Source organism: Lepidochelys kempii, chromosome 3 (assembly GCF_965140265.1).
Source record: "Lepidochelys kempii isolate rLepKem1 chromosome 3, rLepKem1.hap2, whole genome shotgun sequence".
Classification (NCBI taxonomy): domain Eukaryota; kingdom Metazoa; phylum Chordata; order Testudines; family Cheloniidae; genus Lepidochelys; species Lepidochelys kempii.
In genome coordinates this window covers 101,747,619-102,035,976 of record NC_133258.1, presented here as the reverse complement: position 1 = coordinate 102,035,976, position 288,358 = coordinate 101,747,619, and the positions used below count along the sequence as shown (strand labels likewise).

Sequence of the window (288,358 nt, the reverse complement as noted above, 5' to 3'; positions counted from 1 at the left end):
CGGAACACAGGACTTATGAGGAGAGGCTGAGGGAACTGGGATTGTTTAGTCTGCGGAAGAGAAGAATGAGGGGAGATTTGATAGCTGCTTTCAACTACCTGAAAGGGGGTTCCAAAGAGGATGGATCTAGACTGTTCTCAGTGGTAGCTGATGACAGAACAAGGAGTAATGGTCTCAAGTTGCAGTGGGGGAGGTTTAGGTTGGATATTAGGAAAAACTTTTTCACTAGGAGGGTGGTGAAACACTGGAATGCGTTACCTAGGGAGGTGGTGGAATCTCCTTCCTTAGATATTTTTAAGGTCAGGCTTGACAAAGTTCTGGCTGGGATGATTTAGTTGGGGATTGGTCCTGCTTTGAGCAGGGGGTTGGACTGGATGACCTCCTGAGGTCCTTTCCAACCCTGATATTCTATGATTCTATAATCTGTGTAATTCCATGTGATACCATGTCACTGGTTCTAGTGTGTGTCACTGTCAGTGGAGTCTTGCCCGACAACTTCATAATCCTGTCAAATCCTGCAGTTACATCTCTTATCTACACTCAAAGAAGACAATTGTCCTTGTGTGTCCCTTGCCGAATTCTGTCTGCTGTTCTTAATAGGGAGTTGCCAAGGATGCATTGCATATTGACATTCTTAGGGTGGCTGCAGAACCTCTCTTGGTTGCTTATTTCATACCATAAGGACATCAAGTGTGTCCCATGTAGTTCTATTCCAGTCCTCCAGAGAACAGTTCTTCTGTAGGTGACTTGTTGAGTATCTGAAATGATTTGATATTTCTAGTTGTTGAATGAGTTCTAGCTCTTACCTTCCTAGTTACTGTCTTGTCTCTTTTTCTACTCTGTCCAATTCCCCCATCACTCATCCTTCCTCTGGTGTTTGACAATGTTTTCCAAATCTGGTTAACCAAGAAATCTTTATTCTCTCAAATTCTGCATGATGTTGCAACTTATGCTTCCAGACCATGTGTCTTCTCCTATGTGGCCATCAGACTGCATTTCATACACCAGAAATCTATTCTGTCTTCCAGCAGAAAAGAAAAACAGAGCACATCCATGGCAGGGGAGAAGTAGTTGTTTCCTCCTTCACGTCTGCTATCTGCTGTAGATCCATAACTAAAACAGGAATCACACTCCTTTCTAAAGTCCTGTTCACCTGGCAACTGATTTATATACTAAGCCACATAGTTCTGTGTTTCAGTGAGGGCCTTGTTGCTGGGAGAGAGCAGAGCAAACTCACCTTTACAATTCAGGGAACCCACAGTCCAGCCACACAACCCTCACAGAGAACAAACGTAGATGGAACAAACACAACACTCACCAAGTCCCTGTACTTGCAAGCATAGGATCCATAGCTCCACTCTCTGAAACTTCCCTTTTTGCTGTGTATCCTGCTAAAGTGTGTGTTACTGGCCAAAATTTTGTCGGAGTTCCATGCTTCATCTACTTCAGAGCAGTGTAACAGTTGTGGGGATGCATCATCTGAGGTGACCCAAGACTTATTCTGTCACATACAGCCAGTCAAAACCAGTCTTAATTGGTTAAATAATCAAGTAACTAGTAATTGAAAAAAGAAAAGGAGTGCTTGTGGCACCTTAGAGACTAACATATCTCTAAGGTGCCACAAGCACTCCTTTTCTTTTTGCGAATACAGACTAACTACACACAGACTAGATTACATTCAATAAGCAAACTAACACGGCTGCTACTCTGAAACCTAGTAATTGAAAGTTTATAAAAATTGTAATGACATTAGAACAGCTGTTTAAGTCTTCATAACCATTAGAGGAATATTTCCATTTTGGTAATAAATCAGGATGAGGGTTCTCTTTGGGACAGGGCTAAAAGGGGTATTAAAATGAAACCTGCTTTTCATTTGGGTTTATGAAAGGCTTAAAATGATTCTTAGGGACTACCAAATTTCTGCTGAATAGGCTGAAGGCCCTCTGGCCTTCCATGAGCTCCCTCATTTCTGCTGAGCCCAAATGTGGAACTCTGTGCATGGTTGCCACTTCTGCTTCATCTGAAAACACTCATGAGCCACCAGAAGGCACTAGATATATAGCAGTTACAATTCCAGCCATAGGGCAGGATTGTGACCCACCCTGATAATACCACAGTAAAGCTAGGGGGTGAAAAGCAAGGTGCCCCCTTTTCTCCCTGTGTGGACTACCTGCACCATGAGTAACAGTGCAGCAGAAGAGCAGCCTCTGTAGGGATGCTGCTCTCCTCTCATAGGTGGGTGGGGTGGAGAATGTGTAGAGCCAAGGTTTGACCTACCATCATGCCAGCCAGTGCAGGGGGGAAGTAATCAGCTTCTAGTTTATATCAGAAGCTGACTATATCCTCCCTGAACGAAACAGGGAAGCAGGGAGAGAATTGTGGCATGCAAAGACACAGTTCCCTCCTTGATCCATTACTGGTGCAGTGCTACTTTGTACATCTACAACCTGCTCTGAGACGGAGGCAGCAACAATCTAGTCCATATTTATAATCCACATAAATGTGAAGAGGGATTTGTATAATCAGTGTTTTCCAACCAATCTTATCTGGGTTGTCAGCAGTGTGTTAGTCGTCATTAGTAGTAGTATTTATTCTTGTCTGGGAATTCCAATCGTGGACCAGGAACCCCATTATGCTAGGCACTAAAGAAACACACGAAAATACTAGTACCTCCGGACAGCTATTTCAACCAGTATGAAATAACTTACTGTACTTTAGATTGTAAGATTTTTCTAACTTTGTACACAACATAATTGACATTAATATTAACTTCAGGCATCAAAAACATTCCAATTTGTCAACTTTGAGCCAGAAACCAAACCTAGATGAGCTGTATAGCCTCTTATGCCTTAGCATGCTCATGCGGTTTATTTCTTTGAAACCCTTCCTGCACTGAGAGATTTTTCATAAATATTTTTTCCAATGCTTGGTCTTAAAGTCCACATGTCTCCTCTTTAGAATATTACTGAGTTAAATAAGAATATCTCAAAACTTATTACAAAATGCAACAGTTAGAGATTAGGTGCTAGAGTTTGAAACTTTTTCTGCGAAGCGCACATCTGCAGATGACAGCTCCGGAGTGATGCAAATAAGGACAGAGTAGTGTGGAAAAGTTTGTATTGTAGTGGTAGCCTGCCTATTAGTAGTTCCCTGTAGGCCTAGGAATCTTTCCATAGACTTTTATAAACTCTGGGTCATGCCCTAGTTTTGTATAATATACTGTTCAAAGTACATGCAGTAACTGGAATTTAATATGTGAATAGACCATAATGTCTTGGCTTTGTTTTATCTTTTTCACCAATCTATGGTGAGCTGTTCAAGAAGTAGTCTTTAATTTTCTTAAAAAAAACAAACCAAAAACAGCCTTATTAAAAGTTGCATAAGCCTCTCACCAGCACTTTATTAAGTTGCAGGGGAAAAGCTCTGCGAGGAGATACTAAACACTGCATATTTAACCTATCGTAGGTCCCAGTTCAGGAAGTGTAAGTTCAGGGAGAGCACTTATGCCTGTATATGGATGTTTTTCTGAATCAGGGCCTTGGACATATACACTAGGAACAAACTCAGGCAGGTTTCAGAACATGGTAGTGTCCGCACTAGCTGTGCTGGCTGTCCACTGATCATGCACAGTGAAATATTGTACCGAGTCATACAGTATTTTGAAAATTGTTCTAGCGTGTAGTTTCTAAAGGTAAAGAAAGTGTTGTTCCCTTCCCTTCTTTCTAGCCACAATGATATGTAAGGCTGTTATTTTACAGGTTTCAGAGTAGCAGCCATGTTAGTCTGTATCCGCAAAAAGAAAAGGAGTACTTGTGGCACCCTAGAGACTAACCAATTTATTTGAGCATAAGCTTTCGTGAGCTACAGCCCACTTCATCGGATGCATGCAGTGGAAAGTACAGTGGGGAGATTTTATATACACAGAAAACATGAAACAATGGGTGTTACCATACACACTGTAAGGAGAGTGATCAGGTAAGGTGAGCTATTATCAGCAGGAGAAAAAAACCTTTTGTAGTGATAATCAAGGTGGGCCATTTCCAGCAGTTGACAAGAACGTGTGAGGAACAGTAGAGGGGGGAATAAACACGGGGAAATAGTTACCTAGGAACCCATTCTTGCAACAAAGCCCGTTGCCAACTGTGCCCACATATCTATTCAGGGGACACCATCATAGGGCCTAATCACATCAGCCACACTATCAGAGGCTCGTTCACCTTTGCCAAACCAGACAGTCTCTACATAAAAGAATAAATGGGCACAAATCAGATGTCAAGAATTATAACATCCAAAAACCAGTCGGAGAACACTTCAATCTCTCTGGTCACTCGATTACAGACCTAAAAGTGGCAATTCTTCAACAAAAAAACTTCAAAAACAGACTCCAACAAGAGACTGCTGAATTGGAATTAATTTGCAAACTGGACACGATTAAATTAGACTTGAATAAAGACTGGGAGTGGATGGTTCATTACACAAAGTAAAACTATTTCCCCATGTTTATTCCCCCCCCCCCCAAACTGTTCCTCAGATGTTCTTGTCAACAGCTGGAAATGGCCCACCTTGATTATCACTACAAAAGGTTTTTTCTCCTGCTGATAATATCTCCCCTTACCTGATCACTCTTTTTACAGTGTGTATGATAACACCCATTGTTTCATGTTCTCTGTGTATATAAAATCTCCCCACTGTATTTTCCACTGCATGCATCCAATGAAGTGAGCTGTAGCTAACGAGAGCTTATGCTCAGATAAATTTGTTAGTCTCTAAGGTGCCACAAGTCCTCCTATTATTTTACAGTAGAACTTCCTACATAATTTGCAAAGCATATATAAATAATACTTTTTTTAATGAATTCTAGCTAAAGATTTGTGGGGGGGGGGTTTATGGTAGATAGTGGGGTGGTTGTTCCTGCACTTAGTTGCTTTGTTCAGATTTAGGGGACAACTTTAGCAGGATTTTATATACTTAAATTTTTTTCCTCTTACAAATCTGCTCCTTCCATGTGAAGCTGGTTATCTGGGTTCTATGCTGGTGGTGTGTTGAGGACCTGGGGAAGTGAAATCTAGTGCACCAACCTAGGGCTAGGGCTGCAATAGCAGTCACAGCACACCCAAGATGTGGAGGCCGTTGGAGCCATGTGAACATAGATCCCCAGCCTGCCCAACTGCAGAGTTCTGAACTGGCTTATGCAGGGCTGAGGCAGAGACTCTTTCCAGTGTACACAGGCATCCTTACATGGCCACTTCAACCACTGTACACCCAAGCTCCGCCATTTGAGCCTTCAGTGGTACAGCAGGCCTCGAGCTGCCCTCCCACCCCATGCATAAATTTTAATCTGTTTGATATGATTCTGCATGTAGGCTTTGGATCAGGAGTCTTTCCACTCAATTACAAATACTCCACTAAAGTATTTCAAAAGCTCAGTAAGAATAAATGAGTGGGTGAGAGAGGGGAGACAAAAACAAGGCTAATTTGTCAAAGGCTCCCTGTCCTACTCAGATTTCTTAACACGCTCACTTGCTAATGTACATATTTTGATTGTCTGCAGATCACATGTCTACACGTGGGGTGATCTGGGCAGAGAAAGCAAGGACTAGTGGATTGCAGTGGTGCAGCTGATTATTTCATTTAAAATGTTTTGTCTATTCCATTTTATATCCAGTATAATTTGTAAACAGTAGTCACAGAATTCCTAAGAAACACATCTTCATGGAAATTAGGGTACTTACTCTTATAACACATTGGGGGAAAAATACATTAAGTCCAAATGCTGGAATTCTTCTAACACTGTGGCTCATTTGTGACTGACAAATGTGGCTAAAATGATGAAGATGGACCTTGCCAAAAATGCATTGTTTGTTTAATGGTGAAATCCTGACATCCCTTGCTATTCCAGTATAAACATGGCCATTCAAATATTGTGCCATCTTCTGAGGTCATTTTCTGGCTAGCTATTGGATAGTTTCTTTGGCAGCCAGCAATTCCATGAACTAGCAGAAAATTATGGGCCCTGCTTTCAGCACCATGTCTTCCAAGGTTCCATTTATAAAACAGGATCAAACTAGAAATCTTCCCCCATATAACTTGACTCAGCAAAAGCACATACACATGTTTAAATAAAGCATATGAGTAGTCAGTAGGATGCTTTACACATGAACCCACATGCTATACTGGATTGGAGCTATATTCACTCATTGGCAGCACATTACTGATGCATGTATTGTAACTATGGGCTATAGCTTGTGAAGAATCAGTGTCCCAACCTGGGCTGCATGTGCGGTGGAGAGAAGAGCTTCGGGACTGATTCTCTTGTTCTCCCCTTGGGACAAAAATGACTTCTCACAACTATAACTAGGAAAGGAGGCAGCGCACTTACATGAAAGCTGCACTTAACAGGAAATGTTTATGCCTTGTTCCTGAAATTATTCTGTCCACATTAATAGTGTAGGACATAGTTCAGTTTGTACAGTGTGAAGAGAGTTGTGGGGGATGAAGACCTTGGGGTCAGGGCAGAGTATTGTCCCTGGGAATTTTTTAAAAATACTTGCTATTTGTTATGATCTTGTCCAGCCCAAGGGAAATAACATGCTCTTCACAAGTAACTTTATGAGCACCAGGGGTAAGTTCCCTTGCTGCAGGGATGATCTAGGAGAGATGTTGTAGTACTATCCAGCAAGCACACACAGAGAGAAGGAAATCATCGGAAATTCCCATTCAACTTCATAGGAGGTTTTTTTTTACTAAGGGATTCCTCTGAGCCCCCAAGAACTTCCTTAGCTCCTAATTCAGCAGAGCTCCTTGAAAACAAGTTCCTTACTAATCATATGTCTGAGCTACTTAAAATGAGTCAGATCCTCAGCTGGTCAATGAGGATCAGATTTTTCAATGGCATTTCAATGCTTAATGATGCAGATAAACTCCTAATTTTCAAAAGTGCCTAAACATTTCAGATAGTCACAATGGTACCTTCTGGCTTTGGAATCTCCAGATAACTCCCATTGGTTTCAATAGTTTAGCTTGCCTAGGTAGGAGCTTTTGAAAATCCCACTAGGCACCTAATTTCATATTTAGGCACTTAAAAACCTTTTGAATATCTGATCCTGTCAAGAGAGCTATGTTGATTTGAGGATCTGGCCCACTGAATTTTAGAAAATGCCTTTCAGCCCAATGAAAACTAAAATGACTGCATTAAATAAATTGTTTCCATTCAGTGTGGTGGTCAGAATGGCAAGGTTTACAGACCTTAAAATGAAATGATGCTGCCAGATGCTGCTGTAAATGGGGAGGCCGGGGGGGAGAAATCAGCAGCTGCAAATCCTCATGCAACATCTCACTTAAAATGTCATGTGTGCTACTTGGTTTAAATTGTCACCCCTCCAGCAACCACAAACAATGCAGAAACAGCAGATGTGTTTTCTATTTAGAATTAAACAGTTTATCTCAACCACTGTCATTGTTACAGAGGGAAAATAAATAAATATCCATGTTAATGTAAACTTCAAAAGGTACTTTCTGGCAAGAATGGCTATTTCTGAATCCAGAGTCCACTGAGAACTAAGATTTGACCAGATTTTTTTCCAATAGGGATGCTGGCAGCTCAGAGTGTAGTAAAACTCAGACTGGTCAAAAAGATTTTTTGGCCAGATATTGCATCCAATAACTCATGTCATTTATACTTAATGGTCCAGAAAATTTAAGTAAACATCATAAATGTCTTTTGTTATTAAATGTTCCATTAAAACATTTTGTTTAACTCTTACTTACATGTCTTCTTTACTGTTCAGTATTTGCCTACATGATAATCTGAGTCACCTCCTGGAGAGTTAAGGATTTGACATAATTTCACCCTAGCCCAGAACTGCACAAGAAAAACAAAACTGAAATGTCTTGCTGTGAGTATTTTATCTTGAAGTTAAGTTACTTCTGAACTTGCCCTTCAGTCGGCACAGCCGATTTCCTATCCTACTCATATGGTTTAGAAGTCTATAGCTTTGCTCTTCCTATGGCCAGGCAGTAACTACTATATGAATATTAGAGGATCACTTTTTAAAAGGAGAAATACTACTTCTAAAGGGCGTCCTTCTGAGAAACAATTGAGTCATATCTTAAAGAATAGTTACTTTCTGCAGAAAATAAAGGTAGAGATTCACTTAGCTATTTATATCCTGTGCTTATATTTAAAAAACAAAGCAGAACATAGTCTAGGTGCCAAGGTATTTTGACTAAATCATACTTAATTCTATCTCCAATCTAAAGAAGGTTTAATGGCTGAAATATTACCACTCTTTCCTGTCTGACACAGACTTCAGCAAATACCTTTCTAGTGTTTGATTCTCAGCCAGTATGTTAATATACCACCATTCAGCATATTTCCAGATTTTATATTTTTACAATGAGATTTTTGTCCTCATTCAAGTGAACACACCAGTCCTTCTGACACCGTTCCTGTTTAGAAATGGGCAGAGAAAGGGTATGTATAAGCAGCCAATGAAGAGCTGTGTAAGCCATTACTGCTGCTAATTACACAGTGGACTTGGGACAAATTCAAGTACCTATGCAGTAATTTTATTTATTGCACTGCATTATGGTCCCAATCCTACAAACCTTCCATGTGCTGAACCCCACTGCAGCCGACTAGAAATCTGTACACAGAACTTGCAAGATTGGTCCTTAACGTTGTTCAATCCTTAGTGCATTTATAATATGTGATTGGAATATAAAGGAAACAGAATTTAGAAGTAATAACCAAATGAGTCAATTCATTTTTAAAAAAAGTTTCTGTACTACTTAAAATACATTTCTAGTACCCTAGAAACTTGCACAGCTGAACTTCAAACAGGCTTAGCTTTCTTCTGACTGGACACATTTTCAATCAGCCTTATTCAAAACAGCTCTTGTCCATCATTCTTCAGGAACATTGAGGTTAATTTTAAAACTGCTTCCAAAGCAATGGGGAATTGTACTAAAATAATGCTGTCCGATACCTAAAGTATCATGTGAACTACATGTCAAAGAAGAGTAAGGACACATTCTTACAGCATTGCTTGGGGAAAATGGTCATGATCCTTTGCCACTGAAGTCAATGGGAGTTTTGCTCTTTATTTTAATGGCAGCAGAATCGGGTCTTAAAAGCACATTTTGTTTATAAAATAAAAAACCTGGATTGTATATAACTTTAAATACTTATAAAACTGAGAGCACTAGAGCTGAATTTGTGAGTTACCTGCGAGGGGAAAATTATTTTCTCAAGTTTGTTATACAAAATTATTTGACACATCATTTAGAGGAATTATTCTTGATCTGTAGATTGTTCATGAACGGGGTGGGTTTTTCGTGCAACTATTCTATTTGAGCTGTGTGGGTCAACATAGGCCATGTGATAGTGTTGCTGTGCCCTGATTGGGTGAATATACTTCTTAGAATCCACTTTTGAGTATTAATGGTCTGACTTTTGACTACTATCTAACATTACATTGTGCTGTACTAGTCACTTTAAATCACTGTCTTCCCAAACATTCAGGCTAACAAACTTGTTTACTAGAATAATTGTGAAAATCTAAAAGAAAAGGAGCCAAACACAGCTGAAGTGAATTCAGTTTTGAGTGACAACTCAAAGAAAATATTTTGAAGTATTTGGTTAATTCTTGAGAGCACTGTGTATATTTGGGCTTTGTGCAAATTTCCCCAGGCAGCTCTACCAATGCACCTCACTTCTGATATGAATGGCTGCTTTGGTCCCTTTTTAAATAGGACAACTGTCAGTTTTGCTGCAATTATGCCTGGTAGACAAGGAGATTTGTGAGAGACACAGAGGCAACATTAAGTCTTTCTTGCGATTTTAAGATGGGTAGGAAATAGAATGTATTATGAGGTCTGTCTGTTTCTCTCATCCATGCAGCATGCAAACCGGTTAAATTTCCTCAACGGAAAGAAGAGAAGTGCAGGAGTTCGCACAATGATAGCAAAAGTTATTTCTCACTGACTCCAGTAGGAAAATCCAAGTTCATCTACTGCTTTTCGATTTCCACCTGCGATATGCCCACAACGAACTTGGCTGCCTCAGCTTCTTTCTTCCTCCCCATCTGGTAGCCTAGCTCCTCTTACACTCTGCCCCCAACTTTCAGCTCACAGCTGCTCTCTCCTGACCAATGCTAAATGCATTAATCCCACATATTTATGCTTCTATGGGCACACCAGCTGGTGACTGCCTCCAAAACCCTTTCTCAGGAGGGGCAATTCCTCCTAATTTAAAATGGCCACCCAACAGTCTCCTCATAGATGGACCCCACACATCAAAGAGCACCCAGAGAGGAGTCAAGTGAAAGGATGTGATGAAAGCAGAAGTCCCCACTTCAGAGCATGCCTGGTATCCACTCCCTTGGCCCATGGGGGCAGAGGAGATAATTTAGCCTTAATTTCTCTTTTCTGTTTTAAGAGCTCCACTCCCTGTCCCTCTCAGATACAGCAGCACTGCTGGTGGGAAACAAGTAGCGCACCCCACTATCTCTGTCTCCTCTCCTCAGTAGGATTATTCAATTATCCTGAATAGGAAGAAAATGCTTTTATGAGGCAAGAAGGGAGAAAAGAGAAGAAGGGAGAGGAAGATAAGATAGGCAAAACATAGAGAAAGGGAGCCTTTAAAATATAACTTACTGTGGGAGGTAAGAATCATGAATGGGAGAAGGAAAGGCACATTCCACTTGTAATGACTTGAGCATATTTCCGGCTTGATGGGTGATGTAAAATTACTTGTGCAACTTGATTTAAGCTCCAGTCTTACCTAGGGTTGGAATCACCTAAGATTGTCTTTGTGGCTTGAATATCTCTGCCAATGATAGCTCTTGTGAGTTTACTAAAAATCTCAGGGCACCAATGGGACTTTCCCAGGAGGATTCTGGCCTGAGACACACCAATGAGCAAACTCTAGATCTTCTGTTTTGGAGGTGGATTGGGAATGATCACCATGGTTAGACCATCTCCTCCTAGGCCTCACTCATGTTTCTCTCAGAACATGAAGAGAAGAAAGGATGATCCAGTAGTTAGGGAATTGGGATGCATAACACCTAAAACATGGGTTACAGGTGGTGGTCAAAAGTTATTTTACTGCATGGTGGCTGTTTCTGGTTAATCTGGATTGCCTGTGTGATGTAATTGCTGATAGTTTGATATGAGCTTTTGGTATGCATGCATTTATCTATTTTATTTATTTATTTAAAGCTGTAAAGGCACCCAAACGCTTGTGTGCTGGACACATGTTTTATAAATGTGGATGTAAATGAATGATCGGAATTTATACTTTGGTTTACTTCATATACTATATGCAGTGAAACTCCCTGTTACAGGACCTGACTCTCTGATTGCGTCTCCTGCCCCCCCAGTAAGTAGCACATTTTTAGGGACTACCAGAAAGAAATAATGATTATTAACAGGAGTTGGAGGAGGTTTGGAATGGTGGTGTGACCTGTACTCCGGGCTGTCCTTAGGCATAAGTGGCTGCATAGGGCACCCGAAAATTTGGGGCACCCCTGGGTCTTAGTGTCTGTCCACCCGCCTCTTCCTATCCCTGTTCTGACCCTTCCTGCAGGCTCCCACAGCTAACGGCTGCAGCCTGGTGACTCTTACTCCAGAGGGGATCTAGTAACTTAAAAGTGAAAAAGCCTGCCAGACCTATTAGCACAACATTGAAACTGTTAAAGCCATTCAAGTGGTAATGAAGCCATTTAACAGGCATTTGTCAACCCCCAGGCATAGCATTTGTCAACCCCCAGGCATATACTGTCAGTTTCTGAATTTACTGACAAAAACAGTTGTGCATTACTGTAATATTTACCCAGAACATGTTAGTCATCAGAACCTTAGTTTAAAATTAGCTTTAAAAATATTTCATTAGTATGTTGCTGAAGATGCATTATGCCTGCATCTGTAATTTTCACTCCATGCATCTGAAGAAGTGAGGTTTTTACCCACAAAAGCTTATGCCCAAACAAATCTGTTAGTGTTTAAGGTGCCACCGGACTCCTTGTTGTTGTTGTTTTTTGTGGCTACAGACTAATACGGCTACCCCTGATATATTAAAAACAGCATGCTATTTATGAATATGGAGCACACATCCTTTCCATCTGGTAAAACAGCCAATAAATCTGCTATATACAGCTTCCTACGTCAGCTAGGGAACAAAGAAGAGGTCGGAGGAAGAAAAAGTAGAGAAAGAAATCAGCTTTTGTTGCTATTGCTCAGTCACACAGGCAGCAGTCATCTCACAGGAAGTGACTCCACTCTGTGCTTTGACAATCATAGAATCAAAGATTTGGAAGAGACCTCAGGAGGTCATCTAGTCCAATCCCCTGCTCAAAGCAGGACCCAACCCCAACTAAATCATCCCACCCAGGGCTTTGTCAGGCCTGACCTTAAAAACCTCTAAGGAAGGAGATTCCACCACCTCCCTAGGTAACCCATTCCAGTTCTTCACTACCCTCCTAGTGAAATTTTTTTTCCTAATATCCAACCTATACCTCCCCCACTGCAACTTAGGACAATTGCTCCTTGTTCTGTCATCTGCCACCACTGAGAACAGTCTAGATTCATCCTCTTTGGAACCCCCTTTCAGGTAGTTGAAAGCAGCTATCAAATCCCGCTTCATTCTTTTCTTCTGCAGACTAAATAATCCCAGTTCCCTCAGCCTCTCCTCATAAGTAGGGGGCTGGAGCACATGAATCATTTTTGTTTCCCTCCGTAATATAGAATTCCCTTCCCCTCACTCTTACAATATTGCAAGAGTTGTCAAACAGGAATCTAAAGACAAATAATATGCATCTCAGCAGTGCATCAGACATTAGATAAAAGATAAATTATGTATTATTACCACATAGGCAGCATCCAGGCACTGAGCAGAATCAGTATGGATTCTGAGTTGGCTGACAAAGTACAGATTGCTATCAATCAATTAACTGTTATGCTCTTATGGCAATTAAACTCTGAAAACTTGACTACTGCATTCTGAACATTATTTTCTTCAGTGCAAGCTCCTCTCCAATGCAGATACCTTCTGATAACTAAACAAGGAATTTCAATCTAAAGTTATTATAAATGCCCCGTTAGACACAACAACCAGCCATGTACCGACATTCCATCACAATGAAACTCAACTCTTAGCTTTGTCCTGCATTTATAAGGGTGATGATTCTTCCTTAGTAAAATAGGTCCAAAGTCTGTGTTATAGTTTTAAAAGAAAAGCAAAATTATGCAGATGGAGAATATTGGATTCTCCAATCCAGATGGATTGTATCTGGAAATGTTTATCACTTTTTTTTAATATTTTGAAACCAGATGTTGGTGCACAGACATTTGCTGGTTGCGGCCATAGGAAGCTGCATTGGAGAGAGACTCTAACCTTTGGTAAGAAATTACAATGTTTTCATCCAGTTAAGATCAACTATTAGTATATAACTGCCCAACCACCGCTGTAAGCCGTTTTTTTTTTTTAAAAAGTAGGAAACAGATGCTTGATAGAAAGAGAGCTATCAGCCAAAGCATTCCTGATCTTTTTATAAAATGTAAACTTAAATATTTTGTGTGTCCTTTAATGAACTGCTATGGAACAACTTTAGTAGTCAAAACATTGCACAAGATTAGACACATGCAATTTGTCTTTTTTTTTTTCTTTTTTTTCCTTTTTTAATATAGTCAGTCTTTCAATTGTGCTCCTGGGAAATTGGGCACAAAGGTGACTCGTGCCAGGTTATTAAAATTAGACCTCTTGTGTAACAACACAAAACAGATACTTAAGAACGATAGCATTTTGACTCTCGGAGTAGGGGCCTTTATCATTCAAAGGGGTTGTGTATGAGGGAAAGCAACCCCAATCACTATAAAATGGCGCGTTCACATTATGATGCAACATCTTCCTCTGTACATGTTAGTAAGTGTGTGCCAACAGATCATACTTTCAGGAAGGACAAATGCAACAATGTTCAGAGACCGTGGACAGAGAGCAGATTCTGCTATTGCTGCCATTCTGTTGCTGTGCTCAGAGCTGTAGAGCTGCCTCTACTTTTCTTTTTTCCATCAGAAGAACTGAATTGCTTTGTCCTGTCCTTGTAGATCTTCAAGAAATGCAACTCATGCCAGGGCACAAGTTAGCAAACCATCTGCCACCACCATTCTCACTTAACAGGAGGGGTGAATCTGAACCAAGATCCCAGAGCTGAATTATAGATCTGAATCCAAATTTTTCCGAGTGTTCAGATTTGATGTTGGATTTCATTTTATGATAGGGTTAAGATGTGAACTTTGATTGGAACATTGATCTGGGGTTTGGGTTCAGGAAAAGCTGGCCTCTTGGATCTGCAAAACCCACAGCTTTGGGTTCCCCGAATTTAAGGGACAGAAATGTAATGGAGAATCTCTCAGCTTTCTCTTTTTTTTTTTTTAAGCAGGTTTCTTTCCATTTTCCATATGGAGATAACCTTGAAAACAGTGGTGTTGGAAGAGTTTTTTGTAGTGGGGGTGCTGAGAGCCATTGAACAAAACCATGAACCCTGTATAGGATAGAAACCACTTCCAGCCACGGGGTGCTGCTGCCCCCCTAGTTCCAGCTCCCATGCATAAAAAGCTAACGAATGCGAACGAATGACTAAATGTTGAAAGCTTTTAACTGACTTTTCATAAAGATCACAGATTATCCTCAGTCCTCTCACATCTATCTAGGCTGGGCTTTGGAGCCCAGTAGAAAAAAACAGGAAATTTTTCAAAAATTCTATAGCAGTTAACAGCTGTAGGGACCCTAGCTTTGTGAGAAATGATGATCTTGTGGGTAAGGCTTTAGAATGAGATTTGAGAATTGGGTTTCTGTTCCTAGTTCTGTTAGACTTCTTGCATAATCATAGGCAACTCATTTGCTCTCTCCATGCTTTCATTAGCCAGAGGGATAATACTTGCTGTATCCTGTTTTGTCTTTAAGCTCTTCAGGGCAGGGATTGTTACATGTTTGTATTGTCTGTAGTACAGTGGGCCCTGATCTTGGCTGAATCCTTTAGGTGAAAATACAGATTTAATATTTTTTTTATAGTCCAGACAACAATAAAAGTGGCAAAGCCAAAACAGCCTCTTTGCTCCCTGAGATCTGTCATGCCATTTCAAGCAGATTGCAAAACAGTACCCTATCCTCAGTTAATGACAAGAACAATACAAGCCAGGGGTTGTGGAGGGCAACAATGGGAAAGACCACTGCACAGTGGTTTACACATGCTAATGAAACAAATTCAAAATGAAACCTGTTTTAGGACATTCAGTAGCAAAGAAGCTCTGGAGAAGTGCTAGAAACTGTCCCCTCCTAATCTGTTGAGGTTCTTACAATGCACACGCCACTATGGTATCTGAGAACTTTTGCTTTGGGTAGAACAATCCTGGCCAGACAGATGGATAGACTGGATCAGCTAATCTGTTCAGCTCTTCTGCCTATCTAATTTCTCTGAAATGCTTTTTGGGAAGGGTAAATCCCAGGAAAAAAACCTTCCACAGTTACCTACAGTTCTGTGTCACATGCAGACTAAAGGGACTCTCAGAGCTTTTTTCCCCTTTGTGAATCACATACTGATCCACACTTTTAAAAAATGCATTTTCTCAAACACACCAGCAGTAGTTTGTTAAAATGTTGGACTCGACTACTGCACAACCAAAACACTCCAAGTTATCTCTCCATTCAGCGTGACCTCCAATGTTTATCATGTGAATTGAGCAGAACTGTGTTTTACCAGATTAGATATGATTTGCACAAGGGGACAAGAGGAGGGAAGATCTCTTGCGTGTATTTTAGCAACGAGATTGTTTAGTTTAGTCTTTTGTTCACAAACAAGCTTCTTCTTTTTTTCATAGTTTTGGCCTTCATCCCACACTTCTGCTCATGCTAACCAGAGCTAGAGTACATCTGGCATTGTCCCTGCTCTTCTTCACACAGCTGGAACAAGTTAGCTTGCATTGTTTCCTATGACTTCCCCTGCATATCAATTGCCATTACTTCGCCCCTGCTGCAGCGCTTTTCAATCTATGCTCTCCTTCTGTTCTCTACCAACTGCCAGGATTTTTCTCCTTTTCTTTGTTTCCACTGTTAAGCATGTATAAGGCCAAATTTTCAAAAGCAGATGCTGAAGAAAATATACTGTAGCACTCAGTCCAATACACCAAAGATGATGGTAATGCTACTGTGTTTGGGGCTATTATGGTAAATTATTGTCATTTTTATAAGAGGGTTAATGCGGTGACATACTGTTCTGTAAGAGTGTGTGTGTTGTACAAATCTGATATCCTGGACCCCTGGGTCTAGCTGAGCCATGCTGAGTATTACCTTTTGTGCTCCCACAATACTGGCAGTAGCTAGGAGAATTGGTTGAGTCCCTGATGTAAGTTACAGCAACCTCAGTGCTGCTCTAACATATTTTGGGGATTGCTGGAAAGCAAGGTGCTCTGGCCACAGCCCCTACACCATATGCATACAGCTAGTCTTGCTCTACGCCAGCCAGAGAGTACCCTAAACAAGGTGAAGCCTCGGCTGCTCTGCTGGGACAATCTTATGTTCCCTTTCTACCAGTCTGTGATGGCATTAGTCCTCTAGCTTAGGTGGTAGCACTTTCTAAGAACATAAGAACGGCCATACTGGATCAGACCAAAGGTCCATCTAGCCAAGTATCTTCCAATAGTGGCCAATGCCAGGTGCCCCAGAGGGAATGAACAGGTAATCATTAAGTGAGCTGTCACCCATTCCCAGCTTCTGGCAAACAGAGGCTAGGGACACTTCTATGGTGCTGATAGACTTGTGTTCTATTCCTGCCCATTACTTACTTATTCAGACGAGTATTACATTTTACAAATGGTAAAAGTGGCTTTGTTTGAGGCCAGGACCTAGGTTGGGTAACACTGAAGGGGTGTCAGAGTAGCAGCCGTGTTAGTCTGTATTCGCAAAAAGAAAAGGAGGACTTGTGGCACCTTAGAGACTAACCAATTTATTTGAGCATAAGCTTTCATGAGCTACAGCTCACTTCATTGGATGCATACTGTGGAAAGTGTAGAAGATCTTTTTATATACACCACACAGCATGAAAAAATACCTCCTCCCACTCCACTCTGTGTGTGTGTGTGTGATTTGTTAAGAAGTACAGATTTACCCAAGCCATTCATTTCTGGATGATTAGTGTGTGTTGGCACGTCACAAACGTGCTCAGCGCTGTAGAAGGCACAGAATGAAGACAGTCCCAACCCCAAAGAACTTGGACCTGAAGTTCCCCAAAAGTCCGAGAGCTTAGGTCAGGTGTTCCAGTTCAGGATCATCTCTATTATGAAGTGGTGCTGAAAAAATCCAGATGTTAACAAATAATCACTGCATTTTCTTGTAAAAAAACATATTGGAAATGACTATTTTTTTCTACTGAATATTTTGGAAATGACATCCATGCGGAGAAAGTATAAACTGCAATAAATTCTATAAAGGTTAAAGTTTGTAAAGGCTGAATAGAATGGAAAATTTTGGCCAAGATTATTTAAAAACTTTAAAACAAGCCAGAGAGTTAACACTGATGTGGTGTAACCTTAGGTATACATTAAAGGTTTCAGGCTACATTATCAACATTAAGTGCTATACAGACACAGGTTGAGGCATCAGGAAGAGAAGGCTATTTAAGGAAAATAAAGTTTTTAAAGCAGTAAGAATCACAGAGACTAATGGAGGATTCTGAGTTTTTGCACTTTGAGGGTGGGCTTCCTGTTTAAAAACATGCATTCTGCAGGATAGAGAAGCTAACCTGCTGGCTGTCCCCCTCCCCCACCCAAAAAATCATCACCCCAGAAGGAAGAGTGGAACACCACCCTTCCTGTAGGACCTGCTTTCCCATGTAAGGAGTAGTAGAGAGCTTGCAGGGGTTCAATGTCTTTCAAACCTTCCAGAGGGTTTAGTTGGGAATTACGTTTGATAGGAGTTTGGGGCAAAGCTTCAGCTTGGTTTGTTATCCGTCACTAATATTTATTGCCTTACCAGCTTACAAGACCAGATCCTCAACTATAGACAGGCTAGGTAGCACACAATGAATCTCTGGGGTGTGTGTGTGAGGGGGCGGGGGTAGGTGAAAAGATGGCCTTTGATCTCTCCTCCACCCCAAAATCTTGGTATATACTCTTTATAGTAGATCTCTGAGCATCCTGAAGGCTCTATGTTATGCTGGTTACAAGCTGCCATATGTCCCCATGGGGTCATTGACAATCAGCAAGGTATACAGAAGCCCTGACCATGATCCCTATGCTAGCAGTGGGGAGATTTGATGGAGGAGCCATTACATTGGCTCCACATCACAAGATGGTTCCCTTACACTGCAGCGTTCTTCCAGTGGCCACCTAGAATCTGCCTGCACTGTAGTAAAAGGCACCCCACTGCACTCGGGGATTAGGGCTCCATGGCCCCAATCCCCTTCTGCTCATCTTGCTCCTGAGGTATAGGTATCAACATAAGCAAAAAAGACAGACCTTTCTAGGCATATATTAAAACAGCCTTATATCGTGGTCTGGCTGGAACTTAACTTGAAGTCTTTACAGAGCGGATGATGAAACTTTCACTAGGAATCTCCTGCATCTCTGTTTTCAAGTCAACCCTCAAATTACTCCAGTGTCCAGTGGTAGAAATGGTGCCACACAGAGGAGAGGACTTGGCAGGAAGTGAAAGCTTAGGCAAGAACATACAAGAGTCTTGTTGTTTCATTGCTACCTATCACACAGCAAGAATGCGAGACTGAAGTTAATGGTAGAGGAATTCCTATAGGCTTGAGAATAAACCCTGGAATAAAATCCAGACAGTCCTGTTCGTTCTTAGTTCAGAGGTTGATTCACAATAGGTGTAAAGTGTTGTTTGAACTTTAGATTTTAAAGGGGAAGAAGGAGAAGGGTTCATTTATTTACATTCCAAAAAGTAGGAGATTGGGTGGATCAGGGACTTGATGTAGGGCACAGAGCTTTTCTTCAGCCCATGTCGGCGACTAAACGTTGTAACATCTGATGTGTGGTTGGAGAACTACATAAGATCTGATCCTGAATTCTTTGGGAATTGTGGGTGCTCAGCATCTCTAAGGTGCTTAGTTAATGATATTATTCCTGATGTGTCTACATCACCGGAGGGGAGGGGTTGGGGGAAAGAAGCATAAGCATTCACATCCTTACTCGTATTTTCCATGCAGAAGGTAAGAGTGACTAACACTTAGCATCGTCAGCACTTTATAACTTCACAAGCTATACAGACACAAGCTACTGTCTAAATACTAATTATACTTCACATCATCCCCTGAGGTATGTAAGTATTCATATGCCCATTTTACAAGTGGAGGGAAACTGAGATATAACTTGCTTAAGCACCTAAGGCCACATAAATCAGTGGCAGAGAGATGGACCCCAGAAGTACCTGGCTCTCAGTCCTGTGTCCCCTCCACTCCATAGCACTGAACTACTAGCTTTACTATTATCTTAGTCACGAAGGTGTTAATAGTTATCCTGGCAAGTCAGTTTGAGGCAGCATGAACTGCCCTTGCCCATGCTGTACCTGTTCTGTGGATAAACAAAAGACTTTAGAGCTCAGGTTCTAGTGCATAATTCTGAGGCCATTACAAAAATAAGGAAAACCCTAAGTGCAATGGTTCAGATGTGGAAATTTATAAGAGTAACCAATATTGACTTTAACTTGACTTAATCGAGGGAAAGGTCCTAGATACCCTGGCCTCGCAAACAAACTCCACCCCCTGACGTTATTACTATTCCACTGATGGATAAAGCCATATGGCAACAGTGTGGGCCAATACAATAGTTCCAGGGGGTTTGGATCAGTCTATAGCTAGTTAAAAGATTGTTTTGCGCTGTGTGTTCGCCTATCAAAAAGTACCGGCTTAAATCTTAAATGAAGGGCTTCTAATACCTATTGTGGGGGAAAGCACACACCTGTTCAGTGTAATTTTACTCTGTGTTTGTGTGAACTCTTCTTTATTCCACATTGCTACTCTGACAGCCCTAACGGGTCCCCTCTGATTTAAAAAAAAAACAATTAACACGACTAATCTCTGTGGGGAAAACTGCCATTCCATTGCCAAGTAAATTGCAACGTTTTGTGAACTAGACCAAGTGCATTGTTTAATGTGACTAACAAAATATGTGTGCTTGGAATGTGTAAAATTATGCATGTATACCATAAACCATTCAACTGCCTCACCAATTCAAATGTTGGGACAGATTCTCAGTCTTTACTCAGACAGAACTCCCACTGACTAAAGATCACCGTCCTCCCCCCATTTGCAGTTCAGTTTTCTCTATAGTAGGACAGTTGAAATAGGTAGGTAAAAGAAATGAGGGTTTTGCTAAGAAGCTGATTTATGGTGAAGCTAAAGAGTGGAGTGCCCCCTAGTGCTTTTATGAGGTATTATTAGCATTGATAATATGGTTAAAACTAACGCATTCTACCCAAAAAGAAAAGGAGTACTTGTGGCACCTTAGAGACTAACCAATTTATTTGAGCATGAGCTTTCGTGAGCTACAGCTCACTTCGTCGGATGCATACTGTGGAAAGTGTAGAAGATCTTTTTATACACACACAAAGCATGAAAAAATACCTCCTCCCACCCCACTCTCCTGCTAATAGCTTATCTAAAGTGATCACTCTCCTTACAATGTGTATGATGATCAAGGTGGGCCATTTCCAGCATAAATCCAGGGTTTAACAAGAACATCTTGGGGGGGGGGGGGGGTTAGGAAAAAACAAGGGGAAATAGGTTACCTTGCATAATGACTTAGCCACTCCCAGTCTCTATTCAAGCCTAAGATAATTGTATCCAATTTGCAAATGAATTCCAATTCAGCAGTTTCTCGCTGGAGTCTGGATTTGAAGTTTTTTTTGTTGTAATATCACAACTTTCATGTCTGTAATCGCGTGACCAGAGAGATTGAAGTGTTCTCCGACTGATTTAAGAATAATTCTTGACATCTGATTTGTGTCCATTTATTCTTTTACATAGAGACTGTCCAGTTTGGCCAATGTACATGGCAGAGGGGCATTGCTGGCACATGATGGCATATATCACATTGGTGGATGTGCAAGTGAACGAGCCTCTGATAGTGTGGCTGATGTTATTAGGCCCTGTGATGGTGTCCCCTGCATAGATATGTGGGCACAGTTGGTAACGGGCTTTGTTGCAAGGATAGGTTCCTGGGTTAGTGGTTCTGTTGTGTGGTATGTGGTTGCTGGTGAGTATTTGCTTCAGGTTGGGGGGGCTGTCTGTAGGCAAGGACTGGCCTGTCTCCCAAGATTTGAGAGAGTATTGGGTCATCCTTCAGGATAGGTTGTAGATCCTTGATAATGCGTTGGAGGGGTTTTAGTTGGGGGCTGAAGGTGACAGCTAGTGGCGTTCTGTTATTTTCTTTGTTAGGTCTGTCCTGTAGTAGGTAACTTCTGGGAACTCTTCTGGCTCTATCAATCTGTTTCTTCACTTCCGCAGGTGGGTATTGTAGTTGTAAGAATACTTGATAGAGCTCTTGTAGGTATTTGTCTCTGTCTGAGGGGTTGGAGCAAATGCGGTTGTATCTTAGAGCTTGGCTGTAGACAATGGATCATGTGGTGTGGTCAGGGTGAAAGCTGGAGGCCTGTAGGTAGGAATAGCGGTCAGTAGGTTTCCGGTATAGGGTGGATTTATGCTGGAAATGGCCCACCTTGATTATCATACACATTGTAAGGAGAGTGATCACTTTTTAGATAAGCTATTGCCAGCAGGAGAGTGGGTTTGTGTGGGGGGTGGGGTGAGAAAATCAAGTTGGGCCATTTCCAGCAGAAATCCAGGTTATCATACACACTGTAAGGAGAGCGATCACTTTAGATAAGCTATTAGCAGCAGGAGAGTGGGGTGGGAGGAGGTATTTTTTCATGCTTTGTGTGTATATAAAAAGATCTTCTACACTTTCCATAGTATGCATCCGATGAAGTGAGCTGTAGCTCACGAAAGCTTATGCTCAAATAAATTGGTTAGTCTCTAAGGTGCCACAAGTACTCCTTTTCTTTTTGCGAAGACAGACTAACACGGCTGTTACTCTGAAACATTCTACCCAGCTTCCCCCAAACTTACATCTTGAACATATTTTACTATAGCATAACAGCCAATGAGAGAGACTATGAGCTTGCAGATAAAATGTTCTGGGATGTGTGTCTCTCATCACATTAATGAACAAAAAATAGGTTTCAGAGTAGCAGTACTGTGCTACTGGGTGATGCTGTTCAATCAGTGTATTCGCATGCCTTGACTTTATTTGTCTCAAAACTGCATTGTAGTTTTTCATGTAGTTTTGGGTATCTGTGAATTTCTGTTTTCCTCTATGTATTACTATGATGTTGGAAAGGAAAGAACTTTCTTTTGGAGTCCATTAATCTGGCCCCTTTAAATGCTTACTTATTTTGGACAAGTTATTGGGGAATAAATCAAATTCATTGCATGGACTCTGGGCTATGCTAACTCACACTTCTGTTTAGATAGTATGTGTGCTGTGAATTGGCCAACAAAACCTTTTAACAAATATGGATTGCTGTTTGCCAGCATAAACCTTCTATTGTGTTGCCTTTTATTCACTCCAAAATGCCCAAATACATTTTTTTCTTAATCTTTGAGAGATTTGTACTAAGCTAATTTTTTTTAATCAACCCTGAAAGGGAGTATATCCCAGCACAATGAGGTTTTTGAGAGCTGCTGATGCATCATTTGTGGCTTAATTCCTGTGTCTCTATTTCCAGATGGGTGCACCCAAGTTAAGAGGATGCTACAGTGCTACAAAAAAGGGTGTGTAAGAATATGGAGCCACAAAGATTTTATATCTTTTCTAATGTGTCATCCTCATGGGATGTTGGCCCTAATCTAAAGTGCCTTTAATATTCACAACTTTCTTGCCATGCCAGCTAATGATACGAAGCACAAAACACAAATGTGGCCAGGAGATGGCAGTATTTTACTACCTATGTCTTTCACTGGCACTTTTTTTTTCTCTATTGGAAATAAAATTGAAGGACATATGAAAGTTTAGCAAGAGTAATCATTTAATTTCCCTAAAACTATAACCATAGCTAACCTTCTCTAGTCTTTTTTTCTATAAAAACAAAAATAGCACGTTTGTATGCTACACTTGATAAATTATTGGTGTTATGCTAGTAGAAAACATTTTGATTCTAATGTGTGAGTAATAGAATCTTCAGCCTTGGTCACCCCACTGGATAGCTTCTCCCCCCTATTCAGGGCTAGATTGATCATCGGTCCTTTGCTTTGCCAGAGAGGCGAATAAGGGTCCCCTTATTCAAATTATGACTCCAGCTATGGTGCGGGAGTGGTGGCTGCTCTCCCTATACCCCTTGCTGCAAGCAGCTGGGTGGGAGGGGGCTTGGCAGTGAGTAAAGGCATGGAACCAGGGTTTCTCTTGCTGACAGAGTAGCTGTCCAGGTGCACAGGGGACTAAATGGCTCCAGAAAAGGGGGGTGAAATAGCTTACTTCTCAGCACCACAGATGAGACACTCGATATCTCATGGCATCAGGCTTTTAAAGTGGGATTTTAAAAGTTGTTGTTGGCTCAACTTATTGACCTCCAATGTTGCAGACTTGGACCAATGCTGAATGCTTTTGGAAAATCCCATCTTTAGTGTCTTGACATTTTATTCCTCCAGGCTGGAAAGTCATCGAAAGATTGTGACTGCCGTTCATGGCACACCAAGGGTGGGACGCTGACTCCAGCTCAAACCAATGGGTCATGTGAACAGGCAAGACCTCTAGTTTTCTTGCAGCAGAGGGAGTATTGCAGGTACCATGACATACAACTAGGTATTATTTTGAGCTGCAAAGTTCAGATCTGGTGCCACAGTTTCCCATAGTTTGGACATGTTTAGACCCCGGGGTTTAGCAGGAGCATATCCCTTTATATGACTTTGTCATAAAAGGGTACTTCTGTGTTTGGGGTTTGCAAAGTATTGCAAATGTGGCCAGGTTTTGGCTTACAGGTATTCTCACTTTGGGGGATGGATCCATAAATTCAGTAACGATGAGTTCTTCAGTCCTCCACACTAGGTTCACAGGGGGAAGAAGACCAAAGCCCTGAGGTAAGTGGGCAAGCAGGATACCGGGAGGAAGCACAGGCAGGAACGTCTGTGAGGGGAGGGCTCCTACCTCATACTGAGAATGAGGGGCGATCAGCAGGTTATCTCAAGTGCCTATATACAAATGCACAAAGCCTTGGAAACAAGCAGAGAGAACTGGAGGTCCTGGTGAAGGCAAGGAATTATGATGTGACTGGAATAACAGAGACTTGGTGGGATAACTCACATGACTGGAGTACTGTCATGGATGGTTATAAACTGTTCAGGAAGGTCAGGCAGGGCAGAAAAGGTGGGGGAGTAGCACTGTATGTAAGGGAGCAGTATGACTGCTCAGAGCTCCGGTATGAAACTGCAGAAAAACCTGAGTGTCTCTGGATTAAGTTTAGAAGTGTGAGCAACAAGAGTGATGTAGTAGTGGGAGTCTGCTATAGACCACCGGACCAGGTGGATGAGGCTTTCTTCTGGCAACTCACAGAAGCTACTAGATCGCACGCCCTGGTTCTCATGGGCGACTTTAATTATCCTGATATCTGCTGGGAGAGCAATACAGTGGTGCACAGACAATCCAGGAAGCTTTTGGAAAATGGAGGGGACAATTTCCTGGTGCAAGTGCTGGAGGAGCCAACTAGGGGGAGAGCTTTTCTTGACCTGCTGCTCACAAACCGGGAAGAATTAGTAGGGGAAGCAAAAGTGGGAATCTGGGAGGCAGTGACCATGAGTTGGTCGAGTTCAGGATCCTGACACAGGGAAGAAAGGTAAGCAGCAGAATACGGACCCTGAACTTCAGGAAAGCAGACTTCGACTCCCTCAGGGAACTGATGGGTAGGATCCCCTGGGGGAATAATATGAGGGGGAAAGGAGTCCAGGAGAGCTGGCTGTATTTCAAAGAATCCCTATTGAGGTTACAGGGACAAACCATCCCGATGTGTCGAAAGAATAGTAAAGATGGCAGGCGACCAGCTTGGCTTAACCGTGAAATCCTTGCGGATCTTAAACATAAAAAAGAAGCTTACAAGAAGTGGAAGATGGGACAAATGACCAGGGAAGAGTATAAAAATGTTGCTCGGGCATGTAGGAATGAAAGCAGGAGGGCCAAATCGCACCTGGAGCTGCAGCTAGCAAGAGATGTCAAGAGTAACAAGAAGGGTTTCTTCAGGTATGTTGGCAACAAGAAGAAAGCCAAGGAAAGTGTGGGCCCCTTACTGAATGAGGGAGGCAACCTAGTGACAGAGGATGTGGAAAAAGCTAATGTACTCAATGCTTTTTTTGCCTCTGTCTTCCTGAACAAGGTCAGCTCCCAGACTGCTGCGCTGGGCAACACAGCATGGAGAGTAGGTGGCCAGCCCTCTATGGAGAAAGAAGTGGTTAGGGACTATTTAGAAAAGCTGGATGTGCACAAGTCCATGGGGCCGGATGCGTTGCATCCCAGAGTGCTAAAGGAATTGGCGGCTGTGATTGCAGAGCCATTGGCCATTATCTTTGAAAACTCATGGCGATCGGGGGAAGTCCCGGACGACTGGAAAAAGGCTAATGTAGCACCCATCTTTAAAAAAATGGAAGAAGGAGGATCCTGGGAACTACAGGCCAGTCAGCCTCACCTCAGTCCCTGGAAAAATCATGGAGCAGGTCCTCAAAGAATCAATCCTGAAGCACTTACATGAGAGGAAAGTGATCAGGAACAGTCAGCATGGATTCACCAAGGGAAGGTCATGCCTGACTAATCTAATTGCCTTCTATGATGAGATTACTGGTTCTGTGGATGAAGAGAAAGCAGTGGATGTATTGTTTCTTGACTTTAGCAAAGCTTTTGACACGGTCTCCCACAGTATTCTTGTCAGCAAGTTAAAGAAGTATGGTCTGGATGAATGCACTATAAGGTGGGTAGAAAGTTGGCTAGATTGACGGGCTCAACAGGTAGAGATCAATGGCTCCATGTCTAGATGGCAGCCGGTATCAAGTGGAGTGCCCCAAGGGTCGGTCCTGGGGCCGGTTTTGTTCAATATCTTCATAAATGATCTGGAGGATGGTGTGGATTGCACTCTCAGCAAATCTGCGGATGATACTAAATTAGGAGGAGTGGTAGATATGGTGGCAGGTAGGGATAGGATACAGAGAGACCTAGACAAATTGGAGGATTGGGCCAAAAGAAATTTGAGGTTCAATAAAGACAAGTGCAGGGTCCTGCACTTAGGACGGAAGAATCCAATGCACCGCTACAGACTCGGGACCGAATGGCTAGGCAGCAGTTCTGCGGAAAAGGACCTAGGGGTGACAGTGGACGAGAAGCTGGATATGAGTCAACAGTGTGCCCTTGTTGCCAAGAAGGCCAACGGCATTTTGGGATGTATAAGTAGGGGCATAGCCAGCAGATTGAGGGACGTGATCGTTCCCCTCTATTCGACATTGGTGAGGCCTCATCTGGAGTACTGTGTCCAGTTTTGGGCCCCACACTACAAGAAGGATGTGGAAAAATTGGAGAGAGTCCAACGAAGGGCAACAAAAATGATTAGAGGTCTGGAACACAAGACTTATGAGGAGAGGCTGAGGGAACTGGGATTGTTTAGCCTGCAGAAGAGAAGAATGAGGGGGGATTTGATAGCTGCTTTCAACTGCCTGAGAGGTGGTTCCAAAGAGGATGGTTCTAGACTATTCTCAGTGGTAGAAGATGACAGGATAAGGAGTAATGGTCTCAAGTTGCAGTGGAGGAGGTTTAGGTTGGATATTAGGAAAAACTTTTCCACTAGGAGGGTGGTGAAACACTGGAATGCATTACCTAGGGAGGTGGTAGAATCTCCTTCCTTAGAAGTTTTTAAGGTCAGGCTTGACAAAGCCCTGGCTGGGATGATTTAGTTGGGGATTGGTCCTGCTTTTGAGCAGGGGGTTGGACTAGATGATCTCCTGAGGTCCCTTCCAACCCTGATATTCTATGAAGGAGACAGTCAATGTTTTTTTTCAGATAACAGGCTACAGTGATGCTGATCACACCACACTACCCCAGACAGCCCTAGTTTTCAGGTCTTGTGGAGATTGCTATGGCCTCTGTAAACTCTACTCTCGATCTACTAGCTCAGGGCGGTCTGTTCCTCCACGATCTGGCATCTCTGAAGCTGACTGCCTGGTAAATGAGATGTTAGATTGAAAAAAAAAAATAGGATTTTCCAGTGAGATGTTCTGTATCCCACGGCAGTCCAGAAAGCTTTCCAACATTTCTCTGTATACAGTTCTATGAAGAAGATATATTCCTGGTGCACATCAAAAGGATACAGAGCAGGATCACCACTGGACAAATTGCTCCTAGAATTTCTGCAAGCTGGACTGTCTCTGGGGCTACAATACAAGTCAGTCAAAACTCAAGTGTCCTTTATATCCTCAGTTCTGACAGCCAAGGGTCAACCTCCCTGACCAATTGCCCACACATTAAAATTCCTCCAAGGTGCCCACCCAATCAGGCTTCTTCCTATTCACGGGGTAGCTCCATGGGATTTCCTCATATTAAATATGTTCTTGGCTCCACTTTTCAAACTCCTGTCTGAAGTGTCACTAATATTTCCTAACAGTTAAGGTCACTTTTCTAGTGGTCATGAAACCAGCTCAAAGGATATCAGAGTTGGGCACCTTCTCTATCCTCCTTCAAAATTTGTGTTTTTTTTTTCCCCCCACAATGACAGGGTGGTGCTTTGGACAGACCCTTCATGTATCCCCAAGTTAATTTCCATCTTCCACCAATTCCCAGGCTATTTAGCTCCCTTCTTCTTGCCTGAATCCCGCCCATTTGAAAGAAAGGGTTTGGCATACCTTGGTTCCCTCCCCACTCTGAACTCTAGGGTACAGATGCAGGGACCTGCATGAAAGCCCTAAGCTTATTTTTACCAGATTAGGTTTAAACACTGCCATCACCAAAGTGTTACACAAAGAACAGGAGAAGTGCCCACTTGGAAACGTTTCCCCCCCCCCCAAATATCCCCCCAAGCACTACACCCCCTTTCCTGGGGAAGGCTTGATAAAAATCCTCACCAATTTGCATAAGTGAACACAGACCCAAACCCTTGAATCTTAAGAACAATGAAAAAACAATCAGGTTCTTAAAAGAAGACTTTAATTAAAGCAAAAGTAAAAGAATCACCTCTGTAAAATCAGGATGGTAAATACCTTACAGGGTAATCAGATTCAAAACATAGAGAATCCCTCTAGGCAAAACCTTAAGTTACAAAAAGACACAAAACCAGGAATATACATTCCATTCAACACAACTTATTTTATCAGCCATTTAAACAAAACAGAATCTAATGCATATCTAACTAGATTGCAGGTCAGAACTCTTGTAAAGAGTTAGTAAGCATTCCTGCTCTGGTCCCGGCAAAAGCATCACACAGACAGAGAGGACCCTTTGTTTCCCCCTCCCCCCCCGTCCAACTTTGAAAGTATCTTGTCTCCTCATTGGTCATTTTGGTCAGGTGCCAGCGAGGTTATCTTAGCTTCTTAACCCTTTCCATGTAAAAGGGTTTTTCCTCTGGCCAGGAGGGATTTAAAGGTGTTTACCGTTCCCTTTATATTTATGACAGAAACAGTTTGGCATACCTTAGATCTCCAGAGGACAATTAGGATCTATATTAACAGAACAAAGCCCTTCAGTAATGCCACCTTTTGTTAATTTTGTTAGTTCTTATACCCACAGATATTCCAGGTCCTCCATAGCAAGATATATTAAGGGGTATTTTCCTAGGCATGTAAAGCCAAGGGGAGAACTCCTCCTTTTGAGATTAAAGCCATTCCATGAAGGCAATGGCAGCTTCATGGGCTGACCAGTCCAGTGCACGATATGAACAGTTTTGCAGGGCAGCTGACAGGTCATCCTTGCATACATTGACTAAATTCTATAAGACTTCATTTGGGTGCAGCAGACTTCATCAGTAGGGTTGTGCAAGCCATAGCTCACTCAACAATTGATAGTGATGGGGTAGGGGAGGGGACGGTGTAACTAATGCAAAAATCTCATCACTGTTGAATTTCTGGACCCATCCCATGAAGTGTGAGAGAGACCTGGTAGATAATTGTGTTCTTACATTTAACTACTGACTGTCTGGGTTATCCCAGTTTATGTCTTTGTCAGTGTGACAATCGGAGTCCAGACACCCCAAAGGGAGAACAGAAGGTTTAAGCCCCCTTAAAAACAGTTAAACCAACTGATGGCATACTATATTATTTTATTGTAAGGTTATATAAAGATCTTTTATGAAAGCTTGTAATGCACTGAACTAAATAGTCATGATACATGCACACACAGGTTGTGGAGATGAAAGTGTGTGTATTTTTATATATATAAATACACACACACACACAGAAAATTGTCATTGTAATTTTGATGCAGCTTCAGCATCACGGCACAGTTGTGAGGCGATAACAATCGGGCAGGGATGGGCTACCTCCCCAACCAGACAAGACTGACTTCAAGCACCCAACCATTGTCTAGGCTAGGCAAAAGGAAAAAACAATGAGGAATCATCAAAGGAAATAGGAACAGCTTGAAACTGAAAAGAAAACCCTAGTGTTAAGAAACATAGGCCTTGTCTACACTACAGGGGAAATTCGATCTAAGCTATGCAATTTGAGCTATGTGAATAGCGTAACTCAAATCAGCGTAGCTTAAATCTACTTACTGCAGGGTCCACGCTATGCTATATCAATGGGAGACACTCTCCCATTGACTCCCCCTACTCTTCTCAATCCAATGGAGTACAGGACTCAATGGGAGAATGATCTCGGGTCCATTTAGTGGGTCTTCACTAGACCTGCTAAATTGACCGCCGATGCATCGATTGCAGCTTGTGGATCCCCTGGTAAGTGTAGCCAAGCCCTAAGAAAGGAGGGAGTTTTCCACACTTCGAATATCTATAGGGACTGATGGGGAAAAAAACTGCGAATCTTTTTAAAATGGAAGGGGTTTGAACTGAAGACCATCCAGTCCCTAGGGGATGGTCTCAAGGCAGGATGCAGTCTGTGAATGTTGGATTCCCTCCTATAGCCAGGGGGTACACTGGAAAACTGTTTTAAAGCAACAGTTAGCTCTTATTAGAAAAAAGGATTTTATCTAATATGAAAGTATAAAACCTGAGGTTGTCTTTGTTTTCTGTGTAACGTGTGTGTGTGTTTTCACTTACTGTTTTTATCTTTTAATCTGATTTTTTTTCTATTACATAGACCTTTGGTTTATTTTTATCCCAAGCAGGGGTCTGGTGTGCAAACTGTGTGTGCCAAAGTGGCTGGTATATGAGGGAAGGGTTTCATACCCTAAGTGTTTGGTAATTAAGAACTCTGGGAGGATGCATTTGAGTACTGGAAGTGTTGTTGGAGTAACTAGGCTGGTGAGATCTTATGCTTGCAGGCAGGGTATAGATGTCAGGGAATTGAACCATAGCTGCATAGCACAAAAAAGGCCCCCGAAGTTACATGCCAGGTGGTGACAGAACCCCTTACTGGTCTGGGTGGACCCCAAAACATCACTTTCAGGTTGGACACTTCTATTTCCTAGTTGTTGGGCAGATTTGTGATATTGTTAATGTTTTTGAAAGACTTATGATAACTGTCATATGTGAATAAAACTCTCTGGAGGAGCTTTTCAGTGAGAGGAGTAATATGGATAGTCAGCCCAGCCAGTCAAAAACATCTCTCTGCCTCTGCTGCCTACCATGTAGGTGACTGAAAAATCTATCACTGCTGAACATATGGACCCATTCCTCTACCCAGAATGAAAGATTCTCTCACTTAACCAGAATTTTTCTCACTTCTAGCTGGCAAAAATTCCATATGTGATAGTTTTGCAACAATAATGCCGTGCCTCTGATACCCGTATGCTTCACCTTTGGGAGAAACAGATGATGTGATCCTGATGAGAATACACAGCAGTGAAAAAGGGGACAATGGCCTCTCATGTAGATTCATCGCTATTAAGGTCAGAAGGGACCATTATGATCATCTAGTCTGACCTCCTGCACAATGCAGGCCACAGAATCTCACCCACCCACTCCTGCGATAAACCTCTCACCTATGTCTGAGCTATTGAAGTCCTCAAATCCGTGGTTTAAAGACTTCAAGGAGCAGAGAATTCTCCAGCAAGTGACCCATGCTACAGAGGAAGGCGAAAAACCTCCAGGGCCTCTTCCAGTCTGCCCTGGAGGGAAATTCCTCGCCAACCCCAAATATGGCGATCAGCTGAACCCTGAGCATATGGGCAAGATTCACCTGCCAGATACCCAGGAAAGAATTCTCTGTAGTAACTCAGATCCCACCCCATCTAACATCCCATCACAGGCCATTGGGCCTATTTACTATGAATATTTAAAGATCAATTAATTGCCAAAATCATGTTATCCCATCATACCATCTCCTCCATAAACTTATTGAGTTTAATCTTAAAGCCAGATAGGTCTTTGGCCCCCACTGCTTCCCTTGGAAGGCTATTCCAAAACTTCACTGAGGAGGCATGGAGTGCATTGAGCACTTCAAATACCTGGTCGTATGACTACAAAGGGCTCTAAACATCACATAGAGATCTGACATAACACAACTGCTTTAGCGACAGCCACATTTGGAGAAGCAAAAGCATTACCAGGAAGTGTAAAATGAAATTGCTGCAGTCTCTTGTATTTAGCATCTTGCGACATGCATGTGAAACATGGACTTTAAGGAAAGAGGACATTGAGACTTCCTGCCTTCCAACAGAGATGCTATAGACAATTGTTGTGCCTTAATTATACTTCTCACATGACTTAGGAGTAGGTAATTGCCCGAATTTACATCCTGACCAATATTGGATATCGAGATCAGATGAAGAAAACCTGAGTTCATGAGACATGTGGGTAGAATGAGCAAAGGAAGACTGTTGAAGCAAGGTTTGCAAGGACTGGTGCCAGGGGCAGGAAGCACCCACCACGAGTGTAGTTCAGTGATGTGTCTGGGTGAGGTGCAGTATGGCATGCTTAAGGCTCTGTGACAACTGCAAAACTCGGAGGAAGATTGCTGGCCAATTACTCGTATGTGTTTGTTGTAATGTGACTCTGTGGTGCTCTGCACCGTGAGAGAATGTGTGTGTTTGGCCACACCATCTCAGAGGACATAATACAAATGGATAACGTGAAGGACAATGGAAATGGTTAGGAAGGCAGAGAATCTTCTATGTGAGCAGAAAGTAAAAAGATTAGGGGGCAGATCCTCAGCTGGGGTAAATTGAATCGAACTATTGAAATCAATGGAGCTATGACAAATCACACCAGTCCCTAGGACTGTTTAGTTTACAGTGGCATTGACCAAGAGGGGCATGATAGAGGTAGAGAAAATGAATGATAAAAAGGTCAATTAAGCACTCCTCTTTACCTTGTCTTTTCCCATAATATTGTGCAGGAGCAAGTGGACACCAAAGGAAATTTAAAAAACAAATTTATAACTGTTAAAAAGGAATACATTTGCAGCCAATGAGTAATTAACCTTTGGTTCTAAGAGCCACATGATATTATTCAGGCAAAGAGCTCAGTAGGATTTGAAAAAGGATTGTTTTATATGTGTAGTAAAAATATTATCAGTTACACTGGCTCAGATAGTAATTTATAAGGGTTGGCAACCTTATGTTTCAGGACATATGCCAACCACTGACTGGCTCAGGATAGGAAGAAAATTCTCCCATAGATGTGGTATTGCATAGTTTATCCTTTATGGAGATTCTTCACCTTCATCTAAAGCAGTTGGTGCTGGCCATAATCAGAGACAGGGTACTGCACTAGATTGCCATACCAGATCAGATAAATTGTCAATTTCTGTGTTCTTACAAAACATATGGTACCCATTTCCACTAAAAGCAATAGCTTTTGGAGGAAAGAAAAGAAATGTGCTAACAGGCATACATTCAATAGTTACAGACAGACAAAATCCATGGATGACAGAGCAATAACATGAGATTATGAACATTAACCAGTGAGCGAAATCCCCAAGAGATTTCATGCATCTGATGAAGTGAGCTGTAGCTCACGAAAGCTTATGCTCAAATAAATTTGTTAGTCTCTAAGGTGCCACAAGTACTCCTTTTCTTTTTTCAAGAGAACCCTGTAAATCGTTAGATGTTAGCACAAAATCCTGCCTGTAGGAGTATGTATCGCGCTGAGAGGAGGATCTCCAAGCCTTCCTGGCAGTACAGGGGAGGGAAGCCATGGCTATGAATGCTGTATAATACCTTACTGCTGCTCCAGGAGGAAGTAGCGTAAAGTTCTTCTGGCACCTGCTGCTGTGTAGGTGGGCTGGGGCCTCCAGCCCATGCAAGCTCACTATGGCTCTTTTGGACTATAGAACATCCACAGACATGTTAGCTGGGTTCACAATAGTCCAGACCCTTGTATCTGTATAAGCCCTCAGAAGTGAAGGAGCTTTTGTGTCCCTTTTCCTACCTGGCGCTCCTACATGAGATAGGCCAGGATTTCATCTTTAGTAGATCAAATTCTGTCTTTTGTTACATTCATGGAAGTCCACTGACTGCAGTGAGTTAACATGCATTTAATGGAGGCATAATTTATATATAGGAATATAACATGCTCATCATGAGCATGATTTTTGGCTTAGAAAAATACAAAATTTACCAATCTGCCCTATTAGTTAGTAAATATTTCTTTGCACAAAGACCAACAAAGACTTCTTTTATTATAATCAAATATAAAATACCAGACTCTCTTGTTCTAATGGTGAACATCTAAAAACAGAGGAACCCCAAATTAGTTGTGAATTTTGAACAAAGGTAATTGGACTGTCTCAGAGGTGACAGTGCAACCTAGTTCTCAGGACTCTGAGCTTTAACCACGAGACTATCCTCTTTCCCCTGATGTGTCTGACTTTGTCCCTCCTCAGAAATTGAATATCTGCCTAGATGGACAGTTGATATAGCAATTCCTGGGTTTATAAGAATAACAGAGTATTTTGGAGAGAAAAAGGAAATATGAATAGTCCATATTCCACCTGAAGAGACGGTTTAATTACGATAAGTAATTACAATGTGTTTTAACAGGCGATAGATTAGATCAGCAGGTCTCATTGATGACCCTCTGAGCCCTTGCTGATGGTCTGTAGAGAGCAGGTTGGTCACACAATTCTAGCTCTTCTCTTTGTTTCAACCTGCTTGATTATATTAAAAGAAGCTAAAAATACACCAAATTCTTCCCCAGTGTTCCTTTTCTAAGTAAGCAATTGCTGTCACATAACACCAGGATATTGTGGGATTAGAAACAGAATGGGATATAGTCTGTGTTCACAGAAAGAAGGTGAGCTGGCCAATGAGAGAATCTGTGTTAGGATGTAGTCCTCTCATTGTGGGGGAAAAATGAGAATACCTGGATTAGATGCAAAAATCAGGAAAGAATTATATAAACCATCAGCTTCCATAGTCTGTACATTCTATTACTCAGTTTGCCATTATTGACAGAGCAAATGTCAACACGTTGATTTTATTTCTCAGACTCCATTCTAACAATTCCTGGTGGTGAAAGAAGTAGTAATAATCTAGTCAGGCTTGTTCTACTCATTGTCATCTTAAAATCAACAGTGGGAATACCTCTGAATAAATGTGCACCAGTAGTCAAAAGCCTAATTGAAACTGAATTTGCTACCATGGGACTTTAGACAGGGGCAAACTTAGCAGCAAAAAGTTTTCAGCTGAAGTGTTTTGAGAATATGGAAAATATTTACAATTACAAACTATTCTTTCTGATAAAACAGCCTAACAGAGAATGTAGCTGAAGTTTCCTGTGGCCTTTCCCTATATTCAGGTTATTTGATCTGTAGCTTCATTGCATCACCATATAGCAGTTTTGGTACTGCATTTGTGAGTTTGAGCATCGAGTGTTCAGTTGTTTGGCATCTCTGTATCTAAGTGCCACCAGCTGAGAGTTCTGCGGGCTCAAGAATACATGCAGGACTCATGACTCGGCACAAATGTGGAATGCTGAAGAGGGATGATCGTAGCCCTGGTGACTGGCTGCCTGGTGAAGACGATGTCGCATAGAACTGTATGTTGAAGTATCCTGTTGGTTTAGTGTGTGAAGAGGGAGAGCAATTAAGGAGACTCATTTGTATCAAAAAACAAGGTTCGATCAAAATGAGTTGACTCACCATATACAAGTTAGGATCATAGAAGATTAGGGTTGGAAGAGACCTCAGGAGGTCATCTGTCCAACCCCTGCTCAAAGCAGGACCAACCCCAACTAAATCATCCCAGCCATGGCGTTGTCAAGCTGGCCCTTAAAAACCTCTAAGAATGGAGATACCACCACCTTCCTAGGTAACCCATTCCACTGCTTCGCCATCCTCCTAGAGAAATAGTTTTTCCTAATATCCAACCTTGACCTCCCCTGCAACTTGAGACCGTTGCTCCTTGTTCTGTCATCAGCCACCACTGAGAACAGCCTAGCTCCATCCTCTTTGGAACCCCCTTTCAGATAGTTGTATCCCCCCTCACTCTTCTCTTCTGCATACTAAAAAAGCCCAGTTCCCTCAGCCTATCTTCATAAGTCTCCTAATCATTTTCGTTGTCCTCTGCAGAACTCTCTCCAATTTTTCCACATCCTTTTTGTAGTGGGGGGGCCCAAAACTGGATGCAGTACTCCAGATGTGGCCTCACCTGTGCTGAATAGAGGGGAATAATCACTTGCCTCAATCTGCTGGCAATGCTTCTACTAATGCAGCCCAATAGGCCATTAGCCTTCTTGGCAACAAGGGCACACTGACTCTCATCCACTGTAATCCCCAGGTCCTTTTCTGCAGAACTGCCGCTTAGCCTGTCAGTCCCCAGCCTGTAACAGTGCATGGGATTCTTCCGTCCTAAGTGCAGGACTCTGCACTTGTCTTTGTTGAACCTAATCAGATTTCTTTTGGCCCAATTCTCCAATTTGTCTAGGTCAATCTGGACCCTATTCCTACCCTACAGGGTATCTACCTCTCCCCCAGCTTAATATCATCTGCGAACTTGCTGAGGGTGCAATCTGTCCCATCATCCAGATCATTAATGAAGATGTTGAACAAAATTGGCCCCAGGACAGACCCCGGGGCACTCCACTTCATACTGGCTGCCAACTAGACATGGAGCTGTTGATCACTACCCGTGGAGCCTGACAATCTAGACTGCTTTCTATCCATCTTATAGTCCGTCCATCCAATCCATACTTTAATTTGCTGGCAAGAATACTATGGGAGACCAAATCAAGATCAATCATGTCCACTGCTTTCCCCATATCCACAGAGCCAGTTATTTCCTCATAGAAGGCAATCAGGTTGGTCAGGCATGACTTGCCCTTGGTGAATCCATGTTGAATGTTCCTGATCACCTTCCTCTCCTCCACGTGCTTCAAAATGGATTCTTTGAGGACCTGCACCATGATTTTTCCAGGGACAGAGGTGAGGCTGACCTGTGTGTGTAGTTCCCTGGATTCTCCTTTTTCCCTTTTTTAAAGATGGGCACTATATTTGCCTTTTTCCAATTGTCTGGGACCTCCCCTGATTGCCATGAGTTTTCAAGATAATTGCCAATGGCTCTGCAATCACATCAGCCAACTGCCTCAGCACCTCAAATGCATTGCATCCAGCCCCATGGACTTGTGCATGTCCAGCTTTTCTAAAAAATCCTTAACCTGTTCTTTCACCGTTGAGGGCTGCTCACCTCCTCCCCATACAGTGCTGCCCAGTGCAGCAATCTGGGAGCTGATCTTGTCTGTGAAGGCCAAGGCGCAAAAAATAGCGTTGAGTACTTCAGCTTTTTCCTCCTCATCTGTCACTAGGTTGCCTCCCCCATTCAGTAAGGGTCCCACACTTTCCCTGACCACCACCTTGTTGCTAACATACCTGTAGAAACCCTTCTTGTTACCCTTCATACCCCTTGCTAGCTGCAACTCCAGTTGTGCTTTGGTCTTCCTGATTACACCCTGCATGCTTGAGCAATATCTTTATACTTCTCCTGAGTTATCTGTCCAAGTTTCCACTTCTTGTAAGCTTCCTTTTTGTGCAGCCAATTCCTGTATACCAGCAGTTACCCTATGCTAAGAGCCCAATTTTTGTTTGTGAGCTGTAGCCCCTGTCTTGGGGCAGGAGACAAGTTTTATAAGCCTCCCTTTTGGCTTCAGTCAGCCAGTCCCTCCTCTACTTTTCTATTAGTTTTCCACATAAATTTTGTTCCCATTTTCTGTTTACCCAATAAAACAATAATTCTTTCCTCCTTCACTTGCTTTGGCCATCAGAAGGCAAGGGGATAGCACCACTACATGAACATAAGGAGGCCAGCCCAGAAGAAGAAAAGAAAAAGGTATAGAAAAACAAGCAAGTTAGTACTGATGGTTTCCTGTTCCTCTCCGTGGGAAGATGCAGTATTGTGTCACTGCCACGTGTGGTGCTATGTGAGGCTGTAAAAATGCTGTTCTCCTCAGCTCATTCACACAGGGAAAAATGGCGTCTCCCAGCCCAAAGTGAAAATTGCTGGCCTTTTCTTTGCCTATGGCTCTAGAACTTTGGAGGTGATGCCACCTTTAGAGGAACAATTGCTTAATACAAGAATATTAGTGATCACTTTAATGCAGTGAGTTTAATGCAGGAGCATTGGGAGAACCAATCTGTAGTTGATTTCTCCATCCCTGTGTCTTCCTTAGGTCTCCAAATTAGACTTCTCTTAGGAATAGGTTTCCTTCCGAGTTAACCTCTTCAGTATGCCCCTCTCAAGCCTGTAATATTATTGGGAGCCACCTGGTGGTGCAAATAGACAGCCTTACAAGTTCTGTTTAATTAAGTGTATGGATAATTAGGTTTTGGAGAAACACTTATTGTTAATTGTGGTGCAATTCTTTTAAGCTGTTAGTAAAAATGGTTACCCATCTAAGCTTCCATCTGACTAAAACTAATTTCTTCTTTGCAGAAGGTATCTACTGGTATCTACATCAGCAAAAAAAAAAAATTACTTGGTGAGAGAGCCTTTTTATTTCTTCAGGGGCAGTTTGCTCTGTTACATCAGGTAAGCTGGTTTTTGAAGCTCTCACTAGGTGCCCATCCATGATGGATACAGAATCCTCTGCAAGGGGATGTCTGATTACATTAATGTTTTATGTAGTAAAATCAAAGGCGGAAGGCTGGAGTTTGAGGGATGTTAAAAATTCCTATGTCTCCAATCCACCTAACATTTTTGAATGTACCTGCAATTTGTTTGAATGTGGGTTTCTCACATCAGAAAATAATTTCACATAAAACATCAGTGGAAGTAAATTGTTTATAAGCAGAGAGGTAGAAAACCGTGTCCAAAATTTTCAAACCTGGGAGTCTGAAGTTAGGCTCCTCCATCTATATTTAGGCCCCTGAATAAAGTGGTCTGATTTTTCAAAAGTGCTAAGCTCCTGCTGCGTTTGGTGGGATTAGTGGATGATCAGCACTTTTGAAACTCAGATCACTTTTATGTAGGTGGCTAAATATGGAATTGGGAAGCTATCCTTAGGCATCATAGTTTGAAAATGTGGGCCAGAGATACCCAGGACATGGGAGTGCCATTTAAAAATAACTGTCTTAGTTTCCTCAAAACAGCTAAGGATGCCAAAAGAAAGTTCTTTATAATTCACAGTTAGCAGGTCCAGCTCAGGCCCTAACAGCTGTGTTGCCCAAACAATCAAGGACAGAGGGATAAGACCTTAAAACAAGACATATTTGGCCAACCCAAGGAAGTTAAGTACCAATGCTGTCTCCAAGGAGGTATACAGTAAGGATGATTTTTGAAGCTTTGGATAAGTTGGGAGGCAGAACTGAACTAAGGTCTTTGCTGATATCTTCACAAATCCATGGTAGGATCTTATCTGACATTTTCTGTTTCTTCAAATCTCACACCCCTGGGGCTTTTCTAGCATGTCAGTCATGCAATGCAGGCTGGAGCATCTTTCACACATAGAAGCTAATAAGGATATAGGATATGAAGACACCAGCCTAGACCCAGCAGAGACTGACAAGTCTGCTGAAAGACTCCTCAGGTTAGATTTGAAATGTCAGCATAGACAGAGAGCACTTGGCAGCAAGGTGGATTGCATGAAGAAAGAAATTAGAAGAAAGAATTGCATGAAGTTCTGTTGTCCAAGGTCCACAAGCCTGGAATATGCACAATGTATGCATCTCTGAGGCTGGGAACAAGAGTGGATGGGCCAATCTAGTGTTCCTCTCTACCCTTATGTGGAGCTCTGTGGAGTCTGGAGCAGGAAGGATGGTGTTAGAGGCATCCATGTAGGAGAGAGGAGGGTCTTCTCTGCAAGTCCCCTAACAAAAAGGACCATTTTTTTTCTATTTAATTTTGTTTAGGCTCTTACACCATGTGCGCCTTTCCCCCTAACATACTTCCCCCTGGATTGCAACAGGAAGATCCCAAGCCAAGTTGTGGCCCCTATTTCCTACAGACATGCAAAAAGGACTTGAGCAAAACCACTTCATTTCTTGCCTTCTCTCTGGCCCAATGTCGATGCACTGTGGATAAGTAATGAGTCAAACATAGCACCAAAGCGGGAAAGAGCATGACTGTATGCCAATGATTCTGTAGCTTGCTTGTTAGAGCATTCATATGGGAGGCCCAGGATCCGGTCAACATGGGGAACTCATTGCCAGGGGATGTTGTGAAGGCCAAAAGTATAACTGGATGTCCCTAAACCACTGGATGCCAGAAACTGAGATTGGATGATGGGGAATGGATCATTTGATAAATTGCCCTGTTCTGTTCATTCTCTCTGAACCGCCTGGCACTGGCCATAGTCAGAAAACAGGATACTGGGCTAGATGAACCATTGGTCTGACCCAGTATGGCCACTCTTATGTTCCCCTGCTCCAGTGAATTTTTAAATTATTTATCCACAGAGCACCTTCAACAGGAGAGACCAAGGGAGCCCACCCCAGACAATCCCATAGCTCAGTGAGTAGGGCACGTACCTAGGCAGTTTCAATTCCCTGTTCAAGTCTCATCTCCACCTGAGAAGGGATTCAAACTGGGGGTTCCCACATACCAGGTGGGTACCTTAGCCACTTGGCTAAAGATTACAAACGAATAGCTCTTCCCTGCCTGGCCATTCTGTGTAAACTCATCTATAGGGGCCCAACCTAATAGGTAAGGACTGAGCATGTTTACTGGATCAGCCCCCACAGACAAGTTAGACAGAGGAACACCTAACTTCTGGTTTGTGCAAGAACTCAGGGGCTTAGGTGTCCAGACACAAGGCGTGGGCTGCAGTACACATGCTCAGAGGCAGAAACATAGGACTTTAGGGATCTAAATGAAGGCACCAAGTGAGTTTAGGCACCTATAGTGTTCAGGTATAGCTAAACAAGGGGTTACATGAATCCCAGTGGGGCCTGATTCCCGAATTTAAGTGTCTAAAGTGTCAGGCACTTAAGTGCTTCTGTAAATCCAGCCCTTAGTCTCTCTGTGCCTCAGTTCCCCATCTGTAAAATGGGGATAATAGTACTTATCTAGCCTCACAACATCCCTGTAACACATCTGAGAGTTAAAGAATTGAATCCTGAGATCCTATGATACTGGAGCCATGTACATACTTAAGATAGACAGTGAAAAACTCCCTCCCCTCAACTGCTGTTTTTCTTGGCCAATGGACTGTGGAAGCATCACAGAATTAAGAGCGTCATGGTCAGGGAATTACATGACAGGCCTCAATTTACAGGCAGCTGAAGGATTTCCGTTCTGTGTAAGATTATTTAATGGAGAGGGAAAGAATGAGCGCAGAAGAGAGTGGTAATTCTCCTTGTTAAATGTTTACCATTCAATTTCTGGCTGCATGTTAACAGGATTTGTGAGAATAACCATGATGAGAATTCACCTTCCAGGCTTAAGGTTGGGAGAGACCAAATGTTTAGTAAACATGCCATGAGAAGGCTTTCTTGTAGCGTGCCACAGCTGGTAGCCTTTTGAGAGGTCGTCTCCCTGCGTTTGAAGTGAATAATGGATAGTCGTATATTTTAGGGTTTGGGTGGGGGTTAGGTTAAGGAATTAAACAAGGAGTGGTGGCTAATGTAGAAACATATCCCACCCCAGTGTTTTAACAGGGCATTGCTAGGCCACAGCTACACTGAGAAAGGAGTTGTTTGAAAACCATGTTAGAAACATGTATTGATATGTTCAGAGCCATCTGGGGGATTGCGACACATAAGATGAAACCTTGACACAGTTGAAGTGAATGGCAAGACACCCACTGACTTCGCTCAGGGCATGATTTCCCACAGTTGCCCCTGATTCCAGTTGTGATTTTCAAAGGGAATCTAATGGAGTGAGGTGCCCAACTCCCATTAACAGTCACTAGGCATCTAACTCCCTTAGGCTTCTTTGGAACTCTGAACCTTTAATGGGAGTTAAGCATCTAAATCTCTTAGGTGGCTTTGAAAGTCTTGCCCAAGGATCCTGCAGACTCATGTTCACACATTTGACCGGTGAGTAGACAGAGCTGAGGCTGTTAGGAGCCCAGGTTTCTAAGCAAGCTCTATTCTCAGTATAGATAGGGCCTTATTCTGTGCAATGTGCTCTGCTGTACTCATCAATCAGCAAGTCTCCTCTACTCCCTGACAGCAGGTGGTTGGGGAAGGGCTATTTCTTTGTCTGTGCCCTATTGCCATGTCTGCCAGCACCAAGGGTGTCAGTTCAGATGCATTATTTATGGTTAATTCTGGCTTATTGCCCAACATTCCAGCATGTGGACCCCACAGTATCTCTGCAATGATGGATAGCCTGAGAAAGGCCACGTAAAGGGCATTATTCTAACAGTACATAAATGTTTTTTTTCATTTAACATTCAAACACCTGATTTCCTTTAACATTGTAAACATGTGATTTTATTAGGTACTAGAGAGTTGATGGATTTAAAGCCATTTTCAGAGAACGAGTGACAGACTTGTCAGCTTTTCTGTATGTCAAAGAGCAGCAAGAAGAGGAATCTTTATCACGAAAACCTCCTGAGTGAAAGAGATGGAAGGGAGGCGGCCTCCACTCTGAAGATTTCCATGGATGTGTACGGAGCCACCCAAGACTTTTCAATACTCTGACTTAGTGGAAAACAATTTAAAAGTGGAGGGAACATAGGATACAATCTTCCTGAAACAGAGTTGGCAAAGGAGCTGTGTTTTGTAGCTAATAAATTCAGCTTTCAGGAAGAAATTCTTATAGGGTTCATTTACCAGTTTTTAAGAAAGTAAAATGAATGCATTAATTATATACATTTTTACCATCTGCTAAACGAGGTAATTTCGGCCAGGCCTTGGCAACCTCTTCCTGGACATAAACTTTAAAAACAAGCTTTTTCAACCATAAAATTACTGCCCTGGAAAAGGACAGATAAATGTCTAAGCAAGCGCCTCATTACTGTCAAAGCTGTGATTTGTTGTTTCATTATAATGTATTTTCCTTGTTATTAGTGTTAAGGTTGAGTCAGCCTTTCCATTATAAATACACTCCTAATTTTAGGGTGACATGGCTCAGCTGTTAAAAAAATTAAAAAAAACTTGATCTGGGCTGAAATGAGGAATTGTGTTCTCAAGCTAAATGCAAGGATCAAAACAAGAGATCGGATTTTTAGAAACATTTTAAGGCACTTCTGGGATTGACAAATGCCTGGCTTTTTCAAGAGCTCATATTTGCCATTTTATTGTTGAGCAGCACCATCACCCACTGAAACCAATAGGGCTATGTTCAGAATAAGGTGGGCTTAATTAACTGCGTGCTTGCTCAGTAAAACAAGAGGGGTGCAAAGAGCTTCCCCTGGGTGTGGTACCCACATTGTAAAAACCTGCACCAAGCTCCTACTCCCCCTCTTAATGCAAGTAGTTGGGCATGGGTAGGGTGGGTGGAACCTTGGCTCTGTTCCCCCCTCACCTGGCACGTGCCGGCAAGTGTAGCTCTGCCATCGTGGTGGGGGAAGTAATCTGCACCAAGAATGAGGCTGGGGCAGGTTGCTTCTTCCCTGGAGCAGGGGGAAACTGGGAGGCTGGAATCTGGTTCCCTGTCTGCTCCTAGGGCCATGCAACAGTACACTTTCCCTATAAATGTTAAATAATAAGGAATGAGTAATGATACTTGGGGCTTGTGACAAAGCCACAGTTCAGCTCAAAGTGTGAAGATGCAGAGTTTATCCCTCCTCAATGAATTACTTTAGAGCCATTGTCCTTCAAAATGATCTGCTTTATGTGCTGAACATTTGACATATTAGGGACCTGCAGCGGCTGTTGAAAATGGGATCATTTTTGACAGATCGGTGGCTTGCAAACTCTGAGTAAAACTTACCAGCACCTGCATTTCAGTTGTGGACTATTTTTTGTTCATCTTTTTTCTTTCAAATGAGTGCACAGTAAGGCTCAGCTGCCCCTGAGGTTTCATGTTAATTACCACCTAGCACTGGCTCAAGAAGAAGTGTAACATACATTCCAATGGTCAGCTGTAATGTAAACACAAATAAATAAATGTTTTAAAACTGCAGGCATTATTAAAGGTAGCATCTGAATGTGGCCCAGCGGGATAGGAGCAGGGATGATCTAGTAACACTCTAAGAATATCTGAAGGTGACAGACAAAATGTGGGGAAGTATGGGAGGATACCAATCGCAGTACAAGATGAGTGAGACGTGTGTGTTTTTTTAAAATATATATCTTGTTGACTTATTATAAAATGCACCGTCAGCAATAGGTCTTGGAACAAATTTTGAAAGAGAAAGTAGTTAAGGACATAGAGCCCAACAGTAGTTGGGATAAAATATAACATGGTTTTACAAAGGGCAGATCATGCCCCAGACCGACCTGATCTCCTTCTTTGAGAAGATAACTATTTTTTTTTTTTTTTAGACAAAGGAAATGCAGTAGATCTAATCTACCTGGATTTCAGTAAGGCATTTGATATAGTTCCACATGGGAAATTAATAGTTACATTGGAGAAGATGAGGATTAATATGAGAATTGAAAGGTAGATAAGAAACTGGTTAAAGGGAAGACTACAATGGGTCATACTAAAAGGTGAATTGTCAGGCTGGAGGGAGGTTACTAGTACAGTTCTTCAGGGCTCTGTCTTGGGACCAGTCTTATTTAATATTTTTATTACTGATCTTGGCACAAAAAGTGGAGAGTGCTAATAAAATTTGCGGCTGATACAAAGTTGGGAGGTATTGGCAATATGGAGGAGGATCAGAATATCATAAATAAACTAGAGTAACAGAAATGGAATGGAATTTAATAGTTCAAACGGCAAGGTCATACATTTAGGGACTAACAACAAGAATTTTTGCTATAAGCTGTGGATATATCAGTTGGAAGTGACAGAGAAGGAGAAAAAACTTGGGTATATTGGTTGATCACAGGATGGCTATGAGCTGCCAAGTGGATGCAGCTGTGAAAAAGGCTAATGCAGTCCTAGGATACATCAGGCAAGGTATTTCCAGTAGAGACAGGGAAGTGTTAGTACTGTTATACAAGGCACTGGTGAGACCTCATCGGGAATAGTGTTTGCACTTCTGGTCTCCCATGTTTGAGAGATGAATGCCAAGTGGAAGAGGTATAGAGAAGGGGTGCTAGGATGATCTGAGGATAGGAAAACCTACCTTATGCGAGGAGACTCAAAGAGCTTGGCTTGTTTAGCCTATCCAAAGGAAGGCTGAGGGGAGATATGATTGCTCTCTATAAATACATCAGGGGAATAAATACTAGGGAGGGAGAGGAGTTAAGCACCAATGTGGATACAAGATCAAATGGATATAAACTGTACATCAATGAGTTTAGGCTTGAAATTAGGTGCAGGTTTCTAACCATCAGAGGAGTGAAGTTCTGGAACAGCCTTCCAAGGGGAGCAGTGGGGGCAAAAAACGTAACTGGCTTCAAGACTGAGCTTGATAAGTTTAAGGGTGGGATGGTCTGTTGAGATTGCTTACAATGGCTAGTAGCAAATATCTCCAGTGGCCAGTGATGAGACACTAAATGGGGAGGATTCCGATGAAGTGAGCTGTAGCTCACGAAAGCTCATGCTCAAATAAATTGGTTAGTCTCTAAGGTGCCACAAGTACTCCTTTTCTTTTTGCGAATACAGACTAACACGGCTGTTACTCTGAAACCTGAGTTACTACAGAGACTTTTCCCAGGTGTCTGGCTGGTGAGTCTTGCCCATATGCTCAGGGTCTAAATGATCACCATATTTGGGGTTGGGAAGGAATTTCCCCCCAGGTTAGATTGGCAGAGACCCTGGGGGGTTTCGCCTTCATCTGCAGGATGGATCACTTGCAGATTTAAACTAGTGTAAATGGTGGATTCTTTGTAATTTGAAGTCTTTAAATCATGATTTGAGAACTTCAGTAGCTCAGCCAGAGGTTGGGGGGTTTATTGTAGGAGTGGGCGAATGAGGTTCTGTGACCTGCAATGTGCAGGACGTCAGGCTAGATGATCATGATGGTCCTTCTGGCCTTAAAGTCTGTGAGTGTAATAGCACCATTTTCAGCAGTTTTAAGAAAGAGGCTAGAACTTGACATGAACAGGGAGACTGAACTACCTCCTTGCCCCGAGAAATGATCCCTGCAGACTGGAATTGAGGACCTTCACAATTCTGAGTACCTCAATCAAATGCTCCGAACTCTGCTCTTCTGGTGGCAAGATAATCCTAGTCTTTGCAATCTCTCTGTCTCTCTTTCAATCTCTTGCTACCAGTGCAAGGCATATAGAACATAGTGATCTAGAGGTGGGCATATCATTTCTTGATACACAACATTTCTGTTTGCCTCTTGCATTCAGTCCAGTCTTTAACTGAACATTCGGCAGATACCTTCCTTGAGCTGTTTTACAGTACCATGACTCCCAGTCATTTCTTCAGAGTATCCCACACATTCATCCTGCAGCAATGTATCTGAAAAATGTCGGATTCCTTTGGTTAATGTGCATTGCTTCTCCTGGCCTCAGATTAGGACTTCCCTCCCAAGGCTCAGTATTGCTCTCTTTATTCAGCTTAGCTGGGATCATTCTGTTCTCTCCAGACTTGTTGCTGTACCTCATGTACGTGTGTACCACTTCCCCATTGCTCTATTGCGCCTCCAGTACAAACTGCTTCTCCCTGTAGCACTGGCTTGTCCATCTGTAGCATCAACTTGTGGAATGCACTGTTCATTTTATTTTTGATATTCTGGGGAAATGCTCCCCCCACCCCCCACTTACTTTCAGGTCAATGCAGGAACAGGCTGTCTAATCTGAGGATGTAGCCGGTCCAGACCCTTGAGAAACAGACCAACCATGAGGTTGGGGAAAATGGAGTGTCCCGAGACTCCTGGCTGGAAAGCTAAGAGAGCCTCTAGGTGTACCTTTATGGACGCCACTGCCAGGCCTTGCTGTTTAAGGTGTATAAGGTACTCCAGAATAAGAGTAACATAGCCTGAAGTGGGGGCTTATGACACTGGACACACCAACAGGTGAAGCTCTTCCACTTCGCTGCATATGTGGACCTCATGGAGGGCTTTCTGCTGCCAAGTAAGATTTCCCTCACCTGCTCCGAGCAAATTTGTTCCATGGGGTTCAGCCATGAAGCTCCCGGGCCATGAGGTGGAGGGACCGGAGGTCTGGGTAATGAAGACCACCTTGGTCCTGAGTGATCACGATTCCATAACTCCGACCCCACCGCCTAGATAAGGCTTGGGAGTCACCTAATTGGAATCAATATGATCATGTTGGTGAGGAGTGGCGACATGATTGGCATGTCGATTGACAGATTCAGGAATGCGGTGTACCAGGTTGTCGAGGCCATGCTGGCGCCAGCATAATTATCTCCACACCCATCCCTGTGAACCTTGAGTAGGACCTTGTGCACAAGAGGGATCAGGGGAAAAGTATAGAGCAGACGGCCTCCCTAGGGTAGCAGGAATGCGTCTGCGATTGAGCCCAGGCTGCTCTTCTGGAAGGAGCAAAACACTGGGCACTTCCTGTTGCTCCAGGTGACAAACAGGTCAACCCGGGGAAACCCCCACCTCTGGAAGATGGAGTAGATGACATCCGGCTAGATGGACCACTTGTGGTTGTGGAAGGACATGCTGAGGTGGTCCACCGTTATGTTCTGGACTCCTGGCAGATATGATGCTTCTAGGTGAATGGAGTGGGCTATACAGAATTCCTAGAGTCTGAGCCTTCTGACAGAGGGATGAGGAATGGGTTCCACCCTGCTTGTTGATAGACAACACCACTGCAATGTTTTACATCATGACTGCCATGTGCTGGCCTTGCAGTTGAGTCTGAAAGGCCTGGCATGCGAACAGCTCTCAGCTCCTTGGTATTGATATGGAGAGGGAGAGCTCGCCCTGTGACCAGAGGCTCTGTGTTTGGAGATCTCCCAGATGTGCACCGCAACCTAGAGCTGATGCGTCCATAACTAGAGACAAGGAAAGCTGAGGGCTGTTGATGGTGACTCCTTTGCAGACTATTTGAGCATCGAGCCACCACTGGAGTGACTCTAGCACCTGCTGTGGCACCATGACCACTAGTCCCAGGCTGTCCTGCCCCAGGCAGTATGTTGAAGTGAGCCACATCTGCAGAGGCCTGAGCCTCAGCCTGGAATGCCGGACCACATGTGTGCAGGCCACCATGTGATTTGAGGAGACCCAGACAACTCCTTGCTGTAGTGGTCGGGTACTTTCTCAGGCCTCGAATGATGCTTGTCATGGCTTAGAATCGGGACTCTGACAGACTTGCTCTTGTAGACCAAGTCCAACACTGCCCCAATAAACTCTATCCTCTGGGTCAGTGACAAGGTTGTCTTGTTCATGTTGAGAAGGAGACCCAGTCTCTCGAATGTGGATCTGACCAGACAGACTTGCCATTCCATCTGCTCTCTGGTGTGCCTCCTGAGCAGCCAGTTGTTGAGGTAAGGTCCGTCCTTCAGAGGAAGGCTGCTATCACCGACATCCACTTGGTGAACACTCGTGGGACTATCAGCAGGCCAAAGGGGAGGATCATGAACTGATGATATTTTTCGTCAATCACGAACCTTAAAAAGTTTCTGTGTGCAGGCTGAATCGCTATGTGAAAGTATGCATCTTTCACGTCAAGGGTGGCAAACCAGTCTCCCAGATCAAGAGAAGGGATATTTGTGCTGTGGGAGACCATTTGGAACTTCAACTTTACCATGAACTTGTTGAGTCCTCGCAGGTCTAGAATGGGTCTGAGACCACCCCCCACCCGCTCGGCTTTGGGGATTAGGAAGTATCAGGAATTAGAATCCCCTGCTCCTGAGGAACTTCCTCCACCATTCCCATGGCAAGGAGTACCTGCACCCCCCTGGATAAGGAGCTGCTCATGAGAAGGGTCCCTGAAGAGGGCTGGGGAAGGGAGGTGGGAGGGAGGGTAGAAGCAGAATTGGAGAGAATATGCCACTTCTCCATGCGAAGAACCCAGCAGTCTGATGTTATTTGAGACCAGGCATGGTAGAAGTGGAGATACAGTTAAAAAACATGGGAAGGATCTGGCATTGAGACAGGTGCCCCGTCCTCAGATGCACCTTCAAAATGTCTGTTTTGAGCCCGACAAAAACTTATTCGGGCCCTGGCCCTGTCCGGATGGGGGATGGGAAGGCTTACGCCTGCCATTCCTACACCTATGCCAGTAAAAATCCTGCCTTGGCCGAGGAGGATACAGGGGCTGTTGCGGAGGTTGGGGCTTAAAGGGCTTTTGTTGGGTTGCTGGGTGTGCATACCCAAAGATTTCATTGTCGCCCTGGAGTCCTTGAGGCTATGCAGCCTGGAGTCCATCTGTTTGGCAAACAGACTCACCCAGTCAAAGGGTAGGTCCTGCATAATTTGTTGAACCTCGGGCGGGAGCCCCCAGGCCTGCAGCCATGAGCTATGCCTCATAGCTATCCCTGAGGACAAGGTGCACGCTGCCGAGTCCGCAGCATCCAGTGAGGCCTGTAAAGAGGTCCCTGCCACTGCCTTGCCCTCATAGACAATGGCCCCAAACTCCTCCCTGGACTCTGCTGTACCAGCTCCCTAAGCTTCAGCATTGAGTTCCAGGAGTTGAAACTGTATCTGCTCAGGATTGCCTGCTGGTTGGCAGTCATGAGTTGCAAGCCCCCGGTGGAGTATACTTTGCATCCGAATAAATCTTTGGACTTAGGTGCTGGGGCTTGCTATCCCTGCCTTTCCTTCTCATTCACCGCAACCACTACTAACCAGCAAGGCTCCGGGTTTGTGAACAGGTACTCATACCCTTTGGAGGGTACGAAGTACTTCCTCTCCACCCCTTAGCGGTGGGAGGGATGGAGGTTGGGGTCTGCCAAATGGTCCTTGCATTGGCTTGTATAGTTTTGATGAAGGGTAGAGTGACCCTGGATGGTGGTTCTGGTGCCAAGATAGCCACTATATGGTCCTTCGACTCTACCACATCCTCGGCCTGCAGGTTCATATTCCGTGCCACCCTGCATAGGAGTTCCTGGTGAGCGTGGCTATCTATAGGGGGCAGCCCTGAGGCAGAGGCACCCATCTCCGCCTTGTTCGTGGAGGATGACGAGGACGTCTTCGTCCTCAGGGACGTCCTGCCCTGCCTCTAGTACCCTGCCAGCCACTCCAGCATCTGGCTTAGGAACAGGGGTGGGTTCCAGAGCAGGCAGTGCAACCGCCAAGTCCTCTACCTCCCTAAGGGTGGGACGACTGGCCGCTGCCTCTGGCACCCTAGGTTCAGATGCCACCAAGCGTGAAGCCTTGGACTGTGTGCCCTGGGCCTGGTGGTATGCCCATGAGGTCCAAAACAGCCACTGCACTGGTATGTGCCACTGCGCAGGCCGTAGCCCTGCACCTATGTCAGGTCTGTCCCACGCCGACTTGTGCCGGGGCTGCTGTGAATATTTGGACCCCATCTCCAAGCTTGAGATGGGGCCTGAGACCGCAATGGCCATGGCGGTGCTATGAGGCTGGGGAGTGGTGCTGCAAGGCTGAGGAACAGTGTCACAAGCTGGGGTCTGTGCAGATAGCCAGATCGGTGCCGATACAAACGGTACTGATATTGGGACCGACTGCGCAAAGGCGATTGGCGTTGTGAGCAGGAGTGCTGGTGGGATTTGGATTAGTGCCCCGAGTCCAAGCAGCATCGCAAGTCCAAGCGGCACCTTGCTTCTGGAGGCTGAGTCAAGGGGAGGATCATCCCCAGTTTTCCTCGGGACGATGCCGCCCGTTGCAGTATCAGAGGTTTAGGATGAAAGGCTGGGGAACTCGGTGCTGTCATCACAATGAGTTCTCTTGCAGACTCAAAGGTGTCCGGGGTGGAAGGCATGTAAGTCCCTAAAGAAGATTGTGGTTGGGGTGAAGGGTAAAGCCCCCAACCCAACAGCTGACTGACTGACTAACTAAAACTACACTAGCTATGAACTAACTATGAACTAATCAACTACTTCATACTGTTTGTATTGCATAGAAGCTAGGGAAAACGTGGAGAGCTTGCGAAGCAAGATGCCACAGTGGTGGTAGGAAGGTACTGAGGGGGTGCCATGGAGGCATCACTCCAGAGGGCTCCACAGCTGACCCAACAGGGGCTGCTAAGGGAAAAACTTTCTGATGACTGTGCACGCAGCACGCATACACCTAATTGGAATGGATCTGAGCAACACATCTCAAAGAAGTAATGTCCTTTTTCAACATTTTTCAGGTTTTTTGTTGAAAAAGCAAATTTTGGGAGGTTTTCCAAAATCAAAATTTTTCTACATTTTTCAGTTTTTGGTTGCTAAAAACAACAACAAAAAAATCCTTTGTTTTCATTTAAACAAGAAAACTTTTCGTAGCAATGAAAAACCCCATTTGCTAAGGTAAAATTCCCCACTCTGAGCTAGACTGGAAAGTTGCTACCGTCTCATCTTTGAAATTCCTTCTTAAGATATAACCCTATTGTGATACCTTCGTGAAATTGGCCAGCTAACGATGGCTCAGTTGAGGGGACCATTTGGAAACTGTTGATAAATAATTAACTTGACTGTGTTTCCCCTCCCCCAACCCCGTCCAATGTTAGTCATGTGGCTTAGACTGTGAACTCTTTGAGTATGTCTATATTTCACATTTGGGCTCAGGCTCAGCACCAGCTCTCAGACCCATTCCCCTTGTGGCGTTTCAGAGCCTGGGCTCCAGATCAAACCGGAACATCTACACTGCTATTTTCAGCCCCCTAGTCTGAGCCCTGCAAGCCCAAGTCAGGTGGCTCAAGTTCTGAGACTCACTGCCTCCGGTCTTTTGCAGTGTAGACATCTTATCCCTGACTCAAAGGGCATCTTATTATATGTTCGGACAGCACTTACCATGTTGTGCGATAGTAACATATTGGCAACAATGGAAGTAGTATTACTATCTAATTAAATACACTGAAAAAGATAAATGTGTGTACAGTAAAATATAATCAGAGTTGCTAAATGCATTTAGAAAACAAATGAGATTGGTAAAAGACCTCTGAAATCCAGAAGTCCAAATGTTAGTGGTTTTATTAAGTAAGTGCCATTATTGGCATCTTGTGCAAACATGTACTTTATGCAAAAACATTAATAGGCAAGAGGCAAAAAAGACAGAATACCAGCAACTTTACACTAGCTCTTTTACATGGCCTTATTTCAGTGCCTCCTGGGCTCTTTGCCAAAATCCAGTTATCAACTCAGAGCACCATAGTTACACTAATGAAGTTCTGATTTTGATTTGAATCAATTATTTGGTCAGCGGGATGGAAATTGGAGAATCAGATTAACCCCTTAAATGTGAATGCCTCACATGGGGCCACATTGCAGGGGTGGGTCTATAATGCAGTTGCAATTGCTGGAATAGTAAGTAATAGGATTCTGTTGGTAATTTACAGTTAGATTTTCTTTTAATGGGAAGCAGCAGGCATTCCTGCTTGCATCATACATAGTAAGACTGGGGTATTTTTTGTTAGCAGCTCTGTGATAGAAGCTAAGAGATTCTCAACAGGAATTTGTTATGAAGGCCCACTGAAGCCCTGTCTATACGTAGAGCCCTGCAAATCTGTGGATATCTGCTTTATATCTACAGACCATATTTGTGGATTGTGGCTCAGATGCAGATATCTATACTGGGAAACAGATCCAGTTTTCTGTAATGGGTCTACCAGGACTGCTCTTGAAAATGGTGTGCTAGGCTGTAGACCAAACAAAACACTTTTAGAGTGCATGATGTTTCCACCGGTTTTTGGGGGAAAGCCAACAGGTATGGAGGAGTATGCGGTTCAGACAGACGCATCCCTTGGAGGAGGATCTACTAATGGAGATTCTCTATGTCCTAGTAAGGAGGAGAGGATGGAAGATAAAATATATGTAGGATCTGATGAGAAACAGTCAAATGAAAAAAAGTCTCATTCAATTACATAATGTAATAGGAGACTGCTGAAAAGTTTTTAAAGTGCTTATATACCAATGCTAGAAATCTAAATAAAATGGGTGGACTAGAATGCCCTGAATTAAATGAGGATATTGATATAATAGGGATTACAGAAATTTGGAATGAGGATAATCAATGGGACACAATAATACCAGAGTACAAAATATATCGGAAGGACAGGTTGTGCTGGTAGGAGAGTGGCATTATATATGAAAGAAAGCATAGAATCAAATGACGTAAAACTCTTAAATGAGTTTAAGACTGTACCATAAATCTGTACCATAAATCTCTATGAATAGTAATTCCATGCTCTAATAATTCCATGCTCTAAGAATATAGCAGTAGGGATACATTACCGATCACCTGACCAGAATGGTGATAGTGACTGTGAAATGCTCAGGAAGATTAGAGAGGCTATTAAAATAAACTCAATCATGGGGGATTTCAACTATCACATATTGACTGGGTACGTGTCACCTCAGGACGGGATGCAGAGATAAAGTTTCTTGACACCTTAAATGACTGCTTCTTGGAGCAGCTCATCCAGAAACCCACAAGAGGAAAGGCAATTCTTGATTTAGTCCTAAGTGCAGCACAGGATCAGGTCCAAGAGGTGAATATAGCTGGAACGCTTGGTAACCGTGACCATAATATAATTAAATTTAACATCCCTGTGGTGGGGAAAACACCACAGTGGCCCAACACTGTAGCATTTAATTTCTGAAAGGGGAACTACACAAAAATGAGGTTAGTTAAACAGAAATTGAAAGGTACCGCACCAAAAAGTGAAATCCCTGCAAATTTGCATGGAAACTTTTTAAAGACACCATAATAGAGGCTCAACTTAAATGTATACCCCAAGTTAAAAAAAAACATAGTAAGAGAACCAAAGAAGTGTCACCATGGCTAAATAACAAAGTAAGAGAAGCAGTGAGAGGCAAAAAGGCATCCTTTAAAAAGTGGAAGTTAAATCCTAGCGAGGAAAATAGAAAGGAGCATAAACTCTGGCAAATGAAGTGTAAAAACATAATTAGGAAGGTCAAAAAAGAATTTGAAGAACAGCTAGCCAAAGATTCAAAAAGTAATAGCAAAATTTTTTTTTAAGTACACCAGAAGCAAGAAGCCTCATAAACAACCAGTGGGGACTTTGAGACGATCAAGATGTTAAAGGAGCACTCAAGGACGATAAGGCCATTGCGGAGAAACTAAATGAATTCTTTGCATCGGTCTTCACGGTTGAGGATGTGAGGGAGATTCCCAAATCTGAGCCATTCTTTCTGGATGACAAATCTGAGGAACTGTCCCAGATTGAGGTGTCATTAGAGGTGGTTTTGGAACAAATTGATAAACTAAACAGTAATAAGTCACCAGGACCAGATGATATTCACCCAAGAGTTCTGAAGGAACTCAAATGTGAAAATTGCAGGACTATTAACTGTAGTCTGTAATCTATCATCTAAATCAGCTTCTGTACCAAATGACTGGAGGATAGCTAATGTGATGCCAGTTTTTAAAAAGGGTGCCAGAGGCAATTATAGGCTGGTAAGCCTGACTTCAGTACCAGGCAAACTGGCTGAAACTATAGCAAAGAACAAAATTGTCAGACACACAGATGAACATAATTTGTTGTGGAAGAGTCAACATGGTTTTTGTATAGGGAAATCATGTCTCACCAATCTACTAGAATTCTTTGAGGGGGTCAGCAAGCATGTGGACAAGGGGGATCCAGTGGATATAGCGTATTTAGTTTTCAGAAAGCCTTTGACAAAGTCCCTCACTAAAGACTCTTAAGCAAAGTAAACTGTCATGGGATAAGAGGGAAGGTCCTCTCATCAATTTGTATCTGATTAAAGGATAGGAAACAAAAGGGTAGAGATAAATGGTCAATTTTCAGAATGGAGAGAGGTAAAAAGTGGTGTCCCCCAGGCGTCTGTACTGGGACTAGTCCTATTCAACATATTCATTAAGGCTCTGGAAAAAGGGGTAAACAGTGAGGTGGCAAAATTTGCAGATGATACAAAACTACTCAAGATAGTTAAGTCCCAGGAAGACTGTGAAAAGCTACAAAAGGATCTCTCAAAATTGGGTGACTGGGCAACAAAATGGCAGATGAAATTCAATGTTGATAAATGGAAAGTAATGCAAATTGGAAAACATAATCCCAACTATACATATAAAATGATGGGGTCTAAATGAGCTGTTACCACTCAAGAAAGAGATCTTGGTGTCATTGTGGATAGTTCTCTGAAACATCCACTCAGAATGTTGAGAATCATTAAGAAAGGGATAGATAATAAGACAGAAAATATCATCTTGCTTCTATATAAATCCATGGTATGCCCACATCTTGAATATGGCATGCAGATGTGGTCGTCCCATTTCAAAAAACATGTACTAGAATAGGAAAAAATTCAGAAAAGGGCAACAAAAATGATTAGGGGTATGGAATGACTGCCATATGAGGAGAGATTAATAAAACTGGGACGTTTCAACTTTGAAAAGAGATGACTTGGGGGGGGGGGAATATAATAGAGGTCTATAAAATCATGACTGGTGTGGAGAAAGTGTTATTCCTCATAACACAACAACTAGGGGTCATCAAATGGAATTAATAGGCAGCAGGTTTAAAACAAATAAAAGAAGTATTTCTTCACACAACGCACAGTCAACCTATGGAACTCCTTGCCAGAGGATGATGTGAAGGCCAAGCCTATAACAGGAGTCAAAAAGAACTAGAAAAATTCATGGAGAGGTCCATCAATGGCTATTAGGCAGGATGGGCAGGGATGGTGTTCCTAGCCTCCGTTTGCTAGAAGCTGGGAATGGGCAACAGGGGATGGATCACTTGATGATTACCTGTTCTGTTCATTCCTTCTGGGGCACCTGGCATTGGCCACTGTTGGAATACAGGATACTGGGGTAGATGGACCTTTGGTCTGACCCAGTAAGGCCATTCTTATGTTCTTAATCTCCATTAATGACTAGTGAATAAGAGCAGGTTGGCTCCGTTGGGTTTTCTGAAATGGTACTAAAATGGTTTTGTCTGATTTATGCTAAGCCATAAATGAGCTCTGGGGGACTAGTTTCTGAAGACTGTCAGTAGTGGTTCAATTTACTAGTGTAGACTAGGCTTATGTTAGTTTACTGTCCATCCTACCCACTCACATTGCGAATTACATCCTTAGGTCTCCAACAAGAAACTAAAAGTATGAAGCATATGAAAATATAAAGGATGTGAACTTTTCAGAAAGCCTTTGCTTGGTGCCATGTGCTTTGTGCATAGGCTGGAGCTCTTTGTAACAATCATTGATAAATCTACTTATCTACATGTGCTTCACTAGTTAAAAATCATGGACAGTAAGTGCTGTGGCAGAGTGGTGCTTATCTACTCTGTAGAGGTCTCATGCCATTTACCCCCGTTGACCTCTGCAGGAGAAAGTGAATATTCTGTTCCCCCACATCCTTAGTCCAGCACAAGCTAATACAAGCATTTTTAGTCGTTCGAGTCGCACTCTTTCAGGGTTTCTTATAGGATAGGAGGATGTGCACCTTTGTTTTGAATTAATTGGGATCAACAAGACTTACGAAAATTTGCACCTTCTGTTAATTATTTCCCCCTCCTTACTGTTGTTTACCTAGGGTCAGGTCTTCAACTGGTGTAGCTCCACTAACAACTGACTTCAATAAAAGCAGATTTTTTATGGGCTGAGGATCTGGCCCTTGTCACTTCTAGACACCAAAGAGAAGACTGGTTTATAAGGAGACTTAGGTCTTCACCCTGCAAAAACGTAAGTATGTTCATGACTTTGACGTCAATGGGACTGGTTCACCTGCATAAAGTTATGCATATGTTTAATTCTTTGCAGGATCGGGGCCTTATGGCATGGTCAGTCCTTAATAAATTATATCCCTGCACCCACTTCCCATTAGAAAACATCTGTCATTGCTGTTCCCTTGCTTCATGCAGGAGCCTGAGTGAGCAATTAAGTACCAATGACAATCTATAAATCAAATGATGGGAAACTGCTACAGAGTGACTCCTTCCTCAAGCTCAGGATCACTACTCCTGAGCTACAGGGGGCCACAAAGCAATAACTACAAAGATACTGCCATAATGGGAACTCACATGAGGAGGGCTGAGCTGTTGACCAGATTACCTGTTAATTTTCAGTAGTTCAAACTGTCTCCGGTGTAAAACAACCTAAATTTTGATGCATTTGCATGTAGAAAAGACACCAGCATAAAAACAAAAAGAAAAGGAGTACTTGTGGCACCTTAGAGACTAACCAATTTATTTGAGCATAAGCTTTCGTGAGCTACAGCCCACTTCATCGGACGTAGCTGTAGCTCACGAAAGCTCATGCTCAAATAAATTGGTTAGTCTCTAAGGTGCCCCAAGTACTCCTTTTCTTTTTGCGAATACAGACTAACACGGCTGTTACTCTGAAACCAGCATAAAAACGTTACAGGTAATAAATAAATGAATCAGGAATTCATATTAAGAAAACGGCTAAGACGTAGTGACTTGAGATCCTGCCCTTAGAAGAGACTACTGTGCAATGAGGTTTCAAACACAAAACTAGAAATCTTGCAGGGCAGTATAGTGCAGAAAATGACAACAGTTCCAAATGTATTTATTGAGAAGTAGTAAAGATGTACATATATTTTACAAGCTTTTAATATTAATTTACATTTTCTTAAATTATGTAGGCCCAAATAAACTAGAACTTGCTAATACATGACAGAGACACTTGGCTTCAATTAAATTTCCAAAATGCTGCTATTGCTGGGAGTCATAACACAATTTTGGCTCATGTCACTAAAAAGTTCCTCTTTGGAGATACTAAATACCATATTCATTTAAAGCATGTGCTTGGTATAAGGTAGAGCTGGCTCCTGAACGAAAACCCTGGAGTTTGGATCCAAATTCACCGCTAACACATAGTCTTCCTGGCAAGACTACATTCAAATTTGGGATTTGGATTTCAACTCTCTCTTCCTCCCCCCCACCCCCAAAGGTTCAGGTGTGTTTGGATCCAGGATTTTGATATGGGCAGATCTCCTGTGTCAGGGGTTAGACTGGAACATGCTTTTGCGCCTGTTTTTGGCGCATATATTGCTGCTTATACTGGACACTCATAATTCTGGGAGTCAGCCATCACCTATATCTTTGTGCACAATCAACAAATGTTTTTAAGACCGCTTTGCTTCTAGATTTCACTTTACTTTTTCATATTTAACTGTACGAGCTTACCCCTTATCATATTTAAGATATTGCTTACTCTGTGATTGAAATTGCACTGTATTTATATCTTGCAAGTGCAGTATTAAAAGTGTCTAATGTTCAAGTACTGTACTCACTTTAGATTGCTACAGTAACGGCAAAAGGCACAATAGTCTATATTTTAATTGCACACAGTATTTGCAAATATAACATTGTATTCATTTTGGGGGTAGGGGTTGAAGGGAGGCAGTTATTATTGTATTATATACATTGAATTAAAATGCACTCAAAGCTTACTTTAGGTCCAACCATACCTATTTGGAACTGTCCAATTTGAGTAAAATACCTGCCTTGGTTATTCATGCCTGTAGTTCTCATGCAGGCAGCCTTATCAAAGTATCTGCTATGAGACTGTATTTAAAGATACCACATGTGTTACTTTTTCCTTAAGTAAAGTATATCTGCATCTGGATTTCTGGAAAGAGCTTTGGTATATTGTGTATGTGTGAAGTGTAAAGGGTTTAGGGCTAAACCCTAAAGTGGTGAGGCGCTGTAAGATTTTGTGAATTATGTATTACTATTATTATTATTAATGGTATGAAGCTAATGCATAGAGGTTCCAATATTATCATGGCTTCATTGTGCTAGATGCTGTAAAAAACATACCAAAATTTTATCCTCTGAGCCATACTCTCCCATTGGTTCACATGCATAACTCCCATGAAGTTGTGATTTTTTTTTTTTAAATAGATGGCAGGCTGTGGACTACATATTACTAGAGCTGCTACGTTCCTTTTCAAAGCAAATGTTAAAATCATTTTGAAGACTAATGTCCTTCAGTATATTTAAAATCTCTTCACTTAAAAAAATCTTCCACTGCAATAAAAAATGAAAACTTAAAATATTAACCTTTTTACATCAGTTTATTTTTAGGCCAAATTTGATCAGGTACCATACTGTAAGAATAAACTACCTGTAAATAATTCACAGCCCTAGGACTCTTTCAAGGGAGGGGAAAAAGGAATCCTCCCCCGCACAAATTTCTCCTGTAAAGTGGAGGCATATAATAATTGAATATGTGGCAAGACCAGTGTGAGGGCTGCACATTTTAAACTTGAGGCAGTAGCATACCCGTCTGTTGTCTGAATGACTTGTGTACAAAATTCCAAGGGAGGCAAAGGAATTCCTTTTGACTGAGTTAGTTATAAAGGAGTTTTGCCATTGACTTCAGTGGGGCCAGGATTTCACCCAAACACCTGACTTTGACATGGCCAATGTAGTTTAAATAAGCAACAAGTATTTTCCCTATGAATAGAAGAGAAATAAGTTGGTTTCACAGCAAAGAACGGGAGTATCATTGAGTACTGTCCTTACATAGACGTCCTTTGCATTTCACATCCTATCATGACAAGTTCACTCACAGTTGGAACAAGTGGGTACACATGTTAGTATCAAGGAAGAGCAATTTCCATCCTCCACAATACACTAGTCATTAACACTTCCACTTGCTTCATGACACTGAAATCAGATGTGAGGTGGTAGGACTAGTGTGGAATATGATCCTCCAGGCCTTTCCTAACCTGAGAAAGAGGGAAATGGAAGAGACTTAATTTGGTTTTCTGTAAATGGCAGGTGCGCTCTGCATGTTTTTTCCGGTATCTGTAAGTAACTAATGAATAAGTTTTCTCATGTGAGAATGAAGAAAGGATGTTCAAGATGTTAATGTGTAGATGTTCAAGATGCAATTGCTTTAGCTTTGAAGGTAACGGTCCCCAATATCATTTCAGCCTCCCAAAAGCCTCTTAACTTGCCTCAGTGGAACTATTCAGAAACCAAATAAAAACCACAAACTTTCCTTTATTTTTTTCTTACTAAAACAAACGCTTTTGGTGCAGCCCTGCTTTTTGATTACTTGAATTTGAAATTTGGTCATGTCAAAAAAATTTCACAACTTTTTTTTTTGTTTATCTACATAGTTTTTAACCAAAATTACATTGTAACACACAAACACGGTCTTGTCTTTAAGGCACAACACATCATTATGCACATTCTGTTTGCCAAACTTAGAAAAGAGACAATATTATATAACCCTTCCCCACCCCCTCCCCCAAAAAAGAAAAATTGCATCCACTTCCAAAAATCAGCTGCTAATAAAATCACAGTAAATTATTTTCATCAATAATTTACACAAATTACAGATCTAGACAGGATTGTCATTATACAGTCTGAGTGCATTCCAATTCAGATTTTCTGGGTTAGGTAGGCTAAAGTCTGGTTCAAACCTCAGTGCTGAGAGTATACCCCATATTGAGGAATGTTGTTGACCACCACCGTGTCGGTCAGAAAACGCATGTTGGTGCTTTGCCATCATGAGTCCTTTGTTCGCTCCCATTAGGGCTGATTTGGTGTGTATCAGCAACCTCCATAGTTTTTATTCGTTAAAAATGTTGCATATATAAGACCATAGAGCTTCCTTATGTAGCGCTAACATTTTAACTCCATTCAGCAATCTGAATTCTTCATTGTGGAATTTTCATTCCAAATATTTCTTCCCTTCTTAAGACAATTCATATGTGTTAAGCCAGAGGCATCGAATCACACATAAAAATTCAGTGTACTTGAAATATAAAAAAGGATCGCCAACTATAGAACACAGTTACAAATACTCTAGTTCCAGTGCTTGATGTAGAGCCAAGAGGTCCGAGTGACTTGATATCCTCCAGAAAGGCATGTTGTGCTACATTTGTTAGGGGGAAAAAGTGAGGGGAAAATGAACACCTTGTCAACAGCAGAAGGTGCACAGCAAATAAATACAGTTAAACTCGCAACAATACATTTGTAATGTTATGGTTGCAGCCTGATGTTTGTTAGTAAAATACCGACAAAAATCAGACCGAAATAGATCTGAGCTTAATTCTTATAACTAGGAGGAGCTAATCTGATAGTTGGTTTCACTATTCACACTGGAAATAGCCCAAAACTCACTGAATGCAACTCCCTTCCTTTGGCCAGGGGACATTGCTCATTTCTACTATGGAATGTTTTAGAAAAAGGATGATCACAATTTATTTATTAAAAAAGTTCAATAACCCCATTTAAAGGGTTATAGGACAGTCCTGAAGGAAAGGCTCATATGTAACATTTTGCAACAGAGACAAGTATTTTTTGTTTTTGCTTTTTTCCCCCCAGCTGGGGGAAAACTCTTCTAGAGAGAAACTTTCAAAACACTGGTTTAAATAAAGATGACCGATACTGCAGAAAGCATCAATGTCTGCTGGTAGATGCAGTATAGTGAATTACAGATCTACCTATGCCAGTTCACTCTTCGAAGGCTGCTGCTAGACACTCTACTAGCTCCCTGGAACTACGTAAGAACCTTTCTTTTGCTCAGTTCAGATCTATTTGTAAACTGCTGTGTTCATCTATTCCTCTGAAAACCATATCTATTCATGCAAGTACAGCTACAGTTAGAGAGAAGCATGCCAACTGGAAACTGCCGAAACCAACCACCTGTGTTCAGCACAGACCCATCACCAATACTGCACCTCTATAAGCAACCATTTGGAATGAGCATTTTGATTTTGTTTCCATTACAGTGTAAATGTCAAAACAACACACTGGACACATCAAAATGCTAGAAAGATTTAAGTTTTGCTATCCATAGTGCTAATTCTTGGTGTTTCTGGTCATAACTCAGGAGGCAAAGAGTACAACATTCAGAGTACAGCTTTTCTACGTTACTGGGAGTTACAGGGGAATGCGTTTGACTTCTGAAAGATTTCCTACTTGTTCTGTTTTCAAATATTGAAAATTTAATTGCTTATACATCATACTTAAATTTTTACTTTGAGAAAACTGAAAATAAACTGTTTTTTACTTTGAAGAAACTATTTGTACATGTGTGTCCTCCTTTTGCAGAAGTATTTCTTGAAACAAACTAGGTTTTAAAATCAATCATGTTTCCCCATGTATATTCTAATAACGTTTGTTTTTCTTCATGATAGTAGAACTTTGGCACAATACTTTTTGCTGGTTTTCTGCATTCTCTCCAATAGCTCTGACTAATTTCCCCGTGTTGTTTTAACCCAAACCCCTCTTGCTTTATTACTTCATTAGGTTTCATTTGCTTTGTTCTCCCCATTAACATTCATTTAATTTTGTGGGGTACATTTCTTACCCAGATTGTCATAGAGCAAATGCTAGAATCCAAATGGTTTATTTTAATGTAAGTGTAGGCCTTATCATGCTCTTGGTGCCTCTGAATATTTAACTTATTTGCCAATCTGACATTGTGCAACACTAGCGGAAATGAAACAGTTACTAATGCAAGCCTTTCTATAGATCACACCAACATTTCATGAGACAGGTTACCTTTTTTGCTGCCTGTTCTTCTTCTACACCATCCCCAATTACAACATATACTACTTTTCTGCCAAACCTTTGCATTATTCGTTCAAAGCAACTTTCTTTTCCTGGAAGATAAATGAGATAAGAGTTCAGAGTGAAGTTACCTGGTTAGCTGCATGCTCCTCATCTCGTCCATCTCCAATCACAACATAAGTTATGTTAGTGCCAAATCTGGACACTATACGCTCAAAACAGCTTTCTTTGCCTGAAAAACAACGCACTACTTATTCAAGCCATCATGTGAGTTATCCTGAAGCTTTACAAAGGGTTAAGTGAATCCTATCAAAAAGTGTGCTTTTTTTCATAACTCCCAGCTTTTGGCTTGTTTCACAGATACAACCAGCAAAAAAGCAGTTGTTGAATTCCTTTGGTCAGACTAAGCAGATTTATCTGATATTAGGTACAGATCTTGGCCGTAACAGGAGGATGGTATTACCACCATTGTAAAAACATAAAATTGAATTTCAATACTTGCAGATTTTAATTTTTTCCCCTAAGGACAGTAGCAGTTTCATTTAAAATGTATTTACTGAAAGGGAAAGAGCTGTCATTATGGGACAATGGGCACTCAAAGCTAGGGGGAAGAATGAAATGAAACAAAGTTGCTGAGAAGATGCCCCTGAAACATGTGCCATTTTGCAAGACTGTGGATTAGGTGGGCTCAGCCAGTGACAAGAAAGGAGGTTTATGATTAGGAAAACACTGTGCTTTGGAACTGCTGAATGAGGACCAGATTGTAGTGAGTTTAAGGGCCACCTCCAATTACAGATGCTATGCTCGGAGTGCAGGGACCACTCCTTTTGTACAACCCCAGCGGCCTAACCCACCTGAAAGGATGTGGGGAGAGGGGAGGGATGTAGTACTGGGCACAATTCCGCTGCATGTCAGGCAAGAGTTCTACTTTCCTGCGGCAGATGGTGCTACTCTGAATATCACTCCTTGCTGTAGTCTGAATGCAATTTGCACATTAGTTAAAATGTGCAGGTTGCCATAAATGAAATCCATTAAATTGGCGGTTTAATGTAATTTAGGCTATTTGCTATACTTAATTCTTTGAGAAAGTTTTAAATGATTTCATGCATCTCCTCATTATGGAATGATATAGCTAATTAAAAATATCAGTTTTTCTTTGAGCTGGTGAAAGGCACATTTAAAAAATGTTGTTCTAAAAACAAATATATTCATGACACTTTGCCAATGAAATCTGATTGATTGATAAATTCAACCTTCATATTTTTTAGTTAAAATTTGGAATGGATGAATTGTCAGATATGAACTCTTCCAAATTATTAGCTATTTGGAAATCACCATTCTGGTGACCTTTAATGTTCAGATGCAAGTTCTTCTGAAACCATCAGAAGTCAAAAGTGAGGCCATATCATATTCGACAGGAAATTCTCCCTAGATTTTCAGTAGAAACTTGGGTTGTCCTGTGACCTAAATGTCACAATCATTTTAAGAATTTTTAATACAACCTTTCATCAGGTGGAAACCTTCACTCTTTCCTCATATTTTATAATCACTCTGCATGCACCTCAATTTGCATTTTCAAAGGAGTCTTAGATGTACCTTTGAAAATCCAAGACTAAATTTTATTTTGTAGATTGCACTTTTCAAGAGTATAATTTGTCATTGTATAATACAAGAAGTTAATTATAAGTTACTTAACAGACTTGAAGGGTATTGGATGCCTGAAATTGCTGTGTATGAAATGAAGATCTTAGTTTATAATAGAAATTAGCTGAGCCTCTCTTATAATGCTGACGAGGTAGCTGAATTTATAAAAATGCTGGTTCATAAAAAGCACTGGAATTACATAACGTACATCTAACATATAAAAGATGAAATTCAACAGGGAGAATGTAAGAGGGAAGACCCTCTTGTGGCAGGCCATGGCACAATAGGCATGCCTGCCTCAATGTCCCATTCCAAAGTCCCCAGTAACTGATTTATTATAAAACCTTGTGCAAATGGTCCAAAACCAAAGTCCCGAACATGTAGTCCATTTCTCACTCAAGTGCAAACAGTCATGAAAACTAAACTTATTGTATGATGAAACACATAACATACTGGCTTCTTCAACCTTGCTTGGACTTTTAGTCATCCCTTGTCCTTGTACCAGGACAGCCACCACAGCCCTCCCAACTGAGGTATAATCCTGCTCTTCCCAATAGGAACCCCCAGTGCAGCCTCTCCTCTGGCCCTCTCTCAGTTCCCCTGCATCCAGCACTAGAGATGTCAGCAGGCAAGCCCCTCCATTACTCCCCTATCTTCAGTCCTCTCTGCCTCGCAGCTCTGCCTGTATCCAGCAGGCTCCTCCTGCTCTCTGACCCAAGCTTTCTTGCTTGGGGAAGTCAGCCAACAAACCCCTCTAGGCGCTTTTCTTGCCTTCAGCTTTTCTCCCAGAAAACACCTTCTGCTTCTTTCTAGGAACTTCCCATAGTCCCTGGTAGCTCTCACCTGTCCCTGATTCCCACACAGGCCGCTCTGGTTCACCACTCTCTCTCTCTCACTGGCTTTCTTTTCTGCTCTATACCCAGGTGCCCTCTTAATTGGCCAAATTGGAGCCTACTGATCAGGTGCACTAAAAGGTGCTCTAAAAGGGCCAGTGTCGCCCTGTGACAGAGTTATATATTTAGATGGTAAATATTCTATATATAAATGTGACAAGTACTGGGATTAGAAGTACTCATAGCAAACATAGATGTTTAAATTTCTTAACAGTATTTAAACAGTCAATAAATCTTAAAAACTGAAGCAATGAACACTTTATTTTCTACCTAAACATTCATGCTATCAGAGAAGTGGCTTTGAATCCATCCATAACTAATAAGAAAAAATATTTTCATATGATAAAGCAAATGCAGTCTTTGAGGACTAAAGAGTAATTTTCTTACCTATTTTGGTTGCACTGTAAATATTTTCAATAGGAAAAGCACCTCCTAAACTATACAACAGGACTTTTGCAAGTGCTGGGATGAGTTGGGTGGTTGTTACCAAAACGTTTACACAGTTACTCCTGAAGGGAGAGAAATAATTGTTCAACCTGCATAATGGTACATCATTCAAAAAAATTACACCGTTCCTATTTTGCTAAATAAAACTGGCCGCCGAGGATGGCATTCAGGCATTTAACCTGAATTCAGGATGGCATTCAGGCATTTAATGGCATTCCTGACATTTAACCGTCAATCCAAATGCATTACCATCACTTAACCAGCGTTGAGAACAGTTTTATTAAAAAAATCTTATTCTTTGTCTGAAGGTTTTTCTGTTTCAGGCAAGTGCGTAGGTCTGCAGTGCTGTGACAACTGGCTTCCTTTAAGATGTGTCAAAATAAATGCTCAAAAATTGAGACACCCCAAATCACTAGTCACTTTCAAAAACGTTCCCAAAACAGCACTCTCAAATTGGCAGTGACTGGTGACTAAGGAACAATCAGATGCAAAAGAGTTAGGAGGGGGAAAAATGACTTGTCATTCCTGCCTTAAGGGGAAGGACAGGGACAATAGAGAAATACATATTTTTCTCACCCAAGAATTGTAAATTAATGGTGGCCTCAAAACTGAACATCACCATCTTAATATTTCAAGTGTGGAAAGAGCAATCTTTCCAAGGGGAGGGGAGAGAAAAACCTAATCAGTGATGAAACTGGAAAGTTTTTAATGTCACTTCAGTCTGGCTTTGAGGAGTTCAGATGGCAGCAACTCTACAACCAGAAATGGAATTTAACACTATTACAAGGTCAGACAAGGAAGGGCTTGATCACTAGTGTAGCCCACTGGTGTTAACAGGGGGCTAGGACCAGGAACTTGTGGGGTTCTAATCCTGGCTCTTCTACAGGCTTAACATGGGACCTCTGGCAAGTGATGTAATCTCATGTCTCAGCTTCCTACTCAGTAAAATGGAGCTAATACCCATCTACCTCAGATACATTGTGAGGATTGATAAATGTACAGTACTCATGAAATACTTGACAATTATTTAAACATCTCTGACTGGTCTTTATGTAATCGGTAATAATTTTCCAACAGCCATTATTGCTTAAATGACAATGCAGTTTTTGAATACTGTGTGGATGATAGTTTTAGAAATAAGTAGTATGGTGTCAAACACACATGCACAAATTATTTGTACTTCTATTTTTTTCTTTCATTAGATACTGCTAAAAACAGTTTTCCAGTTTAGCTGCTGTTTATTAAAAAAACATGTAGATGTTTAAAATAGTTGTTCATTTTGTTCTTTTCCCTTAACACCAATTCATCTCACCCATGTTACTCTTGAAATGGAAGACAATGTGGCTCCATGTTGTTCCTTTCCGTGGTTTTGCACTTGCAGTACTGATTAGCTCAGAGGGAACGGGTACTGCTCTGGGAATATCATTGTTGGAGAACCAGCAATGAAGATTATTTTTATTTCTTAGGGGTGGGAATGCTGCGTTTTAATTACTTTGGTTAAACAGAGAGTTGCTCTAAAAAAACCTGCATATCCACTCAGGGCATGTTTATATTTCAATGTAAGTCCAGGGTTAATAGCACATGAGTTCGCAGATCCTGGATTTGTTAACCTAGGGCTTGAGCATCTACACTAATTTGTAACCCCAGATTAGGAACTGTTGAACCTTCAGTCCCAATCTGGGGCTCCAGTGTACACAACACATTGTGCAGCCTGAGTACAACCACCCATATCCCAGACTCCCTAGAGCCCACCCAAAATGTGGCTGCCTTAGCCTTTTGTTCATTGTGTAGTGTGTGAAAACTTGACTGTCTACAGAACAAAGAAAGTCAGCCTATGGGATGCTAAGGGTGGACTCCCAGAGCATGAATCCAATGGCTGTGTCTACACTGCAAGCAATAGGGCTTGAACCCTCGGTTCTGGCTTGGTCCTTCTTCCCCTATGGTGCCCTCAGACCCTGGGTCAGAGCAATTTGTGTGTTGGTGGAAGGGAGGTTAGGCATAAGCCCAAGTTTGAACCCTGGTCTCACACTGCAGTTTAGACATACCCCCAGAGTCATAATTATTATCTCTGCAGGAATGGACAGAGACCTTTGAGTTCTGGGCTTTTGTGCTCTAATGTTGTGCCGTGCTTGGGTACCACTACAGGCAGACACTATGCAGAAACACAAGATAGAGAGATTTTGAATTTAGAGGACATAATTTAAAGGTGAAGTCCATTTTAGGCTTACATTAACTGTAAGTGTCCCTTTAACGTACATCTAAAGAACTGAAATCTGTTAACTTAAGAGTTTCACCCCTCCACTTCACAGATTTACTATAGGGTTACTTATGAAGGCTATTCTGCTGTGGCACTTGTATTTTTAATATAAAATAAATTAATATTAATGTTCTTACAATATACACAAGTACATACCTAGTGCTAATAATTGATAATGATTTAAGTGCATTTGTCAACCAGGAGTCGGTCAGAGCTTCAATCTCTGCTCTTAACTGCAGCCACGCATCTCTTTTAGCAGGGCCAAGGAGACCTTATATATAAATGAGTAAGGAAAAACAAACAAATTAAACTGTGCTTTAGCTGGAACATGCAGATTTTACCGTAATTTATTCTATTTTGAATTCTGCTTTTAAGGCTTGATAAAATTCATCCACTGAAGTCAATGGATAGACTCGCATTGACTTCAGTGATGACTGGATTGGGGTTTTACTTCTCCACACTGTAATGGGGATGTTTAAGATTCTAGGACTTAAATAATTTTGTTTGAAAGACACCTGAGCTCTCATTAATAACCAGCTTAGATACCCGGTTGTTTGAGGGTGTGTGTGTGTGTTTCTTCCCTATAGTACATTTTCTAGTACTTTCCCCAAAGCAATTAGACTACCACCACTTCTGTTGCAAGACTATCCACAGCCTAATAACCATACACCCTACCGAAATGCAGCCCCAATTATCTCTGCTAATGTTATCTCATTACTTCTAGTTATGGACCCTAAACAATTTCTATCCAACCTTGGTATCTGAAGCTGTTGCAGCCTTGAAGTATTTGTAGACTTTATGTCATCCTTCCTTTAATCATGTCTCACAAACTATAAAAGCCTCCCTCCAACCTCTTTGTAGTCCCCTTAGATGTGAAGGGCAGAACACTTTTGACCATAACTTAGCCCAGTCAGGTTTTCTGTTTCTCTGTCAACAAGACCACAATGTGAGGAAATAATGTTACAAAAGTTGGAGGCAGCAGGATGCATGTATGAATTGGCCACAAAGGGTGGAATACATTAGATAATCAATAAAGCATAAACGATGTTTGTGGAGGGAAAAGAAAAATACGTACAGAATACACTAGGTAGATGGACTCCACCCTCATACTGATACCTGCTATTACAACCATCCTGTTTACTTTAGGTTCTTGCACAGTGGCTCAGTAACCCATTTTTGAAAATGGAATATAGCATCTTTAGAATTCTCGACACAGTAGGAGCTTTTGTATGAATGTCCAGTAAATCTGTAGGTCAGTTTGTTCCTGTATTTTTAATGTATAAAAATTCCATTTCATAATGGTAATATGACACTCCGGACAGGATAATTTCTTGGGATATCATTAACATCTCAGGTATCTTAAGCCACTTGGTCTTAAGCCATGCAACAGTCACCACCTACAAATGCTCTTACTGCTTCATTTTCCTGTAAGTAAATACTCTTCAATAATAAAAATGCGAAGATATATGTCAGTCCAGTTCTCAGTGAAATGTTTACTATGGTGACTAAAACTCCTTGTCCACATCGTCCTAATTCATTATTCCCATTTCTGACAGTGGGACTGGGTTCTAAAGCCGTGCCAACCCTACATATTTTAGTTCACAGGAGAGTTTTGAGTTTAGGTTCCCCTCTAAATGAGCCTCAAATGAAGTCAGTCTTGTTACAATAGTCGAGAGCTTCATTGGGACCCTCAGCATCACACAGGCCTGGGGTCTCCCACTCAGTTGTGTCTGGAACAGGGGAATGGAGAGAAGACCATGTCTTCTGGGGGTGGATGATTGATCTGGATCCCTCAGGGCTCTTCAGATTGGGGCTGGCTGGCCCTCTAAATCTTACAGGAGGGATCCTCTGGGTTCATTCAGCCTTCTTTTGCAACAGTAGAACTCAAAAACACTTTCAACACTGCTGCTATTACTGCCACTTGGATGCCCAAGAGTGTGAAGCCATCATCTTGTGAGAGATCAGACGTTGACTGTTAACTCGCAGGTGGGGGAGTCTGCTACAGAGTTTATGAAAGGGCACGGCAGCAGGACTAGAAGAGCTTTTCTGGCTTCAAAGCTGCAGCATGCAGTGGACTGACCTGGCTGGCTGCCAGTGGACTTCTTCAATGGGATTTGGAAGAGAGTGTGGCTACCACCCAGCCCACCAAAAGAGCAGAATGGGGGAACAGACCAGTCAGACTCGGCATGAAGGCACCAGCGGGGAGGAAGCAGAAGGACACCTGACCTTTCTCCTAAAAAATATTGTAGGTGGTTGGAACAGCCAGTAAGTCCGAGGGAATTGTGTCTGAAGGATGAAATTCTGGCCCCACTGAACTCAACTGGAATTTTGCCATTGACATCAATTGGGCCAGAATTTCACTCTGAGTGTGCTGCTATCACAATTCTCCAGGGTCTCCCTCTTTGTCCCCGAGAAGCAAAATTCTAGCCATCACTCTTAATGGCAGGGTATCTTGCACAACTCTGGACTGGTCGTTTATATTACATTTTAATAGCACTAATTCCACTGTGGAGTTTCCAAGGGTATAGTAAGGTAGCATTACTTAATTACCATAACCATACAGTAATGTCTTCAAATGTAACTTCATAATATTTCAACTTGTCCTAACCTTACCTCCTATGTTGTTCTTGTAAGTATTATACAATTCTTTTACTCTTCTGTAACGGAAAGCCAGCTTCCTCATCCAGTCAACCCCTCCTCTAACACCTGTTGGCAGACAAAGGTTTGCACTACTTGCAGCTGCATGGAAGCCATCAGTTGCAAAACTGTAGGTACTGCAAACACCCAAAATATATTAAAAATAAATACAATTTATTTCTGTAAAATGAACTTTTTTAATCTTGCAAAAAATAAAATTTTGAAAGAGAGTATATCTTACCTTAGGTCTTGCCCATTGTCATCAGAAGAAACATCATCTATATGAACTTGATCACATTCCTATTGAAAAAGTAAAGTAAAAAGATAACTTGTTTTAAAGGTTCACGTATGTGTTAATACTTCCCAATATGTCTTTAGTACAGGCATTAATGAAACAACCTGTGTGTAGCATTGATTGTGCCAGAAGATGGCAGTGTCTACACACTCAATCATGATAAACTTTTCTTTCGAAACAAAAGAAATTTCAACTCCTCAGACACTATTCAAATTAAGAGTTAAAATGGAGTCGCCAAAGAAAGTTACAAGGTACTTCAATGTGATTTTAGACAGAATTTCTTTAAAAAAACCCTCTCCTAGTCTCTCTCTGATGCGTTGGTAAGATGTGTGTTAACCCAGCATTTCAAAAATCAGTTCAGACCATTGTTCTCCATTCTATATAAAAGCTAGACAAACGTCAAAGATCTGTCATTTCTGTTAAGCCTCCAAAAGTCTGGATGCTTATCCAAGTCTTATCTGAACTTACCCAAACCTCTTTGGTTTGGAAACCTCACAAAATCAAGCTCTTGAGGGCTCCACTACTTCCTGGTTTCAGCTGGGCTGAAAAAAACCACAGAAACAGCCTGTCCTGTAGTATTTGACTATGTCCAGTCCCAGAAAAAAAACAGGAAGTATGGAACATAAAGAGAAAATGTATAATTTAAAAAGAACTTTTTCTTTATTCAGGCACTGTTTTTTTAAAGGTTTTTCCATTGTTCACAGTTACGGAGAAAAAGAGGTGAATGTGGGATCACAAGAAAATATTCTCAGTGAACGTGTACACAAGTGCTGCATGGATAGTTTTACATTTGTTTTCTGTACCACAGTTATAGTATATCATCTGAAGGACATGTATGGATTCACTAGTTTGGAGATTTTACCTGCACATATTTAAGTGATGCTGTCACAAGTGAAAATAATCACAATTTGTGAAGGTTTGGATTAAAGGATTATATTGAAAAAGTCAAACTTTTTCTAATTTTTTAAAAAAGGTTGAGGGATGGTTTTGAAAACTGATTCACCCACTCTACTGCTTTAACTCGCACGTTAATAAAATCACTTAGGCTGAGCTTTCCACTTACAGAACTGCATACACTTAAATGACAAGCTCTCTCAGTCATCGTCAAACAAAATCACCAGTCCAGCTGTGCACTTTTTCGAAGTCTCAAAGCTCAGTCTAGTACAACTGCTAAGAAAATTTAAAATCTGAAGAAAGGAGAAGTTTCAGAATATACACATTGAAAATTTAGAATTTAAACCAGGAAGGCAGGACGTCTAATTAGAGATGTAATTTTTAGAAATTTCATAAGAATTTTTTGTCCAACACTTTATTGCTTTAATAACAGTTAACACGATGATTTTTTCCCATGCAAAGTAAGCCTGTTAAAGTCAGATTAGACTTTAGAACCAATTTGTGGACAAAATGAGTGCAGACAACATAATTTTAATAGTTGTATTTATGATTTATCATTCTGTAATATACCCAAAAGAACTAGCAGCCAAATTCTATTTGTTTGGCTTAACCCAATCATGTAATTGCCATAGAAGTGTAAGAGCTCCTTGGGTTCAAGGATTGTTCTTTCCTTGGGGGTAATAAAATGCATTTTTCTCCCTCTAAATGAGACGGGATTATTGCAGGGTGCAGAATATTATAGAATATAAATGTGGACACTGGGGAAAAACAGTAGGTTTGCACAAACTGATGCTGGTAAAATAAAAAACAACCCACTCTAAACAGAACTTTTTTGGGCATTTTAAAAAGTTCAGGTAACCCACAACTTTGTTTATTTTTGTGTGGACCTCTGGACTTCCTGGTTCTGACAGGAACTAGCAAAACGCTATTGGAATTCAGAGCCTTAAACAAAGTTTTTCTATGAAAATGGGGGGAGGGCAAAGGGGGGGGAAAGGAGTGTTTTCTTGCTCTCTTGCCCTCACTATTGTTTGTGCCTATGGAGAGGTGCCAGTGGTGGATATACCACACAGTTGATCTTGGGCATGCTAGAATCAGACTCCATATTGCATTGGAAAAGATTCTGATATCTTTACTCATGTTAAGCAGTCATCATACTCCAGAGCAACTCCGCTGATTTCAGTGGGATTGCTCAAAGAGTAACATATTAGTCAAGGGTGTAAAGGTATCTGACCCTGTGAGTTTGTGTGTGCTGAGGAAATGAGGGATACACAAAGTATGCACAAATAAAAAGGAGTGTGTATAGCTGAATGTTGTTTAACTGTTCAGCTATTTTATAACGAGTACTGGAGTTAGAGTACATTTTAGTACTAGAAAATAGTTTTGTTTGGAATAGACCCAATAATTGGCACATAACCAACATCTAAAATTCCAGAGACTGACTTAATGAAATTATCAGCAAAATTGAATAAGAGTGAGTGGCAAAGGCTCAGGCTTTTTCTTCTCCTTTGAATTTTTGTCTTACAACTTGAAAGGCAGATCCAAATTCATCAATTTATGGGGAGGAAAGAAAGAGGGTCCAAGAGCATGCAGTTTTCTGACTTCCTTGCTGCTGGTCTCTGCAGGAGGGTTTTTCAGTTTCCATAGGATCGAAATACATGTGGTTTTCCAATTCCCCCTCCTCACGGAGTCTATGGCTCACCCTCTTAACCAATTGTTTCAGAGCTATGGGAGCATTGTTACTTGCTTCTTTCTTTGGTGCATTACTGAACACTCACAAAGGAGACCTTAGAGCGGACTCGTGTTCTTTCTATTCTATTGAAGTATTCCTTTCTTCTCGATTTTTAAAGTCACACTCGACCAAAGTATTTGTAAAATTTGGATAAACTTTCATACCAAAAATGTTCAAGTTCACCATAAAGCCAAGTCCAGAAATTTTGTACAGATTTTAGTCAGTTCCCTCCTGTTCCCAGTGGAAACAATGAACATGTTGCACAACATTAGGAGATTGTAACTTGTTTATAGGAAAGATGGGATAGAAATGGGGGGGGGGGGGAAGCTCTCTGTTAATTTGAATTTTAAGGTAAAATACCTTTCATAACAGCTACAGTACTGGCTACACTCAAGTCACAGTGGGTCACTGGCTGTGCAAGTTCAAAACTAAGAAAGATAAAATATATTTTCTATTACTGTGTGTGTACAGAATTAGTCCAGGTACAATAACTGACTTTTGTTTGCAGTAATATTTATTTAAATAACACTTCAATGCAGTTAATTACCTATAGGAATTTTTAGAGCTTGAAAATTTTACTGAAAGTGCAGAGCCTTCAAATTGTCCATAAAAATTATCCTCTTGGAATGGATAGTAATCTCATTATCCAGTAAAAACAGTGACTCACTGCACTGAAAACAAAAATGCTTTTATACTGCAGATATTCAGCACTACACATTTTCAGGATGTACAGAACCACCCATTTCATGTACATGCCTCAGTCTCTGTTAAAACTGGACTGAATTGCCTGCCAAGTTTTGAGGCTTATTTAAACTGCTACCTGAACTTTTCCCCTCTTTTATATGAAAGAAAAAATAGCAAAGGTTGATTTTTTTTTCATTTCAACATGAGAAAGAAGTAAACTTATAGATTCTTCATACCTCATTACCCTTCTTACTCTCTAAACCAATATTACGTATGTATATTTCTTTAAACTGTATGAATTTGGGTTTCCCACAACTTATGATAAAACTACAATAAATAGCAATAGACTATTTTACTGCTGCACACATACAGGACCTAAGTCCCAATTACTATTATTAACATTTGTAGACACTGATTTTTGTGCATGTGTTTATGGTGATGGGGAAAGCACTAGAACTGAATTACTTTCTACCAAAATTTCTCAGTAATCCTTAGACTTAATATTTGTGTAGGACGATATATAATTTTATTCCTTACCTGTACAACAATCTTCTAATGAATGTAATTGCCACTAATCCAAACATTACTACTGGGCTAGCCCCACCCTCTAAGCAGTCTAAAATGGCTCTGCTGCAAGAATTTTCTAGAGCATGCAGCCACTGTATATAAGGCAAGGCTACCAACTAGGGTCCCAAATGATACTTTTCGAGCTACCTAAAATTTATACTTCAAGAATGAAACTGCTGGAGAAAAGTAAAACCCAGCCTCAGATAATAGCAGAAGCTTTACTGACTAGAACATTGGTTACTAGGTTCCAGAGGAATACCTCAATGCATGGGAACTTCTGGAAATTACAAGACAACAAATAGGGAGCAGATTTTGCAGGTGGTAATATCCAATAATCTGGATGTTATTACTAGCAGTTGACAAGTAGTGGCTGCATCAAACGAGAGGGAAAAGGACAAAGAAGGTTAAGAAGAGAACATCTTGGAGGACCTGGTGACTAAAGGTAGCATCACAAGTAGATGGGCACGTAATCCACACATTGGTCACCTCCAGACTATATTACTATCATGCGCTATATTTGGAGATGAAGATGACAGGAATAAAGCAGCTCCAGCTCATGCATAACATGGTGTCTCAGCTCTTCATCTGATGAGAGAACTAGTGCTCTGCCCCTCCACTACCTCCCATTTCACTACCTCTAATGCCAATTGAAGGCCTTGGTCTTGATGTTTAAGATCATCAACAACTCAGGACCCAGTTATATCTGAGAACGTCTCCCCATCCAAGACAGATGTACTCTTCTTGGCCAATGCTGCCCAGGGCATAAAACCTAGGACACAAAGCATGTTGAGAGTCAGAGATGTTGGACAGCGGAGCTTGTGGAAGGAATGACTAAAGGAGACTGGTCTAAACCAAGAGTGACTGATTTTAGAACATCCTGCATAACCCAATGTATCCAACCACAACTGTACTCAACTCAAGAGGGAAGGGGAAAACAAAGGGTGGGGAGAGAATAAAACAGAACCCTAGTAGAGCTTTTAGAAAGGACGAACAGCAGATTGGCCAGTCATTGTGAAGATCTAAATTCCCTAATCAAGGAGCGCTATTAAAAATCTTAGAGAGCGGAGAAATTCCCTCCATAGGTAAAGGGATTCCCAAGTGGCCATCCTGCAGACTTTTACGTATGTTGTCCAGACCCTTACTAACTCCAAGGCGGACACTGATTTTCCGGAGTTGTGACTTCTGGAAAGGTGGAGAGTCCTGTTGGCCTTCTGCTATATTTCAAAACAGAGGTCTTGGAAGCTTTTTTTGGTCCTACCTTGTAATACAAACAGTTGGTTTTGCAATAGTGTTGAGGCTAGAAAATACTTAATTGTATTCAAGAAATTTGGCTTAAACTAATCTCACTGGAATGCTAGATTCTTGGACAAAAAGCTTCATCTACATCCCAAAAGAAACTTTGCAAGCTATCGAAAATGGGAAAATGTTTTGATTCAGGCCAAATGCCAAAAGGAGCTTGAGAATGACTTTTAGGGCAAGGTGTTAAAAGAACCTTATCAGGAAAAAACAGGAGGTGGTGTTCCTGCATGGAAATTGCCCTATTTGCTAAATCTATAAACTGACATGATATCTACAAAGAAGACAACTTTAATAGTGAGAATGAAAACAAAGTGAAGCTTCGGCAAATGGCCCAAAGAGAAAAAAACAAAGCCATTATAAAATCAAGATGAAGTTCCACTTTGGAAGAGGGAGCTTACTGGTGCCTTGAACTCAGTACAAGCTTGAAGAAACTTGGACACATGCTAATGAGGAACTTAGGGTTCTTATGGCTGCCACCTGAAATCTGAGCATGCCAGGGCAAAGGTTCATTACAACGAAAACTAAGCAATGCTTTGAAAAATTGATTTAGAATCTATCCCTTGCTGTGGGGCACCAGAAAGAGAATATTCACCAAATGCTTTTGCATGGTCAAGTGATATCTCACTTAGACTGCAATAAAACACGCACTAGCTGAGGAAGAGCCAAGGTTTCACTTCTCAGATTTCATATTGCTGGAGAAAGGAGGTAAAGCTCAGGTGAAGAACAGGTCTTGGGACAAAAGGTTGAAGGTAAGGGGAATGATCTGAGCTTGGGACACAGTTATTTTGTGACTTTGGAAGAACCAGAGACAATGAGGTCAGCGAAGGGCAATGAAGACATCATCAGCTTGGTACTTCTTGATTTCCCTATTGGCTGTGGAACAAAGGGAAGTGCCGATTAAGAGAGTCCCCGCCCCAATGGAAGGAAAATACATCCATCCATCAGGTTCCTTTCTCTCAGAATTTGAAGCAAAACCTTGTCAATTTTGATTGCAACGGGTGGTAAAAATGTCTTCCCGGGGAAGGTATTCTGATCCAAATTAGAAGTGGATCTGAAAAATCTTGTCTGCCTATTCAGAAAAAAACTGACAATTGTGAGGTTGTCACATTCCATAACAACAGAACTAGACTCCATGAGTGGAGCACAATGCATAAACAGTATTGCTGTTGGCTCTGGTTATCAAATAGTTGATACTCAAGCAGGGGATCTATGGTGACCCTAACAGGTGAGTGATCCCCGGTGGTCTGCCAGCTATAACCAGAGGGAGGAGAGCATGACTTGAGTAATAGCATGACTGATTGCATCGACGCTTCCTTGTGATCTCAGACCATGAGGAAGAACACTTGGACTAGGCGATGATTCGCTGAAGCATGTCTGTGCATGGCACAAAGAGGCTGGTAATTGGAGAAACAACCAGATGAAAAACATGAGATGGGCACTTGCCTCCAGGTGCACATACTTTGATCTGTTGAATACATTTTGTGAGGAGAAGACATGCAGGGTTAAGGGCTATGAATTAAACATGTTGAAGGCCAACTCATAAGTGGAAGAATTTGAAATGGATGGGTGAATAAGGATTTGCACCTCCTTGAGAGACACCTGAAATAGGAGACTGAGGTTCATTATCTTGATTATAGCTTGTCTGACTAAACAGATGACATACAAAAAAAGCTAAAGGACAGTCTGAAAACTCCCAGTTTTCTTTTGGACCAAAAATAAATCTGAAGGGAATCCAGAAGCTACTGAACAGGATTTAGCAAAGTCTATCTGTTGTATTGGCTGAGGGGAAGGAAATAGAATATTTTAATAATGAAACAGATGTAGGGATTTTTTTCTTTTTATACTATGTACAACTGTGCTGTATTTTACTGATGTGCCTTTCTTGTCTGGAGTCTTCAACCCTAAACCCACAATGCTCTTCAGAGAGTTGAGAAGGGGAAAAGAAAATTTGCACCTGAGTTTTCTTATTTTAAGGGTAAGGTTTTGAAATTGGAGCTCTGGAGACACTTTAGGGTTTGTTCTCAATTTCTATTTCTTTAGAGACATGAATGATGATTATGTCCAGATTGCCTGTTCATGACTAAAAGTCTGTCATTATTATCATCAAAACTCACTGATGAGAGTCTGAGAAGAATAATGAAAGCTCTCCTTCTTCCCTTGAAAAGGAAGGGTAGCTCTTTTTACCCTGAGAATATGGGAAAGCCAAGAGGCAGGCAACAAAGGAGGAGTTTAAGAAGAGGACTTCAAACTCTTCTGTTCAGACAAGGTCTTTTAGAGGCAAAAAGGGACCACTTAAGCTGAGAAAGAAGAGGTGGGAGGCAAATACGTCCCTTCTTATGAGAACATTGCAGACGCAGCAAAATCTGCAGACTTAAACACTCTAACAGCTACAGTGAAAAGAACTGTTGCAGGGGACAGAGGTGACATATTGAGGATGTCCCCACTCTTCATGTAAGTACCCCGATGCTTAAAAATTATTGCAATATGACTGCCTGTGATTGTTCAGTGAGTAGGACCAACCCCAGAGTAATGTCCATATTGCTATGTGTAAGAAATACTAACAGGTAGGAAACCTTTAATGTCATGTTCTGGGATGAAACAGACAATGTTACATTCTGTAGATTCTTACCTCCAAGTCATTAAAAAACAAATGTGTATCAGCAAGATTAAAAATCATTTCTTCCATTCGCAGGCCCAGGGTCACTGCCATTGGTGGATCCTTAGAAAATTAAAAATTAGGTTAGATATTTAATTACAATTCATTCAGGTAGCAGTTATTCAAAAGTTGATGTATGCCAACATTCTGCTGTAATTTCTCTAAAATTCTCTGGGTCTGAACCTTTTACTATAAAGTTACTATTAGGGATTGATGTGTTGAAGGGAGTTCACAGACTAACAGCAAAATCCTTGGGGTGCTGAAAGGATTGTTTTATGAAAAATTGTCTAAAAAAGCTAAATATTGATAGATTGGCTAACCTATGGCTGAGGAGAAACATGATAACTATTTATATATTTGCAGAAGGTGAAATATTAAAGTCTAACTAAATTATTTACAGCTGTACCAAGGAGGAGAACTGCTCATTAGAAGTCATAAGATGAATTTAGTAAAGAAAATATTTATTTTAATAAGAATAGTTTACATTTTTCATCCAAGGACCCCAAAGCGTTGTATAAAGGTTTGGTCAGGTCTTTATTCCCCTTTTACAGACAGAGAAACTAAGATATAGAGAAGTTAAGTGACTTGGCCACATTCACAGTGAGTCAGTGACATAGCCAGGAACACAAAACACATTCTCTGACATCCAGTTTGCTACACCATCCATTACACCATAGTAATTCATTTTGGATTAGAAAAATCTTCCCAACATTTGACTGCATAATAGTCTCTCAAATTAAGTGTCAGAAGCCTCTTTAGTGAGGACACGTAAAACTGAAAAAACTCACTAGCTATTGTATTGTATGGAATAATGGTATGGAATGCTATATGGTGCAAGGGAGGGGGGACTTAAAACGTCTTTTCGATTTCTAATGTGTACGCCTTATGACAAAACAAAAACCAGTCTGAATCTTCACCCATCCCGCAAACAAGCTTCACTTTAGAGAAATAGCCTTCATCCCACCTATGCATTTTTCCAATACCAGTTCTCTTCCCACACCTTCTGCTACTCCAAAAACACTTCCTGGCCTAATTCACAACTACTCCAACTGAACACCTGTTCTTCCTCCCACACAACCCCACTATCTATCCTCCTTTCACTGCAGGCACTTACCTGACCAAATTCCAAACTCTCCCTCTATATTTGTAATTCATGACCCCAGCAGATGCTGATCTCCAGTCCCCTTTCACTGTAGGCTCTTAGCCAATCTCATGTACTCCATGGCACTACTGATTGGGAGACCCACAGTACCAGGAAAACACATAAAGGTCTTTTTGTAACTCACAGCTAACAGAGTTCTTCCTTTAATTCAAGTTGTAAAGGCCTGCTGCTGGACATGGTCTGCAGCTGTTTGTGGTTTATTACAGACAGGAGTTAGACTCTCCATAGTTTAGGCTGCCACCATACTCCCATTATAAGGCTGATCTGATCCTCTTGTAATTTTTTAAAAAAAATCCACATTTCACTTGCTGACAGCTACAGAGTTTTCTGAAATTTTTTAGTAAATTAAGTACTTTGAGGTTAAAAGACTTAAAATTGCTGTCTTTAGAAATAATGTAACGTTTTGTATCCCTCTGTCAGCAGAATCACTCTAAACCACAAATCATCATTTATTTGTGTTATGAACAAAGATTTTGCCAATCAGGACCAGGCCACCATTGCAGTAGGCACTTTGCAAAAACTTTTTCCTGCTTTGAAGCACTTAAAACCGAATGGGAAAATTTGAAACAGACATATTTTGGCACTGGCCCAGGCAAGAAGCAGATTTCAAGAGCAAGAAGAGTGAAGTGTTTAAGAAATTGTCATTAGCTGGAAACGAGACCAAATTCTCTGTCAGCTTCACTATTCCACTTCAATATTTTCACGTTGACTATTTTTCTAAAAGGAAACTCCAGGACCTTGTAAAATGGCTTCTTCCTGAATTCTCCACTAAAATGACCATTTGGCATCAAGAGTACTTGGGTGAAAAGTGCAGGAAGTGCACAGGTATATTTTCCAGAGGAGGTAACAGAAAAACATAGGTTCAGTGATTTGCCAAAGGTTACATGAGATGTTTGTAGGAGAGCTGGGGATAGAATCCTGAGCTGAGAGATGATAGATCCGTGCTGTCTTCAAGGAATAACCACTGGATGTTAACCATCATCATGAAATAGACTAGTAATTTTAGAAAAGAACAAACTGGCTAGATACATGAGACAGCATCTAGTTTTCTTCTCTAACCACTTGAAATTCCTTTTCAGTGAATGTTAAGAGAATTGCCCCCCCCTTAAATATGAAATTCATAACTCTTATTTCTGCAGTATGCTGATTGACCCCAATCCTGCAGATGCTTATGCGCATGCATAACTTTACTCACATATGTAGTCTCATTGTTGTCAATGGGCCTACATTCCAGTGCTTCACCAACCTCCGAGTGAAAAAGTTTTTCCTAATATCCAACCTAAATCTGCTCCACTGCAACTTGAGACCATTACTCCTTGTTCTGTCATCTGCTACCACTGAGAACAGTCTAGATCCATCCTCTTTAGAACCCCTTTTCAGGTAGTTGAAAGCAACTATCAAATCCCCCCTCATTCTTCTCTTCTGCAGACTAAATAATCCCAGTTCCCTCAGCCTCTCTTCATAAATCATGTGCTCCAGCTCCCTAATCATTCTTGTTGCCCTCCTCTGGGCTCTTTCCAATTTTTCCACATACTTCTTGTAGTGTGGGGCCCAAAACTGGACACAGTACTCCAGATGAGGCCTTACCAATGCCGAATAAAGGGGAATGATCATGTCCCTCGATCTGCTGGCAATGCTCCTACTTATACAGTCCAAAATGACGTTAGCTTTCTTGGCAACAAGGGCACACTGTTGACTCATATCCAGCTTCTCATCCACTGTAACCCCTAGGTCCTTTTCTGCAGAACTGCTGCCTAGCCACTTGGTCCTTAGTCTGTAGCAGTACATGGGATTCCACTTAATTGTGGAAATACACTATAAATGACTGCATCATAATCCAGTTGTTTTTAACACAGTTACATTTTACTGGAAGAGAGAAAAAATAGTGTAATTGAAAGATATAAATGAGACACATGCCTGTCACAACATGTGGTGTACCTCATCCAGTGACCTAAATGCCCCAATAGCAACTATGTGGGTGACACCAGATAATAACTATGCTCTCAAATGAACTCAGAGGAAAATAACAACATACAAAACCGTCCTATCATCTGTGGTGAACACTTTTCACAAAGCGATCATTTCTGACTTCAGTCCTCATCCTCAAAGGAAACCTGCACAACACTTTCAAAGGACAAGCCTGGGAGCATAAGGTTGCTAGACACTAAAAAATCATGGATTGAATACAGACACCAGATTTATGGCTTATTACAACAATCTATAACCCACTCTCTACTATCCTGGGACCGACATGGCTACACCACCACTGCATAAAATAATATGTAGCATTTTGGTATATATAATAAAAAGTAAAAACAAAATTAAGATACTTCATTTCAGCTTCTCATATATTCAGTTTTTGATCTCAGAATAATGAAATTCTGTCAAGGTAAATTTACTGAGTTCTTGAGGAGAAAATCTGGCCTCCTTAAGCAAATTTGCCAAATTCCATAATGCACTTTTTAACAAACAGTAGAGACCAAGTTCCAGTACTTGCCACACAAACGGGAGGAAGGAAGGGGTAAGAAGCACTCTCATGTACTTTGGTCAGCTTAATCAAAGGGTTTCAAAATGTGGAGGAATAACCTAATCTTCACTTTGTCTCTTAACTTGTATTTGAGGACACAGACTTAGATACTAGAGTACAAACTAAAACAGGACAAGAGAAAAATATGGAAAAGAGAGCAAGAAATTTAAGGAGGGAAGAAGCAAAGGGACACCCACAGTAGTTATACACAATGTAGCTATAAAAGAAATGTAATGAAGCAGACTGAACGTTTGCTAATATACTCTGCGTTACTCTGAAACAACACATATAAAAATTATTATTAAAAAATCTGGTAACTTTCCACAGATGAATTAAAAAAACCAATAGCAGCAGCCCTTTGGCCTCTACAGGCATCCTCTGTAGCCAGAAATTACTAGTATTCAATGGAGTCCAAATCAGCTACAGCACTTCTCTATAGCAAAAACACCAGTGCTTTTAGTTACGTTAGTAGAGGGTATAAACTGGAGCCAGACTGTCTGGACTTCTGTGCTAGATTGAGCCATCACTGGAATGCCTCCTAGGAGACTAAGTAAAAATATCTCAGCAGAACCAATATTTATATGTTTTGAAGAGGAGAGAATCATGATAGGGTCCCAGATAAAGTCCAAACTTCTTAGTTTCTTTAGTGGCAGCATGCTGTTCAATACCACCAGGAAGAGCAGGTGTTGGCAAGAAATGCTCACTGAATCCTTTTATTTATTGTATTCAAATACAATAAAAACAACCTATTTTCATATTATTTTCTCTAGTTATATATAAATCAACATAAAAAACTTGAACAATGGTGTGAGAACACACCTATAAAAGGGCAGTATTGCTGAACTTAATAGGAATAGCACTGTCCCTTGGAAAAAGTTTGCCTCACAAGTGGAAATGTTAGAGTTAAATGTTAATGTTGCTGGCCTAATGGCACTCCTAGTGTCAGGTGGGAGCCTCAGGTTTAAGTCCAACTCCCTCTCTTTGGGGAGACTCGTTCTGGGAGGGTGTTATGGACGCTGGAGAAGAGGAAGAGAGGGCGCTGTTGCTGGACTCCACAGGGAGTTCCTGTCTATCACTCCTTGGATGAAAGTAGGGGGTTGACAACAAGAGAGTATAAGAGCAAAATGAGAGGTCCTGAGACATCTGACCAAAATACAGGAAACAATCAATGCAGCTGAATGGTTTTTTTAAAGTATATTAGTGCTGGTGAAAGGTGACAGCTGGGAGATGGTATAGCGAGGGTAGTAACAAGTATCCTTGTACCTCTCAGCTAATGTGACTCAACTCTGACCTGGACAGACAATCACTGAGAGTGAGAGGATAGCGTGGTCTTCATGGGCCACTCTCTATTTTTGTGCTGTCTTCAGAGACTGCCATCAAAGGGTGATCATGAAGCGTTAATACTGGTGGTGATTTTTTGTGGTGTGAGCATTTGTCCTCTAAGATACCCCCAACTTGTTATCATATGCCATCAAAACAGCTCCCATGTTTCAATCACAAACAAGGCTGGCCAAATTTGAACCAGTTAACGCTAGGGTCCAACCAAATTCACGGCCATGAAAAACACGTTATGGACTGTGAAATCTGATTGCCCCCATAAAATCTGGCTATTGTAGGGGAGTGAGGCTCCTACCATGTGCCGGGCTCCAGCTGCTTGTCCCAGCTGTGCTGGGGAGGAATGGGACTTCCTTTTGCCTTGCCGGGGCCACTCCCAGGGCCAGGTCAGATGCACCTCTGGGAACTTCCCCCGGCTGCAGGAAGCTCTGAAGGCAGCGCACCCACAGAGCTTCCTGCAGCCAGGGGAGGTTTCCAGAGGTGGGTCTGACCTGGCCCTGGGAGTGGCTCCTGCAGGAAGTCCTGTTCCTTCCCAGCTTGGCAGGGACTAATGTACTGGTCTCCATCTGCAGTAGGAGCCCCCAGCTGGGACATCCCCAGCTTTGCCCTTCCCTGGCTCCGGGCTCAGCGTTCAGGTGTTAAAGGGGCCTTGGGCTGGTGGGGGAGAACCACAGCACCCCCCAACATGGGGCCCTGGGCAGTCGCCCAGCTGAAAGGCTGGCCCTACCTCCTACCCCAAGTAACAACCTCCCCATGCCCTGTGACCCCACTGCTCTCTGGCCACCCAGCTCTGAAGGTAGTGCCCGCCACCAGCAGCAGTGCAAAAGTAAGGGTGAAATCCCATGACCCCTTTTGGGGCAGGACCCCCATGGTTACAACACCATGAAACTTCAGATGTAAACATCTGAAACTGAGACTGACTCTTTAAAAAAATCCCAAGACTGTGAAATTGACCAAAATGGACTGTGAATTTGGTAGGGCCCCAACAATAATCAATCCCCTGAGCCCCTTGTACACTGAATAATAATAATAAAAAGGAGAGATTAACTGGAAACAACTAAAAGATGTAGGTAGATCAGAAAAATCAGAAAATTGTCGGAAAAAGCAGAATACATTTTGGCACTAGCTTACATCTGACTCAAATTGTCACAATACTTATCTACTTGATAAAGTTCCATACACTTTTACCATAGAGTAGAACATTGACTTTTCTTTTAAAATATACTGTCGGGTTTTGTCTGTTCAATTGTACTGTCACATTTTGCACTTATTTTTAAGGCTGTCGAAAACATCATCCTGAATTCTCAGTAACACACATTCAAGTTTGGAGAACTAAGACTTTCCCCTCTGCAGTGCCATGAAAGGCAGTCATTCCTTTTTACCAGCCTGAACTTTGACTTGTGGTATTTTTGGAACATCTTTGCCCTTTGGATTGACCTTAAAGAAATAAATGATTTTACCACGTTGGGTACAGCTTAATCAGCTCCAAAACAGTGAGAAATCCCTGGGACATTGTAGAAAGAAGAATACATATTGTTAATAAGAGAACAGGAATGTACCTCATAAAATGTAACAGATGATGACAGTCTCCTAAACACATGTCCTGTCACATCAACAAATCCTTATTTAAGAGTTTAGCATTGTAGAAAACTCTATGTGCCAACTGGTGCTCAGCTGCAAAAACCATCCTCAGCCACACAGGTCATAACCGAACAGCTCAGAAACCAATGATCATAATTTGCTACTGCAGTAAATAATTAAAAATAGAAGTGTACTAATTTTATGGTGCATGAAGAGCATCAACAAAAGAGATGAGCAAAGTAACCTTACAAGCTGAGAGACAGACATGTTTAGATAACAAAAAATAATTAACTCTGGAAAGTCCAATAAAAAAAATCAGACAAAATCACTTAATTGTGACTTTGGGGATTTTTAATTAATATCTTGTAGCTCTGCACTGATCAGACTCTGACATACAAAGCCTCTCTTGCTTCAGGGGAAAACTGCAAGCTATTCTTTCAATTGGCTCCCTCCCCTGAAGAAGCAATTTGCCATATATTTTAATGAGACACTTACAATCTTGCTCATGTTAAAAAAATCTTCATTCAATGTGTCAGAGTTTGTTAATGCTACTACAGTATTATTTATATTACACCAGTCAGGGACAGTCTATATACTACTTAATCCTGGCTCAGCGCAGGAGACTGGGCTAGATGACCTATTGAGGTCCCTTTCAGGTCTAGATTTCTATGATTGCAGTCCCACTAGAAGCCCAAAATGAAATCAGGATCACCGTTCTTTTCTCCCTTAGGCTACTGCCTGTGGGAAAGGAGGGTGAGATTTAAAAGAAGAATTTTTTAATCTGCTGGTCCCTCTATGGCTGTGTACTGGCCTTGCATACAAACAGTTTGCCAGTCTGACTGTGACACTGAGCTAAGTCAGCTCTCCACTCTGTTCTGCATTTCCATTCACAGCCATAATTAGAGCAGTAAGGCCTAAAAGATAGATATTTTGTTTCTCCCAGGTCACAACAAGAAATAGGGCAAAGAGAAGGACAAGAGATGGCAGGTCTGTGTTTTGATGGGGAATAGTTGAGGGTGTGTATATATATCCATCTGTACATTCAGAGTGTCTGTATAAATGTTAGAATAGTAGAACAAAGGTGAAACCCTGGAAAATGGTCCATCTAAGTACCAGTATAATCCCAGAATTTCACACCTTGAAAATGCAATTTGACCACTCTGTTCACCATAAAACACTCTCTCCCTATTTATAGCAGCAGCATGCTACTCACTCACTAACATTTACAAAACCCTGAAAAACATATTGAGAGATCCTTATCCTTCTGTTTCATGTTATCGCATCTTTTCTCTTTTGGGAGAAAATTTATTTAATAAACAACATGACAACAAAATTTACAGAAAAAACATATTTACAAAAAGAGCTGAGAATCAGGGGACACAGGGTAAAGTACCCTGACAGTTTAAAGCCAGACATCACGGCACAGGTTGGGAGCTGCGCTTCCCCCAATACTAGGAGACAATAAAGGGGAAAGTGTAGGATTCACCGCTATGATTCTATACCAGTGGCTGTCTAAACTGGTCTTAAACCAACTTTGTGCCACTGGAGCAGCACAATCACAAGAAAGGATCAATGCCCAAGATGTTTTTTGAAACAATGAAGTATATCTAGATTTTAGGTACTTAGATTTTATGGTAATAGAGGCCATATATGTCCCTCATTATCTTTAATGTATTCACCCTCACACCTCTTCAAGGTAGGGATGATTATTCCCATTTTACAGATTGTGATCTGAGGCACAGTGAGGCTAAGTGATTTGGCCAAGGTTACACAGGAAGACTGTGTCAGGGCAAGGAATTGAACTGCAGTCTCATAAGTCTCATAACCACTGAACCATCCTTCCTCCATATAAAAAAAGAATATATGCAGCAACATATAAACTATCAGACAAGAATTTACTACATATTTGAGTCTCAATGATACATCATCATCCTAAATATGTTTACCATAATACTAGGAAGAAAACTACTCTAGAAAAGAAAGTATCTGCCATCTCTTAATTTACTCTGGGAATGACTCTGTATCCTTATGATTTTGATTTTACTATGTCTAGCAGTATGAAAACAGGATCTCTTTTATTTAAGAAATCCTCTCTCTTGGTTCATCATCACTTGAAATCTTGGATCCCGATTCTAATCTCAGTAGCATATATCAATTCATTTCACTTTCACTTGAGTTACTCCTGACCTATGGAAATAAATTCATAATCTCTATCTGATATCACAACTGGTTGCTGTAATTAGTCATTACCACATATTCTGGCCTTTGATGGGGAATAAATTGTAGGAGAAGATGAGTTTTTACAAAGCAGTGATGCTGTTTTCATCTAAATGTCCCTACAGATATGGGGGGGGGGGAGGGAGAAAGAAAAAGAGAGAGAGAGGAAAAAAAACCCAAGAGAAGGAAACCAAGAAGATATCTCTGCACAGCTATCGCTAGAATAGTTTTCAAAGTTATCCAGAAAGGATTGATAGCTCTGTAACATATTTCAATTTAAAAAGCTTTGCAACAACAATGATAAAAAATTTCTTAATTGTTAATATCTGAGATGGAGGAAAAAAAAAAACTTCATCAGAATAGTTATACCATCCAAAAGGCCGCAAGCACACTTGGATTAAAATTACAAGTAACTGAATCATTGGGTCAAATATAGCAACTCCCATGAAGGTCAGTGGGCCCCATTCAATGGTGACAGAAATGATGTAAGTTGCATGTTTGGTCTGATTCTTCTCTCACTTACAGAGATATAAAAAAGGAGTAATTTTTGTTAAAGTGAATGGAATTATATTTTTTGTAAAAATAGCATTAGAAGAGTGTGTAGGATGTATGGTAATACAAGTGGCAAAACAGTACAACATGCACTGATTAGGCACAGTGAAGGTGTAAAACAAGTGTCATTTGTACCAGAGCTGAATAGCTAATCTTATTTTAGCATTCCAAAACTGAGCTGGTGAATTTCCATGACAGACAAAAAGGTACTAGCCCACCCTTTTCATAAACACCAGGAGAAACAACTACTTGCGTCTCCAAATACACATATCCGTGCACACTCTCCTGCAAACACCTCCACATGTGCATTAACACCAAACTCTCTTCCCTCCTTTTTTTTTCATTAACAGAAACATGCTTCACACCTGTTGCTTTTTCTCTCTCCCGCTTTCACACAGTCCCACACTTATTTCTTATACATGTAAGCAGTGTCAGGATGAGCTCCACCCTGACAACTGGTGGTGAGGTGTGGCAAGTTGTGGAAAAGAACTTCAGAGGCCAATCTCATTTGCATAGGCACACCCACCCCACCTAGAATGAGGCCATAGCTGCCCAAATGGTCACTTTGGCTGCTGTGGGATCCCCAGTGTCTCTGTTATTGGGGCAGGAAGAATAAATTGTTATTACCCTGATTATGGGAACTGTGCTTGAAACTGTACTTGGCCTTTTGTTATGATGGAGGGACTCACCATCAACTAAGTAGCACTTGCTAGGCAAGGGTCATGGGTTCCAAAACTCTGTGAATGGAGAGAGGTTGGGGACAAGAATTAATACATGGTGGCATGGGCCCCACGGTGAGGGCCTTACATGCTAATTGCACTTCCTCCTCTCTCCACTGTGGAATATCAGAGCTCATTTTGATTTCATTAGAAGTCTAGTTGCAGGCTGCTGAGCTCACTTTGGGCTGACAGTGCACCAGCACTGAGGCTCCCCTACTACAAGCTGAATTCACCAAAGAGCAGAACTGACTAAGAGCTGAAATCACTGAGCGTTGTGTTAAGTAGTGGGGGACCCTGAAGATATATTGTGGAGCAGTTTGCAGGACGGCTGGAGTGCCTTGTGGACCAGCTGGTGGAGCAGTTCGTAGGACGGCGGGAGCTGCTGGTGGGACGCAGAGCAGTTTGTGGACCGGCTGGTGGAGCAGTTCGTGGGACGGCGGGAGAGGCTTGTGGGCCGCGGAGCGGAGCGGAGCTGAGTGAAGGAGTTCGTGGGGCGGCTGGCAGAGCGGAGTGGAGGCCTATAGAGCTGTGGGGCGGTCAGCTTCATATCATGTAAGGTGCCTCTTACCCCCGTCCCATCTCCACCCAGGTTGGGAGGTAAAGCTCCGCAGATAAACTTTCGAACTCTGGGGCTGCCCTGACCAGGGACAGAGACTTTTGGGTCATTGGACTTTTGGGACTTTGGGTGATTTGGGGTTGCTGGACTCAAGAACCAAAGGGAAAGGGGCATGCCCCAATTTGCTTGGGGTGGGTTTTTTTTGCTCATGGGTTGTGTTATGAATCCTGTTGGTGGTGTTTCCCCATCATAATGCCATATTGTTTCTCTCTGTTATTAAAAAACTTTTTGCTACACTCAGACTACGTGCTTGCGAGAGGGGAAGTATTGCCTCTTGGAGGCGCCCAGCGGGGGTGGTATATATTTGTCCCAGGTCACTGGGTGGGGGCTTGAGCCGGTTTGCATTGTGTTATTGGAATGGATCCCCTAGATATTGAACCCGGCCCTTGTTGCTGCCAACTCTGACGGGCAGAAGGGTTAAATACACACCACATAACCATGCCACCCTGTAATTCATGGACTTGTCTATCTTCTCAGCTGCCACCCCCACCCAAATCATCAGCATTCATTCTGCCATCAGCCCTGCCAATGTCAGTGTAGCAAAAACCCTGGAGAAAATCTGTATAAAATGTAGTTTGCACATGTTCCTTGCTCAGTAGGTGAGGAAATTCCTGTTGCTAGTACTTCTGGGTTGCTTCTCCCTCTCTCCCCTTTCACTGCTGGCTGCTCATTGCTCCCTGTTCTGGGCTTCTTCTCCAGCCACCTTTGGATTTCTCAGTGGCAGACAGGGGAGTAGTTGTGTACAATGAAAGCAATAACTGATTCGCAGCAGAGGGTGTTTCAGCCATTGTTGGCCTTGGTGTTGGCCTTGCCCAATGCAACAGCCATCCAAGAACACCAGCAACTCACCAGGAAGGCTGAGGTGTTAGAGAGTACATCGTAAACCCAGAGCCTCCACCCTAAAGCGGAAGGTTAGACAGGTCTGCCTCCCACCCATTTACTCTGACTTAACATTTTCCTTTCCCTGCAAATTCATCAGTTCTGTTTCCTTTTTCATCATCCAGTTTACTCATTCCTTTTCCCTGCCCTGCTTCCAAATTCACCAGTTATTTCCCCTTTCCCCCCAAATCTAGTACCCATTTGCAACAGCTTTTCACAGCTGCACCAGAAACCTCAGCATCTCTCCCTCAATGAAGCCTCTTCCTTACAGCTATAGCACCTACCTCAGAAACTCTACCTCTATTGGATCTCACATCTTACCTAAGGGTAGGCACCTCATCTGTCCCCTTGGCTGCTCCGTTTGGGTAAATCACAACTTCTGTACCTCAGTTTCCTAGTCAGTTTCCCACCTCCCTCCCTCACAAGGGCATATGAATGTTAATTAAGTTTTGTAAGGCACACTGAAGATGAAAAGCACAGTAAAAATGCCAAGTGTATCAGTAGTCTGAATCTATTATTGAATTAATGAGTCACATACTTTGCCATATTTTTGTGCATAGGATCCTGTAAGCAGTGAATGGAAAACGATGATAGTTTCATCCAAATCCCAAACAAATACACGCTGAAAACAGAAATGGAGACAAAATCAGTATGTAATCAGGAAATAAGATTTATGATCCAAAATCAAATCAGTCATGTCCTGTGCTTTAAAAAGCCCTTAAATGAGTAGGTCATTCTGAAAATCAGCCTTAAAATAATAAAATATACCTTAAAATAATCTATAAAAACACAGAGGACATTAAGCCTTTCAATACTTTCCAATCTTTTAATTACTCTATAACCTTTACAAGGTTTCATATATGTCACATACTATAGAATCTTTTTCTGGTCCATAAAAGATATTATTTCATCCACTTTGTCTCTCTTAACATACTACAGATGTCAGTAAACTTTGGGTCAATTACTTTGTTGTAAAGAGCTATTAATTTAAGGATAAATTCTACTCTCAGATTCTTATGTGCAACTCATACTGATTTCAGTCTGTTCCTCCAACAGAGATAATATCAACTCCTGGTGCTAGCTCTACATGCCACAAGTACTATTATGCCACAGTAATTCACACAGAATAAGGAATTTAAATAATATTTTTGGACAAAATGTCTTATTTTAACTTTTTATTTTGTTTTCATTTTTAAGGGAAATTTCTTAGTGTTGGTAAGAGGCTGTTTTTTTCTGAAATTCACCAGTGAAAAAGAAACTAAGGAAAGGAAAATGGAAATCTTCCCATAAATGTAAAAAATTACAACTGCTTAATTTAAAAAAAAATAGTTTGTGGGAAACTACAAAAAAATCAAAGACAGTTTGGCCAAAATCAGGATAAAATTCCTCACCCTCTGTACAAAAAGCTATGGCATCTGAGATTGATGCAAAGTGATACGGTCAACCCTGTCCCTCCAGAAGAGATGCAGGGGCAGGAACAGCCAAGTGATAACAAAGTTGACTTCTGGTGATATATGTGGAGATATGCACTACACGCACAGGGGGTGGAGCAGTCCAATGATATTAGCACAGAGCGCCAGTATCACAGTGGGAGAAGGCACATCACACAAATGTGCAGAACAATTCTCTGATCCCAGTGCTGGAATATACCAGGCACGCAATGAGTGTTGTTCTTCTGTCACACTGTCAGAACAGTGCTAAAACAGGGTTAACAAGAATATAATCACTCCACTGCTGGGACACTTGTGTTTTAAAACGTCATCTTGTACATTACGCAGATATATTCCTTTGCTATGGCCTTGCTCTCTCAAATAGTGGAGCATAACTACTAAATGACACTACCTACAGGGGTAAAGTTAAAGTAGTCCATAAGCGTTTGCAGGATTAGGGCCAAACATGGATGTCTCATATTTATGCATTCCTTTTTGTAATGCATATTTTTACACTGAATATGTAGATAACCGGATTGATACATCTGAATTTTCTTATTTTTAAAAAGAAAATTAAATAATACACAAAATAGAAGTTAATCAGAAAAAATATGAACAAAGAAACCTTAAATTGTTTTGTAGACCTATTCCACATTAAATTGGAAGAGACAATATGCACGTATGTATTATGTTGACACTTATCTTACGTTCAGTGTATTCAGGTATACATTGTATCTGCCCCATATTGTATACATTTAAAGTAACTACTAGAAATCTAGTACTTTCAATTAATGATTCATATGGTTCATGCCATTTTTTAAAATCTGTTTCCGCTGCTTTAATTTGCTGAATCTACCTTCAGTTTACCATTCATCAGTTATCAGAGGGCATACCTCCAAGTCACTGTCCGGAGGGGGTGATGGATTATTCTTCCGCCCTCTACCCCGAGACTTTGACCCAGAACTCCGACATGTTCTCTCATCAAGATCTTTGATTGGTGTTGAGGGGCTCTGTACTGTGTCAAACTCCCCTAAAAATACAAAAATCCATGGAAAAAGGTCAGTGTTTAATTTTTAAAGAAGGTATAAAAGCTTTAAAAATGTCTCTCTACACAGATTAAATGCCAACCCAAACACAAGATATGCACATGCTATAAACATAAAATGCAGAAGAGCGGTTCTCAATTTCAGTTTTATGTAACAGGAAACTGCAGATATCACAAATACATTCTGATTTTACCAAAGACAAACTTCAATAAATCTCCTGAGAAATGGAGAGCGGGTTTAAATGCACTAATATGCACATATATATAAAAAAGTGAGGCATCAAAGTAAGCTGTCTGAAATACCATACTAATGGTCATGTCATGATTTTTTTTTTTAAATTTAAGGTGAGAATATCTCATTTCCTATGTTAGGAGGTCAGCTAGAGAGATTTCAACATCCTCTATTGCTGTGAAGACTCAACGTCAACTCCCCTCCGCACCAGCAGGAGACCCACCATCCTTATCCCTAAATATGGAGGACATCCTAAATACTCCTGCAGACATCAGAATCCCCAACCACCTCCTCCTTTCTGACAGATCAACAGCCTAATCTCCTTATCCACCTCCCTACTCTCCCATGCTACCAGCTCTATGCCAGGTTATCCCTCTACTTTCTCAGCCTGATTTCCCCATTGTAATCCACCTTACCACTGCTGGTCACAAACACAGGCGGCAGTCAACCAAGAGCTGTGAGCAGGATAAGGAAGTTCACATTGGGAAGGTTGGATGGGGAAAGAGAATGGAGCTACCTAGGAGGGATTGTTTGAGACTTGCTCCACCCCAACTCCCAGTAACCAGAAATCCTCCTTCCTTCCAAGCACTCTCTCCTAGTGCACCTCCAGAAATTTCTGGTGACGTATCTAAGGACTAGCTAATTAAGCGAGTTTCCTAAGTGTGAAAAGACATGAATCCTCCCCCTTTGTCTGCTTTAATAATGATTTCATGACTATTTCACAACAGCAATGGAGTACAGCTATACCTGACATCTTCCAAAGTGTTCAGTGAACTGATTCAAGGGTGCCATCCAATTTTTCTAATCTGTTGGGTTCTATGCTGCTGCATTACAGATGGTTCTTTAAAATATATTGAAGGATGGTGTCAGGACAAAACTATCTGTTCTACCTTGTATTTAGCTGTGACACTCTGAGTACCTTTCCCAGACCTGAAGAAGAGCTCTGTGGACCTCGAAAGCTTGTCACTTTCATCAACAGAAGCTGGACCAGTAAGCGCTATTACCTCACCCACTGTGGGGAAACACTATGAAACACTTTTCAGTCTGGATGATTGAAACAAAGAGAGAGTTGGCTTTGGGAGGCCTAAATCAAGGGTGACTTAGTGTGGGCAGCATCAATTCTTTATTAATTATTAGTATTAGTATTACCATAGCACTTAGGAGTGGATCTGGACCCCATTGTACTTTAAATGTTATACAAACACAGATCAAAAAGATGGTCCCTCCCCCCACAGAATTTATAATCAAGCCAAATCGCTCAATATTAAGGAATGTATACATTCAATTGGCAATTCTTTCCTTTTTCTTCCTGATTTTCTTTTCTAAGAACATTTTTATTAGGGTCACAAGTGAATAATATAGACCATTTGCACCTACATGTATAAAATGTCAAGAGAAAGAACAGGTCACACAGGTCAAACTAAGAACATTTTAAAGTTTACATACACAAAGGCAAACCATTTAAAAAGCTGTAGTCAAACCACAGTAACTCAATAACATGTACGTACTGAGGTTAAACACACAACTTGAACTCTGCCCCCATCACTGTCCACACAGCAATCAAAATCAGAAAAAAACTTTGTCTCAAAATTGGCCAGTCAATGACCCTACACTATACAGTCATACATATGTACATACTGAGATATTAATATCTTTACAGACTATTAAAAAGATGAAGGAAGTATCCAATGGCAGCCAGTCTAGGCTTGATTCTGACAAAGAGTTATTTTTTGTGGTTATTAATCTGAAGGTAGAAAGATAGGTAGAAGGTAATCTGGGCAAAAGTGATCATGAAATGATAGATTTCATGATTCTAAGGAAAAAAGAGGTAAAAGCACCACAATAAGGACAATGGACTTCAAAAAAGCAGACTTTAACAAACTCAGAGCACTGGTAGGTAAGGTCCCATGAAAAGAAAATCTAATGGAAAAAGGAGTTCGGGAGAATTGGCAGATTCTCAAAGAGACAAAATTAAAGGCACAAGAGCAAACTCTCCCAATGATAAGGAAAGATAGGAAGACCAGTAAGAGGCCAATATGCCTTTATCAGGAGTTCTTTAATGATGTGAAAATCAAAAAGGAATCCTACAAAGAGTGGAAGCATGAATATAATTGCTAAGGATGAATACAAAAGAATAGTGAAGGCATGTAGGGAAAAACTTAGAAAGGCTAAAGCACAAAATGAGTTACACCTAACAAGGAACATAACAGGCATTAAGAAGGGGTTCTATAAGTACATTAAGGACAAGAGAAAGATAAAGGAAAATTTAAGTACATTATTTAGCAGCAGGGAAGGAGAGCTATAGGATGACATCAAGAAGGCTGAGGCGTGAAAAACCTATTTTGTTTCAGTCTTCACTAAAAAGGTAGGTTGTGACCAAATGCTTAAGACAATATTAACAACAAGGGGGAAGAAACGCAGACCAGAATAGATTAACAGATTAACAGAACAGATTAAAAATATGTAGATAATAGGACTGTCAAGCGATTAAAAATTAATCATGATTAATTGCACTGTTAAACAATAGAATATAATGTATATACATATTTTTGGATGTTTTCCATATTTTCAAATATATTTCAATTACAACACAGAATACAAAGTGTACAGTGCTCACTTTATGTTTATTTTTTATTATAAATATTTGCACTGTAAAAATAAAAAACAGTATTTTTCAATTCACTTAATACAAGTACTGTAATAAAATCTCTATCATGAAAGTTGAACTTACAAATGTAGAGTTATGTACAAAAAATAACTGCATTCAAAAATAAAACAATGTAAAACTTTAGAGCCTACAAACCCACTTCTTGTTCAGCCAATCGCTCAAACAAGTCTGTTTACATTTGCAGGAGATAATCCTGCCCGCTTCTTGTTCACAATGTCACCTGAAAGTGAGAACAGGAATTCTCATGGCACTGTTGTAGCCGGTGTTGCAAGACATTTACGTGCCAGATGCACTAAAGATTCATATATCCCTTCATGTTTCAACCACCATTCCATAGGACATGCGTCCATGCTAATGAAGGCTTCTGCTCGATAATGATCCAAAGCAGTGCAGACCAACGTATGTTCATTTTCATCATCTGAGTCAGATGTTACCAGCAGAAGGTGGATTTTCTTTTTTGGTGGTTTGGGTTCTGTAGTTTCCGCATCGGAGTGTTGCTCTTTTAAAACTTCTGAAAGCATTCTCCACGCCTCATCCCTCTCAGATTTTGGAAGGCACTTCAGATTCTTAAATCTTGGGTCGGGTGCTGTAGCTATCTTTAGAAATCTCACACTGGTACCTTCTTTGCGTTTTGTCAAATCTGCAGTGAAAGTGTTCTTAAAATGAACGACATGCTGGGTCATCATCTGAGACTGCTATAACATGAAATATATGGCAGAATGTGGGTAAAACACAGAGCAGAAGACATACAATTGTCCCCCAAGGAGTTCAGTCACAAATTTAATTAACGCATACTTTTTTTAACGAGCATCATCAGCATGGAAGCATGTCCTCTGGAAGGATGGCCAAAGTATGAATGTTTAGCATATCTAGCATGTAAATACCTTGCAATGCCAGCTACAAAAGTATCATGTGAATGTCTGTTCTCACTTTCACATGACATTGTAAATAAGAAGCGAGCAGATTATTTCCCGTAAATGTAAACAAACTTGTTTCTCTTAATGATTGGTTGCACAAGAAATAGGACTCAGTGGACTTGTAGGCGCTAAAGTTTTACACTGTTTTGTTGTTGAGTGCAGTTATGTAACAAAAAAATTCTACATTTGTAAGTTTTCAGAGTAACAGCCGTGTTAGTCTGTTGTGCTTTATGATAAAAAGATTGCACTATACTACTTGTGTGAGGTGAACTGAAAAATACTATTTCTTTAATCATTTTTACAGTGCAAATATTTGTAATAAAAGTAATATAAAGTGAACAATGTACACTTTGTATTCTGTGCTGTAACTGAAATCAATATATTTGAAAATGTAGAAAAACATCCAAAAATATTTAATACATTTCAATTGGTATTCTATTGTTTAACAGTGTGATTAAAACTGCGATTAATCACAATGAATTTTTTTTGAGTTAATTGTGTAACTGCAATTAATCGATAGCCCTAGTAGATAAATTAGATGTATTTAAGTTAGCAGGGCCTGCCACAATTCACCCTAAGTTACTTAAGGAGCTAGCTGAAGCAATTTCTGAACCATTAGTCATTATCTTTGAGAACTCATGGAGGATAGATGAGGTCCCAAAGGTCTAGAGAAGGGAAAACATAGTACCTATCTTTAAAAGGGGGGAACAGAGAGGACCCAGGGAATTACAGACACTTGGTTGAGTGAATTTACACATTTCTAGTAAAAAATAATTATTTTTATTGCCATTAAGTAAATCATTTAGTTCATTTTTCCTCTTAGTCAACACTGTGCCAACGGTTGTTAAATAAATAAAATGGAACAATGAGGAGTGCCTTCAAAGTTTTTATTATGTCCTGATTAGAATAAAATACTGTTTGTCATGTGCGGGAATTAAAAGAATTCCAAACTTTCTTAAAATCTATGAAGCTACTTACAGCCCACACAAGTGATAATGGCACAATTATGATCTGATACAGATCTTCAATTATACACAACTGAAGAGATGGAAATCTATCTGTGCATATATGGCATGAGTTTCTAGTGAAAAGTAATTATGTATTTACCTATTTTCCAATAATTTGCTGTAGTGGCTGCACAATCATTTCATGCAAAACAGCACCTATTCCACACATTTCTTTCTTTGCCCCACATAAGATAAAAACAAAATTATATCCAAGTCTAGCTTTTTTGTTTTATTGCTTCCCCAGCAAAATAGCCCAACAGGTGAACTAAGCAGCAAGTAGTTTGTAAACACTGATTCTTACCAAAAACATCGAACAAAAATTGAAGTACAATACTGATAACTTTTGAAAGCCCTAGAAAATAAGTTTTATTCAAAGTGTTTCTTTATACCATTCAGTAATCCATGTCTCTGTATTTAGTTTAATATTTTATTCTACATGCATACATGCTACCTATGATAATGTCTTCAGAGCAAATTTCTATATAGATGTAACCAGCAGAGGTCTATAGAAATTAAATAGGGCTATACAGCATTTATTCTAAATACCTAATTAATAGAAAAATACTTTCTATAAGCTTTAAAACCATCCTATGAAACTGTATAGAAAAGTCACGTCTACTACATTCACAGGAGGGCTGCATTACACACAAATGACAAAGCTGCATATGTACCCTCAGGAAGATTGGGGGGTGGGGGGCAACAGGGACAGACTTATAGAGGCAGGAAAACAGAGCTAAAATTTGACCTAGTATAAACTTTCAAAAGTGCCTAAATGAGTTAGGAGTCTAATATCCATTTTCAAACATGACTTAGGAGTCTAAATTCAACTGACTTTCAATGAGGCTTATATTTCCAAATGCATAAATCACTTTTCAAAACGGGTCTTAGATACCCCTAAATTACTGAGGGCCAGATTTTAAAGGCATTTAGGCACCTATCTGCATCTCTATAAATACCAGCACCTAAATTAATACCTTTATTAATCTGGTCCTTAGGCACTTTTGAAAATTTTACCCCAAATCTAAAATTGTTATAATTTGCTGAGGAATGATAGGGAAATTAAACAGAAATAAATCACTTCTGCTTAATCATGACTCTGTAGTATTCTTGCTTTGCTGTTGCAGAATTAGTCAGGAGAGGGAGTTCTGATTAATTAACCAACTCTATTCCCTGAGTGATGAAGTGAGCTGTAGCTCTCGAAAGCTTACGCTCAAATAAATTTGTTAGTCTCTAAGGTGCCACAAGTACTCCTTTTCTTTTTGCTAATATCAGTAAAGGCACTAAAGGTAATGGGGAAGTAAATAAGGTCAAGGAGTATTGGCTTGTCCTCCATAAGAGAGAGAAGAAAATATGTTTGGTTAAATGAAGAAGTACAAAATGACAACTCGAAATTGGATTCCTTGCACAACCAGAACTTCCACTGATTTCAACAAGAGTTCTGAATATGTGTCTTATAGAAGGGGACCCTTTTAAAGGGAAATGTTATTTACTAGCTCTTCCATGACTACATAAAAAACAGACTAAAAGAAAAAAACCCAAATTTCTGGCCTGAACCTTTTAATTATTTCCAACACATGAGAAAATTTAATATATATGAAAAATGTAATGTTTTATAAAATAAAGATTAAATTACAAAGTAACATATTAAAGCATTTGTTCCCAATTATTCAATTTACTTAATTCTTCCAAATATTAAACAAATCTTTCTAAATCTTCTATGAAAGTTCCTAAAAGCTGAAGTAAACAACTGAATGCTATTTACAATTTCCATTTAACATTAATTATTACCAGTTGCCCCAGGCTTCTTTTTGGACCAACACTGTACATGATTGCATAATTATCCATAAATCAGTACTGTAACTAATCACTGTACCTTGTAAGTTCTGGGTATTTAGAGCCAACTTTATTTCATTAAACTAATCTCTAAATCAGAATGACCAGCTGTCTCTTACTTGAATGCAAGGCATGCTTCTATTTTAGAACTGCAGAAGTCAGTAGTGCATGGGTTTTTGAACAACTGTATGCTTAATTTGCTGGATTTGCTTTTTACAAACAGCAGGCTCATCCATATTAAAGGGGGAACTTATTTTTTTTTAATCCTTAAATGGCTTCAGAAAACTTAAACTTAAAAAAACTGACCAAAATACAGATCTCTGGTGTAGTAAGAATGTGTCTCAAATCTGACAGAAATTAAATGCAAACTGTTCATACACAGAAGGACCCAAAAATGTGTGTACTTATTTAGAGATTGGGAAGTCCTAGTGCAGTTCACTGAAGTTAGAAATATTAATTGCAATGCGTGAAATTCTTTCCTTTTTTCCTACATTCAACACATAGCTAAGGATCCTGTTTGGGAAACTTCATTCACTGGCAAGTGAGAGTATGGCTACAATAAAGTGACAGGAAAGCGTTAAGCATGAACATGGTATGGCCTATAATTGCAGACATAGTGATACTCAGGTACTGGTGTATCCCTGCCACTGAACCTGCCACAACTGAACTGAGTAAGAGCACAGTTGTTGCAAAGGGCCCTCCGGGAGGGAAGACCCAGGCATACACACAAATCTAGTGAAAATTCCAATGTGTGCTGCTTCTGAATAGGCTAGTGTGCACAAGGAAAGTCAGCGCAGACTGATTCGTGCACATGCTTATTCCTTCCTGTGCAGAGGCAAGCCCTAGCACCATTATCCCAGTATATCAGCAGCAGGTTCACTATGCCCTTTCCCCATGCACCAGGTGAAGCAGTAACCAGAAGCTCTTTTCAGTTGCTACCTCTGAGCCACGATGTCCCTAGTGCAGGGATCAGCAACCTTTGGCATGTGGCCCGTCAGGGAAAGCCGCGGGAGGGCGGGGACAGTTTGTTTACCTGCAGCATCCGCGGGTTCGGTTGATCGCAGCTCCCACTGGCCGTGGTTTGCCATTCCAGGCCAATGGGGTTGCAGGAAACGGCGGCCAGCACATCCCTTAGCCTGCGCTGTTTCTTGCAGCCCCCATTGGCCTGGAACGGCAAACTGTGGCCAGTGGGAGCAGCGATCGGCCGAACCTGCGGACACTGCAGGTAAACAAACCATCCCAGCCTGCCAAACCCCCTTTCCCTGACAGGCTGCATGCCAAAGGTTGCTGATCCCTGGACTAAGCATTCAAAATGCTGCACTCCATTTATGCAAGTGTATTTTTAAAGTAACACACAAGAACACAGGCATGCAATGTATTTTCAAAATGGGTGTTGCACTGTGCACATAGTGTCGCATGACTCATTCAGCACTTCACAGAAATGGGAAGTGCATGGGCAGAGGTACAAGTTCAGATGCATAAACTATTTAAAAGGGAGATTTCAGAGTAGCAGCCGTGTTAGTCTGTATTCGCAAAAAAGAAAAGGAGTACTTGTGGCACCTTAGAGACTAACTACTTTATCTGAGCATAAGCTTTCGTGAGCTACAGCTCACTTCATCGGATGCATGCTTAAATACAGAAAATACAGAAGATGTTTGTTTTTATACACACAAATCATGAAAAAATGTGTGTTTATCACTACAAAAGGTTTTTCTCTCCCCCCACCCCACTCTCCTGCTGGTAATAGCTTATCTATTAGCTATTACCAGCAGGAGAGTGGGGTGGGAGGAGAGAAAACCTTTTGTAGTGATAAACACCCATTTTTTTCATCGTCTGTGTGTATAAAAACATCTGTATTTTCCACAGTATGCATCCGATGAAGTGAGCTGTAGCTCACGAAAGCTTATGTTCAAATAAATTGGTTAGTCCCTAAGGTGCCACAAGTACTCCTTTTCTTTTTTAAAAGGGAGACATACTCATGTGTTTAACCATAAAAACCTTTCTTACTATTTCACTATACTTACACACTCATAGTTTTCCGTTATTTAGCTTGTATAAAGTTCCCTTCTACAGTACATTGAATACAGATTCTAAAACACTATCATAAGAGATTCTGTACATACAGTATGCTAACAGATCACTTCTAAGAAGCACAGCTACAAGATGAGATAATGTGCAAACCTACTCACTACAAAATATTTTTAAGTGTGTAGGAAATATAAAGTGTCCTGAAGCATGTAGAGTTCTCAAAACATAATTTTATGAGTATTCATTACATTCTTTCAGCATACAACAGAATCTTTTAAATGATATGTGGAGCAACATCTACAGTGAATGTTCATTCCTCAAGTGTTCTAATTTCAGTTGATTACAACATAATTTTACCTTTCTGTCTTCAATTTGGCAGGTTTGTTCTGAGTCCAGGAGTTAATATTTTTTTTAAGCTTGTGCCAAAATGGTTCTGCTACTTTCAAGAACCAAGGGAGTGAACAAAATATACTTTCCTATTTTATATAAACACACACTTTCCAAAAAAAATTCAGCCTGAGGCAGACACCTGGCATGGGAAATTTCAGCCCATACAATTAAAGTTATAAGTAACTGAAAAAAAGGTCTTGTAATGGGAAATGTCAGGCAATCTCAACTGTAGGTAATGCTGCCAGATCTGTGTATAATTTTTTGCACAACCTTAACTCCTCCCCTTCTGCTTATTCATTATTATTAATATAATACTGCATATTTTTGAAAGACCCCCATGTCATTCAGTTCACTCCCTAGAAAGAGAATGAAACAGCTTTGTGTAGTGAATTGGTCTGGGGTCCAGTGCACCCCTTCTGCATTCAGGGACTGATCCGAAACTCATTAAAGGCAATGACAGTTTTCCCAGGACTTCAATAGGTTTTGGATCGGGTCCACACTGCAGAAATTGTATAGTGTATGATGAATGAAGCAGGGTTCCCTGGAAGACAAATAAAGCTCATGTGGCACTAGACAGAGACCTTGGAGATTGGGGTCCTTCACTGTCTCTCTCATAGACTTTGTATGTGAGCTTGAGCAAGCCACTTAATCTCTCTGTACCATAGTCTCACATTTGTAAAATGCGGATAATACTTCTTGATTTTGCAAGGATCAATTCATTAACCTCTGTGAGATGCTCACCTACTAATGTAATGAGCATCACAGAAAAGTCTACAAAGAAGGAAACGCAATTGTTATGGGCAGCAGTGTTTGGATAGTGTGCAGTGTAGGAAGCAGGCGTGGAGCTATAAGATGAATGATGGGGATAACAAGAAAAACTGAACAGTTGCCTCATTCACAGAGCAATGTTCACCTCATGCACTGAATGAGATGGGGTCCTGTAAAGTTTAGCATGATCATATAATAAAATACTGTAATGCTTTATGCCCAAGGGCACATAATTGGTCAGGCAAACTTAATTTTGTCTTGTCCTGGCTTCTGAGTGCTTTACTTTGCAACTGTAACTCTCTTAATATAATTTAAATAGATTGATACGAATACCTGATAACTCTATTGTGACTTGCTGAATTTTGTGAATTAGCAATATGGCATGCACATTAATAAGTGCTTGTCTAAATAAAGAAACAACTGTAGTTTGGTTTTAATTATTTATGATAATACTTCACAATATACTGTACTAGTAAATATGCTGTAATAAGGGAGGCAGTGTGACTTAGTGGATAGAGCACTGGACTGGCTCTGGAGATGTAGATTCTATTCCTGGCTCTACCACTGGCTTCCTGGGTGACCTTCAACCAGTCACTTCACTTCTCTGTGCCTCGGGCCTGGTCTACACTACAGTGTTAGGTCAATACAAGCTGCCTTAATTATGTCAGTGTACACACTACAGCCTTGTTCCTGCCTATGTAAGTGCCCTACAACACCAACATCATAACTCCACCTCCACCAGAGGTGTAGGGCTTATGTTGGTGTATTTAGGGCAATGCAGTGACCCTGTAGACACTGCATTACCTACATCTATTGGCTATCATTCTCGTCAATTTCATGGAGCTGTGAAATTGACAAGAAAGCGGGCTCTGGGCTTCCCCGCTGAGCCACTCAGGCTCCTGGCTCAGGCTGCCACCCAGGCTCCCTGCTCCCCGCAGTGAGCCCTATTGCTCCCCAAGATCCTGGCTTTCCACTCCAGCCCGGCTGCCACCCAGGGTCCCCGGGCTCTTGGCTCCCCGCTGGGAGCATAGCAGCTGACTGGACTCCAGGTGCAGATCTCCCCACCAGGAGCCTGGCTGCCCCCTGGGGTCTCGGCTCCCCACTGGGAGCACAGCTGTGCAGAGGGGAGAGCTCTGCACCCAGACTCCAGTTGGCTGCGGTACTGCTGATGGAGAGAAGCAGGACTCCCAGTGGGGAGATCTGTGCCCAGTGTCTGGTCAGCTGCCCCATTCCCGGTGGGGAACAGGGAGCCAAGAGGGGAGGGGCAGCCCAGTGGGATGCCAGGCTACTAGCAAGGAGCTGTGCAGAGCTGACAGCCCTGGCTCTCCGCCCCCTGCATTGCCCCTTTTAAGTTGGTGGAAACACATGCATCACCAACAGAAGAAGGGCAGTGTGGATAAGAATCACCACAGTAATTACTGCGGTGGCTGTAAGTCGACCTAACCTAGGTTAACTTAAGTGTATAGTGTAGACATGCCCTAAGTTTCCCCATCTGTAAAATAGGGATTCTGATACTAGCCTCCTTTGTAAAACACTTTGAGATCTATGGACGAAGATCTAGGTACTATTATTATTAGGTGTCAGTAACACAAGATCTCAGACCCATTCTGTTACTAAATCTTTGCTGAGAGCTGAAGTGGGATTGCCTTTCTGAGTGTGAATTAGAGAGGTCCTGCTACGGCACAGCAGTTTCGGACACTCAAAGATGCATACTTGATTGTTGTGTCTTTTCTCATTCCCACAATGATACATATATCAGTTTGCCAAAATTACCTGGCTGCGGTTTAATATATAACCTGAATATACATTATTTTTTAATATCTCATGATTGTTTCCATAATCATTTTTTTTTCTTTTAGAGACACTGAGCTGAGTATAAAAGTTCATGCTTATCCCCATTTGGTTCAAAATTACCTATGTTGAAAAATTACCCAATTCTGCTTTCACGCATCTAAACTGATGGGATCAAATACACAAAAGTTTTTCACCTGGATGAAGATCTGTACCTGGTTGACTATTCAGGCCAGGGAGAGATTCCTGTAGCTGATAGGTTGATGATGAGGAAGACGTGCCATCAGTTGTGTTGTTTGAGGTCATATATGCTCCATATGTTGATGCTGAATAATACTGTGCATATTGGTTTTGGCCAAAAGCTGTATAGGATGGATAATCCTGGAAAAAGTAAAGGCAATTTATTAAGTGAACCCATTTCTTTATCGTGTATTTTAAATGAAGAGGTTGATCAAATTTTCTCATGAAGATTGCAGTATTTGGTTAGATATTAAAGTACCCTGCTGTCCTATTAAAGATTCAATCACAATAGTTCTGTTTTAACCTAAATTGGTCAAATTATGCAATTGCCTGATCACTTAAAATATTTTCTTATTCTGTTGCACATATAAAAGTGTTGATATTCATACCTGTTGTGAACTACTGAAGTTTGTAGAATTTGAGACTGAATTATTTGCATAAATAGTAGATGAGGGTGTAAAACTAGAACCTAAAGATAAAGGAAATAATTTGTTATAAGAACCTATTTGTGTATTCAAAAGAAAATTTTTCATATTACAACACAGACAAATCAGAAGCACAAATAACTGAGATTCTGACTTTAAAATATAAAAATTTCTAATGAATGCTCAACAGAAATGAAAAACTGCTTCCAGATTTATTTTTCCCTTTTAATATTGTTCATGGAAACTTGGAGAATATGTGGTTGTGTTCAAGAAAACCTCTTCACACTTACTACAGTGCCTCAACCACTCCCTTGTTTCTTTTCTCTTGTTCTTTCTCTCATTATGTATATTCATTGCTTAGTTCACCTTCACTTGCAACCATCCAGTCTCAGCATAAAACAGCTCAAGTCCCTTCTCCCGCGCAGGTAAAAGGGAGGCTTGAACCAAGGATTTTTCACATCCTAGATGAATACCCTATCCACTGGGTTAAGAACTGAAGGAAGCAGGCCTCCTTTTCCCACTGTTTTCTGTAAGCTCGTCTATAGGCAGGCAAGCTAGTTAGGAGGAAGAATGCCTACCTTCTCTGGTTTCTGCATCACTCTGGGGCTTAGGCAGCTGCATGTTTGGAATGGGGCTGCAATGCACATGCTGAAAGGCAGAAACCTAGATGCCAAGGGAACTTTTAATGCAACAAAAATGTAAAGTGCCAAGTGAGTTTAGGCATCTACAGGGTGTAGTGGCAGCTGAGCGGGGATTTTGTGAAGCCTAGTGGGACCTGATTCTGGGATTTAGGCACCTCAAGTGGCAGTCAGGGGCCTAAGTCCTTTTGTGAATCTAGCCCCTAGTTCCTATTGATTTCAATGGGAATTAAGTGACTAACCTGCTTGGGCTCTTTTGAAAATTTCACTAGGTGCCTATCTGCATCTTTAAGCCTTTAAATACTGGCCCTTGGTCTTTTGATAACTGTTTCTTATGAAGAAATGCACATCATAATGCTACATTAAAAGATAATACCATGCATGAAGTCAAATGATATCAGCCTGCATATACATTTCACTTATTTTAATGTGACATAGGCACCTAAATACCTTTGAACATCTGAACCTAAAGGCCTACTTCAGATATTCCTACTCACACTGAGCAATACCTCACTCATGAGTAGTGCCTCTGAAATGAAAGATGGAAAATGACGATGGTGGTTACTGACCTGGCATTTGGTAAGAATATGGTGTTTGGCCTGGCTGTGGTGTGGAAAACCCCGGACTGTAACTGAGGCACCCACTCTGCAGTGGTGACTGTGTTTGCGAAAGCCCGCTTTCCGTCTTGATGCCTGGCAACATTACACCCAAGTCTGTGTGAGAAATTAATTTTCAACCGATTCTTTAAAATATTTTCTTGCAGATGGGGAGAAAAGTAAAGAATGTTCATATTGACAGTCAATCTTACTTCTAGCTAAGAAGGAATAACAATGAGAAGCAAAATACCATAAGCAGGTAAACTGTAAGGCTGTCCAGTCTGTGAGTAGGCTGTATAGACTGCAGGCTGTTGCATTCCTGAATACTGGGTCTGTCCGGAATATGCAGACATTGTTTGAGCTGCTGGTGTAGAAAGAATGTGTGGATAGGGCCTAAATATTAGGAAAAATAGCATTACTGTGGCAACAGATGTTCAAGCAATAAAAGAAAAAGGTTTCAAGAAGTAAATAAACAGTTTTGTCAACAATTACTCTTCTAGAATCCAGTCTAACCTTACTGAAGTAAATGAAGACTCTCTGGGTCACATTCTCTGGTGCAGCATGGATGTTTTGTACCATATCACCAGCATGATATAACCTTAAAGCTGCTGTATCCAACCCCAGGTGGATCATCCCACTGTCAACATAGCTCTATAGGGATTCTGCACCCCGCCCCCCTTTGAAGCAATGAGCATCTGGCATAAGTCAATCAGAGATGCCCTCAGGCTGCTCAAACCCAGTGAAGGAGAACTGCCCTAGACACCGTGGCAGCAGGATCAGAGAAGTACAAACATGAGCGCCAAGATACACAAACTTGTACTGTGTGCAGTTCAGTTGTAGCTGAGGATCTGGCCCTCTGACTTCAATGGGAGATGGATCGAGCCCATATAGAGTGGCATTGAAAATGCCTACAGTAATACTTTAACAACAAGATGGGCTTCCAACATTTGGAAAATTTGGGTTACAGAAAAAGAATGGAAATAAAAGTGATCTTTTGTTTGTGAATAAAATCAGGTTTAAAAATTTTACCCTTCAGAGTTGCAAAAATGTATTCAGAAATATTTGTCTTGGAATGTTTAATAAGTCAAATAAGATTTTATGGACCAAGAGTGATCAAACACACTCTGAAGAATTATTGTAACTGAAACCTAGCCATTAAAAGCCGTGACTAAATAGCAAATACTAATTTGTTTTGCTTTTTTTTCCTAATTACTTCAGCATAGTTGGAAGCAGTTGCTATCAGAAAAAGATTACACTTTAATTTAGATGCCAAAAATTATTATAGTAAATAAAAAATTCAATAAGATCTTGTAATATACTTGGCCAAGAATATCTGATGCACTGTTAGCCAAATCCACTTGTAAGTGAAATAAGAAAGACTACACTTAGTTCATTGTTGTTTGCAGTGTTGTTGTAGTTGCCTGAAGAAGAGCTCTATGTAAGCTCAAACGCGTGTGTCTTTCACCAACAGAAGTCTGTCCAATAAAAGATATTACCTCATTCACCTTGTCTTGCTAATATGCAGTGTTGTTGTAGCCGTGTTGGTCACGGGATATTAAAGAGTCTCTCTAATATGCAGAGTTCAGACATTTACTTGTCATCTTATTACATATTTGTTACATCATAATGTGAATACAAATTTACCAAAACAAAGTAGCTTAAGAAAGCATAACCTGGTAATGTTTCAGTGTTTTCATTTTAGAAACATAATGCCAAATTTTCAAACATAGCCTCCTACCCGGCCTTGTCAAGTATGCAGAAGCAAACAAACTTCATACAGCAATCAGGAACATGTGTGCACAAAACTGGTAGTGCCACATGCAAATGAGTACTCCCATGCACTACAGTGCTGCCAACTCTAGTGATTTTATCTCAAATCTCACAATATTTGGTGTTTTGTTAAAGTCCCAGCTCTTTGAAGGGGAGGGGTAGCTCAGTGGTTTGAGCATTGGCCTGCTAAACCCAGGGTTGTGAGTTCAATCCTTGAGGGGCCATTTAGGGATTTGGGGCAAAAATTGGGGAGTGGTTCTGCTTTGAGCAGGGGGTTGGACTAGATGACCTCCTGAGGTCCCTTCCAACCCTGAGATTCTACGAAGTCATGTGACTACACGAGAATCTCAATTTTAAGTGGCGGAAGGGAGTAAGTATCTAGCCCTTATAGTTGCAGAGAAAAGCTTGAAACATGACTCCTACTGGTTTAAGGACCAGAATGTAAATAAAAAGAATCCAACATACTTCTGCAGTGCCTCATTCATGATTTTTTGAATGCTTGGCAATACTGACTATGGAACGTGTACGTATAGAGAGTTCTCCTTGTTTAATGCACTGGTACTTATGCATTCAAGTACTCATTTTGCACATACAACTGTGTTTTTTTCCCTATCAAGTGCCTGTTTCCATGTGTTTAAGCATATTATGTCAGCACAACTTACGTGCCTACATTTGAAAACTTGACCACTGGGGTTCAATCTTGCCCTTACATGTGTGTGCAAAATCAATTATATATGTTGTGCAACAATAAATAACTGCACATCTAAGAGCCAGATCAAGGTCTTCACCAACTGTGAGAGAGAAAAAAAATAGAGAAATGATGCTAATGGGGATCAGTATCAAGTCTTAAATTCTTAACTATGTAGCTATTTGTTACTACTTTTATTTATTTACTGTGTATTAACATTTGTTGGAAACTTTGAACAACAGAATTGCCTGAAGTCTTGGTCATTCACTATGATAGGCTAGAAAAGATGTGGTCACTAACTTGGAGGGATATATCTGCGGCGAGTACTGATGTGCTGATCTTGGACTGTAGCCACTACTTGTTATTACTGCAAAACAGAAAACAAGAGTGCAAAACTTAACAAAAACAAAAATGGATTTAATTCAGATACCAAAACCTTTGCAGAGATAATGAATGCTGAAATATTTAAGCGAGTAAATATTTGAAGAGTATTTAACTAAAATGGGACAACCTTTCATCAAGGCTAAACTACCATATTTTTAATATGCAAACTGAAAACATACAGTAAACTCCCAAGTAACACAAGTTGTAAAAATCATTGTCTCCCAATATCCGCATGCAGCACCTTTTAAATTTGATTTATATATTTCTGCATACATTTTAGAGGTATACAATTCACACATAATATTTGATCCACAAGCCATGAAGCGGTCACTAATGGAAACTTCCTATAATGTATTACAAAACTGCCATTTAAAAAAGCTTGTGATCTAATGTATAGTATTACATAGAATAGAAAAAAATTATAAAATCTCCTTTAAAAACCTGACACTTGCAAGTTTAAATACAATTTGGAATTTGCAAAATATTTTTTCTTTCAAGTTTGAATTTTTTAGTGAATTTCGCAATAATGAAAGATATCAAATTGATAGCCCAGGAAAACAAAGTCACCTATTTGTCCTCAGATCAGTTAGAGCAAGACACTAGCAATATTTTTATTTGAAATGTAAGTAAAACAAATCCCAGTTCAGTCGCCTTTTATATGCTTATACTATTAGCAGCTGTATTCTTCCGAAAAAGCTTACAGAATGATAGTCATATCCTATTAAAATTTTCAATCAAAAGCAGCACCCAAATTGGACTAATTCCAAGAATCTGGACGTTTCACTTTCCTTTAACCATCTGTCTTGACTAAGACAGATGTATTCCAAATATATGTACTCTAAAGTGTTGAACCAATCCCTTCAGAGCAAATCCATATTGAGCAAATATACAGAGTGTCTTTATTAGGCCATCTGCTGTTCATTCACTGTTCAAAAGATTAAAGTAGTACACAACGAAACACTGGAATTTCTGTAGTCTAATCAATCATAGTTGTACTTCAAAGTATACACTTCCTGAGTTGTTCATAATGGTACTGCAAACCAACTTTTAGAATTGTATAAGTGACAAATAGGTTTGGGTTCCTATATATTTTATGAAATAAGATATATTTCTACATCCAAGTCTAATGAATGCCTTTAAGATCTACTGCTTTGAACACAGGCAGAACTTCATAGTTCTTAAGCTATTTTAAACATACTTAGAACATTTAGGAAAATGTAGCAGAAGGAAAAGAATTAATCCCTCTTAAATATGCATTAGGTTAGCTTGAAAATTAGGAAATATTGGACAATAATATCTAGACCCTGTGCTACCAGTTTCAATTGGAAAGTTGCACAGCATATATCAAAGCAAACTACTTATAAAACTATAAAGGCTTCTCTCTTATTTGCTGAACTCCTGGAGGATAATTCTCTTCCCTAGAACACCTCAATGCTCTTTTCTTTATGAAGACAAAACAGTTACACAAGGTGATTTTGCAGATTCTCAGGTCAATGAACTTCAATGATCCACTAATGGCATCTCTGCTGTTTTTTGACCAGTAATGTAATTAGATTAAATATCAGGCCATTTCTTTCTCTCTTATTTACTGAACTGTATTTTGAGAAGTGGGAGATCCAGCTAACTGACCAACTTTGAAAAACAAAACACGTTATCATACTACTGTAACTGGTACAAAGTAAACTTTAAAACAGCTACAGTGGATGAACTGTTTTTCTTATCAAATCACTCACAGTGAAATTAGCATTTTTACAGGAAAAGGCATAATGTAATTAAACAACTCTGCACACCCATCTCTCTATTTTGTGCATTCAGAAAGACTTAAGAAAATATTCTTGAATGTGTCTTGTTTTCAGATTTTCATTTTCTTTATATTTCACCTTAAGGACTATACCAACAGTATTGTACTAGTAGTTTCCCTTCTTTCATGGACCTAAATTGATTTATGTTGGGATAAAAAAAATATAGATGCCTAGAAAGTATTACATCTCTCTCTTTTATTTGCATATAGTTAATAATATTAGAAACCTCCACACATCTCTGAATGTTCTGAAGATATTGAATCATGCACATAGCTAGGCTATGTAACCCAAGTTCTTTTCATTATTAGGGTATGTCTACACTACGAAATTAGGTCGTATTTATAGAAGTCGATTTTTAGGAAGCTATTTTATACGGTCGATTGTGTGTGTCCCCACTAAGCGCATTAAGTCAGCGGAGTGCGTCCACAGTACCGTGGCTAGCATTGACTTTCGGAGCGTTGCACTGTGGGTAACTATCCAACAGTTCCCGCAGTGTCTGCTGTCCATTGGAATTCTGGGTTGAGCTCCCAATGCCTGATGGGGCAATGTTGTCAGTCGACCTTCCCTTTGTAAAAGCAACGGCAGACAATCGTTTCGCGCCTTTTTTCCATGCAGCCACCATACTGCTGTCAGCAGACGGTGTAGTAGGACTGCTAACCATCATCATCCACTGCTCCTGCTGCAACTCTGCTCTCCTGGTGCCATGAATCCACCTCGCAGGTCCTCTCGTCGTTCTGTATAAATATCTATTCTCGTGGCATCCGTCGTCATCCACCGGTTCCGCTGCAACTCTGCTCTCCTACAGACGACATACCACAGCAAGCATGGAGCCCACGCTGCTGTTGTGCGCATTGTAAACACCTCACACATTATCCTGTAGTATGTGCAGAACCTGCAAAAGCAGGTGGGGAGGTGACGACAGCGTGATCACGATAGCGATGAGGACAGGGACACAGACTTCTCTCAAAGCACGGCCCTGGCAATTTGGACATTATGGTGGTAATGGGGCAGGTTCCTGCCATGGAACGCCAATTCTGGGCCTGGGAAACAAGCACAGACTGGTGGGACTGCACAGTGTTGCAGGTCTGGGATGATTCCCAGTAGCTGCAAAACTTTCACATCTGTAAGGGCACTTTCATGGAACTTTGTGACTTGCTTTCCCCTGCCCTGAAGTGCAAGAATACCAAGATGAGGGCCGCCCTCACAGTTGAGAAGCGAGTGGGTGATAGCCCTGTGGAAGCTTGCAACGCCAGACAGCTACCCGTCAGTCAGGAATCAATTTGGAGTGGGTAAATCTACTGTGGGAGCTGCTGTGATCCAAGTAGCCAACACAATCACTGAGCTGCTGCTATCAAGGGTAGTGACTCTGGGAAATGTGCAGGTCATAGTGGATTGCTTTGCTGCAATGGGGTTCTCTAACTGTGGTGGGGCGATAGACGGAACGCATATCTCTATCTTGGGACTGGACCACCTTGGCAGCCAGTACGTAAACCGCAAGGGGTACTTTTCAATGGTGCTGCAAGCACTGGTGGATCACAGGGGACGTTTCACCAACATCAACGTGAGATGGCCGGGAAAGGTGCATGACGCTCGCATCTTCAAGAACTCTGGTCTGTTTGAACAGCTGCAGGAAAGAACTTACTTCCCAGACCAGAAAATCACCATTGGGGCTGTTGAAATGCCTACTGTTATCCTTGGGGACCCAGCCTACCCCTTATTGCCATGGCCCATGAAGCCATACACAGGCACCCTGGACAGTAGTAAGGAGCAGTTCAACTATAGGCTGAGCAAGTGCAGAATGGTGGTAGAATGTGCATTTGGACGTTTAAAAGCTCACTGGCACAGTTTACTGACTAGGTTAGACCTCAGCAAAACCAATATTCCCATTGTTACCGCTGCTTGCTGTGTGCTCCACAACATCTGTGAGAGTAAGGGGAAACGTTTACGGCGGGGTGGGAGGTTGAGGCAAATCGCCTGGCGGCTGATTACGCGCAGCCACACACCAGGACGATTAGAAGAGCACAGCTGGGCACCCTGTGCATCAGAGAAGCTTTGAAAACCAGTTTCACGACTGGCCAGGCTACGGTGTGACAGTTCTGTTTGTTTCTCCTTGATGAAAATCCACTTCCTTGGTTGACTCCACTTCACTATAAGTCAACCGCCCTCCCCCCTTCAATCACCGCTTTCAGAGGCAATAAATTCATTATTGTTTCAAAGTCATGCATTCTTTATTAATTCATCACACAAATAGGGGGAAAACTCGCAAGTAGCCCGTGAGGAGGGAAGCACCGGGTGGGGTGGTGGATGAGGGGAGGAGGGAAGGAAAAGGCCACACTACAGTTCAAAACTTATTGAATGCCAGCCTTCTGTTGCTTGGGAAATCCTCTAGGGTGGAGTGGCTGGGTGCCCATAGCCTCCCCCCTCTGCGTTCTTGGGCATCTGGGTGAGGAGGATATGGAACTTGGGGAGGAGGGCAGGCAGTTATACAAGGGCTGCAGTGGTGGTCTATGCTCCTGCTGTTTGAACATGTCAGTTTGCTCCCCCATTAGGCTAAGCATTGCATCCTGCCTCCTCTTAGCGTGCTCCTCCTTCCTCTCATGTTCATTTAACGCTTTCCTGGACTCTGCATTGTTTGCCTCCACGCATTTCAGTGCGGGAGGACTGCATGAGCTCTGAGAACATGTCATTGTGAGTGTGTTTTTTTCACCTTCTAATCTGCGCTAGCCTCTGGGATGGAGATGATGGGGGAGCGTAGAAACATTTGCAGCTGTGGGAGGAAAAAAAGGGAGAGTAGTATTTAAAAAGATACATTTTAGAGAACAAAAGGAAGACTATTTCACACTGAATCAAGCAATTCACATTACATAGAACATGTGCTTCACCCCTACGTCCCCCACCGTGTGGCTAGTATCAGGGAAGATCCCTCTCAGCCAAACGCGAACAGCTCAGCATGAACGGGCCTCCCCACACCGTGTGGCAAAGGCTTTTAGAGTACCTCCAGGAGAGGTTCATGGAGATGTCCCTGGAGGATTTCCACTCCATCCCCAGACACGTTAACAGACTTTTCCAGTAGCTATACTGGCCGCAAATGCATCCCAAGTCTTCAGGGCAAATTAATCATTAAACACGCTTGCTTTTAAACCCTGTATTATATTTACAAAGGTACACTCACCAGAGTGTACCAGTGCCTTCTCCGGCTTCATGGTCCGGAAGCCCACCTTGGGAAGGTTGGAAGGGGATTGGCTCCAGGGTGATGAACAGTTCCTGGCTGCCGGGGAGAAGGGATTCTCCGCTTGTCTGCTATGCGCTATCCTCCTCCTCCTCATCCACAAAATCCTCATCCCTGTTGCGTGAGACTCCCCCCTTGCTGGTGTCCACGGACAGTGGTGGGGTAGTGGTAGGGGCCTTCCCTAGAATCGCATGCAGCTCATCATAGAAGCGGCATGTATGGGGCTGTGACCCGGAGCGACTGTTTGCATCCTTTGTTTTTTGGTAGGCTTGCCTCAGCTCCTTAACTTTCATGTGGCACTGCTGTGTCCCCCTGTTGTAGCCTCTGTCCATCATGCCCTTGATGGCAAATGGCAAATATATTGGCATTTCGTCTTTTGGAACAGAGTTCTGCCTGCACAGATTCTTCTCCCCATACAGTGATCAGATCCAGTACCTCCCGTTCGGTCCACGCTGGAGCTCTTTTGAGATTCTGGGACTCCATGGTCACCTGTGCTGATCAGCTCGCCACGCTGGCCAAACAGGAAATGAAATTCAAAAGTTCACGGGGCTTTTCCTGTCTACCTGGCCAGTGCATCTGAGTTGAGAGTGCTGTCCAGAGCGGTCAAAATGGAGCACTCTGGGATAGCTCCCAGAGGCCAATACCGTCGAATTGCATCCACACTACCCCAAATTCGACCCAGCGAGGTTGATTTTAGCGCTAAAGCCCTCAGCAGGGAGGAGAACAGAAATCGATTTTAAGAGCCCTTTAAGTCGACAAAACAGGCTTGGTCATGTGGATGGGTGCAGGGTTAAATCGACCTAACACTGCTAAATTCAACCTAAACTCGCAGTGTAGACCAGGGCTTACTCTCATCCTCCCTTTTCAAACCTTTCTGATAGTTTGTTACATCAATTTGTATATGTTGAATTAGATTGTAAGAACTTTGGGGAGCATATTTTATGTATCTGTATATCACCTAACACAGGGGTGGGCAAACTATGGCCCGTGGGCTGGATGTGGCTCGCAAGCCATTTTAAGCTGGCCCACAAGCTCCCACTGGGGAGTGGGGTCTGGAGCTTGCCCTGCTCCAGTGCTCCAGCCGGGGTGCAGGGTCAGAGTCACACCACGCAGCTCCCAGAAGCCACAACATGGTCCCACTCCAGCTCCTACGTGCTTCAATGGCCCCCTCCGGCACTCCAATGGGAGCTGCAGGGGTGGTGCCTGCAGATGGGGCAGCGTGCAGACCCACCTGGCCATACCTCCATGTAGGAGCTGGAGAAGGGACATGCCACTGCTTCCGGGAGCCGGTAGCCACTTGAGGTAAGCACCACTTGGAACCTGCATCCCTGAGCCTAGTTCACAGGATGGACTAATTGGGGGATGAACTAAGGATGTGTAGTGATGGAGACTTATGTATAGAACCCCCTGATTCTTTTGTTGCAGAAGTTGGAAGGTACGGCGTGAGTGAGGTGGGGGATTGCAGGAAGATCTCTGGGTTAACATAGCTGAATGCTTAGATTCTATTCCTGCTTCCGCCACAGAGTTCTTGTGTGATATTGGGCAGGGTTTGAGTAGCGTGCAGTAAATAAGGCCTGGGGCCACACACTGAACAATGAGAAATACAAAAAATTGAAAAGCTGCTCATTAAGTGAGCACCATGCATTCAATGCACTGAATGAGCCAGGGATCCAGTGGAAAAAAATAGTATGTGATCTTCTAATGAAAGACTGTATCATAATGCATATGCACAAGGGGGACAAACTGAGATGGAGATTTCAGGTTGCCTGCACAATCTCCTAACTTTTGAATGCTTGATTTTGTAACCGTAATAATGTTCTTCTAACCCCAGTTTTTTTTTGTGTATAATAAATATTTACTGAAAATGGATGAACATGGAAAGCCTAGAAGTTGCTTGCTACTCCATTAAAATTGTTAATAATTCTCAAATTCACCTAACTTTCCAAGCAATTTAAACACGAAACTGTATGCTGAACTAACACTACAGTCAAGGCAAATTTGTCAAAGCAAGAAAATTCTGAGTTAAACTTTCTCAGTGTCCTGCAGCCCCATGTACAGTACATTGGTATTGCACAATATAGTCCTCTACAGTATCACAGAGTTTCCTGGATTTTATAAAATATTAAATACCAAAACCAATTCTTTACAGATACACCATCCTATTGCAGTAGAAGTGGTGCACGAAATGATTTGTTTACTTAGTTAAGTCATACCGGGGAGAGAAATATTTTCTCAGTGGTAATATCATAAAGCATTGTGGAATCCTCTGACAGATTACTCAGTATGTATTGTAATACCAAAGGCTGAATTAAGGGGTCTGTGAGAGTTTAACTCTAAATTTACTAGAACTGAGCAGCTTTTCTTTCACCATTAACTTTAGTTTATTGAGTCTGAGATGTGACATTTCCTATTTATTTTAATATGTGGCATTTATGCTATTTAACCTTTACTTGGCTCTAAGTTTGCAATTATATTATGAGATCAAAAAGTTAATGACTGAAGTCAAGTTCACAGGTACTTTTGACTGTAAAATAGTTATGAAAAGTAACTAGCATGCATGCTTGCCAGCAAATTTCATCCCAGTGTTATTTCAAAGAGTCAAAATGTTAACCTTTGAAAATGAGGATTTATTATAGAATCATCTATGCAGTCTCAACTCTCAATACACTATAAACCCAATCCTGCCCTGGTATATACCACGGAACCATCTATCTGTTCATCACTTCTAGTGTTCAATAAGGTCACCAAGCAGCAGTGGATACACTACATTGTGCAGGGCTTGTTCAGCCTCCTTCTCAGCTCCAAAGCCCTGCTTATTGTCTACTGTCTGTAAGTCAGGAAAATAGGGTGTAACACAGTTGAATACCTGAAGCAAAGAGAGTGCACAATGGTGGACTCTCAGACTGGTCCAGCACTGGGAGTTCATCAGTCACATCACTCTGGCCTCAGTTCAGGAAAGCTTTTAAGCACATGCTTAAGTCCAACCTTACTCAACAAAGCATTTAAGCACACATAACTTTAAGCATTGATTAAGTCCCTTTAATGGTGCGTAATCATGTGTTTAAGTGTTGAATCAGGGTTCCTGAGAGTAGGAAATACTCCTGACTGTGGTCCAATGTCACATACTTATATCTATTTCATATTAATTTAACAGATTAGATGATTTCAGCTCACAGACCTGGGCATTTTATCAATCCACAGAATTTTTTCCCCTCCCTCTTCACCCTCCCACACAAATCCCCTCCCTGGAGCTGGCTATCTCTGGCTGCCAAGTCTGCATCCAAAGGGAAACTTTGCTCCAGAAGAGGGGATGCCTCATGATGGATTTCATTGTTTTAAAAACGATAGGGCAACACTGACATTATGACTTTCTCAGGTGGTAGGGTGTTCCGAATGGCTGATACTTGTCATAGGAACACCTTGCTGCTTTAAACAACAGTTAGATCCACTGTATTCACCTTCCCTTTAAGCCAGGATCCCCTGTGACTGCAAATTTGGCAGCCTGGTTTGACCAGCTTTGTGGCATAGATGCTAAACAACAACAAAAAAAATATGGAAAAAATATTTCTCTGATTGTTTCAGCTGGTATATTTGGAAAGTTACCGGTAGTTGCTATTAAAAAAACCCCACATGCACACATCCTTAAATAGTGGCAAGGTAACACCTCAGATAAAATAGCTAAAATTCAAACTAAAACATAACAAAAACAACACATTGAAAGCTCTGCACTTCCCCCCTGCCTGCCCCCCCCCCCCCGCGATAAGCAGCTATGTGCACATGCTACTCCCTCATTATTGGCCCCACAATAGCTGGTGACTGAAGAAGTCAGTACCCAGTTCTGAGGGGCTGCCTGTCTTCCCTCCCGATAGTGCTTTCCCCTCAATCATTTTGTATCCGACTCTGTGGCCCAAGATAGGGAGTAGACTCACGTTTTACTTTAATACATAGGCATTAAGATTTTAAAAAATGAGTGCCTACATTGCAACCACCATATAAGTGGTCTGATTTTCAAAAACACAGAACACCCTTTACCCTCTTGAAGTTCATGGTAGCTGCTGGGTGCTCAACAATGGAAAATCAGGCCCTTATTTAGGTGCCTAAATATGGATTTAGGAATATAACTCTAAGCATCCCTTCTGGAAATTCTTGCCCTAGACTTTGCAATACACGGAGTAAAGCCCAGATTTCTTAAATATACAGTATGGGTCAACAAATGTACACTATCAATACAAAAATCACAATTCTTTCTGCTGGTTGTAAATTTTTCAACTAATTGCTTTTTTTGTCTAAAAAATTCTGATTTGTCAAAACCAAAACTGTTCATGAAACAGAGTCCATTTTGACAAATCTCCCAACTTAATGGTTTTTAAGTTGTCTAAATGATTTGTTTTGACCTCTTTTAGACAAAAAATTTCAGTTTTCCTGCATGAAATGACTTTTTGTTTCAAAATTTAAGCTTATTAGAGAAAGAAAAGGTTAAACAAAGAAAAAAGATTAAAATCAAAACTAAAGATTTTGAAATTATTTCACAAAAAGTTTCATCTGACCTGAACCTTTATATTGTATACACCATATCTTCTGGAAACAGCCCTGGGGATATATTACATTCAGTAACAAAGTTAAATTATTCTCAGCCTGCTGGTAAGAGCCATGATAACTCAGGCATAATGGGCCGGATCCATTATTATTCTCTTCTCTGCATTAATATTAATATGACCAAGATCCAATTTTGTGTTATAATGCAAGCAATATGTACTTTCTTGTACTTCAGTAATCTTTAATACATTTTAGGCAGCTACTTACAAATAATGTGGTTTTTTCTTTTTCAAAACCCAACTGGGAAGATAAGCTTATTTATATTGAATCAAACAGATACTTTATATTTAGACCCATATATAAGATAGTTTAGGGCAGCCTCATCAGCTAATAAGCACTATTGGAGTGAAGTTTAGGATTACTAAAGCAATATAGCCTTCAGATTTACATTTTATAAATTATAATTGCTAATACTAATACAATCTAATTTTATCTCACTCCTGCTGATATTATATGGGCCTACAAACTATAAATAATGCTACAGTTATGTGACCATTGTTACTTAAATATTCTTGCACACAAGAATGGTTGTAGTAAATACATTTCTTAAGAACACAGCTGATGAGAATTGCAAGTTAAGGTGTTTTCAAAAATGGTATTACTCCTCTTTGGTATTAAAACCTACTTTATAACTTTCACAAAGTTTAAGAGGTGTCCTCCATGCACTGACATGTTCATTAGTGAAAGTTACCAATGCTACATTAGTGTGTATCTCATAACATGTGATCTTATTATGGCTTTACCTGACCCAGTAAAAGTGTCAAGCGATCCATCTCCAGTTGTGGTGGTGGTGGTTGTTTCACTGCTGTTCATGGGCTCTGTTTTGACTGCAAGAAGAGACACTACACATAGAAGAATAAGTAGACATGAGATTTTACTTCTAAATTTACATCGGAGACCTCATGCCAGTGTCACGAGTGGCAGTCCAGCTAGAACAGACATGCGATTGAAAAGTTTAGAACTTTATGAGAACAGTCTGCTACTGCACTTTCTGAAATGGCCACACATGCATCTATTTATGTATCTATTTGAAAGTCTGCTATAATTATCTGGATTAATTTCAATCTAAATCTAATTGATTCTAGCAATTCCCAAAAACTAGTGGACAGGAAGGAGAGGAGAGCACATAAAAAAATAGTTATGCTTGAGAGCCAGTACAGTATGTTTTTGTTCTCTTCCAGCAGCATATTGCTTTCACAGTGCAAGCTTTCTGCCACCCCAGTGTTTTTTTTCTTACCTCAAAGCTAACCCATACTAAAATTGGTGACTTATTCTCCCCAGAGGGGAAAAGAAAGAAAAGAAAAGAAAACTATAGACAGTGCACAAATGATAGCCATGAAAAGCCAGCTTCTAATTAATTTGCTAAGAAATAATTGTACAACATAGACTTCCGCTTTTATTAGAGGCTAAGCTGCCCTAGGAAAATAAAAAATTATAGCTGCACCACAATACATTCAGAACACTCATACAGTTAGGTAGATGTGCATATTTACCTCATATATTAGTTGCCAGTTGATAAATACTGGGGGCCTGATTTTCATTTATGAGAAGGCTCTTTTACACAGCGAGACTGGTATTGAGGGCTAAGTGCATATGAAAATCACACCTTGTATGTTTTACTAGACATGTGGTATACCGTCCATTTTAATTCTAAGAACAGAAAAGTCTGGAATTTTCAAAGACACTTAAGAGCTTACACTGAGAAATTTACCAGCAGAACAATAGCGGAATTATATCAGTATTATTCAGCTGATCAATTTCACCATGTTGGCAAGTCATAAGTGAACTGGGGAATTAACTCCCTTAGGCCCTTTTCAAAATCTCAGCCAAATTCTTTGGTGGCTTTTATCTGAACATGCTATGAGATCTATAATAGCTATTTGAAATGACACACATCTGCCTTTGTCCCCCATCCATAATGGATCTTTCATAGGCACATGGGTGATGAGTTGCGTGATTGATACTTAACAGCAACACTACAGGAAATATGGATGGAATTTGGGACATTGTGTACACATGCAAATTTCAAACAAGGACAGTGGAAATTTACTTTTTGATTATTTATGGGAATTATGTAAAACTTAATATGTAAAATGTGCATTTTAAAGGGTGCCAACAAATGGACAGCCTGAACAAATGCAGTGTGGTTGGTTGGCTTCACAGTGTAGGATGGGAGAGAGAGGTCAAAATAGTTTACTCCTACCAATGGTCCTCCTATTCTCCACTGCACCATCCTGGAAAACAGGGTCATGGAGATTGCTCTGCACATGTCAATGTTAGGGATATCAATTTAAGTGCCCAACAGAAAGAATTACTTCTTCAGAAGGCCACTGAAATTGTTCCACAGCACCAGAATTTCGAAGAGGAATAAAAAAAAAAGAAAAAGAAGAAAAAAAAAATTAACAGTAAATTAAATTGTAAATGTAAATTGATTTTTAAATCAAATCCTATGTTTCACCACATCTCTGTCCTGAGATAATTTCCAAGAGATGGAGGGTTCAAATATAAATGTGGAAATGGACTGACTTTTCCCTGCACTGATAAGAAATAGTTTTTGCAATGAGAAAGCATCTGGAACAAAAAGAAAATGTACACCAAAATTTGGGTAATGTGTTTTTATACTAAATACAATACATATGAGAAATTAAGAAAAGCTTTTCTCCATAAAACAAAGATTGTCCTGCATTGCTGCTAATGCTAATGAAACCTAGGGCTATCTGCTGCATAAATGACAGTTGTGCTGTCAAGGGGAACACCTTTTACTGACTTCATTGCGAAGAGGCTCAGGGCTTGCACCTCTGTCTCTACATATATCAGAAAGTATGCAGCTTGCTAATTTGGTCTCCTTTGCAGTCTCTGTTCCCTTTACGACTGCCACACTCTCCTCTTCTCTCTCTATATGGCCCCCATCACAGTAGTCTATGACTACCTCAAAATCTTTAATGTATTTATTCTCACAACACCCCTGCAAAGTAAGGAAGTGCTATTAACCCAGCTTTACAGATGGAAAACTGAGACACAGAGATGCTAAATTCTTTGCCCAAGGTCATACACAGACTCTAGTGGAGCAGGAAATTCAACCCACGTCTCCCAAGTCCTAGGTTAATGCCCTAGCCAATGGACCATCATTCTTCTCTTGTAGCTAGACTGATAGATATTCAGGAAAGCACTTAGTATGTGCTTAACTGCTTTCCTGAATTGGGGCCTAAATACAGAGTGGAAAAGTATTGTACTGAACTACCCCTAGCTCCAGCCATTGTGATGTGCAGCGTACTTTCCTGGGCACAAATATTCACCAAGTTTTCCTCTCCCTGTCAAACAATCACTCTCCCCCATTCCCTTAACTCTCAGATTAATTTAATTTGATAGAAAATACCAAGTTAGAATTACATTTTGTCAACAATACATATGGAAAATATCTTTCGAGATATCCTTGATTTTAAACAGCTCTAGTCTATTACATTCAGATTTTATCAGAGTAAGGAAGTCATCAAGACCTTTTCTCTGCATGGCTAGACTTTTGGAATACTGCCCTTATTTTTCATGTTGCACATAATTAAACCATGAAAAAAACAGCATTAAACTAACCAAAAACCAGTTTAACTTTAAAAGAAAAAAAAGCAATCAAATTTAAAGTTGAGATCAAAATAGAAGATCACACCATTTAAACATACACTGTTTTTCCTAGGTTTTGTAGCACATATAACACAGTGTGTGGCATCACATAATGTTCTGACACGGCTACAATATATATCCCAGTAAGGGGAGCAGGATGACTTAAAAATTTGAATTACAAACCATAATTCTGAATTACTGCTTTACAGAGTATAAATCAGATGCCCTATTTTTTAAAACCATGAATTAAAAAATCAAAACAGTAGTAAAAAAAAAAAATATCTCAGATGGAAGTATATTGGAGTGCCGCTAACAGTGACAGCTAGTCTAGAATGTGGCTCCCAAAAGTAACATCTTTTACAATATAAATTATTTACTTGATTTAATGGCTTAAGATGGCCAAAATGTCTGACACACATTCTGGAGAAAATGGTTACCTACCTTTCGTAACTGTTGCTCTTTGAGATGTGTTGCTCATGGCCATTCCATTCTAGGTGTGTGCGTGCCCATGTGCACAGTCATCAGAGACTTTTGCCTTAACGGTATTTGTAGAGTCGGCTGTGGCGCCCCCTTGAGTGTCGCACTCATGCGTCGGCACATCAGGCGCTGCTGGCCCTACACCCTCTCAGTTCCTTCTTGTTGGCAACTCCGACAGAGGGGCAGGAGGGCGGGTAATGGAATGGACATGAGCAACACATCTCGAAGAACAACCGTTATGAAAGGTAGATAACCGTTTCTTCTTCGAGAGCTTGCTCAGCTCGATTCCATTCTAGGTGACTCGTAAGTAGAATCTTCGGAGGTGGACTCGGAGTTCACAGCCTAGTGGCTTCTAGTACTGCTCTACCAAGCCCAGCATCGTCCTGGGCCTACTGGGTAAGCGTAATGGGATGTGAACGTGTGGACAGATGACTAGGTGGCTGCCCGAGAGATGTCCTGGATAGGCACTTGGGCTAGGAAAGCTGCCGTAGAGGCTTGCAGCCTGGTTGAGTGGGTGGTGACAGTCCCTGGAGGTGGCACCTTCACCTGGTCGTAGCAGTAGCGAATGCAAACAGTGATCCAAGAAGAAATTCTTTGAGCAGACACTGGACGACCTTTCATTCTGTTGGTCACTGCGACGAACAGCTGTGTAAACTTGTGGAATGCCTTGGTCCATTCAATGTAGAAGGCTAGCGCACTTCTAATATCTAGGGAATGCAGCCGACGCTCCTCCTCCCACGTATGTGGCTTTGGAAAAAAGACGGGCAGATAAATGTCCTGGCCTTTATGAAACGGGGAGACCACTTTGCGCAGGAAGGCCAGGTGTGGATGCAGTTGGACCTTGTCCTTGTAAAAGACTGTATAGGTAAGTGCCCTAATCTCAGAGACCCTGCGGGCCGAAGTTATTGCAACCAAGAACACAAATCTTCCAAGAAAGGAGTAGAAGAGAACAGGAAGCCAGAGGCTTGCAGGGGGGTGCCATGAGTCTGGATAACATGAGATTTAGGAGGGACTGGGTCCCTGATGTGCGGGTAGAGGAGCTCGAGGCCCTTGAGGAACCTGGAAGTCATGTCATGGGCAAAAACTGACCTGCCCTCTAGCAGCAGATAGAAAGCCGAACTAGCAACTAGATGGACCTTAAGACAGGGACAGGCTTTGGAGCTTGAGGTGCAGAAGGTAGTCCAGAATTAACCGTAGAAAAGCCTGCTTGGGCCAAATGCCTTTATTTGAGGGCCAGTATTTAAACTACCTCTGTGGATCAACGGAACTGCGGGAAAGGCGTACATCAGAGTCCCTGACCATGGGAACAGAAAAGCGTCCAATAGAGAGCTTCTGTCAGACCTCCAAAAGATGCAGAAAACTGGACATTCCCTGTTGTGCCTGAATGCAAACAGGTGCACCCGGGGAGTACCCCACCTGTGGAAGATGATGCTGATCACCTCCAGGTTGGAGACACAACTCATGGCGAGGTCTGAAGGTCCGGATGATGCATTCCTAGTCCCAGGCAGGTGCGCAGCTACGAGATGGATGTCGTGTTGCACACAGAAGTCCCAAAGCCTGAAGGCTTCCTGGCGAAGGGCAGATGACCTGGCTCCACCTTGCCTGTTGATATAGAATATAGCCTCTGTATTGTCCGTCAGGACTTGGACCACCCTGCTCTTCTGGTGAGGTAGGAAGGCGTGGCAGGCCAAGCAGACCGCTCTGAGCTCCCTGACATTGATGTGTAGTGAACAATCAAGGTGGGAGCAAAGACCTTGCATGCTGAGATCACCTAGGTGGGCTCTCCACCCCAGGTCCAAAGCACTGGAGACAAGCGTAACCAATGGCGGGTGGGGGCCCTCGATGCAGGTTTTTGCCACTATGCAAGTGATGAATGAACATAGTGCATGCTGTGTCTGTTGGGGATACAGACAGATGCCAGCCACAGGTGGAGCAAACCTGGTCAAGATGATGCTGTAACTGATCCTGAGACGGACCTTTTATTAACCAATCATCAAGGTACAGGTAAAGCTGCATGCCGTTGTGCCTCAGGTAAGCGTCCACTGGCTCTATACACTTTATAAACACACTTGGTGCCGACGAGAGGCCGAAGGGCAGTGTCGTCAATTGAAAATGGCGGTGGCCCAACAAAAAATGGAGGAAACCTCTGTGCCCTGGGAAAATGGAAATATGCATCCTTGAAGTCGAGGGTGACGTACCAGTCTCCCAGATCCAGGGAGGGGATAATGGAGGCTAGGGAGACCATATGGAACTTTAACTTCTTCTTGAGGGATTTGTTGAGGTGTCACAGGTCTAGAATGGGTCTGAGGCCTCCTTTTGCTTTCAGGATTAGAGCCCTTTCCCTCTCATGTCTGGAGGGACCTTCTCCACTGCCCCCCTGGTGCAGGAGGCTCTCGACCTCTTGCACTAGTAGATGCTCATACAAAGCGTCCCTGAAGAGAGACGGGGAAAGGGGGTGGGAGAGAGGGTGGTTATCAGCCATGAATTGCAGAGTGGAGCTGTAGTGGTGTGGTCAACCTGCTCCGGCCCTGAAGAGGTTAAAACAGCCCTGGGAGAGGGCTGCCTGGGGGAGGCAATAGTAAAAACAGCCCTGGAGAGGGCTGTGGCTGGGAAAAGGGATTAAGAACAGCTGGGGGAAGCTGGCTATGTAGCTGACCACAGGTGTAGCTGGCTTAATCAGCACCCAGCTGATCCTTATAAGAGGACTGTGAGCCAGAAGCTGGAGGAGTCTCACTCTAGCCCTGGAGATGGAAGGGCTAGCTAGCTGAGCGGGAGGTACCTTAAGTGGAGCAATGCTGGGGAAAGGCAAAGGGAGCTGGTGAACTCCAGCCTGGTAAACCCCCAGGTTGCAGGCCTTGATAAAGGCCCAGAAAGGTACTGGTCTGCAGAGGGGCAACCTGGAAATAGGCAGCGGCATCTGGTCCTAACCTCTTGCCAATGATGAGTGGCCATTACAGATTGCAGTCTGCCCCAGTGAGCAGGGGCTAGATGAGGACTGGCAGTAGCCACTGAGGCAAGGTGGGGATAGAGGGTTGGGGGTTCCCCTGGGAGGGGAGACCCACAGTGTGGGGGTACTGCTGGGGCAGAACCCCAGGGCAAAGGGCATCGGGATCCGGGAGGAACACGGGGCCAGCGGCGGGTGAGACACTGGCCTGCAGAGAGCACTCCGAAGGCTGGAAAGAGCTAATTCTCAGAAAACCAGCAGGAGGCACTGCGCTGATGAGTCTTTGCTTCGCTACAGTAGCCCAAAGAAATTGTGTCAAGCACCAAACAGTCCGAGGTCCACTGCGACCAGGCCAACCAGAGGGGGCGTAGATGATCGAGGAAAAAGTGTGTGTGTGGGGGGGGGGGAGGGGTGTCGATCCTGGGCAGTGGCTGGGGCACCATCCTTGGGCACAGCCTCAAAATACCCATTTCTGGCTGCCCTGGTCTCTGGAGGGGCCAGGTTGGGCAGAGGAGCGGAAAGATGAAGGCTGGCGTCGCTTAAACCCCTTGTCTTTTTCCTTTTCTCTGTAGGAGGTGGACTGGGGGACACCCCACAACCTTGACAGAGGCAGAGGAGGCGGAGGCCGTAATGGCTTTCTAGCCTGTTGAGGGGTGTGCAGGCCCAAGGGCTGGAGGGTGGCACAGGAGTCGTTAAGACTGTGGAGCTGTGCATCAGTCAGCTCCAAGAAGAGCTCTGCTCCCTCAAATGGGAGATCCTGAAGGACAGTCTGCATCTCCTGGGACAGCCTGGAGGACTGTAACCAGGAGCTGCGCCTCGTGACCACCGCCGAGTCCGTAGCATCCCAGGCCATCTGGAGGGCGCCTCTGGCCACTGCTTTGCCCTCGTCCACTAAGGTGACAAACTCCTGGGCTTGGTCCTGTGGAAGGCCCTCCTTGAACTTGCTGATGGAGTTGAAGTATAAGTTTTACCTGCCTAGCGGGGCCTGATGGTTAGACACCCAAAATTGCTGCTGGCTGTTGAATAAATTTTTCTGCCAATTAAGTCCAGTCTCTTGGTGTCTTTATTTTTGGGTTTGCCACTGGCCTGGCCTTGCCTGTCCCTTTTGTTGATGGCATTGTGCTCTGATGCTGGTGCTGGCTGGGCTGGAGGCAGTTTGTCCGATGCGGCCTGAGAGGAACAGTGGCATGATGGGTACGCCCCCTGGGCTCCAGTACTGCCACTGGGTGGGCCACTGCCCCTGCTGCCAGGCTGGGAGGGCCATCTTGTAGGTCGTTGGAGATTCGGTTCTCGTAGGTGAGGGGCTGAGCTCTCCCTCCAGCTTGGACCACTGTAGATGCCCGAGTCTGTCAGCTGACCCTTGTCAGCAAACAGTAAGGAAAGGGCAAGGAATGGTGCCTGCCCAAAGAGCAGTACCAGGGAGTCAGAGACCAGTGCCATGACCAGGAACAATCCTGCACCGAGGGGGATCGATGCCATGGGGGGGGGGAGGGGGGGAGTAGGGGGAGACTGCCTAGGTGATGGGGATATGTACTCTGGTGATCTCTGGTGGGAGGCCTGGTGGTACTGCAGATACGGGGATCGGCATCATGACTCGGGCATCTTGTGCCTCGTAGGGGCAACCTTGGTGTTAGAGACCGGAGTCTTCTACCCGGAGACTGAGGCTGCAGTGCCAGGATCCTAGGCCGTGGTTTAACACGGGTACTTTGCCTGATTCCCCCTTGTCCTGCAGTGCTGACGTGCCCTTGGGCTTCAGCCAGTTCTTAGGCACCGGCGAGGGGGAATGGTGCCGGGTGGGTTCTGATACCAGCAGTGTGCTGCGCACCAACGCCAAAGTGCTAGGCGTGGAGTCCGACCAGAAGGGCTCGGAGGCAGGAGGAAGTGCAGCCTCCATGAGGATGGCCCTCAAGTGGATATCCCGCTCCTTTTGAGTTCAAGGGCGAAAGTTTTTGCAGATCCTAACTTGTCTCTTCTGTGTGATTCCCCCAGACACTTCCAACAGCTATCATGGGGGTCAGTAATGGGCATTGGCCGGGTACATGATGAACATGGCTTGAAGCCTGGGGAACAGGGCATTCGTTCCGCGGCTAAGTCCTAGCTGGGACTCTAACTACTAAAACTATTATCTAATACTTGACTTAATCGTGAAACTAAATACCTAAGAGCTAACTATAAAGGAGACACAACAATGGGCTGAAAGACCCGCTAACACTCTTCCAATGCAAGACAACGTGCTCCGACCAAACGTCATGGGCGGTAAGAAGGAACTGAGAGGGCGTAGGGTTGGTGGCGCCTGATACACTGATGCATGAGTGTGACACTGAAGGGGGCGACACAGCCGACCCTACGGATACCACTAATGCAAAAGTCTCCGACGACTGTGCATGTGGGTACGTACACACCTAGAATGGAATCAACATGAGCAAGCACTCCAAGAAGAACTAATGACCTGCAAGTTTCATTTTTTAACAACTAAGCTATATTTTAAGGACTGAGAATGCAAAATGGTATAATCAGATGGGCAGCAGATTCTACTACTGTTCTCCTCCCCTGTACAGTAGAACTTCAGAGTTACGAATTGACCGGTCAACCACATACCTCATCTGGAACTGGAAATACACAAGTAGGCAACAGAGAGGAAAAAAAGCAAATACTACACAGTACACTACTGTGTTGAACGTAAACTACTAAAAAAATAAAGGGAAAGTTTAAAAAAAGATGTCAAGGTAAGGAAATTGTTGCTGTGCTTGTTTCATTTAAATTAAGATGGTTAAAAGGCAGCATTTTTCTTCTGCATAGTAAAGCTGTATTATGTCAATGTTCAGTTGTAAACATTTGAAAGAATAATCATACATTTTGTTCAGAGTTATGAACAACCTCCATTCCAGAGGTATTCGTAACTCTGAAGTTCTACTCTACTTGAAAGCGACCGTAGATCAGGGAGAGGAAGGGCCAATGAGAACAGGCGAGTATGGATCTTTTAAAGGGTCAGTTCAGAGAGGTGTACAAGACCGTTAACCAGATGTCTGATGCTCTCCTTTCACTTAACATCCAAGCCCGAGGACTTTCCTAGAAAACCTTAAATTGCTGTGGGAGATCCCAGTGATAACGGAGAGAAGTAGCTGACAGGCAGTGAGGATGTTGCTCAAAGACCAATGGAAGATGACAGGCTACACAAAGTATCTCCTGAAACCAGCAGTAGGGGGTTGGGAAAAAGTAAGGATGGCCAAGCAGCCTTTCCGGTTGTGGGAGTTAGGGTAGGATGCTATACTCTGACTGGAACAGGAGAAGCAGCCTATGACTCCAGTGCAAGACATCTCACTACAGAGTCCAGGAGCAAACATGGAAGGGTACATGCTGGGATAGATTATCATTAGCTGGGACCTGATCGAGTATAACTGGGCTGGCAGAGAAAGATAGTTACAGAACATTTGAGATTGATGGGAGTGAGGAAAACACATGAAGGGAATAGACCAAGGGCAGCAATCCACATCCAATGTCATAACTCAATAGGTGTGGCATATACTCTATCACACAGTTTGCCAAGCAAATACTATGCAACCACAGATGCAGCTAGGCAGTGGGAACACTACATAGAGAGGCCCTACCAACAAGAAACAGAGATCTAAAAGGCATTGGACTAGTGATCCAACTGCCCTCTGAGTGAGTGGGATTCAGAGGAGAACCTATGTACTAGACTGAGCACCTCCCAGGATAGCATGTACCTGCTCACTGGATTTCCCCCTTGCTGCTTAGTTAGGAATTAAGCTGTATGTGGCAATGTACTTTTTCCTTCACCTCTATCTACTAAAATAACAGATTAGAATAGATGAGATATTCCATAATCAGACTAATGTATTACTTTGCACATAGCTGTCGAGCCCCCACAGTAAGCCATTTATTCTGGCACAGCACTTCCTCCATGGAACACATATAAGATATTTTTGTAATACCTTAAAGTGGCTGACTTGCATATACAGAGTCATTTCAAACTTCTTTTTTTAAAAGTCAGCTTTCTGAAACCTTATTAACTTTGGTCCCAAACCTGCAAAGTTAAGCATGTGTGTCATATTCTGCAGGATGGGGCCTTTCAGAATAACAGATTATGGTTGAAATTTGTGTGCGTACTACGAACAATTTACACATTATGTTGAGATATTTAAATTATACAATATACAATAAAAATGGGTTTCATTACTTAAAATTGATACCATATGGGACTGTATTTTCAGTGGGTCTCAACACTGACCTATATCTGTAAATGCAAAGAACTCGAGTGACCAAAGCATGAAAATCCAACTTCATAGAAAGGGGTTGAAAATTTGGCTCAAACTTTCAAAATCAGCCTCTAAGGGTATGTCTTCATTACAGAGTTAAATCAGGTGGTCACAGGAAGGCCATGTGTCCAGTTTTATACAGGACAGTTCTCTTTTTGAGAGATTTGCCCCCTGTCTGGTAGTGGGACAAAACCAGAAGTGGTTTTATGCAGTATTGGATAGGAGTTACCATTTTGAACAGCATGTTGCTCCACCCCTGCTGGCATTGCCACATGTGCAGCTGGTAGGGGGTGGGTGCTCTTGAAAACAGAGTGCACCATGCATACAAGATCACCCTGTTTGGGGCATCTGATCCCACTGAGGGGTACCAAAAGAAACTGCACCATCTGCTCAAGAAACTCCCTGAAGAAGCACAAGAACAAATCTACACTGACACACCCCTAGAGCCCCAACTGGGGGTATTCTATCTGCTACCCAAAATCCATAAACCTGGGAATCCTGGACGCCCCATCATCTCAGGAATTGGCACCCTGACAGCAGGATTGTCTGGCTATGTGGACTCTCTCCTCAGGCTGTATGCTACCAGTACTCCCAGCTATCTTCGAGACACCACTGACTTCCTCAGGAAACTACAATCCATTAGTGGTCTTCCAGAAAATACCATCCTGGCCACTATGGCTGTAGAAGCTCTCTACACCAACATTCCACACAAAGATGGACTACAAGTCGTCAGGAAAAGTATCCCTGATAATGTCATGGCAGACCTGGTGGCTGAGCTTTGTGACTTTGTCCTCACCCACAACTATTTCACATTTGAGGACAATTTATACCTTCAAATCAGTGGCACTGCTATGGGTACCCGCATGGCCCCACAATATGCCAACATTTTTATGGCTGATTTAGAACAACGCTTCCTCAGCTCTCGTCCCCTAACACACCTACTCTACTTGAGCTACATTGATGACATCTTCATCATCTGGACCCATGGGAAGGAGGCCCTTGAGGAATTCCACCAGGATTTCAACAATTTCCACTCCACCCCACCATCAACCTCAGTCTGGACCAGTCCACACAAGAGATCCACTTCCTGGACACTGCAGTGCAAATAAACGATGGTCACATAAACACCACCCTATACCAGAAACCTACTGACCGCTATACTTACCTACATGCCTCCAGCTTTCATCCAGACCACATCACACGATCCATTGTCTACAGCCATGCTCTAAGATATAACCACATTTGCTCCACTACCTCAGACAAAGACAAACACCTACAGGATCTCTATCAAACGTTCTTAAAAGCTACAGTACCCACCTGGGGAAGTGAAGAAACAGACTGACAAAGCCAGAAGGGAACCCAGAAGACACCTACTACAGGACAGGCCCAACAAAGAAAGTAACAGAATGCCACTAGTCATCACCTACAGCCCCCAACTAAAACCTCTCCAGCGCATCATAAAGGATCTACAACCTATCCTGGAGGACGATCCCTCACTCTGACAGACCTTGGGAGACAGGCTAGTCCTCGCTTTCAGACAGCCCCACAACCTGAAACAAATACTCACCAGCAACTACACACCACACAAAGAAACACTACCCCAGGAACCAATCCCTGCAACAAACTGTGTTGCCAACTCTGTCCGCATATCTATTCAAGGGACACCATCATAGGACCTAACCACATGAGCCACACCATCAGGGGCTCATTTACCTGCACATCTACTAATGTGATATATGCCATCATGTGCCAGCAATGCCCCTCTGCCATGTACATTGGTCAAACCAGATAGTCTCTACAGAAAAATGGACACAAATCAGACATCAAGAATTGTAACATTCAAAAACCAGTAGGAGAACACTTCCATCTCCCTGGACACTCAATAACAGATTTAAAAGTCACCATTCTTCAACAAAATTTTTTTCAAAAACAGACTTCAACAAGAAACTGCAGAACTGGAATTAATTTGCAAACTTGATACCATCAAATTAGGCCCGAATAAAGACTGGGAATGGCTGGGTCACGACAAAAAGTAATTCTCCCTCTGTTGATACTCATGCTTTCTTGTCAACTGTTGGGAATGGGCCACATCCACCGAGATTGAATTGGCCTCACTAGCACTGACCCCCAACTTCGTAAGGCAACTCCCATCTTTTCATGTGCTGTATATTTATACCTGCCTACTGTATTTTTCACTCCATGCATCTGATAGAGTGGATTTTAGCCCACGAAAGCTTATGCCCAAATACATGTGTTAGTTTCTAAGGTGCCACAAGGACACCTAGTTGTTTTTGCTGATACAGACTAACATGGCTACCCCTCTGAAACCTGGTTGGGGCAAGCAGGAATTGCCAGAATGTCCAGTATTCCAGGAATGTGAGAGTGGCCACCCTAGGTGATCAGCACCTGGGTCTGAGCACCTGCGTTAGCCTCACTTGGGTGCGAGCAGCCACACTGCAAAGCCCAACCCATGTTCCTGTGTCCTCACTGGTGCTGCACTCACTCAGGTATGAGGCGGACTTCTGGGGGCATATCCCATGGTGATCTGTCCTGCTGTAAGATGAGCCACTCTATGATTCTTTCACAGTGAATTATGAGAGAACTCGTCTGTCCTTCTGTGCACATGGCAGGAAATGTAGGAAGGCACTGGAGAACTACCAGCACTTGAGTGATTTATACTTAGGGTGACCAGACAGCAAATGTGAAAAATCGGGACAGGGGGTGAGGGGTAATAAGAGCCTATATAAGAAAAAGACCCCAAAATCAGGACTTGTCCCTATAAAATCGGGACATCTGGTCACCCTATTTATATGGAGTCCTCACTGCAAAGTGGATAGATTACCAACCTGGGTGAAAGCAGCATCCATGATTTAGCCAATACTGCAGACAAGCCAGTTAGCCCGGGATGAAAGCATTGGGTTGAAAGACAGCTTTGTGGGTGTCGGGCGGAGGTGTTGGGGTAACAGACGTAAGTAAGAGCCTGAGTTAACTCTGCAATAATGACATACTTTGTAAGTGTAAAGGCCTGCATTTTTGTTTGAGCAGAAGTATGACTAATTTGTGTATAAATCTAGTTGCACAGTTTTGCATGCACAAAATTGCAATTGCAAATTTAAAAGTCTAGGTTGATACCCCTTTGAACACATGTATGTGCCTCTCAACCCAATCCTGTAAACAGTTACTACCATGCATATCCGCATTTAAATTAAATTCAGATTGTAACCTCTTTGAGGCAGACACCATCATTTTCTTATATGTTTTTATAGTACCATAGTACGACCATGATCTACAACTGGGCCCCTAGATTCTACTACAATGCAAAGTAAATCATAATAATACATATGGGAGGAAAGGAATAAGTGGTAGTAACTGGTTGTAGGATCATAAAAATGTTTGTAAACATATATATGTTTTAAATTATAATTATGCTACATTTTACAACCTTGATTTTTGCTCAGGTAAGCATGTAATATAGTACCTAAAAATAAAAAAAAAGATAAATGGACATTCTATGGAAAAAAACATTAATCTGGCTTCAAGGGAAGCTGAGCATCTGTAGCTCCCAATGATGTCAATCAGAGCTGTGGGTGCTCAGACTCTCTGAAAACGATGCCATCAGATTATGAGGATGTATACAGTTAACTTCATTCTAGGACAATTAAAATTCTTGTTACTAGTGAAATGGCTTAACAAGTATGGTAAAATAAATGTTTGTTACTGCTTCCTTCTGGTTTTCCAACTCTGCAAAAGGACTCTAAGAAGTAGGAAATCACATAAAAATGTTCTAAACGACAGAACAAAAGAATGAAACAAAACAAGAGAAATGTAACACAGCAGTCATGGAGCCACAAAGTCACACACATGCACTGTACCATGATCTCTCATACTTGTTGCAGAAGAGGGAGTGCTGCAATTCAGCAACCAGTCAGCAGTATTTAAAACAGTCATGTTGTCTCCTGAGAATGGGAATAGTATAATGGTTCATTGTCTGAATGTCTGCTCAATATACATGAATATTCTTCAATGCCAGTAGGTGTTTTTGCACTTTGAGCCTAGTCTTTAGCTGCATGGTATTGCTTTTGTGAGTACTATTCTAGCTGGTTTATTTAAATAAAATAAACACATATAATTATTAGTGCTCTTAAGGGTCTAGTTTCAGCCCCTCCTTATTCTGGAATATTGCTATTTGGTTTTTAAATGTGAATATACTGAATCTTAAAGATATCACTAGAGGGGTCTATTCCCTCCATACTCACATGTAAATTTTCACAGACATTAATGGAATTTTTGCATACAGAGAAGTGAATAAAACTTTTTATATTGTGGGAAGAAAGAACTGGATGACCAATATTTTGGTATAAAATGCTAAAATACAAGTGTAGTGCACACTAATGTACAAAATCTAAGAACCATGGGTGAAATCCTGGCTTTGTTGAAATCAATGGCACAACACTCATTGACACAACAGGGGCCAGGATTTCACCTCATATTCTGACACCCTTGCTCACACTGTGAAGTGTCGCATTCAGACTATTCACCAGACCAAGGGCAGCAAAATCCATTATTAGCATTGAAACATAACTCTGATTGATCTAAACTTCAGCAATGTCTTTATAGAGGTACATGGAGCAGTAATTATTTAAGTAATAATTTAAGTAATGAGTAGTAGTCATTAAAAAACAGGTTAGACAAACACCTATCAGAGATGGTCTTCGTATACTTGGTATACAGTGCAGGGGGCTGAACTAGATGACCTGACAAGGTTTCTTTCCAGGACGTCTATGGTTTGAACAATATACAATGAAGATTTGAGAAAGACTGGTATGGTACAACCATTATTTATGTTATACTTTCAATACTTGCAGACAACTGGGTCTCCAGACCCAGTGTCTTTCCTCATTCAGTTTCAAGTTGTTGAACAGAATTAAATGGAAACAACTGTACAAATTCAAAATGTTCTATTGTTCATCTTTTTTGCTGAGGGCTGATATCTATCTGTCTGTCTATTTATCTATCTGCCTTATGCTCATCACTAAATTGAAATGCTAAACTTAAAAAAGTTTATTAAAAATAGAAAAAGGACATATAACAACTTTCTGTGCATTGATGATGTCTTACACTTACCTCCTGTTCCATTTGTTGTGATGGACGTGCTGCTGAGATTAGATTTATCCAGTTTGGAACTACTCGGATTATCACTGCTTCCAACAAGATTATGAGGACTGGTTAGATCCTGCATTTCCATAGACCTGTTAGAAAAGGAAGCAACACAGGGACATATTTTATTTTATTAACATTTAAATATTTTTATTGCAACAATACCTAGAATCAAGGTTTGAGCTCTCGTTGTGTAAAGCACTGTACCCCCACACCGCACCCCAATATGATTCCTTTCCTAAAGAGTTTACAATCTAAATATCAGCATTTGCACCTTAAAAAAAGACAAAAATATTATTTTATGAGAAAACAAACCTGTAGCTATTCTTTATTAGCAAAAATACTGTTACCAAAGTTTGTAGTTTACATGATATCAGAAATGTTTAAATTTATTCATTTATTATTTCTGTGAGTCACAATTACTTATTCAATGTTAAATACCCATAGAAAACATTTTTTACTTTTAAATTATTACTTTTATGAAACATCAGCCACTCTTACTTGAAAGCTATACTCAAAGAAATCTAACACATGTTGACAGCGAGCAGCAAACGTATTGCAGCACGCAAAGTTCAGGAATTTTTAAAAACAATTTGATAACATAACTATAACTCCATTTTAGAAGTCATTTAGATATACTTAGATTAATAAAATAGGTATGTTTCTTTGAAGTCTTTGGCATCATTTTTACACATTTAAAAATAAGCGGCAGAGAGTCCTGTGGCACCAGGACTCTTTGCCGCTTTTACAGATCCAGACTAAAATGGCTACCCCTCCTATACTTGATTTAAGAATAAGTTATTTATAATTAGATGTAGACAATAATATATTCTCTACTTTCAAACAAGTATCACAATATAATTAACACACACTTATTAAGACTCATAATACACCTATAAGTTAGGTAAGATATATTGTCATCCTTCTTTTGAAAAGGGGGAAACCGAAACATGGAGAGGTTAAAGGAATAGGCCACAGTCACACAGCAAGTCATGGCAGAGCTAAGAAAATAATCTCCATAGCCCCCAACTCCTCATTCTGTATTCTAACCATTAGTCATAACTGTGTGCCTAATAAATGAGAACAGAATGATGACAGAAAGAATGAATTTGTAATATCCTATAGGAAGCTTATTTAATCCAATTATTTTATGCATTTTTGTTTGGTTAGATTTTATGTATTTTTTTCATTCCATGTTATTTCCATATAGCCTAGAAAGTCATGATTTCCAAAACATTGTATCTCTGATTTAGATATTTTAATCAAATTTAGAGCCCCTCCACGACTTTTAATGTCACAGCCAAGTCAAGGGGAGGGAGACAGTTCTCCACCAGTGATAGGTCTAAGAGACATGCTGCCTCACTCACAACACAAACAGAATGCCTCCAGGTATGCAGGGAGAGAGTCCATGCTAGACTGGCAACTGCAATCCACTTTGCAGTGTGTGCGCTACTTTTCCTTTCTCAATTTGCAAATTAATTACATGGATCTTCCCCCCAGCCCCCAAAACATCTTTACTGTACACATAGTTGCCAGGCCAGCTGCAAAAGAAAAATAATTTACCATGTGTCTTCTACCAAGGCCAATAGAGAGATTATCTTGCATCTCATTGGGATTTCAATTTTCCTGTTCTGTAAAGTGAGGATGGCTGTGAGGGAGATGGAGTATAAGAGGCAGTTTAATAGGAGCTCCTGTTCCTATTTAAATTGTTATTTGGGGCAGGAGGAGCAGGGGACAGTTGTGTCAATTTTTGTCTAGTCCCTCATGTAATCATTGAAAATTTCCCTTTGTAGCTTTCTGTCCCCCATGCTAATCTCCTGCATGCTCTGGGGAAAAAACCTGCATTGTTTGAACCGGTCTTGTCTCTCAGAGGGGAGTCTCATTTTGTGCTCCTAATAGTAGAAATAACTTGATGAACATTCTAGTTACCTCAGATACATTTGTCCCAAGGCACAGGGTTATATATGAGACCTGAAAGCCCTTCATTTTCCCATTTTGGGAAACATCACATCACAACTGGGGCAATGTATTAAGGTCCTTCCCCGAAGCCCCTGAAAGCCAATAGAAAGAATCTCATTGACTTCAATGAGTATTTGAGATGAGCCCTCTATGCACCAGAGTTCTTTCGGCAGGATACTCTCCCCAGCAATGGTCTGGATGAGTAGTGGGAATCTTATAAGTGTAGGGAGAAGGTCATGCACCAGCATGTACAAAATTTATACTAATATTCAATAATGCAAAGGCATAAACTTAGATTTAAATGGTCTTGACCCAGATTTCATCATCTAACTGCATATCCATTTCCATACATCTGTCAACAGAGCATTACATTTATTGTCTACGGGAAATGTGATCAGTGATGAAATAAAATGAACATAAATGATTTACTGTTCTGTCAGGTTTTGTTTAGCAGTTTTCTGTACAGTGAAGCTATGCAGCTAAAGGTTAAAGAAAGTCTGTGTTTCCATCTTGTATGTGTTTAAGAAAGCAAGAGGGTACCCAAGATAAACAACTGGTATTTCATTGCATATACAGTTTAATTCTCCCCATGTGTTCACTAAAGCAATGTCATGATTTTCTGCTCAAAAATGACCAGCTTGGAGATACCTGATGAATGCTTCCAGCTTAGAAACAAACAGTAGTTGTTCCCTCTTTCTAGTCAGGGTAAAAACTCTACTCTTCTCTTACACCCACTCATGTAATATTCCAGAATGCAAAATAATAAACTTCCCCAAATATCATAATTTAAAGTTTCCAAACACCTTTTACTTCTGCTATGAATCAGGGTTATTTAAACAGAAAACAATTATCTTATCAGCTTTTTTTTGTTTATCAGAGAATATAAACAGATCATCCCTCTTCTATACTACAATATGTGGTTGTGATTCCACATATTTATGTCATCTATCATATAGAAGAGTATATTACTCCATATTTTACCAATATGCTTTAAAAGTGTTGTGTTAAAAAGATCAATGCATGAATAGGGATTGTGTTTGGATGAAAGAAAGATGTACTCTAGGTTGGTGCCACTGTGCTTGTTGAGTCTCAATAAGGTTTAAAATTATTTCATAAAACTATTTACATATATCTGTATTTATCCACAATGGCTTTGCCCCCAATAAAGCAAGCAAGCAGCACCTTTAAATACTTCCAAGGTATGGTACCTTAAATTTAGATTTTACTAACAGAAAAAGATGAGTGAAGTCTGAAGTACAAATTAGTGTTTCTAAACATACATGTTTGTTTACTATAGGCAGCTTTCTAGTGGAAAAAAGTGTTTCTTTCATTATAGGCAGAGTGATGTCTATTGTTAAAGATGCCTAACATTTTTCATTATAAACACTTACTTTCAATTGCTTATAACTTTGCCACACTTTCAACCATCTGAGCTTACGTTTTCCATGCTTAGACTCTGCCTGAATTTTTTTTGTACCAGCCCAGCAAAAATGGATTCGCTGTTTTCAGAGAATAAGTGTGAAGAATGAATAGATAGTTTTACTGTTATAACTTTTCTGACCTTTATTGTATTTATTTTTTTTAAGAGCATTAGCACCACCATGGTTTGGACCAGAAACTTGAAATATAGGATGGGGTTAGAGGCATCTTCTATTGCCCCAGAAAAAAAACAGGTTTGGCTAGCTACAAGCCTATGAAAATTGGCATTTGCACATGCGCAGCAGAGGTTTTTAGAAGGTTGCTGCTAAAATCTCTAAACATTGCATCTGCACTGAGCATGCTCCCAGCCCACAGTGAGCTTGAGCTCTAGGAACCCAGCAGCAGCAGCCTTTAGAAAGAACTGTGATTCCTAATCTTAGCACTTCCACCATTCTGTGCACTTCACAACCTTTACAATGAGCAAGGACTCATGCTCCTAACTTAAGATGCAAGCAACTATCATTCCTCCCATTTGACAGTTACGGTAACAGAGAGGTCACACAAAGTCACTTCAGGCAGAGCTGGGAATAGAACCCTGTTGCTAATATGGCAGACCCAAGACTCATCCAGAGCTGGCAGCCTTTGCAAAACGAATGAATGTGACAAAACTATGTCTGTGGCTATCTCATCTGTACCCACCAGACCACACTCCCTTCTGAAGCCAGCACTAGAAATTTCTGTTACTATCGTTTGCTTTTAAAAAAACCTAGGCAATTAAATTTAAAGGATGAGAATGTTGCAAAATTGAACACTCCAAAAGTTAGGAAATGCCAGCATTAAGAATGACCATGAAATTTTAATTTGGTCCTCTTCTGCATGTATAGTATGGCACAAGTTTAATTATGTGATCAAACACTATTTATTGTATAGGACCCATGCCTCATTCAGTGCACAGGCTATTATCTTGTGGTTTTAAAGCAGTGGAGCAGGGTTGTATTTCTGACTCTGCCACAGACCTTCTATATGATTTTAAGTAAAACTATCACAACATATATTCACAGGGAGGCCAAAGTAAGACTGTATGGGAACCTTTACCTGTGGCATTTCTTAACTTCTGAATGCTTGACTTGGCAATGGTCACATTTGTTTAAATATAGGAGTTTTCTGCTTTTAATATATTATAAATAGTAAGTTAAAACCTTTGGCATATCCTTTTGTTAAAATTCCCATTTTTTTCTCTCAGTACAACTATAAGTTCATTCTTGCCACTTTTTTCCACAGCAAAATTTTATTTGCCCATTTATTTGCAAAATTTTAAATGAGTTAAAAATAGAATAATTCAGACACCTGGAATACATATATTAGCCATTTTAGAAAAGTGTTACCTATTTAAATTGACAAGTTAAATATGGTAGAACTAGAGCAAGCTTTGGGCCCTTCTCCAACTCAGAACACTCGAGTGGTGTTCATGACTTCCAGGAAAACACCACATTAACCCTAACTGTGTCTTCTTTAACGTGTTCATTTAAATGGCTAAAACTTTTTTTTTTAAACATACCTGCACATAAACCTACTTTCTATCAGCCAGTTCTGAAGCACATACAGATCAACCACGAAACTATACAGGAAAACAGAAAACAAACCACATAATTTCCTAAATAAAATACTTTAAAATTAAAGCTAAATAAATAAAACACTTTCTCTAAATAAAATGCTCTGCAAGCACAAACTCTATACCAGGTAACACTGGTAGCAATTCCAAAGTTAAGTGAACTTAAAGGAGGACTCTGTTTCACACAAATAATTTACTTTATTCTCTAAATTTATCACAATAACTCCCTAGAAGACAACTGATTTCTCTGCATATTTTTTTAATAAAAATCTTTACTAACTTTTGCTAAAGAAACATTTTAAAATGCTCGATTTTTAAAGATTTTATTATGTTTCTTATATTCCTCTACCTAGAACCAGAGTTCCCTCAAATTCCAAACTTCTCTCCCACAAAAACACAATCTTATAATATTTCAGACATAGTCTGCTTTTGAACTTCAAAAATTAAAGAACGAGTTTCCCTTCATTTAAAATTATCATTTTGAGCAACTAGAAGGCTAGCTGATAGAACTGCTCAGATCTGTCAACTACTTCCGTTTCCTAATGCTGCCAGCCCAGCTCTCTAACCAGAGGCTCAATTTAGATGAAAAACAGAAACAATTTTTTTTGTTTCTGTTTTTCATCAAACTTTCATTTTTTTGTCAACATTTTCCAGCTGTGCTCTGAGTATGTGCCTGGTGAGCAAAGATAACTTATATCTCTTCATCTTTATTCTGAACAACCAACACAATGCTTTCACTCTGAAAAAAATATAACACATCCATATCCACACACACACGCAGACTTCAGTTCTGTAACTTCTACCTAAATGTCTAATGATCACTAACGATACCGACAACCCATTCATATAACTTTACCTAAACGTTACAAAAAAAACTTATCTCACACCAAACCTCACTTACACATTTGCATATAACCCATGTACAATGTAATTTATGAAAACCACACCAAACCTTTATGAATCAAAGCACATGAAAATTCCAGACAATAAACCTGGCCTAAGTGAGGGCAGATATATGTGGACTCTGGGGAGTGGAAGGGAGAAAGTTGAAGCTGATAAAGGAAAACTGACCCACTCAGTGCAGATGGGATATTGTGGGACTTAATAATTATTTCCTTGTTTTTATCATTTATGCTGTTAGGATGTGCTATTTAGCAGCCTTTACTCAAAAATAAAGATTTTTGTGGGGGAAAAATATATATTTATTATATCATAGGTTGCCAGAAATAGAGTACGTTATGACGATGAAGCCTAAAAATGATACTTTAATGTATTACATTCCCAGTCATTATATTATTCCTAGACTAACAGGAACATTTGCTTTTGCAGGTGCTTTGATTTCCTGGGTGGCTATCTCTGTGATTTTTTTACAAGGGTGACGTGGTACAGAATATGCCAGTTAGAACAATCTATGAATAACTCTATACAGGATATGGATTTCTCTTTTTGTTTTAGTACACTATCATGAGCAACAAGTCCTAAACCAAATTAGCATATCAATAAAAAAAATAAAGAAATTAAAGGAAATAAATATGGGTTTTCTTACTGAACATTCACTGTGTGTGCCGTGTTTTGTTGTGGCTCAAGATACTGATATAACTCCAGTTTAAGGGCTTGACTACACTTACATTTTATAGCACTCTAATGTGCTGGCTCAGGGGGGTGAAAAATCACCCCCCTGAGCACAGCAAGTCAGATGCTTTAAAGTGCTAGTGTAAACAGGCTCCGAGCGCTGGGAGGTGGAGCTGGATTACCAGGAGCACTGGGAGAGCTCTCTCCCAGCACTCACGCGCGACCACACTCGCACTTCAAAGCGCTGCCATGGGAGCGCTCCCGCAACAGCGCTTCGAAGTTTCCAGTGTAGCCATGCCCTAAATCTTAAACCAACCAAGCCTCAAGCTACTGCAAAATCCAGCGAAGGAACAGTAAAACTGATAACACAAAGTTTTCTCCATTGAAGTGACTTTGTTTTTCTCTTGCAGGCTCAGCGCAGTTTCTTCTCCTTCATCATTTCTCAAATCGAAATAGAAGGGCATGATATTAACTCCGCTATTGTTCTGTTTACTGTCACCCTGGCACTATACACCAAAAGCACAACCACTGACAGCACAGTGTCAGTTCTGGCTGTCTACCTGAGAGGAAAAAACAAGTAATAATACTGAACGCTAACAAGGGCCCAACTCTTCATTCTCCTTCATATAGTGTCTCTTAAACCGTGTCAGGACTAGCACCTGGTTTGTGGTAAGAAGCACTAAAGAATTTATAGTCATGTTATGGTAATACAAATAATAATAATAATAATTACAGATGGGAACACTGAGCACTACAATGTCTAAGTTATCTAACTCTGTCAAAGAGTATACCAGTAGAGTTGGGAGAAATTTTTTTCTGTCAAACAGTTTATTCGCCCAAAAATGCAAAGACTTTCAGGAGACTGCAGCTATCCATGGATTTGTCTAATAGTTTCAGCCATATATAAAATGTTAAAAAAAATCAAAATAGTTGCTAAGATATTTTCTAAACAAAATATTTTGACTTTTCATTTCAAAATATTTTATTTAGAAATTTAGCTAGATTTGTTTTAAATTTTGTTTTAAAGGGGTAAAACACACCCAAAATGCAACAAACAAACTAACTAAACCAAAGAAAAATATTTTGGGTAAAAAAAAAGTTTCATTCAACCTGAAACAATTTTTTTTCCTCAGTTTTTTTTTTGTTTTTGTTTCGGACACCAAATGCACCACTGTTGGAAGAAGAGAGAAACTTGGAGGTACCTAGGCAGGAAAAGAATAAAAGATATTAAAGATTCTGTCCCAGTCTTCGAGGGTGGGCTTCTGAAGGATAACATCACTCACTCCAAGCAGTAATTGCTGTTGTGAGGTCACCATCAGTCTGGCAATTTGTTTATATCAATCCAGAAAATATCTGCTGAGCCATTTGCAGGAACTGCTACATAAATGTCAAAGGATAGTGGTGGGATGCTTATTTGGCATTTCATTTCCATCTATATGAATTTTTCCTACTGGAATGTGAGCCCAGGAAGCAAAGATAATGAGGGCAGTCATGATGAGAAGGTGACAGACACAGACACAACTAATGCCACTTTGATCCCTGGAGGAAGTCATCACTTGCAACAACTTTGCTACTCTAGTCCAGGACTCTGCTAAGCAGCAGACAAGGCTCCCCTAAGGGGCAGGGTGAGCCCACCATACTCATTTTCACTTATAACCAAATCCAGATTTGAACATAGGCTTTCAAAGGGGGAAGGCTAGTGGAAGGCAAGCATATTTCATGCTTCAAGGGGAGGTAAAGTTACTCTGCTCTAAAAGTGATAGTGTAGGGTCATTCCCAAAGACATCTGACAATAATAAAGACTCAGATAGTGCTGAATTATATCACTTGGCAATGAGACTGGAGAAGTTGATCCAGAATCGCAAACACAATTCAAGGTGCACGTTTAGATATATGGAAAGTTTTGGGATTTCTTACACAAAGAATCAAGCAGAGGGATCTTACAAGACTCATAAAGAATCATATTAACTTGAAAAGAGTGTGTAAATATCTAAAAGTGGGATGAAAGTTTTTTAAAAAATGCATTCAAAAGGGACAAAGCTGTGCAGACAGCCCATCTGCAATGTAACCACATAAAAGACCCATGGGCAAATCCAAACCCATTAGTAGAAGTGCTTGAGGAATCTGCCAAGGAGCCAGATGCTGCCTCTGGAAGAATATCTTCCACAGATTGTCATCTGGATCCCCTGACTGCCATCCGAAGTGGAGGACAATGAAGAATGGTGATCTGATTAAGTAGTGTGTAAAAAAAGCCCAAGTATACAATACATTACCTTGGCTTAATTCAACCGTTCACTGCCTACTTTCTAAGAAAAATAAAAAAAATATAAAAAAATTGAACCCAGAAATTAAAAAAAAATATTTAAAATACATATTCATGAAACAAGCTAGAGACAAAGATGTTAAAATAATAAAAAGAAAATGCTATGACATCTGATTTCTATATTCCTGAATGGTTTCTCTTTAGATGAAACTTGATGATCACTTTAGATAAGCTATTACCAGCAGGACAGTGGGGTGGGAGGAGGTATTGTTTCATGATCTCTGTGTGTATATAATATCTACTGCAGTTTCCACGGTATGCATCCGATGAAGTGAGCTGTAGCTCACGAAAGCTCATGCTCAAATAAATTGGTTAGTCTCTAAGGTGCCACAAGTACTCCTTTTCTTTAGATCAAAGACATTTTGGGATCACCCTGCTCTTTTCTTTTCTTATCTGTTGCCCATTGAGTCCATTTTACGATGTCTGACCAGGATATAGCAAGGTGGTTAACAGGAGATTTGAAAAAAATGTTGGGATATTAAATGTTACTTTAGTACCTAGAGTAGATTGACAAATATAGTAGCTGAAATGTGTCAGACTATAATGTGAAATATCAACCAGTAACCAGCACACCGAAAAATGGGAACCAGCAGAGAATGTTTTTCTTAACTGGAAATCCAAATCAAACTTTGAAGAAAGATCCAAATCCAAATATGTACTTTCGTGTAAATATACATAAAAGGGCTAACCCTGGTTTAATATACAAATTCCACTAAGAATCCACTAATTGGACTTAGAGTAGGAAGTAATTGAAACTGAACACATTTATTATTTAAAGTTGTCTATGGCACAAGTATATTTGGATTATCCAAGAAGGTCAGAGAAGCTGGCATGGAGTCTGAATTACTTCTCCTATGCTTTGCTGTAATGTGATGCCACAAGGGCAAAAAATAGACTGTGAGGGAAGGGAGAAAAGCAAGAGAGAGAACTCCTTGTCACTGTGATTACATTTGCTGGGCTTCATGAACCAACATTGCCATTTCTTGGCTCAAAATCCATTCAACTTTATGATAAAAACTGTTGAAACTCTTATAGCCCTAAGAATAAATAGGATTACTTAAAATATAATTTTAGGATTTATCCCTCTGCTCAAAAGATAGTACCTACCCTCTTCCTAACAAATTTTCAAGAGCTTCACAACACTGAACTATTAATTAAAAGTATGGTACTTTAATATACACTAAATAAGGTGTATTCCCCTTTTAAGATTTTGAAATTCAAATAGGCCAGGTGAAATGAAAAGGGTTATGGATATCAAATCAACAGCTTTGGTACGATTTGATTTTTAAAAAGTATGGAAGGGGGCAGACATAAAGAAAGATCCATCAGAAAGTAAATCCTCACCCATTAATGGTCAGTAAACAGCTCTCCAGAGTGGCACCATCACCACAGACCTATATTCTTTCTTTAAGCAGAAGTCAATTTCAACAAAGTTTACTGGTTCACAAACTGTTGCTATAGTTGTCCAGATTATGTTATGCCATTGTGCACAGGAGGCATCGATGAGGCAATCTCTCTATTAAGGTTTAACCCACATTATAAGAATCTCTGAACTACGCTGTTCTGTTTCTGTTCCTAAATTTTTCTTCACGGAAAACTTAAAAAGCAAAACCAGAAAACCAAAAAGCAAAACCAGAAAACCATCTGTTGCAGACCGTATTTTCCAACAGAACAGTTCACTAAGTAAAAGAAAAGTTGTAATTATAAACGTGGCAGTGGTGTTGCCCAGCACAACAGAGAAGATTTTCTTGCTCCCTTTGTGGGATAGCCAAGCAGATCAACCAACAAGAGAGTATAGCTTATAAAATGTGCAACTCCAAGAGTGAAGGGTTGAAAGATAATGAAAGGAAATAAGATAAAGCTGTGGCTGCAGAGGCTGAAGCACCTCAGCCCTTTATCAGATACTTTATTTTTTAATTGAATGAAGGGGATTTTACATTTTATTCAGTAAAACATTTTACCCACAGATCTTCCTCCTAAAGAGGAGTATGTGAATGTAGTGCATGATTCAAGGAACAGTAATGGATTAATATGCCTTTCGCCTCTGTGTTACGACTAAGGAAATACTTGTAGCTGGGGGCATGGTTCTCAGTTCGAGGAGACATACTTGCAGCTTGCTCTGACCAGGCTCGCATGCTAAAAGTAAAGCGTAGCCACAGCAGGGCAAGTGAAGGGAGGGGTTAGCTCCCCTAAGTACACACCTGTGGCCTCAGACAGGTACATACTTGGGGCTACTAGACCAGGGGTTCGCAAACTGGGGGTCGGGACCCCTGATGGGGTTGCGAGGTTATTACATGGGGAGGGGTCGCGAGTTTCAGCCTCCACCCCAAACCCCACTTTGCCTCCAGCATTTATAATGGTGTTAAATATATTAAAAAGTGTTTTTAATTTATAAGGGGGGGGGTCGCACTCAGAGGCTTGCTGTGTGAAAGGGGTCACCAGCACAAAAGTTTGAGAGCCACTGTCCTAAACCCTTCCACCGCTTCCGCTGCCACAGCCACACGCACTAGGGGTGCCAACCCTCCCGGATTGGCTTGGAGTCTCCCGGAATCAGCATCGATCTCTCAGTGACTATGGAAAGCCATCTGGGAGATTGTAATAGGATATTTTAAGAAAAAGACGTTACCTCATGTTGGGGGGAAAAAATCTCACGGAAGAGCTTCAGTCAGAGTTGGCAATGCGAACGCACGCGTGCGCACACACACAATTTTTAGTGAACTAGCTCAATCACAGATAGCGTAGGTATGTCCCTTCAAGCTGGGAATCACAGTCCCAGCTGGAAACGTAGACATGCCCTAATTCAAATTGGGCACCAGTGACATTGGCATTGTAATGCCTGTTTGGGGAACATTTTGAAGTGTGTGTGTGTATTATATATCATTTATTTATTTACATTATTACAGGATACAATATGGCAAGAGACTGAGCACTCTGGCCCTGATGCAGCACAGTATTTAAGTATGTGCTTAACTTAAAGCATGTGAGTAGTTCCATTGAAACCTGTGGGACTACTCACATGGTTCAAGTTAAGCTCCAATGTTTGCAGGATAGGGGCCAGGGTTTTTTATATGTAGTTAGGGCCTAATCCAAAGTCTATTGAAGTCAACTGATTTCAGGGCTTTACTAACAGTAGAATGTCAGGTAAACATTTACTTTATACAATCCAATAATTGCTTTAATGTTGGCTCACACGACATTTATAAATAGAGCTGGGAAAATTTTTTTTTGGACAAATAGTTAATTTGCAGTTTTAAATTCGGGTTCAAATTTGGTGAATAGTTTCTGCCCAAAATACTTTTTAAAAATCTAAAAAGTTTAAATGTTTCAAAAGTGTCCAACACGTGTATGACTTGATACCATTTAAAACACACACAAATATTATATATCTCCATCCCCCAAAACAAACAAAAAATGCGTTGGGTAAAACAAATAGTTTCATTCTAAATTAAACATTTAATTTCAGGTAGAATTTTTTCATTTAGAGTGGAATGTTTCATTAATCCCTCCCAAATTTTTTTTGGCTTTTATTTTGGTGAGAAGAAAACCAAAGAATTTCTATATCAATCTGACCCCAGACACATTTTTCCACCCAGATTTTTCAGTTCAGCCACCAAACTAAAAAACCCTTATTTGCTCATCACTATTTATAAACCCTACAACATTATATACACACACATATTTAAAAACACACACAGATATATACGCACCCATATCACTAATTTATATATCACTGATAATATTTTAGATACTGATAAATAAATGTGATAAAAGCCATTTTGTAAGTGTCTCATAGGTCAGAGTTAAGACTGGGTTTTGCACAGTGATTTTTACACATCAGTATCATTATTAAACTGTGAAAGTCAATTATAAATCATTTACTCTGGTTATTTCCATATTTTTAATATTTACATATTTTTAAAAGTAATATTTGTGTTATGTAGTTTGCACTGGAGCAACTTTAAGTATAAATGTCATTCCTGTGAAAAGGTACACAGGAGAAGGAGCTATGAAAGCAGTTTAAAACAGACTGTTAGACACAACATTAACTATGGAGTCACGACCATTGTCTCTATAAGAACATCAAACAGGCCACTTATCTAACTATCCCCAACTTTTTAACCCACCAGCTTCCATAGAAATTCAATAAAAAAGATTACTATCTCAGCGTGCCATAATGGTTAATAAACTTGTGCTGTTGGTGGTTTCAGTCTGGTTTCTTGTGGACAGGTGTCTACATCCAAAAATCATTTTCAAATTTAGCCCCCATGTCAATCTCAGAGAGGCTCATAAAGACCGCATTTAGCAAAGCACATAAAACCATGCTTGACTGTGAATAAATCCAGTTGAATTCAAAATGAGAGCTGGGTAATCTGGTTCAACAGACAGTCTCAAAAAATCTGATATTGTAAAATACTGTGATGTGGCCTTATATTTACATTACTTTTCACAAAGCCATCACTCTATATCTGATCTGTCACTCATTCTCAAAGGAAACCTACATGACAAAAGACAAACCTGGGAGCTTAAATTCGTAACTTTGCTAGACACTAAAAATCATGGACAGACTAGAGACACTGGATTTCTGACTTATTACAACAATCTATGACCCACTAACAACCATCCCTCCCAGACACCTTTCCTTCCCCCCATGACTGGAGGGGTGTTAACGGGCTATTTCACCTTGAACAGTCCCTTGAAATGTGTTACCTACTTATGCTAAAAAATTGGTTCCACCATGTATTTAACTGAGTATGTTTCCCAGACCTGAAGAAGAACTCTGTGTAAGCTCAAAAGCTTGTCTCTCTCATTAACAGAAGTTGGTCCAATAAGGCAGGGGTTCTCAACCTTTTTCTTTCTGAGGCCACCCAACATGCTATTAAAAACTCCACAACTCAGCTGTGCCACAATAGTTTACTCCTGGGAGAATTCAGTGCCAAAAAATTAAAAATTCTGCACCCAATATTTTAAAATTCTGCAAATTTTATTTGTCAAAATAACACTACATAATTACAGGTTATTTTGGTAATTTATTTCAAAATACTTGTCAACAAGTATGTCTGTAACAGTACAGACACACCAAAAAATTCCCCCAGGAGTAGAGAGTTAAAGAAACCCCTATGACAGCCCAGTTCCTGTTTGTCTGCCCCCTCCCCCTCCCCCTCCACGTCCCTCTCCCCCCAGAGCCAAGCTGGGGGACCAGACACCCACACTCCCCCCCTCCGAGAGCCCAGTCATGCTCCCCCAGCCAATACACCCGAACCCCCACCCCGCCAGAACCCAGCCGCAGGGCCCCCCGGACCAGACACCCATTTCCTTCCCCCCTGCCCCCCGAATCCAGGGATCCAGAGGGAGAAACAGTCTGATGCTCGGACCCAGTCTTGCACAGAGTTTCCTGCATACCCTCTCTCCTTCCCTCAGAGCATGCTGGGAACTGCAGCTGCCGGAAATCTTCTAGCTCTCTCCTGCTCCCCACTGGCACCGTCTTCTATGTGCGAGTTCTATGCTCTGCCAGTTCCAGCAGCCCCTAGTGGTGGCTAGCAGCACTGAAGCCCATTTTTGTGGGGGAAAGGAAATTCTGCGCAAAACACATTAATTTTTGAAAAATTCTGCACTGCGCAAGGACGCAGAATTTCCCCAGGAATAAAAGTGGTTTTCTGCAAATAAAAGCCATGGCCAGCAAGCAAGGCAACTGCCTGAAGACCCACACCACAGGGGGCCCAGTGAAGCTAAGTTGCTCAGGCTTTGGCTTCAGCACCAGGTGGTGGAGCTCATGGCCCCAGCCCCATGCGGTGGGTCTTCAGCTTTCTGCCTTGGGCCCCCGCGAGTCTAATGCTAGCCCTGCTTGGCAGCCCCCCTAAAACCTGGTCGTGGCCCACCAGAGGGCCCCGGACGCCCAGTTGAGAACTACTGCAATAAGGGTATGTTTACAGTACAATTAAAAATCCACAGTTGGCCCATGCCAGCTGACTCGGGCTCTTGGGCTTGGGCTAAGAGGCTGCTTAATTGTGGCTTTTATAAAACTGGTAGGGGATGCATTCTCCCATCAAGCTAAAGAATGGCCTATTTATAAGCCATTAAATCGCTTTTCAATTTCATTGTTTTTAAGGAGAGATGCTTACTTGTGTGTGAATAAAGAAGAAATGGCAAATCACAGGGACCGGCTTCGTCTGGGCCCTGGGGGTGCTCAAACCTCCGCTCTGCCTCCGGCCTCACCCCCGCCCGCCCCCTTTCCCCAAGCCCCTACCACACCCCACCTCTTCCTGCCCCTGCTCCGCCCCAGGGCCCGCCCCAACCCTTCTCCCAATCCAGCACTCCACCCTGCCTCTTCCCATCCCTGCTCCTCTGCTGCCCCGCCTCTTCCCACCAAGTTCCACTCCCTCCCCCCCGAGCGTGTCCCATCCCTGCTTCTCCCTCTCCCCCCCAGTATCTCCTGCACGCTGCAGAACAGCTGATTGAAGTGGGCGGGAGGCGCCCGGGGGTGGGGGGAGATCTGGATGCCAGTGGGTGCTAAGCACCCACTAATTTTTTTCCGTGGGTGCTCCAGCCCTGGAGCACTCATGAAATCTGCGCTATGTGGCAAATGATAACTTTATGTTTGCATTTTGTGCTTTCTTTGGAAAAGTACAGTATAAAAAAATCAGAGCCATCATTCAAACCAATATTCTATGGATTCAAACAGATTTCACATACACGGGTGAGAGGAAGGCTGTATATTGTAAGGGGAAAATATTTTGTGCAGAATAATAAACACTTCATATTTTAAAACTGCAGCATGCACTGTGTGCATTATATGATGTTATCTACCACAGTTCACAAATAGAATGGTAAAATCTGACCAACAGTTAAAGAAAAATTAAGAACTTGTATAGCATATGTTGTTTTTGTCAGAGAGGACTCTTCCATCTCCAAATATAACTTTAGTTATTGTTGTTGGTTTGTTTTTGTATTATAGTAATTAGTTTAAAACCCCCACAGCTTTTACCTCATAGGGTATTATCCAGTATTTATGCACTTGAACTTCAGGTAACTGTTTGAGAAATGGCTCATTTATTTTTGATATGATACGTTTTTACCATCCCATTGTACATAAATATGTAAATAAATTGTTTGAAAGAGAACTTTCTATGTTTGAAAAACATCTTTTCAAACTTTGTCTCCTATTTTTCTGGTTTCTTACAAACTTTTACCAGGCTTGATCCAAAGTTCACTCAGGTCAATGGGAGTCTTTCCACTAACTTTAATGGCCTTGGAAGCATGCCCACAACTTATTAAAAAAGGTACAGAGACAGAGATTTTGTGCATGATTTTAATAAAAATAATGTTTTCTTTTGTAACAAACCTCAAACGTATAAAGCTGCATCAAAAAATTGTGAATAAGGACACACATATTTCAAGATTCTGTGAACACAAGCCACTCAAACTTCTCTCCATGATTCCTCCATACCCCTTTGTTTGTAATCTAAACAGATTATAGTAATTTATGTAATTATCCCATATATATTTATAGAGCTCTTTTGAGGCCTGATCCAAAGCCAATTTAAATCAGTGGAAAGGCACCAACTGACGGCAGTGGGCTTTGGATCAGGTCTCTTCTGTAATAATAGTAAGACTAAAATTCTGAAGTTAACTTCTTAGTATGTCAGAGGATAGCCAACAGGTAAGATACGCAGCACACAAATTGGTTCTCTATACATATCTTAAATACAGTCACATATTGATATTTTCATGGTAAAAATTTTAGGGCTTTTTTTGTAATACAGTTGTCACAAATTTTATGCTTTGCTGCACTACATACATTTGCATAACCATCTGACAAATTACATTATTTTGATGGACTCAGACTAAATAATTACACTGACCTTTCTGTAAATAATAAATAGAAATCAATTACAATTAAAATGTACAAATTCCGCAATGTACTCATTTAATAGAATCATTATTCCATAACATAGCAATTTAAAATTGGAAAACTGTGATATTTTTGTGTGAGCCATTATCTTGCCTGAGAAATCTGGGCCCAGTTCCGCCAATACTTACTGCTGGCAGTGGTGTTTTCAACTGTATGTATTCCCATTGAAGTAAACATTGTGAAGTATTTGCAGAATCAGGCCCTATGGCTGACTGAAAACATTAGTTCATACTTTTCACAACCACTTATATCAGACTTTCAATTTCAACTTACTTAATTCTATTACCAACTTTTCATACAAAACATCTGTGCTGGTGTATCTGTTGCTTATTCATTTCTTTAGAAAAACATTATGTACCAACTGACTGTTGCTAAACTATTTTCCTGGCAACTAAATATTTTTACGGTGCATTTATTCCCTCCTGGAATTAAATAGCTTTGGAGAAAAAAGGAGACACTAATCTAAAAATAAAACCAACCCTTTCACTGCCATTGGTTATGCGGGTATATATGTAAGGGGACTGTTGCCCCCTTACTAACATTCAATGGGGGTGTTTTGGTTGGCTAGCTCACAGTACTAAAAGGGGAAGGGTCGATGGGGAATCAGGACCCTGAGACTGACAGCCCCCAGGAACAATGGGGAGAAGCCAATGCTCCAGGTCAGCCTGAATGACAGGGCGGGCAGGCTAATCAGGAAGTCAGGAGGCCATGGAGATCCCATCCTCTGTGTGAACTGGATTTGCCTGGGTCAGACAGAGTGGGGCCGAGCTAAGGAGAAAGCAGGGGCCTAAGCTGAGCTGGGGAGCAGAGCTGGGCCAGATCCAGAGGGACCAGAAAAGCAGCCCAGAGAGAGCAGATCCTGTCCTGGGAGCAGAGCTGCAGCCCCAAAGCCAGAGGCACAGCCCAGAGAGAGCAGACTTGCCCTGGGAGCAGAGCTGCAGCAACTAGAGCCACAGGGGCCAGAAAAGCAGCCCAGGAAGCATGTCAGTGCTGGGAGCAGAGTCACAGAAGCAGCCTGCAGAGCAGACCTGTCCTGGGAGCAGAGCTGCAGCAACCAGAGCCAGAGGGGCCAAAGAAGCAGCCCAGGCAGCTGGAGGCAGAGCAGCAGCAGCAGTGCAGAGACAGAGTGGTGGAGCTGGGGCTGGAGCAGTCTGGAGCTGGGTGCAGTGAGCAGCTGTGGAGACCGAGGGGGACCTTGGGCAGCGGGCCCAGCACAGGGAGACGCCTCAGCCAAGAGGCTCTGCAGGCCAGGCTTGGATCATAACCCCGACAGGGTGGGGGTGACACTGGGAAGAAGGGTCCTACCACTTAGAGCCTGAGAGCGTGGGGCCACCACCAGAGCAAGTGTCCAACCCACAGCATCCCTACAGCACAGTCAGGGCCTGAGAAGAAGGCCTAGGACGTACAGGGAACAGACTGTGAATTGCCCTGACATTCCAGAGACACTGTTTGTGATGTTCCCTGCCACAAAGCAGGTTGATGTGTTTCCTTTAACCTTTCCCATTTTTCCTTATTCTTTTTAAAATTAATTGTTGATTAAATAACTTGCATTTGCTTTAACTTGTATGTAATGGTCAGTGGGTCAGAGAAGTGCCCAGTGCAGAGAGAGTACCACGGAGTGGGAACACCCTAGCCCCAAGTCCTAGGTGACCACAGCAGGGTTGGGAGTCAAGCCCCCCAGGAATCCTGGGCCCAGCCTTGTTGGAGTTACAAGGACTCTGCCAGACAGGAGAGTGGAAGGGGAGTCCTCAAGTGCAGGGAGGCCACTGGGTAAAGGAAGTGGGAGCGAGGACTCAGATCCTTTCGCTAGCCCACTTCACTGGGGTGGTGCAGAAGCCAGGAAAGTTCCCCACAATAGCGGGATTATTCCCCCGCTTACATATACATTCATTCTCCTTGCATCAGCTCCACAACAGTTATCTGTCACAGACTTTTTCATGGATACCTAGAAGAATGGAGGGGAGGGGAGGCAGAACTGGGTCCAGGCAGAGCAGGGCTCAAACAAGGTAAGAGCGGGACTACAGCATGGCTGAGAACAAGCAGCCAAAGGAGTTTTCGCAGCTGTGGACAAACGCTTTAAGCAGCCAGGGAACTACTACTGCTGCTGGGCTCAAGAACAAGCCTTCTAGCTTTCTCAGCCAATCACAGGCAGGCATTCCGTCAGGCTTGTGCAGTCCAGCTGTGCTCAGTAGGCTGACAGGAGATTGGGCAGGCACAGCTGCAGTGCCTTATTCCTAACAGGAAGTGGGGCCATGAGTAGTGCATTGGGAAACAAAGGGAGGGACGATGCTCCAATGAGCTTCCCTAAGTTCTCCGTGGACGGTGCAGCTCCGCACCATCCCCTACCCAGGACAGTGTCTGAGGCCAGGTCTACTACACTACAAAACTGTGCCAGGGTAGAGGTGTGAAAAAAGACCACCTTCTTTATACTAGCAAAGGAGTCCTTTTGCTGGTATAGCATATGTTGTTCAGGGAGGTGGATTAAGTACACCAGTCAAAGTCCTTTTCCTGGTATATGCTGAGTCTCCACAAGAGTGCTTTGAGTCTCCACAGCCTCTGTCACGTGGACTAGCCCTGGCCTAGATGAGCCAGTCTAGCCTCGCTAAGACTAAACATAGCACACAGAAAAATACGTTCTACCTAGTGCTAGCTTTTAAAATAGGAAAGAGAGAAAGTGAACTAACGCGTTTATATATGGTATCACACCTGAAATTTAAAGCATGAGTATGCACATACTAACCACAAACCAATATTTTTTATGTAATCTCTTACAGCTGTTATTTCCAACTACTGGGATCACCACCAACACCTATATTTCTGGAGACTGCCATTGGCACCCTAATAACTCCCCGCCCCTTTCTTGGTGGTTAATCTCAGAACCGCTTCTTCATTTTGTAAATACAGACCCACGAGCTACCTGCTTTGTGTTTGATTGCGAGAGAGAGTGGGCTGCTCCAAGCCCCAAGGTCATGCAAACTGGCATGCTCAGAGATTTGGTGTGCCCCAGAATGCAATGCAGATTAGATCACAGAATCGAAAATTTGGAGGTAGCAGCTGGATCCCAGCACTCTGATATTTAGCGGTAGAAATCAATAGCTGCAGGGAAAGGGATTGGAGAGGAGATCTGCTTGGACGGAGACTCAGAAATTGCAAGGTGAGGTCTCAGTCTGGTAAATAGGTGCAGTGTACTACACTACAGAATATTACAATAAGATAAAGACTCTCATGACAGAAACCTAAAGATCATTGCAATTCTTGGTTAAGGCTGTTTCAGTAAACTTAAGTCAGATCTGTTGGGCCTGTCCGTCAGAATAAATCCTCCATTTGAAGGTGATGTCTAATATATAATAATTCTATCAAATGATAATTCTATGGTTAGTCACAGTACTTTCCCCTATGATAACCCTATGCTTCTTTGCTTTGGACATTTAGGGCCAGATTTCCCAAAGATCTTGGTGTCTTAAAGCTCCCATTTAGTGACCAGATTTTCAAAAGTGCTCAGCACCAAAAAGCATCCATTGTTCTCTTTCACTGGTCTCAAAAGGAGCTGCTGCTCTTCTTATGCAGATACAAACACTGATAGGTAATGGACTCATATTGTGTCAATACAGCTCATAAAATCATAAATATAGGCCAATTTATATTGGTAACACTGGCTCCAAGGCATAGATGCAATGTGCTTAGGTCTAAAGGAAGGATCCTAAAAGGTGCAGCTCTTACTACTATTCAACACCACAACCAAACCAATTAACTAATTAAAAAAGCAGTGTTAATACTGGCTTTGGAGAAAACTATGCATACCACACACAGAGAGTAACAACAGCTGGCAGGAAATTGAGGCAAATAGCAAAATAAACAGGTGTATATTCCTTTCATGGCAGATACTCAAAACATTTTATGGGTGAAGAATTAGAAGTAATTTAGATTTTCAGACACACTTTTTGTAATAAGGTGTGTGTGTGAGTGTGTGTGAGTGTGTGTGAGAGAGACTGAGACACACCCCCCCCATGTAATGGATGGTGCAGCCTACACACTGAAACTACTGCTGTGATAGCTAATGGATGGTTTCAGAGTAACAGCTGTGTTAGTCTGTATTTGCAAAAAGAAAAGGAGTACTTGTGGCACCTTAGAGACTAACCAATTTATTTGAGCATAAGCTTTCGTGAGCTACAGCTCACTTCATCGGATGAAGTGAGCTGTAGCTCACGAAAGCTTATGCTATAGCTCACGAAAGCTTATGCTCAAATAAATTGGTTAGTCTCTAAGGTGCCACAAGTCCTCCTTTTCTTATAGCTAATGGAGGTTCTCATTTTGGTGAAATATTGGAGACCTATGTTTGTGATATAAAAATCCTCAATTCTATTCAGAACATCATGAGTGGTTTAGCTGACAAATGTGTTTCTTCATCACATTGTTTCCCTGGAGATTGGCAGCTGTTTTTGTTGGACATGTATTCTTGAAGTAACCACGTGCTCAGGGATGAGCTTTGTCTAACTGTGAGAGTATGTAATATAATTGCTAGTGTGCCTGTGTTGCACTATAGTGTCTGGTAGAAGTTTTCACTGGAATTTTCTTATGAGCAATTTCTCTTTCCTGTTCTTTTACTTTTTGAATTAAAAAAATAGGAAAAGGATAAATGGGGAGAAAGTGCATATCATTAGATAATTGATCTGTCAGATTGATATTAAAGATATGCATAAAAATTATTTATTTTAGTTTGTGAAGCAAAGTGCCTTCTTGCACCTTGCCAACACAAAGATGCATGCTTCTGTGAGTAATAGAAGCCATGGGTTTTTTTTTTACCACCTCCATGTATTTTTAGAAGTAATTTAAGGTCAGCTAACCTCCATCTACAGGCCACAAAATGATTTCCCGAGATCTTCAAGTGTTCTTTTTATTCATAGATACCATCCTGACACATTACATATTTTCTCTCTGCCTCCATTCTTCCCTGGAGTGGGATTACCTCATGCAGGGCAGAAGAAACTCTCTAACACTCAGCTCACTGAATGTTCTACTCATTCTTCTGTTAGTGGGCTATGATTTCTCACCCCTCTCCACCTGAGGGGAAAAAACAGGAGTTTTGTTCCCTTGACCGTGGATTACAAGGGCTCAGCTGGTGGCACAAGTCAGCTCCTGCAGAAGTCATGCTTCTAGGACCTCCACCATTACAGTTCTCTCTAGAACCCCATTAGTTGAGCAGAGTAGGTGGGGAGGAAAGGCATCTGCGGAGTGGGGGAGGAGAATTCAGAGGAGCCTACGCTGACTGGGGATAGAACACTAAAAAGCCTTGGTTGAGGAGCTTCCCTGGGCTAGGCAAAAGGGATGAAATTCTCCCTTTCATAAGAAGGGGTGTGAACATAGATGGGAGCATGGGGCTCTACGTTTTTGATACTTACCAATCTACCAGTTTTCAGAATCTTGAAATAGTCTAATATTTCACTCATTTCTTATAGTTCATCCAGTTTCTGCCCACGAGATTTGATTCTGGATGAGGGAGGGAATAACTAGATCGAGCAGGCAGCCAGTTTGGTTAAAAAACAACAACATGTCATAACTTTGAAAATGATGAATATTAACTCAGGTTTGTAAAACACTGAAGACAGAAGTGCCACAGCTACATAAATATTATATGTAAGGAGATTAGATTTGTGCTTTGATATACAGTCTCAACAAAATGTGGCTTAAGCTTTTTCTACAAATTCTCACTGGGAACAGTGAAGTTAAGCATCTCATGCATAGCACAGTAACTCAGCATTTACTTAAATTACATTAAATTCAACATGGGGAAAAGGTCGTCAGCACCTCTCAATAGCACGCCCATAGTAAATTAAACTGAGAACACGAGAAAATGCAGTGCAATGTACATTGTGCAGATGCATATTACGTACGCTGCACCCATGAACTACATCTCCAGAGTTACTGACGGATGAATCTGATTATGTGTTCATGTTATCTGGCGCTTAGAACAGTGGCCTGAGAGTCAGTGCTACTCTGTGCTATTTCTGACTCTGCCACTGATTGGCAGTATGACTCTTGTCAAGTCATAACCTCTCTCTCAATTTAACAACAGTGGATCCAAAATTAAATGATAGGAATTCATTATGTTGGGAAGCTATTAAACCTTCTAACAGATCATTTAATTTTTAAACAAAAGGAAAGAATTTAATAATACGGATATCCCCAGATACCACAGCAATGGATGAAATATCTAGAGAGAGAGAAAAGGAAAGCACTTTCAAAACAGGACGTAGGAGATTTAGCCAATCACTCCCAGGAAACTCTCACAAAATGTACATGTCTAAATTCTCATGTCCTGCTTGAAAATATATGGGTCAAAATTTGTGTGTGATTGAGATATTAAAGATTAATGCACATTTTCTTGCAGATTTGTGTGTTCAGAGAAAATCAATCCATCTATCATGCTTGCAAATCTTCTAACTGTAGTTTCCTGTGCATGTTTGTTGTTAAACATCCGTCAGCTTGACAACCATTTTGTATAAATGAGAAATGACTGCTGTTGATGATTGAGCTTTATCACACATATGGCAGGATACTTCTGTAAGGCATTCTTTGCCCTGATACATTGCATAAGCTAGTAGATTCCCTCTGCCCAAATTTACCAGTCACATCTGTATCTTGAAAGTTTCTTACTAAAAGAGGAACCAACGCCAAGCAAGACAAAGAATTTGCTGATACACACATGTCACTCCAAGAATTCTCCTGACAAAGTTCCCACACCCAATTTAATTACTTCCCTACTGTAAAAACACTTTCCATCTGCATTTATTGTAATAGTTTCAAATCCAAAACCAACACACTATAAAGCTAGCTAAATAAATGAATGATATTGGCCTTAAGTCCCAAGCCAGCAGCCGTTCGGTAAGGCAATGTGTCTCCAGCATTCATTTTTATGCTGATGTTTCATTTTATGTGCAGTGTTTTCACTTAAGACTTATTTGAGAAGAATTACCTTGCTCTAGGCTTTAAAACTTTGTGGGCTATAGCAGTGCCCTCTAGCGCCACTCTTGTCAAAGGTCTGTCAGTGATTCCATTCTAAGACAACAGTTGCATCGTATATCAAACTCTGGCATAAAAACTTGCTTCTAGCTATAAATACAGCATTACAAGTACTTGTATAGAGCTGTGAGGTTATTAAAACTGAAACTTAATTTTCAATCAAAAATACCAGGCCGGGGGGGGGAGGGGAAGGAGAGGACAAAATTTATATTAGATTATTATTAAAAGAAGATCAAAGGTTCAAATTCCCATGGACTTCAATGGAAGCAAGATCAGGCCTCATAGTCTGTGCTCAGTTATGAGCACAACTCCTACTGAACCCAATGGTAGCTGTGCATGTGCAACTGAAGAATGTAAAAAGCAAATCAAAGAAATTCTGACATACTGTACAGCACTACTCACAACTATTCTATTGTCCATAGGTATTATTGTGTCCCAACCAGTCAGAGGTCTTGCATACATTAAAGCTGCACTACCCAGACATAAGCATAGTAAAGTTTCAGTAATTTTTAATTTCTTAGCTTTTTTGTGTTTCAATCAGACTGTTAATGTTACTTTAGGTTTATTCTGTGTTTTTCTTTTCGTGATTAAACTTTTTTTCCCTGTGAAATTGAAATATAGCTCTTGTAAACAGAAATAAGACATAATGACAGCCTACAAAATGTTTCACTCCACAAATCTTAGACAAAACAATGCCCTGTGTCTTAAGAATTTAATAACCACCAATAATGTACATGCTGGATAGCTCATTTGCAGTAATTATTGCATCACTTGTCCAAAATATAGACAGGGATAGTGACCCCATTTAAGTTACATTAATTTCCTTTTCTACTTACATATAACATTAGGAAAAAATTCATTTTAATACATACTTTTTGAGAAGTGTATGCAATTTTCCCAACATATGAACATTAGCACATTTTGCACAAGTAAACATTTAAAAAAAAATAATGGTAAAAGGATCCTTTACCCAAATAAAAACTGATCTGCTGGCACTGAAAGTAAATAGCAATACTAAATGAATGGCAACAATCACAGGTGCAGAAAGGGACGAGAAAAAAAATTGATCTAGAGACTTTACTACAATATTTATTGTTTTAAATGGGATTCTCTTCTAAACTGAAGGTGACCAATCCCTATTAATACAATATCAAAACTCTCTCCACCCCCCATCCATCCCCAATCTCAATGCTTATCAGTAACTACAAAAATCAATACCACCTCTGGGATGAAATGCATTTAAAAGTAATCTAGCCAGACTCATTAACTCTTTGCAATACTAATCTCTCATGCTTTTTGCCATATAGCTTCCATATTGCTTCATATCACCATGTTCTTCTCATTAAGTATTTACTTTAGTTACTGTACCTGGAATTCTGAGCCTCTGAAACATCTGATTCTGTGCACGTTTTCTTTACCTGAAAAAGCAAAATGATTGCCAGTTACTCTCATATGAAAACACAACTTCCTCACTCACAGTTCACGCACTTACATTGCTTAAAGTGGATACAGCTCTGCTCACCATGATATCTATAAAATACTTCCCGCATTTTACAGCAGCAGTATGCAGTACTAAACAGTGTGTTTCATTATTATCCCATGAACAGCTGCCAACTGCACTTCCCTAGACTCCATTAGTATGTAAAATTTTCAACTAAAATAGCTTGGGAGTAGTCTAACTAGGAACAAAGAAACCAAAGAACCAGGTTCCCCACTTAGAAACTAGAAAGCCATACTGTTCTCAGTTCAGTAAAGAAATGTTTTCCCAATTGATACTGCTTCTGTTTCCTGCTAAAGCTCACAATAATAAACACCAGATTCTGGGGCAAAGTGCAGTGTTAGCTAAATAATTCAGACATTAATTTTCATTTTCTGAATCCGGTAACTATATGTTTAATGTATTTTCATAATGTGTCAATGAAGTTTACATATCATGTACACATTTTTTCACATATATCCACAATATACAATTATATATACTCTAGTTCAACCTTCAGATTCATCTTTGTGATATACTGCTGTAAGCCAACGAAAGGAGAAAAAAACCCCTCCAACTAAAAATATAAACTACTCTTGTCCAGGCCCTCTATGGTGTTGGGGGCTTCTGGAGTAGTGCAATTTGTACCTTTTGGTAATTTAAATTTCAGGCACTTTCAGTGAGACAGACATTTTGTTGAATGTACAATCTAATGACTTGGTTGAGATATCAAAATTCCTCCTATTAAGACCAGCTAAACTCATTTACACTCAGGCTTACTTAGTATCACTTATACTTACTGCACACTCCCCCTGTTACCAATAAATATTCAAATTCTGATCATTTACAATTACAGTACCTTGATCAAAAAGTACTTCTATTGTCAAATCCTCCTTTTGTTATACTGTCTTAAAAAGAATGACTGACAGACAGTTAGGGTGGGATTTTCAAAAATACACAACACTGCTGAACTTTTCCCATCAAAGTCAACGGCAAAACTCTTATAGAATTCAATGGGAATAGAGTTAGGCCAATATTGAGCACTTTTAAAAATGCCACCTTTCAAGACTTCGAATGGATACCATGTAACACTACTCTGAGATGTGCAAATACAAGAATGATTCTAGAAAGCCATTTTTACTCATTTGATTTCTGGATCTTAAAGAATAATCATGTTACATACAAGTAAATTGTATAGAGTACTAGTCAGTAGCAATAATGGAAATTTTCTTTTGGTGCTAATTTTAACAGCACATTTACCGTAACAGATGCCAGCTACAAATAATCATAAAAACAAAATAAAACCAAATTAAAAATAACCCATCTGATTCAATATCTGTTTTGTTTTATTTTTGCCATAATTCTCACTCCAGCAAACACGAATATCTGCTTAGTCATCTTGCTTAATTCTCAATGTGTGATTTTTTTCAAACTGCAAAAGGAACAACAGGTTTTATAATTAGGTAATGCAGTGAAAATCTGCAATAAGAGTAGTGGTGCAGCTTAAAAAGTGAAGAAAGTTCTTGCATAGCAAAATGAGATGGTCAGGGCTTTGGAAACATTCAGATAAAGATACCACTGCAAAGGCCTGCTGTCCACAATACTTTGCTGTTTATTAAAGAAACATTAGATAAGGAATAAGCAGCAAAGAGTCCTGTGGCACCTTATAGACTAACAGATGTATTGGAGCATGAGCTTTCGTGGGTGAATACCCACTTCGTCAGATGCATGTAATGGAAATTTCCAGAGGCAGGTATAGATACGCAGGCAAGAATCAGGCTAGGGATAATGAAGTTAGTTCAATCAGGGAGGACGAGGCCCTCTTCTAGCAGCTGAGGTGTGAACACCAAGGGAGGAGAAACTGCTTTTGTAGTTCGCTAGCCATCCACAGTCTTTGTTTAATCCTGACCTGACGGTGTCAAATTTGCAAATGAACTGAAGCTCAGCAGTTTCTCTTTGAAGTCTGGTCCTGAGGTTTTTTTGCTGCAGGATGGCTACCTTTAAATCTGCTATTGTGTGTCCAGGGAGATTGAAGTGTTCTCCTATAAGTTTTTGTATATTGCCATTCCTAATATCAGATTTGTGTCCATTTATCTTTTTATGCAGGGACTGTCCAGTTTGGCCAATGTACACAGACAACCCGCCAACCTGAAGCATATTCTCACCAGCAATGACACACCGCACCATAGTAACTCTAATTCAGGAACCAATCCATGCAACAAACCTCGAAGCCAAGTCTGCCCACATATCTACACCAGCGACACCATCACAGGACCTAACCAGATCAGCCACACCATCACCGGTTCATTCACCTGCATGTCCACCAATGTAATATACCCCATCATGTACATAGCAGAGGGGCATTGCTGGCACATCAGCCAAACTGGACAGTTCCTAAGTAGTCCCTAGCCTGATTCTTGCTTGCGTATTTATACCTGCCTCTGGAAATTTCCACTACATGCATCTGACGAAGTGGGTATTCACCCACAAAAGTTTATGCTCCAATATGTCTGTTAGTCTATAAGGTGCCACAGGACTCTTTGCCGCTTTTACAGATCCAGACTAACATGGCTACCCCTCTGATACTAGATAAGGAATGTGAGCAAGGTAAGTTTGGAACACAAGTGCACAGCCAAGTAACAAATACCGTATATAATACACAAAACTGGCATTAAGATAATAGCAGTAGGATTGCCAACTGATTGCAGAAAACCGAACACCCTTGCCCACCCCTTCCCCGAGGCCCCACCCCTGCCCTGCCCCTTCTCTGAGACCCTACCCCTGCTCACTTTACCCCCTCCCTCCATCGCTCACTCTCCCCTACCCTCACTCACTTGCTCATTTTGACTGGGCTGGGGCAAGGGGTTGGGATGCGGGAAGGGGTGAAGGTTCCATCTGGCGGTGCAGGCTCTGGGGTGGGGCTGGGGATGAGGGGCTTGGAGTGTGGGAGGGGGCTCCGGGCTGGGGCAGGGGGTTGGGGTTGGGAGAGGGTTCCGACTAGGAGTGCGGGCTCCAGGGTGGGGCCAGAAATGAGGGGTTTGGAGTGTGGGAGGGGGAGAGGGGTGTGGGCTCTGGGTGGCACTTACCTCAGGTGGCTCCCGGAAGTGGCCAGCATGTTCCCGCTCCGGCTCCTAGGTGCATGGGTGGCCACGGGGCTCTGCATGCTGCCTTTGCCCACAGGCGCCACCCCCACAGCTCCCACTGGCTGTGGTTCCTGGCCAATGGGAGCTGCGGAGCCGGTGTTCAGGGGCAGGGCAGTGTGCAGATCCCCCATGGCGCCCCTGCGCTTAGGAGCTGGAGAGAAATGCTGGCTGCTTCTGGGAGCCACATGGAGCAAGGTCAGGCAGGAAGCCTGCCTTAGCCCCGCTGCGCCGCTAACCGGACCGGAGCCACCAGAGTCCCTTTTCAACCAGGCATTCTGGTTGAAAACTGGATGCCTAGCTATCCTAGATAGCAGCAGAAGTCCACGATGTACATGTACAAATACAGTACATGAAATATCCAAAGTACAGGAGATTTTTTCAGAAGACAAATTCAAAATAGTTAAAAGAAACTGAAATGTCACTAATCTTTTCTCTTGATAGGAAGACTGTTCTTTCATAAACACAGTATCTCACTAAACAGGTATAAAATTAACTTGGTAGGAAAAGGATCCCTCCACTTTGCATATAAAGTGAATGCATATTTCAAAATATTAATTTACATAGTTTAGTAACTTATTGGTAAAAAATTCCCAATTAAACTACTGACACTGCCATTCTTAAACTTGTACTCAGTTGCAAGCCATCCGCTGGTATCTCCCTATCATTTGTATTAACTATCACTTATACAATATTTTCCCATTCCTAAGTCTTTAAATGGTTATCGTCAATGGATCAATAGAACAAGTAAAAGCAATATCATGTCCTTTGGTGGGCAGAACTACTACTTGCACAGGAGCTAAAGGATAAATAACTTATGCTCTAAGATATCTGACTTCAGTGCTGTGGACATAGACAATAAACACATATTATAGAATAACTCAAAGCATTAAAATATTGTGATATCCCTTTGCAGTGTACGTTAATAAATATAAAACACTAGTTTACCATAAAAAGAAAGTGACAGAAAAACAGAGAACACTGGTGTATAAAAAAAAACAATCTTGAATTATGTGTGCCTTGTGAGATGGACAGGCGCTCAACAAAAGCAAATTGAGGAGTGACAGAAATTTTAAATGAAGTTTAAGTATCTGGTATAGATGGTGCTATTTGTCTATGACTGATGTGTGAGGGAAATGCAACTAACTAAGGACTCTCCTCCTGAGAAAAAAAATAATAAATAGAAAAATTACTTCTTAAGAGAGGTGTATGTAAGGGATGCTCTTTCAAGTGGTTACAAGAAACAAACACAATTTCTTCTCTACAACTATCCCAACAGTACAGTAAAATACACTTTGCTGACCATAACAAATATTTTACATTTTGAGGTGAATAGAGGGTTTATTGTGAAAACTGATTATCAAAGACTACAAATATCCTTGCCTTTGTTCTTTCTGGTTTTTGTTTGTTAATTTGTTTTTCTGTTGTTTTCATAATACCCAATATCTATTAGCACACATGAGTATTTATATGCATTAAGAAGATGACTTTTGTTTTGTTACTGTTTTTTCTATTAAAATAAAAAATACATGTGCAGTTCTCACTATCTGAGTCAAATACAACTATAAAGTCAATATTTGGAATGATAAGACCCTGTTTTCAGCTGTTATAACTTTGCCAGACTTTAACTATTTGGGATAAACATTTCCATGCTGTGTGTCTGCTTCAGGCTGACTTTTTAGAAAATCTGAACTAAAATGGTCCAACCAGTTTTAAACATGAGATTTGGGAAAATATCGTTGCTCACAATAAAAAAAAAAGTCTTACAATTGTTTTCTTGAGAAGTGAACCGTGGCCACTGGAAGCTGCGGGCGGCCGTGCCTATGGATGGTCAACATAAACAAACTGTCTCACGGCCTGCCAGCAGATTACCCTGATGGGCCGCGTGCGGCCCGCGGGCTGCAGGTTGCCCACCACTGATCTAGAGTCTCCGTGCATTGGAGCAGGTACATGAAATTTGGCAGGGGGCTTGCTCTGGTGCCAGCGATGGGCTGGGCCTTTTGCCATTCCTGTGAAAATCTGTCCAAATTTGCTCAAGTTATAAGCCTCTAAAAAATTCACTTTGCAGATGGGTCAGTAGAGACTTGTTAGAGTCTGGCAGCTAAATTCTCTGAAGATTCTACCTGCACTGATCATGTTCCACCCCAAAGTTGCAGGGGCTGAGCAGAACTTTCCCTATAATTCCTCCTGCTGGTGATGCCAAGCACAGGGACTGAAAGCAGGGAGACTCTCTCTCTCTCTAATCTTCCCTTATAGGAATTCAGGAGGCATGGAAGAAGAGGAGAAATCAGCTTGACTCAGATGAAGGAGCTGAGGAACTGGGGGGAAGCGGAAACAGAGGGAGAATAGAAACAGAGAGGAAGAGAGGGTTACAGACACTAGAGGGAAGGATAAAAAGCGGTTTACAGGTGCACACAGAGAGGGAGCCAGTAGCTGGGGGAATGGGGGAAGATAGGAGCAGAAGGGGAAGGAGCAGTAGTCAGGGGGCTGGCAAATGGATAGGGGAAGAGGGAGGGAGACAGGAGCTGGGAAGATGGGGTGTGGGTTTGGATAGGAGCAGAGCAGGAGGGGACAGGAGGTTGGTGGGTGGAAGGAGCAGAAGGGTGGTGGTGGCAGGAAATGGGGGGCAGGGTGGATTGACTTAAATTCCAGTATTTTCATCATCATTTAAAACATCAAGCAGGAAACCTTGATTTAAATAATCAATTTTAATCTTGTTTTGCATTTGTACTTCTTAGTTATTTTCATATAAAAGGATGATTCTCAGTGGCTAGTAACCATTAAAACATGTTGACTTACAACTAAATATAGTATTTACACTAAATTTGGTGCTTCTTTTTGCTAACCCAAGGATACACTCTACCTATACATATTGATTTGATCAACTGTATAGCTTAACTTACATTTATTTAGATTCTTAATTTTTACATTTTTATTACGGCAAAAAATGGTGACTGATGCATTTATTTACTAGATGGCAATTAATTAATTTGTGATTTATATCAAGCTCTATTTGGATGGAAATTTAATATAAATGCACAAAACAGCATTCAATTATTTTTTAATAAAACCAACTACTTAAATGTGCTGGATGCATAAGGAAAAAAGTTTATCAAAACTAACTGATTTATTAAAGTTAAACAAAACAAATATTATTTGTAATTAGTGATCTTAAGTGATTGTTTCTAGTCACCATGTTCTTGAAGGTTTTAGATCCAATAGAGCTCATCCTCTCACACCTAATTTTTATTCATAGACTGGAAAAAGAAAACAAGCTTTCCTGCTTTTTTGATTCCCAATTGGCTTCTTAACTTTGAATGAACTAGTCATTGAACTGAGTTAACTGAACAAACTAAAAAGAAAATATTCTCTCTGTACGTAGAGAACAGGCTACTGCCCAGAACAACGGGTTTAGCACTGTAATAAATTCTGGTTTCAGATTATTAGCCAGTGACTTCCACCAGGTCAGTGGTTTGACTTTCTTTAAAACTTGGCAGCAAATATATAAAGCTCAATTTTTTCTGCATTTAATTTAAATATTTTTAATAGATTATAAATGTAGACCCTAACATAGGTTGTCAATTTACTCAATAGGGACTATATAGGAGGAGAGGAGGATGGGAGTAGGCTGGGACACAGCCACTAGCGAGCACTCTTCTCCAAAACCTGGAACTGAACCCAGGAGTCTTGAGTCTCTATACTTCTCCGCTGTCTGCAAGTATTTGAGACTGGCAAAGTATGTGTCTCGTGTTCCCCCCAGTGGCTGGTTCCCACAAGTGGCTGGTCATGGGCTACTATTGCTATCAGTTATTTGTTACATCAACTGGGAGTGGTGTTTGCTGTAGATCTAAACGCCCAAACCCTGATGATGCCCCAAGTTGGGGGGTCAATACATGACAGAATATCTGTTTTCTCAAGGTTTTTGTTTTTTGTCTGTTTTTCGTTTTAATTAGGAAACTACATTAAAAAAAAAAACTATCTTAAAACAACATTTAAGATTGCAAAGTCAAACATAAGGAAATGTAGGAAATACCAGAATCAAGATTGCCTGTATCATACAGTCTTTAATTATATGACCACATCCCATTTTTTCTAGGCAAGTGCTGCCTCATTCAGGGCACAAGATGAACCAAATTGTGGGAAAGAATAAAGGTCGTATAATGAATTACCGGTAAGCTCATTTCTTGCAGAACTAGGAAGGTATGTAATGAATGGGGCAGGGGACTGCAGGAAGAAAAAGAATGGCCTTTGCAGATGAAAGCTGCCAAGGATAATTTCATTTTATTCTTGTCTCTGTCACAGAGTTTCTATGGGATACTGAGCAACTCACTTAAAGCAAAATGTTAACGGTTGGCCACTAATTGTTTTGTACCTCATTTTCTGGATGCTCGAAGTGAGGCCTCTGGAGCTAGATTTGCAGAAGTGCAGAGTGCTCACAGCTGCAACTGAAAGTCAATGGGGGCTGTATTTCAAACATATGAAGTGGTATAAAAATGCTAAGTACTCTGGAAAATGAAGGCGTAGGTGTTTCAAGTCAGATACCCAAAATGGGGCCTTAATTTTGGTAGGGGCCTCTATGCACTACTGTAATATAAATCAATTAATCAAAATATTAATAACTTCTTGGCCTACAAAACACACACAAGAGCTACGGGAGGATTTATTAAAGGGGATACTCTAGATTCTAGTACAGAAGAGAGGACAGAAGTTGATAAAGTACAGGTAGGAACTGAACAGAAAATAAAAAAAAAAAGAGTCCTCTTCTGCAGATAATTAAATATTGACAAATTTTATAATTATATAAAAATGCTAGAAGTATAAATACTCAGATGGGTGAACTTGAGTGCTTGGTATTAAATGAGAATATTGCTATAATTAACTTGGGTGAATGATAGCACTCAATAGGACACGGCAATACTGGGGTACAAAAAATATAGGAATAACAAAGTAGGTTGCACTGGTGGGGGAGTGGCACTATATATGAAGGAAAGCAGAGAGTCAAATATAGTGGAAATCTGAAATGAATCTGTACCATAAAATCTCTATGGATAGAAAGTCCATGCTAGAATAATATAAGTATAACCATAGGAATATACTACCAACCATCTGACCAGAATGGTGACAGTGATTGTGAAATGCTCAGGGAGATTAGAGAAGCTACAAAAACAGAAAATCCAATAATAATGGGGGATTTCAACTATCCCCATATTGTCACCTCAGGATGGGATGCAGAGATAAAACTTCTAGTCACCATTAATGCTTCATGGAGCAGCTAGTCCTGTAGAGCCCACAAGGGGAGAGGAGATTCTTGATTTAGTCCTATGTAGAGCACAGGATCTGGCCCAAGAGGGGAACACAATAGATCTGCTTGGTAATTGTGACCACAATAAAATTAAATTTATCCTCCTTGGGGGAAGGGAAGGGAGAATACCAAAGAAACCCACAAAAATGGTTAACTACCTTTTGTAACTGTTGTTTTTTGAGATATGTTGCTCATGGCCATTCCATTCTAGGTGTGCGCATGCCCGCGTACACAGTTGTTGGAGACTTTTGCCTTAGCGGTAACTGTAGGGTCAGCTGCGGTGCCCCCTTGATTGTCGTGCTCGTGCGTCAGTATATCAGACACTGCCGGCCCTATGCCCTCTCAGTTCCTTCTTGTGGCAACTCCGAAAGTGGGGCAGGAGGGCGGGTAATGAAATGGTCATGAGCAACACATCTCGAAGAACAGTTACAAAAGATAGGTAATTGTTTTTGTTTCTTTGAGTGCTTGCTCATGTCGATTCCATTCTACATGACTCACAAGCAGAATCCCTGTAGGTGGGCTCACAGTTCACAGATGTGTGGCTTCCAACACTGCTTTACCAAAGCCAGCGTCATCTCGGGCTCGCTGGGTAAGCGCACAGTGAGATGTAAATGTATGCATGGACAATCATGTGGTGGCCCTGCAGATGTCAAAAATTGGCACACGGGCCAGGAAGGCCACCACCGAGGCTTGAGTTCTAGTCGTGGGCGGTTACAACTGCCAGGGAAGGCACCTTTGCCTGATCATAGCAGAAACAGATGCAGGCTGTGATCCAGGAAGAAATTCTCTGGGCGGACACTGGACGACCTTTCATCCTATCTGCCACCGTGACGAACAACTGAGTCGACTATGGAATGGCTTCCATATGAGGAGAGATTAATAGGACTGGGACATTTCAGCTTGGAAAAGAGACAACTAAGGGAGGATATGATAAAGGTCTATAAAATCATGACTGATATGGAGAAAGTAAATAAGGAACTGTTATTTACCCCTTCACAGAACACAAGAATTAGTGGTCACCAAATGAAATGAATAGACAGCAGGTTCAAAACAAACAAAAGGAACCATTTTTTCACACAATGCACCCTCAATCTGTGTAACACTTTGCCAATTCCAGAGGATGTTGTGAAGGCCAAAACTATAACAGGGTTCAAAAAAGAACTAGATAAGTTCATGGAGGATAGGTCCATGAATGGCCAGTAGTCAGGATGGGCAGGGATTGTGTCCCTAGCCTCAGTTTGCCAGAAGCTGGGAATGGGCGAAGGGGATGGATCACTTGATGATTGCCTGTTCTGTTCATTCCCTCTGTGGCACCTGGCATTGGCCACTGTCAGAAGACAGAATACTGGGCTACATGGACCTTTGGTCTGACCCAGTATGGCTGCTCTTATGTTCTTGCAAAACAGTTTGGTCCTCTCGATATAGAAGGCTAGCGCCCTCCTGACATCCAGAGAGTGCAGCTTATGTTCCTCCTCTGACTTATGAGGCTTTGGGCAGAAGACTGGCAGAAATATGTTTTGGCTCATGTGAAATTGCAAAACCACGTTGGGCAGGAAAGCTGGATGCAGTCGCAATTCAACCTTGTCCTTGAAGAACACCATATAGGGCAGCTCCGATGTAAGCACCCTAATCTTGGAGAGCCTTCAGGCAGAAGTTATTGCTACCAGGATCACCACCTTCCAGGAGAGCAGAAGAAGGGAACAGGATTCCAAGGGCTTGAATGGGGCCCTCATGAGTTGCACAAGCACCAGATTTAGGTCCCACCGGGGGACAGGATCCCATACTTGAGGCCTTTCAAGAATTGGACCGTCATGCTATTTGCGAAGACCGACCTGCCCTGGAACAGAGGGTGAAAGACTGATATAGCAACCTGGTTGACCTTAATTGAGGAAAGGGACAAACCTTGGAGCTTGAGATGCATAATGTAGTCCAGGATCAGCAGCAGTAAGGCCTGCTCAGGCCTAACCTCGTGGGCTGAGGCCCAGCACATAAAACGTTTCCATTTGGCCACATCGGTTGCTCTTGTGGAGTAGGACCTGTTGAACTTGGGCCAAACATTCCCATTCCTCAGCAGTTAACCATGGAGCAAGCAAGCTGTGAGGTGCAGCGACACCAGATTCAGGTGCAGCAACCGGCCATGGTTCTGCAATAGGAGATCTGGCCAGAGGGCAGTGGCATCGGGGTTGCCACTGACAGATCCATGAGCGTGCTGAACCAGTGTTGGTGCGGCCACGCTGGGGCTATCAGGATGACCATGACCTTGTCTTGCCTGATCTTCATGAGAGCTCTGAGAAGAAATGGCACTGGCAGGAAAGTGTACACCAGAGCCCCCTACCAAGGAAGCAGAAAGGCGTCCAACAGGGAGCCCCTGTAAACCCCCAAAATGAGCAGGACTGGTGGCAGTTCCTGTTCTGGCAAGTTGCAAACAAGCCCACCTGGGGAAACCCCCACCTTTGGGGGACCTTGTTGACCACATTGAGTGGGGAGACCACTCATGGTGAGATGAGAAGGGTCTGCTGAGGTGATCTGCAAGTATGTTCCTGGTTCCGGGATGGTACTGTGCCACGGAGATGAATGGCATGCTGCACGCCGAAGTCCCATAGACTGAGAGCTTCCTGGCAAAAGGCTGATGACCTGGCTTTGCACTGTTTGTTGATATAAAACATCACGGTGGTGTTTTCTTTCAGGACTTAAATAACTTTGCCTTGCAACTGGGGTGAAAAAGCCTGGCAGGCCAGGTGGACCACCCTGAGCTCCCTGACATTTATGTGGAGGGAGCGGTCAATTCCCAACCAGTGGCCCTGTGTACTGAGCTCGCCCAGGTGGGCTCCCCAGCCTAGGTCTGAGGGTTTGGACACCAAAGTCAGTGATGGGGATGGGGCTGCGAAGGGGACTCCCTGCACCGGCAATGTAGGGTCCAGACACCATGCCAGTGACACCAGGATGTGGGTCTGGCACCTTGATTACCAAGTCCAGGTTGTGCCTGTTGGGGATGCAGACTGACACCAACCACGCCTGCAGCAGCTACAGGTGTAGCCGGGCATGATGGACCACATAAATACAAGCAGCTATGTGGCCTAGCAGCCTTAGACAAATGCAGGCAGTGGTGAGCGGGTGACCCTTCACACATGAGGTTACATCTAACATGACTCAGAAATGGAAATCTGGAAGGAATGCCTTGGCCTGTGTGGAACTGAGAACTGCCCCGATAAACTCTATCCGTTGCACTGGTAAGAGGGTTGACTTCTGCTCGTTCACTAAGAGGCCCAGGTCACGGCTTGTGGACCACATCAGATCGAGGCTGCTCTGCACGTGATCCTGCGATCTGCCCTTGATGAGCCAATCATCGAGATAAGGATAGACTTGGACCCCCTCCCGCAATGTCTCAGGTAAGTGGCTACTGAGGCTGTGCATTTTGTAAAGACCCACAGACCGAGGAGAAGCCAAAGAGAAGTGCTGTGAATGGGAAATGGTGCTGGCCCACCATAAAGCGGAGGAACCGTATGTGTCCTTGGAAGATAGAGATATGGAAATAAGCACCTTTCAAGTCAAGAGCAGTATTCCAGTCTCCCAAATCCAGGGAGGGAATGATGGAGGCCAGGGATACCATGCAAAACTTCAACTTTTTGAGGTACTTGTTCAGTTGACACAGGTCCAGAATGGAACATAGGCCCCTTTTTGCCTTTGGAATCAGGAAATAGCAGGAGTAGAAAACTTTCCCCCTCATTTCCTGAGGGACCTCCTCTACAGCCCCCAGTTGTAGGAGGTTGTTTACCTCCTGAACAAGGAGTTGCTAGTGAGAAGGGTCCCTGAAGAGGGAGAGGGAAGAGGGGGGATGGGAGGGAGTGGTGTCCAAAAACTGGAGGGTGTAGACCGATGACACAATTTCAAGCACCCAGTGGTCAGAGGTGACTCTTGACCAGGTCGAATGGTAAAGACGGAGATGGGTGAGGAAAAGATGGGGTAGATCCAGGAAGGTGACTGGTGCGTCGCTCTCGACTGCACCCTCAAAACGAGTGCTTCTGGCCCCCTTGGTGTTTCATCAGGCCAGGTTGCTCATGCAACTAAACCCAGTGTCCCTTCTCCTTGCAGGTCCCTGCAAAGAGTGCCAAGACCTTGGGGGTGGGGATGGATGGAATGGCTTCCTTGAAGACTGAGGCATATGCATCTCCACCAGGGGGAGGGCACTTGGGGTAGACACTTATTCCTGCCCCACAGTGCCCACCGGCACATCCTGCACCAAGCCTGCTGCTGCCGGTGCCGACTGGGGCTTGTCTGATGCAGTGTCTGAGGACTGGTGAGACCGGCATAATGGGTATGCTCCAGGCATTCCAACAAGGGCATTGTGCTGGCCGCTGGCCCTGCTGCCAGGTCAGTATTGCCATGGTGGTGGCACCCTCCGGAGCCCAGTCGTGGCGGTGCTGTCTCGGCGAGGGGCTGAACTCCCTCTCAGTGCTGGAGAAGTCCTCATCTTTGGGTGACCAGGGCAGGGCTTTTGAGGCCTGGGTCTGGCAGCTAACTGTCACTGTGGGTGACCGGTGCCAGGAGTGATCTGACCGGTGCCAGGAGAAGGGGGAATGGTGCCAAATTGAGGAGTGTCCCCAAGGTCTCGATAACGGTGACCGTCGGTGCGAAGATGACCATTGCCAGCTGTAAGATGACCACTGTCTCACTCTAGGTGAGGCCCGGCGAGAGGGCGGAGACCAAGAACATGGTGCCAGCGACCTGTAGCAGTGAACTGGTGACCTGGGCTGACGTGGAGACCAAGGGCACAGCGACTTAGGGGCTCTGCCTTGGCTCCGGAGACCAGTGGCACTCACTCGCCTTCTGGGAGGCCTTGACATCTGGCTTGCCCTCGTAGGAAGCCTTAGCCAGGTCCATCACCACATGCGGTGTCGGCTGTGGCAAGAGAGTCCATTGCTCTCTGGGTGCCGGAAACTGAGAGGGTGTTGACTGCGCTGTCAGCCTGGGTCCCCTACCACTCCCCAGAGTCAGTGGCGGATCCCTTAGTGGGGTAGTGCTCCCCGGGGGTGAGCCTCCTTGTGGCTTTGGCATGGGCGGGCAGCCCAAGAGGGGCCTTTTCTCAATGCCCCTTGATTCGGCTTGCTCTGTGCTGGGTCCCTCTTCTAAGACTTCTTTTTAGGTACCGGCGAAGGGGACCAGTGCCGGGACAAGCCTGGTGTTGGGGGAGCACTGCGCACCGAGGCCGAAGTGCTGGGCATTGCATCTGGCCGGGCTAGCTCCAGCCTCCATGAGGAGGGCCCTCAAGCGAATGTCCTGGGATGAAAGTTCTTACAAATGCGACACTTCTCTTTAATGTGGGATTTCCCCCGGCACTTCAAACAGCTACCATGCGGGTCACTAACAGGCTTAGGCCTGTTGCAGTCAGAGCAGGGCTTTAAACCCATAGACCGGGGCATGCCCCACCTGGGGAAAGTCCCAGCTGGAACCCTAAATAAACTAACTAACTAGAGTACTTAATAGCTACTTACTAACTAATCTACTACAAACAAAACTATTTACAGCTGGAACCAAGGTTCAGAAGAAGGAGAAAACCGCTGACCATTTGTGAAGCAAGGGAAAGAGACGCTCCGACCAACCACCACAGGCAGCAAGAAGGAATTGGGAGGGTATACTACCAGTGGTGCCTGATATACCAACACGAGTGCAGCACTCAAGGGGGCGTCATAGCCGGCCCTACGGATACCGCTAAGGCAAAAGTCTCCAACAACTGTGCATGTGGGCACACACACACCTAGAATGGAACCGACATGAGCAAGCATTTGAAGAAGAACAGTAGCATTTAATTTTAAAAAAGGGGAACTACAAAAAAATAAGGAAGGTAGTTAAATGCACATTAAAAGGAACAGTCACAAGAGTAAAAAGCCTGCAAGCTGCATGGAAACTTAAAAAACAGCAAAAGAGAGGTTCAAACTAGATGTATTTGCCAAATTAAACAAAACAAAAGCAAAGAAAAACTAAAAACAGTAAGAGCTCCAATATGCCATATGGCTAAATAGCAGAGTAAAATAGGCATAAGGGCACCCTTTAAAAAGTAGAAGTCAAATCCTACTGAGGAAAATAGAAAGGTGCATAAACTCTGGCAAGCCAAGGGTAAAAGTATAATTAGACAGGCCAAAAACGAATTTGAAGAGTAACTAGCAAAAGAGACAAAGACTAACAACAAAAAAATTCAAGTACAGCAGAAGCCAATCAATCAATGGGGCCACTGGATGATCCAGGGGCTAAATAAAGAAGACAAGGCTTTGCAGAGAAGCTAAATTAATTATTTGCACCGATCTTTGCATTTGTTTTCACTGCAGAGGATGTGAGGGAGAGTCCCACACTTGAGCCATTCTTTTTAGGTGACAAATTTGAGGAACTGTCCCAAATTGAGGCATCAATAGAGGAGGTTTTGGAACAAATCAATAAATTAAACAGTAATAAGTCACCAGGACCAGATGGTATTCACCCAAGAGTTCTGAAGGAACTCAAATATGAAATTGCAGAACTACTAACTATGGTATGTAACCTATCGCTAAAATCACCCTCTATATCAGATGACTGGAGGACAACTAATGTAATGCTGATTTTTTTAAAAGTCTCAGAGGTGATCCTTGCAATTACAGGCCAGTAAGCCTAACTCCAGTGCCAGGCAAATTGGTTGAAACTATAGTAAAGAACAGAATTACCAGACATATTTACTTTTGAAAAGGCAATGACCAAGAGCCCAATTCAGTTTAAAAAAAAAATCTTGATGATACTGTTGTGCTCAAGATCGCGGAAGAAGCAGAAAATTGATTTTTCCACAATTTTCCAGAATGCAGAGACTGGACATACTTTGATTTATTGAATTGGGCCCTAAAATTAGCTTTATCATATCTCATCAATTCTTAAAAAGTAAGTGTTTTATTCTTTAACAAAGTGGAAGCTCCAGTGTAGATTTGCTCTAAATGAGATTAACTTTGAGAGCTGATATGAAGTATTCTGTGAAGAGATATTTATCAATTATTAAAATAATTACATCAATTCATCCACTGTCATAAATATGTCAGTCACTGATTCAATCAACTTATAATTACAAGGCCAGATTCCAATGTAGATGATTATGCAACTTTATACTGCAAAATACTGGCAGAATTGATGACCAAAAAATGAATTTGGGGACTAGCCATAGAATTTATATTTGGTGCGAGCAACCAAAATGACTACAAAGGAAAAGGAAATTAGTTATGCTGAAAAGTCAGAGAAGCCTGAACCTAAAGGAAATATTATGTAATACTGTAGGTTATATGAATCTCTCCTGCTAATTAATTAATTCAGCTGAGCTAATAAATTAACTGTTTTCCTGCTGCACACCTACCATATACAGTCCATCCCATTTTCTTATGGAAGAAAATATTGTTTCGGCGAATAAAAGTTGATAATTGTTAATTCTTGTAATTAAAAATTAAATAAATCCCATTTTGAATAAACCAAACGCTGAAGAACCTGGTCAAACTTTGGGGTGAAATAATGCCTCATTGACTTCAAATACGAGTATGAAAGAGGATTTCGGAAATCAACTATTACATATGAAATCTCACCTGAAGCACTTCAAAAGTTATGAAGACATCAGAGGCCATACGGATACAAGGAACAAGAACACTGCAGATCAGGTTGTTGGAACATGATATTTGTGTCTGAGGGTGGGGTTGGAGGGTAGGAAAGGGTGGGGGTAGGAGATGCGAGCACCAGAGCATTATAACACCGTTTCCACTTTCAGCATGAAAGTTTTCTTTCTTCTTTTCATTGAAAACAAAGTTGAAAATTTAAGCAAAAAGAAGTCAGGGAGCTGCTCATGTCTTTCTCTGGACTTTGATAGGAGTCTAGGGTCTGCTGAGAAACAGCTAATGTACCTGGGCACATCCTTGACACATTAATTTTGTGCATATGCTGTTTTACACCTCAGTAGCTCCCGAATCTCTTTCTAGGATTGATAGCAAAGATTTTTCCAATCATCTAACCTTTCTCCAGGTATTGAATAAATACTCTCAGGACCCAGGGAAACAATCCCATAGTCCCATTCTCTCACAGATCCCACTCTAGTTCCATAGAAAGATGACAGGGCTAGCAAACTAGACATAACCAGGAGACCATGAGAGGTGGTAATCCAAAGACGTAATAATGAGTTAAGGCATCTCTTTGCTGCAATTAACAATTTAATAAGAAGATACTGACAGAGTAAATCCTTCAATGCTACATAAGAAACCCAGGGACCACCACTGGACCCTCCAGGTTCTTTTTCATTTCTCGTCTCCTTTACTTTCTTCCTTTCTTTCAGAACAAACCAAGGCAATTCAATGCAAAGAAAAAATAATAATGAAACTTTCAAGTAGAAAATTTAAGCAAACAGAAGTTCAAAAGTTAATGTTTCCACAGCAATACTAATGCAAAGTGCTTCAGATTCCTACTTTTGCTTTCAAGGGTATACTTTAGTATATGTCTGTGTATTTTGTTAAATTCATGCATTATGGTACCATAAAGTATACTATGTTCATTTGGTATTGAACCATCTGTGAGATCTCCCAAGAATGACACATGCACATGGCTCGGATAAAATTAAGACCATGCTGAATCCTCCCTGTCACTGAAAACAGCCAATTTTTGCCTACTTAATTCAGACTTTGAATTGAAGAGCCTTGATTACTAAGCCTCCTGAGAATCCCCTTCTACACTCTGGAACAGACATAACACAACCTATCCTTCCCGCCTCCAAATGAAGCACAGCAAAGCCCCAGGTCCAGATCCGCAACATTTAACTTGTAGGTGCCTTGAAAATCACTTGAATCTGCAAATCTTGGTTTAGGTACCTAGACTTCCTATACACTGAATGGGAAGAGACAGGCCCCTGAGAACGGGTTCCACAAAAGCCAGCATTTGAGGCAGGAAGCTACGTAAATTAGCCAATGAGAGACGCAGATTAGAATGGTGTTCCCTAAGCCCCATCCCTCTCACAATGTTAAGCACTAAGTCCGGGCTGGTGGGAGGTTCTTATTGCTGTTTCTGATCCACAGCCAGGAGTCCACGTCCTGGAGTGTGGTGGCTTAAGCAAAAATGGCACACTCATAACTCCTTATAACCTTTAGCCAAGTGCTTTGGAAACTCACCCTCCTCCCCCGCCTCCCACTCCTCTCTGGCCATTTTGTGTGGAGTAGGCGTGCTCTGAGCGCAACTAACAGATCAGGCCCCTAACGCAAGATAGGTGTTGTCTCACCTATCTTCCCCTCATTTGAGGATTGCACTGAGGCTTAGGCTTGAGATAGGCGTCCAGACACCTGTCTGAGACAGCAGTACACATGCCGAAAGGCAGAAACTTAGGCACCTAGTGAGTTTAGACACCTACAGGGTTAGGAAGCAGCTGAGGGAGGGGGGCCAGGAGAGGGAGGGTTGTGGATCACACTAGCAAGTAAATCTGGGATTCAAGCAATTTAAGTCCCCTGGTGACTCTGAGCCCTTTGATTATTTACTCCTCTAGCCTTATTAATTGCCTGGGCAGGAAGTTTTCCCATCCCATTCAAATTTTGGTTGGCTAGTTCATGGATACACTCAGCTGTCCAACTTAGTAATAGTAAGGATAGCTGTAGAATTATAGTAGCGCGTGATTGGGGCCACATTGTGTTAGGTGCTGTACATACACAAAGTAAAAAGACTGTCCCTACTCCAGAGAACATTCAATCTTGGGACGCAATCCAGCAAAAATCTGTGAACTTGCATAACTATATGCACTGTATGTAGTCCCATTGTCCTCAATGGTAAAACTCACAGTGTGCAAAGGTAAGCATGTACAGTTATTACAGTTAAAGTTATTAAATCTTGCTCAATATACACTTATGAAGTCATCTGGCTTTTGTATTTCTTTAACAACTGCAATTACTTTCTCTCTCTCTCTCTCTCTCTGAGTCTTTGCAGGACCAGGGCCTTGGTTAATGCCAAGGTGCAACAGGTGGACAAAACAAACAGGCTGGGGAGAATGGGGTTGAGGTAACAGTAACATGACCATGTAATATGGACACGGTTTGGCTCACCACCTGCCTACCCATCATCAGCTGGCAGAGTTCTGTAGGCATCCTGGCAAAAGTGAATCTGAAGGACGGATTTGAACGAGGACAAAGTAGAACAACAGGACAGTTCCCTGTACCTGCATCAGGTTTGCACCTGCTGGAGGATTGGAGGTATTAGCCCGTTAGGGTCCACTACTGTATACACTATTGGCCTAGACTTAATTTTCAGACACCACTTAATGGGAATTGTGGGCACTCAGCACCACTGATAACAGGCAATGTGGAGGAGATAACTTTGTTTTAAAAGCTGTAACCTTGGAATTTCCTGTCTTTTTCATGCTTGCTGTCTGAAATATAACATAGCCGTAGTGCGATTTTGGGGATTTAAAATACCAACAAATAATTTTACTTTTTCACGCTTACACTGCAACACTCAGGATGTTGTACAATATTTACATTTATGGACAACACAACAAAAACATTCCAGTAAAAAAAAAAACACTCACATTTTAAACAAATGCTATATTAAAAATCAATGGAAGGGGAAATCTGGACATGGTGGGAGAAAGTAATGAATATTCAGGCATTATATTCCACCTTGAAAATTACCAAGTAAATTGACAGTGCAAAAGCAATATACAGCTGTCCCTTTTCTTCAGTTTGATATATTTCAGTTCTTGCTCACTGGTGACACTAATTTGTTTAGTATTATAGCAATAATTTCTAACAGCTGTTGTCACATTAATAAACTATGTCAGATAACTGAAAATTTCAACAAACTACTTACGTTAAATACATTAAAAATCCGCTGCTGAATAAACTGCTAGTTAAATAAGATAACTACTTTCTTAAGTCATATACATATCCTTACTTACAAAAACTACATTCATTATTAGTCAAACTGAATTTTAACAAATAAAACCTCACAAAAGAAATGGATCCAGTGCAAGGACTAACAGTGTGCATTTTTTAAAAAAATATTTATTGAGAGTGCTTAATTAATCATACAGGTCTAAATAATTTTCACATTAACGACAGTGCCCGAGGACACACTGGAATGCAGGTTAAAAAGTACTCTCCAGTAAATACATAGAAGATCAAATCTAAATGCATACATAAGCCTACTATATGTTGTAGATACTATATGCTATAAGGTATGTATGTTACACAGCTATGATATAATATATTTTTATTTTGTAATTTGACTTGTAACTCATTCAGTCAATAGGCATCAATCTCATGCTCTGGGAACATTTACACCATTTACAATTTACATTCATATCAAAAATATAAATATAATATAGTAATATAATATATTGTTCATCTTACTTATTCATGGTGGGATACACAACCAACTCTTGCAGACATAAAACACCCCAAAATATGGTAGATTATGTACTTATTTTATTATTTACTTTTTATGTGCATGTACATTAAAGCAATATAGAAACAAAGTCACAATTAAGAAACAATATTGAAATATTAGTGCCTTTTCCTTTTACCTGTGGGATAGCTCTTTGACACCTGCACTAATATCTGTATTTATAGTATGAAATATATAAGTAAATCTCATACCATCAACTAATGGTACATTTTTCATTATTAGTCAATAGGGACTACATCTGAGGTAATATAGCACTTAAAATACCACAGAAAGAACCACAAGATGCTTTGATAGATAATGTTTCCGCTCATATGTAATTATTTCTCTTGCTCTCGTTTTTTAGATTTGGAAATTTGACTGGTTTGTTGTTTTACACTAATATGTCCAGGTTTAGCACTCTGGACAGATATATTTTCATGTTGAAAGTATTTATCTTTCAAAAGTGCTCTGATGATCAAACAAATTTTCCAACAGCAATTATTTTATGTTCTTTCTCAAATTTGTTCTATTTTGTTCATATTTTCAATCCTACTGTAGATTCTTTAATGAAAAGGCGATCATTTTGAATCGGGAATCCTTCCACTTTGTTTTGGACTATTTTATGCAAATAATTAGCATTACTTAAAGAAAACTATTGCAGTTAGAAAGTGTGAGAACAACTAGGATTATGAACATGAAAACGTTCAATACAGTTTAATATTGAAGGACGTGTTTCTGACAGCTAGACCACTGAATGTGTAACAATGATAAAGTACCTGGCCACTCATATGCATTAGTTTTTTCCATGGTGTTCTCAAGCGTATCTGAGTACTTCAGAAAATAAACACAGTATGCACTCATGCTCATCCCTTAAAAGAGAAAAGAGAGTCTCCTTCTTCTCACACTTAACTTGAAAAGTCATCCACATCCTTTTTTTCTACATGAGATGTTGGAATGTTTTGGCCACAAGGTTAAGAAAGATTCTCCCATTTATCACAACCTGCCAAGCACAACAGGGTCACACCAAGCCAGAATTCTACCACTTAACTAATCCAGCTTCATCACAAGCATGAAACTTCAAAGATTTTTTGCCACAGGCAAAAATTAGTTCTTATTTGCTTTAAAACTCAAGTATCAATCAAGTTAAATTGTGCTTTAGTGGAGCTCATATTTTGCACATTCAGAATAATGTATATCTTTGCTCCTCAGTCCTGACTCTAATTGAATGCAGAGCTTACCTGGTATATCAATACAACTACTTACTTCTGTAACTTTCTCAAAGCAAAAAGTAAGTACAACAAAAATCTGACAGATTGATTTTTGAAGAGGTAACAAAACCTTTTACCTTTTTTTATTTGATTAAAAAGTAAACTTTTGTATATCCAAATTATATGTGCATACAAATAATTCAAATTCATACATCAATACAGATATTAATAGATTACCATACTTCATAAAAGACATTTTCAAATTATTTTTGCATTCCAAACTTTTTACTGCTAGATATATTTAACTACCAGCCATAGTTATCGTATTTCAAGGATAAGTAGCCAGGTTATAGATATTCCTAAAGTATCTTAATTTTGATGATTCAGAGATTTATTCATATGATCAGTCAGACAGAACTTTATTTTCACCTGAATATTTATTAGGGAACTCACAAGTTTGTTTTAGCTTAAACACTAAATCTTTCTGAATTCTACCATTTTGAGATTTTATTGACATTTTGCTTTCAATTCTATACAAACAATATGAATACTGTACTTTTTAATCAATACCTTCTTAAAGAATGATTATATAATAGGGTTTTTTAAATTCGCATTATGTTTCAAGACACTGTGCTACAGTTTTCTTGCAAATTATACTGTATTTCTTTTAGTTACTACTTTAAGTTAATTCTTAAATATTGCATTAAGTGAGAGAACACATGGAAAACGGGTGGTGATACATGAATATAAATCTTCCTGTTAAGATTCTCTGGGAATGTATTTTTCGATTTGGTTTTATTCAATCTTGTTTTGTTAGTTGGAAATGTAACTATCATTGATAAAAAAATTCCACACATCATATACAGGCATTTTGTATACAAATGTAACATAGACATACAATTGTTTTATTTAAAAATATAATATTATAGTACAATTACAATGTCAAATTAATTAGGATTTATTCTGAAGTTGAAAACTGCATATTTTAAACAATACTATTTTTTTTTCAGCTTGCCATTTTCAAGCAACCCAAAGTCCATATTAATACTTACAAAATTTACATATATTATGTGCTGAGGAAGGAAAGAAAGCAGCAGAAGATAAAGGAGGAACAGGCTATTTTAGCATACCTATAAGGGATAATTAGGATATACAGAATTCTCTTATTTGCCTGCTCCATTTTACAGAATGCCTGGACAAGTTATTAAATCTTGCTCAACATACACTTATGAAGTCATCTGGCTTTTGTATTTCTTTAACAGCTGCAATTACTTTCTCTATATACACACATTATTTCCCCAAAGCTAAATTTGAGATCACTTGCAGGCCATAACCTACAGTGGTGATGCTACTTAATATATTAAATGATTTAATGAATTATGTAATTTAAGCATTCGAACACTTGCAAACAAATAATTCTTGCCTTAAAGAAAACTTGTCTTAGAAAAATGCTTGGAAAAACCAAAATTTTTAAGCAAGGAATTAAAAAAGATATGTTGTTTATATATCTTTTTAGCACGTTCACTTATTTTAGTTCAGAAAACAAAAAATCACAGTAACAAAAAAGTGGTGAGACAGTTAAAAGTCATTCAACTCAAATGTATTTCAGAAAATAGTGAGCAATCTAAGAAAAGAAACACGTAATTGGATACTGCCGCTTGCTGTTAACCAGACCCTAGAAACTAAATTGAAGAACTTATTGGCTGTAATAATTTATCATACCTTTCTTCAAAACAGGTTCCCTAAACAATAAAGCTCCCTGAAGCAGTAAATCAATTTTCACAGATGGACAGAAGTAATTTTTCCCCTGAACTTTGTTTCCTTTACTAGGATAATAAAACAGTACTCCTAGAGCAAACCCTGTCTGATTCTCTTGAATGAAACAGACATTTAAGAAGCAGTAATCGTTACGCCAACTCACATCATGGCCCCTGAATGCAGCAGAGCAACAGCTTTGCTGTACTCGCCTACTACTCTGACTCAAAGGTAGAAAAATGCATTTGAACACGCTGTACAGCAACACTCTATGCAGCAACCTATGTAAAAAAACATTTGACAGTCAGAATTCACGTTCCAGAAACTAACTATGTTACTACAAACCACAGCAAAAAGTTCTCAAAGATTTTGCAAAGCAGTAAAATCACAATCAAATGTGAACACCACAGTTTTGCTCCCGAACGTCCTATAACACTTCAGAAAAGTTTACCAGGAAAGGTAAAAGCTAGCCTTTTGAAGAAAAATTAGCATTGACACATTAGTATGATTACAATTCATCATCTTCTGTTCTAAACAAAAGTCAAATCATGTTAGAAATAACCTAAAATGTAATATGAATAAAATAAATTCACTTCATATGTATACTGAATTAGTTTTGACAACAAATATTTTTCCCCAAATACAGCTAATTAATTTTATTGCTTAGGCTCTGAAAAATGATAATTTCCCATCAAGACACTTGTCATAATGTTTTAACCATTAAGGATTCCCTATATTCAATTTATCCAAAAATTAATAAACTATTTACAGATTATATGAAGTATGAGACTTGTGTTGCATGTTATCTAAAATTCATTTTATTTCCTACAGAACTTAAAGTATAATGGAAAAAATGAAAATGAAGCTTTCTGAGAAAACACACAAAATCAGAGAGTTTGAGGAACTCATAGTCATGAGCTACACAGGAGTCACTATGATCAAACGTATGTGTTAAAACCAAATTCAAAACAACAAATTACAGAGAAGATAGTATGTTCTTTTTGTAATGAGACTCTGAGTGTGAATACAGTACCTATGAGTATCTCTCAATTTATCACTAAACTACATGCATATCAATCTCTCACATTAAAATCCATCATAAGCTTACCTCATTCGCCTTGGAAGAACTGAAACAAATTCCCCAACTGTGTAAACTTAGTCTCCAGAAAAATATACTCGTGTTATGTTTAGCACCAATTTAATTCCACTGTACAGCATCTAAGGTGAGCAGCCAGTTCCAGGACCAGGAAACTCTATGTAAGTCAGCAGTATTGTATTTAGATTCAGAAACTACTAAAGACACTTTGTTCTTCCTAAAGACACTTTGTTCTCCCTTGAACTGTCACTGTGCCTAGCTCAGTTCAGTTATTTAAGTTAACTAAGAGGAGATCTGGATAGTAAACAAGCTTGGCTCTGACCAATGGCTTTCCACACCCTTCTGTTTATAGTAAGATGACTTGCATTCAGAGGTCACCCCCATCAACAGCTCCTGTCTTTCAGTAGGTATCTAATGTGCTGCATTTATCCCAAGGCTCTTTTAATGAAATCACCTTCCTCGTCTCTGCTTGCCTGCTGTCGCTGCAACACATCTGCTCTTTAATATATGAACAAACTAAGTTTTAAAATATAGAAATGAAATAATTTAGCCTACAAACTGCTAGCAATTTAGATATATTAAGATTGTTATACTTACATTTGAATACAGCAAAACATATTCTAAAGGTTATAAGATTTATTTCAGGCAAAGAACATAAGTTTGCCCAGAAAAGATTCATCTTATAAATAAAAGAAATTCAGGCACAAGGATAATGAATTCCATTCTTTGATCTGGACTTTAAAACTTTTTTAAAATACTCCTCCCAAGAATAATGTATGTGACTGCACTAGATAATATTTACTTGACTATGTTAACATGCTGGAAACAAGAGACAGGGAGTATCCCCAAGCTCCACTGTAAAATGAAAAAGTGCCAAGAAAAACAAGGGTCAAATGCCAGAACCTCAACTCAAATACCATGAAGTCAATTCTATTCTTAAAGAACACACAGAATTGACTGCACTTTAAAAGGTATAAAAAAAGTACAACAGGGTAAATAAAAATAATTTTCATGTCTTCTACACACAATAAATGAAAATTTGGTTGCTACTGTTTTGTGTCTCCACTAGCATTCCCCGCCCCCCTGCATTTTTATTATTCTTTACAGCACATATCCTCACAGACCGAAAGATGGAAACAAAGCCTACTTCTTGGCCCACACAATACAGACTTTTACTGTATTGCAAGTTCTGTGTCTCAACCAATGTGTCTAAATAAACCATATTTTAAAATGTAAGGAAGAGTGCCATGTTTAAGCCTTTTACTGGTGAGGTAGAGAGAAAGAGAGAGAGAGTGTGTGTGTTTGTGTTTGTTTTAATTAAAGGGACTTTTTTCCAGAGCTCCACCGCTATATGCGTTTTCACCTTCTGCCACCAGGCAAAGCCAAAAAGTTCAGTGCTATTTTACATGGACACATGAAACTGAAGATGGCACTCTCTCCCCACATGAGTATAAACCAACTTGCTGCTTAGAAATAGTCTTTGAGTGAAAGTTACACCTGCAGCACATTTTCGGCACCAGTTTGTGTCACCACTACAACATTTAAATGACAGATAGCAGCCTGGCTCTGTTAAAGCTAATAAAACATGATTGATGAACTGGGCTAGAAAGCTATGTCACTTCAGATTTGGATATTTGTGCCATCATTTGACAGCCCCAACTCTTTATTATTAGAAAGGATTGCCAGGACTGCAATAAATACTTATATTCAGATACCTGTTTTGTGTACTTAAAACTCCTACTGAAAACTTCATGGAAATATTGTTTAGATTTTTAACTCAGTGTACTTAAGAGCATTTCCTTAAACAGGTGCTTGTCAGCTGTAATTATCTCAAGTATTAAAAGACCAACTAATCCTCATTTTATTGTATTATGTGGTATAATATAGGCCTGCCCCTCTGACAATGGAAATCTACTGAAGCATATGTAAAGTTTTGGGGAGAGTATAATCGGCTTTCAAATATTGTTTTAGACATTAGTATTAGACCTATCCCTGTTCTTAACTACTATAATAACCAAAATGTCAGATGTTGAAGTCATAGCATGAGTAAGCACTTGTGGTTTATTTCACCATTAGAATAAAAAACAAAGGAAAAGCTTCCATGGAAAATACTGTGAAAGTAAAGACTGAAGTCCAGAGAAAATATATAGACAATGTGAATTAAGAGCCAAATCCTGGTGCCTGATTAAAAACCCCAGGTAAAGGACTATCACAGGGGAAACCCCGTGGGAGTTGGTGAGCAACAGAATCAGGTCCCCCTTCCACCTGACATTATGCACAGAGCAATAGTGCAATTGCTCACACAACCCACTACTACAGTGTGTGGGCATTTGGCCTCCTCCCGGCACAGCAGAATCAAGATGGTTCCATTGTTTTTTGGGCCTTGAATGATGAAGGCAATATTTGGCCCAATAAAATTGTAAAGGTAATATTTTTAAACGTATAAAAATATGAGAAAATTACAGACAAAGTAGTAATAATCATATCATTAATACCATCCATAGTGCCTCTATCAGAGGTTATCTCCATGACTGGCAAACTACTGCACCTGCAAACTGAAATTACTAAGAAGGAACCATTTTCCACAGATGTGATTTCTCTCCTGTGATTTTGTTCTGCTTTTACACAGTTATGGAAGAGGTATTCCTGCAAACCCGGCTGGTCTTCATGATCTTGGGGAACCTGTGCTACCTCTAGATTTGCCTCCTAATACTTACATCCTAACTCTTCTCTGCAGGGTCTTGCTTGCAAATGCAGAAGGTGAGTTAAATAAATATCTTTATTGTTATTAACAGATTTATTTGAGCATAAGCTTTCATGGGTAAAAAAACCCACTTCTTTAGATGCATGGCCATGCATCTGAAGAAGTGGTGTTTTACGCACGAAAGCTTATGCCCAAATAAATCTGTTCATCTTGAAGGTGCCACCGGACTCCTTGTTGTTTTTGTGGATGCAGACTAACACAGCTATCTCCTGATACTTTATTGTTATTGTTAATATAATACGTGGGTTACTGTAGCACGAGAGAGCCCCAATCATGGATCCCTGGCCCCATTGTGCTGCTACTTGAAACATTCGCTTCTGCCTGGATATTTGCTTGGACATCACTGCAGCCAGAAGATGAACAGACCACCCTGAGTCTGCCCACGATCTGTCACCTCCCACCATTTTGCTCCACTCCCTAATTTTCTCACAACTGCAACACCATACAGAGATCACAGAGGGGGTTTTGTGAGCTATACAGAAAAAAGGAGAGCTGGCAGCAGAGCCAATGCTCTCTTCTTCCAAACCCTTCACCACTACTGTGGTACTTTTGCCTCCTTCCCTGATAAAGAGCACTCCATAGTGCACTTAATTATAACAGGTGGGATTTTCAAAAGCACCTAAGTGACTGAGAAGCACAAGGATAATTGATTTTCAGTGGTCTTCAGTGGATTTCCAGAAAGTTATTTTTTTTCTTGTTTTCAAAATATTGATCTTATTTAAAAAAATCCTCTTTAAAGCAAACAAATGCTTCAAAAAACTGAAGCAAACTGGGTAACTTACTGAACTCATGGGAAAAGACACTTTAATATATCAAAATTTACAAACATTTAAACTGCCCAAAATGTTGTGTCTATACATACATATACTCACATATGCATTATACATTGTAAATGCAAATTAATATGACAGAAACCCCAATCCCAAGATTGCCAACACCAAGCCTTCAAAAACCATAAGATCCCCAAAAAATCATGAAACTGACTTTAAATTCCTGAGATTAGAAAATATAATAAATATCAGGTCTTTTCATTTGCTTTCTGGTGAGCCTTTAGGTATCACATATTCCACCTTTTCTCCACAACCATGAGGGCTAGAAACTTACTTTTAAAACATGAAAACTGAGATTCTAATGTAAGTACACAACTTCATGAGCTGAATTATTTTTAAAAAAAATAAACTATCAGAGGATTTATGATAAAATTGTGAGAGTTGACAATGCTTCAATCTTTCCACCCCTTGAAAACTTAATAAGAGTTTTTTTCATTGGCTTCAGTAAAATAATGACTGTCCCCAGAATCTGTCCCCAGAATTTACATTAGATTTCCATGTTGCATTTTACAATGCAGTGCTGTCATCTAATCTGGGTTATTCTACTGAAATTAATCCAGATGCCTTAAAAAAATACTAGCATTTGGAAATAGGTATCCAGTTTCGAGAACTTGTTTTGTGAAAACACTTTTCAGATTATTTCTTCTAAAAAATAGGTTAGAATGTTGTGGCTCAGAGTTAGAAGACATTGAAGGTAAAGCTGCAAAAATATTTAATTCCAACCCACTAAATATAGCTAATTATTACTAGATGTTTACTATAGTGCCCAAAAGCCCCAGTCATAATCAGGGCCCTATTGTACTAGGTGTATGAAGACACGATCTCTGCACTGAAGACTTTACCATCTGTTGTTTTTACTTAGTTCATTTAGTACAATATTTCTGTAACTTCTCCTGGGTTGCTTCTGAAAGTCAGTGCCTCCAGCAGCACAGCACCTGTTCATATGGTGACCACTGATTCAGTCTGATTCAAAAGATAGTTTCACCTACCCAGCCACAAATATCACTTCCTCCAACATCCTCGGCTTCCACTGATGAGCTCCCTTTCAAATAATGGCCTATCTTGACTCAGCTTAGCATGTGAAAGCTAGTAAGATCACAGCATGATGTTTTATGGCTGCTAATGCAAATTTAACTGAACATCCTAAAAAACACATTTTTGCTTGCCCACCAGTGAGAACTGAAACAGATATTAAAAAGTGCTATCAGAGTGAAGATAAATTTTCCAGCTTTATTTTTGCATACATTTGAAAGCTGGAGAACTATTTTATTTTTCAAAACATTTGGAGGGGCTGGGAAGGAGAAGACAGAATTTACAGAGCTTTTGCTTTAAGTCTTTTGGTGAGATCTTGACCATTTTTAATCACTGAAGGTCCAAAGAGTCTTTAGTAAGAGTAGGGGGTTAGTGTTAGTGTCCTGGACAAGTTTAAATCTGAGTAATTTGCATTCTGCCCACCTCAAGTTTCTCCATTTTTTTCAATTAGATGGCATCTCCATAATCTACAATTAAAATACCCAATGGAAGCCTAAGCATACTCAGATATTCACTAGACAATTGCTGAATTTACAGGACCAGATGCTCTTCTACGTGGCACAGATGGGGGAGGCCATCAGGGAGCTAGCTAAAGCTCCCTGTTACGGAGGGCCAAACTGCACTGTCCCTGGGCCCAGCATGAGTTAGAGCAATTTACACCCGCTCATTACGGTGCCTAAAGGATCACAAGGCATCTGAGAATTGGCAGAGTTCAGAGGCACTCTATCCCCATGCCCAACATTCCCACTCCTGACACACGCCTAATCCCAGGGCTGAAGGCCAGCTGGTGTAGGAGCTGCCTATGCCATCTTTACACCAGTGGAAAGCTCCTGAAACCACACACCAGGAGAATTCTCAGCTGGCTAGCTACGGCCAGTTTTAGGTTCCTTTGTGTCACCTGAGCAGCGCAAAGGAGTCCATTCACTTTAAGAATAGCTTGAAATGGGATTTTGATTTCTTCAGTAGCATTTAGTCTGTGTTTTTAGAAGCATGTGAATTAATACTTAAGAGACCTTCATCTCAACTAGCCCTTAACGCTATCCTATGTATAGCTTCATTTACAATAAAATCTGAATTGGGTGGTCATCTCAAGGGACTAACAAAAAAACAATTGCTTAACTGAGGTGGTCTTCTTATGAAAGATGGCAGAGAATTGCATTTGGTATTTTAAATTAATTAAATGATATTTGGGGGCAAACTTTTAAGAGTTTAACCTAATGACAGTGGTCCCTTGTACAGGTTTCACTATATTTGTTTTTCCATTTAGATGTTTCTCTCTTTCAGGTGAAATTCCATGTTCAAAACATATAGTAGGAAAGTTTACTTGGCCTCTTTTCTGTACGCAAAGTTTCAGCGCTGCACAATATTTTACACTCATATAAAAAAAAGTCACTGAAAATAGGTGATTATAATAGGAACACTAACTTTTGGAAGTACTACAAAAGGGTCCTTAAACAACCTTATAGAAAAAGCAATGCTTCCGAATGGTATATGCTTTGCCTATTTTATCATTTAAGGAGACAGACGGTGCTGCATACAAGCATTGCAATGGAGCTTTAACTAAAAATTAATGTCATGCCTCAGTCACACAGCACAGTACAGTGAAAATAGTCTGGCTCCTCTTTGAGCTGTGGTGGGTACTTGAGAATGATACCCTTTCTCTCTAGCTAAGCTGGGCCTGTTAACTGGCCCTTGATTGGAAACAGCTTCATGTACTGAATAGCCTTTTTCTTGTTTCTGATTTTTTATGCTGTTATGTGGGGCATACAGTGAAACCTTCTCATAAAATTCTGAATTAGGGGAAAGGATAGGTTAGTAGACCATTGCTTTTTCATAAAGGGAATTTTTTACAGCTTTTTCCACAGAATTACATTTATGTTTAAGGTTGACCATGTGTTAACAGATAAATCATATCATAAAACAGTTATTGCTGAGAGTTTAAACTAAATACTGGTTTCAGAGTAGCAGCCGTGTTAGTCTGTATTCGCAATAAGAAAAAGGAGTAAAATTGGTTAGTCTCTAAGGTGCCACAAGTACTCCTTTTCTTTTAACTAAATACTGATCTCTCAAACTTTTTCTTTTAAAGATACTTCACTTAAAACTAAGTAGTTAAAAAAAACTTAAGATATCACACAGAAATATACATTTGTAGTCAACTGGACTATAAAGTTATTAATACTGCAATTTTGAGACAAGTTAACACTGCATTTTTTAAGGCTGATTTTTCTGTTAAAGTCTCTTAGTAAAAAAATGTTTGCCTGGGAACATATTTTATCAACCTTTTTTCACTACTGCTTAGGTTTTTATATTCCTTCTGGATCCTCCTAACACCTTTTTACTCTATCCATGGTGCTTCTAAGAGAAGATATCAAGCGTTACACTGATAAAGGCATTCCTCCAATTATATGTTTTTCTACTTCATCAAAGGAGTTAGGGGAAGTTTCAGGGGTTTTTTTGTTTGTGTTGGCAGCTTTACCAGTGGGAATTACAAAGAATTTCACAGCCTAGCAAAGGGAGGAAGTGACATCTCTATATCCCCAAATTATCCAGCTTTCAGCAACTTGCTCCTTTTTCTGCAGTGCTACACGATAGTCCTTTATTACTTTTTCTATCAGGAAAATCTAGCAACAGCTTAATGCACAACTAAAATAAAAGCCTCCCTCTTTGTAACATTTTAAAAGCAACCTCTAATTCAAGGCTACTGTATTATGGTTTCTAGCAATGTTAAAAATTAGGACTGTCAAGCGATTAAAAAAATTAATCGCACGATTAATCGCACCATTAAACAATAATAGAATACCATTTATTTATATTGGACAATATTTTTGGATGTTTTCTACATTTTCAAATATATTGATTTCAATTACAACAAAGAATACAAAGTGTACAGTGCTCACTGTATATTTATTTTTGACTACAAGTATTTGCACTGTAAAAAAGAAATAGTATTTTTCAAATCACCTAATACAAGTCGTGCAATCTCTTTATCATGAAAGTTGAACTTACAAATGTAGAATTATGTACAAAAAACTGCATTCAAAAATAAAACAATGTAAAACTTTCGAGCCTACAAGTCCACTCAGTTCTACTTCTTGTTCAGCCAATCGCTCAGACAAACAAGTTTGTTCACATTTGCAGGAGATAATGCTGCCTGCTTCTTGTTTACAACATCACCTGAAAGTGAGAACAGGCATTCTCATGGCACTGTTGTAGTTGGTGTCACAAGATATTTATGTGCCAGATGCGCTAAAGATTCATATGTCCCTTCATGCTTCAACCACCATTCCAGGGGACATGCATCCATGTTAATGATGGGTTCTGCTTGATAACAATCCAAAGCAGTGTGGACCAGCACATGTTCATTTTAATCCTCTGAGTCAGACGCCACCAGCAGCAGGTTGATTTTCTTTTTTTGGTGGTTCGGGTTCTGTAGTTTCTGCATCTGAGTGTTGCTCTTTTAAGACTTCTGAAAGCATGCTCCACACCCCATCCCTCTCAGATTTTGGAAGGCACTTCAGATTCTTAAACCTTGGGTCAAGTGCTGTAGCTATTTTTAGAAATCTCACATTGGTACCTTCTTTGCATTTTGTCAGATCTGCAGTGAAAGTGTTCTTAAAATGAACATCATGTTCTGGGTCATCATCCGTGACTGATATAACATGAAATATATGACAGAATGTGGGTAAAACAGAGCAGGGGACATATAATTCTCCCCCAAGGAGTTCAGTCACAAATTTAATGAACATATATATATATTTTTAATGAGCATCATCAGCATGGGAAGCATGTCCTCTGGAATGGTGGCCGAAGCATGAAGAGGCATATGAATGTTTACCATATCTGTCACGTAAATACATTGCAATGCCAGCTACAAAAGTGCCATGCAAATGCCTGTTCTCACTTTCTGGTGACATTGTTAGGAAGAAGAGGGCAGCATTAGCTCCTGTAAATGTAAACAAACTTGTTTGTCTTAGCAATTGGTTGAACAAGAAGTAGGACTGAGTGGACTTGTAGGTGCTGAAGTTATACATTGTTTTGTTTTGGAGTTAAGATATGTAACAAAAAAAATCTACATTTGTAAGTTGCACTTTCACGACAAAGAGATTGCACTATGGTACTTGAATGAGATGAACCAAAAACTATTATTTCTTTTATGATTTTTACAGTGCAAATATTTGTATTAAAAATAATATACACTTTGATTTCAATTACAACACAGAATACAGTATATATGAAAATGTAGAAAAACATCCAAATATTAAATACATTTCAATTGGTATTCTATTGTTTAACAGTGCAATTAAAACAGCAATTCATTTTTTTGAGTTAATCACATGAGTTACTGCGATTAATGGACAGCCCTATTAAAAATCCTTTGCAAGAAACATTTTGTTCCCTGTTACACCCGTGTAAACTCATTGATTTCATTTGGGATGCCAGGGCAAAACAGAGCAGAATGGGGCTTCCAAGAACAGCTTTATCAACAGAGAGTACTGTACTAAACCTATCCCTCATAAAACTACCTTGGTAAGAAGTAAAAATGACAATGTCCTTTGAACACATCAAACAACAAATTTTACATTTCTGAACTCTTCTATATGCAAGAATTCTATAGCACTTTATAAGCATTCTACCTTAAAATTAGTACTGAAGGACAATACGGTTAAAGTCCACTTATGTTCAAATAATTCTCTAAATTACACTGATACCCAATGTATCAGCAAAATTTAGCCCTTATTACATACTTTACATGTTTCAGAGTAGCAGCCGTGTTAGTCTGTATTCGCAAAAAGAAAAGGAGGACTTGTGGAACCTTAGAGACTAACAAATTTATTTGAGCATAAGCTTTTGTGAGCTACAGCACATATATCCGATGAAGTGAGCTGTAGCTCATGAAAGCTTATGCTCAAATAAATTTGTTCGTCTCTTAGGTGCCACAAGTACTCCTTTTCTTTATACTTTACATGGTATTTCTATGTATAAAAAAGTTACAATACAGTGAGCCAAATTCTCTTCTCAGTTACAGTGGTGCAATCCTATTGAAGTCATATAAGGATACTGTCAATAGGGATGTACTGCTGTAACAGAGAGCAGAATATGGACCAGGATATGGATTTCAACACCAACCTACTCAAAAATATATGATTTCAGAAGTTTCACCACAACTTTAAAGGTAAATTATCGTACAAGCAACTATCACTGGAGAGCAAACATTCTTCATCATCATTACCAATTTCTCAGCATCAGCACATATGTTTGGAATTATTATTTAGTTTTAATAAGGTCTAAGATCTAGTCCTGGATATACTAGGTGGAAATAAAAGTGTACAAATACAGATTAACCATAAAAAAGACATTTGGATTTGTATACTGTCACTGAAGAATAAAAGAGTCATAAATCATAACATTTATAAAATAATTAAAAGGTTTTAATTGAGGTATGTATAATACACTACTGCTTGGTTATAACATGCATTAGGAAAAAAACTGTTTCAAAATGGGAAATATAAAAACAGCATCACTTTTAAAAATCTGTAATATGATGTTTTTCTCCTATCTACATAGCTGTAATTAGAACATTTCTCACACAGTGTTTTCTGGGCACCAGCTTCCTGGTTCTGAATAGGTTTCTATTCCACAGGCTTTTTAATGATTGCTAACAAGCAAACTGTGAAAATTTTCAATACGGAACACAAAATGTATAAGGCTGTTCTTAGGGTTTTGTTGTTTGTTTTGGTTTTGAGTGAGAGATATACATAAAAGAATTCGAGGGAAAACCAGTTACTTTTTCAGGTGAACAAAGTATCTGTCCAAACTAGAAACCAACTGCCAAGCCTTAATGGAATACAGACAAAAAACATTAATGGTATTTCCTTGTAGTAAGCCAAGAGATTTTTCTCAGCTTTGAAGGTAGTATTTTGATACCGGTCATTGGCCACACAAAATGAGTACAGATATTCTCTCTCCCTCCTGCTTTCTCTCTCATACACATACATGTGTAACTATATTTTTCATAACATTTTAGTGAACCTCAAAAAAGTTTAGAGATTCACATTTAATTAAACTATGTTTTTTAAAATAAAATTGTTTATGTACAAATAAGTATATACAATACACCTTATACAAAGACTTATGCATGTACTCATTTTTTTGCTCGTGATTAGTCACATTGCCTTTAATGGGATTACTCACAGTACATAGGGTTAAACATTTGTGTAATTCTTTGCAGGAATATGGCCTTAATTTGAAACACAGCTGTAGGCTCCTTCCTCAGATTTCCAATCAGTTATATTCTGTTATTCAAATTTTCAAAACTTTATGTTCTCAAAACAGAAAAGCAGGTAATGTATGGTGAAGACCAATCTAGAAATATACAAAATGCACCTCGATAGTCTTGAAAAAACATACAAAACACGTGTATCAAAATACTGTTCCAGTGGTTTTGTAACCATTCTAATACAAGTATATTAATTCAAAGTACTTTCAGTTAGAGATGGGCCTGAACCACAACACCAGATTCAAATTTTTCAGGAATGTAACACAATCTGATGAGGGAAAACTTTTAAAGAAGAAGGAAAAGATGAAAAAGCAGAACAAGGAAATAAAGAAAGAAAATAAAGAAATGCACTAATAGAAACTACAACAAAGACAACAGCACACCAAACGAGCTCAAGGAAGTGTTTGGAAATGTTAAGTAATAGCTGAGATATTCTGAGATGTGTGGAAGGGGAGGGAAAAGGGCAAGTTACCATTATTGACTAAAATCAACAGTAAAACAATAACACATTATCTTTTACTATGGGACTAATCCTGCCACGTATACAGTGTGTGTGTAAATAATGGGCACTGAAGCTACATGTTCAGGCTCCACACCAATGCAGCCAAAACTCAGCAGAGCTGGGCACCACATGCAAGGTGTTGAGAGGGATTTTATGTCTGTTCACAGCCTACAGAACTGCTCATGAAGGCAGAGAGCTTGAGCAAATCTAGTTCTACACAGATTCTGTTCCCATGGTACCAACCCTCAGAGTTGCCATGGAATAGCTGAGAGAGAAGAGGGAGTCTGGAATGGACCCCAAAAATGTATTTAGAAAACTTAAATATCGTTGTAATGTTAAGGGGTTTAGGTATGAGAGGGTGGGTGGGATGGGAGCAGAGTGTCACTGGAAAAGGTTGTTTCCTTTTACAATAATATTGTCAGAGGGTGACTGGTCTTTTAAGGGGAGATGGGTCTACCCCACCTGTAACACCCTTAATTCAGCTTCCGAGGTGGAGAATATAATGTCACATGACAGGTGGGTCACATGGCTAAATTAGTGCCTTGCATGGTGTCAAGTATCGGGGGTAGCCGTGTTAGTCTGTATCCACAAAAACAACAAGGAGTCCGGTGGCACCTTAAAGACGAACAGATTTATTTGACAGGTTTCAGAGTAGCAGCCGTGTTAGTCTGTATCCGCAAAAAGAAAAGGCGTACTTGTGGCAAGTTTCTAAGGTGCCACAAGTACTCCTTTTCTTTTTGCAGATTTATCTGAGCATAAGCTTTCGTGAGGTTTTTACCCATGAAAGCTTATGCTCAGATACATCTGTTAGTCTTTAAGGTGCCACTGGACTCCTTGTTGTTTTTATGGCTAAATTAGGCTTTCTGGGGCACACATAAGACAGAAGCCGGGGGGGGGGGGGCGGAGGGTGGCTCTGGGTAGGCAGCTTTGGGAGTTTTTGTTTGAGAAAGAGCAGGGAAAGACTCAAAGGAACAGGAGGGCTGCATGAGGTGCTCTACACAAATAAATGCTCCCTAGTTGACAGGCAGAGGGCCTGTGGAGCGTAAGCCTGTAGGAAGCAGGAGTTTGGATAGCAGGTCTACCGGATGAAAGCCTCAAGAAGGACAGGATTAAGAACCCTGCATCAATGGTTCTGAGACAGTTAGGAAAGCAGGGCAGGAGTTCTTGTTTCCTTTTGACGTTTGTTAACAAACCAGGACCCCAAGAAGGGGTATTATATGATATGTGAAAACCTCTGTTAAAGTTAGTGGGAAACCTAAGAGGGAGGAGGAACTGAGGCAGTGGCTAGCCCAAAACCAGACTTGGTAGGCAGTGCTTCTACAAATGTCTATATAAGAGCAAAGCAGGGGCAGTGGACAGTGAGAGAAAGAAAAATTCTCTCACTCCAATGGGTTATGCATTCTAGTGCTCGCTGACAGCTCAGTTTTAAAGATGTCAGCCAGTAGATCACGGTCTTTGTTATTCCTGGATCACTAAATATGAACTGCCATACTGGATCAGATCTTTGGTCTGTGTAGCCCAGTGACCTATTTCTGAAAGTGGTAACATATGGTGCAGGAGGTGGTGCAAGAATCTGTGCTGTTCAGTCAAATTATGGAATCACTTACCCGCCGGCTGATCCTGTCAGCTACTGGTTTATTTATACCTTGAAGCACAAATGTTTATATCTCATCTAAAAATATTCAAGTCTATCTAATATCACCTCAGAGCTTCTCATTATCCATACAAATGTCCAATCTGTCTATCCAATCCCACCAAAATCTCAGCCTCAATTATAACTAACAGCAATGAATTCTAAAAGTTAATTATGCATTGTGTAGAAAAGTATTTCCTTTTATCAGTTTCAATTTTGCTACTTTTCAATCTCATTGAATTTCCCTTAATTCCCTTATTATGAGAAAGGGTAAATAGGAGTGTTCAATTTACCTTCTCTACACCCATACATTGCTGTGTATAACTTTACTGTACCCACTCCTCATTTGTCTCCTCTCAAAACTAAAAGTCACTAACTTTTCAATCTCTTCTTATAGGGAAGTCTTTTCACGTATATAATACCTTTTGTAGCTTGTCTCTGAACCTTCTTTCTATTGCTTCTATATCTGTTCAGAGATGGCGTTCAGCTCCGTTTACCCTGTGGTAGGGATTTTCCCCTCTGCTACGGCCCTTGTACACTGTTGTAGCAGAGCCTCATAACTGGCCAGGTTTTTGTGCAAGGGAGGTCACACTTCCTTACAAGGGACCCACTGCAAGCCCCAGCATAGGTGGCTCAGTAGGTTTGACCCTCCATCTCAATCACATCTTCAAGAGATGAAGAAGTCTGCCCCATAACTGATTACATTATTGTAAAAATTCAGAGATTCTTGAAGTTGATATTTGTCCTTTAATTTGGAGAAATCCAAATTTATGGATTTTATAAGTTTTATCATACAGAGAACAAAAAGTGACACCACAAATGGCAAGCTTGGTTTTCAAAATGAGAAGGGATACATTCTTTTGGAGTAAGTTCTTGAGAGAGGAACACAGACAGGATCCAGAAATGAACCATGATTCTTTTAAGAATGACCCAGAAGCAAATGAAAGATGGGATTTTTTGGAGGGAGCAGTAGCACAGCGTATGGAAGAGCAGGTAGTGCATGAAATGGAGCAGCCACATTCTTTTAGAAGAGTAGTTGTAAAAGACTACAGTGACTTTGAATGTTTGAACGACGACTGATTTCCCTTCATATGACATTATATGAAAGATGATAAAGACTTCTTTCAGGTAAGTTGAGCCAACCGTTTGGCAAGACTTTCAAGAATTTTGTGAGCAAGTCTTGTAGGTTTATCAAGACAAATAAAAATGAAGCAAAGGCTGATATTACAGAAAATTCTTCCTAAAGTCATATTTTCAGAGTAGGAATGTACGGATCGATCTTCATTAAATTACTAAGTAGACCACAAAAAGAGAGCTACAAAGATTCCCACATTCTAGGAGATTGTGGTTAAAGATAAATCAGTGTTAATAGAAGCCATTTTCTTAAAGTCAGAGGGGAGATTTAGGCACAATTAATTCAGTTAATTGGCAATTTAACACTGGGATTGAACAGAAGGCGAAGTTAAAAATTGCTTAAAAAGTAGGTTTTTCATAAATGTTTTTTTAATCTCTGAAGACTCTGAGGACTGTGCAGGAATTTAGGAATTAAATCTCATAGATTTTGGAGGGGAAAATATCCTGACCTTGGTGCCTGAAAAACTGGGTTTTCATGGCCATTGATTCCAAAGCTACATTGAACAGAAAGGAAAAGAAGGCATAATTCTGATTAGTTCCTTTCTCCCATGTAAAGAAGGTAAGGGTTGCTCATAGTAACTGAAACAAAAGGATTGTAAACACTATAACATTATATTAATTAACGAAAAATTAGCCAAATCTAAATTTCCTAAAGCTAAAAATAAACAAGGATAATCAATTATGTCAAATGGTAACTAAGCAAAAACTGGAAGTAAGGAAGCATCTTTGAGATTTTATTCTGGTTTCTCAATTGTATGTATTTTTGAATGTTACTGAGGTGGGTTTATTGCAGACAGGCCTTTTTGAGACTACTTGAAAGTGTTTCAGGTACAATTTTGAAGTTTATATTGAGGAAGGATATAGACCTAAAGTTCACCCATGTAAAGAAATCCTTGCAATTTTAAGTAACTATGATTACATCTGTCTTCATGTCAATCCAAAGATGTAAAATTTCTTTAAGAACTTCAGCAGAGTGTCTTGAAGAACAAGCACAAATTATTAAAAGTTTCATAAAATTCTGACGGAAATGTGATCAAGACTTGGATTTGCTTGAGGATATTTATATGATTATTTGAATTAATTCTCCTGAGAACTCGTGATCAAGGAATGCCTATTGGGATAAGGAAGCAGAGATGGGGGGGGGGGGTTGTTGAAGTTCTCCAACAAATTTGATTCCTTCAACTACTTCAAATTTGTACAAGCTTTCACAGATAGTTTAGAAACAGACTTGGAATCCAAGGTGACAATAGTGACATTTAAGACTGTTTGCTAACATTTTATTTGCTTTTACCTCCTCACTGTATTTCAGTCTGTTCATGTCAAATTCAATGAGTGAGGAAACTTACTATATTCATGTTTCAGTTTTATTAGTCTGTTTTGAGGTCTGATATCTTGGTATCAGAGGTGTCTGTTCTACAGAGCTTCACATACCTTCCTCAGGCTCAGGTCTGTTTTAGGAAGCAGTCTTGTTTTCTTTTCAGAAGAACAACTAACCTGGGCACCCCTAACAATGATTACCCTAAAAGTGACAGGCAAAGGGTTATTGTTTTTTTTTTAAAAAGTTGGAGAACTGGATATTGGGGAACACTGTTTCAGGTGTTTTTGTGTGTGGTGGGGTTTTTGTTTGAATTTAACTTTTTTAAACCTTAGAGCTATCAGGAATGTTAAGCCTGGCCTTCCCTGGCCTCCATGGAGAAACTCCTGGCAATCTCAGAGCAAGTATATTATAAGCTTTCACACTTGAAACGGAAGAGGTGGGGTACTGAATCTTTCTCAATTATGCACTCTCTCCAAAATGTTCATTTATTGTTTAAGTAAAGTATGTGTTAAAAACAGTAACATGTCTGGTCCTACACCATTAAAGTCAATGGGACCCTTACCATTGATTTCAGTGGGGATTGGATCAGACCCAAGGAGCTTTAATCAGTCTGACTAAAATACCTTTTCAATCTTAATTGCTCAGTTTTAGTCTCTTGAGTCCTGTGATGACAAAATTTCCCTCTAGAATCTTCCAGGAGTGAGTCTAATGTTAAGATTTAGTCTTGGATACACACCCATTTACAAATGTGTAAACCCCTTTTTGTACTGCCTCTGAATTTGGCTTATCCAGTTTCACTGATTCTGAGTTTAAAATGGTGCTGCTGACATCCTGAAGGGCTGGAAGACAGGGTATAACAAGAAAAAGCATCTAAAAGGAACATACATTAATAAGTAGTCCATCTCCTATGCTAACTTACACCTTCTTTTGTCTCTTAGGTATGTAAATTAAACCAACCTGAGCCCCCTTATACTCATACATACACATCTAACGAAGTCTAGATTGGTCACATTTACACATTACAGCTTCTTTGCATGTTAGCGACACCAACTTGGACTTCCTTATGCCAACTTATATCTTCCTGCAAATGAAGCAAATATGGACAAACCAAAAATGAAATAATCAGAGACCTAATCAGAAGATCCAGGTGCTACTGGATAAGCCTACTGTAAAGGCAGCTTCAAAAAAATAGCAACTACTTTGAACCCCTAAAGAGAGCCATTCTAGACCTTTTAACCTTGCAAAAGTTACAAAGGCGTAAGTCCAAATGCAGAGTTTATCTCAGCCTACAAATTTTGGGGAACAGACACTTCCTGGCAGTTAAATAGAGGTTAACCTAATGGTCTGGGAATTATTTTGACTTTGAGCCAATGCAATTAGGAATCTGTACAAAATTGCAGCTGTCCTGTGCAAAGAGGACTATTACAGTACGCTTCAGAGGTATGTTCTTCCAGATAGATTGTGTCCAACTGGCCAAGGTTTAATTTTGCAACTTAACAATGATACTAAACATTTGTCCAGACCCTAACATGTATTTATAGAAAAAAGGGACAGCCTGTTAAAAATGTAAAGACTAGCCACTATGGACCTCATACTGTCATCTATTGAATGCATCTGGGATGAGCTGGATAGAAAAGCAAAAGCTTTAAAAGAAAATCCACAGAACATGGAGGCTTTGTAGTAAGCCTCCCCAAAGTCTAGAAATGAACTGGATTAACGGGCTACCTTTGGGGGTCAGGAGTGGAGAAGCAGAATTCCTAGAGTCTGGCAGACCACCATTCACACCAGGAGGGATCTTTATTTTATTTTTTGACCGAGTAAGGAGGAGGAACATAAGCATTTTTACTGAAAACTGTTGAACAAAATATTCTATATAGCATTTGGTTAGTAAATGCTTTGAACTTGTCTAAATTCCAAATAAATAAATAAATTTAAAATGTAACTCTTCTTTAAACATTTAAACTCTTCTTAAACGTACATACTGTATTAAGACATTCAACCTGACTGAAGGATCTGCCCCCTCTCCTGGGTTTCATAGCCGAGGTTCCAGTCTACATGTCTATTTTTAGCACACAGCATGAGCCACACAAGCCTGAGTCAGTTGACACCAGCTCTGCCATGGGTCTTTCTTTGCTGTGTAGATGTACCCTAAGCCTGATAATCAATATAATCTAGAGCAGAACAATTCTGTGCCATCATAGCCATCCTGCAGTTGAGCAGAATATGGTTTCCTTACTGGAATGCTATTGTGGGGCCTTCTCAATAGCGTTAGAAAAGCTATAGCACCTAGGAGAGTCTATTTGTAGTAATGGGGGAGAAAAAGGGGAGGGCTTTCTCCTTAATATTATTCATGAGGAGATACTTTTCTGTGGATAACACTTTTAGATTGTTGAATATGTCCGAGAGATTCCATCAAAGGCCCTGAGTGTGTTCCACATGGGTCTGAAACAAGTCCATGTTAATACACGTTTCTCCCCACTGAACTTCCCCTCTACACACCATTTCCTTTTACTTCTGATCTAACTAACAACCCATCAGACAAAAAAACAAAACAACAACAACAAAAAAACCCACCACTGATGCTAAAGTTTAATAATATACTCAAATTACTTTGCTAATAAACCAACCGGGAGGCAAGGTACTGATTTATATTTACTTCTGTGTAAGACCTAAGGGTAGCAACAGTGGTTTTGACTTTGATATTACAGTTGATTATGATCCTGGGCTTGTGCAAGTGTTTTCTAACTCTTTTTTTCTTTTTTGGGGGGAGGGGGGAGAAGCAAACAGGAGTAATTTATTATGGTAAAGAATCTATTATATTTTATATACTGTGACAAAGTTTCTCCTCTGCCTTGGTGGGTCCTGCGCTTATTGGCAGATTTGCTCGCCTCAGAGGTTCATGGCAGCCCTCAGTTTGGCCACTTTTGTGGCTCAACTCTGCCGTTCACTCAGTTAGCCTCATCACTGGCCAGCATGGGGAAAAGGAAGAAGAACAATCCCCGCAGTCTCTGCTGATCCACCTAGTGGATTGGGGAACAGGCCAGAGACCTTCCCCTCTGGTAGAACCCACAGTCCAGGTCAACTCCTCTGGTATCAAGTAGGGAGTTGGAGGAATAGAGGGATGAGGGGGAACTCTGGCCCACCGTCTACTCCAAGTTCCAGCCCAGGGCCCTGTGGAATGCAGCTGTCTAGAGTGCCTCCCGGAACAGCTGTGTGACAGCTACAACTCCCTAGGCTACTTTCCCATGGCCTCCTCCCAACACCTTCTTTATCCTCACCATAGGACCTTCCTCCTGGTGTCTGATAATGCTTGTACACCTCAGTCTTCCAACAGTCCGCGTTCTCACTCTCAGCTCCTAGTGCCTCTTGTTCCCAGCTCCTCAGGTGCACACCACAAACTGAAGTGAGCTCCTTTTTTAAAACCCAGGTGCCCTGATTAGCCTGCCTTAATTGATTCTAGCAGCTTCTTGAGTGGCTGCAGGTGTTCTAATCAGCCTGTCTGCCTTAATTGTTTCCAGAAAGTTCCTGATTATTCTGGAACCTTCCCTGTTACCTTACCCAGGGAAAAGGGAACTACTTAACCTGGGGCTAATATATCTGCCTTCTATCACTCTCCTGTAGCCATCTGGCCTGACCCTGTCATAATACCATTATATGTACTATACCATACATGTATAAAAGTTCAAAGAAATTATGGCAGAATGAATTTAGAGTTATGATTTAAATGGTCATACAGCAAGGAAATCTAGAATTCAGAGGACTGTTTAATCTGACATTCTTAGGTTTTTGATTTCTTTTCCTCCATGTCTTCAATGTTTACTTTTAGGCAAACTATAGCTCCCTTTAGGGATAATGTTTGTTTGCTTTTTAATCAGTATTTTAAAAAAGAGTTTTCCTCTAATTATATCATTCACTGTTATTTTTTATTTATATTATAGTAGCACCTAGAAACCCCAACCAAGATCTGGGCTACAGTGGGTGAAGTGTTGTACAAACAAATAATGAGTGACAGACCCTGCTATGAAGAACACACAAATTAAATAGTCAGAACCACCCCCAAAGTCCCATGCTCCAGATAATAAATTCTCTGTGATTTTATAAATAACCCCATCTACATGCAATTTCCAACACCACAAAAATTGTTGATTGTAAGTAATTTTAGTGTATCATTTCTAATACTTTTCCTCCTATCACTAGTCTGTTGCTGGGAGGGTGGTTTCATTATTTGCCAGTCTAATAGATGGGTTGGAGGAAAGGAAACTAATCTGCAACAGAAAGGTAGTGCTAGATGCTTCTACTCTCTCCTAATCACCTTTGTGGTTTCTGTTTGTTTGTGTTTTTTTTTGTTAGGCAGTGAGGGCAAATGTGGATCCACTTCAGGCTACATGATACTTCTTATCCCAGGTTAAGTTTTGGAATGGTAAGTAGGTAGGTAGGTAGGTAATTCCTTTGTGTCACTGTAGAACCTGATTAGATTTTGATAATGTGGCAATCTAGCTGGACAAGGGACATAACTGTGTGAATGAGCACCAAAGGTGAAATCTGGCTCCACTGAAGTCAACGGCAAAACTCCAATTGACTTCAGTATGGCCAGGATTTCACCTCAAGTGTCTACTTCTACACCTCCACATCTCTCCCCTCCACCTCTCAAGTCAGTGAAACATAAGGAAGAAGCAGCTCTTACTGTTTCAGTCTGGTTCTTCTTCAGCACTGGACCCTGCTGATCATATACCACTATCACCAGATTCACATGGCTATGATGTAGCTGTGGTAACACATTGAATGGATGTCCATTTTGAATGGACCATTGCAAGTCTTCATCCCTCAGCAGGAGTCAGTATGGGAGGATTTAGTTTCCTAAATCCCTCAAAATTGCAACTTCCAACCTCATTTGTGCTCGTGCTCGACTTCCTTCAACCTCAGCTCTATCAACCTTCTCTAAAAGCATACCTACTCCAGCATATTGGACATGACCCCATCATTGCAGTCATCTTGTCCTCAACTGGGGCAAGATTCCAACTTGCTGGGATCAGCTAAGTATCTCCTTGTTTGTGACAAAATCAAACCGAGAGATATTAAGAATACTCCGTAACAGTTGACACTGAAAACTGTTTTGTTTTCTCGCTTCTGCTGTTTTAGCAACCATGTTTCTGCTCCATATAACAGGCATCATCACTACCACATTGAACACCCATATCTTAGTTCTCACACAGACATTCTGCCTTCCAGACAGAGGCCTTTGAAGATGCTGAAATACCATTGATGCAAAACCAATATATAACCCAGCACAGCCTCATAAAAAGCACTGCTGCTGTAAAGTAGGTCCTTTCTTAGAAACGGAGCAGGCATAGCTCTCATTTATTATTTATGGTGTCTTGTGCCCATGTCAGCTCCTGATTAATAATTAAAATTAATCTCATTATGGCAGATTTCATTACAGGCTAATTTAATTAAATGATGAATTGGCTCCCAGATGTCACCATTTGTGCCATCCTTTAAATAATGCTGATGATGACACAGATTTGCCAGGTGGATCAATCAACAGATTTTGCCATTTTACCAGCAGGACTGGCCACTGCTCACTACTATTGCTACTGACACACATGAAGGAAGACCTGGACACAAAGGTGTCACTTGGGAATTTTTTTTTAAAAAAGGGTTTTCAAATTTATTAAGCAAACAAGACTTCTAACATTAGTGCCCTTGGGGAGAAGGTATACTAGGACTTCGAAGGGAAACCACTGCTTACCTTCCAAGCCTAGGCACTGCTCCAAAGGAGGCCAGACAGTTTTAAAATTGAAGTTTAGGTTAGGGACCTGAATTGAGCTAGTTTAAGACTCCAAATTCAGCTTCTTAAGATTTTAGGTGAGGGGGTAGAGAGTGATGAGGGAAGAGAAGAGGAAGAAGAGAGAGAAAGGTATCTTCAGGGGGAGAAAATGACAGCTATAAACTGCTTCTCCAACTCTTCAGGCTGCATTAGTAGTCAGTGGCCCAATCCCTACTTTTAACTCTCTCTTTCTATTAAAAAATACGTAAATAAATAATTTTGCTTCTAATTTAGGTGTTGTTTTTTTTTATGGAAAACAAGACATCAAGTAGTCGCTGAAACACCAACCACAGGTGAATAGAAAGCCAAGACAGCCAAGAGAATAGGGGCCAGGAAGAGGGAAGTGATAAGGGTCTCTCATAAACCCATGGATCATATAAAATATTTTCCAAAAAAATTATGATGACAAAAATATTCAGAACAGTGGGGAAAAGGCATTTCTACTATTTTCTCATATGTGTTATATCCCATAGTCAAAGGATACATTGCACAGAACCCCACAAGACTTTCTTTAAAAGATTTTTGTCATTAAATGAAAAATTAAGAAATCAACTATAATAGCAGCATTCATTAATAAGCTAATGATGCTAATTTTACATTGCTAAAGTTGCCTGAGGCACCACCAATAACCTCCTAATTCACAACCTGCTATGGCTTAATGTTTTTGTAAAGGATAAGTCAATATAAGAAAGGTACAACTTATGCTAAAGTTCATGATCACTAAAATGCACCAAAAAAGAAAAGTATGTTAAAAGGTAAAACTACAGCTCTCTGCTTCTGACAGCAGTTCACCTACAAGATAACTCCTTTAAAGATCCATTTCACAGAAGAAAAACCTGCAGCTTCCTTCTCAGAGTCTGTAGTGTTACCAGAAGGTCTCATGTAAAAGTAAAACTGGCAAATTTTAAATTTTGAAGCTGTAACTGCAGTAGGTACCACCACATACCATTCAGGATTTGCTGTAGGTTTGTCAACAAAAACCCTCAATGGAACTGCGATCTTAGAATTCACCACTGTTTCTACTCCTGTAGGCAACAGACACTGTTACAGGTTGTGCAAAAGTGATGTAGGCTTCATCTACATTACCTCCTGGGGTGTCATCCAGCTAGCACATTTAAAAGTAGCATTGTAGCCGACGCAGCACTGATAGAGGCATGGCTGAGTTGTGCCGAGTCATACCCATCCTTTTCAGGCAAGTGTGTGCTCAGCCCGGCTCAGCCGTTCCTTCGCTGTGGCTACCATTGTGATCTCAGCTACACTGCTGTTTATACTGGCGCTAACTCAATGAGAGCTAGTGCAACTATGCATGCACAGGCAAGGAAATCAGAGTCAGGAGTCTCTCTCTTGGAGTTAGACAGCAAACGTGCCTCAGCCATTCCTGGAGCAGGAGCTGGTGATGCCAGAAGCTCCTTTATAACTTTTAGTCCAGTGGTTAGAGCACTCTCCTAAGAGGTGTAGGAGACCACTGTCCAAATTTTTATCCCTGTCAGAGGGGACAACTGAAACTCTCAATCCCACATTCCAGGTGAATGTGCTAACCACTGGGATAAAAGTTATAAGTGGGGACCACAACCATCTCCGTCTAATCCTGGGTCTAATATTTAATATGGTCTTAAAAAGAAACTTGAAAGCAAGAAATTGAGATTCTGTCCATTTTTCTATCCATTCCTATAAATGACTGCGTTTAGTCTTCAGCAAAGTATTTAAGCACATGCTGAACTGTAAGCATGAGTAGTCTTATTGCCTTCAATCTGGACTGGGGTGCTGAGTGCCAGATCTTTATCTATCCTGTCCTGAAGGAACTCTGGAATGTTTGTTATGGATGATTTAACACCAAGGTGAGGAGACATTCCAGCCATTGCTATCCAACACTGGAAGTCACAAATTTATGAAACAAATACAGTGCTGATGACTATCTTAGACACCTGCAAAGCTCAGTATTCTCTTATCATTTTCCAAGTCAAAAGGTGTAGACAGCTGCATGTTGCGTGGTAAACTGCACCAGTGACGCAGGGCCAAAATTACCACGGACTTAAGCAGGGAAAACGACATTAATTCAATCAAGTTGCACCTGCTTATGTCAATGGTAGAAACTGTACACGAGTGGTGGAAGAGAAAGCAGCCCCTAGGCTCTCACTCACAGAGAGGCTGGGCTGGTGCTGAATTAGGAAGCCACAACTACCTTAAACACCTTTCCACTCCAAACTCATGTCAAATGAATTTCAGCACAGGAAAAACAATCTAGCCCTTCATTTTTAATTTCCTAGTGCCTGATTGAGGCAGAATTCTTCCAGGAGCTCACACTTGAATGGTTTGCCTCTTCTTCTTGTTCCTTGGCCCTCACCCTCCTGTCCACTCTCCTAATATGAAGAGATATGTCTTAAAAGCCATAATAGATCTCCAAATAATTATTAGTGTCTCCAGACACTGAACTTTTAGAGATGGCATAAACAAGTTCTTTCTTTCTCTCTCCCTCCTCCCCCAGTTTATAACTAGACCCATGGTCAAGAAAAGTCTGGGCACAATGGATAGTTTATTCAACTGATACATTTGGAAGGGCTTTTATCAGTCATTTATCTAAGTAGGACATAAATAATATGTCTTGTTTCTGCGTGGATTGCTAGAACTATTTTTTTTTTTTGCAGTACACAAACTCATGGGAAGACGAGCTAGCCTTTGATAAGAAATGCTAGTAAGAAACAGATTTTCCCATTGCAGATCTAACACTGATCAAATTTCCCATGATTTTATCAGCATGTCAAATGCTTGAGACCCCACTCCTTGCAATTTAATTTACCTTCTAATATAACTGGACCAACCATCACAATTTTCAGCAGCATTTTCAAGTGGTCAACAGTTAGTCTGTTTTTTAACTGGCATCTTTTAGGCAAAATCTAAAGCTGCACCGATTAACTAAAAATGAAATTATAATATGCACTTATTGGTGTAAATATTTTCCCATTTTCCCTTCATTATGAAGATAATCTTACCCTTAACTGTTAGATGCTAGAGATAACATTCTCAACAGAAGTTTCTACTTTGAAAATTTCTGTTGGTTTTTGGTTGGTTCTGATAAGAAGTTGAAATACGTATTACTACTAAAAAATATGCTGGATACCTTTTAGTTAGTATGGTACTGACAATTCAAATACTAGAAGCATAGAAACCTACCTATTTTTATTCCAAAGAGTCTTTAGGTAAAATATATGTTTCCAACATATGCCATTTTTGAGAGGTTCACTTCTGGTTAATTAAAGTACCATTTTAAGGCATTACTGTCTTACAATATTTATTTTGTATAGCATCTCTAAAATTTTGTTTTGTAGTCAGTTAACTTCCAACACAACTTCACCAGTTTAGAAGAAGCAAATAAGGACTTTTTACTTGTGTGTTCACCTAGAAACTTGGGCAATGCTTCCTCATTGTCAGGGGCTGATTCTGAAGCTACTTTAATTCTTAATGTCTTAATCACTTGCACTTATTAAATTATTTAAAGTGCTCCGAAGAACAAAGATTAGATATTTCTTCCTCTGCAGAGAATGGAGCAAGTGAGGACTCCAGGTTCCCAGAATCTGAACAGGAAGGGAAGGGGGGCAGGGAGAAGAGGAGGGAAAGAGTTGCTTATGAGTGTTTTCTTTCATGTTTTGCCTTATTGTTAAGTCTTTAGAGAACAAAAATAAATAAATAAATAAATAAAACCACTAGGAGTGGGGTCATGTTTTGTTTTCAATGTTTTCCTGTACAGAGAGTGTTCCTCTTCCTGATTCCATTCATCAGCCTTTGTTTCCAGATAATCTTTATTCAAATTCTACCACTTCAGAGGGAAGAATAATGAACTGAAGCACCTGTTCTAATGATATTGTAATACGTTTGGAAGTTGAAAGGGAACAGGCTTTAGAATTAACAGTTCCCTTCCTACAAAGGTCTATATCTTACTGCTCCTGCTCTCCACAAGCATCTATGGTGTGAAGACCAGCAAAACCAGTGCAGGCCTACCATTTAGAGGAGGGCAGGCCATGAAGGGGGAGGAGTCCATAGCCTCTGTATTTTGTAGCACTATACTTTGTTCTAAGGAAGCATTGGAATCTACTAATGGGGGCTTCATCAAGGTAAAATGGAGGGGGGAGGGATGGGTGACCAGGTGGATTGGGAGAGGTGCAGGGACATGGCACCGATTTGTGATTATATTGACCTACTAAACAAACCTTCCCACAGAGGTAAGAAAAGGGGACTCAGTGGCTGCATTGCATATTTTAGCAGTTTTGACTGGCTCCAGCGCCGGTATGCAGCATGAAGGGATACCACCTTCCACCTTAACATTCAGCTATCCCTATACTTTAATCAAGCTAAGCACAGGGATGGTGAATTTCAGCCAGTCAGTATTAGCTTAATCCTCACAGAAGAATTCTGCCACAAAGTACAGATTTCCACTCACACCCCGAATTATATTTGTTTTACAGGACTCAAGAATACTGCCAAGCAGGGCACCCCATCATCTTTTTTTACCCTCTTCCTTTTTGCTCACAGTTTAAGTTCTTCTCTTAGGGGACTCTCCTCAGCCAAGCTCATTAAGCCAAGCATGCTTGCAGAAAGAGGAAAAAACAAAGAACAAAAACAAAAAAATGGAGCACATAACACACCACGTGAGACATCCCTGTTTGAACAGGGAAATACTGAAAATAGCAGCTGGATATGTCTGACTTACACGTTAGAAGAAATGACCTATGAGTCTGAAATGGGAGCAGTCAGAGAAAAATCATACAAAAGCTTTTTAAAAAGCCACAAAGTTAAAATATAAAAGCCTAATTACAGTACAGTATCCTCACCTTAGTGAACTCAAAATTTGAATTCTGAATTCTTATACTGAATATGTATATCATATTTAGTTTTACTACCATGCAAACATGTCCAAATATACATGTGACCTGAGTATAATGAGATATACATATCAGTCATGATGGCTTTTTTCCTAAAGTGATAAACAGGGTCCTAAAATGAAATATAGGGACACACTGAAATTACCTTAAGTGACACATGACATGCAAAATACAAACTAATGTATATTTCAGCCTTCCTCTCCCAAATGAGCTATCAAACAAATCTTGGTTTAAATTTAAAAATATTATGTAGATACAAATAATTATGCACAGCAAATAACAGCATTTTATCTTAACTAAATTATTTGTGACTTTGTCTAGCTAAAAAGGCAACAGAGTTAAATCAGTAATACATGATTGCTATATATTATAGAAATTATCATGGGTGAAATCAAATTTATTGCAGCTGTAACACTTAATAGAGAACAGAGGTCTGGGTTTGTGCCAATGAATATAATTTGAGCACCTGATCACATGATCTTCAAACTAACTAAATTAATTTCATTGTAAAAATAAAAAAGTAAAACTACTAAATTTCAAAAACAAAGAGTAGATAAGTGCTTTCCAGTTGGAAAAGGAAGCTTTTTACATTTTTAATAGGGTTCATGGCATCAAGCTTTCTAACATGAATTTTAATTATACGTACTATCAATTACAAACTATATTAATTCAGAACAAATGGATTTAACTGAATAAAACCAAAATTATATATATATATATATATATATATACACATATACACACACACACTTTATATTTCCCCCAGATGCACACTTTTTTTTATCAAAAAGTGAAATAGTCTAAAGCATTGATAGGGCTCCCAAAAGCTTTGGTATCAAACTTTTGTTCTACCAGTGTTCTGCAGCTCTCAAAAAAATTATAACAGATAAGCATATCTTTTCCCTTCTGGCTTACAATTTCCATCCCCAGTGGGCCCGAAGTGAGAGATTTCAGCTTAAACACCATATAGATCCAAATTCAAGAAAGCATCCATTTTCAGGAAGGCACTTAAGAACATTCTCAGAGTTAAGTATGTACTTAAGTGCTTTCCTGAATTGGGGCCATAGTACCATAGGTTATAACAGACACAAAATTCTTGAGTAAAGGAATTGAGCACTGTGCTGCAGAATGTAAGCTTTCGTTTATGTATTGAGATATATCTGGAGGGGAGTATGATGGTTTTGGTTACACAGTACAATCATGCACATTCTTCCCAAAATGCAACGTGACTAAGCGGAGACTTGGAGACCTGCCATATTAGAAACTTGTGATCACATTGTAGGCCCCACTAAGTCCCCAGTATGTTGGTCCAGCAGTATACAGGTGCCAAAAAGGGTGCCGAGAGGTACCATGGGGAATTTCCCCAGTGTATGGGCAGCTGCAGGCATAAGGATGTAGTTGGGATGGGTGAGGAGCGGCCAGAGCTCCTTGCATTTCAGGAATTCAGTTCTGTCCTCTGAGGTAGGACAATAAGTAATCAGCTTAAGCTGCAGATTTAGGTTAGATATTATGAAAAACTTTCTAACTGTAAGGCTAGTTAATAGGGTGACCAGATAGCAAGTGTGAAAAATCGGGACGGAGGTTGGGAGGGGTAATAGAAGCCTATATAAGACAAAGCCTCAAATATCTGGACTGTCCCTATAAAATCAGGACATCTGGTCACCCTGCTAGTTAAGTACTAGAGCAGTTTGCCCAGGGAGTTTGTGGAATCCCTGTGATTGGAGGTTTTTAAGAACAGGGATGCACTAGACTAGATGACCTCTTGAGCTCCCTTACAGCCCTTCATTGCTAGGATTCTATAAATTCCGGGCTGGGAGGAAGCCCGTCAGCAGCCAGTTATAAGGCTGCTGTAAACTTGGAATTAGGAGGGAATTAAATTCATACACCGAAACATGCAAGTAGGCTACAACTCCACCGCCAGTTTCTCCCAATGGCTGCAGCTGAAAGTAAAGTTTATTTGTTGTTGGCCTTCTCTGCTACATTCAAGGCTGATTCTGTGATGAGAAACCTTAAACAAAGGGAGTGAAACAACAACAGGCAAATGGGTTGCCAAGAAGCTGCTTTAATCAAAGCAACAAGCAAACTGTGGGCAGACAGGAAAAAAATGTTCGGAGCCGTTGGCAAGGTCTGAAAACGCTAAGTTTTGATTGGCTGTGATTTCTGCATGTCATTATCCTGCCATTTCTATGCGTTACCGTCAGCAAGTTGGAAAATCCTGTGGTTTGCTCTGAAGCAAGCCAAGTCAAAAAATTGTGTGTATGTAAGGGAATATCACACCCCTTATTTAGTATCAAACGACTGTTTTACTAAAAGATATTGCTTCTTTAGTCTAATTTATGTTTATTTTCTATCATTTAAAAATATTAAGTTGAATAAAAGTATATTACAGTAGAATCATTTGAACCTTTATCTTGTAAGCCACAAAGTTTAATAATACCCTTTGCTCAACACTTTGGGGCCAAAGAGTTTAAAGCTCTGAATTTAAAGGACTCTGAATTGCTCTCAGTGCAAGATAACTACATTTTAATATAGAAATATGAACCACAGTGTGATAGTTTCATTCCTTTTAGGCTTCAAAAACAGCAGAAACTTTCGTAAATACATCTTGATATAATGCTATACAAGAAGCTACAACAAAGATTTACAATAAACCAGAAGCATTTTACCACACAGTCACCTGTTACAATGTAGTTTATGAAAACTTTTCAACATTTCAAGTAAATTATATAGCAGCTAGTTAAACCACTTTTCTGAAATCAGTTTAAATGTTAAAGGATTCTGACTAATAAACTAACAATTTACACAGACTAAAAAGAGACTTGAACTGACATGAAAACAGATTTTCACAGAATTAAACATGAAGAAGAGTCTTTGAGAAGGCTGCATTCAGAAATTAAGAACCTAGAAATCAACCTAACTCAGTTTAATTAATAGGTGTATAATATGAACATGTAGATGATTGCAGATGTAGTTAAGAAAGTAAAGCAAGATTCTTTTCAAGTCAAAGTAACATGACAAGTAAATAGGACAGAAATAGCAGGGTGCTGAGATCTCTGCATACCGATTCAGCATTGCTACCATAGACTGACTTACAGCTACCAAAGGCTTTACTTTTCACTATGCAACAATTGTTGAAGGCCCTCTCAAGCATCAAATGTCAAATCACAATGCTATGCAATCACATATATGTTTTTTACTTTGTGCTTTCACTATGCCAAATAAGGATGACTTACAGTCCCTCTTTTCTGAGCAGTGAGAAAATGCCCCAACTATTAGAATATGGATTGTCCCTTTCTCACTATCTTCAAAAGCACTTCTTAAAGCCATGTTAATTGGAAATAGGCTATGGAACTTCCATCCAGCTTCTCAGCTTAGATTTTCCTTCACACTTGTCAATTTTTAATTTCCTCTCCAGACAGATTTCTCTGTATAGAATGCAACACTAAAACCAAGACAACCACCATCACATCTCCACGGCTTCTGTCAATGTTTCCCCTTCCCTTCACTGACTATGAAACAATACAGTATGATCTATCTACTCCTAATAGGAAGAGAACACAAACACATTCATTTGTTTCTTGTGGTTTGCTCCATTTTAAATTTAAGACCTATGATTTTTGTAAGGAAAGGACAGTTTTATGGATATTCAACACTGTCTCATAATTCAGTATTCAAATGAGATTATTGTTCAAACAGTGAGGGATTTTACTGAACACTTAACAGATGCAGAACCTGGCTCATTTAAAAAAAAATTCCCACTTGAATCTTTACATATTAAGGTGTTTACATTGAGACCAAGCGTGGAAACTGCTTTTCACCCTATGATGTAGAGGTTTTTGCAATTCATTAAACCACCTTTCCTCTGCATACATGCAAACATTGTTTAGTTGCATAGCAAAAGAACAGGCAGCTCCAAGAAAGGGTAGAGGCAGTTGTAAAAAGGTGGTAGTGCTCATTTTAATGGATGTTTTTAAATATTTGTTTAAAAAAAAAAGAGAGTGAGCAAATTACTTAAGTCCCAGAGCAGCAATAACACTTAAGCCAAAGGTAATATTGATCTTATACACTTAGCTTCTATTCAATATATGCTGTACTGACTTTTTACTAAAAAAGATATCTACCTATAAAAGAGAGACTCATATAATAAGAACCACTTTATTTTTTTTTCAAAATTGGAGGGAAATAAAATCTTAGCACTATAGGTAATAGTTCCTTCTTAAACAGAATGACCATTTATAAAAATATTTCAACTCTATATAGAATAGCAGAAGAACTAGTAGAAATAGTTGACGATTAATGGATTAAAATACAGAAATCCTCACTGGGCATTTTAAAGAATAATAAACTTAAGATGGTAAATTATGTCATCTCCCAGACAGTACATTTTATACCCAATGACTGTCCATCGTCTCTGCTGATACAGTAACAAAGAGGTAGGCTCCCTTCTGAATATGTGGTTGCTACACAATAAAATTTGATATTTTGGTGGTATACCGTACATATAAGATTCTGTCTGATGTGATTTTAAAAGATGGAATTGTGTGCATCTGACTAGAGTCTAAGGCTTAAAAGAATCTAAATGTTATGTAAACTCATTTGTTAATTGATTTGGCTCTTTATGAGGCCAGAGTAAATGTCAGTCTACTTGAAATACTCTGCAAATCTCTTGGTAGAGCCTCAGGGGTTGGATGTTTTTCAAAATGTAACTACTGAACAAAGGATCCAAGATATGCAGTAAACACACAATAAATGCATATCTTCCAAAATAATAAACCTTTTCTTCTACGTAAATTATGTTACTTTTTTCTTTTTTATAAAGTAGAAGAGGGGGTCACAGGATGACACTGGCCCCCAAAGACGGAGCAGGGCCAGTATACCCTGTGCAGCATCAGCTGACCCAAATGAGCTTTAACAGACAACTGGAGTAGAGAAGGAGAAAAATTTGGTGAGGAGGAGCCTGGGTGTATCAGGCTGAGAGTCAGTCAAGAAAAGGGCAGAAAGAGTAGCGATGGGGCTCTCATTGCCTGCTCCCTGGGAATAGGGAAACCTGCAGAGGGGAGGCAGTAAAGCGGGAGCAGCAAGATGGCTGAAGTTCTCTGGGCGGGGAGGCAGAATCAGAAAGAACCTAAGAACTAAAGAGGTGAGGAGGAATACCCCAGGAAGTGTAGCCCAGTTTGAGCTGATCTGCTGAAGACCCCCTGTAAGAGTGGAGAGCAGAGAGAGGCTCCCAGCCTCTGCGGGCAGCAGCAAACCTTTAGCCCTGGTCTACACGGGGGAGGGGGAGGAGGGGGGAGAAGAGTTGATGTAAGGTACGCAACTTCAGCGATGAGAATAGCATAGCTGAAGTCGACATACCTAGATCGACCTACTGCGGCATCTTCACGGCAGTGAGTCGACTGCCACCGCTCCCCCATCGACTCCGCTTGCGCCTCTCTCACTGATGGAGTTCCGGAGTCGACGGGAGAGCACTCAGGGATTGATTTATCGCATCTAGACTAGATGAGATAAATCGACCCCCGATATATTGATCGCTACCCACTGATCCGGCGAGTAGTATAGACCTACCCTTAGATTAGATACAGGTGATTTTCTAGATACTGTTTTTAGATATTTTTACTCTGATACTTTGATTTGCATGAGTTGGAGTTCAATAGTTTGAATAGAGTTTCTGTTTAAAAATAAAAATTTATTTATAAAAAGCAGAACTTGTCTTGTTCGTTCACATTAATACAGAGTGGTATGTAAATATGGTAGAAAAAAATCTGAATTTGGGCAGGGGTTGGACAAGAAGGGCACAGGAGTTACTCCTTTGGGCGGGGGAGTGGCGTGGTAGCAGGAGTGGGTTAACTACAAGACATTTCACAGTCCTAGGGAAAAAAACAATGCTAAAGCTGACACTGGGAGGGATAGAGTAGCACAGAGTGACTGACCCCCTTTTCATGCAGACAAGAGGCTGAGGGAAAGATGGTAGGGTGGTCAGCTACTGTGCTTCACAGCATCAGTGGCTCTGAGAAGGATGTGAAAAAGAGGGAGAGAAATTCCCTTCTTCTCACAACCAGAGTATCTGTGAGGAGGGGAATCTGGGAATTTACCAGACACTTACTAGCTAGAAGCGGATATTAAAGATAGTGCTCGAGAATAAGATGAACCTAGTACAGTGGTGGCCAACCTGAGCCTGAGAAGGAGCCAGAATTTACCAATGTACATTGCCAAAGAGCCACAGTAATAAGTCAGCAGCCTCCCACCAGCTCCTCCGGCCCTGCTCCCAGCACCTCACATCCACCAGCAGCCCCACCGATCAGCGCCTCCCGCTCGCTCCCTGCACCTCCTGATCAGCTGTTTCATGGCGTGCAGGAGGTTCAGGGCAGGACGGGGAGGAGGAATGAAGGCATGGCAGGCTCAGGGGAGGGGGTGGGAAAGGGTGGAGTGGGGACAGGGCCTGTGGCAGAGCCAGGGGTTGATCAGTGAGCTCCCCCCGGCACATTGGAAAGTTGGCACCTGTCGCTCCAGCCCCGGAGTCGGTGCCTATACAAGGAGCTGCATATTAACTTCTGAAGAGCCACATGTGGCTCCGGAGCCACAGGTTGACCACCCCTGCCCTAGTATAAATACTTCTCAGCAGCTGGGGACTGCCAGGCACTGTGCTTATCACCAAGTCATTGCCCTTTGACTTCACCAATGTCTCTTTCCACATCTTTCTTACCAGACTCTAGCACATTTACACCAGAATCAGTTATTAGCACATGAAAAAAAAAAAGATGGTTACCTAATAGAGATGCAGCCAAATATCCAGGTCTAAACATTTTATTCATATTATTCACCTTGGCAGCCATGCAGACACTATGTTTTTCACATTTCTGAGTTACTGTAGATATTTGTTTAAAGCTATATTGTGTATATGTAATGTGAAGAGAGAAAAAACGGTTACCTACCTTTCATAACTGTTGTTCTTCGAGATGTGTTGCTCATGTCCATTACATTCTAGGTGTGCACACACCCACGTGCATGGCTGTCAGAGATTTTTGCCTTCGCGGTACCCATAGGGCCAGCTGTAGAACCCTCTAGAGTGCCACGCTCTTGCCACGGTATATCAGGAGCTACCGTCCCTACGCCCTCTCAGTTCCTTCTTGGCGACAACTCTGACAGAGGGGCAGGAGGGTGGGTAATGGAATGGACATGAGCAACACATCTTGAAGAACAATTACGAAAGGCAGGTAACCGTTTTTTCTTCTTCGAGTGCTTGCTCATGTTGATTCCATTCTAGGTGACTCACAAGCAGTATCAATGGAGGTGGCCTCGGAGTTCATCATTGTGCAGCTCGTAGTAAAGCTCTGCCAAAGCCAGCGTTGTCTCACACCTGCTGAGTCAGTGCATAGTGCGATGCGAACGTATGGATGGACAACCAGGTGATGGCCCAACAGATCTCTTGGATCAGCACCTGTGCCAGGAAAGCTGCCGAAGATGCCTGCGCTCTAGTGAAATGAGCCATCACAATCATGGGTGGGGACACCTTTGCCAGCTCATAGCAGAGGCGGATGCAGGCCGTGATCCAAGACGAAAATCTCTGGGCTGACACTGGGCAGCCCATCATCCTGTCTGCGACAGCAACGAACTACGTTGACTTACAGAACGGCTGCATTCCATCGATGTAGAAGGCCAGTGTCCATCTGACGTCCAGCGTGTGCTACCTGTGCTCCTCATCTGATGCGTGTGCTACCTGTGCGCCTCATCTGATGTGTGAGGCTTTGGACAGAGGACCGGCAGGTAAATGTCCTGGCCCGTGTGGAACCGGTAAACAATCTTGGGCAGAAAAGACAGATGTGGGCGCAGCTGGACCTTGTCCTTGTAGAAGACCATATAGGGCAACTCTGAAGTGAGCGCCCTGATCTCAGACACCCACCGTGCCAATGTTATAGCAACCAAGAAAGACACCTTCCAGGGAGACATGGTCCAGGGAGACCATGCAGAACTTCAACTTCTTGAGAGACTTCTTGAGGCCACGCAGGTCCAGGATGGGTCTGAGGCCCCCGTTGGCCTTCAGGATTAGGAAGTATTGGGAGCAGAATCCTCTTCCTTCCATGCCCCGAGGAACTGCCTCCACAGCCCCCAACTGCAGGAACTTGTCCACTTCCTGAACCAAGAGTTGCTCATGAGTGGGTCCCTGAATAGGGACGGGGAAGTAGGGGAGCGGGAAGAAGGGGTATCCACAAACTATAGGGTATAGCCCTGAACTACTATATCCAGGACGCAGCAGTCTGAGGCAACCCATGACCAGACCGAGCAGTAGGGAGAAAGACGGTTGAGGAAAGGACAGGCAGGATCCGACTGGCTGACTGGGGAGAGCACCCTCAAAACGATCACTTTTGGCCCCCCAGGTGCTCAGCGGGTCTGGGCTGGGCTGGGCTGGAAAGCAAGAGGAGGAAGGGTGGTGACGGCTAAATGCAGTGTCCCTTCTCCTCACAGATCTGTGCTGGGCTTGCCAAGGCCTCGACAGTGATGGAGGTCAGAATGGCTTTCTGGCAGACTGTGGGGTGTGCATGCCCAACGAGCGAACGGTAGCCTTAGTGTCCTCCAACCCGTGTAGCCTGGTGTCCAGGGTGATCAGAGAAGAGCCCAACTCCATCAAAGGGGAGATCCTGAATTGAAGCCTGCAGCTCCTGGGAAAAGCCCACCGTTTGGAGCCAGGAGCTGTGTCACATAACCACCACCGATGCGACCACCTGCTGCATCCACCACGTCCCATGCCATTTGCAGGGAGCATCTGGCTGCCACGGTCCCTTCCTCTACCAGGGTGCCAAATTCCTGAGCCTGACCCTGACCTTGACCCTGAGGAAGGGAGTCCTGGAACTTCTGGAGGCTGTCCCAGAGGTTAAAATGGTATCAGCCCAGCAGGGCCTGATGGTTCGCCACTTGGAATTGTAAGCTAGCTATTGAATAAATGTTTCTGCCAAATCAAGTTTCTTGGCTTCTTTGTTCTTGGGGGTAGAGGTGGTGGGGACATGACTGTCCTTCTCATTGGCCGCCGACACCACCAGCGAGCCCAGGGGAGACTGGGTATACAAGTATTCTAAACCTTTGCCTGGCACAAAGTACTTTTTCTTGTCCCGTTTTGAGGTCGGTGGGCTAGAGGATGGGGTCTGCCACAGAGCCTTAGCAATCCTGGGGACCCCATCATGTATAGGTAGGGCGATCAGGGAGGGTGTGGAGGCCGAGAGGACATTGAAAAGGATGTCCTCCTGCTCCGCCATCTCCTGTACTTCTAGCCCCAAGTTCTCAGCCACCCACCTGAGAAGGGTTTCATGTTCTTTAAAGTCATCTGGGGGGCTGGCCCTGGAAGGTCCCGCAACCACCTCATCTGGGGAAGAGGGGGAGGCTCTGGCCACCAGTGGAGGTGCTGAGGGCTTGACGGTTGCTGTAGAGGGAGGTTTAGGAGTGGGCACCAGATCCCCGCTCTGACCTTAGCGCGAGCTTCTGGTACCGGTTCTGGTGCCAGTGGGGCCATCGATCTTCGCTCCGATGCGGCCACTGATGCTCCCCAGTATGGCCACTGTGTTGGCCACTGGCCTTGCTGCCATTGCGGTGCCACAGACTGCAGAGCAGTTTCCAGTGCACAATCCCCTCACCGTGGAGGCACATTTGCGCTGCACTGGAAAAGGCTGGTGGACAGGCCTGGTCCCTCTACCAGATGACCCTTGGGTCTTCTTGTTCGGCACCAGTGAGCACTTCTTCACCTTCTTCTTAGGCACCAGTGACAGTGCCGAGAGGAGCCGGACGCCGGTGGCGCACTGCCAAAGTACTCAGTGCAGCCTGTGTAGAGGGCTTAGAAGCTGGGCGGAGAGCAGACTCCGTCAGGAGGGCACTGAGGTGAATGTCTCTCTCCTTCTGGGTGCAAGGCCGCAAGTTCTTACGGATCCGGCAACGCTCGTTGATGTGTGATTCCCCCAACCACAGCTGTCGTGGGGGTCACTCACAGGCATAGGCCTGCCACAGGCCGAGCAGGGCTTAAACCTGGGAGCTCAGAGCATGCCCCGCTTGGAGCAAAGTCCCTGCTGGGATCTTAACTATCAACTAACTACGCACTTAATGACTTAACAACTACTTAACACTAACTACAATCGAACAAAGGCCCAAAGGCACGAAGTTCAATGGAAGAAACCGCTAGCTCTTGACAAGCAAGAGAGGTGCTCCAACTGACCACCACAGACGGTAAGAAGGAACTGAGAGGGCGTGGGTTGGCAGTGCCCGATATACCGTGGCATGAGTGCGGCACTCTAGAGGGAGGTACAGCTGACCCTATGGGTACCGCTACAGCAAAAATCTCTGATGGCCGTGCATGTGGGCGCACGCTCACCTAGAATGGAATCGACATGACCAAGCACTCAAAAAAGAAACATATCATTGTGATTGCATTTTGCTTATACATTTGGTGATTTTTCCTCATGGATATAATTTCATATGTTTAAAAGTTTTTTTTAGTGCAAGGAATTATCAAGAAAAGTGACCTCAGACCCCATTCACTAATAATGACCATTCAAATCTCTCCCTTAAAATTCACATCTTTCAAAAGGCCTTTCAATAATAACTAAACATTGCAGATTAATTGCTTAACAACTATATATGAAAAATAAGAGAAAGAGGAAGTGATCTTCCACCTATTTACTTTATTCATGTTTTATGTCTGAATTTAATGCATATATATGCAAAATTGTGTGTGGACAGTACAGCTTGTATAATTTGTAGATTATAAATAAACTGGGCCAGGGACTGTTTTACTTCACCTACTGTACATTAGAGAGCATATTCTCAGTGATCTACAGGCAATAATAATTTAATAATTCCTAATGTTGGTGTCATTGTTCTGTCCATTAGCCACTATTTTTGACTTGTGTATTTGATTCATAGATATTAAGGTCAGAAGGGACCATTATGATAATCTAGTCTGACCTCCTGCACAAAGCAGGCCACAGAATCTCACACACCCACTCCTGCGAAAAACCTCTCACCTATGTCTGAGCTATTGAAGTCCTCAAATTGTGGTTTAAAGACTTCAAGAAGCAGAGAATCCTCCAGCAAGTGACCCGTGACCCATGCTACAGAGGAAGGCGAAAAACCTCCAGGGCCTCTTCCAATCTGCCCTGGAGGAAAATTCCTTCCCGATCCCAAATATGGCGATCAGCTGAACCCGGAGCATGTGGGCAAGATTCACCAGCCAGACACCCAGGAAAGAATTTTCTGTAGTAACTCAGATCCCACGCCATCGAACATCCCATCACAGGCCATTGGGCCTATTTACCATGAATAGTTAAAGATCAATTAATTGCCAAAATCATGTTATTCCATCATACCATCTCCTCCATAAACTTATCGAGTTTAATCTTGAAGCCAGATAGGTCTTTTGCCTATCTTCTCTTTAGAATTCTTCTCCTAGAGCAATTATTTTTCCCTGTCTTGGAAGTCTTGGTACTAAAAAGAAGGTTGAAAGGAAAGAAAAGGCTTTCAGTGATTCAAAGCTCCCATACTATTTCAGTAAAATAAACAGCACTGATGATGTCTTCCCTTATGAATTCTCTCAGCTAACAGTTACATAACAGACTTAACTCAAAAGAATTTTAAAATTGAAATGCTGAAGCAGTGGAGTCTCCAGCTAAATCCTTCCAATCCAGGGTGCCAGATAACTAGCACTGCATAGACATAGAAAGGAAGGCCAAAAAGACATGCAGCCAAAACTCACAAACTGAGTCTTTTCATTTGAACAATAGCTTAAAATACTACCCATGAAGAAAAATAAACTTCACTATATATTCTTCCTTTCACTACCCAGGGAATGGCTAGTTTTGAAAAATGTATGCAGGAAAAATACAGGCTATTACTAAAGGCAATGCAGTTTCAAACCCCAAGAATGGAAACTTGTATTTCCATAGAATAATAAAGGGGAGATTTCCAACAAGATTTTATCAACATGGTAGTTAACTTTTCCATTTCTGAGTTTTATGGTTTATTCTTCAGGGTTAACATTTTAAAATCTTTCATTGAGTTCAGTGATTTATTAATTTTTTTGAAAATGCATTACCTGGATGTATAATTTTTAAATATTCATATTCTACAGAAAGCTCACTGGCAAGAAATGAGCTGAAAAACTCAACTATTATGGAGCCCTTTGTTGTTCCTACCACGTACTACACCCCAAATTCTCCATAGGCCTGGACAATGTCCCCTGAGACTCTCAGAAATTGGTAAAAAGAAAAGGAGTAATACACGCAATCACAGACATGAAGGTCGCTATCTTAAAACAAAAAAACTTCAAATCCAGACTCCAGCGAGAAACTGCTGAATTGGAATTCATTTGCAAATTGGATACTATTAATTTAGGCTTAAATAGAGACTGGGAGTGGCTAAGTCATTATGCAAGGTAGTCTATTTCCCCTTGTTTTTTCCTACCCCCCCCCCAAGATGTTCTGGTTTAACTTGGATTTAAACTTGGATGAGCTATTACCAACAGGAGAGTGAGTTTGTGTGTGTATGGGGGTGGGGTGTGTGTGAGAAAACCTGGATTTGTGCTGGAAATGGCCCACCTTGATTATCATGCACATTGTAGGGAGAGTGGTTACTTTGGATGAGCTATTACCAGCAGGATAGTGAGTTTGTGTGTGTGGTTTTTGGGAGGGGGGTGAGGGGGCGAGAGAACCTGGATTTGTGCAGGAAATGGCCCAACTTGATTATCATGCACATTGTGTAAAGAGTTGTCACTTTGGATGGGCTATCACCAGCAGGAGAGTGAATTTGCGGGGGGGGGGGGTGGAGGGTGAGAAAACCTGGATTTGTGCTGGAAATGGCCCAACCTGATGATCACTTTAGATAAGCTATTACCAGCAGGACAGTGGGGTGGGAGGAGGTATTGTTTCATATTCTCTGTGTGTATATAAAGTCTGCTGCAGTTTCCACGGTATGCATCCGATGAAGTGAGCTGTAGCTCACGAAAGCTCATGCTCAAATAAATTGGTTAGTCTCTAAGGTGCCACAAGTACTCCTTTTCTTTTTGCGAAAACAGACTAACACGGCTGTTACTCTGAAATCAGAAATTGGTGGGAGCCAGCCAGCAGGTCAGCTCCATACTTTAGAATACTCCAGATGGGTTTGCATAATGACTGGTTTTAAGGGACCATGCTCCACTAATGCAGCCCCTTTAAAGCCAGCTGGCATCCTTCCTCTTCACTGTATTTCAGATTAGCTGAACCCAGAGCACAGTGGAGAATATAGCACAATGCAGAGATATTATTAATCTTTAGTTAGTCCCCTGTTCTCTGAGGCAAAGCTGGACCTAAACTCTACAGCAAGAATGTCTGGTAGCAGCAGCACGCCAGTACAGGAAACAAGAAATTCTGTGGCAGATTCAGGAAAATTAAAATTGGAGGTTTCTATTGACTTAAATATGTTGTAAGCAGAGTCTGAATGAGCTCTCCCCTGACATCTAGTGGTGAGCTGTGGAAAAAGACTTCAGGAGCTGATCTCGTTTGCATGGACACACCCACCCTACCTACGTGCTCAGCATGATGGGATTGCTTGCCCAAATGATCACTTGTGGCTGGTGTTGGATCTCCAGTCTCCTTGTTATTGGGACAGGAGTAATAAAGTGTTGTTATCCTTGTTGTGTGAACCAAGGGCAGCAGAACTGTACTTGGCATACCCCGATGGAGGGACTCTCCCTCAACTGAACAGCACTTGCTAGGCAGGGGACATGGGTTCCAAAGCCCAATGAGTTGAGAGAGAGTGGGGACAGGTACCTGATAGTGTGGGCCCTGTTTAAGGGACCTAGACAGTATTTGACCTTTCTCTCACCATGGTATAATAAAAGAGCTAATTTAGACTCAATTGAGAGTTTTGTTACATGCTGCGGAGCTGAAATCACTGATAGCTAGGTCTAAGTATTAGACCTACTTTGGGACAGTGTCTCTATTGCAAGACACTGCCCAGTGTGCACCAGCAGTGAAGCTCCCCTACTAACAGCTGAAATCACTCAGAGCTGTATTAAGTGATGGGTGCTGAGGACATCTTCGCAGGGGGCTGGTGGAGAGGCGGGGCAACAAGCTGGCAGAGAGGTGCAGCTGGCGGAGCGACAAGCGAGTGCCTGAGCAGCAGAATGTGTAAGGTGCCCCCTTACCCCCTTCTACCCAGGGTGGGAGATGAACTCTGCGGATGAACCTCTGAACTCTGGGGCTGCACTGGCCAATGACAGCAACTGTGAGTGGGGTGAACAGAAGGGACTTTAAAGGCACATTAAAGGGACTTTTGGGTTGCTGGACTTAAGAACCTGAGGGGAAAAGGATACTGCCCAGCTTACTTGGGGGTGGGTCTTTTGCTCAAGGTTTATGTTTCTGAACCTAGTTGCGGTGTTTTCCCAAATGAATGCCGAGTTATTTCCCTCCTTTTATTAAAATTTTTGCTACAGTCAGACTCCGTGCTTGTGAGAAGGGAAATATTGCCTCTTAGAGGCATCCAGAGGGTGGTGTGTAATTGTCCCAGGTCACTGGGTGGGGGCTCGAGCCGGGGTTTTGTGTGGAAAAGGAACCCCTAGATACTGAACTTGGCCCTTGTTGCTGCTGGCTCCACCTGGCAGAAGGGTTACACAGGGATATTGCTAAGCTTTAGTTAGCCCCCTATTCTCTGAGGCAAAGATGGACCAAAACTCCACAGCAAGAATGTCTGGTTTCAGCAGCATGCCAGTGCAGCAAACTAGAAATTCTGTAGCAGATTCAGGAAAATTAAAATAGGAATTTTCTATTGACTTAAATATGAAAATGAACAACAATCAGTATAATAGTCTCTGTTAATTATTACAATATTGCATTAAATTTAGATTATACTGCCATGCAGTTGTCAGTGTGATGCAGACTTTGATACTGAGAAGCTGCTGGGGGAAAGCATTAATGATCTGGGTGATGGGATTAATTGCACCCTCATCAAGTTGGCAGATGACACGAAGCTGGGGGGAGCGGTAGATACACTGGAGGGTAGGGATAGTGTCCAGAATGACCTAGACAAATTGGAGGATTGGGCCAAAAGAAATCTGATGAGGTTCAACAAGGACAAGTGAAGAATCCTGCACTTAGGAAAGAAGAATCCCATGCATCACTACAGGCTGGGGACTGGCTAAACAGCAGTTCTGCAGAAAACGACCTGGGGATTACAGTGGACAAGAAGCTGGATATGAGTCAGCAGTGTGCTCTTGTTGCCAACAAAGGCTAACGGCATATTGGGCTGTATAGTAGGAGCATTGCCAGCAGATTGAGAGAAGTGATTATTCCCCTCTACTCGACACTGGTGAGGCCACACCTGGAGTATTGCATCCAGTTTTGGTCCCCCCACTACAGAAGGGATGTGGACAAATTGGAGAGGGTCCAGCAGAGGACAACAAAAATGATTAGGGAGCTGGGGCACATGACTTATGAGAAGTGGCTGAGGGAACTGGGGTTATTTAGTCTGCAGAAGAGTGAGGTGGGATTTGATAGCAGCCTTCAGCTACCTGAAGTGGGGTTCCAAAGAGGATGGAGCTCAGCTGTTCTCAGTGGTGGCAGATGACTGAACAAGGAGCAATGGTCTCAAGTTGCAGTGCAGGAGGTCTAGGTTGGATATTAGGAAACACTATTTCACTAGGAGGGTGGTGAAACACTGAAATGGGTTACCTAGGGAGGTGGTGGAATTAAGGCCCGGCTTGATAAAGCCCTGGCTAGGATGATTTAGTGCTGGTCCTGCTTTGAGCAGGGGAGTGGACTAGATGACCTCCTAAGGTCTCTTCCAACCCTAATATTCTATTCTAAAGCTGAAGGTTCTGATACCAGGATAGAGGCTAGTTGATACTTTTGGCATTTGGGCAGCATGGGGTTCTGGAACCTAGGCTTTTGGCAATAAGGAGTACATGCAACTCCTCTCCTTCCCGCCCACAGGCACTTGGATTTAAATGTTTTGAGAAGACTTGTTTGCTTTTACCAATCCAACAACCCTTGACATCAGTGAGATGTCCCATTGTATCTGGCCTCAATTAATGACACTGCAACCTATAACAATGGATTGGTTTGATATTTTCTGTAGCTGAGAAATGGTTATCAATTTTGATGGCATTTAAATGCCATCTGTAGGATTACTCATTAACACTCCATTAAGATAAATGAGAGTAGATCAGACCTATCTTACAGCTGTTTTAGGCTGGTAGTATGCAAATGCAGTAGGACATTGCACTGGGTTACATTTATAAAAGATTTTCTTCACAAATCCATGAGCTAGAACATATTTTGGATTAAATCTTATATGTATTTAAACTATTCTGTCCTAATGGATAGATTCTGCAGCAAGTATTGCAGACACTGAGTAAGGTAATACTCAGGGTCTTGGCTTAGTTAAATGGGGGGGGGGGTAGTATTTGAGGTTGTACTTCTAAATGTTAAATACAATATATTTAAGAGCAGGGTGCATTTAGAATACTGTACAAAAAACTCTTAAATATGCAATAAGTTTCTTATAAATGTCTCATTTCATTAATATTCATAATTGTATAAGCAAAAATTAAAGTTTAGCTAATGTTCAGATGTTATTTGATATAATTGTAATGCACATTGTTCAAATATATCATTTGAAATTGACAGTCGTTTTTTCTATATTTATCAGTTGTTTATATGTTTGCATGTAGACTACCTTGAACTTTACTTGAATGACAAAATATACGGCTTCCCATAGCCCATTGAAAGTAAAAGCACCAATTACAGCAACGTAAATATACCTTTCATTCGTGTGTGTGTGGTGTGTGTAAACCTCCAGCACAATAGCTCTGCCTGAAACCCCCATGATAGGGTCCTGTGCACCTGGTGAATTTCACGCTTATGTTACATGAGAATGAAGCAAAGTATTAATGTCTGGATCAGAGCGAATATACAAGTTCAAATTTTTGTTAACATAAAAATCAACTCACTATCTTCAAGTGCATGCCTAAAGCATGTCTATACAGCACTCAAAGGAGCAATGATGTCAGATAAAAATAATTCTTTGTCTTCTTTCACCAATATACAACTATTTACACACAAAAATATAACATCGTTAGAAACTCTCCAAAACACGAAACTACAGACAAGAAAATTACTCCTTCAGGCAGGATTAGCATTTTCAGGATATCCCGTTAGCCAATTATTCACAGCTTCACTTATCAGAGCTCAACACTAGGTCTTTCAGTAAGACTCACTATGAGATTAATGCCCAGAACAGAATAGATCCAGCTGCATTACCCAAGAAGGGTAAAATCCAACTCAGATTATAATTATATTCAACTGAACTGTAACAAGCACTTTTTTGCTGGCCGACACATACAGAGATGATGGGCCAATGTTCTTGTAGAGAATCAATAATGAATGATAATGAATTTAGGATGAGTACTCAGTAGGTTGAGTACAAAAGTACTCAGCATTGGCCAAATTCTTTCCCACTGAAATTAACAATAAAATTTCCAGTTTCTTCAGTGGGGGCAGAGTTAGGTCAGCGTTCAGCACTTTCAAAAAATTTTAAACGGCATTTTATTTTGGCAGAATCCTTAACTCACTCCTAGAAAACAATAAGGAGCTAAAGGTTTACAAATGGTCAACTTGTGAAGCATGGATGATTGATCACACCAGCCACTCCTAGTCCCACAACGAGGATTTTTTGCAGTGCTAGGATTGCTTTGACAATCTTCGGAATAAACTATGTTTCTTGAAGGAAAAATCTAACAAATCTCTTGGATCAATTCACATTTCTAAGAGCCACTGACTTCAAAGAGATGGTTTCAACATTGGGTCCTTAACAGGCCCATCATTTCCCCCAAGTGACTTTTATAGCGTATGATTTCAATTATTATTTGCTATTTAAAAGCAAATAATGTGTTCCTGTTGTGTTAATAATCCTAAAAGATGATGGCCACTTGCAATTACGAAAAACAAATCAGTTTCAAAGCCATGCTTCATCTAGGCTACGGTTCCCAACCAGCGGTATGCGAACCCCATGCAGAGGTCTTCTGGGGGTACATCAACTCATCTAGATAGTCGCCTAGTTTTACAATAGGCTACATAAAAAGCACTAGCAAAGTCAGTACAAACTAATTTTCATACAGACAATGACTTGTTCATATTGCTCTATATACTATACACTGAAACTTAAGTACAATATTTATATTCCAATTGATTTATTTTATAATTATATAGTAAAAATCAGAAAGTCAGCAATTTTTCAGGAATAGTGTGCTGTGACACTTCTGTATTTTAATGTCTGATTTTATAAGCAAGAGTTTTTAAGTGAGGTGAAATCACAAGACAAATCAAACTCGTGAAAGGGGTCTGGAAAAGTTGAGAACCACTGATCTAGGCTATAGCAGCCACATAACTTTCCTGGTAGTCACATGTGCAAACTACCCAATCTTAACTTTCTGGGCTACATTTCATGACAAATGACAGAGAGTGGGAGGAAGAACAACTTAGGGCACTAGGGTCCAGGCAACTGATAATGATTGTGAAGGGAGAGAAATTTGAAGTAGCCCAGGGTCAAACTGAGGGTGGCAATTCATGGTCTTAAGAATTCTAAAAGAATGGCTGATCAATGGCCCCAAGAAAGTCAATGAGAGTTTTTCCAAGATTTTACACAATACTTTTTCCCAATTATTATGCAATCAGAAAAGGTAATAAAAATAATGAAAAATGTTAAGAGTGTTTGGAAGAGAGGAAAGGGAGAAGGAATAGATATTTTAAAGAGGATGCAGAGAAAATCCAAACCACTGCAAGCAGCACTTCTTATTATTCAGGCACTTATAGGATTAAAGTGATGCCTCCTGTAAATCCAATTCATATTCTAGGAAGCAGCGAGAGAGTGGCTTGAGTCACTTAAACCCAAAATAATTTGGAACAGACTAAAATTTAAACTGTACCAACTGATTAGCAAGGGGCAGAGAAGGGATTGAACTGCCACCTGATAGTTTGGCATTTGTTTGGGATTCCACTTGATGATTTGTTTAAGACTATTCACTTTCTATAAATTCCATTTGTCAGCACACACAAAAATTCATAAAATATGAGTACAGTTAGATGAGGATAACTGATTGCAGAGGTTGTAAAATTATTAAGGGGAACACTGGTTTTCTATTCCTTTCAAGCTTTCTTCTTATTTTACATGTTTAAACACTGAAAAATGTACAAATTGAAATAGTTTACATATACCAGACTACTTTATTGGGACCACCCCAATGAGATTACAGAGCTTTATTAAAGAGAGAATACGCTTACTAAGGCTATGTTTTTTCTCTGAACTGGCACTTGTTTTCTCTCTCATGGAAATACAAAACAAAAGTCCAAAAACATTCACCACACAAAAAATTAAATATGATGAAGATCAAGGTTGGGATATTTAAAGGTGCCTCAGAGAGTTATGTGCCTAACTTTCACTGAAAACCCTAATTCCTTTAGGCTACTTTGAAAATCTCACACCAATGCTTTTTAAAATCCATACTTGAACTGTGTTGCAATTCTTTTCAGAAAGCATTAAAGCGTAGCAAGCTTTGCTCTCTATAAATCCATGTTGTGTATGGAATTTACAATTCAGTTCTCGAGATGTCTGTTTAGTATTTTTTTCGATAAATGTGAGTTTCTTTGCTTTGCCAACATGCATGTAAATGGGGATTTAAACAAACAAGGAGATTTAAGAGGTGTTTAATGTTTTTGGACAGAAAGCTTACTCATGTGAAACCAAAATGGTAAAGTGGGAAGAATGTAAAAAGAAATGATACAATATACATTCTACAAAGTAAATTAGTTCATATTTAAATAAATGTAGTTAACCCTGTTGAATTACAATAAACAAAGACATATATGTAAAGAAGCTATATTTCTTGTTTTAAAAGACATAGTACATTTGGTAAAATAACTAATTCTGATAAATGTAAGCCAGAGTACTCCCCCCAGTGGTCAAATCCACAGAAGGGCATAAAAAAGGGAGAAACCCGAGGACCCCTTCACAGAGGTTTTCCCACCATTGTTTTACTGTCATGTTTACCCCATTTTTGAAATAAAGCAAGATGAACAGGGGGCGGGGAGGAAGGAGGAAGCAACAACCCTTCATTGTTAAACATTCAAGCTGTTTCACAATCGTTACCATACACACATAAGCGTCATGTCTGGAACCTGCTGAAATTCAGGACCTCATTTTAAACGGAGGATAAGACTCACCATTACATGCACACTTGCCATCACAAGAGAGATTTAAACCCGATTAATTTTGAAATATTATAATGACAATTTTCTAACTCAAAGAGCGTTGCAACCAACATGGGGGAATTCTATAGTCAACCTTGTTTTGACTGACAAAGAAAAACTGAACAGAGTACTAAAAAATAATGGTAGCTTACGTACAAGTGATTTCTAATACGCAAACAGAATTAGTTCAAAACAGCAATATATATTTTCGCTGCTTTAAAAGGGCCCATTTTTCAAAGCTGAAAATAATTATGAGCCAAATCAGCTGGGAGAAAAAAATTAATCAGAAAAATGTGAATGATAATTTGGACTAGTTTAAGAACACTTTACTCAATCCCAAAAAGCCACAATCCCACAATTGAGGAAGAAGGCTGTACTGGTTAAAAAACCAACCTGGATAAGAGGGGAAGTGAAGGCAGCTATAAAAAATAATAATATATAATGAATGTAAGAAATGGGAAATTGATGATAAGGAATATAAATCAGAAGCTAGGAATTGTAGAAAATTGATAAGGGAAGCAAAGAGACACATGGAGAACTCTATGGCCAGAAAAGTTAAGGAGAATAAAGTGGTGGTAGTGGGGGGTTAAGTATATAAGAAACAAAAAGAACCCTAACAATTGCATCGGTACATGGAAATTGTAGAATTATCAATAATAATTCAGAAAAGGAAAAAATGTTCAATCAATATTTCTGTTCTATATTTGGGGGAAAAGCAGATGATGTACTCTCATCATATGATAACACTCCTTTCATTCCATTAGTATCTCAGGAGGCTATTAAACAGAAGCTACTGAAGACCGTTTTAAATCAGCCAGTCCAGATAACTTGCATCCAAGAGTTCTAAAAGAGCTGGCTGAAGAGCTCTCTACAACATTAATGTTTATTTTCAATATGTCTCAGAACACAGGAGAAGTTCCAGATGATTGGAAGAAAGCAACTGTTGTGCCAGTGTTTACAAAGGGTAACTGGAATGACCTGAATAATTCTAGGTCTGTCAGTCTGACATCAATCCTGGGCAAGATGACAGAGTGGCTAACATGGGACTCGATTAATAAAGAATTAAAGGAGGGTAATATCTACATGGAGTTATAGAAAATAGAGCCTGTCAAAATAACTGGATATCTTTTTTGGAGGAGATTACAAGTTTGGTTGATAAAGATAAAAGTGATGACATAATAGACTTGTGTAAAGCATTGGACTTGGTACTGCACAACATTTTTATTAAAAACCTAGAATGATATAAAATTAACATGGCCCACTTTAAATGGATTGAAAGCTTCTGAACTGATAGATCTCAAAATGTAACTGTAAATGTGGAATCATTATTAAGGCTAAGATTTTTTTCATGGTTATTTTTAGTAAAAGTCCCAAACAGGTCACGGGCAATAAACTAAAATTCACGGAGCCCGTGACTTGTCCTTTACTTTACTGAGAATAACTGGGGGCAGAGCTATGTAGCAGGGAGGAATGGAGGACTGACAGGCCAAGCCCCCCACCATGGCAGGGGGCACAGCCCTGAATCCAGTGGCCGCAATGGTGGGGCGCAGCCACGGGGAACACACAGCCCTTGCTCCAGAGCTGGCCCAGCTACGGGACAGGGGTGCACGGTCAGACTGCAGCCCCCGCCAAGCCCCAGCTGCAGCAGGGAAGGGGAGTAGAGAAGGACATGGCCCTGGGAAGCCACAAGGGGGGGCATGCAGCCCCAGCTGCAACCTCCAGCGAAAGTCACGGAACGGTGGTGGGGGGGAGCGCAGACCCGGCTGCAGCTCCACCAAGCCTGGGATGCCGCGAGTATGGGGCGCGTGGCCCCTGCCAAGTCCAGGATGCTGTGGGGCGGGGGCGCACAGCCCCGGCTGCAGCCCCCAGCCAGCTGCAGCTCCCAGGCCCGCCAAGCCCGGGACAACGCCAGGCAGGGGCGCACGGTCCCAGCTGCAGCCCCTGGTGGAAGCTGGGGTGCTGAGGTGTGTGGCCCAAGCTGCATCACCCGCCAAGCCTGTAGCGCTGCGAGGTTGGAGCACACAGCCCTGGCTGCAGCCCCCGGCCTCTCCGGGGGCTGCAGTGGAAGCCGCGGGGTTGGGACTGCAGGGTCATGGTTCCAGTTGCAGGGTAGAGGCACACAGTCCCTCCTCCTCCTCCTGAAGTCGTACAAGTCACGGAGGCCTGGAAAAGTCACAGAATCTGTGACTGCCGTGACCTCCGTGACTAAATCGTAGCCTTAATCATCATCAAGCAGAAGTGAGGCCCCACAGGGATTTGTTTTTGGCCCTAAGCCAATTAATAATTTTATCAGTGACCTGGAGGGACACATAAAATCATCAGTTAAAGTTTGCAGATGACACAAAAATTGGGGGCAAATAACAAAGTGGTAAATAATGAAGAGGAAAGGTCACTGATATAGAACAATCTGGATCACCTGGCAAACTGGTCACAAGCAAACAATATGCATTTTGAATACAGCTAAATGTAAATGTGTACATCTAGAAACAAAGAGTGCAGGCTTACTTACAGGATGGGGAGCTCTATCCTGGAAAGCAGTGACTCTGAAAAAGACTGGGGTGGTCATGGTGGATAATCAGATGAACATGAGCTCCCCATGAAACACTGTGGCCAAAAGGGCTAATGAAATCTTTGGGTACATAAACAGAGGCATCTTGAGTAGGAAGAGAGATTATTTTACGTCTGTACTGGCACTAGTGTGACTGCTGCTGGAATACTGTGTCCAGTTCTGGTATCCACAAGTCAAGAAGAATGTTGAAATCTTTGAGAGGATTCAGAGAAGAGCCACAAGAAGGATTAGAAAATATGCCCTATACAGGTAGGCTCAAAGAGCTAAATCTATCTAGCTGAACAAAGGGAAGGGTAAAGGGTGACTTGATTACAGTCTGCAAGTACCTACAAATATTTAATAATGGGCTCTTCAATCTAATAGACAAAATTATAACAATCCTATGGCCGGAAGTTAGAGCTAGACAAATTCAGACCGGAAATAATGTGTACATCTTTTAACAGTGAGAGTAATTAACCATTGAAAAAAATTACCAGGAGACATGGTAGATACTCCAACACTAATTTTTTTAAATCCAGACTGGATGTTTCTTCTAAAAGATCTGCTCTAGGAATTATTTTGGAGACATTCTATATCCTGTGTTATACAGGAGCTCAGACTAGATGATCACTATGTTCCTTCCCGTCTGTCCTTGAAATCTATGAATCAGTTTCTTCTCAGCAACAACAGTCAAAGACTAAAACACAGCACACTCACAGAAGTAGTAACGGGAGCACAGCTCCCGCACCTCTGCTAAAAGCAGAGGGAGAGAAGAGCTCCCCCCCCTCACTCTGGCTCCAGTAAGCAGCACTCCTCTTCTGCTCCCCCTTCTCTTTAGAAGAGCTCCCCCTTCTGTTTCAATCTACTTCTAAACCACAGGGCACAGAGCATGCAGAGTCCTAAACCCCATAATAGCTATCCTACATCAGGACGTTCTTCACTTCTATAAGGTTTGTATTCATTTTGAAAGCCCAGAACACTGTAAGCAGGAGTCACACAATAGCTTTGCTTATCAGCACCATTTTAAAAGGGTCTACATTAAGAGTATCGCCTCATAGGTCCAAAGTGCCTCCTCCCCATTGTTCCCACCCTCGGAGAGTGAGTGAGAGTGAAACTCAGTTAAATCAACACAATTTCACTACTTGTGTGCATGTGGAGGTGGGAAATGTGCCCCCTGTGTGCTCCAGGGCATTAACATGTGGCAGCTCTCTTTTTGCAGACCAACAAAGGGAGGCCTGGGAATAGGGAGGAACCTTTGAACAGATGGTCCAGAGTCTGCAGCCAAAGAGGTGTCACCAGCACCCGCAGAGCAGCTGTGAGAGTCTCCTTTACCTTGTCACCATTTTGTAAGTAAGAGTACGTTATCCTCCCTAATCCACTTAGGTCCATAAATACACAAGGGCCATTTACTAAGGCTGTGTCAGAGGACCAGAATTTGGCCCATAACTCTTAACCCCAGTGGGCAACTTTGCAGTAAAAAGAGCTCCTGAAAACAGCAGAAGCCTCTATAAACTTAGTATCTCACTGTGTGCAATGGGATCACAATAGGTTTTTTTAAAATGGGTGGAATTTAGCTGCACAGTGCATCCTTTCTTAAGTATGTGCTCAGCAATTTGAGAAAAACACCTGGGCATGCTTCGTGGGCAAATTTCAAATGCACGTAACTCTCAAATAAAAAATAATATCTTTCAGAATAGTCTTGCACTGCTGCTTGGGGAAGACTATTTCCATTCCAAACTGGAACTTTCAAAACCACAGCAGTTTCAATTACTAGGACTATTCAAAATTATATTTAAAAAAGGTACAATTTTGTTTTAATTTAAATGATGGGAAGAATATTTTTTTCATTCTCACTCATAAGCAGTTCTTTGGGATTGTGGGGGTTATTTGTGGGGTTTTTTAGTTTGTCTGTTTGTGGGTTTTTGTTTAAAAAGTTACAAACAAAAAATTCACTTTTGGGCAGACTCAAACACTGAAAAATTTCAGCCCAAAAAATGGTTTCACAAAATCAGGAGTGACTGAGACATGGGCTATGAAAGAAATATTTTTTCAATCTTAAACACAGTGGTCACTGCTGCTCCTACTGTAAAAACCTATTATTCTTTTTTCCTTGACCTGTCTGAGCAAAAAAAAGTGAAACTTAGTAGAAGAAATATTCTCAATTGCATGTAATTCCGCTTTAGAGCTAAATTAGACTAAGAAAAGTGGCTGAGTTTAGGTTGGGATTAGTTAACATTAGCTAGCTAAACCTAATCTAAACTCAGCTATTCTTTCTAATGTAGACACAGGATAATGTTTTACTTTGATTTTAGCAGATCGAGTTATAGCCTAGGCTCCCAGAGAAGCTTAAAGTTCCATTTTTTTCAGAATGGAGCTTCAGAGAGAGGATGTGGAATGGAGAACAGAGAAGGAACCCGAGTAACATCCGGGATTAAAATGGGCCTTTCTTCTGCATCAAAAGATATAGCAGGTTTCATAATATTTATCAAACAGAGACACATCTTTGGTTCTTTTTTCTAGAAGCTGGGCTGGATGGATCACTCAACAATTGTCCTGTTCTGTTCATTCCCTCTGAAGTATCTGGCACCAGCCACTATCAGAAGACAGGATACTGGGCTAGATGGACTAGTGGTCTAAACCAGTATGGCCATTCTTATGTTCCTTCCATCTTATTTTCAGACAGTAAGTCTCTCACCATGACATCCTCAAGAATACAAATGAAAGTTCTAGTCTATGGAAGACTGGAGCTGGGGAAGGAACATGGGCAGGATCCATGAATTATTCCAACTGGGACAAATGCTCTGTTTTAATATTCCTTTTACACCTGTGATGAAGTAAAATCTTTTTCCTCCAATGCTAACTCTCCACACTAAATGCTAACAAATGATTCACGTTGCTTCCCTTTGTCACATCAGTGTTGTAAGGATAAGTATATTAAAAACAGATCATCAGCGCTTTGAGATGTACTGATGACACATGCAATATAAAAGCTACGAATCATTATCATTATCATCACATAAAATAATCGAGACCAGTATAAATTCTAACTTGAGAAGTTACCATGCTTTGCATTTTGTAGCAGTGAGAAAAAAAGTTATACACTGAGATTTGAATGATGATTTTTTTTAATAATGAAAACAACCTTTTATAAAAAGTGGATTACTATTAGAAAAGAATTTCAGTCAGTGCTGGGAAGTAATACTCCCAATAACCTGTGTTCAGAAACTAGGTCAAATTCAGAAACAGGATATTTAAGAACCCCGATACACTAAAGAATCATATTGGAAATCAGTATACCATAACAAAATGTGCTGGGCCTTGTAATATTATATAACATTAATTTTTATTGTATAATAATAGTTTTTCATTTACAATGTCAACGAGTCAAATACACCTAATTGTTTCAAAACAGTTAACTTTAAAACCATACAAATCCCAGTCTCTAAATTTTTCTCTCACTACTTTACAATAAACAAAGCATGTTAACTTCTTGAGTTAAAATTTACATCATTCTGAATTATTTTACAAACGAATCCCTACAGTCTGCCTGCTGCCAAAAAGGCTCTGTGGTCTACTGATTTCAAAGTGAACCAAGACTACCCAAGTTCTAATTCAACTGAGACATTGACAGTGACCCATCGAATAACTGTATGCAAACCACTTAACCTCTTTATACTTTAGGCAAGTCATCTGGAAAATTAAGTAAAAATCATGGCCTCAGTGAAAAACAGAAATTGTATCAGAGATTAAGTACGCCTGCAAAGGCAAATAAGTCCTTAACAAACTGCAATTTCAGGCACGGATTCTCCAAAGGCACTGCCCGGGAGGACGGTTTTGTAAAGCCGAGCTGAGATAGGAGACAAATTCAGCATCTTCGTGTCTATGCCTATAAGTATTCCATTTTGGCTTTGCTTTTTCCTTGAATACCCTTGATGCAAAAATAGAACATAATTTTTATATATATGTAAATTGTCTGCACTTTAAAAATATTTTCTTCTCTATAGAATGAAAATAAGTAAATATAATATTCTTTAAGCAAGGTTAAACCATGAATAGCTCAAATCAGTACAAACGTTGGCTGCTCTTGTCTACATTTAGGAGCCAGCAACAAGACCTCTACACTGACTCTTGGCCACTGTTGTGATAAATGGGCCTACAATTGTGAGATCAACTGTAAAAAATTAGTGAATGTTTATAAAATGTCACAATGAACTATAACAACAAACAGCAGACGCTGATGGGTAAAGGAGCTAAAGGGAGACAGAAAGACTGAATTGGTCCAAGCAAAGGCTACTGATCTAATTTAAGGACTGTGTTAAGATCATCTCTGCTTAAAAAGAAAAGGGGGGAAAAAAAGAAAAAGTAGTAGTGTGGGACTGGAAATCAACGGACCAAAATTGGTGAATTGGAAATTAGGTCTAACTGGAGGACTAAATGGCTACTCCACCCACTGCTCCCCTTTTAGGGTCCTCAAAAAGAGACTTTTAGGGGAAAATTGACCGATATGGGTGGACGGATGCCAGCGCTGTCTTACTGAAAGATGAGAGAAGGGAAAGGAGAGACCTACACCATCCTGGCTGCCACACCCATCATTTCCTGGGGCCCACTGTGAAACCATTTGGCCTTCACTGTCCTAATCCCAAGAGATCTCCTGACCAGACCAGGCCACGGGAAGAACCCAGGTGACATGGCCACCACCATCCTCACCACCATCTGTGATGTAAGTTTCTGTCACATACACACACACCTCCCACGACCCCCACACCCACGTCCATTTTCTTCCTCATTTTAGTTCTCTTTCCTATCCTTCTCCTTTTGCCTTCTGTCTAAGGGAAGTCTGTCTTAGCCAGCCAAGACCGTAAATTTTGCAACACTAATTAAGCCTGTGAACAGAAAGACAGCTAAGAGCAATACCCTAAGTAGCCTGATGCTGGTACAAGTTTGCCAGGTGCTGGATTGCTTGATAAGACTGCCTGCTATGTTTTTGTTCTTCCAGCACCGAGATTGTGAGAGTCAATACCTAATTGTGAATGGGGAATCATCAAGTGGGAGGGTTTAAAGCAGCGGTCTACAGGGATCAGTTCCTGGCCTTATGCTAGTTAACATTTTTATCAATGAGCTGGAAAAAAACATAAAATCATCACGGATAAAGTCTGGAGATGACACAAAAAATTAGGGGAGTGGTAAATATTGAAAAGGACAAGGTCACTAATACATAGCTACCTGGATTGCTTGGTAAACTGTGCAAATCTAGAAGCAAACAATATGTGTTTTAAATTTGGCTAAATGTAAACTTACACATCTAGGAACAAAGAATGTAGGTCATACTTACAGGAGGGATGAGACTATCCTGGAGAGCAGTGACTCTGAAACATTTTTGGAGGCCCATGGTGGGTATTCAGATGACCATGAGCTCCCAGTGTGATACTGTGGCCAAAAGGGCTAATGTGATACTGGAATACATAAACAGGGGGATCTTGAATAGAAGTAGAGAGGTTATTTTACCCCTGTATTTGGCACTGTTTCAGTCGCTGCTGGAATACTGTGTCCAGTTTGAGTGTCCAAAAGTCAAGAAGAATGTTGATAAATTGGAGATGGTTCAGAGAAGAGCCACAAGAATGACTAAAAGATCAGCAATATGCCTTATAGTAATAGGTTCCAGGAGCTCAACCTATGTAGCGGAACAAAGAGTAGTAGTAAGAGATGATTTAATTCCAGTCTACATGAGAAACAAATATTTAATTATGGGCTTTTCAGTCTAGCAGACAAAGGTAGAATGCAGTCCAATGGCTGGAAGTTGAAACTAGGAAAAAATCAAACTGGAAATAAGGAATAAATTTTTAAGAGTAATTAACCATTGGAACAATTTACCAAGGATCATGGTGGAGCCTCCATTACAGACAACTTTTAAATCAAGATTGGATGTTTTTCTAAAAGATATGCTCTAGGAATTATTTTGGGGCAGTTTTATGGCCTCTGTTCTACAGGAGGTCAGAGTAGATGAGCAGTCTGGTCCCTTCTGGCCTTGGAATCTATAAATCTAGGAAACAATAGGACTATCAATAACAGCAACAACAAGAGCTCCAGCCCAGTTCAACTAGCAGCTTCTCTTCTCCGCAAAAGTTATTACCATCTTTAATACCATCTAAGAGAATATCAGACAAGGAGGGTGGTGGAGGGGAGGGGTGCCTTCTAAAATCTCTGTCCAGGGAAAGGGAACAAGGGATATTATTAAAATGAAACCCTTCTGTAATACTTTACATTTCAAGTGTATAAACTGTCTTTCCTTCTTTTCCTTTTATGTTTATGTTGAATAAAGGGTTAAAGGGATTTTTAATGGTGTGTTTGCCATGGTACTAAGCAGACTGAGGTCTCTGGATACCAAAACCTGGACCTTGCTTAACACTGTTTAATGTTGGACAGTGAGAGGGTCACGTTAATGCCTCTGACTCTTTGGGCCCAAATATTTCATCTAAATTAACAGACCACCACTAGTTGGTTAATTTCACTAGGGGGGTGGTGAAGCACTGGAATGGGTCACCTAGGGAGGTGGTGGTGGAATTTCCATCCTTAGAGGTTTTTAAGACCCAGCTTGACTAAGCCCTGGCTGGGATGATTTAGTTGGGGTTGGTCCTGCTTTGAGCAAGGAGTTGGACTAGATGACCTCCTGAGGTCTCTTCCAATCCTAATCTTCTATGATTTATGAATTTGAAGCTATCTGCATGTGAAGACAAGACTTGGATCATAAACTTACAACTTGTCTTCATGCAGCGTTAACTCAGGCTCCTATTCAAGAGTTGTCCCTAACATGAGTCCCATCGACACACATACAAAACCCTCGCTTGAGTGTGGTGGTGCTTTACACCTGAACTGGCTGATCCATCAAGGGGTACAGGATAAAGCCTGAGAGTTACGAATACCCAAGCCACTAACACAACTATTCTGCAGTGTGGATGCAGGTTATGTTACTCTGATATATGTTTGGTGACTATTTTCATGACTCTGGAGCACAAACCATAAACAGATTTTATTTGAAGACAACTAATTTTACATTTAAATAAATAATAAAATAAATGAACAACATGCATAGTATTTATTGTGACAGGGTTGGGCGAGATGGCTATAGGAGGAGTAATAGAGGGCAGATATATTAGCCCCAGGCTAAGTAGGTCCCTTTTCCCTGGATAAGGTAACAGGGCAGGTTCCAGAACAATCAGGAACCTTCTGGAGACAATTAAGACAGGCTGATTAGAACACCTGCAGCCAATCAAGAAGCTGCTAGGATCAATTAAGGCAGGCTAATCAGGGCACCTGGGTTTTAAAAAGGAGCTCACTTCAGTTTGTGGTGTGCGTCTGAGGAGCTGGGAACAAGAGGCACTAGGAGCTGAGAGTGAGAACGCATACTGTTGGAGGACTGAGGTGTACAAGCATTATCAGACACCAGGAGGAAGGTCCTATGGTGAGGATAAAGAAGGTGTTGGGAGGAGGCCATGGGAAAGTAGCCTAGGGAGTTGTAGCTGTCACACAGCTGTTCCGGGAGGCGCTCTAGACAGCTGCATTCCACAGGGCCCTGGGCTGGAACTTGGAGTAGAGGGTGGGCCTGAGTTCCCCCCAAATCCTCCCAACTCCTGGTCAGACACAGGAGCAGTCGGCCTGGACTGTGAATTCAGAAAAATGGCCAAGCTGAGGGCTGCCGTGAAGCTCCAAGGTGAGCAAATCCGCCAATAAGCGCAAGACCCACCAAGGTAGAGCAGGAACTTTGTCACACTATATACAGTAAAGCCTCAGAGTTACAATCTGACCAGTCTACTGCACACCTCATTTGGAATCAGAAGTACATAATTACCCTGACATCTGCTGGGAGAGCAATACAACAGTGCACAGACAATCTGGGAAGCTTTTGGAGAGTGTTGGAGACAGCTTCCTGGTGCAAGTGCTGGAGGAACCAATGAGGGGCCGTGCTCCTCTTGACCAGCTGCTCACAATTTGGGAAGAATTGGTAAGGGAAGTAGAAGTGGGTGGCAACCTGGGCAGCAGCAATCATGAGATGGTCGTTCAGTATCCTGACAAAAGGAAGAAAGGAGAGCAGCAGAATATGGACCCTAGACTTCAGAGAAGCAGATTGACTCCCTCAGAAAACTGACGGGCAGGATCACCTGAAAGGCTAATGAGTCCAGGAGAGCAGGCTGTATTTTAAAGAAGCCTTATTGAGGGCTCAGAAACAAACCATCCTGATGTGCAGAAGGAATAGCAAATATGGCAGGTGACCAGCTTGGCTTAACAGATAAATCTTCGGTGAGCTTAAACACTAAAAGGAAGCTTACAAGAAGTGAAAACTTGGACAGATGACTAGGGAGAAGTATAAAAATATTGCTCGAACATGCAGGGTTGTAATCAGGAAGGCCAAAGCACAATTGGAGTTACAGTTAGCAAGGGATATGAAGGATAACAAGAAGGGTTTCTACAGGTATGTTAGCAACAAGAAGGTAGTCAGGGAAAGTGTGGGACCCTTACTGAATGGGGGAGGCAACCTAGTGACAAATGATGTGGAAAAAGCTGACGTATTCAATGCTTTTTTTTGCACATCGGTCTTCACAGACAAGGTCAGCTCCCAGATTGCTGCACTGGGCAGCAGAGTATGGGCAGGAGGCGAGCAGCCCTCAGTGGTGAAAGAACAGGTTAAGGACTTTTTAGAAAAGCTGGACATGCACAAGTCCATGGGGTAGGGTGCAATGCATCCAAGGGTACTGAGGGAGTTGGCTGATGTGATTGCAGAGCCATTGGCCATTATCTTTGAAAACTCGTGGGGATCAGGGGAGATCCAGACAATTGGAAAAAGGCAAATATAGTTCCCATCTTTAAAAAAGGGAAGAAGGAAAATCCGGGGACCTACAGACCAGTCAGCCTCACCTCAGTCCCCAGAAAAATCATGGAGCAGGTCCTCAGGGAATCCATTTTGAAGCACTTAGAGGAGAGGAAGGTGATCAGGGACAGTCAACATGGATTCACCAAGAGCAAGTCATGCCTGACCAACGTGATTGCCTTCTATGATGAGATAACTGGCTCTGTGGACATGGGGAAAGCAGCGGACATGATATACCATGACTTTAGCAAAGCTTTTGATATGGTCTCCCATAGTATTCTTGCCAGCAAATTAAAGTTTCAATTGGATGAATGGACTATAAGGTGGATAGAAAGCTGGCTAGATCATCGGGCTCAATGGGTAGTGATCAACGGCTCGATAGCTAGTTGGCAGCCAGTATCAAGCAGAGTGCCCCAGGGATTGGTCCTGGGGCCAGTTTTGTTCAACATTTTCATTAATGATCTGGATGATAGGATGGATTGCACCCTCAGCAAGTTCAAGGATGATACTAAGATGGGGGGGAGCGGTAGATATGCTGGAGGGTAGGGATAGGGTCCAGCGTGACCTAGACAAATTGAAGGATTGGGCCAAATGAAATCTGATGAGGTTCAACAAGGACAAGTGAAGAGTCCTGCACTTAGGATGGAAGAATCCCATGTACTGCTACAGGCTGGGGACCGACTGGCTAAGTGGCAGTTCTGCAGAAAAGGACCTGGGGATTACAATGGATGAGGAGCTGGATATGATTCAACAGTGTGCCCTTGTTGCCAACAAGGCTAACGGCATATTGGGCTACATTAGTAGGAGCACTGCCAGCAGATTGAGAGAAGTGATTATTTCCCTCTATTCGGGATTGGTGAGGCCACATCTGTAGTATTGCATCCAGTTTTGGGTCCCCCACTACAGAAAGGATGTGGATAAATTGGAGAGAGTCCAGCAGAGGGCAACGAAAATTATTAGGGGGCTGGGCACATGATTTATGAGAAGAGGCTGAGGGAACTGGGGTTATTTAGTCTGCAGAAGAGTGAGAGGGGATTTGATAGTAGCCTTCCACTACCTGAAGGGGGGTTCCAAAGAGGATGGAGCTAGGCTGTTCTCAGTGGTGGCAGATGACAAATCAAGGAGCAATGGTCTCAAATTGCGGTGGGGGAGATCTAGGTTGGATATTAGGAAAAACTACTTCACTCAGAGGGTGGTGAAGCACTGGAATTACCTAGGGAGGTAGTGGAATCTCCATCCTTAGAGGTTTTAAGGCCTGGCTTGACAAAGCCGTAACTGGGATGATTTAGTTGGGGTTGGTCCTGCTTTGAGCAGAGGTTGGACTAGATGACCTCCTGAGGTCTCTTCCACCTCTAATCTTCTATGATTCTATGAATCAGGCAGCAGCAGAGATGGGGAAAAATGCAAATACAGTACATTACTGAGTTAAATGTAAAGTACTAAAAAAAAGGGAAAGTTTAAAAAAAGATTTGATAAGGTAAGGAAAGTGTTTCTGGTCTTGTTTCAATTTAAATTAAGGTGGTTAAAAGCAGCATTTTTCTTCTGCATGGTAAAGTGTCATAGAACCATAGAATATTAGGGTTGGAAGAGACCTCCGGAGGTGTCAAAGCTATATTAAGTCAATGTTCAGTTGTAAACTTTTGAAAGAACCACCATTATGCTTTGTTCAGAGTTACAACCAACTTCCACTCCCAAGGTGTTCGTAACTCTGAGGCTCCACTGTAGTTTCTTGATGTCAGACCCTTTGGAATAAATTCTGCTCTCCAATATACTGAGGTAAATCTCGTTTAACTTCACTGATCTCCCCCCCACCCCGAAACTCTTATGTCTGGAGATTTTTAATCTGTCCTCAACTGAGTTACTTCAGATTTACCCCAGTGTAATTGAAGGCTCAATTTGGCTCTTCATTTTAATGGGTCTGGTTTTACAGGTCATCATTAAGACATACTTCATCAAAGCAGAGTTCTTTTTTGGTGCTATTTTATGTATGCCAACTATTTCTTTTTTCTACTCGAGAGGATTAATTTGCAAGTGTGCCAGCCAGCTACTGAGGCACAGCTCAGAGAAAGATTATGGGGGACACAGGAAACCACAGCTGTTCTTTGATGATAAATAAACATGATCCATTGCTACAAATCATTTAGAAGAGTATGCTAATAAAATCTACTGGAAACGATTGTTTTTACTTTCAATATAGGTTCCAAGTCAGCAAGGTACTTAAAGCCTGGGCCAAACTTTAAACATATGATTAGACCTATTTAAGTCAGTGGGACAACTCGGGCTTAAAATTACACATATACTTCAATACACTACTAAATCTGGACCTTTGGCAATAACCTAATAAGAATAAATCAAATATGTATTCACAATACTCTGTACTTGTACCTTGGAAAAGGAGTTCTTTGTACTTAGTGGACATAAAAGCATTGAGATTAAAAGCCTAAACCATATAACAGGGTTACCCAAAAGTAGATTGCTTTATAACACTGTTTTGTCAAACATCTAGTTTGTACCAAGGGAACTCAGGCCACTTTTTAAAAGAAGAAATTCTTTATATATAATGCAACACCTCCTGAAGAAGATCAAGTCCAGAAATCTAAGGTGTTGCACTATAATTGTTAGCTGGGAACTGTGGCAGACACAAAGAACAAACTGAAATATTTTGCACGCTCATGCAGGATTGCAGTGGGCTCTCTTGGAAAGCTCATGTCCACTTCTGAGCATAAAAAAAAATGTCTTTATATCAAGCATGCCAACTCTTGTGAATTTATCACAAGAGACATGATTTCCAAGTAAAATTAAACCTTGCCCATGATCTCGTGATCGACCTACCAAATCTCAGGATTTTTTTTCTACTGACAGCACAGGCCTTAGGGGAGTGTGATGTGAGCGACAGCCCAGGGCTCCATGGTCAGAGGGACACTGTCCCAGTGCCGCAAGCTGGTGGGTCTGGGCTGCCGGAGTGGGGATGAGTATGGGTGAGCCCAGGTCTGGAGCCCCTGGCCAGCCAGGCAGGGGGCAGTGATACCACCCAGAGCTGCCAGCCGGGGGGAGGCACAGGGCTTGCCCCTGCAGAGCCAGCCCCTTGCTGCCCCCTTCCCATGGACCTGATGGTCAGAGGTGTATAGCTGGGGGAACCCCATGGCTCAGAAACGCCTTCCTGTCCAGCCCAGATTGGGTGGCCAGAGAGCAAGGTATTGCCACCCTTACTTCTGTGCTGCTGCTGCCGACGGTGCTGCCTTCAGAACTGGGCAGCCAGAGAGCTGCCAATCTAAATGTGCAAAGCAGAAATCTGCCTCCTGCTCCCCCAGTGCTTGATGCCCAGCATTCTCCACATTTACTTTTCACAGAAGTAGTTTTCTAAGAAATAAAGGTGGCATGATATTGCAGGGTAATGAGGAACAGGTAGATGTGGGGCCAGGAAGGAGGCTGGAGGGTAGGGGACAGTAATGGGAGGGGATTGGATGTCAAGTCCCCAGGCTCGGATAGTGGTGGGTAGGAGTACCGCCCGCCAAGTAGCCAGGGAAAGACCAGGTTATTAACTGTTGCAAGTTGATTGCGAGTCACAGGAGTCTGGTGCCTGCAGTAGGAGCTGTCGTGATGACACAAGAAACTCCTCCAACCCAGCAGCCTTGGAGCTAAGGACACAGACCTGCCCTGCCTTCATGTATGACCCTACAGCAGAGAGAGTGTCCAGGGGCAGAAGAAGGGAGATGGGAGTCAGGGAAAAGCTGCTATTGGCTCCAGGGCCTCCCGCTGCTTTGGAACTTCTCCTCTACTTGGGATCTGGGTAGAGGAGAAACTCTGGGGGATGCGGAAAGCATATCAGGGGAGAAAGGAGTCAGTGAGGTGGTGTTGGTGGGTCCAGGGAAGGGGGGAAGCCCAGGGGGCAGCAAGCCGGGGTGGGGGGGGCAAGACAGTGGTAGGAAATGGATGGCAGGTGAGGTCCCCTATCATAGGGATGAGAAGAGGGTAAGTGGAGTCTCCATCTGAGAAGTCAAGGAGAAGAGTATTTTTTGTGTGCATTAAAAAGCTGACTTTTCAGTCTGAAATTTATCACACATAGCCAGAAGAGTAGAGGGGGTAAAAAGCAAACAAACAGACAAACTAAAAAGCCCAGTTTGATGTTTTGTAAAATCTTGTGATTTCTGGGCCAATCTCGTGATTTTTTTTGGAGATCCACCTCAATATTTTTGATTACTTGTAGTTGGCAATACTGTTATATGTTTTATATTTTATATACTTATTTGAATTTGTATTTCATATTAATAATGCAGCTTTCAAAGCTTGAAATGGGGTTGTGACATGTTCAGTCTTTAACTTACTAAATCCAAGATAGTATTCTCCATATATGGGGAAGGGTCCATGGGTACTCAATACAAGGCCTACTTTGAGTTAGATATATAGTGCGAGTTTCCCTAACTAGCAACACACCTGAAATTCCAGTTTTGTTGCCCTGTGGAACTGAGACTACCAATCATGACGAATTTCGTTTTGTGTGGTCAGTTTTTGTCAGCATTCTAAAGATAGTGTGTAGCAATGGAACAAATTTCTTTTATTTGTTTCTTTGGTTATTAAAAGAGGTCCAAATGATGTCTTTTCAATGAGAACTCCGATATAGCTGACTTGATAACTTCTTACAGCTAATGGTTTGGGGGAATGCACGAGGAAAGGTACAGTGATACCTAAAACTTAAAGTTATTTTCAAGATGTGGTTATTGTTTAACTTTACAAACTGCAAAAATTATCCCACTGCAATTTTTTTGTAAACAGTAAGACTGGAGTTTTTAAACCAAAACCAACATTTAAATTATTCTTTTTTATTTCTTATTAGATGTACATTTCTGTTACATCAAGAGTGAAAGTAGTAAGTTTGTTTCTGAGCCCAACCCCAATTTGTATTTCCCCAATCATATGCAATACGTATCAATTAAGGATGAGCTCACATTATAACAGATGTCAAAATACATAATCTGCTACCACGTTTGAAAGAGCTAGGGTCACAACAAATGAGAATTTTAATAAATGAGAATTACAAAATACATACTCAACTTCTAAAGTTTGGTGGGGGGAAAACCCCTACCATATCGGTCTATGGTAGATTACGGTATGTACATCATAGAGTGGTGACACAGCAAAGGGCACAGTAATCAGAAAAAAGTCTGTACGATTCATATGCCAAGATTACCATACCACAAGAAAAGGTAGTACCAGGGAAGAGAAACAATAACTTAAATTTCAGTTTCAGTCTTAGTGGAATGTGGAAATTTTACTTATTAGGAAAATCCATTCAATGTTGCTATCTGGGAGATATTTGTAGCTCAGTGGACTGGACATTGAACTGGAGTGGGGAGATGTGGTTTTATTCCTGCTACTAACTCATTTTGTTACCTTAGGCGGGCCTTTTATCATCTGTTTGTACCTCAGTTACTTCACCTGTAAAAGGGTAACAAAATGTTTACCCAGCTTTGGAGAGTGCTTTGAGATCTTCCATTGAAAAGCTTTGTGCAAGTGCTAAGTATCATTTATATTTCTGCAAATGCCTTTCAAGCAACAATACTTCGCTTTGGTACATCTTTTTAAATTTTAAAAGAAAATGACCACCTGTAGATTCATTATTTTTTGTTTCTACATTAATCATTTCTTCAGAATGTTCTTTCAAAGGTATTGTTGACATTTAATTAAATGAAACTTCATTCCTTTTACAAAGTGACATAATACTACTACTAAGTGAAATAGTTTTGCATGACAGAAATTTGTCCACATGACAAAATACTATAAAAATAGTAAGTAGCTATGAACAACAATATTGTCACTACCAACTACACTGTTGCTATGGTTAAATACAAGGTAGTTTTGCAGAGTATGATTTATTTAAATTAAGAAAAAACACTAAAAATCTAATTTTATTGAAATCTGCTTCATTCAAGGCACCAATCTTGCAATCTACAATGTCCGATAAGACTGCCACACTTACATGGGGCCCCCATTATCTGTATGGCTCTGTGTGCACGCAACACTGTATGTCTGTTGTAAATTGAAGGGTCAGGGCATTAGCAAGAACATGCAAATTGTAACCGAAAACTGATGGCAACAGGAACACATGCAATATCTTCACTCATAAAAAACATGAAAATAACATTGGTTCAAGAGCTGCCAGGGATTGTCCAGCCATAACTACTGTACAAATATGAGTGGCATGCACTATATGCTATACGGTATGATGGAAAACAAATAACTTACACAATGCACAATTCTAATGCTGTCCTCGCCTCACAAAAATGAAAGACTTTTATCCAACTTTATAGCTGTACACATCTGCTAGAGCCTCCCATTTTATGGACTTCAACCTATTGTTCAATTCTAGGTTAAAATTAAGTAATCTAAATATGCACTCTGTTACATAAAGGCCCAGAGGATGAAATTACATCAGCTTCTAATAAGGCTCTTTGAAATCCTAAACTAGCAAGTTAACAGCCAAATTATTTTTCTTCTGTTAATGCTGATTGAACACTAAATAATTACTAAAAGAAAACAAAATAAAAAGTTTGACACCTTTGTAGGAGTTACAAGCCTTTGATTATTTGTTGCCCCAGGACACAAGTAATATATAACTACTACACATTTTATATTTTATTATTATTATTAATTTTATTATTAGCATGCACACCTCCCAATACAAACTTACAATTTTTTTTAAAAAAGCAAGTAGTCAGGAGCTTTATTAAGTTAAAGCTTAGAATTTTTTTCTCATTTAAAAACTATGTAAGAATTTTTTCTTTTAAAAGAAGGATATTTATACTTAATCTGTGAAAGAATTAACATAATTTAAGAGGAAAAATAATTATTTGGAAGACTGAAAATAAGGTGAAAACTTCTCTGTGTCACTTACAGGAGTTTTAAAACACTGTCCATAAAACCCATTACAAGCACAATAATTAAAACTAGCTTCCCCCCCCCCACCACCACCCCCTGATAGCTGATTAGCAAGGCTATACAGAAACAAGTTTCTGTGGCAGTGACTTTTCTTTTACTGGATAAATAGCTACCCACAAAAAAATAGAGGCATAGAATTATTTTAAGGCCAAAAGAATGCTTAAAGATTAAAAGCAAAAAGAATTATTTCTTTCCCCCTGTTTTCTTTTTTCCCCTTTTATCTGGAATTACAGATGAAGAGGTGTCAATATCTGTTCCACTGCCAGAGAACAACAAGTTCCCTCCTTCTATGTCAGGAATCAAGGCCTGCCTACTAGCACAGTTAGCCTGCAGCTGGCTGTGTGATTGGCTACATCACCCAATTGGCTAGAGGGCCCAGCAGCAGCTTGCTGACTGCTCAGTGCTCATGCTACCACTGTGCTTGCTCCTATGTTACCTTGTTCCTGCTGACCCTGCCTTGCACCCATCCTTGTTTGCCCTGACCGTGCCTGAGACCCCAACTTGCTTGTTACCCCACTCACTCTCTCTGATTCCAGCTTGACTCTTGGCTCTGGTACCCAGTTCCTTACCTCCAGCCTAACCCGTGACTTTGGCTTCAGACTACTGCCTCCAGCTCTGACCCTAGTTCCTGGTTTCTGACACTCAGTTTCTGACACCTGCTCCAACCACTAGGCCTCATGCCTGCTTCAAACAGTAGGCCTGATGCCCACGCCAAATACTAGGCTACACCACCGATAGCGTGGTTACCTGACAGATTGAGCAGTCTAAGACAAAAGACCTTGAGTCCTAAGGGGCCCCAGGAGTGCCCCCCAACCTTGTGCTGACACACCAGAGACCAGGCATACCAATGGTTGGGGCCATGAAAACAGAACATTTGCGCAAACCGCCAGCAGTTCCAGTCAAGGCAGGCAAGAACTGGGAGAGGTACTGTGATAAGCAAGTCCAGATGATGGTGCTTTGGCAAGTACACCGAGGCAAGCCATGCCTGGAGGGGCCTGAAGTGTAGTCTTGCATGCTGCACTGCGTACATACATGCGTTGATGTGGCCCAAAAGCCCTAAACCATGCTGGGCTATTGTAATCTGGTGGTCCTTGAGCTGTACAATCAGGGACATAATAGTTTGAAATTGGCCTTCTGAGAGGAAGGCTCCAGCTTGGGTAGAGTTCAACACCACTCCAATAAACTCTATCCTCTGGACCAGAGTGAGGGTGAATTTCTGAAGAACATTTATTATCAGGCCTAGGGCCTTTAATGTTGATGCGTTAAAGTGGATGCTGGACTCCACCTGGGCCCTGGACTGACCTTTGACCAGTCAGTCATCCAGATATGGGTAGACTTGCACCCCTTGTCTCCTCAGGTAGGCTGCTACTTCTGCCAGACACTTTGTAAACAAACAATCGTGCGGAAACTGCAGGCCGAATAGGAGAACTGTGAATTGGTAGTGCACGTGGCTCGTGACGAACCTTCTGTGGCCTCGGAAGATCAATATAGAAAAGTAGCATCTCTCAAATCAAGGGCAGCCTATCATTTCCTTGGATCCAGGGATCCAAGGGATTAGGGCCCTTGAATGTCTGGCAGTCCACTGAGAAACTTTCAACAGCAGGGCAGAACAGTTCCAGTGACCATCGGGGCGGTAAGAAAGAACTGAGAGGGCGCAGGTTCAGCCGGGTCCTTTATACCAGTACTATGAGCACACGACCCCAGAAGGCCCCAGAGCTGACCTGACAGGTACCACTGAGGGAAACATTTCTGGCAACTGTGCTTGGGGTATATACATACCTACACTGGAATGGACATGTGTAAGCACAAAGAACACCACATCCATCCCTGCATGCCTTCCACCACACATACCCCCAAAAAACAGGCCCCAAGATTCCTAGACAGCGTCCTCAAGGTGTGTGTGTGTGAGGGGGAGTATACTGGCAGAAATCAGAGCTAGTCCCCAGGCAACCCACGCAGACTCCCTGATTGGCTGGTGGAACCAGAAGATTGTCTCCTTAGGCAGCAGCATCTCACTGGCTACTCAATGCTCATGCCCACCACTGTGATTACTCCTTTGTCGCCCTGTTCCTGATGCCCCACCTTGCACCCAGCCTTGTCTCTGCCTGAGACCCCCATCTTGCCTGTTAATCTTCTTGCTCTAAGTAATTCCAACTTGACCCTTGGCTCTGGCTTCTGACTACTGTCTGCAGCTTGACCCTTGACTCTGGAACCCAGTTCCTGACCCCTGGCTTGATCCTTGGCTGTGGGTTCTGACTACAGCCACCATCTCTGACCCCAGCTCCTGGTTTCTGATGCCAGTTTCTGACATCCACTCTAATCACTAAGCCTGACCCCCACACTGATCACTAAGCTAGACAGTCCATGTCCTGGTTCCCTGAGAGTGTGTGTGTATGTGTGTGTGTGTATATATATATATATATATATATATATATATATATATATACACACACATAGAGAGAGAGAGAGAGAGAGAGAGAGAGAGAGAGAGAGAGAGAGAGAGAGAGAGAGAGAGAGAGTTTACATATTGCTAGACCCTCTGCCACATGGGATTAGAGCATAGGGTGAAGAGAGCCTTTTCTCCCACCAGGCAACAAGCTGTACAGATACTGCGCTCTCTCCATACTGCGCTCCAAGATAGTACAAATAGAAGGTCTTGGCTACAGCACTAGCCCCCTCACCATGGCACCAAGGAGAAGGCAACTTCTCAGGCAGTGCATAAAGATTTGAAATGTACCATGGGTACATAGTTTAAAGCATAAATAATAGGAAAAATAAATACATTAGTGACATGACACAATAAAGAGTATACATTACAAGCTATCACACAGACATCTCAGCAAACACAACAGCTGTTCATCTCGATCAAATTCTATTCCTTCTAAGACTGAATGAAAGAGTGTACATTGATTTCAGGAGCAGTGTGTGACCATGCTATCATCCCATTGGTATGAGGAGTTTCCAAATATCAGGATGTATACACAAACGGTGAGTCATTTGCAACAATTCACCAAAAAAGTTGCAAAATTATTGGAAAACGTTCCATTTCAAAACAGATTGTAGTTTTAAGTTTATAACGTATTGTTATTAACAAAACTAAGAATAAGTTATTTTAATTTAACTGGTACCCTTTTGAGTTCTTCTGCCTATTGTCCTATAGCAGCTGAGAACTTCCATATGCGGATCAGTTTAGCAGCTTTTTCTAAAAGGTAGAAATTGATGGCCCAGTCCTTTAGAATGAGCAAAGGGGGTGTAAAAGACTACCAAATCAGAATGGCAGTATTTTACAGTCACATTGCAGTCGTGTAAATGAGTACATAAGGCACAGAGCACTGATAAATTCTAAGGGCAAAATTATTCATCCCCTCTCTACTAGCCACCATAATCTTGACATAATTTGATGGATCTAAATTTAGAACAGGGGCCTCAGTATAGAAGACAGTGCAGCTCTCTGCAGGACAGGGTTAATAGACTATAAAGTTCAGGGGGACATGGATCCTGAGCCAAATTCTGTCCTTTGTTAAACCCCATTCATCACCAGTGAGTTCCAATGGGTTACTGTATGCGATATAAAATCAAAGTATTTGGCTCCTGGCCTTTTAATCTGCTTGTAAAACACCACGAACACCTATGCTACTAGATCAATAAATAAAAATAAGACTTGCTTTTCCTTGAGCATGCCAAAGAATGTTTACATCTCGATAGTGATAAGGTGCACAAAACCAGGCACAGTATATAACTTGCATTTTCCTGCTTCATACTGTTATCCCTGATAAAGATAGAAATAACGTGAACTCTCTCTGATATGCATGCTTAGTAATACAGAGTGAATATATACAATAATGGGTTTGCTAGATCCTTGTTTAGCTATTTGTAAGACATGCATTTATTTATTAAGATTTAAGACTTTTAGCTGTGTACACAAGTCCAGTGGCCATCTTCAGCCCCTACCTCAATGTTCAGCAGAATTATATGAAGATAGATCCATAGATTTTTAAGGCCAGAAGGTACCTGACTTCCAGTATCACACAGGCCACAACATTTCCCCAGTTACCTCTGCATTGAGCCCAATAACTTGCATGTGGCTACAGCATATCTTCCAGAAAGGCATCCAGTTTTGACTTAAAGACTCCAAGAAATGGAGACTGGACAATCCACCACTTTCCTTGATAATTTGTTCCAATGGTTAATCACCCTCAGTGTTAAACATTTGTTCCTTATTTCTAATTTAATTGCTCTGGCTTTAAAAATGTTCCATCTCCTAACATGAACAAACTATTTTGCAAAACTCTTCAATTCTCAGCTACTCAAATTCTCTTATCGAGGATTCCTCCCTTACTTTTCAAATGGTCCTACGTTACCCTTTCTCCATTGCTTTCTTTTCATACTGTAGCAGCAGAAGTATCTGAATGAATAAGTTGTTGGGTAGGTCTACACACCAAAAGCTGTGCATAGGCTGGTCAAGCTACCCTTGCTGCAGTGCAGCGAGTGGGGGTAACAAGAGCAGTGACGACCCTACAAAGCAGGATTCAGTGCAGGTAGTACATGCCAGACCCCAAGTATGTATTTGGCTCTCTGGCCCACTGTAAAGCTCCCACTGCGCAGTCTTCACTGCTATTGTTATCTGTGCTAGAAGGCTTCAAGCCTGTGAAGAATTTTTCTCTGTAAACATACTACCATTGTCTCTAAAACACAGCAACGTTTTTCAGTTCAACCAAAGACTTCATCCAGCAGTGCCGGTCTCCCTTGCATGGACGACAGGGAGCACCTCTCTGATTCTCTCTAACTCAGCATCACCAACTGCTGCGAATTTATCACAAATCTTGCAGCATTTGGTATTTTTCTGAAAGCCCCAACTCCTAGATGAGGTGATTATACACGAATTTCAGCTTCCATTTCAACCTTCATGGCCGCAGAGAAAAACTACTTCAAGTCAACAGGACTTAAACATATATTTAAGTGCTTTCCTGAATAGCGACAGACTTAAGCATGTCCCTAAGTACTTTACTAAATCACCATTGCTGAACAGACCTCAATAGTAGTTTGGCATGATCTGAAGAGAAATAACATTTCTTTGAAGGGAATTGGTACCTGGAGCCAAGATTACAGTGTACCAAGAATAGCAGAATCTAGTATGGGGACAAAAGGTGGGAGGATCTTTACAGTTTTAAAATTGAAGTGGAAATACTGGAGACTTGACCGACACATTATCTGGAATGACAGACTCAATTCTTCAACCATATGCATTCCTTTGGGATTATTTCAGTTCAACGTGATTCTTAAAAGATTTTTTTTAAGGATGCAAATCACTGGGGCATTATTTTCTTAATGGTATGGTCAAAAAAAGAAAAAAAGAGAAAGTGAACCACAAAAAACCCCAATGTTAGTGATCTCACAATCCCAAAAAAGGCTATCAGAATTAAGGCTACAAATGTAGGCTGTCTCACTTCATGAAGACCAGCTATCTGCAGACTTTAATATTTTTTTTGCGCCACAGAACCAGGAAGTCACACTATTGCATTTTACTGATTCATACTGTCTATTACTATGACAGATAGACAGAATGACAGAAAAACAACACACAAAAACAGTTATGTAAGGGCTAAAGAAAATACATGTGTCTTGTTCTCAGGTTGCTGGAAACAGATCTAATGGACTGCTCAGGGGAGTGAATTTTAAAAGGGGGCTCTCCAATGAGAAAGCCCAGCTAATCGTCATGAAATGTTCAACCAACTTATGTTTGTTTGTGTGGGACAATGCACTGTGGAGCTCTCCACTCATAAAGTCCAAATATCTGGGTGGCCTCACATACATACCCCTTTTATCTTAAAGACCAAATATCTGGGGCTGCTTAGCTGTCTCTCCTGGCTGTCTTAAATTATTGTGCTGGCGGAGGGGGAGGGGAAATGGGGTCACAACAGTTTAGATGAGGTTTAACCCAAACAACTCATCACAACCAACCAGCATCACATACCCATTGCTCAGTTTCCCCTCCAACCACCATCCACCTGCCTTATTTGGGTTGAATTATGACCAGTTCACTCTCATTCAGATCCACAGTCAGACATTATTGAGATTACAGAATTTTGGGTTTGATGAAAAAAGTCAAAATGAGTATAATCACCCTATGGATGACAATGCAGCCCAAAATACCTCACAAGCTTCTTCAGTGACTTCCTAAAACCTTAGGATGGGACCACTACACACACACACATACACACACACACACAATCTACTCCCCAAAGAAGCTGGAAAGCTCTGTGTAGATCAAAACACTTGTCTCCTTCACAAACAGAAGTTGGTCCAATAACAGATATTACCTTACCCACATTGTGTCTCTACTCCCTAAAGAGTCAACGGCACATTGTAGATATAAAAATCTGCTGATACTTATGACAGGCTTGGAAAGCTTAGCATTGTCCATTGCATAAGTGATGAACTGGGGGAAAAGACCTCAGCAGCAGACCATATTTGCATAGACACAACTACTGTGCCTGAGTGACCAGCAGACAGACTTGCTTGGCAAAGTGATCAATTTTGGCTGTTTTAGGTAACAATTCACTATACTATTGAATGCAGGAATAATAAAATGTTGTCATCCTCATTGCATGAGTAAAGGGCAGCAGAACTATACTTAGCATGCCCTAATTCAGGGAGTGGTGATGCCAAAGCCAAATAGAAATTAGAGAGGATGAGGACAGGAGTTTCTACCTGCTAGACTGAAATCTTAGGGTATGTTTACACTGCAGTTAAAAACTACAGCTGGCCTGTGCCAGCTGACTCAGGCTAAGGGGCTGTTTAATTGAGGTGTAGATGTTTAGGTATTGGTTGCAGCCTGGGCTCTAGACCCTGCAAGGTGGGATGGTCCCAGAGCTCAGGCTCTTGCCTGAGCCTGGAAGTCTACACAGCAATGAAACAGCCCCACAGCCCGAGCCCTGTGAGCTGTAGTTGGCTGGCATGGGCCAGCTGCCGGTTTTTCTTTGCTGAGTGACCAGCAGTATGTCTTTCTTTGTAGACATACGCTTCAAGGTGCCTCAGGGTGGTGTTCAGTTTTCCCAGATTACTGGATGGGGGCTAGAGCCAGTTCTGTTTTGTAATGTTAAGAGAAACCCCTAGATATTGAACGTGGCCCTTGTTGCAGCTGACACCACCTGGAAGATTATTTCATGCATAAATACATTTATATAGCTTTGTTTTTCCCCTTTACCTTGTTTTGTTGTTTTCAGTCTCCACAGGTTGGATCAGGAGGATGGGACAATCATTTCAAAAATACACTACTAAGCAATTTAGGACTAAAGGTGATCACTTTGAATTCCTGCTGAGACTGTTGCATAATAAAAATAGGGTTAATTTAGATGCAGTGGTTCACAGGTTTAAAATTTATTTGTTTTGCCCTCCCGTCACTCTGAACAAACAACCTGTCAGTTCCGGAAACTTCTAAAAGTAAAGGAATCTATCATCATCATCGTCGTCATCTGTCAATAAAACAGTTACAAAAGAATGCATTCCCACCCAATACCAATATAGTGCTGTCCTGGACTAAAATGGACCACTGTCCAGCACATAACAATTGCACTGGCAGCATAGGGGAATAATGTGACACTACTTTGTTAGGCACCAGAGGAAACAGTATTTTCTTTCTCCCACCCTGTCTGTCTTGTTTATCCAGTGGTTCTCAAACTTTTGTATTGGTGATCCCTTTCACACTGCAAGCCTCTGAGTGTGACCCCTCCTACAAATTCAAAGCACATTTAACACTATTATAAATGCTGGAGGTGAAGCAGGGTTTGGGGGTGGAGGCTGAAAGCTCACAATTCCCCTCATAACCACCTTGCAACCCCGAGAGGTCACAAACCCCAGTTGAAGAACCCCTGATTTAGACTGTAAGCTCTTCAGGGTAGGGACTATTTCTTACTATGTTGGAGTACTGCCTTAGCATGATGGCACCCAGAAATCTGCTGGGGCCTATTGGTGTGTAAAGACTAACACCTCCACATATAATGTCAGCAGGGCTAAAAAGCATAAATCCTGCCTTGAATGTATGATCCTCTGTGCCATTAAGCATTATACCATTAATAACAGTGTAATGACAGCAAGTGCTGCCTCCATATACAATAATTATCACAACTCAACTTTCACCTCACCTTGTAATTTGTTAGATGTTTTTCATATAATAGTTGAAAGCTACGTTTTAACTATGAAGAATATTATGGAAATTAGACTACCCTTAATATAAAAGAGGCTGTTAAATATGCACTTATCAAACATCCAATGTTGCAAAAACAGTTTAACCATCATGAAGTATACATCTTTTTGTACTAAGTTTAAATTTACAGATCTATTTTCTGTTAATATTTCTGTTAGGTAATTGCAGAGAGTAGTTACCTCAGATATGAAAAGCAAGAATCTTTACTTAAAGTCTTTTATGACCTTTATATAACTTTATTTATTTAATAAGGATGCCATTTAATTCTTACATGCTCCAGAGTTCTGGTTGGGAATATGTTAGATCAGCGGTTCTCAAACTGTGGGTCAGGATCCCAAAGTGGGTCACAAACCCATTTTACTGGGGTTGCCAGGGCTGGTGTTAGACTTGCTGAGGCCCGGGGGTGAAGCCGAAGACTGAGTCCCACTTCCCAGAGCCAAAGCCCAAGGGCTTCAGCCGTAGGCGGCAGGGCTCAGGCTTCGGCTTGAGCCCTGGGTGGCAGGGCTCGTCCGGGCTCAGGCTTCCGTCCCCTCTCCTGGGCTCTTATAGTAATTTTTGTTGTCAGAAGGGGGTTGCAGCACAATGAAGTTGGGGAACACTTGTGTTAGATAAATACAGCTGTACCAAGCAGTGCCACCACTATGATTCAACAATTATTTTAAAGGATTTTTAAATCATCCATGAAAACATGTTTCAGCATAAAAATCTCATACTTAAGGTTGTCAGTTGAGGAGTGAATTATTTTTCCCCACTATGCAAAAATGAAGAAACCCTTCTGTTCTGACTGAAATTTTAAGAATGAAAAACTGAAGGTATTGTTCTCAAATTCTTCTATGTACTCCTATTACCTACAAAAGTCTTTGTTACAATAAAATGTTACAACTAGTCTATTATGCAGATGGTGTATCTGAATGTATCAGACATAAAAATATTGTGCCACCCGATTACTCCTTAGAAAAAAAGGACAAGAAATCTCCAAGGTTTTTCCCAATTTTTCTGTCAAAGGAGGATGTGGCGGGATTCTCTGTATACCCTGCAAAACAGGACATGGAACCAGTCCCCAATCCCTGCAGATCCCCGCAGATCCCCTCAGATGCTTGGAGTCCCAGGAAGATCAGAATGAACCAAAGCCTTCCATATAATGATTCTGCATCTCTGCAGCAGTCCAGCTACCTTGCAGCTCTTATTCCTGGTACTTAGCAGTTAAGCTCCATTCTAGCCACACTACCATGCACTATCCTGGCCACAGCTCTCTCCAGCACTATGGAGCGGATCCACTGTATTATCTTTTAGGATGATTTCTGCAGGACCAAGGGAAGATGATGCACAACTTCCCCCCTTCACCTGCTCACTTCTCCCAGTTGACCAATAGCTCTATCTCCCGCCGCCCCTTAAATAGGTCTCCAGACTATGGATCACCCTCTGTGGGGAGCAGGGGGCCCTCCCTCTGTATGGTTCATGTGAAGGGTTTTGAGTCATGATAGAACCCCAAGTTATTTAATTTAGAATAGCTATTACATATACAGGCTAAAAGAAAAGGAGTACTTGTGGCACCTTAGAGACTAACCAATTTATTAGAGCATAAGCTTTCGTGAGCTACAGCTCACTTCCTCAGATGCATAATTATTCAGCAATAAAGTGAATGGTCTTTGGTAGGAAGGGAGATTAATATGCAGCCTAAGGAATAAATGTTCTTATCTTTATGGTAAGGAACCTTGTACACAGTGCTCCCTTTGTTGCAAAATTAAATGCTTTGTGCTTTAAAATTCTCCCACAAAAATTTTGTCATGCTTATAATATGTTTATGTTCTTATATTCTAAAAGATCTAGCAAAGTAAAAGCAATGAACTACAGAGTTAGAGCTACCAGTTCTTTCATGAACACACATGGTTGGCCTGTGAATAGTAGTGTACATTTTGCTCTCACTTATACCAGTGCAATACACTGGTTTCAATAGGAACATACCAATATATCTACAGAATTTGGCCCACTGTATGTAAGATCTTCCTCCATCATAACTAGTAAGACAAGGAATATTCGCCTTAATTTGCAATAAATGTTAACATTTATCAGATCTTAACCTCACTGAAACAGCCCCGTGTGTGTGTGAATTCACAGTACATACAATATGAAAGTATATTTTGACAGAATGATTTGAGCCAGACACAATGCAGGCAGATGCTATGCAAGGTCTTCACATACTGCTCTTCCAGTGTACCTCAATTATGTCCATCAACGCTTACTATTTCAGTTCTGCCAAACCCTGCTGAACTGTGTGGTGATTTTGTAATATGCAAGAATAGACAAAGGTGAGACCAGAAAACTCACTTCACCTCTGACCTAAAAAGTTATTTGAACCTAGATTCCCAGAAGGTCCCCAGGGTCTTTTTGTTCAAAGAAACTAGTACTGATACACTTCTCACATCCATTCTCAAAGAGAAATTTCTGAAGACATCCTTTTGAACATGGCATACAGAACACTATGGCAATTTCTTTGATAAAACTTCACTGAATTTGTACTTACTGATTGTTCATTTAAATCCTGAGAGTCTTCCATGGAGGTAGCTTTTCTTTTTCTTTCCACCCACAATAGAAGTATCTTCCCTTTAAAATTACAATTGGGGTTTCTAAATTTTTAAAAAACAAAAAGGAAAAAAGTGTCATGATCTAATTCTTACTTCTAAAGCACGTCCAGTATTAACATACATTCTGGGTGAAATCCTGGCCCCACTGAAGTCAATGGCAAAGCTCCCATGGACTCCAATTGGGCCTGGATTTTACTCTCTGTGTTTCAACATGCCCAGTGTCATTTTGGAAAGCAGAAACTATTTGAAACACACAAACAGAAACACACACTTAAGTAATAATTCTTCAGCTCCTGCCAGAAAAAAAAAACAGTTCTGAAAACAAAGCAGTAGAAAAGCTAAAAATGTTTAATGAAAGCAGCTGTTTAAATAGACAGCAAAAGATTACCTTTCTAATATTTACATCCAAAAGTTGTTATAGAACACAGAACAAAAACACATAATACTCATTTAAAGAGAACTATTAATGATAGTCATTACGCAGCTAGCAGAAAAAGATTATCATGTAATTATCAGAATGTTATCTTCTTTCTAATGTCCATTAAACTCCTTTTGGATTAAACAAAATACACAGAGTGATTTAAAGCAGGCAGCTCCCTACAGTATGTTAAATGATGGGCATTACCCTAATTATCTTCTGTCTCTACACCTTCTCCTGTAGGATGAGTGACACACATCACTGCATCAAATGATGTAATTTGAAGTATGCAGATTTTGTGACTTAAGAGATCAGTGTTGTAACGACTACTGCAACCCTAACTACAGAGCCACAGCCATTTTACTAAAAAAATAAAATAAAATTATGTTAATATGAAGTTAAGGTTGAGAGTACACAGCAATAATTTAGGGTAAAATACATTATGGGAATGTTGAATTATCCCCAAGCCAAGCAGAATAAATGTAGGAAACTCAGAGTCAGGTTAACCTGCAAAGAAATCCAAACATGTTAAAGTAGGGAAATACACACTTCATCATCTGTTTGAACGCACTTTTTGCCCTTTGTTTTTTTGTTTGTTTCTTTCTTTTGGTTGTGTTTAATCAAAAATTGTATACATGAAGAGTAAACAAGAAATCTAAAGAAAAAGTTACAAGGTGATATTTCTACTGATTTGAAGATAGGAATTAGCAATTTTAAGTAATTTATTTTAAATTTTAAACTTCTATGACAATATTCACCAGTATGCTCCAGCTACTTTATGTCCTTCTGGGGCAGCACAAAGCAGCTCGAGCATACCTGCCAGCTAAGCTGCATTTACACCATCAGAGCACTGCAAAAGCAGCTGGGGTTTTATCCCTCTCCCTCCTGCCCTCCACATTCTCCTATACACACAAACCTCAAATTCCAGCTGCCAATTGCACCTCTCTACATTTCCCTCCCTTCCTACCTCTCAAATCTACCTCCAATCCTGCACCCCACAAACACTAATTAATCAATTACTTGTAAACACTTAGAAAATGAATTCTGTACTCAAAGACTAATGCTTCATACATAAACAAAGTGGTTGAATCCCTGCTTTAAGTGCAAAACTCAACTCAAGCTTAACTATGGAACCATAATACCTAGACCTAGTGAGCTTATTTTCACATCTTTAAGAGCTGGATCCAAACCCCACTGAAGTCAATGCAGACAGCTGTCACACCTTCTCTTGAAAGAAAGAGCGTTTATTGATATTTTAAATAATTTAAATATACACATCCTGCCCCTATTGCCGTTAATTTAAGTGCAGTTAGGATTTCACCCAGGCAATTTGTGTATACACTTCCAAAACTATACACGTGAACGAATTCTATCTACACTGACACCACTGGCAAATAAATGAATAAATACGTGCCAGTGCCACGTAGAACTCGGAAAGAATTTGATTCGTTAACTGGTCTTTATTGAATGATTTACAAGTGAAATAATACCACAGGAATGTGTAATTAGAGATGTCACTTGTATAAGTTGTATTGCTCCGAATATGCCTGATACTGTTAATCAATTTCAAAACGTTTTTTGTTGGTTCACTTACATCTATTCTAATTTCGCACAAATGTACTATGATACTGTAAGGAGGGCTGTGTTGCTTATCTGTCTGTTGTCTCAAAATTCAAGTGAGCTGTTATGATTAAATAATTCCTGAATTAATACTTAGGTAAATATCTTGTACTGTACTCTTAATATTTTAAGAGCTCAAATGATGTTACATTTTGAACCAAGTTGAAACTATCATCGTAAGTAACCACGAACACATTATTATTTATATAATAATGTCATAATAATGATTATACCAATTGCATTGAGACCATATTCTTTAGGGTTAGTTCTACAAATTTGTAAGGGGTGGGGGGAAGCTATTAGATAACTCAGTGATTCAAATAAGACCGGCATTACTCCCTAATAAAGATATAAAATTAAGGGATAATAGCAACCTCGTGCGTTTTATGAGCCAATAATCCAGTTACCAGTTCAATCATGTAGTTTATCCTACCAAGAGGACCAGATTTAAAAAGAGAGGGATAGTACTGTTATCCCTATTATATTGCAAGTGGTTTTAACTGTTTTCAACTATTTAAAAAAAAAACCTGTTAATGGTTTTAAACTCTTAGACAAGCCAGTAAGAATCAAAACATCTGTTTCTGTTCTTGATCCAGTCCTCACAGATGTGGCTTTAAAGCTGATGAAGTGTTTTATGTTTCAAGATAAAAATTTTATCTTTTCAAGAAGTGTCTTAATCAGGAGGATTCCTGACTTCCTGATCAACAAATGCATATTTTTTTTTATCTTGGTGCATAAAACACTTCATCAGGTTTAAAGCTGCAACTTGCAGAACTGGATCTAGAGCAGAAACATGTGTTTCTTCCTAGTGATGCACACATAAGTTAAGAGCAATGAAAAAACAATTTTTATAACTCCCTTTAGCTGCTTGTAAGTAACACATATGATGCTTTAAAAAATGATTTTGGCTTAGAAGATAGCAAGGTTGTGGTCTGTCCAGTAACAGTGACCGACTGCAATCTTCTATTCAGCAGAAAGTTAGGATTGAGGAAATAATCAGATTGATGGGGAGTGTTCCAGGTGATCCAAAACCTGTAGGGTGAGATTTTGTGCTGCATTTCTGGGAGGTGCAACACAAAACTTTCAGCCATGGGGACTGGAGAGCCAAGGTAGCTTTCAGCCATTTGCACCCTTCCATTTCTAGACTGCTCCACGGTCTCAAATTGCCTCCAGAATAACTTAGGTAAATGGAGCTCCAAAACAGAGCTGTCATCTTTCCTTCATTTCCCTCTAACACAGATCATTTAGGAGGAGAATATGCCCTTCCCTTGCTTCAATAAAAATTACCTTTTCAAAGTAAAAGTATAGGGACATCTGTGGGGCCTACCATAATAACCTGCCCATGCAACCTTTATTTGGCCCCCATTATGAATATGCATTATGGTAGTGATTAATTATATGGTCATATACTATTTTTTTCCAAGGGATCCCTGACTCATTCAGTGCACAGGATAGATGCTCTGGGAAGTAATAAGGGTTACGTAGTGAATTAGTCTGTTTGTAGGATCACTGCCTCATTTGCTCTAGAAATGGGAAGTTGAGTAGAAAATAAGACAGGGAAATAAAGAGAAAGGGTGGTTTTATGATTAAGGCAGGTGACAGCCACAAAGAGATTTCTCTCTTTCACAGACTTTCTATTTGATGCTGAGGAAGCCACTTCATATAAAAGTTTGACAGGTGGCTAGAACTGTGCATTCCTCATTTCCTGGGTGCCCAATGTGAGATACCTCATACAAAGATACAGAAGTTCTCAGTACTCAACTGCAACTGATGTCAATGGGAGCTAGAATTAAGGTACTTTGGTCTTCAGAAATTAACAGCATCAGAAGTAAGAAGAAGGGCATGAATTCTAATCCTGGCTCTGCCACTCTTCCAATGTGTGGCCTCAGGCTTGTCTTAACTCCCCTATCTGTAAATTAAGGAGAATACCTCAGCATCGCCTCTCTTATCTCACAAGGGTGATAAAGAGATAATTTCATTCATATTTGTCAGGCACTGAGATAGTGTATTAATGAGAGCCCTAGGGAAGATAATGAGAACATGAATAATTTCCCATTCAGTGCAGAGTACCCTTGTGGGTAGACATGATGATATACGCTAATTAGGTGATCACATACTATTTTTTTCATAAGACGCCTGCCTTATTCAGTGCACAGAATGGATGCACAGGAGGGGGAATTAAAGATGCACAGGCAATCACACATTGGCATGTCCTAACTTGGAAATGCCTATTTTATAAAATTAATTTTACCTAGTTTTCTGTACATTATATATGATACATATGTGACTTATTGTAATGATAACTTACCCTGGTGTTAATGAAAATATTCATGAAAATGAAGTGCATGAAGCAACTCAAAGCTTTTGATTTCATTGGACACTGAAGCTGTATATTCCAGTGCAACGAATACTATTCAACAAAATTAAAAAATGCTGTTCCATCATAACGATTTCACTGTAAAAGAATCTTTTGAAGGGGCAGAAAAGCACGATGCTGCTTTCTCAGAGTTTCCCGTGGCATCATGTTCAGAGGAGGAGTAGGAGGAGTAATTTTGAGGGAGAACGGTCTTATGTGGAATAAAAGCAACGTGTCTGGGACAAATATAAAGTAACGTAAACAATAGTTTTGGTATTGAGGGTAGTAGATTAAAAAGTAATAATAGAATCTTTTTCTGCCTACTATTGATTCAAATTCTTCTTACACAAAACAATCATAAAAGAAAAAAAAAAGGTTTGTGTTCTTACCCAGCAGAAAATAAGCTGTTATTTTCAACCATTCCCCATTTATTTGAAATCCAACCAATAATACATCTTATTATTTTGTTCACTCCCCATTTTAAACTCGACTAGCAAGACGCAATACAACAGGTCATATTTATTCCATACAATTTTAAGGCATACTTCATGAGAGAAAAGGATTTTGTGGAAACAAAAACCTAATAGTTATCATCTCTCAATTCTGGAAGGAAAAACCAATTAGCTAAATTCTGGAAGGAAAAACCAATTGTTTTGACAAACAAAACACTACTTTAAAGCTATAGCCAAAACTCCCACTGACATCTCCAGTAATGACTGCATGATCACGATCAGCTTGTGTAATAATTAAAGCAGATTAAAATGTCTTAGAAGTCAAGGACTATAGAAGCTTTTTATTTATTTTAAACTCTTCGTATCTTGGTGCTCCTAGGAAAGCTTGTACATATGATCAGTTAATTTTTCCCAACCCGCACTTTAAACAGTGTCCACACACTGTGCAGAGGTAAAAAAAATTGCCCCTTTCCTGGGTTTTAATTTGACTAATAATTAAATTAACAATAAGAAAAAAAAAGTTGAATTCCAGCTCTCTCTTCTGGTTTGGCTTCTCAGAGCATGCCTACTGCTGCACTGCTCATCCTACACCCTCTGTCTTCCCTCTCTCTCTCTCTCTCTCCAGAAATATTCCAACCTCTCTCAAATCTCAGGGCAACATCCTGGCGCCATTGAAGTCTATGGCAAAACTATTTGATTTCAAGAGACCAGGATTTCACTTTGGGTACTTAAGTTTTACACACTGTTAGGGGTTCTGGCACTTCTACCCACAACTTGGAGATTCTTCAAAATGTATGCATAAAAGATGGGATTTTCAAATGTGCTATGGAAGCCATGGAGCAACATTAGGCCAAAGATGAGCCCTTCTGAAAACTCCACCCAAAGCATCCAGCTGTCTCTCTTTCCCATTTTTAGCAAGAGGAGAAAGCATATTAGTTTTTCTACAGTGTGTTCTTATAAAGACTCTTAGCGTCTCATACTGAAGTCTTAGAATAGCTGTTTTTGGATAGCTGGCAGTTAAATGTTTTTTAACTTTATAGGCTTAACTTTTATATTTTCCCTTTGAGTAGCGTGAATGCTGTACTTTGTAGAAAGAAATGCTGACCCGACTAAAAATAACCCTACAACAAAATGAGATGTTATCTATTTCTAATCGCAAAGGAGAATAAATCACTAAAGAACTTTAAAGGTTTTAAATATAATAAATAATTGATGAAGAAAAAAATAGCTGTCATGACAGTCTGATAGCATAGGCACATGCTGCTCTCTTGAGGAAAACCAATACATGGAGAGAAAGTTCACAGAAAATGCAGTGAGATTTACCTCATATGGTATTCTCAACGTTATTTTGAAGGATAAGGATTCCTGCAGGGGGCAGAAGACAGGTGTGTAGGAGAGCCCTATAGTTAGTTGGGGTAAAAAGGCTTCACCACTTGAATTCAAGCTGATGGAAAAAATTTAGTAGACTCACTTTTAAGTGCTGGGAACTGTGATTAATATAGAATACTCTCCTTTCCTTTCTCTCTCTTACAGGACTTGTTCTGTTTCAGAGTAACAGCCGTGTTAGTCTGTATTCGCAAAAAGGAGTACTTGTGGCACCTTAGAGACTAACCAATTTATTTGAGCATAAGCTTTCGTGAGCTACAGCTCACTTCATCGGATGCATACTGTGGAAACTGCAGAAGACACCATATACACAGAGACCATGACCTGGATTTGTGCTGGAAATGGCCCAGCTTGATTGTCATGCACATTGTGGGGAGAGTGATCACTTTAGATCACTCTCCCCACTTTACCAGCAGGAGAGTGGGGTGGAAGGAGGTATTGTTTCATGGTCTCTGTGTATATGATGTCTTCTGCAGTTTCCACAGTATCCATCGGTGAAGCGAGCTGTAGCTCACGAAAGCTTATGCTCAAATAAATTGGTTAGTCTCTAAGGTGCCACAAGTCCTCCTTTTCTTTTTAGGACTTGTTCTGTTGCTCCCATTCCTAGAGGATGAGATATTGTATCCTTCATATCTTTATTATTTTAGACATTTGAATTTTGTGGAGATGGGAATCTTCTTTTGGAAGAGTTTGAAAGCTCTGTGGTGCTCTTTGTACAAATTCCAACACTCACTTCTCTGTCTACTAATGACGTGCAAAATGTTGAGATTCTTCCCTCCATCTAGACTTTGATACACACCTGAGTGGAAAAGGTGTCATGCAAGGGCTTATTTCATCTGAGCAAGCCCTGCTAACCCCTGAATCTGTCCAGTGACCCTTAGTGGAGAAAACATCTTTTGTTTCATTTTTGTGTGCTGCAGAACCTTGAAAAGCTGCCTGCATCTAGGATACCGGCAGTCCAAGTGGGATTGCTTATCAAAAGGAGTTTTTCCCTCTTTATTTTGAGCTTGTGTAACCACTCTAGGAATTCACCAAAAAATCTCTCCTGCCAATGAGTGCATCCCTGGCTCCCACTACCTCAGAGTGAAGCATACCACCTTGTTAACTATATACGTGGAAGGAGTGTAGGAGACATTGTGGAACCTACACAAGGACAGAGAAACCCAGTCTCTTCCTGCATCAATAAATGCCTTCAAAAAGGCAGTAACAGATAACTTACATTGGGAACATGAGCACATAAGCATATATCCTCCTTGATAAGTGCCTGAAGGGAGGTAGTGCAGGAGGAACACTTCCTCAGGCTCTGCTTGGCCATCCTGTTCCTATACAACATAATATCTGGTATGTCTGTGTATATGAACATATGCTGAAATGGGGTAGCAAATTTAGCTAACATACCAGAGGAATGACCTTCCTGAGAGGGAGAATTAGGCATTTCCAATTGTAAAAATAAAAGTTAAAGTTATTAGGAAAGATTTACAATTGTTTTAGTGCATTTTACAGAAAAACGGTGTCCTCAAGGCTCTGTGGTAAATGGAAGTCTGGAACTGCCCTACTACTGCTGTCTGGTAGTTGTTCTCATGGGAGGAGCCTAGCAGCTAGCCAACAGACCAGTAATTATGTTATCCCTACACCTTGAAATAAAGGAACTTCCTACAGTAAGACTGCCAGGAATGTTAAAGTAGACAGAGAAGCCTGCTACACCCGTAATTTAAGTATTCTATACTCCCTGCATTCTTCCTACAAAAATAGTCCCATGAATCTTTTCTTGCCTCTTAATTTTTCCATCTTTGTTTTTCAGACATGTGAATTGATACTAGAAAATGAAATATGGTAATAAAAGTAAATATCTAGTTCATGGCACCAAGTTTTTCTGCATCAATTTAATTATTAGCATAGTGTTAACGTGCATAACTACATGGTATTGTTATACATAGTCTTACAAGTTCTTTTTTAATGTGCGAGCAGTACTCAACCTTACTGTATGCTTGTGTTAATTTTGTACTTCAGTTTGTTTGGAAGGAGGGAAGTTTTTGAAAATAATAAGTTTTGCTCTCTGCCTTCATCCCTCTAATAGAGTCCATTGCTCTGGTGCATAGTAGGATCTGAGCATTGGTGTTTGGGCTGAGTTTTCTGAAAGAGGTGGTTGCTTGTGTTCTGTCTGTGACTAACTCTGTTCAAGGACTACGTGTATATATATATTATAGTAACTAAACAAATTAAGCTAAAAAAATATATCTATACTCTGCATCACTGATTCTGACCTTAACTGACCTGCAAGGCTTTGAAATCTGCCACTTGGTAGAGCAGCAGCAATAAGAACTCAAACAGATGAACTCTGTATCGGTAATGTCATCAATGAGCGTGAAGAAGTGAGGTCCATACATCAGTTGCATATGTAATACAAGCACAGGGGAGGTGGAAAGTTGGAAGGATGCATGCCAATAGAATATTTTTTTGCTTGCTGTCCATGACTATGGTACCAGAGGACAGGTAAAAAGGATGCTGGGAAGATAGAAAAATCTCTTAAGAAATCTTACCAAAGCATTGAAACTATGCATGATGTTTACATTTGGTGAAACAATGCCTTAGTGCTTTCATTTGTAAGCTCTCTGGGGCAGGGATCATTTTTTGTTCTTTGTTTGTATAGTGCCTATACCTTGCTCTTACATTGCACTTTTAAATCAGTAGATCTCAAAGGGCTTCACGACCTTTTAATGTGATTATCCTTTCAAAACCCATGTGACAGAGAAGTGTTGTTATCCCCATTTTGCAAATGGTGAGGAACAGAAAGGCTAAGTGACTTGCCCAACGTCACACAGGAAGTCTGGGGTGGAGTAAGGAATTGAACTTGGGTCTCCTCAGTTCTAGACTACTTCCTAGGAGTTCTTCCAGACTCCTTGCAACCAAATCTAATCTATAATCCCATTGGTCTCCCCCTGAAAAATAAAGAAAAGCTAATTTACAAATAAATATGTTCTACTACATTTATTTTATATCTAGATGCAGAAAAACCATGTGCTGAATTTCAAGAATGAGTAATGCAGAGAAGCAAAAAGAGAAGACTTTAAGAACTCCGTTTGAAACATTAATGTTATGTTATTTTTGGTCTTGTGGGTCAGTGGTTTTGTTTTCCAAAATTACATATTTTGATGACTTTCTGAAGCATTTTGCTTATTTTTTTTTGTGGAAAATAACTGAAAAATAACTATAAGGTAATCATTTTTGTTCTTCTTAAACAGGCCCCTTAGAAAATAACCATTATAACCACTGGATACCCTGTATACTTAAACAAACACAATCAACTTTTTAAAAAAAAGAATCACACATCTCTGATTTTTTTCCACAGTTTTTAAATTCAATTTTTAAAAACAAAAAAATAGTACTTTAGATGTATAACTCAGATTGTACAATATCAGTGATAACATAGTTATTTCTAGGATAATAACCCTTAGCATGTCATATTGGAACCACTGTGGAACCCAAACATAGATGTGAACTCTAACAAAAGCAAACGTTTTATAACTTTAAAAAAAAAATCACCATTTATATTCATGTTCAAGTCTACTTACTATACGATGAACTCACTCAATTTGTTTCAAGCAGTATACTACAGTATTAATGGGTATTCAACAGTAATATCCTCTGACTTGGAGGAACATGAACATTTTTAAACTATTGAAGTAACACCCAAGATTACTAGAAATGAAAGTGTTTCAAGGAAAAAAAATTCTGTTTCCTTTTTAGCTTCTTTACATTGAGCATTTGACAACACTTTGCATACAGTCAATTCCATTGTTGTTTGTGTGGGTCTTTAACAGAGCAGCAGAGAAGAAAATATTTTTGAAATATAGGAAAATGTGATTGTAAAGCCACAAAAATTGGTAGGCGTACTCAGGGTTATGGGTAACCCATAATAGTTATGCGTAACTATTTTAAACTTTAAAAAAAATGTATTAGAGTACAAGTTGGCAGTATCCCTGAAATAGCAGATTTGGGAATAAAAGGTACTCCCTTCTCTGGGAAGCATTAAACAATCAGAAATGTAAAAACCTGTGTACAGAAACAGTCTCAGGATAAGTAATTCTTGTTAAAACCACTCTTGGAGAACAGAGGTTGTTTCTTAGAGAAATTGAGGAAAAACAAGGGAAATCATTATTTATCATTTCTATTACAGTAGCCACAAGATAGGCATTGAATTAATCTGAATAAAAACAACAGAACAGTTAGGGTGCCAACTAATGGAAATTTCTAAGAATTTTTAATAAAAATATCAGTAAGTGTTGGATGTTGAACATTTTTTTCCATCATGGGCTTTTGATGCAGAAAGCATATAATAGCCTTTACTTAAATTTACATCGAAATTTTCAAAAGGTTTCTCTCTCACACACACACATATTTTGGGCCTGGTTCTCATTAGAGTAACATGGCTTTTGCATAAATCTGTACTCAAAGATCAACTTTGTGAGAACAAAAAACAAACCCACAAAAACCATAAAGATTGGTTTAGGTTCAATGGATGAAATCCACTCCAGCCTTTAAAACTGAAATACCATATTTAGGCTCTATGTACGTGAACAACAGAGTTTCTATGAAGGTGAAATCCACTCACCACCTAAAGGCCAGCACCTTTACCCTAGTTATGTGAACAGAAACAGTGGTTACAACTCCTCTGCTCCACTTGTGGGGGATGCTGAGGTCTTGAATCCATGAAAATGAGGATCCATTAGGCTTGTTCTGGCCTCTCCATCTCCAGTGAAGGTTTTCCATGTTGACCCATGGCTCAAAGTCCCCTTCTTTGGCATAAAGACAGTATACTGGATCCCCCCAGTGGACACTCTGATCCTAGGAGATCCTCCAAGCAGTCCCTGTGCAGAACTTAAGTGGTATGGAAGTCCTTAGGATAATGTACCACACCACTGGTGAATTTCAAACCATAAAGAAGGGCACTAACTATGCAACTGTAATTATGAAAACTAGATACGCTTACAATATATTGCATAGCAGCGTATTGAAAAAAATCAATCAAACATAAGTTTAAAAAAAATGGTCAGTCCTCCAAGACCCTTGCATACAAAGTCACACACAGATCATCATATTAGATTTGTCAGGCAACAGCTTGGGCATTGGATATTAAAACGCACCATGCCGTTTGTGTGCCTTCTATAGGCATAGTATAAAATGACACGTCCGACAGACAACTACAATTTTCCACTAGAAAGTTTCTGATTGCTCTCATAAAAAACGAACAAATCATGTGACGTACCACGTTATCTGCAAACACAACACAACACACCTGCAATATGATAGTGTGCAAGGTAGTACTTTGCGACAGTGGGGACGAATAAAAAATAGCTGCCATAAATTAAACCCTTTCCTATGGTGAAGGTTTAAGTAACAGCCACTTTTGAGAAATGATTCAACTTCATTTCACGGGACAGCCGTAAAAGAACCCAATCAGCAGCTGCTGCTGCCAGCTTTGGTGACAAAGTTTTCTTCCAGTAGAAGTATGCTTTGTCTTTCCGTCGTAAGAACAGGTTCAAAACAGAAGTGAACCCAAATGGAAAATTTATATCACCATCATCTCATATTGCACCTAAATTTCTGCACAGTTATTGAATAAATCCTAGAACTGTCACCTCTAAAAGGTCACCTAAAAAAAGAAAGAAAGAAAGAAACCTGTCAGAACTTCCCAAAAGTGTTACCTCCAAACTGTGCCCTACAGAGCTCTCCCAATGCAGGTTACTCCTGATTCTGAAGCATCTCTGAGCTCTACTCTAATCGTGAATTCTTGAGTACAGGATTTCTAAATAAGTCAAAAACTGCAGGTAGTTTTAAGTATCTATCAATGATTATGTAGAGCATTCCAAATTCAATCTCACTTGTGGCCGAAGACAAAATTTGATTACTGTACCAGTACCCCCCCAGAGAAATGAAAATGACACATACAATAAGTATAAAATATTTGATATGAAAACAAGTTAACTGTTAATACCCATCTAAATAGCTACCAGAAATGAGTAGGAGAGTCTGCAGATGGAAACTCATCTGAAAGGCATTACCATTTTCATTGCAGTCACACCCAATATTATTGCTCTAAAGTGGCAGAGTCAGCTATAAGGCCAATTCCTGGTATGGTAACTGAATACATAATCATCTGGCTGAGAGGTGAAAGAGATATTAACTAACCAAGATTAACGTGATGACTATCACACCATTGTAGAATAAATATTAATATAGGCAGTAGACTGGATTACCACCTTAACATTTCACCTATGGAGACCTACTGTAGATCCAAATCTTGTGTAAGTGAAAACTGAAAATGAATTACCTAGAAAAAAGTTATCCAGTTCACAAAACCACTATAGTTTTAAGCACAATTATTATTCTCTGCATTTGAGAGGACCAGAACTGGAATAGCAGATTGGGTCCGAGATGCACTGACTGAACTTGGCAAGGAAATTTGCATTTAACCCACCTACACTATGCTTGGTTCTATGACTGCTCACTTTCATGAGCACGCAAATTACCTAAAACAAATTAAAACAGTCAGTTGATATACTATGTTTAATGGAGCCAATGCTCCAGAGATGTAATTGGCTCACAGTTCTCCCTGTTATGCTCTTTTAAATACTGTTATAAAAAATTAACACAAAATATTTCTTTATAAGTCTGAAAAGCCCAAAAAAGGAGAAAATTGAAAGATTTGACTGTAACTTTATCTTTAACTCACTTTGTTCTGTCTAGATATTGCAGAAATCTCCAAACTGTGCATGTAACCTGAGTGTACGACAATATCTGAGGCATAAGAGACTGGGTTAAAGATAAAGCTAGAGGCTCTGATCCTCAATTAGTATAAAGCTGAATAGCTCCACTGATTTCAACACAGCTATACTGATTTACACCAGCTCAGGATCTACTCAAATCAAGTTTCCAGTTACATCCACGCAAAGGCATTGATTTTAATAGAGTTATATGCATATAACTAGCAGAATTCTGTTCAATGTTTCAAGCTTAACTCTGTATTTCTATTCTTTTGTAGTCTCAGTCAGACCCTTACTGATATGTTGATTCAGATTTTTGTGGTTTAATTATAGATGTGTCAGTAGCAGAATGCTTACTCTCTTCTTCAACCCAATTTTAAAAAAAAAAAGGCAGCAGTAATTCTTTAGATTGCTGACAATGTCAATGTAAGTGGGTCATCTCAGGTTAGTATCAAAGTGTAACACTATGAATATTACATTGTCAAATTAATTAAAAATATATTCACCTTCAGGTAAAAAAGTTGAGAGCTATCACAGGTATGAAATTACTCCTACCTGCAGGTATTTTGTGGGAGACAGTGTCTATGACACGCCTTTATAATGAACGGAGGAGACAAAATTACAAAAATGTATAGTCTGGCCACAGTATAAGGCAATCAAAACAGAGCTACAACATTCTTCCATTGTTGTACAGATGAACTGCTTGAGAAGTGTTGTTCAAGCAACACACAATCACCAATTAACCATTTTTCCATAAACTTACTCATTCTACTGTACTTCTAGCAACAGCTGCCCAGTATGGAATCACAATGATTTTCCCTCTTTTTCTAGGGAGTAGGAATTTAAACGGAAAAACTGCACTGACCTTGCTCAACACAGCACTGAAAGCTCTTATGGGAATCATTTCTTGCCATACAACACTATGACAAGTTTGAAAATGAAGTGCTTATACTTGGCATTTTGAGCCTGCCATTAACAGTGGCCATTTTGCTGAAAAATGTGACAAGTAGTATATATAAACCTGTCAGCATGAATGCTCAGTAGCGAGATTGTGCAGAAATGTCCAGTCTGTTTTAATACAGGATTAAGAAAAAACATAAAATGTTTAATATTTAAGCAAAAGGTAGAACATGTGCCCAGTACGGTTCTCAGGTTTTGAGTCGAATGGTATTTTAGACAGAGGCCCCTCCTATGGGTGTCCCAAGTAGGTTGTAATATTGCCAAAAATAATTTATAATATGGACTTAAAATGAAAATATTAAATAAACTTGCTTTCCAAATAAAATTTACTTTATACTCACCAGATACGTGCTCTTCACATTTAAGCTTTCACACTGCTATGATAAGTAAGATGGACCCAGGTTTCTTTAAGCACTTCTGATTAATTTGACATTCAGACAGAAGCTTGGACTTGGCAAAAAATCTCTTGCACAAAAAAAACCCAACAACCTATTTCTATATATTAATATCTAAACCATCACCATTATAAAACACATGTAAATACAACAAGTAATAGTATTTTTAACTGCAGACTATAAAGTCTAATTAAACAGTCAAGTTCAGAGTTTAGGCAGGCAAAACTCTCACTGACTTCAAAAGGAAGAAAACACATACAAAGTTTAGTTTTAAAAACCATTTTTATTTGATTTCAAAAAAGGTAATAGTTTTATGTCTTCAGCAGAACCATGTCCTGAAATCTCAGGGGTGATTAAGGGGCCATACCAAAGCTGAATGGTTTCAAATATCAAACTATATTATTATGTCAGGGCCCGCAAGATCAATTAGCGCTTTTCAATGACAGGAAAGGTTACAGTTGGACTCACATTTATACAATATATCTAAAACTAAAAAAGAAAACTGCCTATCACATTTTTCACATTTACTTACAAACTTTTGAAACAACAATCAAAATGTTAAACATTCTCTTTAATTCACATGGTATCAGAGCTGCTTTTCCGTTGCACAATTTTTAAAACATTTATTAATTGAAATAAATTGTTTCTGCCGTCACAATAAATGTATACTCTGAGATGGCCAGAAATCACAGGGAACATTAAACTATGCAGTAAAACCTAGGGTATCATCATAAGGCATTTTAGTACAAGTGGTGCTGCTACTAAACCTGGTTTATTGCTAGGCTTTTATAAAGCTTTAAAAACACTTGACAACTATCTGCAAATCATTCACTTTTTCTGTCTGGGTTACATTCTTTTTGAAAATCCAAACTATATTATTATGAATGGATAGGTGAGCTTGGCTCCATGTTCCAAACTGAAAACAAAGTAACTACTATAAAACAAAAGCAAAATATAATAATTGAATGCAGTTATATAAAACAGCTGATCACAGGTCTGGATAAAAAAAAGTAAGTTTTATATTTTCTGTTATTAAATGTCCTACATAAACTTTCATGAAAACAAGCAACTGAATATACATTTCACTTCTAAGCCCAGTAAGAAATAATAAGTGGAGATACAGGTATGTTAGAAATTCATTTGGATGCCTCTTGTCTGCTGTAACAAAATGCCTAATTATGCTCTCATACACAATTAGTTTAAGAGTCTCTATATGGTGATAGTTCAGAAGATATCAAGAAAATTAAAAACACGTTTTGTGTATAGTTTAAGTAGTAAGCATATTATTTTTAATAAAAGCAAAGCATGATTGCTTTTGTATGATTAAAGACTTCAAAATGTCATATTTTGAAAGCACACTTTTCTATTTATTTCTTCAAGGAGTGATTTGAAATATTTACTACCAGACAGTACCTAATTTTAGATTTTAAGTGCTTTAACAGCTCTATGAAATATGATCAGCAGCTGTAATGTAGAACTACGTTGAATAAACTATCATTTATAAAAAGGGAGATTCGTTTTACCCAGAGTTCATAAAATCCTCACTTTCAAAACAGCAAAAGATAACACATAAATAATTAGTATTTGCTTTCAACAGCACTTGACAGGGGGGAGGAGAAGAGAGAGGAAATTCCTGGACTGAATTTCATATTAAACAGAAAAAAGTAGTTTACATTACCTGAAAAATAGAATGAACGCTGTTCAATATAATCAACTCTTGTCAAAAATGCATAATTATCTTTGCCCATTCTCAACCAAATTCGGACACAAAGTTCTTTATTATAATACTGTAAAGTAAAACTAAGGTACACAAGAGCCAAACAACTTTCAAAGCTTGTATCAGAGGCTGAAAATATGAAATAGGACATTGTCTTTCTGTATTTCAAATGGTCATGCACAATACATTTTATTTAGTATGAGTAACAAGGAACTCGGTGATACTGGGAACCTGATCTATAATTTTGTCCATTATCTCTCAGTCACTTATATCAGAATAAATTTCTATTGCAGAAGAGTAGTAATATGTTGTAAGACATTACTACATAAAAGAATCCTCTAAGCATATGATTCGACTGCATATATAATAGTATAATTTAACACAATCCAAAAGATATAAAAATAAATATTAAAATATGTAACCAGTACAAAGTAACTATTTGACATTTTCACCTTGTATTTTCCTTTTAAGATACTACAATTAATTAAAAAACAGTTGGTAACATGAATACCAGCATTCAGAAAACAAACCAGGAAAGATTTGTTTTTAATTTGTTTGTTTTAGAGGCAGCCCAGATTACATTAAATGTTAAAATGTACTGGAAGAAGGGTAGAAGTTGTCCATTTGTATTTCCACTTACTTGATATCATTTAACATAAGTTGTAGGTATGTAAAGATCTACATTCTGCAGCACTGTATGGGTGCACTGCAGGGGGAAAAAGTGGAAAGTCTACAGTGATGTTAAGATTTTGATTTACATGGTCACTAAGAAGTGATGAGTTGTGTTAAGAAATCAGAGAAAAATGTTAAACATGCAACAAAACACTATTAACTTGTATTTGGAAACTGAAATTATGCTATATCCAAATCCTTAATACATAAAAAGATATATATAATACAATGAAAGATCACATCAAATCGAGAACAGAAATCAGATAAAATGCTTTATTTATAACTGTATAGGGTGAAAATATACTTCTCAGTAAATTTCAATGCAATTCTGAATTGTCTATTGCTTTATGTTAAATATATTTTAATTAGTCTGCTTATATTACTGCTTCTACTATTTTAATATGTGCAAATCAGACCTTAAATTAAAATCTATATGGATTTCTTATTATTTTAATGCAAAACAATTATTTAAAATGTTTAAATTCGAACGACCTAAAATGCTCTGTTTTTTAGCTATCCCTACCTACATCGGATCTATGCAATGCAAAATATTTATTACTAGTGAAAAAAAATATGTATCTCCTTGTGCTTTCCTTTGAATCTTGCTCACAGGATTGCGGAAAAACAACAATGTATCTACTTGGTTTCTAATAGTAGTCAGTTTCATAAACGCACATGAAACTTTAGATGCCAATTACTGACTGGCAGCGACTCTATCCTGGGATCCCTTTCACTTTTGTTAAAAATGCTTAAGACTGCTAAACCCCTGCACTGCATGACACGAAATGGACACAAACATACGTACTGCAAACAGTCGCCTTTGCTTAAAAATAAAATGTCAAAGCGACTTTGGGTTTAATTGCCATACCCCACTAATATTCCTCTCTATTGATTAAATGGATGCTATGTACCGCGCCAAAAAAGACAGAGGTAGGAGAAACAAAACTGTTAACTACGAGTCCTTAATGTGAAATCTAACCTGCAGTTTTTCTTAGGTATCAGATTTTGGAAGCGTCCGTAACGACAGCCAGAGAGGCAAATTAATGGCCAACAGCCCATTGGGTTTAAACACAGAGAATCCTGTTACCACCTCAGATTAAGTACAAACACACACAGACTCTCCTCCACGTGGAAGTGTTTTCAAACCAAAACACAAGCCTCTGCATGCGGCGCTGATGCATCTAGGTGGAACGGGCTATTATTCCTGTGTTTTCGTCTACAGTGGAGAGTTAGAGGGAACGGGGGAGAGGGAGAAAGGGAGAACATACGGTTGTGTCTGGCTTTAAACCACAATATTCCCCTAGAAAAAGAAAATGGGAGAGGAACAAAAACAAGAGAGCCCTGGGTCCCCACTCCCTCCAAATACTGCGAAAGAGGCTGCAGACATTAAGGTATTTTCCTTATTTTATTGTCACTATGGGACCGTCTCCTTTCATCAGCAGATATTTTCTAATGGCTGCAAACTGTAAACGTTCTTTATTAAGAAAGGAAATTCGATTTAAATGCTGCCAGAGTCGGGGGGGGGGGGTAGGAGGGAGTTTGGAAGTTACATGGCAGAGGATGTACAACTGAACAAAAGGGCATATTTTCCAGACCAGACTGAACCATCTGCGTTTTAATAGTGCTGAAAGCTAAGCATGTTCTTACAAAAGCTGCCATAAATTAAGGAAACTCCCCTTCCCCCAAGGTTTGTAGTCCTACAAAACTCACGCTGCACGTTCAGGTTGCTGGCAGGATTCGCTAGTCAAGTTACCACAACAAACCTCCAGAAAACCCGTTGAATTTCAATCTCTGACCACCTCTTCTACATTCCCTGCCCTAGCAGCGAGGACACAAACTCGGCCGCGTACGTCTCCCTGACTACGAAGCACAAAACTTCCACAAGGCGGGGAGGAGGTTCCTTGAAAGAGAAAATACAATCGCCTGCAAAAAGCGGCACTAAGAGGATGACAAGAAAAGGCTGGTGAATTTCCTGCTATACACTCATGCCACCATCACCGATCTGCCTTTCAGAGCCCAGGGCTAGTGAACTGCATCGGAACGGGACAAAACCCGCAGGGCTCGGGGCTCCAGGGAGAGCAGATCAAAGGATGGGGGGCGAAACGCAAGCCCTTGGGTCACCTGGAGAGGGGCAGAAAAGCCTGGCCAAAGGAGCGACCAGAAGTCTGCGAGGATCTCTCCCCCTGCAGACTGGGGGAAGGGGGAGGGGGTTGGAAAAGCCCCGGTCTCGGTGCCCAGCAGGGCTCAGAGCCATCAGCCGCTGCTCGCGGGGATCTCTGCCGCGTCTCACGGCAGCCAGTTCAAAAAGAAGAAACCAATGCTCCGCAAGAACCCCGAGGCGCAGGCAGCCGGGCGGCCCGGCGCGCGCGCGCACACACACACAGGGGGCGACGTGGGAAGCGAAGGGGAGCGGAGCAGCGACACTCACCTTCTGGTGCGGGGACACGCCGCTAGCTCTCTGTGCCGGCTGCTCCCGGGATGTTGATTCTCGCCCCTTCTTCAAGTCGAGCTTCCCCTTTTGCGCTGCTCCTCCGGCAAAACAACAGGACATCCCCCCTCCACGGCTCTTCCCCCCCCCCCCTTCGCCACACACCGCAACCCAGAGCAAAGGGGATTGAGGGGGGAGGAGGAGGAGGAGGAGGAGGAGGAGGGGGGGCTGGTAAGGGAGAAAGCAACCACTCTCCTCACTTTAGGGCGTGCAACTGGTTGCTCCCCTCACACACACACACACACACACAGCTGCCCCCCCCCAGCCCCGTGAAAACTACTTCACACAGAGGAACCCCAATGGGGTGCGGGTTTCCTAAAGCGGGAGGGCAGCGCGCGATACAACCCCGCCCCGGGCGCTGCTTTGCACTTGTGCAGGGAGCTGTTGCAGGCAGCCGGGCCAAGGGTACAGCAGCGGCACGGTGCCGGGGGGGGGGGGGGAGCGGGCTGAGCCTGTGACCGTATTTACTGCAGCCCCGGGAGCTGCATGTTGCCATTGGTTGTTTCCTCGCGTGGGTATCCGGTGAGCTCACCGGGCAGCGTGCGGAGTGGGGCTGGCTCCTGCGCCTCCCACCCCCTCTCGCCCCGGCGCGGCGCGGCGCGCACACGTGCTGCTGCCCCAGCAGCCTCCCCCCGGCACTGGGTCGCACCCGGAACCCTCCGCGGGGCCGGCCGTCTCCGCTGACCCTGTGCCCGCCGAGCAGCGTGGGAAGAGCTGCTGCTTGCACACGCACAGGCCGGCGAGAGGAGAGCCCCTGTCTCCCAGGTGTCAAGGCTTAACTAGAACCACCCGCCTCCCCGGGACCTTTCGTCTTCCCCGGGGCTCAGGCCTGCAGCCCTCACTCCCGTTGACTCCAATGGCAGCTCGGCCTGAGCCAGGATTGCAGGGTTTAGCTACTGAGCAGTTACGCACCTGGGGGCTGCATTTGCTCATATTTACAAACTCTCTCTCTCTCCCCCCCTCGTGCCACCTTTACTAGGGTTGAGTAGTGCCTTGCTCCCTGACATCAATTGGCACTGCTTACACAGGGGGCTAGGTGACTTGCGGTCTGGCCCATAGTCAGCAAGCTGTTGCATTGCCCCTGATTCAGAGTTATACTCTGCCCAGGGCATAGACTATTTTAGGATGCAGCATAAGCTCCCCAAAGCACGGAGCTGGGGGGGGGGGGAGGGGGCACGTTGTTGGATGTGTTGGAGAAGCAGCGTCAACATACTCTCTCCTCTCCCCTACACCATAACTACCCGTGTAGAGCCGCTGTACACTGGAAGTAGTGGTAGAGTGCAAGGCAATAAGGGAACGCCTTAAACTTCCTCTACTCCTTTTCACTGATGATGCACAGGACAGATCACAATCCAGCCTCAGGTAAGATAACATACCCAACATGAGTACAGGTACCACAAGCTGGCCCTTGCTTTGTAATCTTTGTAATCTCTATTCTTCTAAAAAAGAAAGGCTCTAACTCAGTCTCCCTACTTTTGGGGAAGCTAAAGCAGAGATGTGCAGGTGCATATGGGGAGCACTGAGGAAACGCGCAACAGCACCTGCCACTATACCCTTTTAGCGTTGGCAGTTGTCTCCCTTCTTTCTGCCTGGCCAGTGTGGAAGGGAGCCCTTGCCCAGTGCATTCTGGGGCAAAGTCCCAATCCTTATGTGCTGGGAGTTGAAGGACTGTGTTTAGTTCCACTCCCTGCACACAAGGGGTAGGAGGAGGAGAGCAGAAGACTCATTGCACCCCCCCACCTCTTCCTCACCTAGTCCTGCAGTTTTATAGTGAGTCTGATGAGAGTTTTGTTTTTCCTCAGAGCTCCAGCACTGGCAGCAGTGCTCGTACATGACAAACCGCAGTTTCCATTGTTTAAAAAGTAAGGTTCTAGCCCCTCCCTTGTGAAAAACATATTGAAAACATGAACCTAAAAAGGCTTATGAAACAAGGTAAATAAAGAACCCTAAACATATTTTAAACTAATTATTTTTAAACCAATCTCATGACTTTGAGGGCCCCGATTTAGGATTTTTGAAGAATGTGTGTTGGCAATTCTGAGACCATCTAGTCCTTGATAATTACTTTAAAAACTTTACAATTATTTATAGTCAAAGGGGGAATGGTAAAACCAATTTACTGCAAAGGGAAAATATGTGTCATGAAAATTGATGCCATGCTGAAGGAGCAAACCATTTTGCTTATTAATGATGCCACTGGATATAATGCAGGTAGGAGGTAGATGGGAACAAAACTTGTACAGATTTGTAGTGCTTCAGTCCTTATGTAACTCATTGGCTTCAATGGAAGCTGTGGGGTGTTCAGGGCTTTTGAAAGTCAGGTCTCTTATATTGATGCCTGGTGGATTTAGGAGCCTAATTTGGACACCTATTTTTGAAAATTTGGACCTAAGTCAGCATACCGCTAAAATGATTTGGTAGGAAGATGTCCATGTTAGTGCAATTGTTTGTATATGAGCTATGCAATGCACAGGTTTAGTAGTAACTCCCTTAGGGAATTCTTTCCTCATGAAAACAAGTTTATAAAAACTCAATATTTGGTGTCTTCAGAGACTTGCCACTTAGAGAGAGAAGCAGCCTTGGAAAACTCTTTGACCTTCAAGAATTCAGCAAGAAAAACATTTTAATCTATTCCCCCAGCCCCAAAAAACACATTAAATTGACACAGCGTAGAAACAAGCCAGAAAAATCAAGTGCATTTTGAACACAAAAGTTTAGAGGATAACTGGGGCAAAGGTAAAAAAAATCAGATTTGCAGAAAATAATTGAAATTGACAACTCTGATGCAGAATGAAATTAGTGATCGCAGTACCCATCCTATTAACAGACTACTTTTATAAGAAAAAGTGTTGCTAACTCATTTGTTTCTATTAGATATGTGAACAGCAGTACATTTTACTACAAAGTAGCTGATCCCTGTAATGAAGGTTTTCTGAAGACTGGTTTCCTTCCAATTTACTTCAGTGAAGCAAATCCCTGTTACAGTGAACAATCACATAGTAACATGGCTTGTTTTAATAGACACATCACTTTTAAAGCAAGCTTTTAACCATGTGTTCACCCTCTATAAAAAAAAAAGTATGCTGTAAGTGATTTAAAAGAATATGCATGTTCTTTGTTCAATGCAGTATGCATTAGTTATGTTTTTCACAGGTTTCAAATTGAAGAGGAAAAAAAATCTCCCCCCATTATGTATTCCTGGCTCATTTGTTACTCTGCCAAATCTTCCACTAAGGGTATGTCTACACTGCAATAAAACACCCGTGGCTGGCCTGGATCAGATGACTCAAACTTGTGGGGCTCAGTCTGTGGGGCTATAAAATTATAGTGTAGATGTTTGGGCTTGGGCTGGAGCCTGGGCTCAGAGACCCAGCGAGGGTCCCAGAGCCCAGACTCCAGCCTGAACACAAACATCTACATTTCAGTTTTATAACCCCGCAGCCCAAGACCCACGAGCCTGAGTCAGCTGACCTGGGCCAGCCACGGGTGTTTGACTGCAATGTAGACATACCCTTAGTGGGAGACCTGGGCCAGATGACTCTCACTAACAGTTCCTTCATGCACTTTGATTCCAATTCAAGTGCACCGAGAAACTGCTAGTGCACATCAGCAGGGTCCACAAGGACACTTAGTGCACGGCAGGCTAGTGCAAGGTAGATTTATGCTCCCGTTTGCAGCAAACTAAATGTTCACGTAGACAAGCCCAAAGACAATGGGAGTTTTGACGCATTCAGGAGTGCTAAATGTAGCCCCAAGGGAATTGTTTTCATAATGAAACAAACATTCTTTATTAAGAGGTCATTGACAGGATAAATAAGTGAATTATTATTACTATGTATGTGTGCCACAGGTGACTTTGAACAACAATTTTAATTGATAGAGGACACAGTTCAGATCTAGGGGCTTATTCAAATCCCATTGAAATCAATAAAGACTCCTCTTGATTTCCACAGGCTTTGGATCAGGTACCTAGTGCAAAGAACAAGCACAATATCCTCCATGTCACTTAAATCCCATAAAGGAGCTACGTGGCCATGTAGGGCTGCCTGTGCAACACCAAGTGAGTTCCTGTGCTGGCCCAACATAGGCTAATGCATGAGATCATGAAAGAAATAGGCCAAGGGCAGCTCAAGGAGGGGCTATGGAATCCATTTTTACAGAAGAATAGAAAAATAATATCATACCCAATTAAAGCAACAGGGGAATGTAAGTAGGCAGGATGTAATTACCTAGGTTGGTATTTGGCCAGGACAGGCACTCCTACACTTGCAAAAAGTGCCATAGGCTCTTTAAGGACCACAAGTGGTCATAATCTTAGTTTTACCTCTTATCTAAAAGACAGCATTATGATTGTTCACACCAAGCTGTGGCACCATTTCATTACAGAGTCAGTGGAAGAATGTTGCCTACCGATCCACAAATACCAGCTCATACAATAACTTGGAATTTTCTTGGAGGTCTTCCATGCAAGTACTATAGGCCCAACCCTACTTAGCTTGCGAAATCTAACGAGATTACAGCCTCAAATGGCATGGCTCCAGATAATATGCCTGTTTACATATGTTATTAAAAATTATATAAAATATTAAATATAACATAAAAGCTCTTTTAGGCAAAGGGATTATATTTATGTTTTCTGAGGAAAAATCTGACAATTGACACAAAATACTAATTTTGGCAATTCTTATTAATTATTACTACTATTATTATTGGGCCTAGAGACCCAACAGAGATGATGGTTCCATTGTGCTATGCACTGAACAAACACATATTTTTATGTATCTGTTTCTAGTTTTCTCTGTGATAATATCAGAATCTAGTTTCTTACATTTTCAGGTTCAGATCTCAAATCCAAAAGCAAGTTCGTTAGGCTGAGTTTGCTGATCTGTATACTTAAGGTTATTATTGGTACTTCATAGCTGCTTTACAGTCATACAAAGAAAGAATGAATGGGGGTTCTTTTACCATGGTTATCAGATTTCAAGTATAAAAAGAAAGCGACCCACCCTCTTCAGTAATTCTACATATAGAGTTCAGCTGTGGGTTCAACAGCAGGTTATGACTGGCTAGTCACTCTAAACTTGAAGTGCTAAGTGTGCCTTTAAATGCATTACATAACACATTGTTTTTTAGCTTCACTTTTCAAGTATTTCTTAATGTAAGATGTTATTCAGATGTCTCTTTTTAAAAAAAATCAAACAAATATGAAAGATATTACATTCTTGAACACAAAGCTTTATGGTTGCAAATATTAAAGCACTTCTAATAAGTGGCAAGTTTATTTTGAGTGACTAGATTTAACACTTCATCATAAAAACATGTCCAACGTAGTGTGCCAAATACTGTATCAAGGATGTCTTTAATTGGATTTTATGCTTACCAGTAGCGGGTTCCGTTTGGTATTTCTTACATAGACAAAAGTCCAGCTGAAGTCAATGGGAGTTTTGCATCATTCAGACCCCACTGAGGTTGTTCCACAGTACAAAGGTCTTGGGAGGAAGGAGTAGAAAACGTAATCCATCCTAGGTCATATTATCTTTTCTGTGGACTACCTTCAGGGAACCAGGGGGCAGCTGTGGCCAGGGCCAGTCTTTCCTTAATACAGTTCCAGTGAAATCCTGAAACTAGGAAGGTGGGGTTGTTGGACTGGGAAGGGCTTTCAGGGCCAGAGCTGATGTTTTGCACAGGATTTTCTGCAGATCCTCCAGGATCTGTTGGGAGTAGGTTGGACAGCCTTTATTGTGGTGTATGGTAGTAGATGCCATGTTTTTAGGTTTCATAAATGTAGATACAATACACAGATTAAAATAATAAGTACTTTTGTGGATTTATGAAACTGTGAACATCTTAATCTGTTTCATTAAACTGTTAATGTCATCCATCCAGTGCAACTTTTCATACTTTCCCATGTTCAATTTTTAAGCAGTTTAACAGTTCCTTGAAATTTTAATGATTCTTTCTGAAAATTTTCAATGTTCTTTTAAAGCTTTTTGCCTTAACTTATTTATAGTCATTTGCAATCTTATCTCCAATTTATCAGTTGTTGCTCTCTGTCCACTCCTGGTATCTCCACCAAAACTACTTATAGCATTCCAAACTTCTATGGGATATGAAACCTAGTACAAATAAATATTTTTAACATTATCAAAATAGTTTTTTCTGTCATGTATGTGGCATAAACAAAATACATTATGGTGAGGTATAATAATTTTATGGGCCTTTTCTGGGATGAACTACATAACCAATATTCATGTTTATTAGTCCATCATCAGAGATGCTGCTTCCAGTGAAGTCAATGGCAAAACAATCATTGATTTCATTCCTAGTGTGATTGAGCTCATTATGCCATAATCACAAATGTAAATTCATGCCAAGAATCTTTTTACTACAATGTAATATCATGTAATCTCTATGACTTCCATTACAATATAGTAACTTATATTCAGGAAAGAAGAATTGGCCTAGCCACCGGGAGCTTATTCACATTTTTATAAAAGTAAAAATTTCAAGTACATTTTTTAATGCTTAAAATATGTCATCATTTCCGTTACAAAGGACAGTATACCTTACTCTTGTTATTCAGTGTAACTGTGTTCTTTCCTTCCAGAAATTTTGATGGAACTCTATTCTCCTAGTATAAATAAAGATTTAAATGAAGCTCAATCAATTTCAGTCATTTTTAGCAGGTGATGAACAATAGAAGCAGGAAACTCGGTAACATCATCACTAAATTTGAAACCTATAAAATGAAAAATAAAGACAGTCCAAAAAATGATGTCAAAATGATTGTTTTCAGAAAACCTGTTTTATTTCATAGTGAAAGTTCCTTTTCCCCCTCTTATGTGTACTATTCAAGCCTTTTTCAAAATGATGCATCATTTCTGAACTTGTATGTTGTAGCTCCAAAAAAGGGAACTCAAGCTAATAATTTACTTTCAGCATTTACAGTTTGATGATATGCAGAAAGCAGTGCAGACAATAAAGGCCAGCTATCAGTCCCTTTGAGAGGTTATTGTAAAGTCCTCTAGTTGTTTAAAAGGTGCTTGCTCTGATATAGTTTTCAATATACATTTCAGATGTCAGCCTTTGAGGATTCCAACCTGAGAATCATAGGTGTCAGTTGGAAGTTAACTGTTTAAATTACTTTCAAGCCATTTGGAAATCAGGTGTGTGTGTGTGTGTGTATGGCTTGAAACACAGTATACGTATATACAGAAGGTAACTCCTCACTTAACGCTGTAGTTATGTTCCTGAAAAATGCAACTTTAAGTGAACAGATGTTAAACAAATCCAATTTTCCCATAAGATTTAATGTAAATTGGGGGGGGGGGGGAGGTTAGGTTCCAAGGAAATGTTTTTTAGGAAGACAAAAGGCATATACTGTACAGTACTGTACTGTGGTTGGGAAGTGCCCCTGGCTTACCCCACATAGGCACAGCCAGCTGCAGGCAAGGACACTAGGAAGCACCTTTGCAGCAACAGTGGCAGCTTACCCGGAGAAGAACAGGCGCTGACTTTGCTGGGGAATGCTCCAGGCCCACTTCTTCCCACCCCCACTCCTCCTCTCCAGAGCATGCCACATCCCCACTCCTTCCATCCCCCGCCCCGAAAGTCCAAAGCACCACCAAATAGCTGTGGGAGAAGCACTGGGAGGGCGGGGGAGGAGGCAGAGAAGAGGAACTTGTGCAATGCTCCCTTGTAAAGTCACTGCTCTTCCACAAAATCTTACAAGCAGTGGACAGAGCAGGCAGCCAAATGACTTTATAAGGGAGCATTGCACAACTTTAAATGAGCATGTTCCCTAATTGAGCAGCAACGTAACTTTGAAACAACATTAAGCAGGAGGATGTTAAGTGAGGAGTTACTATGTGTGTGTGTGTGTGTATATATATATATCTATATAGTTACATAATTCTGAGGGCAAATTTAATATTAAATAATGCTTTAAGTTTTGAAAACTAAAAACATCCATCACAACAGACAAAGCCCCAACCTACAACTGTCCTATTGCTGTTTTAAAGTAATAACCATATTCCAAAAGGGTAATCAACAGAATACAATGGCATTTCACAGCTTCTGTACTCTTTAGAAATGCCAGACCCTTTGTATTATTTTTATTATTACTCTTATTTTTTATTAATAATATATTTGTACTGTGGGAGCATTCAAAGGCCTGATCAGGATTGGGTCTCTATTTTCCCTCATGGATGGTATTTTCTAAATGGACAACCAGGGTGGATTTGATTTAAATCATGATTTAAATCACTAGTCAGGAAGACTCGATTTAATCATAGATTTCTACATAAAAGTGCATTCTTGTTGGTTGTTATAATCTTAATAGATGTAGGTTTCATTTTAGAAGGTACACACTATACATTTTTAAAGTGATTTATTTTGAAAACTTTTCAGATTAGTTTTACAACTATATCAGAAAATGAATGATTGTTTGGTTATTTCATTGACCAAAGGTAATAGAAGCAGATATTTATGAAGTCATTGGGAGATGAACTGTCTCCAAATCAACAGGTTAATCATTAATATTTGGAGGATTTTCTTGCCATGCTGTATTAGGAGGAGAACATCACCGGACAGACATTTAAATTGTTTTAGTTAATTAAAACAACAGTATGTATCCTGGATTTTTTTCTTCAATAGCAAACATATAATATTTTAACAAAACAAGCATATGAATTTTTGAATTTAAACATTCAAGTTTTTTAAAATCAGGTTTGTTTTTGTTAAAGTTGTTTTTAACTAAAATAGTTATATGAAATATTTAAAAAAAAAACCCAAAATTAAATGGACTATGTCAGCCAGGTCAACATGAGAAACTTAAAAATATTGGCTTCTGCAGCTAATTCAGTCATCTTCACCTTCATTTTCCTGTTTGTTCATAATCTGGAAAAAGAAAAACAAGCTTTCCTGCTTTTTCAGGTCCCAAATGATTTCTCAATTTGGAATGAATTAGTTCAAAGGAAGAAAATATTCTTTGTACACAGGCAGAAGAAGCTACTGCTGTAAAAAGTGAGATTATCACTTCAACAGTCTCTGAATCCAAGTGCTTAAGTGACTTCCACCAGTTCACTGGTGTGACTTTAAAACATCATCATCAAACATATATTTCTGGAATGGTTCTTATTCCCAAACTGGGTCTCTTTTACATCCTCCTGCCATGATAGGTTTTCCCTTCTAGTGAGAGAATGGTATGGTAGATCTCAAATCAATGAAGGCTACATTCAGAAAGACCTCAAGACTATTCAAGACTTCTGGAACATGCCGCTCAAACAGTTTCACTTTTGTTTCTACTGCCTGTCCCTCCCTTCTCACATTTATCTCCAGACTTCTTCTCCTTGTCCAGATCTCTTCCACCCCAACAATCTTCTATTCATTGAACTTTTTGAAACTTTGCATTTTTAGAGAGAGGTAAGGGATTGACTCTGTGTACACAAATTTGCAGACGGACAATAGGGTTGAGGTTTGTTATTTCTCACCTCTATGTATGTATGTATTTATTTATTTATTTAAAATATTTTTACTGTTAACAAGCATCTCTGGAGACACAAATCCACAGTTTGAGAATGGCAAAACAAAGCATCTCTGATGGTATCTTCAAGACTGAACACTGAGTCCCATTGGGTAGACAGAAAGATTAACCTAAATAATCTATACA

The 288,358-nt window shown here is 40.9% G+C and overlaps 1 protein-coding gene across 5 annotated transcripts; it reads right to left on the bottom strand.

The window, feature by feature from the left end:
* Positions 1-59,894: 59,894 nt before the first annotated feature.
* Positions 59,895-278,696, bottom strand: EYA4 (EYA transcriptional coactivator and phosphatase 4). Of its 5 annotated transcripts, none has more exons than XM_073335207.1 (19): positions 278,629-278,696; positions 259,400-259,502; positions 159,858-159,907; positions 134,643-134,767; positions 118,949-119,047; positions 108,495-108,561; positions 105,987-106,129; positions 105,710-105,853; positions 104,467-104,546; positions 104,035-104,218; positions 92,052-92,188; positions 90,267-90,350; positions 78,114-78,203; positions 70,258-70,316; positions 69,993-70,153; positions 67,536-67,650; positions 65,063-65,184; positions 62,270-62,370; positions 59,895-60,495 (listed from the first exon to the last, which is right to left on the bottom strand). In XM_073335207.1, exons 2-19 carry the CDS (start codon positions 259,430-259,432, stop codon positions 60,415-60,417), a joined length of 1,875 nt encoding a protein of 624 aa, XP_073191308.1. In that variant the 5' UTR covers positions 259,433-259,502; positions 278,629-278,696; the 3' UTR covers positions 59,895-60,414. The 5 variants fall into 5 exon arrangements, with proteins under 5 accessions (XP_073191308.1, XP_073191307.1, XP_073191311.1 ...); XM_073335206.1 differs by lacking the exon at positions 62,270-62,370 and adding an exon at positions 62,130-62,230; XM_073335210.1 differs by lacking the exon at positions 118,949-119,047.
* Positions 278,697-288,358: the final 9,662 nt, after the last annotated feature.

What these genes read in the sequence shown, in the direction of transcription:
- EYA4 (XM_073335207.1), bottom strand. Translation starts at nt 259,432, where the DNA reads ATGGAAGACTCTCAGGATTTAAATGAACAATCA. An exon ending in TTACAAGAACAACATAGGAG is followed by an intron (nt 67,651 to 69,992) that starts GTAAGGTTAGGA and finishes TTTATATATAAG; the next exon opens with GTCTCCTTGGCCCTGCTAAA. An exon ending in TTATCAATTATTAGCACTAG is followed by an intron (nt 65,185 to 67,535) that starts GTATGTACTTGT and finishes CTCTCCCTTCAG; the next exon opens with GAGTAACTGTGTAAACGTTT.